Consider the following 288,358-nt stretch of genomic DNA (forward strand, 5'->3'; position numbering starts at 1 on the left):
AATGTAAGTGAGATGGTACCAGGTAATTTCCTAGGTATCTTCTAGTTCTCACATTACCCAGGTTAACATTTTTCTTCCAAGAAGTTCCTTCCTACTCTGCTGTAAATATTGCCCTCCTCCAACATAGTGTCATCTCTGAGGCAGAACTTGCTTCTTTCTAGAACTGTAATTTGTTCAGTGTCATGAACCCTAAGATAACAGTAGCAACTATTATCCCAGAAGTATAGCCAAGACTTTGATGTGAAGTAGGTCTTATTCACTTTTTGTGTGTATGTGATAAAATCCTTTGAAAATTTGTTGCATGGTGGTTCATGCCTGTAACCCCAGCACTTTGGGAGGCTGAAGCAGGAGGATGGTTTTAGCCCAGGAGTTCAAAACCAGCCTGGGCAACAAAGCAAGACCCCATCTCTACAGAAAAAAAGTTTTCTTTATTTATTTTTTATGTTTTTGAGATGGAGTCTTGCTCTGTCACCCAGGCTGGAGTGCAGTGGCGCGATCTTGGCTCACTGCAAGCTCCCAGGTTCATGCCATCCTCCTGCCTCAGCCTCCCGAGTAGCTGAGACTACAGGTGCCCGCCACCACACCCGGCTAATTTTTCGTATTTTTAGTAGAGACGAGGTTTCACCGTGTTACCCAGGATGGTCTTGATCTCCTGACCTCGTGATCCACCCGCCTCGGCCTCCCAAAGTGCTGGGATTACAGGTGTGAGCCACCGCACCCAGCCAAAAGTTTTAAAAATTAGCCAGGCATAGTGGTTTGCACCTGTAGTCCTAGTTACTTGGGAGGCTGAGGCATGAGGATTACTTGAGCCCTGGAGGTTGAGACTGCAGTGAGCCATGATTATGTACTCCAGCCTCAGCAGTAGGAGACCCCATCTCATTAAAAAGGAAAAGAAAAGAAAATCTGTTGAAAGCTAGGGACCCACTCACAGAAAAGCATGTATAAGCATATATACACAAAATCTTAGGGGGCTCTTAGACCCTCTGGAGCCCATCTATATACTCTCTAGGAATCCACAAATCCTAGGCTAGGAACATTTGACTTACGAACATTCAAAGGATCCTTGGAGATTAACACAATTGTCAAAAACACTCTCTTCCTATTGGAAAAGGGAGCTGCTATATTACATAAAAAATAGAGAATATTAAAACTGTTTTTGCGGTCGGGCGCGGTGGCTTACGCCTGTAATCCCAGCACTTTGGGAGGCCGAGGCGGGCGGATCACGAGGTCAGGAGATCGAGACCATCCTGGCTAACACGGTGAAACCCCGTCTCTACTAAAAATACAAAAAATTAGCCGGGTGCAGTGGCGGGCGCCTGTAGTCCCAGCTACTCGGGAGGATGAGGCAGGAGAATGGCATGAACCCAGGAGGTAGAGCTTGCAGTGAGCCAAGATTGTGCCACTGCACTCCGGGCTGGGCGAAAGAGAGAGACCCTGTCTCAAAAACAAAACAAAACAAAACAAAAACTGTTTTTGCTGCTGTAGCTGAAGCCATGCGTATGCTCAGGCTTCAGAGGAAGTTTTCCTCTAGTATCTTTCGCTGTGGCAAAAAGAAGGTCTGGTTGGCTCTCAGAGACCAATCATAACTCCCATCAGCAAATCAGAAGCTGATCAAACATGGGCTGATCATCTGCAAGCCTGTGCCTATCCACTCCCAGGCTCCTTGATGCCAGAAAAACCTTGGACCACCGGAAGAGCAGGCACCTGGGCACAGGTAAGCAAGAAGGTACAGCCAATGCCCAAAGGCCAGGGAAGGTAACCTGGATAAGGAGAATGAGGATTCTGTGCCAGCTTCTTAGAAGATACTGTGAATCTAAGAAGACTGATTGCCACATGTATTATACTCTGTACCAGAAGGTGAAAGGGATTGTGTTCAAAAACAAGCGTATTCTCATGGAATTGTCCGCAAGCTGAAGGTAGACAAGTCCCGCAAGAAGCTCCTGGAGGACCAGGCTGAGGACCACTGGCCTAAGACTAAGGAAGTGTGCAAACTTCATGACGAGTGCCTCCAGGCCAAGAAGGAGGAGATCATCAAGATGTTGTCCAAGGAGGAAGAGACCAAGAAATAAAGCTCCTCCTTTCTTGTCTATACATAGTGGCCTCAGTAATTACATAGACCATTCAAATAAAACAGGCTTTTATCTGCTTGAAAAAAACCCAACTCTCTAAAACCCAACCTTTTATGCTTACTTAATTGCAAATATCCTCTTCATAAATCAGATCATGTACTAACTGCTTAAATCTTTTAGAATAGAATCTGAACTCCGTACACTATAAGGTACTACATAATCTGGCTCCTGCCCACCCTTGTTTAATACTTTTGTGCCCCACTGGCTTCCTTTGGCTCTGGGAACACACCAACTCTCTACAAGTCACTCTGTTTCTGCTGAAGGGTCTTAGAGTGACCTCTTTTCTCTACCCTGACCACTTCCCCTGTTGCCATCCTTAAGGTCTCAGTTCAAATGTCCCCTCTTCATTTGAACTTCCCCCACCACCTTCACCCCTACCCCAAGTCATTCACTATCACCTCATCCAGTTTTTTTCCCTGTGTAGTCCATCTTATCACAGTCCAGGCCGTGGTTTTTGTTTATTGGCTTATTGTCTTCTCTCTCCACTTGAATGTTAGTTTCATGAGATAGGGAGCCTTACCTATCTTATTTATAACCATATTCCCAGAGCTAGGTGCAGTGCCTGGCACATATGGGTAGTAGGCACTCAATCACTGTTTGTCAATGAATAAACTTCAGCCAGGGATGGATTAAGTAAGACCTTAAGACGGTCTAAACACTAAGGATTATGGTGCTTCTCCCCCATATTTAATTCTAACTAGCAATTTTGGTGCTCCTTCCCCATATTTAACTGTAACTAAAAACAGTACTAAACCACACAGTTACATGTACTGAAGCAAAAATAGCTTCTTTCTAGATTATCTGATTGTAAACCTTGGACTCCCTGCCTTGCTGGTGCCCTAAGTGTATGTGCTCTTCCTCTGTCCTGGAGGAGTCTAGCACTCACTCAGTCCTCTAGATGTGTTGGACACTGTTTTAGTTTAAGATTGCCTATGACTACAAAAAACCTTGCTGGGATATTGATGAAAATTATGTTAAATCTATAGATCAATTTGGGAAGAAATGACATCTTTATTGATTCTTGCAATCCATGAATATAGTATGCCATTCCAATTATTTGTCTTCTTTAATTTCTTTCATCAGCATTTTATAATTTTCAGCACACAGATCTTGTACATGTTTTGTTAGATTTATATGTAAATATTTAACATTCTTTGGAGCAATTGTAAATGGTTCTGTTTTTAATTTCTGTTTCCACATATTTATTGTTAGTATGTAGAAAATCTTTCTTAGTAAAAGAAAGAAATGTACTCTTTAGTGAAGTAAACTTGTTTAGTGGTTTCCCCTTCACCTGCTGGGAAGGTAACAATCTATTTATCCTAACATTCAAGTACCTCCACAATGTGCCTCTGTATCTCTTAAATTTAACCTCATACCTAATTGCTAAATACCGATTTCTACTGCTACTGGAAGGGTTTACTCTTCTCTCACCTGAATACACCTTATTCATTATTCATTTCCACCTCCATGTCTTGGCTCATTGCCATTTGCCCTCTGGAATCGTCCCTCCACTGGCTTCTTCACTGCAAACTAAATCTGAACTATCCTTCAAGGATAAGGTCAAAACTGTTTATAAGTTGCCTTCCCTGATAATCCCAGCCTACATTGCTCCTTTTCTCCCCTGATTCTTTTTTTTTTTTTTTTTTTTTTTTTGAGATGGGGTCTCACTCTGTTGCCAGGCTGGAGTCTGGAGTGCAGTGGTGCGATCTCAGCTCACTACAACCTCTGCCTCCCAGGTTCAAGTGATTCTTCTGCGTCAGCCTCCTGAGTAGCTGGGACTACAGGCGCCCACCACCACACCCGGCAAATTTTTGTATTTTTAGTAGAGATGGGGTTTCACCATGTTGGCCAGGATGGTCTCGATCTCTTAACCTCGTGATCCACCTGCCTCGGGCCTCCCAAAGTGCTGGGATTATAGGCTTAAGCCACCACGCCCGGCCCCCTGACTCTTTTAACCAATATTGTACATCACTCACTCATTGATTTCGTTTTTAATGAGCTTTAATATACGTCTTGTTTCCAGAAATAGATGAAATACCCTGAGAGGCTTCTATGATAGCTATGATGGTACCGCATCATACATTACACAAACTTAATTGTGTAACTGAGGAAAGGGGAGACACGTTCCAAGCCATGTCAGTTAAAGCAAGGTTACTGGAACTTTGGCATGCAAAGGGGATACCATTAATTCTCATGAATATTTCCTCCAGGCAAGATCCATGCTGTGTACCACTAGTAAAAGGACTATCTTCTTCTTCCTTCCTAAAAATCCCAACACCTCCAACAAAGGTCTACAGTTAGATTTTTAGGGGTTCCTGGTAGAGCACAAATAATCCCAAGGAAGCTGCAGTAACACCTCCCGGCCACCAGAGGACAGGGAGCAGTGGGAGAGATTTGCTTCCCCTAGCAGAAGTGTTCAAGACGCCAGAGGCACAGGCTCAAAGTTGCTTCTCCATCTGTGGCCTTCAAGCTTTACCTACTACTGCCAGAGGTGCTAGGGCGCCTCCCATCTTCAAAAGGGCTTTTTCCCCCTCCTATAAAAGATGGGCCAGAAGTTTCCAGGGCCATACCCCGCAACACTAACCTTCAATGATTACCAATCATAAGGAATGCCCTTTAGTTGCAGGACTTGAAGGCAGAAAAGTAGTTAACAGGGGTATATTATCTTTCTAACCCACCCAAACCTGCTTATCAGTTGTTTTGCTAGTGGAAAAAAGTGCTTTAGGCAGGGTGCACATGAACATCCCACAATAAACAGTGCCTTTAGGGTCCAGTGTCCCAAGCCGGCACATTGTAAATGGAATATTTGAAGAGTTAGATTATTCCTACACATAAATTCTGGCTCATGGAGCAGTCCACTCGCAGGGTGCTTTTCCGTCATTAATCACATCTTTGTTATGTGATATCCACGTGAGTACTCAGTAGAAGCAGCTTCATGCACAAATGCTCAAAGAACATTGGAATAAAGCTCCGATTGTCCTATTCCGTGATTCCAAGTCCTGGTTTGTCACCACCTCAGGTCTCTCGTTTTCCAAAGTGCGTAATGTCATCTCAAAACAAAGAGATTTTAATGAATTCAAATAATAAATGCACGAGGTATGTGGAGTTAAATCAACAAGGGTTTTTTACCTCTCAAGAGGCGGTTAACCCCTGGTCTTATTTAAAGATGCTTCTGCGCTGCCTCCTGTAGAAAACATTTTTAAAGAAAATGTAGGCTGCTTATCCTTGTATTTGTAAATATAAGCAAAGTAAAGTGATGTAGGAACATTTATGTGGGGGCTTTCAACCATAAACATATAGATAGCTGAATCTTCTCTCCTGAGAGATGGCAGAGCCTTGCCTTTTGCATTCGCCAGACTTTTTACAGAGCGATTGTAATTCTCTCAAATCAGTGTTTGCGTTTTTTGACGTTGGTGAGGCAGCTGGAAACAGCTCAAGGAGGAGGGAAAGGTTTTGCGTCTGGGTGAGGAGAAAACCCTCCGATACCTGTTGGGGCGCAGCACTGGAGGCGGACACCCTGGCCTAGGGGTAGGGGCCGCGAGCCCGGGGGGCGGCGGGCGAGCGGGCGCGGAAGGAGGAGGAGGAGGGGGAGGAGGCCGCGGGGCCGCCTCCTCCAGCAGCTCCGGCTCCTCCCAGCGGCGCCCGCGGAACCTGCCTCAGAGTCGCCGGACTCTGGAAGGGAACATGACCTGACCCCTCCCCGAGCGGCCGGAACGAGGCGCGGAGCCGCGCTCCGGGCTCGGGCGGCCGCGGGATGGGCGGGCGCGCGGCCCCGCCCGGCGCCCACCGCCCTGCCCTCGCCTGTCTCCTCCTTTCCCCGGGGCTCCGCTGAGTTCATTCACTGGGATTGGTTTCAAGTGACGCCATCTCTTTATTTTTAAACCAATGACCTCATCCGCGCTTGAAGTTTCCTGACCAGCGACTCGTTCTCTTTCCCCCAACCCCCCACCCCACCCCCCCGCCTTTCCCCCTCTCTATGTATCAGTGTTTGGGGGGCTTTAATCAGTTTTTAAACGATTATTACCACCTCTCCCTCCCCCCCAACCCCCGCTTTCACAACGCGGCCCCCCACCTTTACCTCCCTAAGTTCTTCATCTCTTTCGACATTTTTTTTTGAAGGCTGATTGGGGGGGAGGGTGGAAGAGAAAGAGTGAAGAAAAGTTGCGAGCGTCTCCTCTCTTCCTAAGCCTCCCGCCCCCACCCACCCCTCAGAGAAGGAGAAGATAATATAGTGAAAAGAAGAGGAGGAGGAGAGCGACCGGACGGGACGCGAGCGGGAGCGCAGCCGCCCTCTCGGCTCCGCGGCGGCGCCTCGCAAGCCCGGGAGGCGAGGGGGGCCCGAGGGGAGACGCCGTGACAACTTTCGTTTCCCTCTGAGGGAATTGGGAGGTCGGCGGCCCCAAAAGTAAGTGGCCTTGGGGGGCCGCGCGGGGTGTGCGGGCGGGAGGGTGCGGGGCCCGGGGCGCCCTCCCGCCCGGCCGCATGGACGCTCCGCAGCGCGCCCCGACTCCCGGTGCCGGGCGCAGCGCTCTAGCCCGCCGGCTCTGCCTTCCCGGGCGTACCGGCCACCTTTTCGGGAGGCGGCGTGGGGGCGACCGCGGCCGGGGACCGCAGGAGTGTTTGAAGCGAGGGTGTAGGCCTGGCCGGAGGCTGGCCGGAGCGGGAAGGGGGCGTGCGGCCGGGCGCGGGGTCGCAGTGGGTGCGCTCCCGGCCGCTGTGCGGCGCTTGGACCGGGCCCCGCCGAGAGGAGCGGCCGCCGCGGGACGCGGCACCTTTGCGGGCGAAGCTGCTCACTTCCAGGCGCGACTGTTACACAACACGCCTGCCAAGTGGGGCCCTGGCCTGACTGTTCCCATTATCCCCAGTTCGCCTTTGGTGTAAGCAGCGAGGCCACCTGGGTGGTGACGGTGCTGCTTTCTTCAACCAACCAACCAAAAAAGCCCTAAATTTTCGGACAGGGGCTCGGGTCTTGGCGTTGGGGGGCCCGACGCCTAGTGACTTCTTTATTTACACTAGCTGCAAAACGTGAGAAATAAAAAAGCCCAGGGTCTGTGTATCACGTGTAGTTTCATGTAATGAAACACCACAGAGGGAAATATTTTCAGATGCTGGGTTTATTTCCTAAAGAATACCAATAATGAACCAGAGAAAATGCAAGTAGATCTGAAAATGAATGGATATTGCAAAATCCTAAAGAAGTTTAGGAAACATCAACTGCAAGGATTCTTGGCGTTTTGAAGTCATGGGTGTCTGAGATTGGAGAAAACACACCTCTAACCAGCCCGTGATGAATAAGGTGGAGAGTAAAAAAACCTGTTGCATAATCTCATTTGCCGTGGGGTTTGCTGTGCCGTCCCCTTGAACCAAAGGGAAGTGAGTTAAGGTGCAGGGTTTTAAAACTCTCTGAAGTTTTTATTTACCCAGTGCTCTGGCTGCCACTTCTGTTTTAAAAGATTATAAGTAAATACTCTGCTCTTTTAAGTGAACCAAACCTATCAAACCTGTTTAGAAAGTAAACCAGGTATGTTTCTTTCTCTTCTTTCTTTTCAGCCTGTGTGTGTGTGTGTGTGTGTGTGTGTGAAATTTACCATCCATGCAAAAGTTTAGGACTAGTGTTTGGGGAACTGAGACTGTCAGAAAAATGCCTCTTTATGCCACTTACCTTATGGGGCTGATGGAGAGTCCACGTAAAGGACAACCGTTTCCTCAAAGGATTTATGCTGTTTCATCTCCATCAAGAAAAGAGCTTTTTAAAGTTAAGGTAAAATTTTAGAAGAAAAGATTTCGTACCAATTGAATTAATTACTCTTTAATACTTTTCCTTGAGAATCACATATATTGGTGGATACCACTTGGGAGGCTCGTGGAGTCTATTTGGTGAAGGCAGCAGCTTGGAGAAGTAAAATGAAAAGCAGAACGTATGGCTTTGTGTAGGGATTTTAGTAAAAATGTGAGTAGGCACGGTGAAAGGTTTTTGTTTTTTAAAATTGTGGAATTTACTGAGTTTGAAGACAATGTGGAAAGTTGCATTAAAATTTTTTTTAAATTTGGCTAACATTTACAGTCTTATGTAAAAATATAGGCTAAATAACACCAGCCCAAGTGTTGGATTTTAGGTAAAATAATTTTTGCACTTATCAAAATTCTACATGGGGGAAAAATTAGAAATGAGTTTATTTTGAATTTTGTTAGTGTGAATAGTGTATTGAAAATAACTCGGTTCAAGTACTATAAATGTACATTCAGATAAATGTAAACTGTGGTAATTAATTTTTTTTTTTTTTTAGTATTAACCTCTGCTATATCAGCAACTCAAGGTAAAATATCTCATTTGGCTTGATTATAGTGCCAAATGATCATAGTGCATGATTATGGAGGGGGCTAGGAACAGAACTGCAGAATTATCCAGTTTTGCTCCTTTTTCAATTTAGAATGCCCTATCCTTTCGTTCAGTTTGGTGATTGTAAGTGTGTACCTATAAAATAAAAATAGACATGTAAAATTGGGGGTTGGAGTCTTTGGGCCAAAAGCTTAATGGCAGTAACTGAGAAGGCAGCAAAAGAGGAGATACTGTTATCCCAGTTCTTTTCCTTTTTCCTACACATTTAAAAATTATTTGTGGGACAGTTGAAAGTGGAAGTGAGGCTGAGATGGGAGGGGGGAAGAGTAGGTGTGAGAAGGTTGCAGAGTTTAGGTAGGGATCAGAAGAAGAGGCAGGATTTATGTGTTGGTGTGTTTTGATGCTATTTTCTGTAAATGCCTGGACTGGGAATTTAATTTCATACAATTTTTAGCATATGGGATTAATATATTGATGAAGCAGACATATAGCTGTCCAGTATTAAATTTTTTCAATTTTCAGCTAATCCTAAAAATCCTACTAAATATAATTTGCTAGAATTACCAGTGTAATAATTTATCCTAGAACTCCAAGTTTTCCTAGACAAAAACAATTTTCTACTTCGTGTTACCTGAACTGAAAATTTCACTGGACATTCAGTGTTTTTAAAATGCATTAAGTTCTCAAGCAAAAGGTACTTTAGTTTGGAGAAGTAAATTAATATAGGGTGAACTGATTTGCTTCAGAATCCCAAGAAAATAAGGAGATAACTTAGAGGAAACAAAACAGATTTTATGACAGATTTCAACAGATGAAAGAAACTAGTTAAAAAGATTTCACAGGAAAAACCATAGTTGATGCTTGATTGGCTTTAAAAGAAATTTACTGATCATTTAAAACTGAGATACCATCATAAAAGAAAATCCAAATGTTGGCTTAAACAAAAACATAATTAGGAAAATAAGTCTTGCCCAAAGCTACATATGATAAATTCCAAAGCCAGATGTCAATTTTTTTTCCGATTTTGTGTTGTAGACAATCTGTTATTTATATGCATTTCATTATCCTTGATGATCAAGGGTTGGCTGTGTGAAGAGAGGTTCATAAAGGTTGGCTGAATTTAAAGAGGCAGGCTCAGGCTTTAAGAAGAGGTGGTTCTCCTACACAAATGGATTGAGACAGGGAGTTAGAATTTTAATCAAATAAATAACTGGAGGAAACAGTGGCTCAAAAGAAGGATGTAAGACAGATTACCTTGGACAGGTACAAAGAAATAATGAAAGCTTGCCAGGAGTATGATCAGTAAGGAAGGGAACAGAATACATCTTGTCATGAAAGGAAAGAGGAATAAATGGAAAAATGCCCTCTGATACCTCAGCAATAAGAGAGAGGAATGAAACTTCATGCCCTTCTTGATTGGGGTTAGAAACATAGATATTGCCACAAAGTCAGAAGATTTTTTATTACATTAAAAAATGTAGGCCAGGTGTGGTGGCTCATTCCTATAATCCCAACACTTTTAAGAGGCTAAGGCAGGAGGATCACTTGAGCTCAGGTGTTGAGACCAGCCTGGGCAACATAGACCTTGTTTCCACAGAAAATCAAAAAATTAGCTAGGTGTGGTAGTAGTATGCAGCTGTGGTGCCGGCTACTTTGGAGGCTGAAGTGGGAGGATCTCTTGAGCCTGGGTGGTCAAGGCTGCAGTGAGCTATGATGGCACTGCTGCGCTCCAGCTTGGGCAACAGAGCAAGACACTGTATCAAAAAAATATATATATAATCTTGAGGGGTAGTGACTGATAGAGTAAATTATGAGCATTAATTATAATTATATGAGAATGTAAAATTTAAAATTGTCAGAAATAAAAATAAAGGGATTCACTGTAATATCATGGCCTATTTTGAGTATTTGAAATGGAGGGTTACATTATAAACTGAAATTATTAACTGAATTTCTGGATTAACTACTGATAGGAATCAAGCAAAACATTTCACGGTATGCTGTTTATATGTGCTGAGGTGGATGCCAAAAGTTGGTGACACTGGCCCATGTTCTTATTGGAGAACAGGATTATAAGAATTTTAAGGGAGATACATACATATGCAAAGATAATTACCAGGCAGCTGGCAAGTGCCAAATTCAGGTACAAAAGAGAAAGAGGGCTCAGGGAGGTAATCTTCATAGAGATAATAGAATTTGACCCTGGCCTTAAAGATTGGTTAACATGTGTATGGAGAGAGGGAAGTGGGGGAGGTCAAAGGCGGAAGGTATTCACCCATCTCATTGAGCAAATATATGCTGAGCCTCTACCAAGTGCTAGACCCTGGCCATACAGTGGAAAATAAGAGAAAGTTTTTGCCCTTACGTAACTTATATTCTAGTGGGAGAAGACAAGACAATAAACAAGAAAAGACAATAAACAAGTAACCGGTACATTAAAAAAGTGATGTTAAATAGTGGTAAGTAGTAAAGGTAATGATCACGGTCGATAAATTGCACTTATTCTGTGAATCACTTGCTTTGCCTATGATAGTCTAATGAGTAGTCTTCATGTTATAACTAATATTCACGTGCAGTCCAAATGAATTTGAATAAAAATCTACACATTAACCAGCTTTAAAAAAAAACGTGAATTAAAGAAAAAGAAACCTATGTGACTTTTTTTAGGTCAAAGCATGGAAACTTAGATTTTTTTTTTTTTTTTTTTTTTTTTTTTTGAGACGGAGTCTTGCTCTGTCGTCAGGCTGCAGTGCAGTGGCGCCATCTTGGCTCTCTGCAACCTCTGCCTCCCGGGTTCAAGCGATTCCCCTTCCTCAGCCTCCCGAGTAGCTGGGACTACAGGCATGTGCCACTGTACCCGGCTAATTTTTTTTTGTATTTTAGTAGAGACGGGGTTTTCACCATGTTGGCCGGGATGGTCTCGATGTCCTGACCTCGTGATCCACCTACCTTGGCCTCCCAAAGTGCTGGGATTACAGATGTGAGCCACCACGCCTGGCTAGAAACTTTAAATTTTTTTTTAATGCCTTGTTAATGTATCCACAGTTCTTTTGCTGCCATTTGCTAAGAATCTCATGTTTTTTTTTACAATGAGATTAATATCATTGTTTACTCTTCAGTTAGGTTTTTCACGTATTGGGCTATATTCTTAGGTTAGACTCTCTGTTAGGAGCAATAATCACCATAGTGTCATAAAGTAAAGCTAAATTCCAAAGATTATTTTGTATGGGAACATACAAAAGAAAAGATGTACAGACAATAAACTGTTAGGCTTAATTACCCATAGGTAAAATAGGGTAAGGGATGACACCTGTTCAGCTCTTGTCCCTATGGCATATTTTTCCTGTATTACTACAAGTAGTAAAAACCTGAAGCAAAAATGTTCCAAAACTGGGAAGTCTTGATCTTTCCTGTAGTTATTTGCTGCCAGGTTTGTTTTGTTATTGTTTAGAAGATGTCCTTCCTAGTGGTCAACTAAAAACTGATATTATCAGGAGCTATTTCATGTTTTGGGGCACATTTTGTTCTTCTGAAGCATTCTTTAAGAAATATGTGCCCTTCTTCACTCTTCTTGCAGTTTTTTTTTGTTTTGTTTTGTTTTTTTAAATTAAAGATGGGGTCTGTCTCTGTCACCCAGGCTGAAGTGCAATACAGCAATCATAGCTCACTGTAGTCTCAAACTCCTGGGTTCAAGCAATCCTCCTGCCTCAGCCTCCCAAGTAGCTGAGACCACAGGTGCATGCTACCACACCCGGCTAATTATTATTATTTATTTTTGTTATTTTTATAGAGATGGGGTCTCACTTTGTTGCCCAGGCTGGTCTCAAACTCCTGGCTTCAAGCAGTCTTCCTGCCTTAGTCTCCCAAAGTGCTAGGATTACAGGCACAAGCCACTGTGACCAGCAAAACTTTTTTATAGGTGAAATTGAGGTAAAGGATTTTAAAAAGCGTTGATATTAAGTGTGTCTGTAGAACCAAATCCCTCAAGAATTATTCTGTACGCATCTAACCAATTTTCGTCCACAAAATACTTGAGATAAACCTACGGGAAACAATTTTAATACAAGGTAGGAAATTCTTTAGTGCTCTCTTGATTTCCTCCTAAACTAAATGCTTAATTTATTCAATTTTTTTCAATTTTTATTTTTTTGAGACATGGTCTTACTATGTTGCCCAAGCTGGAGTGCAGTGGTGTAATCACAGCTCACTACATCCTTGACTTCCTCGGTTCAAGGGATTCTCCCACCTCAGCCTCCCAAATAGCTAGGACTATAGGCATGTGCAACTATACCTAGCTAATTTTTTATTTTTTGTAGAGACAGGATCTTGCTATGTTGCCCAGCTAGTCTTGAACTCCTGGGCTCAAGCAATCCTCCCACCTCAGTGTCCCAAAGCATTGGGATTACAGGTGTGAGCCACCATGCTTGGCCTTAATTTAGAAAAGAATCACAGCTATAAATGGTGTGGGTCTGTTGTATGTGTAATAAAGGTTAATCTGACTTGTACTCCTCAAAAATATTTGGGAAAGACAGAAGAATTCAGGTTTAATGTCTGTGTATGTTGGGGCGGGCAAATTGCGTTTATAGAAAAAAGATGTAGTGGTATGGCAAGACAATATTTAATATATCCATTATTTCTCTTAAAATAAATGGGGAAAGATGTGTAGAGAAGTATGTGCTACTTACAGTGTGTGTTGTATACTAGTTTTTTAAATACACAGTTTATATCCTAGGATAGTAGAGTAGGCTTTTGATAAATGTTTGCCGAATAATTTCAATCAGTTCTTACACCTGTTGCTTTGTATAGCGGTTCCATTATATCTCTAGCTTAGAGCACTGTGTTTTGAGCTTTGAGTTGCAGTTTGCAAGGGGTTGACTTACAGTCTTGGGCGTGGACTCTTGTTTGAGCCATATGCTCACTCTAGAACGGGGTCTCTGACCTCACCTCCAGCTTTGACCCTGTGGCTGACCTGACTTCTTGTTTTCCAAAATGATGGGTGGTTGTTTCCAGTCACCTTTTTTGGCTCATAGTGTAACAGCTCCTTCCCTTCCCGAGCAGCTGAGCTGTGTGCTCTTTGGATCACTTCTCAGAATACTAAGGTATATGTATCGCCATGCTGGCTTATTTTGTAGTGGGTTTATTTGTTGTTGTTGCTTGTTTTTTGTTGTTATTGCTTGGTTGGTGGAGAAGAAAATTCCTCGAGAAGATAGTTCTTGACTTGTTTTGTAAACTGTACATGGTATATGAAGCATAGTATTATTTCCTCTTCCTTCCTAGCTTTAGTTAAACATCTTGGGTTCACTTGAAAAAGAATTGGTAAGAAAGATATTTTGGTAATACCCACCAACCAAAAACTAACAAAGACTTTTTTTTTTTTTTGAGACAGTTGGGAAACTTGAAAATGGAATATATATTAGGTGATATTTAGTAGTTAACAACCATAATGTTTTCAGCTGTAATAGTGGTATTGTGGTTATGTTAAAATATTTTCATGTGTTAAAAATACATATGGAGGTACTTACAGGCAGAATAAAATGATGCGTAATATTCATTTTAAAAAACTTCAGGATGGGCACAAACACACAGAAGTGGGAAATGAATAAAAGAGTATTGGTAAATTTTTGAAAATTGTTGAAGCTGAGTAATGGGTAAGTTGGGGTTTGTTATTTTCTGTACATTTGTGTATATTTGGAAATGTCCCTAATAGTTAAAATATATAACCAATTATAACTGTAGGGTAAGAAATTAAATGCAATAAAATTGTGTTGTTGGGTTGGGTGTGAGGGTTCATTCTTGTGATCCAGTACTTTGGGAGGCTGAGGTGGGAGGATTGCTTGAGGTCAGGAGTTTGAGACCAGCCTAGGTAGCATGGTGAGACTCTGTCTCTGCAAAATAAAATAAAATAAAATTATATGCTTGGACATTTGAGCTAATTGGCTAATCAAAAGTCTGCACTTGGCTTTTTTTTTGTTTTTTTGAAACCCAGTCTCACTCTGTCACCCAGGTTGGAGTGCAGTGATGCAGTCTCAGCTCACCGCAACCTCTGCCTCCTGGGTTCAAACAATTCTCCTGCCTCAGCCTCCCAAGTAGCTGGGATTACAGGCGTGCGCCACCATACCAGCTAATTTTTGTATTTTTAGTAGAGATGTGGTTTCACCATGGTGGCCAGGCTGGTCTCAAACTCCTGACTTCAAGTGATCTACCTGTCTTGGCCTCTCAAAGTGCTAGGATTACAGGCGTGATTCACTGCTCCTGGCCTGCACTTGGCATTTTCTATAAGTTCTGTTTTTAGTAATAAAATTTTAAGAATAAGGAAAATTTCATAGACACATCATAAGAGGCCAGGCACGGTGGCGCATGCCTGTAATCCCAGCACTTGGGGAGGCTGAGGTGGGTGGATCACTTGAGGTCAGGAGTAGACCAGCCTGGGCAACATGGTGAAACCTTGTCTCCACAAAAAATACAAAAAATTGACTGGGTGTGGTGGTGCACACCTGTAGTCCCAGCCACTCATGGGGCTGAAGTGGGAGGATCACCTGAGCCTGGCAGGTCAAGGCAGCAGTGAGCCGTGTTAGCGCCAGTGCACTCCAGCCTGGGCAACAGAGTGAGACCCTCTTTCAAAAACAAAAAAACAAAACATCATAAGAAGTGTTTAAAGTGCTTAACTTTGAGATCTTGTAATAATAATGTACCTTGTAGTTTATAAATTGCTTTTACATATTTTGTCTCTTTTATCTTTGGAAGACATGAGTTACCCATTTTACAGATGAGGAAACTAAGGCCTTAGAGAGATTAAGTAATTTATTGAAATCCTAAAGCAAGTAAGAAGTGGTGCTAGAATTGGAGCCAAGATCTTCTGATTCATATTCAGGTGTTCATTCTCTTATATACATATACTTAAAAGTGCTATTTTTTTGTGATACTATAAACTAATGGTTTTCAAACATTTTGGTCTCAGGACACATTTATACTCTTAAAATTTTTTGAGGACCCCAAAAATCTTTTATATATATAGACTATACCTATCAATACTTAACATTAGAAATTAAAACTGAAAAATGTTTAAAATACTTATTTATTTAAAAAATAACAAACATTAGGTCAGGCACGGTGGCTCACGCCTGTAATCCCAGCACTTTGGGAGGCTGAGGTCAGTGGATCTCATGAAGTCAGAAGTTCGAGACCAGCTTGACCAACATGGTAAAACCCCGTCTCTACTAAAAATACAAAAATTAGCCAGGTGTGGTGGCAGGCGCCTGTAATTCCAGCTACCTGGGAGGCTGAGGCACGAGAATCACTTGAACCCGGGAGGCAGAGGTTGCAGTGAGCCGAGATCCTGCCATTGCACTCCAGCCTGGGCGACAGAGCGAGACTGTGTCTCAAAAAAGAAAGAAAAAACAAACATTAGAGGGTTGATATAAATAATATACTTTTATGAAAAAGGTATTCCAACACACACAAATCGGGTGAGAAACATGGCATTGTTTTACGTTTTGCCATTCTCTTTAGTATATTTCTTTATAGAAGATAGCTGGGTTTGCATAATTGCTCCTGTATTCAATCTGTTGTGATATGTTGTTTTGGTTGAAATACGTGAAGAAAACCTGGCTGCACATGGATATATAGTTGAAGAAGGGTGGGGTATTTTCATATAATTGTGAATATTTTTGTTACACCAAAACTCAACAATTGGTAAATTCTTTTTTTTTTTTTTTTTTTTTTTTTGAGACAGTCTCGCTCTGTCGCCCAGGCTGGAGTGCAGTGGTGTGATCTCAGCTCACTGCAACCTCCACCTCCCGCGTTCAAGTGATTCTCCTGCCTCAGCCTCTCAAGTAACTGGGATTACAGGCACGCACCCAGCTAATTTTTGTATTTTTTTAGTAGAGACGGGGTTTCACCATGTTGGCCAGGCTGTTCTCAAACTCCTGACCCCAAGTGATCCACCTGCCTCGGCCTCCCAAATTTCTGGGATTACAGGAGCTAGCCAGATTCTTAAATATTAGTTGCACTGTTGAATCTGAAACCATGTCAGTGAATTTTGTGTACTCTGTAACATTAAAATCTACTGGTCCATCTTGCACTTTGAATGGATCTTTGACCTGTGTGTGATTTTGTAACTGCATACACTGATCATTCAAAAAATACTGGTTTACTAAGCTGACTGGGCACGTTGGCTTACGCCTGTAATCCCAGCACTTGGGGAGGCCAAGGCAGGTGGATCACGAGGTCAGGAGATCAAGACCAGCCTGGCCAACGTGGTGAAACCCCGTCTCTACTAAAAATAACAAAAATTAGCCCAGCATGGCAGCGCATGCCTGTAGTCCTAGCTACTCGGGAGGCTGAGACAGGAGAATTGCTTGACCCTGGGAGGTGGAGGTTGCAGTGAGCCGAGATTGTGCCACTGCACTCCAGCATGGGTGACAGAGCGATACTCCATCTCAAAAATAATAATAATAATAATAATAATGGTTTACTAAGTTATGCATGTCTTTGAAATGTTTTCACATTTGGTTATACAATATTAAGCAAATCACATTTATTAATATGACCATCAGTCTCATCCAAAAAATCTTTTAAGAATTGGGAAGTGGTCAAGATCTTGGTGGCGAATTCAAGTTTTCCAAAATTCCGGTTTTCTCTTGAAAGCTCAAGTTATATCATTGGCAACAGATATTGCCCATTTTGTTTTTTGTTTTGTTTTGTTTTTTGTGTGTGTGTTTTTTTTAGACAGTCTCCCTCTGTCTCCCAGGCTAGAGTACAGTGGTGTGATCTTGGCTCACTGCAACCTCTGCCTAGCTCAGATTACAGGCACATGCCACCACGCCTGGCTGATTTTTTTTTTGTATTTTTAGTAGAGATGGGGTTTCGCCATGTTGGCCAGGCTGGTCTTGAACTCCTGGCCTCAAGTGATGTGCCTGCCTAGGCTTCCCAAAGTGCCGGGGTTACATGTGTGAGCCACGGCAACCAGCCCAATATTGCCAGTTTTTCTTAAAGTGACAGGTTCACTTTATTCATTTTAGAGAAAATGTCTGCCAGATACCAAAGTCTGAGTAAGTGTAAATTGTTTGCTGGTCAAAAAAGCAAAAATGATGTCCTGTGAAAAAAAAACTTGTAACTCAGACAATTGCATAAATGCTTTTCCCCAAGATAGTCATTGTACTTAGATATGCAGCAGAAGTGCTTTATGTGTGCTTCCTATTTCATCATACGGAATATTAAAAAGGCCAAGTTCTCAAGAGTTGGCTTGTAAAAATTAATACGTTTTATTATTTTATCAAGGATGTTGTTAAGTGAAACTGGCTTCTTTTTTTCATTCATTACACTTTAAGTTCTGGGGTACATGTGCAGAACGTGCAGGTTTGTTACATAGGTATACACATGCCATGGTGGTTTGCTGCACCCATCAACCCGTCATCTACATTAGATATTTCTCCTAATGCTATCCCTCATCTATCCTGCCAACCCCCAACAGACCCCACTGTGTGATGTTCGCCTCCCAGTGTCCATGTGTTCTCATTGTTCACCTCCCACTTAGGAGTGAGAACATGCGGTATTTGGTTTTCTGTTCCTGTGTTACTTTGCTGAGAATGATGGGTGAAACTGGGTTTTTAAAAAATGATAGGCAGTAAAGAATATACAAGTACATGTTTTATTAGCTGTCAGAGTGATAGATACATCATCACCACATACCGTGCATCCTTGACTCACTGTTGTACACTCATGAGGGAATGAAAGTGAAAAAGACAGATAACGTCTTCATATTATCAAAAATAGTTTTATAGATCCCTTGGTTCCTTCCTCATCTCTGGATCACACTTTGAAAACTGCTGGTGTAAACTAGTACCATGTGCTGACATCCTTTTAGAGCAGTCTGATACACACATTTTTTTTTTTTTTTTGACATGGAGTCTTGCTCTGTCACCTAGGCTGAAGTGCAATGGCGCGATCTTGGCTCACTGCAGCCTCCGCCTCCCAGGTTCAAGCTATTCTCCCACCTCAGCCTCCCAAGTAGCTGGGATTACAGGCACCCTTCATCATGCCTAGCTAATTTTTATATTTTTAGTAGATACAGGGTTTCACCATGTTGGCCAGGCTGGTCTTCAACTCCTAACCTCAGGTGATCCACCTGCCTCAGCCTCCCAAAGTGCCACTGTGCCTGGTCTGATACAGGCATCTAAATCAATAAAGTAACATGTCCATCTTAGTTGATGAATTTGTCAGGGAGAAGGAACTATGCTAGTGTGTAGGATGAGCCATGTGGCCAGAGACCATTATGGGTGGAAGGTCATATAACATCAGAGCGTGTTGGATAAAGGGTAGACAGAAGGGAAGAGTCAGTGAGAGCACTTTATAACATAAAAAAGTGAAAATTTGCTCTCCCTATTTTTTATTAAAAAAGCACTGTGGCCACATATATGCACACATACCTGTTCATGTTCATACTTATATTTTTATTCAAAATCTGGGGTACTGAGTCATTTTTTTTCTTGAATGACAGAATGGGAGAGATGGTAACGTACTTGAAAGGAGAACGGACTGCTCTTGGTAGTCGTTTGTTTCATCCAACTCGGGAGACTGTTGACTTTTTTTTTTTCTTTTGGGAAAGCTAAGGGATGGCAGAAGATAAATGAAAGAAGAATGGTAAGAGTGAATGGAGTAGGCATTAGTGATTATGGAAATAGCTATAGGCAAAATGAGGCTGTGGACAGAGAGTGGAGCTAAGCATGGAGGGCACGGAGGAAGACTGCAGGATCAGCTGGGCTCCTCGTGTGCTGGGCCTGGAAGAATGGGGCTAGGGAAGTGCGGGAGTGGGTGCAACAGGAGTCATGGAGATGCACATATAATTGAAGGATTTCTATCAAAACACGGTTAAAATAACTATATTAGATAGTCTGCCTTTTAACAACTTACCAGTATTCCATTTCTGTTAGTAGGAATTGTTTATTCAGTTATACAGGGGAAAACAGCAGTGCCACTTTTTCAGTCATCTTCATGATTTCTCTAATAATGATGTTGATGGTAAAGAAGGCTAAAGCTAAAATTAGGTTTTGGCTTTTGGGCAGTTACTCGTGTTTCATTGAAAATGAAAGACTAATTGTATTTTTATTTTATTTTATTTTATTTTTTTGAGACGGAGTGTCACTTTGTCACCCAGGCTGGAGTGCAGTGGCACGATCTCCGCTCACTGCAAGCTCCGCCTCCCGGATTCACACCATTCTCCTGCCTCAGCCTCCCAAGTAGCTGGGACTACAGGCGCCCGCCACTACGCCCGGCTAATTTTTTTTTCGTATTTTTAGTAGAGACAGGGTTTCACTGTGTTAGCCAGGATGGTCTCGATCTCCTGACCTCCTGATCCGCCCGCCTCGGCCTCCCAAAGTGCTGGGATTACAGGCGTGAGCCACCACGCCCGGCCTAATTGTATTTTTATTTTAATAGGGAAAGATATACATATGTGTGTATTGTCTGTAATTAAAGTACTCTCAGTACAGTGTTCTGAGGAAATGCCCAGGTATTTCATTAAAATACCTACAGCAATCCCAGTTGAAAAACAAACTCAAGTGAATTTTGTGGTAAATGAATGGCTTGTTTGATTTTAGATGCTGCCAGTGACTGTCTCATTATATGTAGCTAATGTGATGTTAGTTCAAAGAGACAGTTATAATGGGGGTGGGTGGGGGTTTCCAGGTACCAAGTGTTAGGGAGTATGGTATCCACTTGCTTGGAAAAAGTAGTTTTATTGAAGTTTTAAGTTATTGTGAAATCAGTAGAGATTTTTATTATAGAAATGACCCTAATTCACTCATTAAAATAAGCACATTGGCTTTTAAATCTAATAGGCATTTTTCTGGGCAACAAATATATTATTTAGCCAATAGTGTCCTTGTCATCAGCATGAATAAGTCTTTACTTAGTGACTTCTATGAGTGAGGCATTAGAAGGGATACAGTGAAGATGCATTTGGCCTTGGTCGTCAGGAGCTTATGCTTGTTTTTAGCATCTCTTTATAGATTACTATTCACAGTTTAAACAAAACACGATAAAAGACTCATTTTTTGCCCTAGGGGTTTTTCAGCTTGGGGTCCGTCACCCTAGTCTCTGCTTTTTATAGGCTGAGGGATAAAGTCATGATCATGATTAGAAGTGGAGGACAACCCACTTGAAATCCCCTCCTGATGATTTCCCCTTTTCTCCACGATTGCAGACCTGCCCTGCTTACTCTAAGAGCAGTGTGTTAGCTGGCCGCGTCTGCAGAATGGTTTGGGAGAAGGAAGATAGTATCTTGGAGCAGTTCTTGACACCTTTAGGTTATAAAAGGTTGGGAGGAACACAGCAAGAAAAAGTAAGAGATCTATTGCAAAATATTTCTTTTTTTTTCTTTTTCTTTTTCTTTTTTTTTTTTTTTTTTTTGAGACAGTCTCACTCTGTCACCAGGTTGGAGGGCAGTGGCTCGATCTCGGCTCACTGCAACCTCTGCTTCCCGGGTTCAAGCTATTCTCTTTCCTCAGCTTCCTGAGTAGCTGGGATTACAGGCATGTGCCACCAGGCCCAGCTAATTTTTGTATATTTAGTAGAGATGGGGTTTCACCATGTTGGCCAGGCTTGTCTCAAACTCCTGACCTCAGGTCGCCTGCCTCGGCCTCCCAAAGTGCTGGGATTACAGCCATGAGCCACTGTGCCCGGCCAACACTTGTTGTTTTTAGCTGTCCTAATGGGTGTGATGTGATATCTCATTGTGGTTTTGATTCACATTTCTGTGGTGATTGGTGATGTTCAGCATCTTTTCAAATAGTTGGCCATTTATATATCATTTTCGGAGAAATGTTTATTCAAGTCCTTTGCCCATTTTAAAATTGGATTATTTGAGTTTTTTCTCGTTGAGTTGTAGGATGCCTTTTTCTTTAATGTGAATCAGCTACTTAGAACTCACAGATTAGATGTGATATAGTTCAGGGATATAAAAATGGAGTGAGTGGAGTACAGTAACTGTCATCTCTGCTTCTCCTGCTGTTACCAGTACTGCTTAGTCAGGGTTTCATACTCCAAAGAGGATTTGGAGGGGTCTGGTTGATTCTCTTCTTCTTCCCTCTCCTCATTACCTGTAAACCAGAGGGACGGACTAGGTGATATCTAAGGTTTCTTCCAGCTCTAAAATTGTAAATTTTGCAAGCATTGCCTTTTACCAACTAACCTCTTGTGTCTAAGATTTCCTTGGAATCTCAGTAGTATCTAACTCCTACACTGAGAAATCTTTGTTGCCAGCCAATAGCTAGAAGGTAGCACTCCACCAAAGCTTTGTTGGATCTTTGGTTTTCTAACTTGATCTTACTTATACCTGCTTATAGCATGGTATCACCTCAGAATCCTGGGCTTAAATGTTTGTTTTTTTAACTGCTTCTGTACACAAGTCCTGTGGTGGATATGTCCTAGAGTGGTAGAGCTTGTACTTACCCTGGAGATACACAGTACTATGTTTTTCTTTTCTTTTTTCTTTTTTTTTTTTTAAGCCTACTCACAGCTCACAGTCATAAGGAAGTAGAAGGTGAAAAGTTCATTGGACAGTGGTTTTTTTTTTTTTGCTTTTCTTTGTTTGTTTGTTTTGTTTGTTTTGAGACCTAGTCTCACTCTGTCGCCCAGGCTAGAGTGCATTGGTGCTATCTCGGCTCACTGCAACCTCCGCCCGGGTTCAAGCAATTCTCCTGCCTCAGCCTCCCGAGTAGCTGGGATTACAGATGGGCACCACCATGCCCAGCTAATTTTTGTATTTTTGGTAGAGACGGGGTTTTGGCATGTTGGCCAGGCTGGTCTCAAACTCCTGACCTCAGGTGATCCACCTGCCTTGGCGTCCTAAAGTGCTGGGATTACAGGCATGAGCCACTGCACTGGCCTGTTATTGTTTTAAATACATAGAGCAAACAAAAACACCAGTCCAAATTCAGTGAATTTTTATTTCTGTTAAGAACAGCTATATTTTCATGCCAGGTGTAAAGAAATATTTCTTAACTGATTTATTTGTTGTCCGTGGCTTTCATATGGACAATGATATCATGCTAGTAATTAAAGGTAAGAAATAATGTGATTATGGTTGAGGTTTAAGGGTACTGCTAAGATAATTATTTTTAGGTTTCAAGCACTTGATGTTTTTAATTTTTTGTGTCTTATAGATAGCATCCGACAGATAGCCAGTCTTTAGGGAGCTTATTTTAGTTATGGAGTTATATATTATTGCCATATGGTGCCATGACTTAAAATGTTCTCATGCTGACAATACTATAGGAGGAATAAAGTAAACAAGCAAAATCCAGTAAACCAAATAGGAATGGGTGAGCAATATGTAGGGTGACTCAGAATGCATGAGATGTTGGTAGTGCTTACACTAGAACACAGCGTATCTATCTAGTGTTGTCTTTGTGCTTGACCATCTGTGACATCTATATTGCTTTCTGGCCTATTGCCAGGTCTTGATGGCACATTACCAGTCCCTTCTTACAAAATACTAAAAACACCTGGGTGTGTAAATAGCGGAGGTAATGGAAGGACTGAGGCAGCTTCAAAGAACTGCATGGTGGAAAGTTGCCGTAATGGTCAGAGCCACCCTTGTTCATTCATTCTTAACCTTGGTTATACAGTAACTCAAGGATTGAAATATATTTCGTAGCACGACAGTTTCATTGCAAAATATTATCTAGGCCCTTTGGGGCTACTTATCACCATCCATCCCACTGAGCATAGGCTGGTCATTTAATTGTGAAAAAACACAACCACCAAACACAGGTAAAGTAAAAAAGATAAAACTAAACTATGGGTGATCATTAGTAGACCAGAATTCATTAACATAATCATTATCTAGAGGGTGTAGAATTTACCCCCCCAAATGATAGCATTTCATAAATTTATAATGTTATATAAATGACTCTCAGATGTTTTCATTATCCATTTATTTTGCATGGGAAATATAACTTATTTTTATAGTGTAATTTCATTTGGGTTTCTAAAAGTACATGATGTTACTGTTATTACATCAATATCATTTATAACAAGTTCTTTTTCGCCGGGCGCGGTGGCTCACGCTTGTAATCCCAGCACTTTGGGAGGCCGAGGTGGGCGGATCACGAGGTCAGGAGATCAAGACCACGGTGAAACCTCCTCTCTACTAAAAATACAAAAAATTAGCCGGGTGTGGTGGCGGGCGCCTGTAGTCCCAGCTACTCGGAGAGGCTGAGGCAGGAGAATGGCGTGAACCCAGGAGGCAGAGCTTGCAGTGAGCCGAGACTGCGCCACTGCACTCCAGCCTGGGCGACGAGCAAGACTCCGTCTCAAAAAAAAAAAAAAAAAAAAAAAAGTTTTTTTTCCATTCAGATATTCAGAATCCACATATTAAATATTAGATTGGTATATTATGGCTCTAGAACTGTGATTTGGTTACCATTTCTCTTACCTGCTTTGAATTTGGTGGGGAAAGATTTGCCAGGAAATGAGACTGAAGCTGTCATATAGTTTTGGCTAGATTGTAGTTTATAGGATATCGTTAGACTTTATTTATCCATGTACTCTCTTATCTGTTATTAGGGTAACTTAAGATTTGACCAGGATTTGTTTTTGAATTTTTTGGAGTGATGGAAATGTTCTGCATCTTGATTGTGGTGATGGTTACATTACAGTGTACATTTGGTCAAAACTCATAGAACTGTGCACCAAAAAGCATTAATTTTACTTGATGTAAGTTAAAAAAGAATACTTTAAAAATAAATGTAGTGGCCAGGTGTGTTGGCTCACACCTGTAATCCCAGCACTTTGGGAGGCTGAGGCGGGCGGATCACCTGAGGTCAGGAGTTTGAGACTAGCCTGGTAAACATGGTGAAACCTTGTCTTTACTGGAAAAAAAAAAAAATACACAAATTAACTGGGCGTGGTGGTGTGCGCCTGTAGCCCTAGCTACTCAGGAGGCTGAGGCATCAAGCCGAGAATCGCTTGAACCTGGGAGGCGGAGGTTTTCAGTGAGCTGAGATCGTGCCACTGCACTCCAGCCTGGGTGACAGAGCGAGAATCCATCTCAAAATAAAGTAAAAATAAATTTAGTAAGATTACTGGATGCGAGGTTATTATACAAAACCTATATTTCTATATAACAGTGATAATCAGAAAATGAAATGTTTAGATGCTATTTATAATAGCATCAAAAAAATCAAATGCTGGTAATAAATCTAAGAAAGATACCTGAAACTTTTACAGAAGTTTATGTAAGTGGATTCTAAAATTCATATGGCAGTGCAAATGGCAATAGTCAAGGTAATATTAAGGAAGAACAAAGTTATAGGATTCACACTATTGAATATACAGTGTGGAATAAACTAATGGATAATGGAACAGAATAGAGCCCTGAATCAGACCCACATATGTAGATACTAATTTATGATTAAAATGGCACTTTACAGCAATGTGGAAAGAAAGATCTTTCGATAAATGATCCTAAGTCAATTGCCTATCTGTATGAAAAAAAAAAACTAATTTTGGTCCTTGCTTCCCATCACTTACAAAAATGAATTATCGGCTAATTGTAGATCTCTATGCGAAAGGTTAAAGAAAAAAGCTTCTAGCAGTGTTCAGCCATATTCGTCATCAAAAAATGCCGAATGAAACCACAGTGAATTACTACTACACACTGACCAGAGTAGCTAAAATTGAGAAACAAACAAAAACTTGAAAATACCAGTATCAGCATGGATGTAGAGCAACTAGAACCCTCATGTATGGATTCTGGAATTGTAAATTGGAATAACTGTGGAAAACTGGTTGGGTTGTATCTGTTATACTAAAGTGTTATATACTTATGCCTGTAACCTAGCAAACCCACTCCTAGGTGTATACCCAACAGAGATGTGTACTTATGCTCACCAGAAGACATGTACAAGAATGTTCATAGCAGCACAATTCATAATAACTCCAAGCGGGAAACAACCCACATGTCCATCAGTGGAAGAATAGATAAATACATTATTGTATATTCAATGAGATACTATGTAGAAGTGAACATGGAAAAACTCTTGCTACTTACAACAACATAGATCTGAACATAATTTTGTACAAAACAGTTCAGACACGAAAGAGCTCAAAAACAGGCAAAACTCAGCCATGGTATAAGAAGTCAGGATCATGGTTACCTTTGGGGAGAGAGATTAGTAATAGGAAGACATATGAAGCCAACTTCTGGAGTACAGGTGGGTTTCTATTTCTTGATCAGGATGGTGATTACATGAGTGTGTTAACCTTATGAAAATTCTTTGAGCTGTGCATTCATGATTTGTGTATGCTTATTGGCATATATGTTATACTTGAGTTTTTACGAAATTTATTTTTAAATGCTTTAAGTTAACCATAGGAGTAAGTGGCATACAAGATTGTATTAGTTTCCTTCTTCATTAGTAAAGCTTGTGTTATCAATGCTGTCAGGGAGAAAATTATTTGTATTACGAATACAAATAACTGGCCCCATAAATAAATAGAACAGGCTTAGCTTCTTTCTTAACCAAATCCAAACATTCTTAGGCTTCTTGAGTTTTTTATTGCTTTTGTTTCTAGGGATAAACCAATTCTTTTTTTCTCTTCACAAAAGAATATATTTCTGGAAGTCATTCTATATCAGATAGACATCTTTCTTTTTACATGTCCATGTGGTATACTACATTGATATAATATATTTAGCCAATTTATCACTCATTAACTTTGAAGTTGTTTCTTTTTACAGTTATAAACATGTTACAGGGAAAAATATTTCACATAATATACTTGGGCAGGTATTTACATAAGACAAATTATTGGAAGTAGAATTTCTAGATCTCAGATTATGTGTATTCTATTTACTTTTTTATCTTTTTGTTTGAAAATAATTTTAAATTTACAGAAGGAATAAAAGAACAGCATCTACTATTACCAGTTTGCCCCCTTTGCTTTATTACTTGCTGTCTCTTCATATTTATATATGATATATTTTTCTGAACCATAAGTTGCACACATCATGGCCCACTATCCTCAAGCACATCAGCAGGTCTCTGAAGAACAAGGACAGTTTCCTACCCACAGTACAGTTGTCAACCCCAGTAAACCTGACATTGATTTAATACTTCTAACCAGCCCACACATGTATTTCAGTCCTGTAAGTTGACACAACAACATTCTTCATAGCATTGTACTGTCTAGTACAGTCTTAGTTTGGGTTGCTATAACAAGTAACCTTAGACTGGGTGGCTTATAAATAACAAATTGACTTCTTATAGTTCCGAAGGCTAAAAGTCTGAGATCAGAGCGCCAGCATGATCTGGTTCTGGTGAGGGCCCTCTTCTGGGTTGCAGAGTACCAATTTCTCATCGTATACCCAAGAAAGAAAGCTCTCTGGGAGTCCTCTTTATATAGCATGAATCCCATTCATGAGGGCTCCACCTCATGACCTAATTACCCTCTAAAGACTCCACCTTCAGATACTATCACAATGGACTTAGGGTTTTAATTTAAGAATTTAGTGGGGACACAAATATTTGGTCTTGCATACAGGGTCCAACTAAGGATCGTGTTCTACATTTACTTGTCATGTGTCTTTAGTTTCTTTACATCTGGAGTCATGCCTTGGCCTGCCTGCCCTTTTTAAAAATGACAGTTTATTGAGACACAATTCATATACCACAAAATTTACCATTTAAAAAAAGTCGAGATGTAATTTCAGTCGTAAAATTTGTCTTGGAAAGTGTGCAATGTAGTGGTTTTTAGTATATTCACAGTTGTGTAGTAATCACTACTATCTAATTCTAGGACATTTTCATCACCCCCAAAACAAACTCGGTACACATTAGGTCATACCCCATTTCCCACTCCTCCCAGCCTCTGGCAACCACTGATTTACTTCCTGTCCCTATGCATTTGCCCTTTCTGGGTATTTCTCTTTTTTTTTCTTTCTTTTTTCTTTTTTTGAGACAGAGTTTCGCTCTTGTTGCCCAGGCTGGAGTGCAATGGCGTGATCTCGGCTCACCACAACCTCCACCTCCCAGGTTCAAGGGATTCTCCTGCCTCAGCCTCCTGAGTAGCTGGGATTACAGGCATGCGCCACCACGCCCGGGTAATTTTGTATTTTTAGTAGAGACGGGGTTTCTCCATGGTCAGGCTAGTCACTAACTCCCAACCTCAGGTGATCTGCCCACCTCGGCCTCTGAAAGTGCTGGGATTACAGGTGTGAGCCACGGCACCTGGCCTTTCTGGGTATTTCATATAAATGGAGTAATATAATATGTGGTCTTTTGTATCTCGTTTCTTTCCCTTAGCATAACATTTTTGGGGTTCTCCCATATTGTAGCTGGTATCAGTGTTAATTCCTTTTCATGGCTAAATAATATTCCATAGTAGGGATATACTGCATTTTGTTCATTCATCAGTTGATAAATTTTTTTGGCTGTTTATAAAGCTGCTGTGAACATTCTTATACAAGTTTTTGTGGGTCCATTTCCTTTTTTCTTAAATAGTTTATTTTAGATTCAGGGTATATGTGCAGGTTTGTTACATGTGCGTATATTTTCAGTGCTCTTGTATTTACATTTTAATCTGGATGTTATATCTCACTTTACGGAATTTTTTTCACAGTTATTTCTCTCTAGGGTTTGTGGTGGAACACATGTAGACAGAGAAATAGTTGTTAGGAAGACATAGACCTGGTAGTTTGTCACTCTGAAGTGGGCTGTCAGCTGAAAAGCTTGAGGACCATGGGTCTAGACAGACAGCTCATTCCGACTACAACTATCATAGATTGACCAACTCCTGAGAATTTATGCCATTTACCTACCTTACGGGGCCTTCCAATAAGATGGACTAATTTTAATAAGAGTTTCTTATTTTTCCACCTTAACGCTTTGTGGGAGATACTGTTGGGTGGAAATAATGTCAGTGTAATCTTGTCAAGGCCTGTACCTATTTTATTCTTCTCTTCATGTTTGTATTTGTATGGGGCAGGGGACTGTGTGTACCTGGGGTCCAAGGGAAGATGAATTGTCTTCCCCTCTGCCTTTCCCTCTAAATCAGTGCCACAGTGAGAATCAGCAACTGGCCAGGCGCGGTGGCTCACGCCCATAATCCCAGGACTTTGGGAGACTGAGGTGAGTGGATTGCTTGAGTCCAGGAGTTTGAGACCAGCCTGGGCAACACGGTGAAACTCCAGCTCTACTAAAAATACAGAAATTAGCCAGGCGTGATGGTGTGCACATGTAGTCCCAGCTACTCAGGAGGCTGAGTTGGGGGGATCACCTGAGCCTGGGAGGTTGAGGCTGCAGTGAGCCATGAGCAGCACTACTGCACTCCAGCCTGGGCAATCAGAGTGAGCCATGATCAGCACCACTGCACTCCAGCCTGGGCAATCTGGCTCAAAAAAAAAAAAAAAAAAAACTGTCTGCCTCCTGAAGAAAGATGAATCTGTGCTAAGTGGCCTCCTGGCAGGAAGCAGCCAGCCTTCAGGGACCAGCTGACAGGAAGTTGCCTCCAGAATTAGTAGAAGTTTGCTGGCTGGCGGTGTCCCCGCGCCCTCCAAACCTCTTGACCACAGGTTATTTGTGAATACAAAGAGATTGTGTAGCACCCTAAGGAGTTGGGGTAGGAGAACGTCCAGAATAAATACACAGGTGAGACTGACCACCTTCTCACCTCCTCCTGTTGACTTCTAGATGTCACCACTTGAAATTTTTTCTCTCCCACTGTTGCTACGTAATGTCACTGAGCCTTATAGATATCTTATGAAATTGCTTTAAAATTATATCCTCCAAAAATTCCTTGAGAAAAAGCCTTGCACAATATAGATGTTCAGAAACTGTTGTGTAAGTGAATGAAGCACAAGTTAGACCCACTGTACAAGGGAAATAGCTGAATGAGCATTTTCTAATCCAGTGTTCCTTGTATGTTAATATGTTATGAAAACTCCTGACTCTGGTTAAATACCATCTTTAAGAATTTTATTTATTTATATTTTTATATATTTTAAGACAGGGTCTCACTCTGTTGCCCAGGCTGGAGTGCAGTGGCAATCATAGCTCACTGCAACCTCTATCTCCTGGGCTCAAGCTCCCCAGTAGCCTCACAGCGACCTCCACCTCCCAGGCTCAGCCTCACTAGTAGCTGGGACTACGGGCCCCTGTCAGCACACCTGGCTGATCTTTTTTTTTTTTTAAGTAGAGTCGGGGTCTCAGTGTGTTGCCTAGGCTAGTCTCAAACTCTCTGGCTTCATTTTATTTTTTCTTTTTTTGAGACAGCGTCTCAGTCTGTTGCCCAGGCCGGAGTGCAGTGGTGCGATCTTGGCTCACTGCAACCTCCGCATCCCGAGTTCAAGCGATTCTCCTGCTTCAGCCTCCCCAGCCTCCCGAGTAGCTGGGACTATGCTGCCACGCCCGGCTAATTTTTTCATATTTTTTAGTAGAGACGGGGTTTCACCATGTTGGTCAGGCTGGTCTTGAACTCCTGACCTCAAATGATCCACCTGCCTCGGGCTTCCAAAGTGCTGGGATTACAGGCGTGAACCACTGTGCCCGGCCTTTTTTTTTTTTTAAATAACTTCTGGCCCAACCTCGAGAAGGGTGGTGACGTCCTTTATTTAATGTAATATAGATTGTTTGGCTGGAGGCCCGAATCTTGGTTTCCATCATCATCTTAAGTGAAGTTTTACAGGACTGGATTAGAGAGGAATTCTAAAGGCCTGTATGCCCTTGTAATGGTGATTAGCTGTTAGTAATGGGAAATTCCTGGGTGGAGACATTTATTTAACTTGCATTCGTAAGCAGGTGAACACTGAGCTCTATCTCTCCCAAGCTTTAACAATCTTTCCTTGACACATCTACATCTAAAAATTTGTAGATTTTTAAGAAGAAAGATTGGAAACTAGATTGCTTCACCCATAAACCCTGTCTTATTAAACCCTAATTGGGCTCAGTGCCCCAGCATATCCTTGCAGTCTTTTGTTGGGTATCATAAGTGAATTGTTTATTATTATTATTCAAATTATAGAGGCCGTGACATTGGAGAACTGGATCTCTTACCTAATAAAATATTCAGAATTCCAGACTTTCAACATATAAAACATCTCAAGTAATAGATTAATCACAGTGTTACATGTGTCACCAGATTTCTCCTCTGCTGTCTCTTAAACTGCCTTCCAAGTGACCTGTCCCTTGTGACAGTTTTTTAGGAGAAGGTAAAGGATCCACCTCTGCTTGTTTGTGTGAAAGATACTGATGCCTGGGCCCATTCCTCAGAGATGCTGATTTATCATTCTGAGGTACATCCGGATATTTTTAGAGCTCCCAGATGATTTTAATGTGTAACTAAGGTTCAGAGCTACTCTGTTAGCCAAAGTGCTCCTCCATTTAATCATGTACTGAGTTGTTCCCTTTTTAGCAAATGTTAGAATTTACGATAGGTGGGAGGATTACCTGAGCATTTATTACATGCTTTATATTTTATTACATACTTTAATTGTCTTACTGTATTTTCATGGTGACCCAGTGAAGTCGGCAAGCATTTGCTTCCAGGGTTCCTCCCCCTTCACTAGAGTCCTGCAGAGGCTGTTGCCTCACCATTTGGTTCTCTGTTTCATGCCTGGCATTTCATCTGTAACTTTATGGCAGGCTGGCATTTTGGTGAGGGCAACTGTCCACAGCCACACCCATCAAGTGTTTAAAAGGGTGCATTATTTCTCATCTTTTGAAATCTTTTGCGTTCTGTGTTTTTCAAGAGCCTACTAAAATTTGCAGAATGTTTGGTAAGCTCTCTAGGGTTGTGGAAAGCACACTCCCTAGAAGCTATTTTCTGTCTTCCACCACTAGTGAATAGTGTGACTTTGAATAAATACATAACATTTTGTAAAATGGACATTATTAACCTATCAGAAGACATGCACTAGACTAAGTGGAAGTCCTTTTTTGGCTATGAAATTTCAGTAGTCTCTGACTTTCTTTAATGACATGACGTGACTGACTTCCCATTTCTCCTCTTACCATTATTTTCAACTCAAATCCAGCTTTTATGCCTCTATGTCCTCCAGGTAAGAGAGACTGAAAATCAGTAGGTCTTTACAGCTGATTAAATGTGAACATTGAGAGAAAAACCAAAGATGTCTTTAGGACAGATGTCTTTAGCCAGGCGTGGTGGCGCACGGTGGCGCACGTTTTCAAACTTGCCTGATTCTCCGAAACTCCTGGGACATTTGTTAAATATGCAAATTCACAGGTTCCACTTCAGACCCACGAATCAATCTCCAGAGGTGGGCCTGGTTGGGCATTTTTATCAAGTTTCTAAGTGATTCTTGTGATCAGACAAAAGTGGGAAATTGTGCTATAGGAAATTGAATCTAGTTGGTGCTCGATAAATGAACATATATATAATATATATTCCACTAACTCATTTAATTTTTTTCCTGGAGTTTTACAGATTAGCTAAGATCCACACCCCAGAATTAGAAGAACAAACATTATTTGCAAGAGAAAAAACTGAACATTTATTATCACGTACTTAGAGGGGCTTTCAGTCTCTGACACTTAGTGATGCTTACGTGATGCTTAAATATGTTGATAACAAATGGTGATAGGTTTCTTTTGAATGTATTTCATAATCTGCCCAGTAGAGAATTAGACTGTGGAGCTTCATGAGCATATTCTTAGTTAGGGTCTATGCTGTGGACTGTGTTTTAGATGAGATGGTGAAATTAGATATTTTGGTATTTAGCCATTGAGCTTCTTAATAGACAGTTCTATAGTCTGCTTTATACTAAGATTCATGAATAGCAAGCTTACTGTATTTGTAATGATTTTGCTTATAATTTTAATTTTGAATATGTGTTCTTTGATACTGAAGGTTACACTTGGCAAAGGAACATTGCCTGGTACTGAATCATACATAGTTATATTGCTTTGTGTAGAATACATATGAATGTCTTGTACCTTGTAGCATGGCTGTCATAGGGCTATGTAATTACATTTAAAAACTTTAAAAAAAATTTGCTCACACTACAGTCACTGTTGGATGAATGTCATGATAGTATATTAAAACTCATTTAGGTGTCACTTTGACTTCCACATCTTTTTTTCATGACATGACATGAGTTACGTCTGATTAAAAATATATATAGTTTTCTGTTATGAAAGTTATCTATAAAATAGGAAACTGAGAAATTACAGAAAAATATATTGAAGAAAGTCATCCTTGAAGAAATGTCAACCTTCAACCTTCAGAGTCTACCTATTTTTCAGCCTTTTATTTCAGCCTGTTTTTTTTGAGATGGAGTTTTGCTCTTGTTGCCCAGGCTAGATAGAGTGCAGTGGCATGATCTTGGCCCACCGCAACCTCTGCCTCCTGGGTTCAAGCAATTCTGCCTCAGCCTCCCGAGTAGCTGGGCTTACAGGCATGCGCCACCATGCCTGGCTAATTTTTGTGTTTTTAGGAGAGACGGAGTTTCTCCATGTTTGTTAGACTAGTCTCTAACTCCCGACCTCAGGTGATCCACCCACCTTGGCCTCCCAAAGTGTTGGGATTACAGGTGTGAGCCACCGCATCCGGCCTTTTTTTTTTTTTTTTTTTTTTTTTTTTTTTTTTTTGTGATGGAGTTTTGCTCTTGTTGCCCAGGCTGGAGTGCAATGGCAGCGATCTTGGCTCACTGCAACCTCAGCCTCCCAGGTTCAAGTAATTCTCCTGCCTCAGCTTCCTAAGTAGCTAAGATAACAGGCATGTGCCACCATGTCTGGCTAATTTTTGTATTTTTAGTAGAGACAGGGTTTCACCATGTTGGCCAGGCTGGTCTTGAACTCCTAACTTCAGGTGATCCATCAGCCTTGGCCTCCCAAAGTGCTGGGATTACATGCGTGAGCCACTGTGCCCGGCCTATGTCAGCCTTTTATTATGCCTAATTATTCTGGTTTATAAACAATGACCTAATTAGTAAAACTTGAGCCTGTACGTAGTGCTCATTTTGCTTTACATTAGCTTATCTGAAGCTAGGACCGAATAAGATACTGAGATATTTTCAGATATTATTATGGTGGAATAATTCAATCATGTAGTCTAGATAGCCATTTTCATGGGTACTTTCAGTGCCCATGACATATAATAAGGGTATATCTTGTGCCAGGCACACTGCCTTGGATTTAGACTATTAACAGTCTCTTGGCTCTCAGGTTTTATAGTTACCATTCTAGGCTGAGTGCATCCATAGGCAACTAAAACTCTATGGTACTGTAAGGAGACTAGTCAGTCTCCTTACGTCTATTCTCTTCTCACCTCAGTCCATTCTGAATAGAGTTACCAGAGTGAAATTCTCTTAGTAATGTTCTTATGTTATTTTCATAAAGCATACAGTGGCTTAGATGGCTTTAGACTTCCAGGATACTTTACCATCTAGCCCCTTTTACTCTACCAACTTATTTTGTTACTTGCTGATATAATCTGTAGCCAGGAAAGCCTGCATACAATTTGTTATCCCTCTGCCTTTGCTCATGCGTTTTCTGCATCTGGAATCATCTTCCTCTCTTCTCTCTGACAGTTCATGTCCCTGTTTTCTTTCAAAACTCTCTTTGAAATTTACATTTTTCAAGAAGCCTTTCTCTTTGACTTGCTGGACATCTGACCGGCATGTTATCTTTTTATATTTGTTCAAAATGTCATTTTCAACATTTACTCAACTAATTAATATCAAGGACTTGCCATCTATTCTCTTTTTCCCTGCATTGGGTTAGAAACCTAATTTAACTTCAACACTGACATATTGGTATTTTAGAGTGGGAAATTGAGACTTTGATACGAAGATGTTTGCTGCTGCTGCAGGTAGTGTGCTTGAACCCAACTGACATCACACCCAGAATTTATAGAGGGCCAAGTATAGTATTATGTAAAAATGACAGAATAACCTCTTAGAAAAAATAAAAAAGAATAGCAAATAGAAACACCATTCTCTCAAACTTTGATTTGTAGAAGCAGATGTTTTGTAAAACAAATTTTTTTTCCCCTGAGACTCATTGATATTTCTCTTCTTCTATGAGATATAACCCATTACTATTTGTTTTGCCATAAAGATTGTTTGGGAAACCCTTCTACAGAATTGGACAATAGCGTTACTGGGAGCTGAGGTAAGGAGAACTAACGGCTCACCCGAGGCTGGTGGAGGAGGATGGGCAGGGCTGAGTGGCTGAGCACTGGCACAGGTGTCCTTCCTAATGTGCCAGGCAGACTCTTGATGAAGCCAGCTTTTTCTGCATGTGCAGAGGTTATTTCTGCTTTTAGAATCTGAGCACTAGATTATAAAATAATTCAGACCTTGTTTGTTTTCTAAATAATCTAGTGTGAAAATCCTGAGAATTTGTGTCTTCCTGTGAGGTTCTGGTGGAAGTCTGACTTAGTATCTGGAACATCAGGTATTTAAGGGCTAATATAAATGTAAAATATTGAATTGATGATCTTTACATAGTATAACCAACCATGTGTGAAACACCAAACTGGAAAAATTTTACCTCTCTCCTCCGAAATAAAACTTTTTTTTAGAGTAACAAATCAAAGATTTTAAAGGCTGATAGATGATAAAACACCTGAATTCATGGGTGACTGTCTCACACCAGTCTGGAAAATATTACTTGTTATAATAGCAGTACATCAAGGGACTTGGCAGTTCCTCCTCAAAAAATAGAAAATGAATTAATGATAAGAGCTTAACATCAGACAGGAAGAGGCTTGGTTATAATCATGAAGAGAGAAATTAAGATGAATATGAGGATGAAGAAACTGCACAGCCTCTAAGGACAGAAGAAGGGTACAGAAACTACAGTTAGATGATGTGATGGAGCCGAATTACAGAAAAAGGTGGACAGTGGAAAGGACAAAGTGGAAAAAGTAACCAAGGGATGAGGACAGAGAATGTTCCACTCCCATCTGGGGCTACTCTGCTAGCCCTTAGTGTCCTTGCTCTCCTGTGGTGCTGTGATTCTTCAGCCTAGGTCTTGGCCTGTCACTTTGTGGTACTTTGCCCCAATACAGCTTCCTGATATCATTAACTTCCAGGGCCCCAGCAGGGGGAAGTGTGCGGACAGATGCAATGACTTAAATTAGCACAGCCTAGGACCCTGCAGTGAATGATGCTGTTGCTGCATCTACCTGGCCGCCCTTTCTTTTTTCCTTACCTGGTGGAGTAACAAAAGCCCCAAAGGGGTCTCCTGCATACTGTGGGATTGGAAGAGAAGTGGAAATAGTTGCTCAGAGCAAGCCTTGAAAATCCCCTGTCACAAAAGGAATTACCTGGAACAGTTACCCCAGAGTTACTCGTTTTAGTTTGTGTGTTGTAGGGTATAAACTCTCACACCATAATATGACTGCTTAATGAGAAGTCAGCCCTGTCCCTGTTAGGAGACTTTGCTAAGAACTGAGGCACACTTACAGCAATATCTTTTTGTTGTAAGTGAAATAATCTTTAGATATTAGTGATCACTGAATTCCTCATTATACAAATAGGAAAAACACAGGCTTGGGGAATGTCAAGTGACACTGTATATGCCATTTTAGCATTTTAGTAGATGAGTTGAAATTAGGAACAAGGTCTCCTGAGTCCTAGTCTACAGTATTTTTTAAAAACAATAACGTCACTTGTCTCTAAATTCCTAGGGTTAGTTTTGCCCTCATGGAGCAAAGAGACTGAGCAGGCCTAGGTTGTAGGTGACTGGCACAAAGAGACTGAGAGAAGGAAGCCTGTGGTGGAGTGTTCTGTGATCTTAGAGTTTTTGTAGCTCCTGCTTTTGCTGTTGGAGCTGAGCAAGGGGCCTGCAGCTACCCCTGGGCCTGGCTGGTGTCCCATTTTTGAGGCCCCAGAGTTATTTTTAGCCGTAGGGCCTTGGAAGCAGGTGTGGTCTGGGCTTGAAGGCCACGCCTGGAATGTGTTCAAACCTTGTTGTGCATGTCTGCTTAGGAGCTGAGAATAGTGACGAAGCCATTGCATATACTTTGTTAGAGGAATTTGCACTTTTCCAAGTGAGAGGAATGAAAGTTGTCCTGTGTTGCATTTGTGACACTTTAAACAGGTTTATTTTGGAAACTTTATAAATTGAATGATCTTTTATAAGTGTTAGTGAATATAATTAAAAAATACATTAGCTATAAATCCTTTGTATACCAAATAAACTTTTGTATTATAAGAGTCATACCCTAACTGACCTATTTTTAAAGTCTAGCTTCATAGTCATAAACATGTGATTTAAAATTTAATTTTTCTCACTTCCCCCACCCCCTCAAACATTGTTGCTGTTTAAAATAATTCTTTATAAATCCATTTCAGCTTTTACCTTGAGGGTAAACATCAATTTCCATACATTACATTTGTTCATCTTTTTTTTTTTTTTTTTTTTGAGACAGAGTTTCGCTCTTGTCGCCCAGGCTGGAGTGCAATGGAGCGATCCTGGCTCACTGCAACCTCTGCCTTCCGGGTTCAAGCGATTCTGCTGCTTCAGCCTCCCGAGTAGCTGGGATTACAGGCATGCACCACCATGCCCAGCTAAGTTTTGTATTTTTAGTAGAGATGGGGTTTCACCATGCTGGCCAGGTAGTTCTTGAATTCTTGACCTCAGGTGATCTGCCCGCCTCGGCCTCCCAAAGTTCTGGGATTACAGGCATGAGCCACTATGCCCGGTCCTCATCTTCTTAACCTTTGCACACCCAAACTTTTATAATGGTCCTGAGAAGAAGGAGTACAGCAGGACCTGGTACTAGTTCCTGGGTCTGAATGTGTGTCATGACCTTTATTAATATTTTTCGTAATTTCCAAGGTTATGGAAAAGAATATGACAATTACCTTTAATTACCTAAGTAAAACTATTACTATGTTTTATACATATCCATCCTATGTGTGTTTGTATGCCTGTGGGTGTTTGAGGTTCTATTTTACCTCACTGTTCTGAGACTTGAGTTTATTCTCAATATATCATGACCATCCTTGGCTGTCAAGAAGTATATTTTTACACCATCATTTTTAAATGTTGCATACCATGTTGCAGGATTTATCATAATTTATAAATTACTTAAGCCAGTCCGTCCCTTTCTTACACATCTAGGCCTTTTCCAGTATTTTTTTTTTTTTTTTTTTGAGACCAGTCTCGCTCTGTCGCCCAGGCTGGAGTGCAGTGGCGTGATCTCGGCTCACCGCAACCTCCATCTCCCAGGTTCAAGCAATTCTCTGCCTCAGCCTCCCGAGTGGCTGGGATTACAGGTGCCCACCACCACGCCCGGCTAATTTTTTTGTATTTTTAGTAGAGATGGGGTTTCACCATCTTGGCCAGGCTGGTCTTAAACTCCTGACCTTGTGATCCACCCATCTCAGCCTCCCAAAGTGCTGGGATTACAGGCGTGAGCCACCACGCCCAGCCCAGTATTTTTTCATGTGTATTTTAACTGAAAGATAAAGCACTTTCTTGTAAGTCACTTTGTTTTGTTTTGTTTTAAGATGGAGTCTCACTCTGTCATCCAGGTTGGAGTGCAGTGGCGTGATCTCGGCTCACTGCAATGTCCACCTCCCAAGTTCAAGCAATTCTCCTGCCTCAGCCTCCCGAGTAGCTGGGATTACAGGCCCATGCCACCACATCTGGTGAATTTTTGTATTTTTAGTAGAAACGGGGTTTTACCCTGTTGGCCAGACTGGTCTTGAACTCCTGACCTCAAGTGATCCACCTGCCTTGGCCTCCCAAAAGTAGTTTAAAGGAGATTCTTGAAACTACCTCCTTGTTGTATAGACTTTTTTCATGCATATGTCTTGCTTAACATGTCTTTGATATTTTGCTACGTTCCATATTGTAAAACTAAGATTCTCTGAGTAGCTACAACACACTTTTGGCATTGGAAAAATTCTGGGAAAAGGTGCTGGGATTACAGGCATGAGTCACCATGCCCAGCCATAAGTCACTTTGAATTTATTCTGTGAGCCATTTTGAAATTATCTTCAGGAGAATGTCGTTCAGCATTCTAATTTTATTTATTTTAGTACTAAGAGATTTAAAATAGATTAAATTATGGAGTATTACTACTGTGAGCTTGAGCTTGAGTGCAGGTGGGTGAGAAGTTTGGTGTTGGTGTTGCATTCCATTGCTTGCTCCTAGAGCCTTCCAGTCCTCTTTGGAAAAATTAAATTATAACCCCTCTCCCCTTAGACTGTGTTCCAAATTGTTCAGATGTTTACTCTGGTCTTAATACCTTTAGTCAGTTCTTTGTCAACAAAGTATACTATATATCTTTCATGTATTGGAATTTTGTTGTTCTGGGGCTGGTGTGGACTAAAGGGGGGGTGCATATATTAATAGATAAAGATTATAAACTTATTTTAGTGTTATCAACCCCTTCAATATAGTAATCTAACTTGTAAAGTCCTTGTGTTAAGTATTTGATCCTTCTGACAAGGAGAGAACCTTGAAAGCATTTAAAAAATTTTTAACATAAAGATCCTTTAAACTACCTCCTTCTTGTATAGACTTTTTTCCACACATATATCTTGCTTAATGTGTCTTTGATATTTTACTACATTCCATGTTGTAAAACGAAGATTCTCTTAGTAGATACAACACACTTGTGGGGTTGGAAAAAATGTATAACATTAACATTAATAGTAATCTTTCTTGTTACAGTATTTCTTTTCATTTCTTTGCCAAGAAATGCACTGTATAGGAACCACAGTTTCTCTCTTTGTAGTTTTAAGGAAGAAATTGTACTAAATTTTCTTATATATATATTTTTTCACACTGAAGCTAAAAGTTCAATTGCCTGCCTCAAAAGCATGGACAACAAAAGCAAAAATAGACAAATGGGATTATGTCAAACTAAAAAGCTTCTGCACTGCAAGGGAAACAGTCAACAGAGTGAAGAGACAACCTACAGAATGGGAGAAAATATTTGTAAACTCTACATCTGATAAAGAGTTAATACCTCAAAAACATCAGGAACTCCAACAACTCAATGGCAAGAAAGCAAGTAACTTGGTTGGAAAATGAGCGAAAGACCCGAATGGACATTTTTCAAAGAAAACATGCAAATGGCCAACAGGTCTATGAAAAAATGCTCAGCATCACTCATCATCAGAGAAATGCAAATTAAAACCACAGTAAGATAGTATCCCACTCCTGGTAGTATGGCTGTTTCCAAAAGACAGAAGATCAGTGTTGGAAAGGATGTGGAGAAAGGAAAACCCTTATACACTGTTAGTGGAAATGTGAACTATTTATAGCCATTATGGAAAACACTGTGGAGGTTCCTCAAAAAAATTAAAAATAGAACCACCATATAATCCAGCAATCCCACTACTGAGTAAAGAAAATGAGATGTTTGCATACCATGTTTATGGCAGTGCTATTTACAATAGCCAAGATAAGGAATCAACCTAAGCGTCTATCAAAATATGAATGAATAAAGAAAACGTGGTATATATGTACACAATGAAATTCTATTCAGCCTTAAAAAATAAGGAAATCCTGTCATTTTCTACAACATGGATGAACCTGGAGGACATTATGTTAAGTGAAATAAGACACAGGAAGACAAATACTGTGTAATTTCACTCATATGTGGGAGCTGAAAAAGTTGATCTCATGGAAGTGGAGAGTAGAATGGTTACCAAAGGCTGGGATGGTTAGTGGGGAGGGGAAGCCTGGGGAGATGTTGGTGAAAGTAAATAATTACTTAGGAGAAATACGTTCAAGGATCTGTTGTACAGCATGGTGACCACAGTTAATGAGGATATATAGTATTCCTGAGAAATTCAAGGAGTGGATGTTAAGTGTTCTCATCACAACAATGATGGCTATGTGTGGTAATGCACTTGTTAGTAGAATTAACCATTCCACAGTGTATATATACTTCAGAATATCGTGTTGTACGTGATAAATACATACAGTTTTATCCATTAATTTAAAAAGTTTGGCCGGGCACAGTGGCTCACACCTGTAATCCCAGAACTTTTGGAGGCCAATGTATGAGAATTGTTTGAGCCCAGGAGTTTGAGACTAGACTAAGCAACACAGTGAGACCCCGTCTCTACACAAAATAAAAATTAGCCAGGTGTGGTGGCACATGCCTGTGGTCCCAGTTACTCAGGAGACTGAAGTGGGAGGATCACTTGAGCCCAGGAGGTGAAGGTTGCAGTAAACTGAGATCACAGCACTGCATTCCAGCCTTGGGTGACAGAGCAAGACCCTGTCTCAAAAAACAACAAAAACAAAAGTTCAGTTTCCTGGAAATGCATCATTTCCAATAGATATAACCATAGTTCTGAACAAAGCATGAACACCTGCCACATCTTTTATTGGCATTTGCCCAATTCAGCATTATCTTGGCTAGTATATTCATTGGCCACAGAGGGCTACAATCTTCCAGGTATCCACATAGCTCAGTCTCTTACCTCTCTCCTCTCTCATGTTCTCAAGGTAAGGCCTTCTGTGACTACTCTGTTTACAATTTTAACAGCCGCCCCCCCACACCCTTTGCTCTTCCCTGCTCTATTTTTTCTCCCTAGTTCTTATCAGCATCTATCATAGGAAATGTTTTGTTTTTGTTGTTGATCGTGTCCCCCATCACTAAATTAGAAGCTCCAGAAAGGCAATAATTTTTGCCTTGTTAATTTATAACTAGGCAATACATTAATAACTTATAAATTATAATGAATACTTTTTTCATTGATTGCTACATTTTCACAGCAGTGCCTGGCACATATTAGGTGCCAAATAAGTACTTGTTAGTTGACTGAATTAGTTACAGTAGGCCTGATGAATTATAGTGATTTGGCAGAAGTTCAAGAAAATCAGGATGCACAAATTAATCCCCATCTGACCTCTGTTTGGCTTGTTCTAAATCTTTCTTCTCCTGCCTCCAGCCTACCTTTACTGAAAATACCCTTCTAAAACATTTTCTCCTCAATTCTCAGATTAAGCCAATCCCTGGCCATATTTCCTCTTACCCAGTAACTCCATCCAGGGATCCTTCCATTTCTACCCTCCCCAGACCACCTCCATACACCGCCCTTCTCCCAGTAGGTAGGGTCCTGAGTTTTCAGGCGGGGTGTCTGGAGGAAGCATTAAGTGTACAGGGGTAGGTGAGGGAGCCTGTGGGCCAGGAGGAGTGTGTCTAGGATACATACATGGGTGACAGAGGGAAAGAGGAAGGTTGGGAGGGGGAAGCAGGAGGAGAGCTCAGGTGGGTCAGGGAAGGGGAAGCTGGTGAAACAGGCGATCATAAACAGGAAGCAGTACTAAGAAAAAGAAAAGAGCTCTGATTGAGCCAATACCAAGAGGGGAGTGCTCCTTGCCCTGAACAGAAACTTTGGTGAAGGCTTCTTACAGATTTGGCCTGTGATGGCCTGTGCCTAAAAGCACAGGTATTATAGGTAGTCTTTGAAGGCTGACTGCTATTCCAGCCTTTATCTGTGGGTCCTTGAGATGTATGTAAACAACCTGAACCTCTGATTAGAGGGGCGGCTTTCGACAGTGTGGTATGTCAGTGCGAGGCAGCTGGGTTCTACGGTGCGGATAACTGCTGTCTCCAGGTCTAGTATCACCTATATAGTTTTGCTTCAAGCAGTCTAACTCATTATTGCCATCACTTGTCAGAATATGTGTCCTCAATTTTTGGGCAAGGAAATATGATCAGACATTAATAGGCAGCTAAAAAGCACATTAAGTTCATAGTTTTATTTTGTTTTATTTTAATTATACTTTTAAGTTCTGGGGTACATGTGCAGAACGTGCAGGTTTATTACATAGGTATACACGTGCCATGGTGGTTTGCTGCACCAAGTTCGTAGCTTTCTTGATTTTGGTGAGGGTGGTTTTTTTGTGTTTGTTTTTATTTTTTTTTAATTGAATATATTTGCCAAATACCAGCCCTCAGAATTTCTGTCAAGTTTCTCTTAACCCACAGCTTACGAGATAAAGTTGCTTTAATCTGTGTAGAATTGAGGCAGTCAAAGTCTAAGGAGTTCTTGTTTGCTTGCAGATATGATAGTCTCCTTTTTTCCCTTTTGATTGGTTTTTTCCTGTCATTGAAAGCCTGTGTTTAGGGCTCTATTGAAAGGCATTTCGGTATATCTTGTTGCCTGTTTCTTCAGTTTTATTGGAGGGAAAAAATTTAAGTCAGGCTTGTAGTTTAATAAAAGTAAACTTCTCACCTGATATATCCTTTCCATAAACTGAGAATTTGAACTTGAGCTCTAGCCCAACCAAATAAAGCTAAATCCCTCTCCTCACTCAACAGGCCTATTAAGCACCCCATAGCTATGGGATCCTTTTCCTTTCCCTGATAATTTCTCTTTGTAAAAGAAAATGTTTAAAATGGAGTTGTGCCTCTCTGAGTGGGACCCCCCCCCCCACCCCCGCTTCCTCCTGGAGCCCCATCCCCTGCTGTGGCCCTTGGTGCAGTCCTTGGGAGTAGGTGTTTTAGGGCAGCAGTAGCAGTAGCAGGTGAAACTATTGCTGCCAGCAGAAAATAACTCATGAGTAGAAGGAAAAAAATTGTGTGTGTGAGCGATTATCACTTTTTTTCTGAGTGGGATATAGTCAGTGTCAGTATGACTGACCTAGAACCCAGGATCATGTTTAGGAAGTTGAAGAGAAAAATCATCTGGGAAGCAGAAGAAGATCCTTAATATAATCACTTAAAAATAATCTTAAAAAAAGGATTCTCTGGCTAGGCACAAATTTTGAAGGCTACAAGTAATAAAAATCAAAACATTTTCCTTTTAAGTAATTAATGGCAAATACTGGTTTTATACAGACTTTACGTTGTTCTTTTAGTTGAAACAGGCCCTACCTGTTCACTTTAACATAAAAATAGTCTTAGACTTACAGTTCTTAAACATAACTTATTCAGTAGCATCCTTCATTGATATACTGTATTTGTGCAGAGTTGGATATAGAGTGAATTTCAAGAAATAAAACTCCAGTGATTTCTGTTATAGTCATAAATACATTTCCATAAGTAACCAAATGGAATCTAAATAAAAATAAATTACATAAAAAAACACAGAAAAAATTGTATATTAAGGGGGGAAGTTGTTATACAACTTGTGTTAAATATTATAAAATATAAAACATAAATCATTTGCTGAAAGGTAAAATATACCAGAAATGGTATTTCTTTAGGAGATTTGCTGATTTTCTTCCATGATCTGTATAGTCATTTTGTTATACTAAGATGTTGACTCAGTTAATCTTTATTCCCAGATAAAGTCTTTTAAAACCTTTATTTTGAACTTGGGATACTTTGCAGTTTTTTGTGTAGTAGCCCTGATTAAGGTTACTTACTAATCTTCAGTATGATAAATACTGCCTTGCTGACTTTAGGGTATCCTTTAAAAGATAATTTCCATAACTTCACGAATGTTCATCATCACATTTTAACTTTCTTTTAAGCCAGAGTAGTTATAAAGGGTACTCTCTAACTAGGATGTCATAAAACAGGCCAGGCGTGGTGACTCCCAGCATTTAATTTGCTAACCTTTTGAGCACACTATTATGAATTACTTGTCAGCTTCTAGGTACTCTAGTATGTAATTCTAGGGGAGGAAATTGTGTGTGTGTGTGTGTGTGTGTGTGTGTGTGTGTGTGTGTGTGTGTATATACATATATTTTTAATTTTTTTGTAGAGACAGGGTCTCGCTCTGTTGCCCAGGCTGGTCTTGAACTCTTGGACTCAAGTGATCCTCCTGCCTCAGCCTTCCAAAGTGCTTGGATTACAGTCATGAGCTACTATGCCCAGCTGGAGTTATCTTTTAAGTTTAAGAATTTCGCCGGACACGGTGGCTCACACCTGTAATCCCAACACTTTGGGAGGCCGAGGCGGGTGGATTACCTGAGGTTGGGAGTTCAAGACCAGCCTGACTAACATGGAGAAACCCCGTCTCTACTAAAAATACAAAATTAGCCGGGCATGGTGGCGCATGCCTGTAATCCCAGCTACTGGAGAGGCTGAGGCAGGAGAATCGCTTGAACCCGGGAGGTTGCAGTTGCGGTTGCGGTGAGCCGAGATGCGCCATTGCACTCCAGCCTGGGCAATAAGAGTGAAACTCTGTCTCAAAAAAAGAAAAGAATTTCTACATGTTTTATTTAGATTTCCAGACATGCATATATGCAAGGCCCATGGAAATATAGATTGATTCATTTTCTAATTAAATGTTGAAAAAAATCAGATTCAAGTACTGTAAGTGAAAGAAAAAGCAAGATGCAAGACAGTGTCTATACTTTGTAACCATTTGAACAAAGAGAAGGAAAAGTGTGTATATTTGTGTTTCATTCTATATTAATTAAAAAAAATCCTTGGAATAAATTAGATGAGACTACTAAAAGTTGTTACCAGTTAAAGGACAGGGTTGGGACCCAGGCAGATGGAGGATAATGGTAGAAGAAGGATTTTGAATGTATTTAGTTTTTTTCCATTTAAATGTATTTGCTGAAGTTTCAATATCGTGGCAATTTTAAACACCTTTATTGATGTATAAGTGACACAAACTGTACATGTTCATACTATGTATACATTTTTAGACTTTTTCTGAACCATATGAATATATTACCTATTTAAAAATCTAAAGAAAGTATTTACAACTTTAGCAGCTGGCTAAATAAATAAATAGCAAAGCTGGTCTGCTCTGGATTTTGTTCTATGGACCTGAGCCTTTGTGGTTCATTGTAAAAATTTTTATTCCCCTTGACTTATAGAAATTCTGGATAAGGTTAGCTTGGTGGTGTTGCAAGCAAAATATTCTCTTGTCATCTTTCAAATCTTACCTAATGCAAAGGATTTTGAAAACAAAACGGTAAATACAGAGAAATTTTTAAAATTAGACGCATAGCCAGTGATGGAGATTTAACCAAAATTCTCTAACTGTGTAAATGAAAGAGATTAAGGCCATTGTTACTTTACCCTCCATGATCCCTTGGCAGGGCTCTGCCTCTCACCTCACCCATTTAGTACTACAGAGAATTAGACCTTGGGCATGAAGTCTTACCAGGAGGACTCCAGCTGGCCTCAGTACAGCACTGAAAGAATGTAACTTCACCCTCACTTCACTTTTACCCTATGCTTCACTTACATCCTCAGCTTAGAGTCACTTTGACCAGAGCCTTTCTTGGTCAGGGAAAGGGTGTTTTTGTATCTGTAACTAAGCTCTGATTCTCTGGGCAAGAATGACATTTTCTGCTCTGTAGAACTGTTTGTTGTAACCTGTCTTTGGGTTTATGAGAATTGGCTGAGGGGAAGCAAAGATGAGAACTTTCTAGTTCAACTTTTGCATGTTTGCTGACGTCTCCCTCCTTTTGTCCCTTGATCTGCTAACCCAGATAACTGCTTTGTCCCATCCGGATTTTATCTCTTTGAGAGGAGCCAATCAGACTCAGAGACCCAGTGCCATTGTTGGAATCAACTTGCTCTTGTTCTCGGATTTCCACTTTCTGTGCCACCTGGGTGCCCTCATGGACAATTGGCATCATTCTTTCCCGGTCCAGTTCCATTATGGGAACAAGTACTTAGGGAAAACAGGGCAACCTAGTAGTAGAAGCCCTGGTTTGGGAATCAGACAATCTGAATACAGGACCTTACATTGCCATGAATTCTGTCACTGAGCAGGCAGAACCTGATTCAGTGATATGGCCTTGGTAGGCGCTTTGCAGAAGTTTATTAGTGGATTGACTAGGATAAATTCTCTCTTATAGTTCCTTCAGTTGAAAATAGAGATGACTTTTGTACTTCATTGCCATAAAGCTATACTAAAAATAATACATTAATGAAAGTTGTTTCTTGGAAAATAAGAAATGGACATATGATGTATTAAATGGAGCTGGTTTGTAAAATGGGGTGTGGTTGAGACAGTATCTCAGGTGCCTTCTAACTCCCTGTGTGTCAGCCTCTGTGAGAAAGGGCACAGTTTGGTTGCAGCTGTACTATAGGAGGATGGAATTACATCTGTTTTTATCTGCGGGTGATGTCTTTTAGATGCCAGATGCAAGCCAGCTTTGTTTGCCATTGGCATCTATAGGGTTTTTTCCCTCCTGTCTCTCTATGATGCATAGTTGCTTTTTTACTTACCAGCTTTCAATAAATTAGATAATTTTGTTCTCAGACCAAAATTTGAAGAGACAAGGCCACTATAATGTCTACATTTTGTAGGTGAAGAAACTGTGGTTTAGAGAGGTTATGTGATTTGTCCAAGGTTGCATAAGTAAATGGCAAAGCTACATCTCTTTATATCATGCTTCCCCTTCTGTCTCCATACTTTAGCTTCTAATTTGTAAGTACAAAATTAAGAAACATGACCTAAAGGTTTTTAAAGGCTCTGACATCCTGATCTGAAATCAGCTAATCAAATATTTAGAATCTTAAATTGTTTTTGGAACAAGGAAGAATTTACCTACCATAATAATATATTGAGTATATTATGTCCAAAGTACTGTAGAAGTAAGAAATATAATAAACTTTTGCTATCAAATAGTTACCCTCTAGGCTGGGTGCGGTGGCTCATACCTATAGTCCCAGCACTTTGGGAGGCTGAGATGGGTAGATTGCTTGAGCCCAGGAGTTCGAGACCAGCCTGGGCAACATGGCAAAACCCTGTCTCTACAAAAAGTACAAAAATTAGCCGGGTGTGGTGGTGCGCGCCTGTAGTCCCAGCAACTTGGGAAGCTGAGGCAGGAGAATCACCTGAGCCCGGGAGGCAGAGGTTGCAGTGAGCTGAGATTGTGTCTCTACACTCCAGCCTGGGTGACAGAGCAAGACCCTGTCTCAAAAAAAAAAAAAAAAAAATTTACCCTCTAGAAGTTCAATGCCAGAAGTAGACATGTAGTTTTATGTAGTAGAGGATTTCGTATAAGCAGAGATGGATGAGGGGAGATAGGAATCTGAGAGTATTGAAGGTCAAGGTGAAGTCCAAGCAATAAGCACAAAACTTCAACTAGTGTTAATTAGAAAGTGATTGATTAAAGGAGTTTGGCAAGAAAGGGAAGCACTGGGTTCAACTTTAAGGACTCTGTATGTCTGGGTTGCCAACTTAGAGTTCTAGGTTAAGGGGTGAGATTTTTTAAGACTAGGAGTTAGTGATTCTCTGAAGAATGAAGCAGGAAAAAGTGAAGGATAAGCTTACAGGGCCTTAAGCAACTTGGTGGTAGGGAGATGGCCTCCGGAAGGAGACATGCCAGGGCCATGGCTGTGAGCTTCAGCACTTCACAGGCCTAGCTCGGCAGCTGCTGTGACAAACATATAAGTTGTTTTTGTCCTTCCTCTTCCTTAAAAGAGAGCTGACATTTATAGAACCTGCAGTTTTCCTGCATCTTCTCTCCTCCATGAGGGCAATTTTAAAAGGCTGCTGTTTGCGCCCTGGTACTCGTGTGAGCTCACATGTGCACACATATACACCCCCATTCATCACAGGAATTCTTAAGCCATTTCAGAAAAGATTTTTTTTTTTTTTGTCCCGATAACACAGGATTGCTAACTTGGTCCTCAGCTGCTGTTCTTTGTGGGGTTTCAATAAATAAGCAAATAAAATATAGGAAAATTATTTGGAATAATAATACTTCAAGCAGCTTTTTATAGCCCTTTTAATTCAATACTACAGGTCATTTAGTTCTGACCCCCAGGTGATTATAATTCATGATATGTCTTGTTTTGTTTTCTTTGAGTTTTTACATTTTGAGGTAAAATGGAATTATCACTAGCACATTTTTCTGAAGCCGTACCAATTTGTCCTTTTTATTTGTTTGTTCAAATGAAGCAGTGCATCAAGTATGGAATTAGATTAATGGAGTAAATATTATGAATCATACACTCTCTAATCTGACACTCTTTCTTCTTTTTTTGACCTCATGTTTTGTTTTCTGTCTTTCTCTCTCCGCCTAGGCTTTCAGTCCAGTGTAAAGCTGTTGGAGCGCGGGAGCAAAGGTAAAGAATGATGTAATGCGCTGGCTGCCCCAAAGCATCTTTTGTTGTGGAATGGTTATTCCAGTCATCTCTTTATGAATCAAATGTGAGGGGCTGCTTTGTGGACGGAGTCCTTTGCAAGAGCACATCAACAGGAAAGAGAAAGAGACATTCACTTGGAGGGCTCTTGGTGAAAATGGGTTTAACTCTCCTTTTGCCAGTCACCACCAGCCTGACCTCATATACTTTTAGTACAATGGAGTGGCTGAGCCTTTGAGCACACCACCATTACATCATCGTGGCAAATTAAAGAAGGAGGTGGGAAAAGAGGACTTACTGTTGTCATGGCCCATGAGATGATTGGAACTCAAATTGTTACTGAGAGGTTGGTGGCTCTGCTGGAAAGTGGAATGGAAAAAGTGCTGCTAATTGATAGCCGGCCATTTGTGGAATACAATACATCCCACATTTTGGAAGCCATTAATATCAACTGCTCCAAGCTTATGAAGCGAAGGTTGCAACAGGACAAAGTGTTAATTACAGAGCTCATCCAGCATTCAGCAAAACATAAGGTAAACGCTTTCCCTTTTGCCTTTTTAAAATAAATGGACACACTGAATGAGGAATAATTTTAATTGAAGCCTCCTCTTTAAGTAGAGAAAGTAATTTGAGGAAGTTTTGGTTGCTTTTTAAATTTTGGTGCCTTGTGGTACCTCAAAATAATTTATTGTCCATATTGTCACATTTAATAATATTTCTAAACTATGAAGGATTAACTTGCTTTAGTTTGGACAAGTGCTATATTTTCTTGTGGCTTGCTAAAATTATTTTATTAAACACTATTCTATATTTGCAAATTTACTGAAAGGAAAGTCATTCTTTTCAAGTCCTTTGGAAAGAAAGTAGGAACTAATTATTAGGGGTGCTTTTTATATGTCATAACACATGTGGTAACATTGGTCAAGACTTTATGATATCTTCAAGGAAAGTTATTCCTGGGATACTAAAATGTTGTCTGTGTGGTGAGGAAGTCTGTTTTTTTTCTTCACAAATACAAATGAGCTTATGTTTTAATTTAAATAAACAACTGATTTCTTTGTTAAGGTGTAAAAGTCATTTTTAAAAAAGTTTGTTTAGGTCCAGGGTTATGTTTATTTTGCATGTTGTTTGGCTTATTATGAACTTTACCATTTTATAGTGTAAAGGATTTAAAACCAGGGAGTTGTGAGACCACCTACACAGAAATAGCATCATTTTGGTTTTTAAGAGTTTTGTGTGTGTCTGTCTCGTAAATTGACTACATCTCATTTTTATTCAAATTATTAATTGAAAACAAGAAGCAATTATTCGCCTCAGCACTGGTAAACATGAGATCTTAAGCAGTAGTTTGAGATTACTTTTCTCACCTTCTTCCTAACAAGCCTCATGTTTGCATTTCAGGTTGACATTGATTGCAGTCAGAAGGTTGTAGTTTACGATCAAAGCTCCCAAGATGTTGCCTCTCTCTCTTCAGACTGTTTTCTCACTGTACTTCTGGGTAAACTGGAGAAGAGCTTCAACTCTGTTCACCTGCTTGCAGGTAAGGCTCGTGATGGAATTAAAAGGACTCAGGATCTTGTTGAGCTGTATGAGTAAGCATATTTCACTGTGACCTCACAGTACAATAGATCATCCCAACTTTGCTGTGTAAAATGATTTATTTATAGCTTTTGATTGATGTCACTGTTCTATTTAACTTGAATACTGTATCATTCTTCCACATGGGTCAGTGTATTTTTGACTTGGCTCAAGTGCCTCTTCACTTGCTATTAACTGGTAGTGCCACATAGATTTGCACACCCATATGGATAGCTCAAAGCCAGCTGCTTCTCTCTGCCTTCTTCCATTCACCTGTGATGTAAGAACACCAAATGATGAACATCTCAGCTCCTGCTAGTTCCCGCCCCTGTGGCAAGAACCAGACCAATATTACAGTGTCAAACTCTTACTTAACATTTATAGTTGGAGCGGACTCCAGAGATAAGCCTTATGGTCACCTTTCTGGGCATTATAAACAGTGAAATAGGGGGAGAATGTGTGCAGAATGTTTCTTCTGGTAATTAGGGGAACTGTTTTAAAAGTTACTTGCATATTTTTATTTGTTTTATAATTAAAAAAAAGTCTCAACGTAGAAATGCTAAGCAATCAGATGATTTTATAAAGTGTGTGGGAAGGACCAAATATTCTATATCTCTCCTGGAGGATGGCATCGTAGGAGTTAATCCCATCAAATTCCAAAGAAGGCTGTTCATCCTTTGCTTCTCGTTTTGCAAATGAAAATCCTTTCACTTGCCCTGTAGGCCCATAGAGCTGGGAATATAGTTTGACAACACACAATAACCTTAACATAAAGCTGCTGTGTTAGGCAGATTCAGCTTCAATGATAGGCAAGAGTGCTTTTAAACATTTGGTCTAAGAAAAACAAAATATTAAGATTAATTAGTTGTTGGTGTGTTAATAACTTTAAACTCTGTGCAGTTTAGATAAGATTTCCATGTCTCCAGTTCTCTCTCACAAGCTTTTCCTCAGTTCTCTAAGAACAAGGATAGTTCCGTCTTTTTCAGATTCTCTATCTGTACACCTTTCATTTATGCTGTGATTCCATCTGATCTTTCAATTAGTGTTAAGTGAAGCCAGCTTGTCTTAGAATGTAGTTTTCAGAAGTCTGTAACTGAGAATTATAGTATTAGATTCTGTCTCTGTTGATAGACACATTCTTTTACTGGGAGTATGAGTGTGTTAAATATAACAGCTACTATTAGCATTTCACTAAACTAATTTGGTGAGTTTAGGAACTCATTTCATGTTTCACGTGGCCACTGCGTAAGGGACTTTACCTTGGAATCCTGTTAATGGGATCAGGGTTTTTCTTTTTTTTTTTTTCTGGGACAGAGTTTTGCCCTGTCGCCTAGGCTGGGGTGCAGTGGCGTGACCTTGGCTTGCTGTAACCTCTGCTTCCCAGGTTCAAGCGATTCTCCTGCCTTAGCCTCCCAAGTAGCTGGGATTCCGAGCACGTGCCACCACGCCTGGCTAATTTTTGTATTTTAGTAGAGACCGGGTTTCACCATGTTGGCCAGTCTGATCTCGAACTTTGACCTCAGGTGATCTGCCTGCCTCGGCCTCCCAAAGTGCTGGGATTACAGGCATGAGCCACCACACCTAGCCAGAGTTTTTCTTAAAGAAGCAATATGCCAAGATGTGCTTCGTGACAGAGTGGTTATCCCACCATGTTCTTGTTTGGGATACTTTTACCCTATGGGGAGACCTTACTCAACATCTCAGTCAAGTAGACACCCCCTCCAGAGGAGTGAGCTCACATTGAGTTTCTAGCACAGGTGCTTTAGCTACTTGTACCCTTTATTCCTTTATCAAAGAGCATTCCTTTGTTACCTGGGAAGGTTCTTATCGATCCTGTGTAGCCTTGGGAGGGGCATTCACTGGGCAATAAGGAAGAAACAGGACTGCCTGATTAGCTGTGTCAACTCTAGGGACACGTGGTGTGACACACTGAGTCAGAACACTCTGACGTCCCTGTTTCAAACAGGAAGTGTTTCTTAGGCCTAACGGAAAGTCCATGGAGGCAGCACCAGGAGCCACATTAAATGTATTAGTAGCACCGTATCTTCATCCGTACCTCTCGAATCCTGTGTTTCTATTAGCTTAGGAGGTGACTTCAGAGTCCGAATTGCTTATTTGGGAATTTCTGAGCAGCTGGATTTCTTGTGACACCTAAGAGAGGGTTCTAGATGATTAGAAGCCTTCTCAATCATCCAAAAGCAATTGGGGATTCTCTTGGTTAGTGAATTTTTTCGTCAGGGTAGCTAGATAATTGGGATAAGTGGATAACAGTATTGGAGAAGGTTTGGCCATCAATTCTTGGGAAACTGTTTTATTGCAAAGGTCCAGCTGCTCAGAGGACAAGCCAGGGATGTGGGACAGAAGGACACACTGACAAAAGTTTCTTAAATATTTTGGTTGGGGAGAAATAACTGAAAAGCACACTAGTTTCTCACGGGGGCTACTGTACGTTACAAGGTCACTGGAGACAATTTTCACTACAAACTGCCCCTATGACTTTCAACAGTTGGAGATTGTTGTCAGTCTCGTTTGTACATGGTAATAGACAAAGTGGTTTCTTGGAATAATTTTTCCATCGGTTTAGAGCTTTCAGCCACCTTGAGAAAAGAAAGCATCAGATATGTGAGATGGTTTTTATGGTCATTAGCTATGGCAGTGAGGAATTGTGGCCCCACATCTACTCACACTCTCAGGGCTACCTTACCCACAGAAGAATGACTGTGAATAAGGGGAACAAGAAGACTCCCAAGAAATTGATAGCAGCATCTTAATGAGCTCTTTCCTTCAAACAAGAGGAGACTGACACTTACCTGGAGGACCTACTTACATGGTCATAAAAAATGAAGGATTACTGAAGGAGAAGGAAGTGGGATTTGGGGAACCTCTACAGGAATGCAGTGGGCTTAGTTCTTTAATATGGACCAGGTTTTGTTTATCTTTGTGTTCCCGCAAGGCCTAGCCCTTCTGAAGTTTTCAGTAAATATTTTGATATTAGCTTACCTGAAGGTTTTATACTGTTTATATTTCCCATGATTTATCAGTTTAGAATATAAGCATATTAAGCAGTGATGAAGTCTGAAAGTAGAGAAAACTTCAGATTGTTTTGAAATAAGTGATTTGGAAGGTGTATTTATTCTGATAAAGCAAATATATAGCTGTGATAGGAAAATACCTAATATGAAACTTTCTTCATCTATATAAGTAGATGTGAAGATGGTATTAAAATCTGATGAAAATGCTGCTGTAATTAAACAATGCTAATTTTGTGTGGTCCTTAAATACTGATATTTGATAAACAGCTAACAACCCTAGAAATCCAGCTCCACTCATAGGAAGATACAAGTCCTTGAATTCATGTTAATTGAGAATAGTCAGAATAATTATTGCATTTTTTAAAATGTAAATGTAAATTGATTGCTCTATTTAGTCACTAGTAAATAACCTACTAACCAAGTCAAATCAAGCCATAGCATTGTTTCACTCCCAGTGGATTAAAGGGTTTAATATCAGTAGCAGCTGGGTGTGGTGGTGCACCCCTGTATTTCCAGCTACTTGGGAAGCTGAGGTGGGAGGATTGCTTGAGCCTAGGAGTTTGAGGTTACAGTGAGCTGTGATTGCAACACTGCACTACAGTCTGGGTGACAGAGAGCCTGTCTCTAAAAAAAACAAAAAAAAAAACAAAACACAAAATTATCAGTAGCAATCTCATCTTAAAAAAAAAAACAAATTTGGATGCCTTAGAAAGTTCTCCATTACTGCCCGGACATGGTGGCTCACACCTGTAATCCCAGCACTTTGGGAGGCCGAGATGGGTGGATCACCTGAGGTCAGGAGTTCGAGACCAGCCTGGCCATCATGGCAAAACCCCATCTCTACTAAAAATACAAAAATTAGCCAGGCATGGTGGCACCTGCCTGTAGTCTCAGCTACTCGGGAGGCTAAGGCAGGAGAATTGCTTGAACCCGGGAGGCAGAGGTTGCAGTGAGCCAAGATCGTACCACTGCACCCTAGCATAGGCAACAGAGTGAGACTCTGTCTCAAAAAGGAAAAAAAAGTTCTCTATTACCATTAATGGGTAGGTAATGGTAAACCATTGTTTCCTTTTTTTTTTCAATTTTGAAGTCAAGTTATTGAATAAGTACAATTTAAAGACCTGCTTATCTTCCCCACAACCCCCTTTGAAATTAAGACTTAAGAATTCATATTGGCCGGGTGCGGTGGCTCACACCTGTAATCCCAGCACTTTGGGAGGCTGAGGCGGGCAGATCACCTGAGGTCGGCAGTTCATAACCAGCCTGACCAATATGGAGAAACCCCGTCTCTACTAAAAATACAAAATTAGCCAGGCGTGGTGGCGCATGCCTGTAATCCTAGCTACTCAGGAGGCTGAGGCAGGAGAATTGCTTGAACCCGGGAGGTGGAGGTTGTGGTGAGCCCACATCGCACCATTGCACTTCAGCCTGGGCAACAAGAATGAAACTCTGTCTCAAAAAAAAAAAAAAAAAAAGAAAAAAGCGTATTAATAGAGTAACAAAATGGGTGTGACATAAATGTATCATAGTAATGATTTTATAACCTAGGATGGGCTTTTGGAAGGGAAAAATGCTATAATTCCTATTTGGCTAAAAAAATTACTGGATTTCTAATAATTTGAAAACAATAATTCTATTGAGAATATTTCAGGAAAGTTTATATAATTAAGTATATTAAATAATTAGAATTTTAGGAAAATATTGGCAGAATAAACTGTATTTTTTCTTTTTAATAAAGTTCTTTGTGTCTGATAAACTATGTTTTGAACTTGTAATGAGAAGTCATAAACGTAGAGAAGATCAGCTTCCTGGGAGCAATAGGTAATCTGGGTATAGAAATTATACAAGGTGCCAGGCATGGTGGCTTATGCCTGTAATCCCAACACTTTAGGAGGCTGAGGCAGGAGGATCACTTGAGCTCAGGAGTTTGAGACCTGCCTGGCCAATAGAGAGAGACCTCGTCTCTACTAGAAATTTAAAAAAGTAGCCGGGTGCGGTGGTATCATACCTATAGTCCCAGCTACTTGGAAGGCTCACTTGAGCCCAGGAGTTTGAGGCTGCAGCGAGCCATGATTGCGCCACTGAACTCCAGCCTGGGCGACAGAGCAAGACCCTGTCTCCAAAAAAATAAAAAAGAAATTACACAAGGTAGAGCTAGAGAGAGGTAGTGCCACGCTCTATGCCATGTGCTGGGCCTGTTCTTGTTTTCTCTCCTGCAGATGTAAGATTTAAGATTGAGGGGAAGGGGAGAGATGGGGATTGGAGAATCCAAAAAAGGAACCATTTTCAAGGGTTGGTAATACCTTTCGTGTTACTGCTAAACCTTAGATATTGGCCAAAGAAAAAGGATCAGAAAAGAGCAGGAGGGAAGAAAAACTAGGTCCTAGTGGTAAAGGTGTTACCTGAGCACAGATCTGTATCTGCATCTGCAGAAGGTTTCAGGGTCTTCTGATCAACTCAGTGCCATGCCCACACCCATTCCCTAGGTGATCTAACATCTGCATTGAGGAAATCCCTTTAAGCTGGAAAGAACAATGGACTAGGGGTCAAAGCTGTAACCTGTGTTTTCTGTGTGTGTGTCTCTGCTCCTTATGGCAACTTTGGATAAGTCATTTAACCTGAATTATTTTGTATTTTTTCAGCTCCTAAAAAGAGATAATAACGCTTGCCTTATTATAAGGATTGTATTAGACAATGGATGTGAAATTTCTGTATCAATAGTCTAAAAGACTGTCCTTTAAAAAAAATAAGCAACTTACCAGTATGAGTTTGAAAACCCAAAAAATCAGTTGCCAACATTGATTTATTGAGCAACTTTTTTGGTGTTTTCAACAACCTGCAGAAAACTAGTTCTCTGAAAAATAAACTTGTTTCTTGGCTGTTACTTATTCACTATGTATCAGTTTATTCTACTTGTCTATTTCTAAGAGCGCCAGATTAGAAGTAAATATATGTGAAAAAAAGGAAAACTATTGAATTTGGGCTTTTATTTTATGCTGACATACGGAAAAGAGAGTAAATGGGTTAATTTAGTAGAAATAAAGATCAACCTGCATGTGAAAAATGCTGTTCTACTATGTCCTTCTCTTTCCCCAGTTACAGCCTGAGTAAAAGCAAAAGGGCTCCACCAGGCTTATTAATTCCACAGCACTCCCTTCTGTCCTGTGATGCGGCACAGAATAACCCTACAGCGATTGCGGGAGAAAACCATAAATGAACCACAGACTTTAGCCCTTTCATTTACAAATGAGGAAAATAACAGAGCTGCTGAGTGACTCTCCTAAGCTCTTGCTGCCCAAGGCCCACATCCTCAAGTAATTCCAGAGTCTTCTGGAATTTTGTCAAGAGGCTAGATTGGGAATCAAGGGTGCCCATTTCAGATCAGCTTATTCTGAAAGGCTCTTTTTGTAATAGCTCTTTCTCAGTCTTTTTGAGAATTTCAGTCATATTCTTCATACTTTATAGAATATAGCAATCTATAAAAATATACTGTATATAAAATTTTTTAAAAAGCATTAAACTATATTAGCTAGAAGAGATCATCAAGTAAAAGTCTACTCTGTTTTATGCCGGTGTATAGCTGTGAATAAGGATAGAAGATACCATTTACTAAGAACACAGCAAAGGTCTTCGATTAACGTTTGCTATGGTTAAAGGCCAAATACTCATTTCTTCGTTTTGAGTTGAACTTACTATTGTAGTTAGACCACGAGTGAACAAAAATGTATTAGACTGTACACATTTTCAATTTAATAAGGATCTAGATTCTGATAACAGTTCTGTGTAACAAATGTATACTTTTGGTTTAATGGAGTCGATTACTGTCCTTCCTTATGGAGGTAGAATAGAACCTGATCTTCCTGGTTACGGATTTTGCTCTTTGTGCTATTATCATCAATTCTGTTATCTAATTTGGTGTTTCTTCTCCTTTGTCTGGAAAAGGGAAATCTTCAGTAATTCCATTACGAATCCTGTAGAATTTGGTAAATGAGATTGAAATTAATGGATTTCAGTAAAAGTACGCCAATTATTAAGGAACTGACTGCTCTTGTGTCTAAAAAACTACAGTGACTGAGAGTCACTGAAAACAGACTAAAAATAGATGCTGTATGCACACATACACACACAATGGAATATTCAGCCTTAAAAAAGAAGGAAATCCTACCATTTTGCAACAATACGGGTGAACCTGGAGGACATTATGCTAATTGAAATAAGCCAGACACAGAAAGACAAATACTGCATGGTATCACTTACATGTGGATCTAAAAGAGTCACAACTCATAAAAACAGTGGAACGGTGGTTACCAGGGGATGGAGGGCTGGGGTAATGGGGAGATGCTGCTTAAAGAGTACAGACTTTCAGTTATATGATGAGTAAGTTCTGGAGACCTATTGTACAGCACGGTGACTATGGTTAACAATAAATGTATCATATACTTCAAATTTGCTGAAAGAGTAAATCTTAAGTGTTCTCACCACAACAAAAAGAGCATGGCTATGTGAAGTAAGGTAGTCACTCCAAGTGTATTTGTATATCACATCATCATGCTGTACACCTTAAATAGATAAAATTTTTGTTTGTTAAACATACTTCAGTAAAGCTGGAGAAAAAGGTGCTGTTTGCTCACTGGCTGCTGTGTATTTCTGGCTCTGTTTCTGAGTCTCAGTTGGCATGAATTCGTCTGAATTGGATCATCGTTTCTCCAATTGCTATCTGCCAGTGTGGAAGGTCAGTCATGTCTCTTCCCAGCTACCAGTGGCTAAGACATATGCTTGAGATTGTCTTTTGAAACAAACAGACTAGAGAGCCAACTAAAGATTAAAGATAGTCCTTTGGTTCCCCATCCTGATATTGTGCACAGACCAAACAAAAGCACCCCAGATGACAACAGTGACATCAATCTTCCCTTGCCCCAGTTGGGGCAGCTGTGTGGTCTAGAGAAACACGAGGTCCAGCATATTTTTCAGCCCTTTCACTCACTCAGCCTCTCAATGTTTGATGGGTGCTTCCACGGTTGTGCCTTGGACTGGGCTCTCAGGGGTGAGGATATTGGAAAAGCAAAAGGCTTGCCCCTGCCTTTGAGAATTTAGTGGTTAATTTGGGGAAATTCACCTAAAGTGGATGAAAGAAAGAGAAGTATATGATCATTTGATAAGTGTATGATACAGTGATAAGGGATGATTCAGTGTAGTCTGCAGAAGTCAGGGAAGACTTGATTAGGGCAATGGAATTTTAATCAAACCTTGAAAGATGAATAAGATTTGGGTAGGGAGGGTTCTTCGCATTCTGAGGGGGAAAGAGAACATGATTAAAAATGTCAGGAATGAACATAGATTTAGAGGGGCGCAGTGAGGAGACCAGAGTGGATTTTTTGTGAAGGAGAGAAATGGGAATTGAGAGGACATGAGATCAAATTATGTAAGCTCTTTAAATCACAAGGAAGAATTTGTACTTTAAGGTGATGGGTGTTGTGAGCTACTGGAGATATGGCTGCAATACCTGTCATCTCTCAGTCACCAGATCTTTCTTCCAACCTCTTGGGTCTGTCTGGTTTTCTGGTCTTCTGCTACCATGAAGTCAGTTGAATGTTATTCCTCCCCCAGGTTGCTCCAGGAGCCTCTTAACTAGTCTGTTCACATGCTCTGTCTTGCCACCTTCCAATCCATTGCTCACACTGTAGCCAAAGTTACATTTTTATTTTGTGTTTTTAAACTAATTCAGATTACATCACTTCCCAGTTTAATATGCATCAATAATATGCAGTGCTCTTAAGATAAATTACAAAATTTTTAACTGATTTCACAAGGCCCTGCAATGGCTGGCTTCTGCCTACCTCGCTAACTTCATGCAGTGCCACTTTAAGTCCTCAGTTGTTGTTTTGCCTCAGCTCCTTAGGCCTCCTCCCTGTTGCTCTAAACCTAGAACATCATGTGCCCTGGGTCTTCACGGAGGCTCTCTCCTCTACCCTGGGCTCTTCTCTCTGCTATTTACCTAGTTGTTTTCCTGCTAGATTCAATGTGGTTGTCAAGCCTTCCCTAGCTACCGGGCAAAGTTGGTTTCCATATGCCTTTGGCCACCTACCACAATTAGTTAATTATTCATCTAATTATTTGGTTAAAGTTTATCCCATAAAACTGTCAACTCCAGAGAAGGCCCTCTGTCTTGGTCACCACTGTTCCATTACCTAGCACTATGTCAAACTCAGGTGCTATTAAATGTTTTTTGAACTTATATGTGAAACGCAGTTATCCCTTTCTGCCTCACTGCTCTATGAGTTCTCTTGTCAAAATGTGTAGCTGGCCAAAGAGGAGGAGTGTAGACAGAGTGGAATATACAGAAGTGGTCTTAGGGGAGAGCCTGTGGCTAGATGGCTTAGAAAGCTTTGCGCTTCACATGGATAGCCTGAGAAGTGAGCTGTATAGTGTGATTCATGGACAGTTTACAAGTTAGTCAGATTTTATTCTTGAATCATTCTCCAGACACTAGACTTGTATTCCTTTTTCCTCTTGACTTATCAAGTTTCCCCTATGGATAATCTCATTTCATTATCCATTTTGATGATGATTATAGACATGTCCAGCAGCCACACCATCCTCATCTGGGGTATAATCGTAGTTGGTGTCTCATTGGTTTCCTATGGGATGTGCCCTGATTCCCTGAGCCATGGAGATGTATTACGGTACTCTCCACACCGGTGTGGAGTCCTGCACCATTTAGGGGCATCAGAAAAAAATTTTCTTTCCGTTTTATGTAAAGTCCTGTGGATATGGCAGAATCATAGTAAGGATTCAGTGTTGCTTTTGGATAACCAAAGTGGCACTCACCAATTTTATCTTTTTTCCTGTAGTAGAAGAAAAAATGTTTTTTTTCTTGCCCTGTGCCTCCCCACTCACCCTGAGAGTCTTCTGGGGCATTGTAGTCTAGGAATAGGAAGCAGATTTTGTGCCCCCACCCACACCAACTAGCTTTTGGCTTTGAATGGAATCAGGAAATCCTTCGGAACACCAAAAATACACAAGACTTATGTCCATCAACAGCTATTCATTGTAACAAGGAAGGATTCAATAAACATTTATTGAATTCTAATTATGTGCCAGGCACTATGCTAAATGCTGAGGTAATTACAAAGAATTATGGATAATTCTTAACCATAAGCAGCTCACAATAGCTGGAGAAGTAAGACAGGTCACAACGCACACACAGTTATTTCACAGTTACTAGGTCAGTGGTAGATACTGCCAAATGATTGGTATAAATTTTATAGAGCCTCTAAGCTGGACCATGTCTACATACGCTGGTCAAGGAAGTTTTTTTTTTTTTCTTTAAATGCAACAGAATTAGGGAAGATAGTATCATGAAACTTTTGTCTTAGTGGTGAGTATGTGGAGGTGTTCAGAGAGTTTGAGTGTAAAATGTATTTTGTTGATCATGGTAAAAAATTTTGGGACCATAATGCTATAGAAGAGATGTAACTTGTGCTTGCCTGTGGTTTAGAAGAAAATACAAAATGGATTGGAAAGGTTGAATTTTCAAAAGCCTAAAGGCGGGAAAGCACAGATGTGTTAGGAAAATAGTAGGGAGACTCTGTGACTCTGGCTCTCCTACTTACAGAGCTTGTTAATTCTGTTCAGCCAAGTGGTAGATTCTGGCTGTATTCCTTTTGATTGGTTATTCTGGTTGCAGTCTTTAGAACAATCTTTGTTTCAGGGTGTTTAAGAGGAGTTTTTCTGGGCATAGTTATGTATTGCCAATTTAAAAGATCAGCAAAATAGTTACCAGTCTACATCTTCTGAGAACTCTTCCTTCTTGAATAACACATCTGGATGTTGCTGATTGAGTTGATTTAAATATTATCCTGAGTTATGAGATCTGGACATTCTGAGTCATAAGAAATTATAAGTTGCATAATTTTGGTGTTTAGTGATTTGTCTGCTGGTGCTTTGAAAATTTTTCATTTGTTGTATATGTCATAACTGTTACATATGTCATAACTACCAAAATTAGATAGAATTTCCCATTTCCCAACTGTGTCACGTGATAAAGTTGTTTAATATAGGGCGAGCTCTTTTGGAGGTGTCATTTATGGGATAAGTTTTGTGGGATGTAGGCTACTTGTCAGCCTTCCTGAAAGGGAAATGCATATCTATCCACTCTCCTCTTGGTCTGTGCTCCAGTAGATGGGAGTGGATGGAATAAGAGCTTTAAATTAATGCTTTAGATCATGTGGGATTTTTCTCTTTAGTACGGCTCAATTGGAGAGTTGGCTATATGGGAAATAGGTGGAATGCTGCTAATGTTGTGGAAAACATGCTGTCTACCTTCCTAGGAGCAATTTACCAAACCTGTGTGGCTTGGCTTATCCAGACCAAAGTATCTACATTGAAACATTAGTTACATATTTTGTTTGCTTTCTTTAGGGGTATGAAATTATGTTGCTTTTTTTTTTCTTTTCTTCAACTAGTTTCAACTCTCCATGTTTACTGTCTGCTGATCCTGAAAGAATTGTGACCATACTTTAGTCTGTTTTTCAGTGTCTAGAGAACAAAGTTGCCTAAATCAGACATGTCAGACTGAGGCATAACAGAATTACTCTTAAGAGCAATTAAAGTACTTTACTGCAAAATAAACATTTTCAGTATTTTCCATTTTTAATGTTAGAGTTGTCTCCTTTGTGTGATCGTAAAGCAGCAGATTTTCTTTCCAGTATGGAGAGAAGAGAGAACTCTTCTCTACAGTTGAAGGTGTACTCTAGTTTTTCACATATATTCTAAAATAAGCAAATGAAAGGATTGTGTTTATGTTACAAAAAGGGAGTTTTGTTTTACAAAAGAATTAAACTACTTGAGAACTACAAAAGAATTTAACGGCTGGGCACGGTGGCTCACGCCTGTAATCCCAGCACTTTGGGAGGCCGAGGCGGGCTGATCACCTGAGGTTGGGAGTTTGAGACCAGCCTGACCAACATGGAGAAACCCCGTGTTTACTAACAATACAAAATTAGCCGGGCATGATGGCGCATGCCTGTGATCCCAGCTACTCAGGAGGCTGAGGCAGGAGAATTGGTTGAACCCGGGAGGTGGAGGTTGCGGTGAGCAGAGATTGCACCATTGCACTCCAGCCTGGGCAATAAGCGTGAAACTCCATCTCCAAAAAAAAACAAAACAAAACAAAAAAAAAACAACAAGAATTTAACTGCATAGTTCAAAAACTGTGAAATCATATGAACTATATGCAGATGACTTAAAATACAAAATTAAATTTGCATATGACTTTTTAGGAAAATGTCTTCCAAGTAGAGCTTTATATCAATATTATTTCTTTGTATAACCATGGAATCCATTCACAATATAGGGTGTGAGGGCAGTTCTCTTTGATTCTGCCTTCCTTGAAGGCGGCTCTGTCAATTCATAAATCCCTAGTGACTTGCTCCCTATGTAAATGAAGACATGAGTGGAAAGGCCCTCTATCTCTCCCTGCAGGAAACCATCTTTAAAGTCATGGAACTGCTAAAAGGAGAGGGATCTATTTTTAGAACTTTGGCCTTAAAAACATTTTAAGAATATCAGTAAGCCACAGTAAAGTATTACTTTTGTTTATTATGTAAATATACTTTCATTTTAAGAAAATACTGTGATTTATAACTGATTGCATGAGTGAGAGGGGAGAGAAAAGAGTGACTAATTGGAATTGTTTAGTAGAGTTGTTATATGTATTTTATTTTACTTGGCAGATTTTTCCCCTCCAAAATGGAATGGTGGTTCACATTTGCTTTTACAGAAAATCATATTTATAATTGGAATTGCGAAGGAGGTGCTCTTAAGGGAAAATGTTTTCATGGCTGAATTAGGATAAGGTGTTATCTAAATGAGGAATGCCTTAGAAGCTGTACCAGATGTTTTCTGTGTCGGAAGTAGTATCTATGTTTTTATTTGTAAACATGCATTCTTTTGGTTGGATTTCTGGAAGACTAACAGAAACATGGGTTTTAGCATTGCGGTCTGGCTGCCTGTTCATCCACAGCTGTAGAGGCCAAGACGCTTCTCTGCCTGCAGGGACTGCCCATCCCTGTTTCTCAGCAGGCTGGAAAGGTCTGCGTATTTGTCTTCCTTCCCCTTAGCACAGATACTTCCAGAGTAGGGGGCACAGTCATTCTTAGGTTCAGGTCCATGTTAGGGAAACACATGTAGGTTACTATGACTCTGTTTTCTGCATTCCCAGATGATAAACAGCATAAAATTAGGAATAGGAGAAACTTGGCAAGATTGGACAGTGAGTCAAGTCTTCAGACAACTTTAAAAAATATGCGCAAATTTTTTCAAGAAGCTTATCAGTTTTTTGGTACTGCTTTTCACAGTAAATAGCGGATAACGGACTGATGTTATGTCTTATAATGGAATCTAGCTTGGAGTCCCTGGGACAACAAAGTTATGACGAGGGCAGATAAGAGGACGCTTCATTCTGTGTCTCCGTTAGCCATTTGGAGCAGAAAGTTTGCATACATGAACTTTTCTTCTGAAGTAGATCTTGTTTGTAAGAGAACTTATGAAAGGAAGAGGGACATTTTAAGCATGTTTCAAAACTGAGTTGCTGATGAGGCCACAGATAGTTTTTAGAGGTTCAAGGGAAATCAGGCAGTGTCTCATCTGTTGTTAATTAATGAAACGAAACTGGAGTCACTAGAGTGCAGCAGTGAATGAAAGGTCAGTGAATGGAAAAAACTGTCAATGAAGGAGGATGTCAGCAGAGTGGAACATTGTCATAGATAAAGATCAGTGAAAATGTACTCTGGCTGAGGTAGTGTTTTCTGGAAGTGACTGGGAGCCAGTCTGGGACATTTCAAGCCAAACTGAGCACTAAATGAATGTTCTGATTGCAGCTAAATCTGTTAAATATTTTTAAATATTTGTTTGTTTGAGTTTGTTCTAGATATCAGTTGAAAAAGATTTGTGAAAAAGAGGCTTCTTTTTGTTTTATAATGTGTTTTACAGTGTAGTGTTGTTTTGTTTGGCTCTTTTGTTTTGAAGCTGAACAATGGTTTCTTTCTCTCCTTTCTGTTCTCTGTCTTAGAACTTTCTAGAGCCACACTTACTTTTGAGGTCCACTGAAATCAAAGTGATCTAGGATCACTGTACCAATTAACGATAGAGCTGGACCTCGAACAGCCTGGCTGATGGCTCAGTTTATGATTATTGCAGAATTGCATCTCCTCTGAAAGTTGTTCTGTGGGGGGTGACCTGAAAGCCAAGCTCTACTACCAATTTGTAAATGGTGGTCATGAACAAACCAGTGACCATATTTACATTTCAACCAGTTCATCTGTAAACTTTGTTATCGGTGTCATGTGAAATTGCCTTTAAAGAGATTCTCTTTTCTCTGGTCTCGTCAGATCTTCTTTCTTCTCCCTCATTGAAGCCTTTGAGCGATATAGCTTTGGGGAAACAAGGCTCTTCCATCAGTTTGGGAGACGACCATGGCCTTTTTAGCCTGGTCACAGCTGGGGAGGCCAGGACCCCATGAATATCATCAGCAAGGCTGTCCCTGCATCCAAGGGAGAGTTGAAAATAATTCCATAGGATTTAGAAAAGTAGACTTATAACCTGGCTCTTCCAGTTATTGTATTACGTGATTCTGAGCCTATATTATGTGATTCTGAGCCTTATCTATAAATGGGATTAGTAGTAACACCTACCTCATAGGGCAGCTGTAAGAGTGTGTAAATACCTATAGCGTGCTTAGAGCAATGTTTGTCACGCAGTAAGTGTTCAGCACGTTCTAGGATTACATACATTATAAAAATAATCATTTATAAGGTTCAAATGAAATTCAAGTGGCGTTTCCTTGGATTCTGTGTTTTCTCTTTGAGAACATTTATTGGAATATTGTTTTGTTGGATGTATGTACGTATTTTTTTGAGACGGGGTCTCACTTTGTCACCCAGGCTGGAGTGCAGTGGTACGATCACAGCTCACTGCATCATCAACCTCCTGGGCTCAAACAGTCCTTCCACCTCAGCCTCCCAAGTAGCTGGAACTACAGGAATACTCTACCATGCCTGGCTAATTTTTGCATTTTTTTTTTTTTTTTTTTTTTTTTTACAGAGATTGGGTTTCTCCATGTTGCCCAAGCCATTCTGTTGAATTTAAATGACAACCATTCCAGGAACTATTTTAGAGCCAGAATAGAAAAGTATATGAAGACAGTTCTTTAGAGAAACACCAGAACTGACAGGGTGCAGTGGCTCATGCCTGTAAAACCAGCACTGTGGGAGGCCGAGGTGGGTAGATCACTTGAGCCTAGGAGTTTGAGATCAGCCTGGGCAACATAGGAAGGACCCTGTCTCTACAAAACATACAAAAATTAGCTGGGCATGGTGGCGTTCACCTGTAGCCCTGGCTACTCGGGAGGCTGAGGTGGGAGGAACACTTGAGCCTGGGGGGCAGAGGTTGCAGTGAGCTGAGATCATGCCACTCCAGCCTAGGCAACAGAGTGAGACCCTGTCTTTAAAAAAGAAAGAGAAACACCAGAACTACATGTTAATAGACATGACGTTAAAATTTAACATCATATAATTAAATTGTAATTAAAATAGTGCCTGACAGTTGTTAGGTTGGGTAGGTGTAAGAAAAGCAAAGAATGATGAGAATCTTTAACATTTATTGTTACAAGAACTACCTTGGGGAAAAAACTCACTTAAATAATGACTGTGTTATTCAGTTAGACTGAAAAGGAACAAAACACGAATAGAAACAAAAGCATAAATTCTAAACAGTGGGCACTCATATGACCCCTTTTTTTTGAGATTGTCTGTGGGTTGTACTTGTAAGTATAGGAGTTCTGATTGACTCCATTTCAGTAGTTGCTTTGACCTGACCCTAGTGTAGCATTTCGTAAGTGTGAATTCTACTAGCTATTAATATATTTTAGGGGGAATTCCATGGTCAGATAAGTTTGGGGAAACTTACTAGACTTCAATAAATGAAACCAGTTTCTTTGAAAATACTTTTTAGAACCTTTAATAAGTTAATATGTGCTGTGACTCTGCCAGGGAGCTAAGGATATACAATATTTCTCTCACTTTTTGGACCACTATCCTATCTGTCAGCTTCTTGCAGGACGCTAGTGCTCTGGGGCAGACTTTGGGAAGTTAACCTTACAGGCATTCCTTTTTCCACTTTTTGTCTCAGATGAATCCTAAGGAGCTGTAGCTAAACAGCTACAGCTCAAAGGTGGAGGAAGGCCGCACAGATGGCGCTACATACTGAATGTCTGATCACCATAACAAAAAAACAGGGAGGCCGAGGCGGGCAGATCACCTGAGGTCAGGAGTTCATGACCAGCCTGGCCAACTTGGTGAAACCTTGTCTCTACTAAAAATAAAAAAATAGCCAAATGTGGTGGCATGCACCTGTAGTCCCAGCTGCTCAGGAGGCTGAGGCAGGAGAATCGCTTGAACCCGGGAAGCGGAGGTTGCAGTGAGCCAAGATCGCGCCACTGCACTCTAGCCTGGGTGACAGAGTGAGACTGTGTCTCAGAAAAAAGAAAAAAAGCAACAACAACCAGTGGTACCTCCTGGGTGCTTTACTATATGCCAGGCACAAAACACTTCTGATATACTATCTCAACAATTCTGTGAGATAGGTGTGATCATTATCCTCATTTTATAGAAGAGGAAACTTAGAGTAGGAGGGCTTAAGTAACTTGACAAATCAGACAACTAGAAAGTGGTAAAGCCAGGACAGGAACTCAGGTACAAGGGCTTGCGTTCTTACTTCCTCTGCTGTATGATCATGGGGCTTGCCCACATGTGTATGCTGTATGTACTGTGGCTTCTATGTGTGCATGCATGGGGCGGTGTGAGGGTGGTATTCTTGGACAAGAGAATGGCATGGAAATATGAAATAACGGTGAGTTTTATGTGGCTGGAGATCATCATTGGAAATGGTAAGAAATGAAACTGGAGGCCAAGGCGGGCGGATCACTTGAGGTCGGGAGTTCCAGACCAGCGTGACCAACATGGAGAAACCCCGTCTCTACTAAAAATACAAAATTAGCCGAGGGTGGTGGCGCATACCTGTAGTCCCAGCTACTCGGGAAGCTGAGGCAGGAGAATCTCTTGAACTCGGGAGGCGGAGATTGTGGTGAGCTGAGATCATGCCATTGCACTCCAGCCTGGGCAACAAGAGCGAAACTTAGTCTCAAAAAAAAAAAAAGAAACCATGAAACTGTAAGGTGCAGATCCTGAGGGCCTATGATACAAAGGAATTTGTGATTTTTATAATGGATCCATGTATTCTGCCTATCAGGTTACCTTAAGAACTTCAGTAAGTGGAAGAGCTTTAACTGCTTCTGTGTTAAAAAATATATAGAAAGACACTTAGGTTGGAGGCCAGGCCACTCTTTTACATTCTGCAGGTGGCATAGTTGTCAACGTCCTACCATTCTAACTTGTTGCATTGAGGACCCTGCACTGAGCCTAGACAGTAGAGACAGGCATCTGGCTGAATTATGCTTGAACTGAACATAATACAGGGCATAATGAAAGATGATTCCCTCTCAACTTACTGCACTTGTAGCAGTTTTCAAGGGCATATTTTGTGTGTTTCTTAAAGTGGGAGAAAGTCTAATACAATATAACTCAAGGAGATGAAGATAAATACTTCAGTAAGATTTCAGGGTCTTGTTCAAGGCTCAGTTAAAAAGGTACTGTCTTCTAATAAGACTTAACATATTATTTGTTTGTTTTTGTTTTTGAGATGGAGTCTTGCTCTGTTGCCCAGGCTGGAGTACAGTGGCGCAATCTTGGCTCACTGCAACCTCCGCCTTCTGGGTTCAAGCGATTCTTCTGCCTCAGCCTCCCAAGTAGCTGGGATTACAGGCACCCACCACCACGCTTGGCTAATTTTTGTATTTTTAGTAGAGATGGGGTTTCACCATGTTAGCTAGGCTGGTCTCGAACTCCTGACCTCAGGCAATCTGCCTGCCTCGGCCTCCCAAAGTGCAGGGATCACCCAAGGCGTGAGCCACCAAGCCCTGCCTTGTTTTTAAATTTAATATTAAAAATATACGCGGATCCCCTGTCATCCAAATCTCCTTGATTTGGACTTAGTGAATAGTGAGGGTTCGAATAGCAAGGCGTTTATCTGAAAATTTATCAGAATCTGTTTGGTTCCTGTGTTTGCGTTTGGATAGCAAGGAATATTTAGATTGGAAAGCAAATAACCTTACTCATTTTTTCTTTTCCCAGAGGGAGTGAAAGCACCTCCTTTGGCTACACAGATTTCACTCCATTGAGTGGTGGCAAGACTGTGACTTAGTGAAGGTCATAGAGCAGATCATTGTAAGGACAGGACTAGAAAAAAACTGAATTCTTCTAATTCTGAGTTCAGTAATCTTGCCACAAAGCCTTCCTGTACCCTAAGCAATTAGTCTGTCAGCACTTCTTCTTTTTTTTTTTTTTTTTTTTTTTTTTTTTTTTTTTTGAGATGGAGTCTCGCTTTGTCACCCAGGCTGGAGTGCAGTGGCGCGATCTCGGCTCACTACAAGCTCCACCTCCCAGGTTCACGCATTCTCCTGCCTCTGCCTCTCTGAGTAGCTGGGACTACAGGCGCCCGCCACCACACCCGGCTAATTTTTTGTATTTTTAGTAGAGACGGGGTTTCACCTTGGTCTCGATCTCCTGACCTCGTGATCCACCCGCCTCGGCCTCCCAAAGTGCTGGGATTACAAGCGTTTATAGTGCTTGCTGAGATGAACAGGAGCTCTCCGGACGTCAGTGGTAATTATGGAGACCTTGACTAACTGCCCAGGGAATCCCCAGAACTTGATAGAATATTTGTAGGTGGGAGTATGCTTGTGATACCTTTGCAATAAAAAATTTGTATGGTAGGAAGATTTAAAGTTAGTTGTAGAAAATTTTTGACTCGATCAATTTTACTTTGAAGAAGTTGTATTCAGCCTCAGTTTTCATTTCTTATATCCCCATTTTGCTTCTGTGAATTATTGGCTTGGTTACTTGCTACTAACTTTAAATCCTCTTTATGTTCCACAAAAAAACATTTACATGGGGAGTGGGGAGCAAATGTTGTAGGGTATGTGAAGATGAAGAGAATGTGTGAGAGAGAGGAGTCATTCATTCATAAGTGCCTTCAGGACTTGCCTATCCCCATGGTAGCATTATAGGCCAAGCCTAGTGCTGGATTATGCTTCAGTCTTAGCATCAGCAGCTGTAGCCAGGAATAGGTGTGCAGTGATATCCACTTGGATCCGTGGGTTCAATTTTTATGTTTTAAACTGTTTGAGCAGTTCACAGAAAGCTGGTTTTTATTTTTTGCGTGGCATAATTTTTTATAATTTTATAATGTTTATTCTTAGGTGGGTTTGCTGAGTTCTCTCGTTGTTTCCCTGGCCTCTGTGAAGGAAAATCCACTCTAGTCCCTACCTGCATTTCTCAGCCTTGCTTACCTGTTGCCAACATTGGGCCAACCCGAATTCTTCCCAATCTTTATCTTGGCTGCCAGCGAGATGTCCTCAACAAGGTGGGTGCTTTGAAAATATCCTTCATTGCCGGGTTTATATTGTTAGCTGGAGAAACTGCAGTTACCCATTATGTCATTTGAAACACACCCCAATCTCAGAAAGGAGCTGCTATGCCATTCTCAGTGTGCTCCCCAGGTAACAGTTGCATCATCTCTTGGAGTGTTAATTTGTTTGATGTTACTTTTTGCCACAGGAAACCTAAACTATCGTCATGTTACTTGTTCTTAATAGGTCCAAGAGAACTGAAATAGGACAGGATTTTTCAGAAGTTCAGCCTTATATTCTTAGGGTATTAATCGATCTATTATAATAATTGGGCACACTCAGGCTGATACTTCCTGGATTATCACACATTTAGAAATGTATTTATTTATTGCAACGCACTAGAAAGGGATGCAGGTTGGGCTTGGATTGAGGAAGGTCCTCATGATGACTGCTGGCTGGGGGTTAGGGAAAGGTGTTAAAAAGATGGTGAAGACAAAGGCTGAAACTATGCACTGCCAGCCTCCCTGGGCTAAAGCTCTTTGGAGGAGTTTGGTTGAGAAAGAAGAGGGAAGAGCATGGATTATTGATGAAAAAGACACGGGCCCTACTGGACAAAGCATGCACTAATGGAGGAACACATTGGATTGAGTGAGGCCTTTGTATATAATGGTACAAGCAGAACAGCAATAGAACTATAATCTGACTCCACAGCTTGTATGCTCTTAATTAGTAATGCTACAAAACAGTGCTCTTACTGCGTGGAAAAGTGATTTTTCTCTAAAATCTCTTAATTTACATCACGATGAATTGAAAAAGTCACATATCTTAATTCAACTATTGGTGATTTACAAGTGCTACTTTCCTACTTTCCTATACAAAGGGAAGTACCCCTTAACACTTTCTCCATGAGTAACTAGAAGAATTGGGCTGGTTGTAAAATAAGCTTCCAGACTGGCTTTCTTTAGCACCTGGAAGGCAAGGCTTTCTAGGAGGAAGAAAAATACCCTATCATCAGGTCATTGGGTAGCAATAAGGCATTCTTTTGTGAGTGTGTGTGTGTGTTTAAAACTCCTGCCTCTTCAAAATTTTGCCTCAACACTGTGTTGTTAATATGTCTGCTTTTACCGTGAGATCTGCCGATTTGAGATTTAATAGCTCATGCTTGTACCAAGCCTTTCTGGTGGGATCACGATGCCTTTGAGCATGTAGTTGTTATTAATTCTTTTTAGTGATAAGCAGGCTATGTTACAGAAAGCAAAATTAATTTCTTAAAGTCCCATGCATTCCTAGGGCAAAGCTGGAGATGGTTTATTTAATCCTCAGATCAGAAAATAAAATTCCTAGTTAAGAATCCTGTTTAATCCTGGTAAACCTTAACCAGCCATCAGCAGGTCATTCCACAAGTAATTGTGTTACAGATCGTTTTTGTTACTTTTGACACACAGTTAAATGACACATTCATTTTGCTATATACCTTTTTCAGATTTAACAAATATGTTGGTTAAAAAAAAGTGAGAGCAGTTAAACCAGAATTTGGAGTTGAGGATGGGAAAAGTAGTAGTTTTCTCTTTTTAACTCTGGCTTCTAAACATATACAGCACTAAGCAGGATACGTAAGTAGATGTTTTGAGAGGAAATATTTGTAGCGGGGAGAATGGGTTTGTGGAAGTTTATAGGACAACACCTTGAGCAAGGAGTTATTATAGAAGGCTTGTCAGGCAGCACCCCTAAAATAGATGTATAGACTTTTTATTCTGCAAGGATGGTGAGAAATAAGAATAAACTATTAGGCTGGATAGCTTTGAAAGCTGTAAATTTATATTTGTGGCTCACACACTTTGGAATTCTAGCACCTTGGAAGGGTCAGGTGGGCAGATCACTTGAGCTCAGGAGTTTGAGAACAACCTGGGCAACGTGGCAAAACCCCGTCTCTACAGAAATTACACAAATTAGCCAGGCTTTGTGGCCCTAGCCTGTAGTTGCAGCTACTTGGGAGGCTGAGGTGGGAGGATTGCTTGAGTTTGGGAGGCAGAGGCTGCACTGAGCCCAGATTGTGCCAGTGTACTCTAGCCTGGGTGACAGAGCAAAGCCCTGTCTCAAAAAATAAATAAGTAAATAAATAATACAAAATAAAATAAAGAAATGTTTGACCTCCAGGTTCGTTGTCGACAAGAGCCTTAGCGTTGAAGGGGATTTCAGAGATTATTTAGTCAGCCACCAGCATTTGATAAATGAGGAAATCAGTATTCCAAAAATGTTACATGAATTCCCCAACATCATCCAGTTGAGTTTTAGAGCTAGATTTGCCTCTTTTTTACAAATAGTATTAACTAACCTATCATCCTGCTGAACTTCCTGATTTATACTTTCCAAGAGAAATAATATGCTTCTTTTTTTCCTAAAGATCTCCAAAGATGAAAATTTTATAATCTTCCCTAGCAGTACAGTTCTTTTTATTAAAATTCAGAAGTTTGTAGTCTTTACAAACAGTAACCACAAGACCACTAATATTATTAGTGTTTTGTTTTGTTTTGTTTCTTTGAGATGGAGTCTCACCCTGTCACCAGGCTGGAGTGCAGTGGCGTGATCTCGGCTTACTGCAACCTTCCCCTCCCATGTTCAAGCAATTCTCCTGCCTCAGCCTCCCGAGTAGCTGGGACTACAGGCGCGCGCCACCACGCCCGGCTAATTTTTGTATTTTTAATAGAGATGGGGTTTCACCATGTGTGCCAGGATGGTCTTGATCTCCTGACCTCATGATCCGCCTGCCTCAGCCTCCCAAAGTGCTGGGATTACAGGCGTGAGCCACCGCACCTGGCCTATTAGTCTTTTTTTTTTTTTTTTTTAAATGAAGTGCCACCAAAATATGTTAAAAGCACGTCACAGAAATGTTCTTGGGAAGATCATAATGTTTCCCATTTAAAAGGCTGGGCTTTTTATATTATTGCATTTAACCCTCATAATAGGATTAGGAGATACATTTGCCCTGAGCTAAGTCACTGACCCAAGATTATGTCATTGACTTCAGAGCTGGTCAGTGGCACAGATCAAATGTAGATCCAGGCTGCTGTAATTTTAGGTCCCATGCTTATATTACACCAAAAATGCCCATCTTCTGGAAAAAGGAATTCTCTATAGCAGGCTGTTATGAAGGACTGACAATCTTAAGTCTATTGAGTCACAATTGAGAATTTCTTTCCCTGTTTTTTCTGCAACATCATCCATACCAGTACTGTCCAGTAGAAATATAATGCAAGTCACATACATAACTTAAATTTTTCCAGTGGCCTTTAAAAGTAAAGAAACAGGTAAAAATTAATTTTAATGTTTAAAAATAACATATTTAACCTGGCATATCTAAAATAATATTTCAACATGCAATCAGTATACAAAATTACTGAGATATTTCACGTTCTCTTTTTGTATCGAGTCTTTAAAATCTGGTGCGTATTTTATACTTACAGCACGTCTCAATTTGGAGTCGTCACATTTCAGGTGCTCAGTAGCCGTGTGTGGCTTGTGGCCACCTTATTGGACAGTAGAGGTCTCAGCATGTATTAATTTTTACTGATGTTTTAAAGACATGGTTCTTTTGTAGAAGACCATAAGAAGTCATTGGTACCAAAAACATACTTTTATTTTCCTTTTCCCTCACAACTGTACTTTTGTTTCTCAGAGTGTGTTCTTTCATCCTCTAGTCTTTGTACTAGAGCTGAAATGGGAGCAGCTTATTGTACTAAATAAAAGTCATCTGCTGATGCCTAGTTCACATTTGAAATGAGTGGGATTTGAGAAGGAATCTCTGGTTACTCTGTGAAAGACAACAAGTTCTTGATTGCTTTTCTCTCTTATCAGTTCCAATTTCAAATGCAGAATTTTGTTCACATTTAAATATATGCAGTGTATGACGGACTTACCTTTTGAGAGTAGTTATTAAGCAGAACTGTATCTGAGGTGAACCACTGCAGCAGCTTTTCTAAAGGAGCTCTGCTGCCCGCTCCTTCCCCATTTAAATAATCTGCTGTCAACATTTTTTGTGTAGCTTCTTATTTCAGCCTCTTAACAGCAAAATTGGTTTTCCTAGGCTTTCTTATTGTTCTGCCTGGTATGCGGTAGGAAGACTGACTGCTACTTTCTCTGTTGTTTTCTTAGAAGAGTTAGGCAACAAATAGCCTAAACACAATACAGGCTAAAAATGCTTTCAGAGTTTCCAGTGGAAATATATGATCTAGGAACACAAAAGCCTGTCAAAATTATCAAAATATTTCTTCAATGTCTATTATGTCACTGTATGTAGAACACCATACAGTGTTCAAGTTGGTTGGTTAGACAAGACCTATTCGTTAAACAGCAATCCACATGACAAGGTGACTACAGTGTCCCTCCCAATGCGAAGGCAGCACAGCATGATGGTTGAGAGCCAGCTTTGGGGGTGGACAGTTTTGCATCCCAGTTCTCCACCTTACCAGCCATATCACTTTAGCTGTTACTGCATCTCAGTCTCTTTACCTACACGCCATAATAACTCCGGCCTCCTGGTGTTCATGTAACATTCAAATGAAATGGCATATGCCAAGCACCGTTCCTGGTTTATAGGGACACTCGTCATTGTCATCTTAGGGTAGACTAGGCAGCATACTAGGGTGAGTAGTAGATACAGTGCGTTTTGTCATTTGAGGAAGGCTTGATGGAGTTAAGTGGGACTTGAGGCCAGCTTTGAAGACAAATGGATGGGCAAATGCAAAATTAGTCATGGAATTGACTTCAGAAAGAAAAATTACAATTCTTTTATCTAGAATTGCAATGCCTGTGGTTATTTAATGAGATCTCTGTCCTCAGCCTCACTGAACATAGAGAATTTGACCAAACAGAGTGGTTTCATTAAGGCCATATATTAATCTGTTCTCTCTTTATTACTTCACAGTCTGCATCAACAGATCATAGAACTCATATTTAGAAATTAGTCTGACTAATTTTATTTCTTAAAATTAAACTTAGTCTGACTAAGTTTATTTCAGGGTTAGGAGAGAGAAAGTTTTAAAGGGAGAAAAGTTGTGAATGGAAATCATAATAATAAAATTAAATTTTTCTTGATTTACAGATAATCATCTTTGAAAGTTTACTCAACTCTGTGTTGAAACTAGAATCAATTTTTTAAATCCTTAGGGGGGTTATGTCTTCCACTTTGCAGATGAACCTCGCCTGCTGTATTCAATGTAATTTCCCTACTTAACACCAATTAGGAGAAAGGACAGTTTGGATTAGTGAATAATACACATGGGCTTTTTTTTTTTTTTTTTTTTTGTAATGGCTTTACTGAGATATAATTCACATACCATACAATTTACAAGCAATTTTTACAACAAGATAAAATAAGAGAACTAACATTTTAGGAGACTCTATATTATGTGTCAGGCACTTTATTATCCTCATACTGGCTTTACAAAATACACATCATTAACCCTATTTTCCAGGTGAGGAGATTAAAGCTACCGGAGGTTAGGTAACCTTCCCAAGATCACCCATGCGATGAGTGGTAATGCGCTGGGCTGTGCTCTGGTTTTTCTGGGGCCATTACCCATGTACTTTACTTTATTCCATGCCACACTGAGATTCCACACTAACCACTAATGAATTGTTTCCAAGAAGAGATCCTGTAGGAGTTTGCTTTAATAAATCGGTCAGTCTTCTCAGTATGGCATTTGATAAAGTTCTGTAGCTTGGCAGTAAAACTCTTTAGCTTGATTATTTAAGACCCTCTAGGACCTAATACCACCTTTTTAGTGCTTACCTCTCCTGTTCTCTTCCTCTGCTCATCCTCTTTCAATGTCTGGACACACTCGCCTAGTGAGTGCACCCCAGATATTTCTGTCCTGTCCTTGGTCTTCATTCATTTTCTATATTCCATCTGGAATGCCTCTACCACCATCTGAGCTTCGGCTAACAATTTTAGTTCCCATTATAAACAGTCTTCTCAGAATCCTTCCCTTTGGTTTTACTCCTGTTTTCCAATGCCATTTTGTTTATCCTGCTACATTATATTTATCGGATACCTCTTTGTATCATCATTATTCATGCAACTGTCTTACATTTGCTAGTAGACTATTCATCCCTCAGTGAGAACACTTGCTTTTTTATGCCCCAGAGTACCTTGATGCATAGTAAGCCCTTGGTGATTATTTTTCAGAATAAATAGTTACATCCTAATTTGTAACCAGTGCAACTTGTATGAAATGTACATGTCCTTAAAAATTAAGTAAACACACCTTCTGTTAATTCACTCAGAAAACCTTCTCTTAATGAATTTGAGAATCTAAAATTTTCAACCCAGGAAAAATAGTCTTTTTTAAATTATGAAATGAATGGAATGTAAGTTAATGATATTTTACAGTGACTTGTAAAATGAAAATGTACGAGGAACATATATGAAGGTTTCTCATTAGAAGATGCTAATAAACCAGTTACTAGATACTGATTTTAGTCAGCTTCAGGGATAAGGGTTCATTCATGTATTCACCCAACAAATGTTTATTGAACTTCTACCATGTGCCAAATAGTGTTCTAGGTGCTGGGGGTACACTAGTAAATGAGACAACAATCTCTGCTTTCATTAGCTTACATCCTAGGAGAAAGAAACTTGATAGGAAGCATAATAAATAGGTAAATTACATAGTATAGTACAGTATGAGTGCTATGAAGAAAACAGGGTAAGAGGGGCAGGGAATACCTGTGAGGTGTGGGTTGTAATTAAATGGGTGATCAAAGTAGGCCTCATTGAGATAGAGGCATTTGAACAAACACTCGAAGGAGGTCAAAGAGTGAGCCATTTGAATATCTGGAGGAAGAGCATACAGGCAGAAGAAGCCACCAAGGCAAAGCACATGTGGTATATGCTAAAGGAAGAGCGAGGCCAGTGTGGCTGGAGCAGAGTGAGCGTGGGAGAGTGTCGTCAGAGAGGTAATGGGAGCAGATCCAGACAATGCAAGACTTCTAGATAGGCCTTGTGAAGACGGGAGCTTTTACTCTGAGAAAAAGAGTTCAGAGGGAGTCACTGGAAGGTTCGAAGCAGAGGAGCAACATAATCTGACTTACATTGTTAGGGTCACTTTAGCTTCTGTGTTGAAAATAGGCTGAATTTCCTACTGGATGGAAGCAGGAAGGCCAGTTAGGAGGCTCCATGGTAATGTGTTGGAGTCAAGGTGGCAGTAAGGGAGAGATTTGGGGTCTATATTGAAGGTATAGCCAATAGGATTGGATGGTAGGGGTGTGTGAAAAAGTGAGGTGTCAAGGAGACTGGGCGATGCAGTTGCCATTAACTGAGATGGAGTCTGTAGGAAGAGCAGGAGTCAGTTCTGGACATGCTGAGTTCAAAATGCCTGTTACACTTCCAAGTGGAGATGTTGAGTAGACAGATGGATGTATGAATGGGGCAGGGGGATCCCTGAAGGAGGAGGTATAAAGGTGGGAGTCATTAACATACAGACAGTACTTGATGTCACAAGAGAGGATCAGATAATTACTAAGAGGCAAAATATAGATGAGAAAAGGATTGAGCCGTGAGCAGTCCCACCCTGAGAGTCTGGGGAGTTGAGAATGACCCAACAAAGAATATTGAGAAGTAATGAGGAAGGAAGGAAATCAAGTAATCAGGGAGGCAAATAAACAATGTATTTTCCAGGAGGAAGGAGCAGTCAAGTGTGCCAAGTAGTACTTTAGGTCAAGAAAGATGAAGACTGAGAATTGGTCATTGGATTTAGCAACATGACTATCGCTGGTGATCATCGAGCAGTTTTGGTAGAGTGTTGGGGATGAAAGCCTAAATGGAGTGGGTTCAGGAGATAAGAGGAGGAGTGGAGTTGGAGATACAAAGTAGAAGGGGTTCTTTCAAGGAATTTCAAGGAACAAAGATATGGGGTAATGGCTGGAGGGAGAAGCGAAGCTGAGAGGAGATATTTTTAAGGTGGGAGAAATAATGGTTTGTTTGATTGCAGGTAGGAAGAATGATCCTGTACAGTGGAAAATTGATGTAGGAGAAAGGAGAATCACAAAGCTATGTTGTTGAGCAAGAGGGGATGGATTTATTTAGGAAGCAGAGAGATTGGCCTTACGAGTGTGGACAGTTCATCCAGAACAACAGGTGGGAAGGCATAGTATCTAGGTGCATTTGCTGGGAGATGGGTAAATGTGGTGATGGAAGTCTATCAAAATTTGCCTCTGACTGTTTCGATTTTTCCATTGTAGTAGGCAGCAAGGTCATTTTTCAGCTGTGAGTGAGGATGAGTGGGGACATACAGGGAGTTTGAAGAAAAAGGGGAACGCATAGAATGGCATATAGGAAAGAGAAAAAGTGAATGGACTGGGGAAATACAGTGATTGCTGAGGAACGTGAATTGAAAGTGAGATCAGGTAGCATTGTGGAGTTTTTCTCTGGCCATGTTCAGTGGCATGGGCAGTGCTGACTAGGTGGAGAATTAGATTTAACTAAGGTTGTAATCGTGCCAAGTGAGTACGAACAATTCATGAGGGCAGAGGAAGTTGGGGTAAAAGGAAAGGAGTGACTGTAATAACTGATTATAGAATTTATGTTGGGCAAGGAAGGCAGACAGACATCATGGGGATGAAGGACAGAGAAAATTGGTAGATCATTAGACTGTAGGTCCTCCTGCAGGGGTTTACAGATTCTGGGTGTAGTGTAGTACAAGAGAGAGTGAGCTGGAAAGTGGAAGAGTCGTCCAAGAGTAGGGTGCATGAAATCAAGATTATGGAGGGTTTGTGGTGATTGGTAATGACAGAGACCAGGCTAGATCTCATGAGAGTGAGAGGTCAAGATGAGGAGTTCAAAGAACTATGAGGCCAAGGTGTTGGAAGGATCTTTGAAGCCAGTGAAGGATTATCTAATCAGCAGAAAGTGTGTATTTGCAGACTTAGCACAAAGTTGAGCTAAATATTTAACAGCATATGGTGATTGCTCTCTAGAAGCTTAAAGATTACGATGTTTAATTATAGGGCAGAGTAAATATTCAGTTGTGTATGTTCTATACAACATGCTGAAACTAAACTGAATGAATTATGTAAATATCTTTTTATAATTTAGTAAGAAGTCATTGACACGTATCTATAAATAAAAACAATCCTTATTCCACAAAAGAATCAGACTCATTCTTCGTAATTATAGTTCCATCTGTTTCACCATTACAAACAATAACATGAGTCAGGTATGGTGGCACATGCCTGTAATCCCAGCTACTCGGGAGGCTGAGATGGGAGGATCACTCGAATCCAGGAGTTTGAGGTTAGCCTGGACAACATGGTGGGACCCTGTCTCTTAAAAACACCAACAAAAATTAAGATCCCCTCCCAGCCATTTGTATTCAAGTTTGTAAAAAAAAAAAAAAAAAAAAAAAATTAAAAAAAAAATCAAGAGAGCAAACTAACAACACTTAGTGAAACTTTAGAAACTTTGTTAACCGACTCCAGAGATTCCACGACATCTCTTGCCCACATCTTTGGCAGGTGAATGCCTGCTGCATGAGTAGGCTCTTTGCTGTAGCACGTCTGCTCCCCCATTTGAATAGTATACTTACCAAGAATCAGTTGTGTTTGTTCTTGAACTTGTTTGGGCCACTGGACTTACTATAATTATGTATGTTAATTAAAATAGGACATACACCAATGAAATGTGAAGGAAGAGAGATGCTTTTCTGTGACCTAAGTCAGGAAAGACATATATATGTCAAATTAGGTGGGAATAAGGGAGCTGTAAAGTATTTGGGGGACAGTTTTAATCTAGAAGGCTTTGGCACTGAGAGTGTTTTACAAGTTCCTGCTCTTCTTTAAAAAATGAAAGCTATAAGTGGTAGATGCATTTAGGTGTGATTTGCTTATGAACTCCAGTCAGCTAACCTAGAAAAGAAAAAGTTGTGGTCCTGCATCAGAAATCAGTGTATTCATGTACATTTTTGTTTTAAGTTAAAATAATGTTTCGAGTATGTATGTATCATTTTTAATGATTGCCCCCTTAACTGACTTTTTCCACTGACTACCAATCCAGATGAGAAGGCACTTATTTATGATATTTAATTTAGTAGCCAAAATATATTTAGTATTTAAGGGTTTTTTTTTTTTTTTGGTTTGTTTTAAAAATTGTGCTTGTTTTATTTATCAAGTCCCATCTTATTATTCCAAAAAAATTTTCAGGTAGCATCTGGATAGTAGATTTAATCAATAGATCTTTTAAGCTAAAAATTTTATAAATAAAGCCATTGAAATTATTTAATTTTTTTCTCAGTCCATTTTGCGTTTAAAATATTTTACTAGCTGCATATAGTAGCTCATGCCTCTAATCCAAGCACTTTGGGAGGCCAAGGTAGGAGGATCGCTTGAGGCTGTAAATTTGAGAGCAGCCTGGGCTATATAGCGAGACCATGTCTCTACAAAAAAATGTTTAAAAGTTTGCGGGGAGCAGTGGCACATGCCTGTAGTTCCAGCTCCTCAGGAGTCTGAGGCAGGTGGATCACTTACCCCAGGAGGTCAATAATTGAACCCACATCAAAGGGTGGTTGTAAGAATTAAATGAGACAGTCCATTTAAATGCTTAATACAGTAACTGGCACATTGTAGGCATTCATTAAATGTTAGATATCATTTTCTTAATCAGTACTATGTGTCATTGTATAATTAATAGGTCTCTAACAAAGGTGCTCAATAAATATTTCTTGACTTAATATAGGTTGTCATTTCTTTAAAATGTAGGCTATTAAGGTTACTTGTCAGAAGTGTACATCGTTGTATTCTTTCTATGGAAAATCAATTTTGACAGTCCTTATTGACTTGCAACATGTTTTCTCTTAGAATTTCCTGTTGTCTTTTGATAGTGTACAGTATATAACACTATTAGAGTCACCTCATTTCTCAGAAACTTCTGTAATATCTTCATTATTGAATTGAGTGGATAGGGATATTACTAATTCCTTTACTTTTAATTTAACATATCTGTAGTACCATTGGTGGAAAGGACTATTGGTGAGAAAGTCCTCAAAGGCTGATTTAACTCCAGTGACCCACTTCTGTTCTTACATGGGTGATCTTGAATCAGTTTCTGCACCCTGTTGTTGATCAGATAGTACTAGATAAACTCAGCTTGGGTTCACACATAGAAAAACAAATGTAACCTTTGCTACATGCACAAAAGTTTAAAGGTTGTAGTAAATACCATTAAGATCTAGTAGCCTGATTGTTAACCTAACAGAAGCATGAGACCATCAGAAGACTTGGGCTCTGGCATAGCTGAAGGGTGTTGGCCAATCTAAGAAATCCACCTAGTTCCAAAAGCTGTTTATTGACATTGTCATCTCAGAGATGAGATGGTTGCATACACAATCTGGATTTATGCTGTCCACTTTGTTTGTTTGTTTGTTTGAGACGGAGTTTTGCTCTTGTTGCCCAGGCTGGAGTGTAATGGCGCGATCTCAGCTCACCACAACCTCCGCCTTCTGAGTTCAAGCGATTCTTCTGCCTCAACCTTCCCAAGTAGCTGGGATTACAGACATGCGCCACCACACCTGGATAATTTTGTAGTTTTAGTAGAGACAGGGTTTCTCCATGTTGGTCAGGCTGGTTTCGAACTCCCAACCTCAGGTGATCCGCCTGCCTCGGCCTCCCAAAGTGCTGGGATTACAGGCATGACCCACCGCGCCTGGCCGCTGTTCACCTTTTATGTAAAATAAAGTACATTTATTGTGCCAAATGTAGTAAATGAAGAGATTAGGGAACTGGCATGTTTCGGAAGGGTAATATAGGAAGAAAATTGCCAATTTTCTTTCAGGTAGTTGGAAAAGATTTGTAGAAAAGGTAATATTCCAAGAGAAGGAAGAAATGACCAAGATTGCTTAGACTAAGATAATTATTCCAGGCTTGGAACATCTCCTGAGAGTCAGCAGCGGGATGACTAAATGAAGCGGGTTTGTGTGGGCTTGCCTGCTAAATGGTGGATGGATGTCAGTTGAACAGATTCGTTTTGAGTGCAACTCTATAGCTGGGCTAAAGGTGCGAAAATAAGACTCGGTCCAAGATCTCATTCACTACTTCATTACATAACGGGAGACGAGAATTATCTGTTAACGATAACACACTGTGCTAGGTGCTTAATTAATGGTGTGAACAAAGTACTTTGGAAGGACAGAGAACTGAATGGTTAATTATGCATCAGTGGGAAAGAGTTCATAGATGAGGTTAAACGAAGTAGGAAAAGTGGAAAGAGTTCTTCCAGAAGGAGGACAGGGCCTTCTAAGCACAGGAACAGTGTGAACAGAGGGTGGGTATACATTTGACGTTGGGGGTGCTATATGGGACAGGAGCAGGACATGAGACTCAAGGAAATGAAAAGAATGTGGATAAAGCACCCAGCCTGGGGTTAATCATAACAAAGATTCCTCTAGTTGTTCAGAACATGGTTTGGAGAGAAAACCACTGCAAACTTCAAGAGCTCCTGGTGGCTTTTTTGGTTATCTTGGCTACTGAGCAGTGAATGGGTATAGAGAGGAGAGGATCAATGGAAGAGGTTATTCTAAAAGGATTTGGCAGCCATTTGGATGAGGGTCATGGGGAAGAGAAAGGAGCCCCATTTTATTTTCAAGCTCAGCTGGCTGGGTCGATGTTATTACCCTAAACCAATTTGGGGATTACAGAGAGAGGAGGCAGGAGTTGGGGGCAGAAAAGGGAGAAAGAGAATATGTTTAGTTTCTGACAGTTTAAATGTGAAGGGCCTGTGGAACATCCTGATAGCCAGTAGGTAGCTGGAGATACGGGTTGGAAATTTAAGAGGAGACACACACACACATGCCATCAGCATGTAGAACTGGTAATTAAGGCTATAGAAATAAGTGCAGCCTTCAAAGAGAGTATTTAGAGTGAGAAGAATGACTAGAACTGTATCTTAGAGAACCAGCATGTTCTGTGTGGGAAGAAAATGTTGTGTGTCCATATATTCTAAAATCATATAAACTGTTGTTTTCTTTTGTATTCTTTGTTCCACTTCTCTCTCTAGTAATGAAGATAATAGAGACTTGACTATATAAATGATGTGTGGGCTTCAAGCGTACTGTTTTAAATAGCCTTTGTTGTCCTTAAATTTATTTTTCTTTAAACTTGTCTCTAGATGTCATTTTGCTGGGTTTTTGGACTTCACTGATCTGAATGAATTGTATTTCAAGGAAACTGGGCATTTTTATCATCGGATTAAACTTCACTCTTTCAGAATGATCATGTTTACTATATTATTAGTCACTTTAACTGCTCTTTCTCTCCATAGGAGCTGATGCAGCAGAATGGGATTGGTTATGTGTTAAATGCCAGCAATACCTGTCCAAAGCCTGACTTTATCCTTGAGTCTCATTTCCTGCGTGTGCCTGTGAATGACAGCTTTTGTGAGAAAATTTTGCCGTGGTTGGACAAATCAGTAGATTTCATTGGTAAGTAGCTCAAATAATACTACAGGTCCTGTGGGTGATCGTCTCGTGTAGGTGAACCCCCCTAAGCCCCCCTTTTTTTCTTTAGAGAAAAGGAGCCTATTTCAGAGATTTCAAAAGTCTGAAAACAGCACGTGGTGCAATTTACTCATCTAGTGGTCAAGGTGACGTGTGTGTCACACTGTCCCTAAGGACTGGCCTTGTGACATTCTAGCTAACATTTAATACCACCAAGGTTAAGCTTCACAGGATCTGTAATTATACATTTGCAAGTGTTTCAAAATCAGTTAAGCTTTTAGGGTTAAATTCTTCCCCCAACTTTTTCAAATCCTATACAAGCCTTTGGGAAACTTTGGTAATATTCCCTGTTGCCTTGTTGCTGTGTTTTTCACAGAGAAAAGTCAAATCTTGTGAAAACAAATCCCATTACATTTAAGTCTTTATGTCAGTGTTTCTGAGCTGGGGTCCGCATCATTTCAGCTATTATTTGATCTAACAGAATTTCGACACACACACATTCTCATTTCATCATTTTCCTGGCAGTGGTCTTGACAGGATCTCATCTGTGCCATACTTTGTTCTGCTTCCTGGGCCTGTTCAGTTCTGGAGCTTCTCTGGCCCCTGGGTACTGTTGAGGCATTTTGCTGCCACAGGATCAGATCTGCTGGTGGTGACTTGGTGATGTGTATTTGGAATGTGGCTTTAGTGGACAGTGGCTGAGCAGAGGAGAAACACTGCTAGCTCCTGAGCAACACAGCACAGTGTGTGACTCTTGATGTTCCATGTAAGAAATTTTTTTCCCCCAGTTACGTAAGTTTGAGCACCCTAATCCATAATTAAATACTCTGAATTGGTTACCATAATTAAAAATAAAAGAACCAGTTATTTTAAAAAAGTGGAATTGGCCGGGCGCAGTGGGTCACACCTGTAATCCCAGCACTTTGGGAGGCCGAGGCTGGCAGATCACCTGAGGTCAGGAGTTTGAGACCAGCCTGGTCAACATATAGTGAAACCCCACCTCTACTAAAAATACAAAATTAGCTGGGTGTAGTGGCACATGCCTGTAGTCCCAGCTACTTGGGAAGCTGAGGCAGGAGAATCGCTTGAATCCAGGAGGCGGAGGTTGCAATGAGCCAAGATCGCGCCACTGCACTCCAGCCTGGGCAACAGAGTGAGACTCTATCTCAAAAAAACCAAAAAAAAACCCAAAAAAAAACAAACCCCCACAAGTTAACACACACCCTCCCATTGTACTTCTAAAAAACATTCAGCAAATCATTCAGGTTTTGCCTCTTTAAAAAATAACAATTGGCTGGGCGCAGTGGCTTACGCCTGTAATCCCAGCACTTTGGGAGGCCGAGATGGGGGGATCACCTGAGGTTGCTGGAGTTTGCGACAGCCTGGCCAACACATTTGTACTAAAAATATAAAAATTAGTCGGGTGTGGTGGCGGGCACCTGTAATCCCAGCTACTTGGGAGGCTGAGGCAGGAGAATCTCTTGAACCTGGGATGTGGATGTTGCAGTGAGCCGAGAACACACCATTGCACTCCAGCCTTGGCAACAGAGTGAGACTTTGTCTCAAAAAAATAAAAAAAAATAATAAATTATGGTTAATGTTCCCAATTGCACGTCACATTTATCCAGAGACATTGGCTCTAATTTCAGCTAAAAATCAGATTTCAAAATCTATCTAGAAGAGAACATGATTTTCTTAAGTCATGACAATGTGTGGGCTTTAGGAGACAAAGTTTAATAGAAAAGAGTTAGAAGAGAATAGTGAATATGAATAACTTTCCTCCCAACTTATCTTCTCCTTTCTTGGGAGATATTGGGGTTGTCATGCCACTTTCATTCATACAAAATAACTTTAACTACTTTGCAACTTGGTTAAGCACATACACACAAAATACATATTATAATTTATTTGTAATATCTGCAAATACTTATCAGTATTTCATTTGCTTGGTTCTATTAGAGCCATCATCCTTATCCCACCCAAGTAATTCAAGGCAAAATCTCCAGGCCACTTTTTGAATTCAGCCCATATTCACTACAATTGCTAAGTCTTCTCCTCTGTGGGGTTTTAAGCCATGGTTAGTGATAGCATGTCATTTGAAGATATACCCCCTTAATGACTTACAGGCTCATAGGGATTTTTTCTTTTTTGTTGTTGTTATTTAGATTAGATTTTGGTAAGTCTCCAGGTTGGTTGGAAGGACTCAGGTATGTGTTTTGTCTTTTAGTTAATGTGCCAGTAACAGGGTTTGCCCGTTTGTGCTATGGGATACTCATGAGGTGCCCCCAACCCCAGCTGGCTATGTATACAGCCTCTTGCTTCCTCTTCACTGTCTCCTGGGCTCTTGCTCCAGCTCTCTCATGCCAAACTCGTGACTGCATGGACACAACATAGGGTGGTGATTAGGACCATGTATCTTGGAGGCAAACTGTATTTGAGTCCTGCCTACCCTGGTTATATTAGTGAAGTGATTTGAGTAAGTTACTTCAAACTTTGGTGCACTTCAGTTTCTTGATCTGGAAACTGAAGATAATATACCTACCTTATAGGGATATTGTGAGGATTAAAATAGATAATGTAAAATGAAAAAAAAAGTAAACCAAAAAGAGAAAATAAAAATAAGTAAAATAGATAATGTTATGTGCATTGAACACCTTGTAAAGTACCGGACTCATAATTGGCTGTTAATATTTTAAAAATTGTTACCTGAAGTTCCTCCTTTTTTCTGTCCTTTGAGCTGGACTCTGCAACCCCTCTTAGTATTACTTCCTTCTTTTTAGCTTTTGTAACTTCTCACCCTCACTGCATCTTTGCCCTTTTCATTTGCAGTTCTCTCTCCCCTTTCTTAACCTAAATTTTAGCCTTAATTGCGGTAATGGCTACCTGCTTGTTTCCAGCTTTCATCATCATTGCCTTCTCGTTCTTTATTCAGGAACCTGAAGAGGCTTCTTAGTTTTCTACATTAAAAAGGTAGCCTTGGCCAGGTGCAGCATATGTAATCACAGCACTTTGGGAAGCGGAGGCGAGAGGATTGCTTGAGGCCAGGAGTTTGACACCAGCCTAGTCAACATAGCAAGATCCTGTCTCTACAAAAAATGTTTAAAAATTAGCCAGGCATGGTGGTGTGCACCTGTAGTCCTAGCTGGGAGGCTGAGGCAAGAGGATCGCTTGAGCCTAGGAGTTCACGGTTACAGTGAGCTATGTTTGCACCATGGCACTCCAGCCTGGATGAACAGAGAGAGACCCTGTCTGAAAAAAGAAATGTAGCCCTTAGCCTAACATTCCCACCACCCTCAAACACCTGCTTCCCACCTTTGAAGCCTTCTCTCTGGTTTCTTCTCCAAGGCAGGCTGTTTTCGAATGAGCACTTTGCTCAGTCCCACCGCAGGGCTTTCTTGCACACATTTCCCTTCTCCTCTCTGCCAGTTTTGTGTGTACTAATTCCTTTGCTTGAAGACACAGTTTAGGGCTCATGTCTCCCAAGATGCGTGCTGATGAACTTCAACTCCAGTATAATCACTTGTTTTTTTCATTTTTAAAAGACGTCATCAAAAGAGTTGTGGTTATAAAAACAGTTGTAAGCACACTGCAGAAAATTTGAAAAACAGAGAAAAGGAAACCTATAACCTCAACATCGTAACGCATGTTACTGTCATCGTTTCATTTCCTTCCAGCCTTCTTTTTTTATTAAAATCTCTTTTGAAAATATGTATCAGCCAGTATCAGCTGGATGCCTACCATGTGCCTAGTGTTCAATCTTTTGGGGGATTGTTAGAAGCAAGCAAGATCCTTCTAGGTCCTTATAATCTAGGTTTTGAGATAACTATTAAAATTAGAGAGTATTGTCAACGTTAAAAAACAAAAACCCACACTCCTTCCACTAAGGATTGAAGCAGTTTTCAATAATAGGTTAGAACCAAAAGATACACATATTCTCACAACATACACGTTAAAATGGGATAAAGGAGCAATAATCAAGTAATAAGGGGCTAGGAAATGTACAGTAACTGACAAAAAGTCTGAATTGCTGCTACTTATTGAAATTGAGTAGAAACCTTAGCTTTGAGCTTCTTAGCAGCAGGGCAGAAAGGGAAGGAAACACTGAGAGTAACGTGGGGTAAACGATAGCTGAGAAGGAAGGGGACGCTGGAGGCACAGGAAGGCATGAGACTGTGTACACGAGTTTATATGTTCTTACTTGTATAGCATGCAATTCTTTGAGTGTTGCTTGGTATTCATTTGTTATTGTTTTATTGTGTTTGGTTTCCCTATCTAGAAGGGAAGCTGTTTGCTGCTTAATTATTCATATACTACCCAAAACCTCTATGTTGCGTTATATATGATGAATAATTATGTTATATATAATAATCATTACACTAGAAACTTATATTTATAGCATAGGCAGTGAGATTGAATAGCTTTGTATTATTCAGCTGCCAAAGCAAGATTCTTTGCATATCCGTTAATCGTAAGAATTTTAACACAAGGTTCCGTAGCCTTGTGGTAGTTGTCTACCAAGAATGAAAAGGGGAGAATTCAGCCTCATGACTGAGCACACATGTAATTATTTAGAATTGAGGCAGTCATGGAACTGGCCAGAATGTTAGTAGCTTCCAGGCTGTGTGGAATAACCTCGTCCCCTGCCACATGTACATATTGTTAAGCCCCTCAGCAGTGAGAGGTGGCAGCACTGCTTGAATTTCCCTGGTTCTTTGCTTCTAACAAAGTGTCCATGAGTCCTTCCACCATGTTGTGGGGAATTGAGATAATGCAATAAGACAATAACTCCTGGGTAGCAAGGAAGGGATAAAAGTTCTCTTGGATCTCATTAAAGTGACCTGCTAAACCTGATTCATAGCATATACAAGGTTTTCTTCTAAAACTCAGTAAATAAATTTGAGCCATTTTATGACATACAGAAAAGTTGCCTAAAGAAAAATAGGGAGGCCACGGGCAGTGGCTCACTCCTGTAATCTCAGCACTTTGGGAGGCTGAGGTGGACGGATCACTTGAGGCCAGGAGTTAGAGACCAGCCTGCCCAACATGGTGAAACCCCGACTCTACTAAAAATACAAAAATTAGCGAGGCATGGTGGTGCACACCTGTAATCCCAGCTACTCTGGAGGCTAAGGCAGGAGAATCACTTGAATCCGGGAGGCAGAGATTGCAATGAGCCGACATCGCACCACTGCACTCCAGCCTGGGCGACACAGCAAGACTCTGTCTGAAAATAGTAATAATAATTTAAAAAAATGTAATTATATCGCTTCGGGAATCAGGGAAAAATTTGAAGTGTCAGACAACAGGAATATATTAAATATTACCCATATCTTAGGGGAAAATACTAACATAAGTCAGGAAACCCGAGTTAGTAGTAGCTTGCTTATTAATGAATTGCTTATTAACAGTTTTGGACCCCAGTTGTCCTGCATGTCAATGGTGAGGGAATTATCTTCCCCTGCCTCCTCAAAAGAATATTGCAGGGATAAATATGATGTATACAGATGGGATTTGCGTAGAGGTTTTCAGGTGGAAGACACTGAGTAAGTAAATGGAAACAAGAATTCACTGCTGAACAAAATAGTTAGTAGTGACCTTTCTTGCATTTGACTCATACAGAGAAAGCAAAAGCCTCCAATGGATGTGTCCTAGTGCACTGTTTAGCTGGGATCTCCCGCTCCGCCACCATCGCTATCGCCTACATCATGAAGAGGATGGACATGTCTTTAGATGAAGCTTACAGGTGAGGGCAGGAAAATGTCTTCCGTGATTGGCCTTTCATTTGACCTGAAACATAAAGAATTATGAGGATGGGTAACTAAATTAAAGCAGATGATAATTATTTTAGTCACACTTTTTATAGGTTACTGTGGATTTCTTAATGGGCTTGTGAAGACTGGAAAAGATGCTGTTTTACTATTTAGCATTAATTCTGCCCTCACGTGTCAAAATCATCCTCAGCCACTTTTTATGTTTAAGGAACAACAGATCCAAGCAGAGATCTCTATCCTGTTAAATGAGTTTTTTGCTTTCCCTAAATGCAAAAGTATCCTTTGTTTTAATTTGCATATGAGGGGGGAAAGCTCTAATAGAATGCGCACTGCAGAATCTCTATTCTGCTTCAAACTTTGGATTGCTGGGAAGAAAAAGCCTATTACATGCAAATATGAACCAGATTAACTGTCAGACTCCATTCTTCAGTAAAATTTCCTACATTCTAGAGTCAGCCAGGTTGTGTGTGTGTGTGATTTTGACTGGGTTGCCTCCAGTCTCTGATTAATCTGATTCCCCTGCATGTCTCGTTGGGTAGAGATGGTTCATTTTTATCTGATAAGGAATAAAAAATATAGAGACTCATGGAGCAGGCCTGATTTAACAGTTGGATTTTTTTTTCCCTCAAATTGCAAAGTTTGGAAAACAGAAATGAGTTGCCCAAACAGCTTCCCATGTTAAGTCAGGAGCCTGGAGGACATGGGCCCTCTGGTCATCTGCACGAGCTCTCATGCTGCCTGTTCAGACCTCCCTGAGGTCCTCCTGCTCAAGGCACCCTTATATCACGTTATGAAGTCTCATTATGAGCAGCCTACATTTATACTTGTTATTCTTGAGCCAGTTATTTCTATTTTTGTGAATTTGCTTTAGGTTACTTGATTTCCATGTTGTTTTTTTTTTCTTGTTCCTTATTCAAATGCAAATTTTCAGTGTAGTTCTACTCCTCCATCACCTGAAAAGTATCCATGAGGTGCAGGGGCTGCTGAAGAATTTGTCTGTCATCTCTGAGTCTTTATTTCCTCCATGAAACATGAAAGCCTTCTAGTATTAGTTTTGATCCTTTGATGAGTCTTTTTTTACCACAGTGATTACAAAAATGGACCCAGATATTTGACCAGCCTGGTTTTGAATCCGGCACCATCAGTTAGTAGCTGTGTGATTTTGGGCAAGTCACTTAAGGATTTTGTGGAGCTGGATGATGGGGATAATGACACCCACCGGATACAGGGTAGTTCTGAGGATGAAATGATGATTCGGTGCATAAGCACAGTGCTTAGCACACAGAGACCACTGTGTCTTGGTTATTGTGTCACGTTGACTATTAAAAGAAGTGTTGCTTTGATACTTTGATCATCTACCATCTTCTTTTTGTCATTAAATTTAAAATGTGAACTGTCTTGAGAAGTGACTCGTGACTTTAAAAGGGGATGACAATGGAAATTGAAGAAGGAGAGTGGCTGTTATACTGTACTTTTGATGGTAGCACTGGTGTGTGTGTGTGTGTGTCAGGGGTGTCCTTGGTGGTGAATAAATAATCATCTCTTGGCCAGGCGGGGTGGCTCACACCTGTAGTCCCAGCACTTTGGGGGGCCAAGGTGGGAGAATCACTTGAGCCCAGGAGTTCAAGACCAGCCTGGGCAATACAGTGAGACCCTTTCTCTACAAAACAAACTTTAAAAATTAAAATTAGCCAAGCGTGTAGTCCTGTAATCCCACCTACTCAGGAGGCTGAGGTGAGAGGACTGCATGTGCCTAGGAATTCGAGGCTGCAGTGAGCTATGATTGTGCCACTGCACTCCAGCCTGGGCCACAGAACAAGTCCCTGTCTCTTAAAAAAGACCACCACCAACAAAACCCCATATCATCTCTTATCAGCTGCATTGGGAGCCCTGGGCCCTTGAAAATAAGGAGGCAAAAACTAGAGGCTTTGGGGCCCGGCTGCCTCTTTCTGGCGTGCTCTAGGGATGTGTGCAAAGCTTCCCCAGTGCCTAGGGACCTTGCATTCTCCACCTTGAGGCATCTCCCTGAACTTTTAAACCAATCATCTTCCAAAGTTTTTGAGGTCTGCCTGATAATTCCCTATCTCATTTATTCACTTAATATTCTTAAGATAAAGTGTAGTTGTAAAATTTGGGTTTTTGGTTTTTCCTCTCTCTGTAGATTTGTGAAAGAAAAAAGACCTACTATATCTCCAAACTTCAATTTTCTGGGCCAACTCCTGGAGTATGAGAAGAAGATTAAGAACCAGACTGGAGCGTCAGGGCCAAAGAGCAAACTTAAGCTGCTGCACCTGGAGAAGCCAAATGAACCTGTCCCTGCTGTCTCAGAGGGTGGACAGAAAAGCGAGACGCCCCTCAGTCCACCCTGTGCCGACTCTGCTACCTCAGAGGCAGCAGGACAAAGGCCCGTGCATCCCGCCAGCGTGCCCAGCGTGCAGCCGTCACTGTTAGAGGACAGCCCGCTGGTACAGGCGCTCAGTGGGCTACACCTGTCCGCAGACAGGCTGGAAGACAGCAATAAGCTCAAGCGTTCCTTCTCTCTGGATATCAAATCAGTTTCATATTCAGCCAGCATGGCAGCGTCCTTACATGGCTTCTCTTCATCAGAAGATGCTTTGGAATACTACAAACCTTCCACTGCTCTGGATGGGACCAACAAGCTATGCCAGTTCTCCCCTGTTCAGGAACTATCGGAGCAGACTCCCGAAACCAGTCCTGATAAGGAGGAAGCCAGCATCCCCAAGAAGCCGCAGACCACCAGGCCTTCAGACAGCCAGAGCAAGCGACTGCACTCGGTCAGAACCAGCAGCGGTGGCACCACCCAGAGGTCCCTTTTATCTCCACTGCATCGAAGTGGGAGTGTGGAGGACAATTACCACACCAGCTTCCTTTTCGGCCTTTCCACCAGCCAGCAGCACCTCACAAAGTCTGCTGGCCTGGGCCTTAAGGGCTGGCACTCGGATATCTTGGCCCCCCAGACCTCTACCCCTTCCCTGACCAGCAGCTGGTATTTTGCCACAGAGTCCTCACATTTCTACTCTGCCTCAGCCATCTACGGAGGCAGTGCCAGTTACTCTGCCTACAGCTGCAGCCAGCTGCCCACTTGCGGAGACCAAGTCTATTCTGTGCGCAGGCGGCAGAAGCCAAGTGACAGAGCTGACTCACGGCGGAGCTGGCACGAAGAGAGCCCCTTTGAAAAGCAGTTTAAACGCAGAAGCTGCCAAATGGAATTTGGAGAGAGCATCATGTCAGAGAACAGGTCACGGGAAGAGCTGGGGAAGGTGGGCAGTCAGTCTAGCTTTTCGGGCAGCATGGAAATCATTGAGGTCTCCTGAGAAGAAACACACTTGTGACTTCTATAGACAATTTTTTTCTTGTTCACAAAAAAATTCCCTGTAAATCTGAAATATATATATGTAGATACATATATATTTTTGGAAAATGGAGCTATGGTGTAAAAGCAACAGGTGGATCGACCCAGTTGTTACTCTTAACATCTGCATTTGAGAGATCAGCTAATACTTCTCTCAACAAAAATGGAAGGGCAGATGCTAGAATCCCCCCTAGACAGAGGAAACCATTTTATTCAGTGAATTACACATCCTCTTGTTCTTAAAACAGCAAGTGTCTTTGGTGTTGGAGGACAAAATCCCCTACCATTTTCACGTTGTGCTACTAAGAGATCTCAAATATTAGTCTTTGTCCGGTCCCTTCCATAGTACACCTTAGCGCTGAGACTGAGCCAGCTTGGGGGTCAGGTAGGTAGACCCTGTTAGGGACAGAGCCTAGTGGTAAATCCAAGAGAAATGATCCTATCCAAAGCTGATTCACAAACCCACACTCACCTGACAGCCGAGGGACACGAGCATCACTCTGCTGGACGGACCATTAGGGGCCTTGCCAAGGTCTACCTTAGAGCAAACCCAGTACCTCAGACAGGAAAGTCGGGGCTTTGACCACTACCACGTCTGGTAGCCCGTTTTCTAGGCATTGTGAATAGGTAGGTAGCTAGTCACACTTTTCAGACCAATTCAAACTGTCTATGCACAAAATTCCAGTGGGCCTAGATGGAGGTAGTTAATTTTTTTTTTTCTTCTCAGCTTTATGAAGAGAAGGAAAACTGTCTAGGATTCAGCTGAACCGCCAGGAACCTGGCAGCAGCATGATTTAAGCTAAGGCTGGGAGGCTAAGGAGTCTACCTCCCTCTTTGTAAATCAAAGAATTGTTTAAAATGGGATCGTCAATCCTTTAAAGAAAGATGAACTTGGTTCCAGGCCAAATGTGAATTTATTTGGGTTGGTAGTAGAGCAGCAGCACCTTCAAATTCTCAGCCAAAGTAGATGTTTTTGCCCTTTCTGCTTCACTGCATGGATACAGTTTGTAAAATGTAACAATACAGCAGGATTTTATAGGAAACTTCCTAGGGAGGTAAATTATGGGAAGATTAAGAAAGGTACAAATTGCTGAGGAGAAGCAGGAAACCTATTTCCTTAGTGGCTTTTATCCCCTCGGCATGCAATGGGGCTGGTGTTTCTATAATTGCCTCAGACTTTCAAATTTACTAGTAGGGCTGAGAGAGGCTTTAGTGAGGAAGGAATATTCAGAATAAAACCATTGAGAAAGCTGAGAAGACCACTGAGTTTTGATCAGTTGTGAAGAGTGCAAAGCCATGGCCAAGCTGTTTTTGGAAATGCTGGCCGGCGCATCTTCAGTGGAAAAAGCAAATCAAAATGGAGCGAGAGCAAAGGGGCGACCTCAGTCTACAATCACCGTATGGAATCGGTCCTGGCAGCTGAACATAGAAGGTCATTGGAACAAGTGATAGTGCAGATCTGCTTTTAAACATCCTCCTGGCTTGATTTTATCAGCTACAATGTGGGTCCTCTTTTGAAGCCTTAATTCACAACAGCAGCTTTTTGGGGGTGGGGCTGGCCGGGTGTTGTCATTGTTCTTTCCCTTCCTGTAAGTGTCGCTAGTTGCTGCCTCATATCTCAGGTTTTTCTCTGTTTGAGAAATGGACAGTTTTTTGACCAGGATGTGACTTCATGTTTCCTATGGTGACTTCTAAAACCAGCACAGAATGATATGACTCAACACAGACCAACTTGGTCATGGGGATGATGAGCCGCACAGACCTCACTAGTTGTGCACAAATAATGTGCTATGATGGGGTGTAAAGTGAAAGCAGAAGAGGGTCAGCCGCACTGTTACGATACTGGGAAAGTGCTGGTCAATGATTTGAGTTTTTAGATACACATTGAAATCTTTAATCAGAATTCTCAAGTTTCACACAATAATTTTTGATGCTATGTACACACCAAAATGGGTAACAGTCCACCACTTCCAGAGTGTGGTCATATCCAAAACATGTTTACGAAAGGAAAGCAGTAGCTCCTTGCTAAGGATGTTTCAGGAGGTTTGGGGGACTTGGTTTTAATGAGCTTCTGTCATTTCGGGCTTCTCTTGGCCATGGTCCCCTTCCTTCTGGAACTGTGATGCAGTCACACCCTATAGCCTTTAGTGCTGGTTCACTAGTGTCTGTCAGATAATCAGTTCTTGGAATCAAGACTGCTGTGGCGAAGGGGTGGCCTTGGAGGCAGGCTCTGGAGCTGCTTGGATGTCTTTAGGTGGGGTGGTGGCTGACTCTCTTCAGCATGTAGTTGGGGACACCCTCGCGTCTACTAGGGGTGACACAGATGGTGATTCTAAAGAGCAAAACTAGACTTCTATGTGAGAAATGCTGGAAAATGATTTAGGACATGTGTAAAGTTAGATGGAAAGACTGTAAATGTTTAATATGAATATAGTGTTCTTTTGAAGTAAGGCCAGCTGTTGAACGGTTAAATTGTGCATTTCTCATTTTGATGTGTCATGTATGTTAATGTATGAAATGATTAAATAAAATCAAAACTGGTACCTGTTTATACATAAATACGAGAAAAGACCTATCTTTGCAGCCGTAAACTCGGTGGGAACACCACCACTCAAGTTGCCAAAGGAGGCTGTGGTGAAACCTGTCCTGTTCTCACGTAAATGAGGATTTAGCTCAAAACAAATCTTCATCAGATGGTGTCATCAGGTTTATTCTGTGTTCTATCAATCATTCACGTGGAACACCGGATCATTAGCTAACAGTTTAGTGCCAGCCTTCATTCTTTACTGTGTACGTTAAAGGCACACTACAGTGAAGAATCCTAAGACACTTGGTAAATATTTTCTAGCTGACTGATTCCAGAACACACAAGTACATAGTAGGAAGAAAAAGGCCAGCTACACACTCATGGTCCATTTCAATATAACATGTAAACGATGTTATGATTCCTACAGGAAAAACAGGAAGGGCAATTGTTGAAGAGCTGTCCTCTGTCCTTGCCACATACATCTCAATGACCTCTCTGCTCATGACACTAGATTTGATGACTTACGTGACTAGAAGCTTAGTCTCATCAGTTTCATAAAAATTAGGCATTGAAGGAATAAAGCTTCAGTGCAAACAGATGATGGAATATTGACTACAGAAAGAATCACAGGTGACCTTGAAGTTGGTTGAGTTGAAGTTACATTTAAGAAAATTTATAAGAAGGATTGGGCTGGGTGAGCTAGACTAGAAGAGCTATCTTGGCCAGGACCCTGCAGAAAATAAGAGGTGGAAGTGAGATGATACAGGAATAAAGGGAATTAGAATAAATCAGCCTCCAGAGATAGAGGGTAACAGGAGGAACAGTTGTTTCAGTGAGAGGCTTCCAATGAGAAGATGCAGATCTTGGGAGAGTCTGAAGTTCAGGCCAGTTACTGACAGAGCTTGGAGCCCCTTCACAACCAGCCTCAGCAGGGTATTGTTGGAGGACTGGTTTGGATGTGACAACTACAATTAGACCAGGAATTAAACTAAGAGGGGAGGCCGAGCGCGGTGGCTCACGCCTGTAATCCCAGCACTCTGGGAGGCCAAAGTAGGTGGATTACCTGAGGTCAGGAGTTTGAGACCAACCTGCCCTACCTGGTGAAATCCCGTCTCTATTAAAAATACAAAAATTAGCCAGGTGTTGTGGTAGGTGCCTGTAATCCCAGCTACTTGGGAGGCTGGGGCACGAGAATTGCTTGAACCCAGGAGGCGGAGGTTACAGTGAGCCAAGATTTCACCATTGCACTCCAGCCTGGGCAACAAGAGCGAAACTCCATTTTAAACAAAAAACAAGGGGAAATTAGTGAGAGGTGACAGCATGCTGGCAGCCCTCACAGCCCTCGCTCGCTCTCGGCGCCTCCTCTGCCGGGGCTTCCACTTTGGCAGCACTTGAGGAGCCCTTCAGCCTGCCGCTGCACTGTGGGAGCTCCTTTCTGGGCTGGCCAAGGCCGGAGCAGGTTCCCTCAGCTTGCAAGGAGGTGTGGAGGGGAGAGGCGCGGGTGGGAAACGGGGCTGCGCCCACGGTGCTTGCAGGCCAGTGCAAGTTCTGGGTCGGCGTGGGCTCGGTGGACCCCGCGCTCACAGCAGTTGGCCGGCCCCACTGGCCCCGGGCAGTGAGGGGCTTAGCACCTGGGCCAGCAGCTGCTGTGCTCAATTTCTCGCCCGGCCTTAGCTGCCTTCCCGTGGGGCAGGGCTCAGGACCTGCAGCCCACCATGCCTGAGCCACCCCGCCCCCAACCATGGGCTCCTGTGCAGCCCAACCCTCCCCGACGAGCGCCACGCCCTGCTCCACGGCGCCCAGTCCCATTGACCACCCAAGGGCTGAAGAGTGCAGGCGCATGGCATGGGACTGGCAGGCAGCTCCACCTGCAGCCCCCGTGCGGGATCCACTGGGTGAAGCCAGCTGGGCTACTGAGTCTGGTGGGGACTTGGAGAACCTTTATGTCTAGCTAAGGGATTGTAAATACACCAATCGGCACTCTGTATCTAGCTCAAGGTTTGTAAACACACCAATCAGCACCCTGTGTCTAGCTCCGGGTTTGTGAATGCACCAATCGACACTCTGTATCTAGCTACTCTGGTGGGGACCTGGAGAACCTTTGTGTCTAGCTCAGGGATTGTAAACGCACCAATCAGCACCCTGTCAAAACAGACCCCTCAGCTCTACCCATCAGCAGGACATGGGTGGGGCCAGATAAGAGAATAAAAGCAGGCTGCCCAAGCCAGCAGTGGCAACCCGCTCGGGTCCCCTTCCACACTGTGGAAGTTTTGTTCTTTTGCTCTTTGCAATAAATCTTGCTACTGTTCACTCTTTGGGTCCACACTGCCTTTATGAGCTGTAACACTCACTGCGAAGGTCTGCAGCTTCACTCCTGAAGCCAGCAAGACCACGAGCCCACTGGGAGGAACGAACAACTCCAGACGCGCCGCCTTAAGAGCTCTAACACTCACCACAAAGGTCTGCAGCTTCACTCCTGAGCCAGCGAGACCATGAACCCACCAGAAGGAAGAAACTCCAAACACATCCAAACATGAGAAGGAACAAACTCCGGACACGCCACCTTTAAGAACTATAACACTCACCGTGAGGGTCCACGGCTTCATTCTTGAAGTCAGTGAGACCAAGAACCCACCAATTCCAGACACATTAGGAAGGTATAGATTGAGATGTGAAGAAAAAAAAGGCAAAATTGGAGCCGAGTGTCCAAAGAGATTATGTGAAGGGTAGAGGGTGTATATGGGACTAGTTTATGGAAACTTTTTAGCCTCAACACATTCACTGTTACTTTATCTTAAATACTCCTCTGGTTTTGTTTTTCTGAGAAGGAGGAATGTTTTAGATCTAGTAAACAAAATTTGTCTACGTATTTTTTCTGTATTAGTCTTCTGCATCTATAAATGGAAGCGGGAAGTAAACTATTTCTAGCTTCTGTGGGACCCATTCTCCTTGAACAGCCTAATTACAACTTGGTTATATCTTTAAAGTTGCAGAATCAACTGGAAAATCACAGCATTGTCCTGGAAGATATTTACAAGTCAGTCACATTGTTGTACTTTATTTGCAGAGACAGCAATATGCATTTATGTAAAAACAGTTTCATTCTTTTGGTTCCAGCTCAAACACTAGAATCAGTTTGAAAATGCTGTCCTGGCCGGGCGCGGTGGCTCACGCTTGTAATCCCAGCACTTTGGGAGGCCAAGGTGGGCGGATCATGAGGTCAGGAGATCGAGACCACAGTGAAACCCCATCTCTACTAAAAAATTAGCAGGGCGTAGCGGCGGGCGCCTGTAGTCCCAGCTACTCGGAGAGGCTGAAGCAGGAGAATGGCGTGAACCCGGGAGGCGGAGCTTGCAGTGAGCCGAGATTGCGCCACTGTACTCCAGCCTGGGCGACAGAGTGGGACTCCATCTCAAAAAAAAAAAAAAAAAAAAAAAGAAAATGCTGTCCCACAGGAAATGCAGGATATGACCTTGTGGAAGCAATGTGACAGGCAAATAGGGTAACCTGAAGAGCATTCAGTAATAGCCTGGGTTCTCTTTGTCAGAATTATGACAATTTCAAGACCAGATTGAAAGCACTTGGTGCAGAAAAGCTTTTCGCATAACTCATGCCTCAAGGAATGAGCCTTGATTGGTGAAGAAAATTGAGTCATCAGTAAATTCCATCAGATCTTACACTGACATTGATAACCCTGGAAAAATCCCCGAGGAATGGACACACATACACCAGCATAACGCTGGTCATCCTGGCAGGCAACTAGATCTAGTTGCCAACTTTTTTATCTTTTTGGTTTGAAGCATGTGGATAATTATCTGGCTACCCTTTCCCTCTGTAGCCATAGCATTTGAATGGAGGAGACATGCCTGGTGTGTCAAAAAAAACACAAGAAATTCAATGTTATTTATGACAGCAGTCCCCAACCTTTTTGGCACCAGGGACCCATTTCATAGAAGACAATTTTTCGACACACAGGGAAGCTGGGGGATGGTTTCTGGATGAAACTGTTCCATCTCGGATCATCAGGCATTAGATTCTCATAAGGAGCGTGAAACCTAGATCCCTCACATGCACAGTTCACAATAGGGTTCACGGTCTTAACGGAGTCTAACGCTGGGGCTGTTCTGACAGGAGGTGGAGCTCAGGCAGTGATATGTGAGTGATGGGGAGCGGCTATAAATACACATGAAGCTGGCTGGGCAAGACGGCTCATGCTTGTAATCCCAGCACTTTGGGAGGCCGAGGTGGGTGGATCACAAGGCCAGGAGTTCGAGACCTGCCTGGCCAACATGGTGAAACCCCATCTCTACTAAAAATAAAAAATTAGCCGGGCGTGGTGGCGAGCACCTGTAGTCCCAGCTACTAGGGAGACTGAGACAGGATAACTGCTTGAATCTGGAAGGCGAAGGTTGCAGTGAGCCGAGATCATGTCACTGCATTCCAGCCCGGGCAACAGAGCAAGACTTCGTCTCAAAAAACAACAACAACAACACATGAAGCCTCACTTGCTCATCCGCCGCTCACTCCTGCTGTGCAGCACACGTCCTCACAGGCCACAGATGGGTACCAGTCTGTGGCCTGGGGTTTGGAGACCCCCGATTTATGGTAAGTTAGTGAACAATAATGACACCTCCTCAGGGCACTATATAGTTCTTAACAAAGGAATGAAGAGAAAGGTGGGGGAAAGAAAAGCAAAACTACTCTCATGATTAAATTTCATACCTAAAAAGTCCACAAGAAGAAAAGTTTTCATTTCTCCCTAATCCATCCTTCCATCTTGAGTATCAACATTTTGAATAATTTCTGCTGAGCACTATATATCTGGGTTTGGCTGAAGTATAAACAAATCAGGAAGACCAAGTTCCCAGTTACACTAGAATTTTAATACATGTTTGGTCACGTCTCTGACAATTCCTGGTTTTGCCTTGGGACTTACTAGGGGAAATGCCAAAGCTAAGTAAGTTCTACAAATCAACACAAAAGTGGCACATGTCAGTCGCCCCAGGGCCATTAGTTTATGCAACCTTGTAAAACCGAGTTTGTAATACCTATAATGTACGGGTAACATTCCCAACCTCTTTCATAACTCTGAAGAAGCCGCAAAGAAATACTCAGCATACAGAAACATATATACAGACGCACACATACACAAAATCAAACTTTTTTACTCAAAAAGCAGATTCTCCCAAACTAAACTGATTTCTAAACGGAGTTTCACTCTTGTTGCCCAGGCTGGAGTGCAATGGCACGATCTTGGCTCACTGCAACCTCCACCTCCCAGGTTCAAGCGATTCTCCCGCCTTGGCCTCTCAAGTAGCGGGGATTACAGGCACCAGCCACCATGCCTGGGTAATTTTTGTATTTTTTTTAGTAGAGATGGGTTTTCACCATGTTGGTCAGGCTGGTCTGGAACTCCTGACCTCAGGTGATCCACTCATCTCGGCCTCCCAAAGTGCTGGGATTATAGGTGTGAGCCACCACGCCCGGCCTAAACTCATTTCTTGAATGTACTCCTATATCGGGATATGGAGTCCTTGAAACTCATTTAATGAAATATTTACTCTGTGCAGACAACACTGGGTAGGTATCTAGATTCAAAATATATTTCATATTTTAAGGATGTTATCTAAGACACAGGAGACTATATATGTAGTCTATAAAACTATATATAGAGTTACTAAGAATAAAACTTTGAGGGAAACAAAGACATGAAATCTGTAAAGGCTACACTATCACTTGCTCTTAACTCCACAATTCGTTTTATATATATATATATATATATATATATATATTTGGGGTTTTTTTTGAGATGGCATCTCACTCTGTTGCCCAGGCTGGAGTGCAGTGGCACGATCTAGGCTCACTGCAACCTCTGCCTCCTGGGTTCAGGCGATTCTCCTGCCTCAGCCTCCCGAGTAGCTGGGACTACAGGTGCCCGCCACCATGCCTGGCTAATTTTTTGTATTTTTAGTAGAGACGGGATTTCACCGTGTTAGCCAGGATGGTCTCGATCTCCTGACCTCGTCATCTGCCCGCTTTGGCCTCCCAAAGTGCTGAGATTACAGGCGTGAGCCACCGCGCCCGGCCCACTTATTATAAATTTATATATACACCTAATACAACGAGTGAAGGCCAGTTTCTACCAACCTTCCACTTTGACCAGGGAAACCAGGAGATTGCAGATACAGGCCTATTTGACAGTGTTCATCAACAGAAATGAACAGATCACAAGATAAGCAAAACAGGCTCTAGAAAGAAGCAGCCAATGAACAGCTAATTTATAATTAAAAGGAAGAAAAGCAGCCGTACCTTGGGAGCTCAGAATTTAAAGTCACTACCAAGGCCTAGGGCCACTGCTCAGAGACACAGGTAAACACGCTCATTGTAGTCAAGATGTATCGGAATCACAGACTTGGAATCTTCGAGCTGAAAGGGCCTTGAGAACCCACCCAGACCAGCTCACGCTGTCGGAAGGTGGAAACTGAGGCTCAGGGAAATGAAATGGCCAAAGATTAAGGCTAGAAACGTCCAGCCAAGGGCTCTTTCACAGCTCCTATCCCTGAAATATCCCGTAACAGCCAGATAGGTCATGGGGTATTAACCAACAAAGAGATCCAGCATAACTGCTTCTTGAAATACAAATCACTCCGATTCCCAGGTTCCATCAGGAAACAGCAAAACACGAGAGGGAAAGGACTGGTAACGCCATGTTACCAGTCAGAGGTTCCATCAGAGAAGAACCACTAGGAATGATGTAGAAAGAGAGGATTGTGAAAGGGGTTTGACCTAAGCAATTACAGGGGCTGGTAAAAGTCTCGGTTCGGCTGTTTCTTCTTCACCCGACCATAGGCCAGGTGGTTGGAAAGGAAGGTGAGGGAGAGCAAGTACAACCGAGACCTGCAAGCCACAAGCCGGGACCTGCACCTGTCTCTCATCAGAGCCCGCGCTGGCCTCTCATCCCCAGACCTTCATTCTTGTGGCTGCAGACCAAGAAGGTGGCTCTCATACCTGGCCCAGGATTTGGAAAAGCCAAAGGCAGAGTTCTGCGGGAGTGGGAGGAGCTGTGGGCCCAGCGGCTGCCCACACCACAGGTGCAGGAGATCCATGGTAACGTGCACGCGATGGAACAGGGCCTGACCTACCTCGACTTCCAGTGAATACGCATGGCTGTTGCTCTACTTCCACTTCCCAAACTCATGCAAATCTCTCTCGTGGCCAACCCTCACCAGAGAAACAAGCAAGGAAGGGAATTCTGGGAACACAGTTCAGTTTAGCCAAGTTCATGACACTGCAAAAACCACAACACGCCATCAAAATATTAAACTAACTAGAATTCTTTCCAGAAGTATTGAATTTGCCTATTGTTGTTCTTCTGCCATACTTCTCTGCTTCCACCCAGTAATAAGTAGCCTATCACTTACCTACTCAGGACCCCAATCTAAGTGAACCCCAGGTTTTGTCTAACTTCTACTTTAGAAGTAGACACAGTTGGCTGGAGAGCTGGCTGACTGCGGGATTTGTTTGTTGTGCGCTGGGTCTGCCATCCTGCCCTGTGCCAACCACTACCCGCTGCGGCAGTGGAAAGGCTCGGCCCTCGCAAGCTTGAACTGCCGCCCACTCTGTGCTTTCATGCGTCACCTGTATTAAGTGCAGTGAGGATAACGGCACCTGAGCTATTTTTGTAGCTCTGTAAACAGCCCTTCATTCTTCGAAGCTACAAACATATCCCTGTGTTCAGAACTGGGTTCTGTATACTCCAGAAGAAAGACAATGATGGTGATGTCTTAAAAATACCACTTTTTGTCAATCTAGGTGAAAGAAATATGAATATTCATTGTACTATTCTTTCAAATTTGAAAACATAAAATTAATTTTTTTTTTAAATTAGCTGGATTTGGTGGCACACACCTGTAATCCCAGCTACTCAGGAGTCTGAGGCGTGAGGATCACTGCAGCCCGGGAGTTTGAGGAGGCAGCGCGCTATGACTGCGCCACTGCACTCCAGCCTGAGCAACAGAGCAAGACCCTGTCCCAAACCAAGACTGGAATCAGATCAAGTTTAGCTGGGATACATTAAATTAAGCGGATCAATTTTAATCTTGTGAATCTACTGAAGGCTCTTTCTGGCATCTGAAAACACACCTCCCGACGCTTGCAGGAACGCCTGCATGCCATCCCGGCCCCAGCGACAGCGACTCCCTTCAGCGCTGGCTTTTAGTCTCAAGGCGTCTGCCTAGGTCCCCTCCCCACATTCTATCCTTTGCGCCTCCAGTCCTTGCTTCCATTGGAACACCTATGATGTGCAAAGTACGACACTAAGCACTTTCGTTGTTACTCAGATAACTTCCTTTCCTAAACTCCCAGAGAAATTCAGCAGCTTTTTGAGTTTTTTTCTTTTCAGAAATGAAGGCCCGAGGCTATATGGCCATATTTGTATCCCTGGCACAATACTGGACACATCAAATGGGCTCAAGAAGTGCCTGCGGAATGAGAGATCTCTGCAGTCAGAGAAAGCTAAACTATGTCTGCATCAAAGAAACCGGCTATCAGTGGAGATGAATCTGATGAGGGTGTGGAAAGGGAGGCTTCAGTTTCTGATGACGACTAAGGGACACCATAACCTGACAGTCAACAAAACGCCAGTGTTCCACCTGGGCAGGAAGACGCGCCCCAGATAAGGGCTTGGTGTGACGGAAACAGGGTAGAAACAGGAACAACACAGAGACCTAGATTCAATTAGTTTTTCAAGTTGACCACACATAAACCAGAGAGCCTGCTGAAAATTTCATGAGGGCATCGAGAACACGGAGCTTCTTAAAATATTCCTCCCCTTGTCTCCATATTTTTATTCCAGTACCTGGACTGGACTATATACTCTCAATTAAAAAAAAAACTAAATACAAGTAATTCTCAATGCAGAGTTCTTCAAAGAATTCCTAATAATTCACATGTTCCACCTTCAGTTATCACCGAGAACTGGTTAGGTTCCTTCCACATAGGGAAACTGCATCAAGGAAAAGAGTTGGGCGAAGTCACATTTTCACGCGAGCCGGACTCCTTCGCACCCACTTTCAGGGAGCCTCCCGCTAGCCTCCAGACCTGGTCAGATGATACGACCTTGGCTCCAAACGTCCTCAGGGTGTCGGTGTCTGGGGCTCCCAGCCCCGGGCAGGCCGGGGGCAGCTACGGCCTGAGCTCGCGGTCGGGCTTCATGCTGAAGGGCTCCAGCCGCTCGCTCTCGGGCAGCATGCTGTTGAGCCTGTCCAGCAGGGGCACGGTCTGGTCGATGCCCATCTGTATGCGGCGGAGGATGGCCGACATCTCGTTCACTTTCTGGATCTGCTCGGCGTACTTGGCGTATCTTTTCTGGCGCTCCTGCATGAAGCTGAACAGAGTTTCTACAGACAGATCCATCTGTGGACGGGAAAGAGAAGTACATTATACCTTGTTTAATGAAGTCCTCTCCGCAGGGCCGGGTGTCCATCCTGCGAGGGACAGAGTCCTGCAGGTCAAGTGGAAGCTGACAAGTTTTACAGGAAGCACCCAGGGCTAAAAAGCCCTTCAGGGACACGGCTTTATCAACTGTTGTGCCAGAACCACCTTTAGAAGAGAACCGAGAGGGGATTGTCCCCGGCTCTATGTTCTGGGAATGTGCGTTATTTGTACCTTGTTGAGATCCTGAGATTTCTATCTCCCTATATGAGGGGAATTCTGGATGAGGAAATCAGTCAGGCCCAGGCTGAATCTGGCTCTGTCACATGTATGAGCTGCTAGTACTTATCCTTTGTGTCTCAGGTTCCTCATCTAGAAAAAAACTAGGAGCAGATGGGCATGGTGGTGTGTGCGTGTAATCCCAGCTACTTGGGAGGCTGAGGTGGGAGGATGGCTTGAGTCCAGAAGGTCAAAGCTGCAGTGAGTCATGATTACGCCACTGCACTCCAGCCTGGGCGACAGAGTGAGACCCTGTCTCTAACAACAACAACAAAAATCCCAAACCCCAAAACGCATGTTCTTCACTCACTCCTTCTCTTCCCTGGACGGCTGCAGTTTGGCGGTCACTCAGGGAACACTGCAACAGAAGGGAAGGGTGGCTCTCCCTGCCAGGGCCAAAAATGCAACCAAGGCTCCCGTCCTTACAACAGACCACATCTGTCAAACTGTGAGGACTATCTCACGTGCACTTTTCCCCCATTAAAGAAACTGCGGGCTCTGGGCTCCCCTTGCGTGACTTCTCTTCCCCTTAAAGAGGCTCTTTAGTATCTATCACCCAGATAAAAAGGGAGAGGAGACTGCCACCATGCTGGGCACCTGCACCCCTTCCTCAGCATGGACCCCCACTTCCACCCCCTCACCCCGTGTTTCCTTCCCAGGCCAGGAGAAAACAGCTCAGCTGAGGCCCACACTCCTATCCCAAGGTTCCCACGCTCCTCCAGCCCTTCCTTCTGGTTGATTCCCAGAACACGCCCCTTCCTGACTTTGCATCAGGACAAGGGCTCAACACTTGGTACCACAGAGCCTCTGAAAATGGCTTCGAGAGACACAGAAACAAACTAACGAAAACAAGGGGGACCAAAGCCAGCCCCAAGAAAAAATAAGCTCCCTTTCGCTATCGTCTGTGGGGAGGGCATGAGGGGCGGGAGGCGACCGAAGCACATCAGTGCTGCTGTCCTCTGGCGGGCCTCTTGCCTGAGTGCCTGCAGGGCAGGAGGAGTAGCTAGTTGGGCAGGGGGAGAAGTAGACGAGAAAAAAAAAAAAAAAACATCGGCGTGAGAAACTCCAAATAACGTGGAAACAACGCACACCTTCCGGGTTCTCTGCAGCCCTGTCTGGCGCTCACCACTTTGGAAGTCGTGAGCCAGGAGATGCCTGCGGTCCTGACAGTCACCTGCTGGGCCTTTTCAGGGTGGCCTTGCAATGAGCACCGACAGACACTCCACACACCTGAGAGACAGCGGGGCTTGGGGGAGCCAGGTGGAATCCTGAATTGGGAACCTTCTCGGGCATCACATTTTACTTGGGGGGCATTCCTGGCCCTCCACCCCGCAACCCTACCAGACTAGATAGACGCTTGAAGAGTTTCTATCTGAAATGGCCTCCAAGGCTCTAACTTATCAAGTCTAAAGTCCTTGGCAGTCAATCCATCCTCGATTCACACCTGATGAAGACTGTTCACAGCCATCTTCACCAGGTGCTTGTCAAATGGCATGTACTTCCCTACACGTTTCCACATCCAGCTGGGGCCTGTGTTTAATGTCTTCAAAGTTTTTGTAAAGGCACTTTCTGTTAATGCTGAGGTGAGCACGCTGAGTTCCAACAGTTGTTCATGCATGCTGACATCATGTCTTACTTCCATTATGCTCCATGGAAGAAAAAAACCACAAGAGGAAACTTGAGTTTGCGTGACTTTGAAGATCTCAGTGACAGAACCTACACTGGACCCCAGATCTCCGAAGTCCAGCAGCTTCCCTCTTTTACACATATTTCCTGAGCAAGACCCTGTACCACTGATGCTCTCTGAGGGGAGAGAGCTTCTATAGAAGCAATAAAGTAAAGAATTAATGTGAAGTTGAGTAACCATTCCAGTTTTCTAGCTAAAATATACATCGCTTATGGATAACGACAGTAGCATCAGACAGAACTGAGTCAAAATCTTGCTTCTGCAGATGACTGATTACCTTCATGACCTTGGACCTTAACGTTGCTGAGCCTCAGCTGCTTTGCCCCCTAAATTGGTGACATTGACAATGCCTACCTCATAAGGTTGACGTGAGAATTAAATGAGATAAAATGTACAAAACTCCTAGAACAGACCCCAGGAAAAAGGAGCTCCATAAATGATAAAATGTATGTGAACTGAAACAGAAGCTCTGTGAGACTTTCGTTGGCACGTGGCATGGCATTAAAGAAAACTGGATCACATGTAGGGAAAGTTATTACCTTTTAAATGTTTCCCCCATTCTTTGTTGCAAAGAAAGTCTCAACTTGGTGCAAGCAACAATGGACTATCTGGAAAAGGATAGTAAAACTGGTGATGCCTATTGTTGATGTCTCTGACCTTTGCTCTTGAAGTAATGTTGTCCCTGATCCATAATCCCTACCCTCACTCCATGAACCCCCAGACACATGTTCACTGTAACACATTTGACATGACTGTAGGCAGAAAACCAGTATCTCATGCAATTCTCAATCACCATTTTGACAATCTAGGGATATATACTTATTTGCCTTTCCTATTTCTATTTTTGGCACATGGATTCTAACAAGATAACATATATACTAATTGTCTTCTGGATAAACAGAGGTGTTATGATATCACCTAGGGTTGCCTCACCGAACACTCCATAGCCATTCAAAAGACCCAGCTTGGCCAGGCGCGGTGGCTCATGCCAGTAATCCCAGCACTTTGGGAGGCCGAATTGCCTGAGCTCAGGAGTTCGAGACCAACTTGGGCAACATGGCGAAACCCCATCTTTACTAAAATACAAAAAATTAGCAGGGCGTGGCAGTGTGCACCTATAGTCCCAACTCTCGGGAGGCTGAGGCAGGACAATCGCCTGAACCCAGGAGGCAGAGGTTGCAGTGAGCCAAGATCACGCCACTGCACTCCAGCCTGGGTGACAGAGCAAGAGACTCCATCTCAAAAAAAAAAAAAAAAAAGATCCAGCTTCAGACAGGGCAATCTAACCATCCAAGCTGGAGCTAAAGGGCAACCACGAAGCTGTTTGTGAAATGGATAGTCACAATTTTTGTTCACCACACTCATCAATCCATTCATCTACCAATAAAACAACAGTTAAGATTGCACGTTCTGGAATCAGACCACCTAGGTTTAAGGGCTACCCTCAACCCAGTATTTTTGTGATTTTAGAAAATTACCCAGAAGGGTGATTCCATGAGAGCAAGGATTTGGTGTGCTTTAAACCCTGCTATATCTCCAGTACCCAGCACATAGCAGGTCCTGAATAAATATTTGTTGAATAAATGAATGAAAATATACGTAAGCCTCGGTTTCCTCATCTGTAAGGTAGTGGGGATAACAACAGTGGCTACTTAAAAGACTGTCCTGAGGATTAAATGAGATTCTGCAAGAAGAATATTATCATCCTGCCCGGCACACAGTGAGCACTGGGTAAGTGTGAGCTATTAACACACAGGCAACAGACAGTTATTGAGTAGCATCAGGTGCCATGCACTATGCGAGGTCCTAGGATAGATATTGAGAACCAAAACTACTTACACCCACACAGCTTACCGTATACATTAACATGAATTTTCTTTTCCACTGTTTCTGTTAACATGACTTTACTATTCCAGGAAACTCAGGCCCAGAAACATATAAATTGCAAATAACTTTGTTTCAGGAACTTAAAAAAAATTAAATGAATAAACTAGCTGATTTTCAAATAGAAAGTGAACAACTCTTTATTCTCCACAACTCTTGCCTCAAAACCCTCGCCTTGCCGTGACACACGACCAAGTTATAATCAGTGGTGTGTGCATGCAGAAGTCTCTCCTGGCAGCTTCCAGGCACCTTCCTGGAAAGGCAGCCGGCATGCACCCTTTCTTGCTTCTCTTCTTCATTGTCCCCTCCTCCACTCTGCTGCTGCTGAAATGCAGGTGCACCCCATGTAGACCATGAGAATAACGAAGGTTACATCTTTGAGTTGGCAGATCATGAGCTAGAAGCAGCCTGGGTCCATGAGGATGTTTATGGGTAAGAGTAGACCAGGCCTGAGAGAGAAGAATAAACTTTCATTTTGTATAAGCCACCATCATTTGGGGTTTCTGTAACACTAGTTAATATAATCTTATACTGACAGATACGAATGCTGGCCAGGCGCGGTGGCTCATGCTTGTCATCTCAGCACTTTGGGAGACTGAGAGAGGAGGACCACTTGAGCCCAGGAACTCAAGAGCAGCCATGCCAACACAGTGAGTCCTCGTCTCTACAAAAAATAAAATAAGAATTAGCCAGGTGTGATGGAACACACCTGTAGTCCCACCTGCTCCAGAGGCTGAGGTGAGAAAACTGCTGATCTCAGGAGGTCGAGGCTGCAGTGAGCTGTGATCACACTACTACGCTCCAGCCTGGAAAAAAAGAGCAAGGCCCTATCGCAGGGGGAAAAAAAAAAAAAAAATGAATGCAGCAAAGCATTTGCCTTCAAGGAACTCATCATTTACTCAAGCTCATACTTCAAACTTTGCCCACAGATTCATACACCATCTCTGGGGGCAGTCCATTTCAAAGGACAAGTGAAAAAGAAGAGGAGATTATCTGAGGAGAGAACTGCAGGCCTCATTAAGGTATTAGGCATCTGTAGAATGTGCTCAAAGTTGTTCCAAATACCTTATATGGATGGTGCGGGCCCATCTGCCCAGTTGGCTGGTCGACTCAGTACATTAATTCAAAATATTAACATATCAAATCCAGAAATATACAAAAAGGATAATACATTATGACCAAGTAATGCTTATGTCAAGGAGACATACTTTTTCAACATCTGAAAAATCAATCGAAGTAACTTGCCATTTCAGCAGAATAGAGGTTAGAAATCTATGATTGCCTCAATGGATATAAGAAAAAGCATTCAACAAACTGAACATGCATTTATTACGGAAATTTTCAGTAAAGTAGGAACAGAAGGAAACTTCCTCAACCTGATAAAGGGCTTCTATGAAAAACTTCCAGCTAACAATATAGTTATTGGTGAAAGACACTTTTCTCCCTAAGATTAGGAGCAAGGGAAGCATGTCTACACTCTTACCACTTCTATTCAACATTGTACTAAATGCAGTAGCCAATGCAATAAATTAAGTAAAAGGCAAAGAAATTAGAAAGGAATAAGCAAAAGGGTCTTTATCTGCAGATGACATGATAATACACTTAGGAAATCTTTAAAAAGCTACTAAAAACTATTAAAATGAAGTTAGCGAGGTTGCAAGACACATGGTCAGCATACAGAAATCAATTGTATTTCTACATAACAATGAATGGCAGGACAGTGAATAAAAGAATACTGTTTACAACTGCATCGGCAACATGAAATACTTAGGGAAAAATTCAATGAAATATGTATAAGATCTGTACACTGATATTACAAAACATCACTCTGAAAAATTAAAAGGGATCTCAAGAAATGAAGTATATCATGTTCATGGATTGTCAGATTCAACACGGTCAAGGTGTTGATGCTTGCCAAATTGATTAAGAGGTTCATTTGTAATCCAAATAAAAATTCTAGAAGGCATTGTTTTACAGGAATTGTTAAGCTGATTCTAAGTATACAGAATGGCCAAAATAATTGAAAGAACAAAGTTTGAAGACTTACAGTACTTGATTTCCGGACTTACTATAAAGCTACAGTAATCAAGACAGCGTGGTGCTGGCATAGAGACACACAGATCCATAAAACAAAAGACGTGTAAAAATGATCTAAAAATATATTGTTAATTGATTTTCTTTTGTCGTTACGAAGATCCCAAGGCAATTTAATGGGGGAAAAAAGTTTTTCAACAATTTGTGCTAGAATATCTAGATATCCACAGAGAAAGAATGAACCCGGAGCCTTACATCTCACAGCGCATACACAAGAAATTAACATGGGATGGATCACAGACCTAAATATGGAAGCTAAAACTACAAAACTTCTAGAAGAAAATATAGGAGAAGAATCTTTGCTACCTTGGCTGGCCTCAGTGGCTCACTCCTGTAATCCCAGCACTTTCGGAGGCTGAGGCGGGTGGATCATCTGAGGTCAGGAGTTCGAGACCAGCCTGACAAACATGGTGAAACCCTGTCTCTACTAAATACAAAACATTAGCTGGAGATGGTAGTGTATGCCTGTAGTCCCAGCTACTTGGGAGGCTGAGGCAAGAGAATCGCTTGAACCTGGGAGGCAGAGGTTGCAGTGAGCCGAGATCGTGCCATTGCACTCCAGCCTGGGAAACAAGAGCAAAACCCTGTCTTAAAAAAAAAAGAAAAAAAAAAAAATCTTTGTTACCTTGGGGTATGCAAAGATTTCTAAGTTTCAAAAAGTGTTAACCATAAAATAAAAATGGTTAAATTGATTTTCATCAAAACTAAAAACTTCTCTTAAAAAGATACCATTAAGGCCAGGTAATCCCAGAAGTTTGGGAGGCCAAGGTGGGTGGATCACCTGAGGTCAGGAGCTTGAGACCAGCCTGACCAACATGGAGAAACCCTGTCTCTACTAAAAATACAAAATTAGCTGGGCCTGGTGGCACATGCCTGTTAATCCCAGCTACTTGGGAGGCTGAGGCAGGAGACTATCTCTTTTTTTTTTTTTTTCTTTTTTGAGACGGAGTCTGGCTTTGTCACCCAGGCTAGAGCGCAGTGGCGCGATCTCGACTCACTGCAACCTCCACCTCCCAGGTTCAAGCGATTCTCCTGCCTCAGCCTCCCGAGTAGCTGGGATTACAGGCATGTGCCACCACGCCCAGCTAATTTTTTGTATTTTTAGTAGAGATGGGGTTTCACCGTGTTAGCCAGGATAGTCTCGAGCTCCTGACCTCATGATCCACCTGCCTCGGCCTCCCAAAGTGCTGGGATTACAAGCGTGAGCCACCACAGCCAGCCAGGAGAATCTCTTGAACCCAAAAGGCAGAAGTTGCAGTGAGTCAAGATCGCACCACTGCCCTCCAGCCTGGGTGACAGAGCAAGACTGTCTAAAAAAAAAAAAAAAAAAAAAAAAAAAGGAAAGAAAAGAAAAGAACGAAAATGAAAAGGCAAGCAGCAGACTGAGAAAATATTCATAATATTTTATTCCCTATGAAAATAATGGGCAAAAATAAACAGAAAGAAAAAATTTCACTATATGTATCAAATGACAGTCTTACATCCAGAATATATCAATAACTCTTACAATTCAACATTAAGGAAAAATCCAAAATTTGGGATCATTTCAGGAGAACTGAAAACATTACTGAATTATTGTTCTTGAGGGGGAAGTATGGGCTAGAAATGGGTTAGAGGCTCAGGGAAAAGTCCTGCAGGGGATCACCTGGAAGTGGGATCTCACCTTCTTGGGACAAAGGAGCCATGGAGGTGTCAAGAGTAAAACTATTAACAGTGTGAAGATTGCGGCCGTGGGCACTGTTAAGTAAGATGGACTACAGATCAGGAAAAAAAAAAAAAAGAATAAGTAGATGTTACCCAGACAATTGTCACAACAGAACTCCTTTGCTAAAGCCCTGACACAGTGTGGAAAGAAAAAAATTCTGTTCAGTTTTCAAATTCCTCTAAGGACTCTGGAGACTTCTAGCTTATGACCACGATTACCCCGAATCCTATCCTTTGTCTCTGGATAGTTACTGCTGCCAAATGAGGAGCGGCTATTCATGACACTGATGCCCACTGAGGCTGCACATCTAACCTCAGAGGGGCCCTGTTTCAGGGAAGCAGCTCTCCTGCTTGAGCTGGAGTGGCAGAACAGAACTCAATTGCCTTCAGATCCACTGGCTTAAATTCACAATGGTTCACCTGCCAAGATTGAGCCACAGCTTTTACCTCCGCTGTGGGTAGACCACCCAGACCCTGCAAATGACCTGTTTAGACATCTGAAATCATTCCTGAGCTCCAGCTGAGTGACTCAGAGTTTGTGGGGAGGGGAGAGAGCTTCTATAGAAGCAATAAAATAAAGAATTAATGTGAAGTTGAGTAACCATTCCAGTTTTCTAACTAAAATGTACATCGCTTTTGGATAACGACAGTAGCATCAGACAGAACTGAGTCACAATCTTGCTTCTGCAGATGACTGATTACCTTCATGACCTTGAGCCAGTTACTTAACCTTGCTGACCCTCAGCTGCTTTGCCCCCTAAATTGGTGACATCGACAATGCCTACCTCGTAGGGTTGACGTGAGAATTAAATGAGATAAAATGTATAAAACTCCTAGAACAGACCCCAGGAAAAAGAAGCTCCATAAATGATAAAATGTATGTGAACTGAAACAGAAACTCTGTCTAGAAACCTCTCTTACATGAAGAATGAAAAAGCAAGATAAGAAATGTAGTACATGAAAGCAGAATAAAAAACCAAATGACATTTTGTGATATCCAAATAGACACAACATATCTATTGTGAAGGCAAGAGGTGGACGCCTCATCTCGGTTACATTAACTATCTTCAAGGCTTACACAATCACTCAGATGACAACTTACCATTGTATTTTTTGCTGACATATTTTATTTTTGTTATGTACTTCTGCTACTGAAAATCTTACAACAGAGTCACATTACTCATCCCAGTTTCCTGATAGAATCATTTTGCACTACGTAATAACTGAAATCATTATTTACCTACAAGTCCTTCCATGTGTTTTTAATCTATATGTTTGGCCATGAGAATAGCTATTACCACTGTTTGATGCTATCCAATATGGTAAAAATAAAAATACATACGTGTACATGCATACATGTATATTTTTCAAAAAATATTTTGAAAGCAAAACCAAAAGCTTTAATAAATGATATCCTCTCCAACAAGAGAATACAGTGCTTCAAAAACTTTTGTTATATAAAATTTCCTGATAAAATAAGCTTTGATGCTGGTTTGAGGCAAACGGGTCATCCGATGAAAGATGTCACTGTGGTTTGTTATTTGGAGACAAGGTCTCGCTCTGTTGCCCAGGCTGGAGTGCAGTGGCCTGATCATAGCTCACGGGAGCCTTGAACTCCTGGGTCCAAGCAATCCTCCCACCTCAGCTTCCTGAGTAGCTGAGACTATATGCACGTGCCACCATGCCTGGCTAATTTTTATTTATTTTTTGTAGAGATGGGGTCTCACGATGATGCCCTGGCTGATCTCCAAACTCCCGGTCTCAAGCCATCCACCCCCTCAGCCTCCCAAAGTGTTGGGATTACTGGTGTGATCTACCACACCTGGCCTCACTATGCTTGATGTAGTTCTTTTCAAAGTAAAGGTAAACTTTCCAAATTTGTGACATACTACAAAAGGGCTTATTTTAAGTTAGAAAAGATGTGCAACGTAACAGTAAGTACTTCATAAAGATAGCGTACAACTTTTAAATTCTAAAAACTTAAGATGTAGATATGCATGAAATGATCGAAAGCTAATTTAATAACCCTCATGGGTCAAAAGGAAAATGAGTAGGTAAGCTGGGTTTCACAGTTAACAAAATTCACATCCATATGATCAACAGACTTATTTTTCTATCCCCAAGATACTTAAGTTTAAAAGAAATGTTAAAAACAAAAAATACTGCATATGGACTTAATCAAGACAGCCTTTTGTTTTTTTTTTCTTTAAAGACCGAGTCTCACTCTGTTGCCCAGGCTGGAGTGCAGTGCCACAATCTCAGCTCACTGCAACCTCCGCCTCCTGGGTTGAAGCTATTCTCCTGCCTCAGCCTCCCAAGTAGCTGGGATTACAGGTGTGTGCCACCACACCTGGCTAATTTTTATATTTTTAGTAGAGACAGGGTTTCACCATGTAGGCCAGGTGGTCTCGAACTCCTAACCTCAGGTGATCTGCCCTCCTTGGCCTCCCAAAGTACTGGGATTACAGACGTAAGCCACTATGCCCAGCTCAAGACGGCATTTAGAAAGTCACTCATCTTTCCCACCCTTTAAAGGTAATGTTTAGCTTTTAATGTGGTGTCTGTCAGTTAGGTTAGTCTCAAGGTCAATTTTTATTTGATCTCAATAGATATCTTTCTCTGCACTCATTCTACATTTAAATTCCTGTTCCCCAAGGAGGTCAGTTTAGGAATATGGAGGCTGGGAAGAGGAGGCATGGTGGGTCAAGGCCAGCTAACCAAAGGCTGCCTCTTTTTAGGGTTCTAAATCAATTCCCAGCTTTGTTCTTTCTTTGGGTGGATTTCCTTCTGGGTTCAAAATTAATGAGCAGGCAGTGATATGTAATTCTGCTCTTTTATTGTAAGTACTTTGTAGCTAAAGGGGCTAAATGGAAAAGTAACAATTCATCCTGTTCTACAGCTATTCAAATAATACATTCTGAGGTTGGTAACAATCTGTTATTTGAAGACGGGCATATTGCTGATTTTTAGCAATGTAAGCTCACCCTTCAAATCCCTGACATCACTAATAATTCATTACCATTAACAAAGTAAGTCAGAAGGCCTGAATTTAAATCCTACTAGTTGGTGAATTTGGGCAAGTCGCAAGCTGACTCTCAGCTTCTACTTTTTAAAACTGGGGATAATAATGGCTATTATTCATCCTACCTCACGGCAGTGTTGTAATGGTTATAATGAGATATGATCTGAAAACAGAACACTGCTATAAACATGTATGTTTATATTATTCTAATAATGAATGGCAAAATATGCTTGGAAGTTTTGTTTTTCATGGTAGTAAAACTAAAAATTTCCCAAATCATAATCACATTCAAAGAAAACTGCTACATATTTTATATAAAGCTTCAATATCCACCCTTCTCAGATGTTTCTGAAATTCAGAACTACCAATTCTCCCAATTAGGAAGCAGTTAGCCTAACTATATAAATCAGTACTGTCCCTAGGGCAAAATCTGGCCTTGGAATTATAACTGAAGCCATTTATCCAAAGAAGATATACAAATGGCCAATAAACACAGGAAAAGATGTTCAACATCATTGGACATTAGAGAAGTGCACATCAAAAGCACAAAGAAAACAACTTCACACCCACTAGGATGGCTCAAATTAAAAGGCAGACAACGACAAATGTTAGTGAGGGTGTGGAGAAACTGGAACCCCTGTGCATTGTTGGTAAGCATGTAAAATGGGACAGTCATTTTGAAGGGCAGTTTGGCCATTTCTCAAAAAGTTAAACATAAAGTTACTATACAGCCAGCAATTTCACTTCACATATATTCCCAAGAGAAGTAAATTATATGTTCACCCAAAACCTTGTACACAAATGTTTATAGCAGCATTATTCATAATAGGCAAAAAGTAGACACAACCCAAACATCCATCCACTGAAAAATGGATAAACAAAATGTGGTCTATCCATAGAATAAAATATTCTTCATGCATAAAAAGATATGAGATACTGATATAAGCTACAACATGGATAAACCTTGAAAACATTATGCTAAGTAAAAGAAACCAGACACAAGGGCCACATATCACATGATTCCCTTTATATGAAATACCTGAAATACCCCCAACAGACAAATCCAGAGAGACAGAAAGGAGACTGGTAGTTGCCAGGGGGTAGGGAATGGAGGTATGGGGAGTGACTGCTGATGTACATAGAGTTTCATTCTAGGCAGATGAAAATGTTCTGGAATTACGTAGTGATGTAGCTGCACCATCTTGCAAGAATACTAAAACCACTGAAATGCACACTGTAAAAGGGTGAACTGTGTGAATGATAACTCAGTTGTAAAAAATAATAAAATAAATGTATTCAAATACATTCAATTCCTTCTCCCAGACCCCCGACAGATACCAGTAATGCATCATGGTTATTCTTTAAATCTGACTTGGACTCAGAACCCTTCCTGACACTGAACCCCAGATGGCCACTTTCGAGTTTACGAAGATGAAGAAACCTATTTGGGAATCCTGGACTAGACACTATGAAAGTGGCTGTAAAACAAATTGTTGAGGCTAAGTAAAACATTTCTAATCCTAAAGGAAGGTGGGAGCTGAGTCTGCAAGAGGAACAGTCCAAGGTAAAAAGCTGTGTTCATAAGATCCTGGATCTTTATATTAACCATACTATGCATCGACTAACCCCAAAAGGAAGCGTGAGATGCCAGTTCTCAGCAATTTCCTTGAACTTTCAAGCCTGCTTATTTTTAAATGGACTCATACTGACAGCATTCATTTTTTAAAAAATAAAAACTATATATTTACAGCACACGTTTTGACATACATATACATAGTGAAATGAATTTTTTTTTTTTTTTTTTTTTTTTGAGACGGAGTCTTGCTCTGTCCCCCAGGCTGGAGTGCAGTGGCCCAATCTTGGCTCACTGCAAGCTCCGCCTCCTGGGTTCACGCCATTCTCCTGCCTCAGCCTCCCGAGTAGCTGGGACTACAGGCGCCCGCCAACACGCCCGGCTAATTTTTTGTATTTTTGGTAGAGACGGGGTTTCACCGTGTTAGCCAGGATGGTCTCGATCTCCTGACCTCGTGATCCGCCCGCCTTGGCCTCCCAAAGTGCTGGGATTACAGGCTTGAGCCACCGCGCCCGGCCGTGAAATGATTTCTATAGTCATGCTAATTAAAATATCCATCTCCTCACATACTTACCATTTTTTGCTTCTGACACCTTCTTCAAGACCTTTCTTCCACTTTGCGAACCCGGTGCTTGTGTTTTCATACATCGGCTATCCCCTGATTTGGTCTTTGACTCATGGTATTAGCTGTCTCCACTCCGAAGAGTAGGAGGCCCATTGCCACAAATCAAGATACGGCACATTCTAGCCCACTTGCCACCTCTATCCCCACCAGACCATGGCTACGTCACCTGCAGTAGAAATTCAGACAGATTATAAAGGTTAGGGTATGACAGGCTGCAACAAAACCTTTCAGGGTCAACTGTGTGCTTTCTGGCTGTCCCACCCTCCTCCAGATCACCACTCCCATGGAGGGTTTGGGAGTATGAATCTTTCCTGGATGCCTCTCTCTAGCACAATGGACAACAATGGGCAAATGTTTTCCTTAATTACGCCACAGGCTGAATGGCACCAATTACCACATTCTGGACACTTTGAAGTGACCTTGTTTCTGAAGACAGTAGTTTGCAATGGCAGCCTGTAAGAATAAACTCTTGCCGGCGTGCGGGAGGGAGTGGGTGGGGAAGGATCGCCGGCAAGATCATGAGGCCGAGGCTTGCACGCCGGCCCCCACCCTGGCCCCCAGTGCCCACCCGGTGGGCCCGGCCCAGCCATGATCAAGGCGATCCTAATCTTAACAATCACGGGAAGCCGCGGCTCTCCAAGTTCTACCAGCCCTGTGTATTTGTGGAAACATTAGACAAATGTTTTGAAAATGTCTGTGAACTGGATTTGATTTTTCATGTAGACAAGGTTCACAATATTCTTGCAGAAATGATGATGGGGGAATGGTACTGGAGACAAACATGAATGGGATTGTTACACAAATTGGGGCACAAAATAAGCTGGAAAAAATCTGAGGCTGGCTTAGTGGGAGCTCCAGCCTGTGCTGTATCCGCTATAAAAAATGTGAATCTTCCTGAGATCCCAAGAAATATTAACATTGGTGACATTACTATAAAAGTGCCAAGCCCTCTTTTAAATAAAAATTTAAAAAGGCTACTCCCAGGTAAAATCCAGGGGGGAAAGTCATGTAAGTTTACCAAAAATAGAGGAGGACAGTCAACTTTTGCTCTTGGATTTAAGTCAAGGTACTGTATAGAAGCTGTGTAAAATCAATATGAAAGTTCAACGTTACTTTTTTTTTTTTTTTTTTTGAGACAGAGTCTTGCTCTGTCGCCAGGCTGGAGTGCAGTGGCGCGATCTCGGCTCACTGCAAGCTCCGCCTCCTGGGTTCACGCCATTCTCCTGCCTCAGCCTCCTGAGTAGCTGGGACTACAGGCGCCCGCCACCACGCCTGGCTAATTTTTGTACTTTTAGTACAAAAAAAAAGTGCTTTTAGTATTTTTAGTACAAAAATTAGACGGGGTTTCACCATGTTGGCCAGAATGGTCTCAATCTCTTGACTGCCTGCCTTGGCCCTTCCGCCTCGGCCTAGTGATCTGCCCGCCTCGGGCTCCCAAAGTGCTGTGATGACAGGCGCGAGCCACTGCGCCCAGCCAGTTCAATGTTGCTTTTCTTGCTCAGTGATTTTAAAGAAATTGAGTAGTTCCTATGTGATTTATTTATTTTTCTAAACTGCATTCCTGTGCCTACCTACGGCATGCCTCTATGTATTGGCTACTGTAGTGTTTTAAAAAGTGTTTGAGATATTTCTTTAATTATGTACAACCTAAAATGCTGGTGTTTCTTATGGATCACAAGTGCGGCATCCCTTAATTCCTTCTGCTGTTTGTCACACAATTGTTAAAGAATCAAATATATATTGCATGAAAACATTATGACATTTTTCTGTTCATTTAAATAAACTCCAAGGTAACTAGACTTCTAAAGCACCTTTCTGTTTGCCTGATACCTACTTCAGCCATAATGTTTTTTACAACCCTCTGACTCAACAAAGTAAATAAAAGTATATTTTATCACTGTTAAAAAAAAAAGAATAAATTCTTGCCATTTATTCTCATAGGCGTACCTTTGATCTGTCATCTCACTCCACACACTCTAACAGAAACAAAACTGGCATCCATACTGGTGGACTATTTCTTTTGGTAATCAATGCACATCATGTTAGAATGATTTGGTAGGTAGAACCTAGTATATAATATACACAAATTCTCTAGTTATTTTAATCATTCTAATAAAATAATGTATAACAGTTACAGCTGCTATCCATTAAGTATCTACTGTCAGATACTGTACTGTGCAGTTTACACACATTATCTTTATACCTCACCACACTCTCATAGGGAAAGTGTCACTCTCCTATTAGAGATGAGAAATTAGATTCAGAGATAAGAAAAGGTGCCCAGGGTCACATAGCTCATACTAGCAGTGAAGCCAGAATTCAAACCCAGGCTTTTTGGCCCAATTTTTGCCTATCTTTTCTAAAGAGCTAATTAATTCAAACGTCAGCTCATTTCCATTAAATACATACCACGTTGAGCAGTGTGTTTAACGCCTTTTTGAAATCCTTAAGAGATGAATTTAAATGGCAATTTTTTATGCTGTCAAGTGGAATGGAAAAACACTTTGGTATTTACTTTTCTAATAAAAAAAAATAACAAATTACCAGACAAAACATGGACATTTACAAAACAAAAACTGAGAGGAGACCAAAGGGAATAAACTATCTGTTAGCAGATAAACTTAAATGACATTTTCACTGGCAGTTCGTTTGTACACTTTGTACTCTTGACGTCTCACTTGTACAAATATTTCACAATTCTTGACCTCACCAAGGGGGCTTAGACAAAGCCATCTTCATCTGTAAAAGGAAGGAGGTGCAAGGGTCCTGAGCAACCCCCTCCTTTTACAGATGAAGACTGCTCCCAGAGTGGGCAAGCATGATCCCCAAGCTCACACAGCTGGGACTGACAGGGCCAGGACTGAACTCCAGATCTCCTGATTCCAGGGGCCACCACACCTGTACTAAGCGACCAAAGTCTACCAGTGACATTTCCTTTTCCATAGTTTGTTCTACTATGCTTTACCCAATGAATTACAACTGTGTGTGAAAACTACGATCTAAAGTGAAGCTTTTCAAGACACTATTTCTGACCATAAGGGAAATAAAAATCTATCATTAATCAGCGTCAAAAATCAAATGACAAGGCCGGGCGCGGTGGCTCACGCTTGTAATCCCAGCACTTTGGGAGGCCGAGGTGGGCGGATCACAAGGTCAGGAGATCGAGACCACGGTGAAACCCCGTCTCTACTAAAAATACAAAAAAAAAAAATTAGCCGGGCGTGGTGGCGGGCGCCTGTAGTCCCAGCTACTCGGAGAGGCTGAGGCAGGAGAATGGCGTGAACCCGGGAGGCGGAGCTTGCAGTGAGCCGAGATTGCGCCACTGCACTCCAGCCTGGGCGACAGAGCGAGACTCCGTCTCAAAAAAAAAAAAAAAAATAAAAAATAAAAAAAAAATAAAAAAATCAAATGACAAAATCCAATCAGACATCTCCACCTCCATCAGGAACAGGAACCTGCTCAGTGAGCCTGGATCTGCAGTGAGAAGGGCAGCAGTCAAAACTGCACACATGTCTGCTTCCTTCTGAATTACGTAAACCTTCCCCAGCTCCTTATTAGTGTACCACTTCCTGTTGCACAACGACAAACAATGAGGCCGACTGTCGCCAATGCTTTCATTAATTACACCACAGGCTGAAGGGCATCGATTTCCACATACTGGACATTTTGAAGTCACCCTGTTTCCTTTGTTCAAACAATGTATCTAAATGTCTCAGAAAAAGAACAAATTTTATTCAGGTCTTCAAAAGAATTAAGCGATATCAGAACGGCAGGAATTTGAATTGCATGACTGTTCCAATAATTACTTTATGACTTGCCCAGTTTCCCCTGATGCCTTCTTACCCTTGGCATCACGTCTAGGTGGGAAGTGGGACAGAAATCCTAAAACCTTTAAGCAGCTTCCAAAACTAAACAGGCAGATTACACCTCCTCCCCACAAAAGGCCTTGCAAATGGCAGTGACGGCAGCAAATCAGGAAAAGAAAAACATCACAAGTGAAAACAAAAGTCTGAGGGACAGACGTCCCACTCCTCCCTTTCCTTGGGAGAGGTTTCCTCGGGTCCCATGAAAGACAGTGGTGTAGGGCACATAGACATCTGAGATCTTCTGCCTCCTGGAAAAGGCCCCGTCTATAACCGAGCACCCCAACCCTTTCTGACTAATTCGAGGCTCCCTCTCTGCAACCCCTCCAGAGTGGCAGTGGGGAAGGATGAAGCTCCTAGGCACGAGTCCACTCTCTGTCTGTACTTCTCTGTCTACCACCACAGTCCTCTGAGACACTGTTAAAAAGCCCCATTCGGCCGGGCGCGGTGGCTCACGCTTGTAATCCCAGCACTTTGGGAGGCCGAGGCGGGCGGATCACGAGGTCAGGAGATCGAGATCACGGTGAAACTCCGTCTCTACTAAAAATACAAAAAAATTAGCCGGGCGTGGTGGCGGGCGCCTGTAGTCCCAGCTACTCGGAGAGGCTGAGGCAGGAGAATGGCGTGAACCCGGGAGGCGGAGCGTGCAGTGAGCCGAGATCGCGCCACTGCACTCCAACCTGGGTGACAGAGCGAGACTCAGTCTCAAAAAAAAAAAGCCCCATTCTCCCCATTCCAAAGCACAGTTGGAAGTATAAAAAAGTTATCTGCAAGGTAGGCAGAGTTGCCACTTCAAGAATGTAAATGTGGGGTCTTCAGGGCTATTTTAAAGTGTGGTTGCATCCTATAAAGACTGCTTTTGAGATGCTAAGTATACTGTGACACTATGCGGTGAGTATTATAAAGGAATACAGGGTAAGGGAACATGCTTGAACACTGGGCATGAGCAGGAGACAGGATGAAAGAATAAGACCTTAAAGAATTGAAGACACGGCCAGACACAGTGGCTCACACCTGTAATCCCAGCACTTTGGGAGTCTGAGGCGGGCAGATCACGAGGTCAGGAGTTTGAGACCAGCCTGGCCAACATGGTGAAACTCTGTCTCTACTAAAAATACAAAAATTAGCCGGGCATGATGACAGGCGCCTATAATCCCAGCTACTCGGGAGGCTGAGGCAGGAGAATCTCTTGAAACCAGAAGGCAAAGGCTGCAGTTAGCCGAGATTGCCACTGCATTCCAGCATGGGCGAAAGAGTGAAAATCTGTCAAAAAAAAAAAAAAAAAAGAAAAAGAACTGAAGACAAGGTCAGGCGCGGTGACTCACGCCTGTAATCCCAGTACCTTGGGAGGCCAAGACGGGCAGATCACCTGAGGTCAGGAGTTCGAGACCAGCTAGCCAACATGTTGAAAACTCGTCTCTACCAAAAATACAAAAATTAGCCGGGTGTGGTGGCGGGCACCTGTAATCCCAGCTACTTGGGAGGCTGAGACAGGAGAATCCCTTGAACCCGGGAGGCAGAAGTTGCAGTGAGCCAAGATTGTGCCACTGCACTCCAGCCTGGGCCACAAAGAGCAAAACTCCGTCTCAAAAAATAAATAAATAAATAAAAATAAAAGAATTGAAGACAATGGACAAAGAGGTGGAAAGGAAGCACGGCTTTAGAGTTTCGCAGGTGGACGTTAGCTCTGAGCCTGCATCCCAGCTCCACTTCGACAACTGTGTAACCGGGAACACATTCAGGTCTCTGAATCTCAGCTGATCGTGAAATATAGATGATATATGCAAAATGCCTATTCTAGACCTGGCACATGGTAAACATGTAAAAACAACAGCTGTAACATTATTGCTGCTGTCACTGCCACATCAGGTGAGGGGCTGGAGAAGCCACCACAGATGCAGCAGGTGGACAGTGAGGAAAGGCTCCAAGCCACGCCACTAACCTGGACTCCCCTTTCCGATGTCCAGAATTAAAGAGAGGTAAAAGTAAGTTTGTGTGACCGAAGTGACACACTCAACATCTTAAAACCTGAGCTAAGGTAATGAAACAATGTAAAACTGGACTATGTGCTCTGTAATTCCCTCGTGTATGCACCCAAACCATGTGTGAACACAACCCCTTTTTGACTCAGAGAACAGAGCTTAGCAGTGGTGCGTGGGTAAATATTTTACAGCTAAAATCCTCCACACTGTGCCTGAAGAAAGAACCAAGATACCGCACATGGGACGATGCCATTGGTCTAATGATTTGGTATACTGCCACTGGGGCTGCCTTGTGCTCCCGGGCAGGATGCTAGATGGCTGCTCAGGAAGGACATCAGGCTGGAGCCTGATCTAGAGTCCAGAGGCCCACGTCATTCCCCATGCAGAGGGTTGAGGCACCGACTCAACTTTACCACATAAACTGTTCCAGCAAACACTTCCTATGCACCAGGGAGGCATAAGGAAGGAGGTCCCTTGTGATCAAGGGAAACTGGGACCTCCGCATGTGCCAGGCTGTTTGGCAGTTGCTGATGGGAGAGCAGGATTCCTCAGGCAGAGAAGGGGAGCAGACGCCAGCAGAAGGGGGCACAGCAGAAGTCAGGGAGCAGGAGTGGAGGCTGGATATTTCAGGCCAGAGCCATCTGAATTTCACGGATTTTGCAGAATACAACTATGACTATTACAATATATGATGGAAAGGCAGGTGAGTGACAGACTCCAGAGAATCTAAGTCTCAGCAAAGAGAGAATTCGTAAACTTCCAGGTAGAAAGGGGAAGAGAGGAGGCTGGGGGACTTTGGGATACAAGAAGAAACCATCACTGAAATGATGCTGTGTTACACCACTAATGCACACACTTCTACAGAATAACATTTTGCAATCCCTCCTTGTCTGGCTGCATTTGAAATAAATGACTTTTACTCCCCCAAAACAATCCTTTCTTTTACATAGCTCCGTATGGTCCTGCAGAGTCCCTTCACATTCATCACGCCTTTTGCTCTGGGCTGCAGGTTGGCTGTCATGGGCAGTTTCCAGCAATGGTGTGATAGGACCTTAGACAAGTGAAACGCTCTCTACTCATGTGTAGAATGAAAACTATGGACGATCGCCAGGACGTCAACTAAAGTCTTACAGTATTATAGTCAGTCTGTCAGCATGGGCAGAAGAAAATTAAATGCTGCTTCAAGCTTTAGGGACACCTCCTGATGAAATCCTTTGGGAGTCCCTGAGATCTAAAACAATTCAGAGATATTTTTAAAGGAGTATAGATCTGCAAGTCTCCTACCAACTAACAACAGAGATAGCAAATAAGACTGTGGTTCAGAACATTCAGATAAACACGACAATGAGCAGGGTGATAGTAAAGAACAGAATCTTGGGATTTGGGATTGCCATTGGTCAAATAATCTGATAAATTTCAGATCTAGACAGAGTTATAAAGAAGAGTCTCCTGCCTAGCTCTGTACTAACCAGCAGGTCTTTTTATTAAAAGTTCCTTTCTGGGAAGGCCTTCTGTGTCACCCCATAAAATTTCTACCCTACTGACATTTCGTATCCCCTTATTTTTTTTTAATTCTTGTATTTACCATCTTACATGCCATCTATTTTATTTTTTTATCTTATTTATTGTCTGTGTCCACAATGGAGTGTAAGGTCTTTGAAGGAGGGATTCTTGGCTGTTTTGTAGTGATATTTCCTCGACACCTACAACAGGGCCTGACACAGAGCTGACTAGTTCATAAATGAAGCAGACATGTAAAGGCATGTGCATAAAAAGTTCTCAGAGGCATATTCTTACCTTGGTGAGTCAAAAAGCTGCAGGCAGGGAGATGGAACTCTTATGAGATTCATATATTGTGAGAGGAAAAAAAAAAAAACAGAAGCCAGGTATGGTGGCTCATGCCTGTAATCCTGGCATTTGGGAGGCCGATGTGGGAGGACTGCTTGAGGCCAGTTCAAGGTCAGTCTGGGCAACCTAGCGAGACCCTGTCTCTACAAAAAAAAAAAATTAAAGTCAGCTGGGCATGGTGTCACACACCTGTAATCCTAGCTACTGGGGAGGCTGGGGCAGGAGGATCACTTGAGCCTAGGAGTCGGAGGCTGGAGTGAGCTATGATTGTGCCACTGCACTCTGGCCTAAGTGACAGAACAAGACACTCTCTGTAAAAAAATTAAATTAAAAAATAAAAGAGCCAGTACTGGGCCCTACTCCAGACCCACTGGCTCAGAATCTCTGAAGATGGAGCCTACCCATCAGCTTAAAAAAAAAAAAAAAAAAGGTATTTCAAATTGAAAAAAAAAAAAAAGTAATGCATGTTCAAGATAGAAATCTTGTAAAATATAGAAAAACAGAAGCAGGCTAAAACAAAATACCACTGATAATCTCATCTCTAAAGGGCAACCACAATTAAGTCACTGTCACGTTTCCTTCTGTCTAATCATTTATTAAGAATATTTAACATAGCCAGGCACGATGGCTTGCACCTATAATCCCAGCGCTTTGGGGAGGTGAGGTAGGAGGATTGCTTGAGGCCAGGAGTTCAAGACCAGCCTGGGCGATACGGCAAGACACTGTCTCTACAAAAAAATTTAAATATTAGCCAGGTAGGTGGCACACCTGTAGTCCCGGTTACTTGAGAGGCTGAAGTGGGAGGATCACTTGAGCCCAGGAGTTTGAGGCTACAGGAAGCTATGATGTGGTACTGCACTCCAGCCTGGGCAACAGAGGGAGACCTTGTCTCTAAAACAAGATTGTTCGGCCACGGGCCACATGCAGTCCACGATAGCTTTGAGTGTGGCCTAATATAAATTTGTAAGCTTTCTTAAAATATTATGAGTTTTTTTTTTTGTCATTGTTTTTAAGCTCATCAGCTATCCTTAGCATTAATATAGTTTATGTGTGGCCCAAGACAATTCTTCCAAAGTAGCCCTGGGAAGCCAAAATATTGGACAACCCTGCTCTAAAATAAACAAAAGAATATTTAACACAGTTGAAATCATATTGAATATAAACTATTATATCTTGATTCTTTTTTTTTCTTTTTTTTACTTATTGTTAAAAGTATAGATCTTTTCCTAATGCCACTTGGTTTTCATTGGCAGGAGGACTTAAACCAAGCAAAATTTACCATGGAACCTTGCATCCGGCTACAGATGCATTATAGGAATCTAAGTTCGAAGATGACACAGCTGTTAAAAATTTAGTGTACCCCTGGGCACACAATAGACTGTATTTCCCAGCCTCTGTGGAGTTAGCTGTGGCCATGTAATTGAGTTCTAGCCGAAGTCATAGGCAACACTCATAGGTTTGGCCCGTAAGAACCTCCTATCTGTGCTAGTCCACTCTTTTTTCCCTTTTGCCACTGGACACTATCCGCAAGGTGGTCTTTGGGGACGGCAGAGCCACAAGATGGAAGGAACCTGAATCCCTGAACTCAGTGGAGGAGAGTCACCTGCTAACCAGAAACATCCACCTTGAACAAGAGCAATAAATAAACTTCTGTTGCCTTTGATCCATTACACACCTTTGAGTCTATTTACAGCTGTAGCCTAGCTTACTCTACCTAATGCAACCCTCATAACCTTTATTTTCTCTGATAGAATGAGAAAACTTATCAGTCCCTAGGATGAGATAATTGAAGAATACATAAGTTGTTCATTAAACAAGTATTTATTAAACATCTACTACATGCCAGGCATTGTTCTAGGCACTGCAGCAATGCTCAAATTTGCTAAAATTCTTGTTTCTCTTCATTGAAAGCGATACAGGACGGGGAATATCTTTTCCCAGCCCTGGTTTCATTTCCATAACCCAGGAGCCCTCAATACTGGCTAGTTGGCTTAGAGACTGCAGGTGCTCTGGGGTTCCTCACAAGAGAGGAGGCTGCATGGGACCTCTGACACTGCCCGCTCTGGTGGACTGGAAATGAGCAGGGGAGGGAGAAGAACAGGGGCTCTAGAACCTGGCACTGGGAAAGCTGGCAGAGCCAGCTGTCTGGGGGCATGTCTAGGGCAGGCAAACTGGGGGGAAATGAGGCTGCTGTTCACACATGCTCATATGTCATTGTCCAAAAGCGGAATGGAGTTAAATCTCAGAGCAGTCAAATAACCGGGCTCTGCTCATGCCTTGCCAAAAAACACAAGCCTACATTTCCAACAGGCAAGTAATAAAGTAGATTCGGCCCTCTTCCAGGATTTCTGGCTTTTGGCAGGACAGTGCTGGTGTAAAGGAAGTGTGGGGCCAGGCCCAAGGAAGCCCTGTGCAGCATACCTTACAGTCTGCCGAACCAGAAGCAGCCCCACTCCCCCACCTGGATTTCCTGCCACCCAGGGGACCAGTTGTATTTCTTACAGAAAAGAAAGGTTGCCCAAAGGACAAGAAGGGGGGAAACTATAATTACATTGTAAGGTTTCAACCTGGAATTGATGCCAGAGTAACTTGTGACATTCTATGGGAACATAAAATTTTCTTGAAATGTCTTGCCTCAGGATTTCAGCAAAAAGAAGCTGACATCTCAGTGTTCTTGCCAAAATTTGTAGTTTTGCAACAGGTACTCCCAACTCATTTTATAATTTCAGGTCAAGAAAGAAGCAACTGAAGCCAAAATATATTTAAAAGCAGCCACAGGACTCTAACCATGTTGTCATTTAAAGGAGATTCGGTTCAGCGTCGGGGCGATAGCAAGTTTCACCTGGCCAACAGCTCACGCTAACCAGGCTTTTAACCGAAGGAGCTCAAAGTGAATGCTAATGCCAGTTGAGACACTGATGCTCTGTGCAACACTCGGAACAACTCATTTAATCTGGATCAGTCTCTCTCCCTGGGAGGACACACAGTACAGGAAGTCAGGTCAAATAGTTGGAAAATGACTCCAGCTGGGTCTTAAACATTACAGTACCATCGACAGAAAGAAATCCCTGCCCAGCCCTGTGTGCAGGCCCATGAATGGCAACTCTCGTGCATTCCTTCAAACACCAGTTGAGGACCTACCATGTAAAAAAGGAATAAACAAAAATGAAATGAAGGACTCCAAAGAGGCAGAACGTAAGTAGTATGGTGCAGTGGAAAAGATGACTTGCCTTCTAATACCATCTTAGTCATTAACTAATAGAAAGATACCCAGCAAATCTCATAAACACTTGAAGGTCCTTGGTTTCTTTATTTGCACAATGAAAGGGCTAAATTAGAGAAACCTTAGGGCCTCTTCATAATCCTGTGTAATCATATGGCTTTCCAAGGATTGCAATTTTTTCTTATCAGTTCGTCGGAACCCCCTCCATGCTTCATACTGGTTTATGTCAATACAGTATGCTTATCAATACATCTAAGAATTAAAACAGGAGTTTCTAGAATCATAGCATGAATGTACTCTCAAGGCCTTCAAGCAAGCACACAGGAACTGTAACAAAATAAACCTTGTGGCTTTATCTTAGTTACAAAGGCGTTCTAATCTATGAACACACTTACCCACTGACAGCAACTAGAATGAGGCAGAAATAAGACCCAGGGCAGTGACAAGAGAAGCTCCAAAAGTCTGTGCTGCATCTTGTTCTAATCTATGAACACATTTACCCACTGACAGCAACTAGAATGAGGCAGAAATAAGACCCAGGGCAGTGACAAGAGAAGCTCCAAAAGTCTGTGCTGCATCTTCCTGGGGCTGCGTATTTGCCACCAGCCTCGTCCCTCGCCCCCAGGGAAACCACACCTGGGGAGGAAGCACACTCCTTTCTCGTTGGCTTTTCAGTTACCCCACATTTCAATGATAGATGTAACCTAAAACTCAGTGTCTGTCAACTTGAATCCTTAACTAGAAATGAGCAATATACAGGAAATCCCCCAAATCAGAGGCAGCCATGTATCCACAGCCTAGAAGCCAAGGACTAATGGTTTGCCACCATCCAGCTTCACGTTTCTCAAGACCCATGTCCCCCGGGCACAAGTATGCTATCCACAAAGCAGAATAAACAGTTAAATTCACTACAGAAATTCCAAAAACTACATATTCGTGGCATGAAAGAAATCCTGCAGGGTTTGAAGGAAACCACAGTGGGCTAAAAAAAAAATTTTTTTTTTTGCCCTGCCTCTATTTAGTTCTTATACTTGGGTTGTTAAGAGCAGAGCTTAAAATGGGGCAATATTTAGACAGCTGCTGGTATCAAGTCATTTCATATGGGCCAATTCATGGCAATTAGGATAGGCCTTTCTCCTTAGTCATCATTTATATTTAAAGCAATAACAAGAGCTAACACTACAGTGTCTACTAGATGGCAGGCGTGGTCCCTAGTACTGTACCAAGAATAAATAACTCATTGAACCCTCACGAAAACCTGAAGTCGATGTCATTCTGTTCTCACTGATCAGAATAGCCTCTCACTGAGGCTCGGAAGAATTAAGGGACTTGCCTGAGGTCACACAGCTAGTCAGAGATGGAGCCAGGATTGAACCTTGGCAGTGTGGCTCTGGAGTTTACACTCAGAACCATTTTGCCGAACTGTCTGCAAATACAAAGAGCAAATACAAGTTGCCCTGCCTCAGCTGAGCCCTCAATGCCTTATGGCACTCATTACTGTACCCAGTCACCATGACCACTCAACAAATGACCCCCCTCTTCTCCATAGAGGATACAAGCTGCTGGGTGTGACCGATCTGTGCCAGGGACCCTCCTGTCATAAACTTGCCTGCGTCCTCCCTGTTCTCTCAAAACAGATGTCCCACAGGGCTCCAACTCTTGCCTCCTCAGGGATCTTGCTCTAAGAATCCCCCTTTCTCCTTCATCTTTGATCTTGTCTCATCTGCCTCTTCCCCCTCATCCTGTAAACATGTTCAAGTGCACCACCTGCAAAACAAAAAATCCCCTTTGATCTTCATCCACTTTTAATTTAATTTTGGCCACTACCTCACTGTGTGACCTGGCCAAAGTGCTTACTTTCTCTAAAAGGCTTTAATTTCTGCATCTGAATAATGAGAGCACTGGACCAGAGGGTCTCTAAGGTCCTTCCAATTTCAACATTCTGTGGTTCTTAATGCAGAGATTTCTCTGAGCAAGCTCACCGAAACTTAGGCCAGTTTCTTCATTGTCCCTGAAGCCCCAAAGTTAATTTTCTTCTAAGACTGTCAAGCTGTTCCCCTGCAGCAATGCCCCCCTCTTCCTCTCATTTCCCAAATCCTGTTTTTTTGTTTTTTTTTTTTTTCAAAGACCTAGCTTAAACCCCGTCTCCTCCAGGATATCCCGATCTTTAACTCTTACAGAACTTTAGTTATAAATCACAAATGAGCATTCCCCTTCAACAGTGCCTTTTTCATATTTCTGTTCTGTATATCTTCATTCCCTCATCAAGGCTAAACTCTCAAAGAGCAGGGACCATGTTACATGTCTCTGGAACCCCCAAAGGACCTCCCCACTAGGTGGGTCTGCAATAGCTGCTCAACAGTGCTGGCTGAGGGGTCATCCTATCGCCATTAAAGAAACTAGTAGTTAAGGTACGTCACTAGACTCCCTGATTGCAAAGTAAATTACTTCCATTCTTCTCCCTCGCATACACAAATCTATAAACATAAGCTTTTCATTCAAGAGCATCATCCAAATTTAACATAAGGAAAGCTTAGCTAACTCTCTGACTTTCCTTTATCTGAATCAGAAATAGTTACAGCCATGTTTCCCTTTGATCCAGACTTAAGTGATCACAGGTACTGTAATCTTAGGGACCTCTAGTTGATCCCGGTTCTATACTTCCACTAACACATATTCTCCACGGTTATTAAGTTCCCTCACTTTTCAACACATAGTATTATGTTACTTCCTCACCTTTCCAACAAAATTTCCAGGAAACATCTGGAATAATATCAGAGAGTTGGTGTTTGATCAAAACGACATCCTCTGCTTTACTCATTTGGAAGTGACTAATTTCAACCCTTAGGTCTAAAGTGAACATAGATGGATGGATATGATTCAGGAGTTTGCTAACACTCATCAACAGAGATAAGACAGACACATTACACCACGAATGACCCCAAAACTGTGCTCACCTCCTCTGCCCGAGCACGCTGCTGAGGTATTGCTCAGTACTGTGAGTGCTGGTCTTTGTTTTGCAATAATCCTGGGTAATTACTGACTATTCAAAGTGAATCCCAAAGTTCTTCAAACAGAATTTTAAATTGTTTATTTTATTTTTTGAGACAGGGTCTTGCTCTGTAGCCCAGACTAGAGTGGAGATCTCGGCTCACCACAAACTCTGCCTCCTGAGCTCAAACCATCTTCTCACCTCCCAAGTAGCTGGGACTACAGGCACACAACACTATGCCTGGTTTTTTTTTTTTTCTTTGTCTTTTTTGTAGAGATGGGGTTTCACCATGTTGCCCAGGCTGGTCTTGAACTCCTGGGCTCAAACAATCCGCCTGTCTTGGCCTCCCGGAGTGCTGGGATTATAGGCATGAGCCATGTCGACCGCCAAAGTCAGTTTATTTTTAAATGAATGCTCCAAAACACTGGTTTTCACCTGGTTACATACTAGAATCACCTAGAGCACCTTCGTAAATACCAATACCCAACATCCCACCGCCCCAACCCTATCACCCTTCAAAGATTTTGATCTAATCGGTTTGGAGTGAGACCCAGACATCGGTATTTTCTTAACAGCACCTCAGCTACGCTGAATGAATTAAGGTTATCATTGTTAAATATTTTAGGTATAACAGCATTATGACTATATTTTTCAAAAGGACGGAGTCATTCATTCATGGAATTACTGGTAAAATTCAAAATAAGGTCTCCATTTAATTGCTAGTATTGTACCAAGCTAATTTCCTGGTTTTGATCATTGTAAGAAGGTTATGTGAAGTGTTAACTTTAGGGGAAGCTGCATGGGGCAGGGTATATAGGTACTCTCAAATTATTTCTGTGACTTTTCTCCAAGTCTAAAATTAATTCAAATTTAAAAGTTATTTTTTAAAAGAATCCTTCACTTTTAAAGATATATACTTAAATATTTATGAATGAAATAATGTTTGCAGATTTACTGTAAAATATACAGTTGAGGGTGGCAGGGAGTGGGGATATGGATGAAACAGGAGTATTTGCAAGTTGATGATTGTAGTGGCTGGTAATGAGTACATTAAGGTTCACTGTGTTACTCCGCCTTCTTTTACTCTGTCTTCTTCAGTATATGTGTAAAATTTCCAATCATATATATTGGAGGAAAAAACTTCCGAGTAATTTTAACATGTAGCCAGGGTTAAGAAACACTGCTCTGAAGTCTTGAAAATGTGGTATAATGAGAAGCTGTGTCTGGTACTTCCAACTACAAAACACTTTCCCCAGCTCTCTGATATAGAGCTGGTCAGTTAATCTCTCTGTACCATACTTTCCTAAACTGCAAAACAACAGATATGGATTAGAGGTTTTTGTTGTTGTTTTTGGTTTTGGTTTTGTTTTTTTTTTTTTTTTTTTTTGAGATGAAATCTGGCTCTGTCGCCCTGGTCGGAGTGCAGTGACATGATCTGGGCTCACTGTAACCTCCACCTCCCAGGTTCAAGCGATTCTTGTACCTCAGCCTCCCGAGGAGCTGGGACTACAGGCATGCACCATCACACCTGGCTAATTTTTGTATTTTTAGTAGAGATGGAGTTTCACCATGTTGGCCAGGCTGATCTTGAACTTAAAGGACTTTTTAAAAAGAATAAGCATCAAAAAGCCAATTTATTATAATTCTAAGATCTCCTCTCTGAGAGTTAATGTCATAGTTAATTAACTTATGGCACAACAGTAAAAAATGGTAGAGTCTGGCTGAGGGCAGTGGCTCACACCTGTAATCCCAGTGCTTTGGGAGGATGAGGCAGGAGGATCGCTTGAGCTGAGGAGTTTGAAAACATCCTGGGCAACATAGCCAGGCGTGATGGCATACACCTGCAGTCCTAAGCTACTCAGGAAGCTGAGGCTGGAGAATTGCTTCTGCCCAGCAGTTCAAGGTTGCAGCGAGCTATGAATGTATCACTAAACTCCAGCTTCGGTGACAGCATGAGACTCTGTTTCCAAAAAAATTAAAAAGGCAAAGTCTTATATCTACAATAGCATTTCCCAAAGAATGTTCTAAAATCACTACTTTGTGGGACGTTAATAGATGTTACCTAAGATAAGTGTTCTGAGGTCAAATAAGTTTCAAAAGTCTGGCTTTCTTTATTGTGAGACTCCTAAGAACTTTAAGTGAGATAATATGCTTTGTGACTTTCCAAGGGGTGGTGAGGGAATAAGCAAATCGTTTGACCTTCTTTACATGGGACTAGTTTTGTAGAACTCATTTTAGAAATAGTGCTTAATTAAGACCACTGGTTCCCAAATCCCAGGTAATAGAGGGTGGCATCAGTATCATTTGGTAACCTTATGTATTAGTCTGTTCTCACATTGCTAATAAAGACATATCCAAGACTGGGTAATTTATAAAGGAAAGAGGTTTAATTGACTCACAGTTCCACATGGCTGGGGAGGCGTCATAATCACAGCTAAAAGCGAATGAGGAGCAAAGTCACATCTTACATGGTGGCAGGCAAGAGAGCTTGTGTAGGGGAACTCCCCTTTATAAAACTATCAGGTCTCGTGAGACTTATTCACTATCATGAGAACAGCATGGGAAAGACCTGCCCCCATGACTCAATTACCTCCCACGGGGTCCCTCCCATGACATATGGGAATTATGGAAGCTACAATTCAAGAGATTTGGGTGGGGACACAGCCAAACCATATCATCTTATTAAAATAATGATTCACAGACCACACCTAGACATACTGGGAGGAGAGGAGAACTCAGTATTAAAACAAACAAAAAACTCACATGATGCCAATGAATAGTCATGTTTGGAAATTAAAACTTGGTAGACCATAATATAGTAAAATAAGTTTATAATATTTGCAAAGCCACATCAATGAAAAGCAATATCAAAGGTCATGTTTAATAGTTTTCCAAATAATAGTATTTAACCCATGAGAGAAGAGTATATGCATGCAACATTTTATGAAAGCTAAGTACTGAAATGTTGGAGATGTTGGCAAATTTAAATCTGTCACTATAACTAATGACTACTTTGTAATCTCAAGGATGTGCTACCTCCATTGCTAAATAAAAATTGTTAACCTGCAGTGATTCTTGCTCCATCACTTGTTTCTCCATGTCCATCTTCTTCTCTCACCAGAGTTAAAGGGCCATTTTGTTAAACAAATCTGGGAGTGCCATTCACAGAAGTGGTTTCTCCAATAAACAGCTCCTAACATTTCCTTGATATTACAGTACATCAAGGTATCAGGAATATAAAGTTTTTCTTGACTGAAAAATTTGGAAAATGTATTTACTTATTCCTTTGTGCCTCTAGAACTGTGCTGTGCAGCAGCTGGTCAATGATACATTTAAGTGCTTAAAGGAAGTACCTATTTACTGAGATTGATAATTACACAACATTTGCATCATGCTCTTCAGTTTACTAAGTACTTTCACATGAATTACATTGCTTCTTTCCTTTAAAAACTTTGCGGGTTAAATAGGCGTAATTGTTTCCATAAAACCATTAGGAATCACTGGAGCTTTTCGTATCAAAGCTCCTGCTTTGAAAGAAATTATAATCTACTGGGAAACAAAATACAAATTATACACAGGAAACGATTAAAGTCAATTCAAAGACAGAATGGTGGCTACAGCAAATTAGTATGGCAGGACTTTACATACACTAATAATAGCTAACACTTACTGAGCAATCTGTCACTCAACCCTTGGGGTAAGTTACTGCTATTAGCCCCATTTTTCACATGAGGAAACTGAGACAAAGAGAAGTTAAGCAACTTGGCCAAGCAAATCAGTGGTGATCAGGATTCAAACTCTAAATTAGCCCAGCTCTGTGGACCACTTTTTTCATCATCACATTTTACTGCTAGGAAAAAGCAATCTCCTGAAAGCAATAGTGACAAATGTCAAGTCTTAAGATGGCATCCAGAGTTGCAGAGAATCACAATAACCAGTCAGCAATGTTATTTTCCCACAGCACATTACCTCTTTGATTCGTTTAACCAAAGCATTCTGGTCAAAAGCAACGGCCTCTGCACACTGATGCAGGTGATCTTGATATCGGAGGCAGAGCTGCAACACCTGCTGAGAGTCCAGTTTCTCCAATTTGGCATTTGTTGGGGAAGTCTGGCCACTCAATAGCCCTTCAAAGGAGAAAAAAATGAAATGAAATTAAAATTACTGCTAAAAAACTTGTGAATAAAGTAATTTAACAAGTTCACTGAAGACAGGGGAAGACTTCAATTTAATCTTGCATCTTTTGTTATGTTAATGACAATCGTTGCAATTATTATTTATGGAGCATCTGTTACGTGCCAAGCACTTTTGCTAAGTGCTTCCTGTGCACTATTTTTCATATTCACAACTGCCCTGGAAAGTGAGGTATTATTAGCTCCATTTACACAGGAGGAAGCCAAGACACAGAGAAGTTAAGTAACTTTCCAAAAAGTCACATAGCTAGTAAGTGGTTTCTCCAAGAACACAGCTCCTGACCTTATCACATCACTTCAAGGTACTAGGAATATAAATCCCTTATTAATTGAAAATGTGGGAATAAAATTTTAAAAATAATTAAAATGGTTGTCTGAAAAACTGAGAAAAAGAAATCAAATGTATATAGAAACTGCTAGGAGATGCTAAAATGAAGACATTTAACAAGTAAGCAGACTGTCAGCTAACAGGCCAGGAACTCATTCTTTACATTTTCTTTCAACACCAGCTTAGCCATGTAACCATTAATCTCCCCTGTATTTGCATAGGGCATTATATTTTCATAGGTATGTAGCAGGGCAATTAATAGCATTTGCAGGAGAAGAAATCAATTGAAGAGGCCAAATAATGCCCACATTCACAAAGCAAAGCCCAGTCTAGAAATTAAGCCTATTGCTTTCTGCCAAAGCAACAATTCTCAATTATCAGAACCCCTACACTCTCAAAAATTACCAAGGACCCCAGAGAGCTTTTGTGTGAGTTTTATCTTTTGATATTCACCTATAAAAATTAAAACTGAGAATATTCTTAAATATTAAATCATTTAAATATAATGATAACCCCTTTATACATTAACAAAAATAACATTTTAAGGAAAATATTCTTCCAAACCAAAAAAGTGAAATGATGCCACTGGTTTATTTTTTTTAATGTCTTTTTAATGTCTGCCTTAATAGAAAACAGATGGAATCTCATAGCTGCTTCTGCATGTAATCTGTTGCTATTTCACATCATTTAGCCTCTGGAAAACTCCACTGGACACTTGTGAAAGAGAATGAGCATGGTTTGCAAATAACGTCTAAGTATTATTACAAAAATAGTTTTGACCTCAGAGATTCCCTAGCAGGGTCTTGGGGATCCCAGTGATCGCCCTACCACATGCCAGACCACTCTGTCTCACAGCAGAGCCAATGCTACAGCACAAGGAACACAGAATACGTATGACAGTAGGTCACGTGCAGGGCACAGCAAAGCTTTTTTTTTTTTTTTTTGAGACGGAGTCTTGCTCTGTTGCCCATCTGGAGTGCAGTGGCGTGATCTTAGCTCACTGCAACCTCGACCTCCTGGACCCAGGCAATCTTCCCACCTCAGCCTCCAGAGTAGCTGAGGCCACAGGCACTTGTTACCACAGCCAGCTAGTTTTTGTATTTTTAGTAGAGACAGGGTTTTGCTGCCCAGGTTGGTCTCGAACTTCTGGGCTCAAGCGATCCTCCCACCTCGGTGTGAGCAACCTCACCTGGCCAAAGCTCATCTTGGGAACCCTTCCTCAATGACCCCAACCACCAATGTCCACCCCTCACTGTCCCCAACCACCAACATCCACCCCACACTGTTCTGATACATTAGAGCTGAAGCCAGTATTCTTTCCCTCCAGACAGGCTGTATGAATGGCTACCCAGCTGGATTGTCCCAGAGAATCCTGGGAAATGCTGGTCAATGCTCTTAGATCTTCTGAGACAGAGCAGAGTACAGGGCTGGAACTCGAGGCACTGCTGGGCTCCTCCACATTCCACTGCTCAGCTGCTGCACTACAAGTCCTAACACAGGAGTGCACCAGTTACTTGAACTGAATCTGCTTCCAGGCAGTATGTTTTGGTGAATCCAGTATTAGCAGAAATTGGGAATTTTTTATTGAAATTTTTATTGAGATCCTATGTACAGGATCCCGTGTCCCCTTTACCCAATTTCCCTCAACGGTAACATCTTGTAAAACTATGGTACTATATCACAACCAGGATATTGACATAGATATAATCCATAGATATAATCTGATCTTATTCAGATTTCCTACCCATCCCTCCCTTTTTTGGTTTAGAGATGATATCTCCCTCTGTTGCTGAGGCTGACCTCAAACTCCTGAGCTCAAGAGATCCTCCCACCTTGGCCTCCCAAGTAGCTGGGACTACAGGAGTATGCCGCTGCACCTGGGCAGATTTCCTTTTTTTTTTTGAGACAGTCTCGCTCTGTCTTCCAGGCTGCAGCACAGTGGAATGATCTCCTCAGCTCACTGCAACCTTGTTCAAGCAATTTTCACGCCTCAGGCCCCTGAGTAGCTGGGATTATAGGCATTTGCCATCATTCCTGCTAATTTTTGTATTTTTTAGTAGAGACAGGGTTTCACCATGTTGGCCAGGCTGATCTCAAACTCTTGACCTAAGGTGATCTGCCTGCCTCAGCCTTCCGAAGTGCTGGGATTACAGGCATGAGCCACCGTGCCCGGCCCAGATTTCCTCAATTTATTTGCACTGATTTGTGTCTGTATTTAGTTCTATACAATTTTTTCCCATACATAGGTTCATGCATTCATCACCATGGTCAGATGCTGAAAAGTTCCATTACCATAAAGAGTTCTTGTGCTGCTTTTATAACTATACCTACCCCACTCTTTCTCTCATCCCCCTTTCCATCTTTAAAACACTGGCAACCATTAATCCATTCACCATTTCTAAAATTTCATCCTTTCAAAAGTGTTATATAAATGAAATAATACATCATGTAAGCTTTTGGGATTGAATCTTTTTAGTTGCCCAACATAAAACTTTAGAGATGTGTCTATGTTGTTGATATATCAATGGTTAATTCTTTTTTTATTTCTGAGTAGTATTCCATGGTATATATGTATCAGAGTTTGTTTAACCATTCACCCATTGGACGACATGTGGGCTGTTTCCAGTTTGGGGCTATTACAAACAAGTCTGCTGTGAGCAGTCATGTACAGGTTTTTGTGTAAACATAAGTTTTCATTTCTCTGGGATAAATGCCCAAGAATGCAAATGCTAGGTCATATGGTAATTGCATGTTTAGTTTTATAAGAAACTGTCAGTTTCCCAGAGTGCCTGTACCAAGAAAATGGGAATGCTACAGACCACTAAAATCTCCTAACAAAACTATCAAGGGCTACCCTATCACTAACAAGAAATACATTTCCAGGAACGCAAACTTGGGGGAAGATACCAAAAGCGTTTTGCTGTCAATCCTAAATTGAAAGAGGAAAAGAGGAAGGAGGCACCATGGAAAAAGGAATGAATGATTTTGTGCCATTAACAGTGGACTGGGATAATGCAAAAGCCATAAAGGAAACACTGATAAATTCAACAACACAAAAACCAAGACTCCTCATGACAACAAACACAAGTTAAAATTTAAAATACAAAAAGAATACCCAAAATCTGAGGAAAATGAAAAACCTGCAGAGACCCCAGGAACCCTTTTTCCTCCTATTGTGATAACTTATCACATAGGGTAAACTTCCTAATATATAAAGAGTGCCTAGAAATTGGCAAATAAGGCTGGGCACGGTGGCTCATGCCTATAATCCCAGCACTTTGGGAGACTGAGGCAGGCAGATCAGCTGAGGTCAGGAGTTCAAGACCAGCCCAGCCAACACGGTGAAACCCCATCTCCACTAAAAATACAAAAAGTAGCTGGGCGTGGTGGCAAGCACCTGTAGTCCCAGCTACTTGAGAGGCTGAGGCAGAAGAATCTCTCGAACCCGGGAGGCAAAGGCTGAAGTGAGCCAAGATCGCAACTCCATCTCTAAAAAAAAAAAAAAAAAAGAAAGAAAAGAAATTGGCAAATTAAAAATTAGCAAAAGGGCCGGGGGCAGTGGCTCACGCCTGTAATCCCAGCACTTTGGGAGGCTGAGGCGGGCAGATCACGAGGTCAAGAGATCAAGACCATCCTGGCCAACATGGTGAAACCCCATCTACTAAAAATACAAAAATTAGTTGGGCATGGTGGCAGGCACCTGTATTCCCAGCTACTCAGGAGGCTGAGGCAGGAGAATCATCTCAAAAAAAAAGAATTAGCAAAAGAACGATGAACAAAAGTTATGAAAAGATATTTCACAGAAAAGGAAATACCAATACCTCAACTATAAGAAAAGATGCACAACCTCACTTATAATAAGAAAAACAAATTGAAACTTTACCGCAAGCCCATTTTTCAACTGTCAAATTGGTAAAAACGAAAAGCATGAAAAATACTTTGTAGGTGGAGCTGTGAGGAAAGAGGTTTTGCTGCTTAGTGTGTAAGTTGTTAACACCCTATGGAGGAGGGCAATTTGGCATGGATAACAAAATTACAAATGCATAGCCTCTGATGCAACAACTTCACCACTAGGAGTTTACACACACAGTAGCACACATGCTAAATGATGTATAATGCATATACAAGAGTATTCAATGCAGCAGTGACTGTAACAGCAAAGGTCAGCAAACACCGCAATGTCCCTGAAGAGAGGGCCTGTTAATTAAATCAAGGAACATCTATAAATAGTATTACATGAACAAAGAAAAGAATGAGGGTGCCCTCTATGTACTTACATGGAAAAAAACCTCCATAAGATATAATTTTTAAAAAGGTATATAGATGCATAGAGTGTGCTATCATTGCATAAAAATGGGGGTTGGGGTGCAAGTAAATAACAGTATATTTTCAGATTTGCTTATATTTACATAAATAAACTCTGAAATGATACATAAGAATTAGATAGAGGCAAGGGGTAAGGAGGGGGAATTTCATAGTATACTTTTAACAGGACTTTTTTAACCAAATGAATGCATTCCCCCCTTAAATATTTTTTAAATAAATAAACTCATTTTAACAAAAAGTAGCTGAGGTCTTTCCTCATCTATGAGTAAGAACTTCAGAGGCAGTTCTCCCGTCTTCACCCATCCCAAGTGCCCCCTACTCCATAAGTAAAAACCTCATCTTTAATTCTCACCAAAGTTCATATGGCCAAACACATCTTAAAACATTTTCTTGGCCAGGCGCGGTGGCTCACGCCTGTAATCCCAGCACTTTGGGAGGCCAAGGCAGGTGGATCACGAGGTCAGGAGATCGAGACCATCTTGGCTAACATGGTGAAACACCATCTCTACTAAAAATACAAACAAATTAGCCGGGCGTGGTGGCGGGCGCCTGTAGTCCCAGCTACTCAGGAGGCTGAGGCAGGAGAATGGCGTGAACCCAGGAGGCAGAGCTTGCAGTGAGCTGAGATCGTGCCACTGCACTCCAGCCTGGGTGACAGAGCGAGATCCTGTCTCCAAAAAAAAAAAAAAAAACACCAAAAAAAAAACACCAAAAAAAAAACCTTTTCTCTAAGGTGATTACAGTGGTATAACAAACGGTGAGCTGGTTGAAGACAGGGACCATGTTTTGCTTATCTTTTTATCTCATGTCTAGTATAGCACCTAGTACATAAAAGGTTCTTGAGTTAGGGTAAGAGTATGCAGTTCTATTGCTGGAATTCCAAGGAAAGCATAAGTCTAGGAAGATATTAGGAGGAAAAAGTCTTCCCAGGGTCTTTGTAGGCTGCATATATGCCTGAGAGCAAGTCCTTGTCTCAGTCTGAATCTGTTCTTCTAAGGTGCATGAGGAAGCTCTCCGGTGCTTCAGAAGACTATTGGGAGCCTGAATTGCAGAATGAAGTGGAGGAAGGCTACAGGGTCAGCCCAAGCTGCCAGGTGGCTGAAGCAGAGGGCCCAGAACCCAACCTTAGCTCACAAAACAAAACTCTCACTTCTACCTCTTGAGAAAAAGGTGGAGAGTGAGAGAAATGAGGGAAGTAGGAGGGGGATTTTGAGAAGGTTGCCAGGTCTAACAGGCACACTAGAATGTTCAAATTAAGTTGCCTAGCCAACTTCAAAATCAAAGGAATTACACTTTAAGTCATTCTTATAAATCAAAATTGCACCCTCCCTCTAACCACCTAAAAACAAAACCCAGGTGCATGACTCTATCCTCAGAATGTGCTTCCTTGACTCATAGGAATCTCCATAAACCCACCGCAAATCCTGCCCCGGGTCATAGAAGGAGCAAGACAGGACAGAGAAAATAAGAAGATGGGCCACATTTTCCATTCCTGAAGCAACAAAGTTGTGGCAACCCAGGCAAATTCTAGAGGCATTGAATACAATGTTTTCCCATCACCCTCTTGTGCCAGGAAACCATCTCCCTCTCGTATTGATAGCTATGCCTCTCCTGGATCTTCTGAAAAGAGGGAGAAGGACAGAAAGCTGGGTAAATTTAGAGACGGTAAATTTTGTCATTTTTAGGAGCCCACAAACTTCCAGCCCTCGGAAGTGTTTCATTGTGAATGCCCATTAAGATTTTTGAAATTTTTGGAATGCTTTCAGTGAGTTGTGCACTTGCCTGTCTGCTCAGTCCCCACCATCTCCCTCCCGTGCAGTGCCCAGCAGCTCCACTCACGCACATCACCTGCCTGGCCTCTGCGGGTCTCTGGATTTACACTCCTATTGTAATTATTTCCGACCAACTCCAACACCATTAATAGAGAACGAACCATGTACCACCCTTGAAATTATTTTTTGTATAGTTTTATAAATGTTATTTACACTTAGGATTTTTCTGCTTTACCCTTTATTATGAAAATTTTAAAATGTAGAAAAGTAGGGGAAAAATGTATACCCAAATACCCACCATCTAGATTCAACAACTAATATTTTGTCATATCTACTTCATCTCACTATATATATATTTTTTCTTTTGCTGAGCCGTTAAAAAAACAGTAACATCATGACACTTCACTCCAAATACTCCATAAAGAAGAACGTTGATCCACATACTTATGGTTAGTTTTTCACGTTAAAGAGAAGAAGTTTCTAAATTACATGTTCCTTACAGTTAAGGAACAGAGCCATTGCCTTCAGTTTTCTACTTCTTTAGTTTAATACGGGGATGCACCCAAAGATGTTTATTGAGTTAAAAATCTGATCTAACAGATTCCATATATTAAGGGTTAGGTTTGCAAATGGTAAATACTGGAGATATTTCCTAAGACCCTGTTTAAACCACTTTGTTTATACAAAAATGAGGAGTAGGCTCCAGGGAGTGAGTGAAGACCAAGACTGAATATTCCAGAGATCCAGCAAACTACCATCCGTACCTACCTCTTTGTGTAAAGTGTTGAGTGGAAAAATCATCAGGGCTAGAAGTGCGGGAAATATTCTGCTGAGTGAGCTTTTTCATTCTGAAATGTCAGGTGGGGGGAAACCCATAGTTTTTCTAGAGCACAGAGCAGAGCCATACGGCTATTAGCTTAGCCTATTACCAAACCAAATTCCTTAACTCTGAGAGGCTTAGATACTTCTAGGACTAGAAACCAATATTACAAATATTGGGGCACATAACGAGCTCCATTTCCTGCTACAGAATCCAGGAAGTACAAATTAAATATAACTTTGACAAAAGTTACGGTGAAGGTATAATTAAACAACAGATTCTGAAAAAAGAAATTCCCCTGTACGGACTGAATGTTTATGTTCCCCCAAATTTCCTATGTTGAAATCCTAACCCCAGGGTAATGGTATTAGGAGGTGGGGACCTTAGTGGGTGAGTAGATCATGAGTATGGAGGCTTCATGAATGGGACTAGTGTCACTAGAAGAAGAGATGTGAGAGCCTCCCCTCACTCTTTCTGCTCCCAGCCATGTGAGGCCACAGCAAGAAGATAGCCATCTGCAAACCAGGGAGCAGGTCCTCGGCAGAGGCAAATCTGCCAGCACCTTGACCTTGGATTTCCCAGCCACCAGAACTATCAGAGAGAAATGCTTGTTGTTTAAGCCACTCAGTTTATGGTATTCTGTTATAGCAGCCCAAATTGACTATAATACCCCCAAAACCAATAAGAAATTTTCGAGTCTATTCGTCATAGTATATTTCAAAGATAAAAGCACTTAAGCTATGTGTATCCTTTACTTAAACTCTAGTTCTCAAAGGCACTCCCTTCTCTTCTTAAAGAAAGGGAAAGTCTGGCCAGGCGCGGTGGCTCATGCCTGTAATCCCAGCACTTTGGGAGGCCAAGGCAGGCGGATCACAAGGTCAGGAGATCGAGACCATCCTGGCTAACAGAGGGAAACCCCGTCTCTACTAAAAATACAAAAAATTAGCTGGGCGTGGTGGCGGGCGCCTGTAGTCCCAGCTAGTAGGGAGGCTGAGGCAGGAGAAAGGCGTGAACCCGGAAGGCGGAGCTTGCAGTGAGCTGAGATCGCGCCACTGCACTCCAGCCTGGGCGACAATGCAAGACTCCATCTCAAAAAAAAAAAAAAAAAAAAAAAAAAAGAAGGAGAAAGTCTAAAAACATCTTCCCAGCTTGGAGAAAATTTTGTGATGTGCGTTAGTGATTGATTCCTTCGGGATACTTAGAAAAAGTGCGCTTTCTAAGGCTGATTCCTTTAGAACATTTATCCCCACCCTGTCACCTCAGAGGAGTGCTAACCTCGAAGGGGCAATGGCAATCCTCATTGCTTTGGTTAAACCATGTGGCAGAAGAAACTGCAGGTGCATAACAAGCCCCATGTAAGATGCCCACCCACCACAACGTTTGGTGAGGATACAAACATTTCTCCCAGGACCTCCGAAACCCGCCAGAGGGCAAGACAGAGGAACTTTTTAATGGAGGCAGCATGGAAAAAGCTGAATCCAGCTCCCTTATTTATTAGCTGGGTGAATCTGGACAATTTACCTTACATCTTTGGTCCTCAATTTTCTCATATGTAAAAGCAAGATAATAATCATGTCCCTTCTAGGGTTTACCTAGCACACAATAGGATTTTGATAAAACTGTTCCCTTTATTCTTGCGTTTCTTAAGTCTCAGAGAAGTAAAGGGTTCCAGGGAATTTGTGGTAAGCAATGAAAAGCACTTCATCCTTCTGTGTTAGCACCCATTTGGCCATGGCCAGTGACCCTAATTTATGGTACCAAAGAAACAAGAACAGAGGATGTCACACCCAAAAGTAGACACAGTATTTCCAAGGTCATCAGTATCCACAAACGACACACCTCAGTGTCTTCGAGGAATCCTGTTCACTGCTATATAATTAGCATTTCACAATCTCTAACCTTTTCCTCTCAAATAATTAAGTAAAATGGAATAGGCTGCAGTTACCAACTACTTGGTATGCAGACATGAGAGGACTGCTTAAGCCTAGAAGTTCAAAGCCAGCCTGGGCAATATAGCAAGATTCTCTATCTCTTATTAAGCAAATGTTCAACTGCTCATCCACCCTAAACAACTTCAGGTTCACAGGCTTGCTCTCTGTTTGAATTTACCGGACTAGGGAAGGGAGACCGCATGGTATAATGAAAAAGTTTGGAGTCAGGTAGACCTGGAATTGGAATCCAAGGATTGCCATTTACTACCTGTGTGATGTTGAGGGAGTCTAAATTTAACTTCCCTTAATTCAAATCCTTCATCTATAAGTGTGACGTATTAAAGGAGTATTATGGGAATTATATAAAGTTATGCCTACCACAGCACCTAGCAGAGAGGAGGCACACAATTCGTGTTAATTTCCTCACTGTCTCAAAGTCCCCAGTCACCAACTGTAGTAGTCAATTAAGCAGGCTTTCAAAAGCTGGCCGTATGACTGGCCTATCCTACCACTGTAAGTGTTTACCAGGCACACACTACTATGTACTAGCACTGTAGAAAATAGCAAAGAAATGATCTCATTCCTCAAGCAGATTACCAGAAGAAGCAAGAGTTATTTACAAGGAAGGCAAATATGAAAAGGAGCTAAATTTAAAAAGATAAAACAAAAAACCACCCAATTGGGCAAAGGACTTAAATAGGCATTTCTCCAAAGGAGATATACAAACGGCCAATAAGCATATGAAGGATGCTCGACATCACTAATCATGAGGGAAATACAAAACACAACGAGATACCACTTAATCATTAGTATGGCTATTATCCAAACAATGGAAAATAACAAGTGTTGGCAAGGATGTTCTCCATATCCTTGGAACCCTTGTGCATTGCTGGTGAGAACGTAAAATGGCGCACCTGCTGGGGAAAACAGTATGGGGGTTCCTGAAAAAAAGTAACTGTAAAGGGAATTTGGGGAAGACTGTGGTAGGAAGCACCAGGAATTTGTCTTACCAACTAAATAATTGCACTGGTGCACTCTATCTGATGTAACTATTTTGTAGCTCTAGAGTCTACTGAAGGCTTGCAACATCCAGAGGAAGGCCTGCATGATAAATTATAATTACTTTCAGTCAATTTCAGCTGTCATCATAATAGCACCAGCCATCCCAAAGCTCCTGGCTCCACTGCAGGCAGCTACGCATTTATTCCTGGAGTGGCTTGCACACAGTTTGTGGGAGACAGAGGAGGAGAAAAGTACCCTGTCCTCTAAATATGAATCTATGCTCTGATCAATGCTGGCTGCTTCTGATCACAAAGGTGCAGACAGAGAGACAGACAGTAGTCACTGGTGCACCTCCACCACACTGCTGCAAGGTCCTCCCACTCATGCTGAAGTGACTTTCAGAGGATTAAAGGGGGCAGCATTTTTTTCACCCTCCTTCACTTTTTTCTTTTTCCTTTCTCTGGGACCCAGACATTAAAGACCAGGATATTCAAAAGCAACCATATATATAGCGGAAATTAGAAAGTTGCTCTGCATGCCCAGGGAAAAGCACAGGCTCAGAAAAGATCTGAGGAGACCTAACATGTATACTTCTGGCTGATTCTTGGCACAGACACATCCTGTAACAATCAAAAAAACAAAAATAAACCCAAAAAAACAGCAAACCCAGAGAAGGGGGAGAATTTGTTTCCACAGTTACCATATTATTGGATTTAAATGTCCAATTTTCAAAAAAAAAAAAATCACAAGTCATACAAAGAAACAGAAAAGTATGGCTCATTCAAAGGAAAAATATAAACCAACAGATATTGTCCCTGAAAAAAGACAATGGCAAATCTACTAGACAAAGACTTTAAAACAACTGTCTTAAAGATGCTCAAAGAGCTAAAGAAGACATGGAGAAAGCCAAGGAAACAATGTATAAACAAATGGAAAATATCAATAAAGAGACAGAAAACCTAAAAAGAAATGAAAAATAAGTTCTGGAACTGAAATGACTGATATGAAAAATTCACTGCAGGGATTCAAAGGCAGATTTGAGCAGGCAGAAGAAAGAATGAGTGAATAATGAAGTACAATGAATATTATCTAGTCTGAGGAACAGAAAGAAAAAAGATTAAGGAAAAGTGAACTGATCTAAGGGACTGATGAGACACCATCAAGTGGATAACCATATGCATTGTGGGAGTCCCCAAAGGAAAACAGAAAGAGAAAGGGAGAGAAAACATCTGAAGAAACAATGGCCAAAAACATCCCAAATCTGATGAAAGAGATAGCTCACCAAACTCAAAATAGGATTCAGAGACCCACACCAGGACACATTATAATCAACCTTTAGAAAGGGCCAGGCACACTGGCTCACACCTGTAATCTCGGCACTTTGGGAGGCCAAGGTGGGCAGATCACTTGAGGTCAGGAGTTTGAGACCAGCCTGGGCAACATGGCAAAACCCCATCTCTACAAAAAAATATAAAAATTAGCCAGGCATGGTGGCAGATGCCTGTAGTCCCAACTACTTGGGAGGCTAAGGCAGGAGGATCATCTAAGCCTGGGATGCAGAGGTTGCAGTGAGCTGAGATTGCACTACTGCACTCCAGCCTGGGTGACAGACTGAGACTCTGTCTCAAAAAAACAAACAAACAAACAAAAAGACAAAGAGAAATTTGAAAGCAGCAAAAGAAAAATAACTTATCATATAAAAGGGAACCTTAATAAGATTATCAACAGATTTCTCATCAGAAACCTAGGGGGCCATAAGCTGGTAAACTGCTAAAAGAAAAACAAAAAAGAAAAAACCTGTCAACCAAGAATTTTATATCCAGTAAAACTATCCTTCAAAAGTGAGGGAGAAATTAAGACAATATCAGTCAGGAAAAAAAAAAAAAAAAAAAGCTGAGGGAGTTTCTTAATACTAGACCTGCCCTGCAAGAAATGCTAAAGGGAGTCCTGCAGGTTGAAATAAAAGCACACTAGATAGTTGAATGAAGAAATAAAGATCTCAGTAAAGGTAAATATATGGCAAATTGAAAAAGCCCATGTATTGTTCAGCACTTTGGGATGCCAAGGAGGGTGGATCACAAGGTCAGGAGATTGAGACCATCCTCGCTAACACAGTGAGACCTCGGCTCTACTAAAAATACAAAAAAATTAGCCAGGCGTGGTGGTGGGCACCTGTAGTCCCAGCTACTCGGGAGGCTGAGGCAGGAGAATGGCGTGAAGCCGGGAGGCGGAGCTTGCAGTGAGTCGAGATCGCATCACTGCACTCCAGCCTGGGCGACAGAGCAAGACTCTGTCTCAAAAAAAAATAATAATAAATAAATAATAAAAAAATTAAAGCCCGCCGGGCGCGGTGGCTCACGCTTGTAATCCCAGCACTTTGGGAGGCCGAGGCGGGCGGATCACGAGGTCAGGAGATCAAGACCACAGTGAAACCCCGCCTCTACTAAAAATACAAAAAAAATTAGCCGGGTGTGGTGGCGGGCGCCTGTAGTCCCAGCTACTCGGAGAGGCTGAGGCAGGAGAATGGCATGAACCCGGGAGGCGGAGCTTGCAGTGAGCCGAGATCGTGCCACTGCACTCCAGCCTGGGCGACAGAACAAGACTCCGTCTCAAAAAAAAAAAAATTAAAGCCCACGTATTTACAGGGGTTTTTGTAACCATGGTTCATAACTCTTTTGTAACCATGGTTTGTAGCTCTACTTTTGGCTTTCTACATTGTTTAAGAGACTGATACATTAAAAAACATTGGTCTAAAAGCTAATGTTATTGTAACTTTAGTTTATAACTCCATATTTTGTTTTTTTACATAATTTGAGAGATTACTGCATTAAAAAAGTATTAGTTTATATTTTGGACACACCCTGTATAAAGATATTATCTTGTGACATTAACAACTGAAAGGGATGGAAACCAAGCTGGAAAGGAGCAGAGTTTTTCTATGTTATGAAAGTTAAGCTGTCACTGTTCTGCCTCTGGAGGTCATTCCTTATTCTTTTACTTTTTTTTTTCTTTTGAGATGAAGACTCACTCTGTTACCCAGGCTGGAGTGCAGTGGCACGATCTCGGCTCACTGCAACGTCCGCCTCTTGGGTTCAAATGATTCTTCCAAGTAGCTGAGACTACAGGCATGTGCCACCACACCTGGCTAATTTTTGTATTTTTAGTAGAGATGGGGTTTCACCATGTTGGTCAGGCTGGTCTTGAATGCCTGACCTCAGGTGATCTGCCTGCCTAGGCCTTCCTAAGTGCTGGAGTTACATGCGTGAGCCACCGCACCCGGCCTCCTTCACTTTCTTAATAAACCTGTTTTCACTTAAAAAGAAAAGAAAAGAAAGCTAAGCTGGCATAAATTCAAATTATTGTGTTACAACGTTAGGATCTTAAATATAATCCTCATGATAAGTGCAAAGAAAAGAGTATAAGCACTAAATGCCCACAAGAGAAAGCAGGAAAGATCTAAAATCGACATCCTAACGTCACAATTAAAAGAAGCAAGAGCAGTAGATGGCGGAATAGGAACAGCTCCGGTCTCCAGCTCCCAGCCCCAGCGACACAGAAGACGGGTGATTTCTGCATTTCTGCTTGAGGTACCGGTTTCATCTCACTAGGGAGTGCCTAACAGTGGGTGCAGGACAGTCGGTGAAGCGCACTGTGCGCGAGCCAAAGCAGGGCAAGGCATTGCCTCACTCGGGAAGCGCAAGGGGTCAGGGAGTTCCCTTTCCTAGTCAAAGAAAGGGGAAACAGACGGCACCTGGAATATCGGGTCAGTCCCGTCCTAACACTGCGCTTTTCCAACGGGCCTGGAAAACGGCACTCTAGGAGATTGTGTCCTGCACCTGGCTCGGAGGGTCCTAAGCCCACGGAGTCTCCCTGATTGCTAGCACAGCAGTCTGAGATCAAGCTGCAAGGCGGCAGCGAGGCTGGGGGAGGGGCGCCCGCCATTGCCCAGGCTTGCTTAGGTAAACAAAGCAGCCAGGAAGCTCGAACTGGGTGGAGCCCACCACAGCTCAAGGAGGCCTGCCTGCATCTGTAGGCTCCACCTCTGGGGGCAGGACACAGACAAACAAAAACCCAGCAAGAACCTCCACAGACTTAAATGTCCCTGTCTGACTGACAGCTTTGAAGAGAGTAGTGGTTCTCCCAGCACGCAGCTGGAGATCTGAGAACGGACAGACTGGACTGCCTCCTAAAGTGGCTCCCTCACCCCTGAGCAGCCTAACTGGGAGGCACCCCCCCAGTAGGGACAGACTGACACCTCATTCAACTGGGTACTCCTCTGAGACAAAACTTTCAGAGGAACTATCAGACAGCTGAATTTGTGGTCTCACGAAAATCCGCTGTTCTGCAGCCACCGCTGCTGACACCCAGCCAAACAGGGTCTGGAGTGGACCTCTAGTAAACTCCAACAGACCTGCAGCTGAGGGTCCTGTCTGGTAGAAGGAAAACTAACAAACAGAAAGGACATCCACACCAAAAATCCATCTGTACATCACCATCATCAAAGACAAAAAGTAGATAAAACCACAAAGATGGGGAAAAAACAGACCAAAAAAACTGGAAACTCTAAAAAACAGTGCACCTCTCCTCCTCCAAAGGAACGCAGTTCCTCACCAGCAACGGAACAAAGCTGGATGGAGGATGACTTTGGTGAGTTGAGAGAAGAAGGCTTCAGACGATCAAACTACTCTGAGCTACGAGAGGAAATTCAAAACAATAGCAAAGAAGTTAAAAACTTTGAAAAAAAATTAGAAGAATGGATAACTAGAATAACCAATGGAGAGAAGGGCTTCAAGGAGCTGATGGAGCTGAAAGCCAAGTTTCGAGAACTACGCGAAGATTGCAGAAGCCTCAGTAGCAGATGCGATCAACTGGAAGAAAGGGTATCACTGATGGAAGATGAAATGAATGAAATGAAGACAGAAGGGAAGTTTAGAGAAAAAAGAATAAAAAGAAATGAACAAAGCCTCCAAGAAATTTGGGACTATGTGAAAAGACCAAACCTACGTCTGATTGGTGTACCTGAAAATGATGGGGAGAATGGAACCAAGTTGGAAAACACTCTGCAAGATATTATCCAGGAGAACTTCCCCAATCTAGCAAGGCAGGCCAGCATTCAGATTCAGGAAATACAGAGAACGCCACAAAGATACTCCTCGAGAAGGGCAACTCCAAGACACATAATTGTCAGATTCACCAAAGTTGAAATGAAGGAAAAAATGTTAAGGGCAGCCAGAGAGAAAGGTCGGGTTACCCACAAAGGGAAGCCCATCAGACTAACAGCTGATCTCTCAGCAGAAACTCTACAAGCCAGAAGAGAGTGGGGGCCGATATTCAACATTCTTAAAGAAAAGAATTTTCAACCCAGAATTTCCTATCCCGCCAAACTAAGCTTCATAAGTGAAGGAGAAATAAAATACTTTACAGACAAGCAAACGCTGAGTGATTTTGTCACCACCAGGCCTGCCCTAAAAGAGCTCCTGAAGGAAGCACTAAACATGGAAAGGAACAACCGGTACCAGCCACTGCAAAAACATGCCAAACTGTAAAGACCATCAAGGCTAGGAAGAAACTATAGCATCTAATGAGCAAAATAACCAACTAACATCATAATGACAGGATCAGATTCACACATAACAATATTAACGTTAAATGTAAATGGGCTAAATGCTCCAATCAAAAGACACAGACTGGCAAACTGGATAAGGAGTCAGGACCCGTCAGTGTGCTGTATTCAGGAAACCCATCTCACGTGCAGAGACACACATAGACTCAAAATAAAGGGATGGAGGAAGATCTATCAAGCAACTGGAAAACAAAAAAAGGCAGGGGTTGCAATCCTAGTCTCTGATAAAATAGACTTTAAACCAACAAAGATCAAAAGAGACAAAGAAGGCCATTACATAATGGTAAAGGGATCAATTCAACAAGAAGAGCTAACTATCCTAAATATATATGCACCCAACACAGGAGCACCCAGATTCATAAAGCAAGTCCTCAGTGACCTACAAAGGGACTTAAACTCCCACACAATAATAATGGGAGATTTTAACACTCCACTGTCAGCATTAGACAGATCAACGAGACAGAACGTTAACAAGGATATTCAGGAATTGAACTCAGCTCTACATAAAGTGGACCTAATAGACATCTACAGAACTCTCCACCCCAAATCAACAGAATATACATTTTTTTCAGCACCACACCACACCTATTCCAAAATTGACCACATAGTTGGAAGTAAAGCTCTCCTCAGCAAATGTAAAAGAACAGAAATTATAACAAACTGTCTCTCAGACCACAGTGCAATCAAACTAGACCTCAGGATTAAGAAACTCACTCAAAACCGCTCAACTACATGGAAACTGAACAACCTGCTCCTGAATGACTATTGGGTACATAATGAAATGAAGGCAGAAATAAAGATGTTCTTTGAAATCAATGAGAACAAAGACACAACATACCAGAATCTCTGGGACACGTTCAAAGCAGTGTGTAGAGGGAAATTTATAGCACTAAATGCCCACAAGAGAAAGCAGGAAAGATCCAAAATTGACACCCTAACATCACAATTAAAAGAACTAGAAAAGCAAGAGCAAACACATTCAGAAGCTAGCAGAAGGCTAGAAATAACTAAAATCAGAGCAGAACTGAAGGAAATAGAGACACAAAAAACCCTTCAAAAAATTAATGAATCCAGGAGCTGGTTTTTTGAAAAGATCAACAAAATTGATGGACCGCTAGCAAGACTAATAAAGAAGAAAAGAGAGAAGAATCAAATAGATGCAATAAAAAACGAAAAAGGGGATATCACCACTGATCCCACAGAAATACAATCTACCATCAGAGAATACTACAAACACCTCTATGCAAATAAACTAGAAAATCTAGAAGAAATGGATAAATTCCTCGACAAATACACCCTCCCAAGACTAAACCAGGAAGAAGTTGAATCTCTGAATAGACCAATAACAGGTTCTGAAATTGTGGCAATAATCAATAGCTTACCAACCAAAAAGAGTCCAGGACCTGATGGATTCACAGCTGAATTCTACCAGAGGTACAAGGAGGAACTGGTACCATTCCTTCTAAAACTATTCCAATCGAAAGAAAAAGAGGGAATCCTCCCTAACACATTTTACGAAGCCAGCATCATCCTGATACCAAAACCTGGCAGAGACATAACCAAAAAAGAGAATTTCAGACCAATATCCTTGATGAACATTGATGCAAAAATCCTCAATAAAATACTGGCAAACCGAATCCAGCAGCACATCAAAAAGCTTATCCACCATGATCAAGTGGGCTTCGTCCCTGGGATGCAAGGCTGGTTCAACATACGCAAATCAATAAATGTAATCCAGCATATAAACAGAACCAAAGACAAAAACCACATGATTATCTCAATAGATGCAGAAAAGGCCTTTGACAAAATTCAACAACCCTTCATGCTAAAAACTCTCAATAAATTAGGTATTGATGGGACGTATCTCAAAATAATAAGAGCTATCTACAACAAACCCACAGCCAATATCATACTGAATGGGCAAAAACTGGAAGCATTCCCTCTGAAAACTGGCACAAGGCAGGGATGCCCTCTCTCACCACTCCTATTCAACATAGTGCTGGAAGTTCTGGCCAGAGCAATCAGGCAGGAGAAGGAAATAAAGGGTATTCAATTAGGAAAAGAGGAAGTCAAATTGTCCCTGTTTGCAGATGATATGATTGTATATCTAGAAAACCCCACTGTCTCAGCCCAAAATCTCCTTAAGCTGATTAGCAACTTCAGCAAAGTCTCAGGATACAAAATTAATGTACAAAAATCACAAGCATTCTTGTACACCAATAACAGACAAACAGAGAGCCAAATCATGAGTGAATTCCCATTCACAATTGCTTCAAAGAGAATAAAATACCTAGGAATCCAACTTACAAGGGATGTGAAGGACCTCTTCAAGGAGAACTACAAACCACTGCTCAATGAAATAAAAGAGGATACAAACAAATGGAAGAACATTCCATGCTCATGGGTTGGAAGAATCAATATCGTGAAAATGGCCATACTGCCCAAGGTAATTTATAGATTCAATGCCATCCCCATCAAGCTACCAGTGACTTTCTTCAGAGAATTGGAAAAAACTACTTTAAAGTTCATATGGAACCAAAAAAGAGCCCGCATCGCCAAGTCAATCCTAAGCCAAAAGAACAAAGCTGGAGGCATCACGCTACCTGACTTTAAACTATACTACAAGGCTACAGTAGCCAAAACAGCATGGTACTGGTACCACAACAGAGACATAGATCAATGGAACAGAACAGAGCCCTCAGAAATGATGCCGCATAGCTACAACTATCTGATCTTTGACAAACCTGACAAAAACAAGAAATGGGGAAAGGATTCCCTATTTAATAAATGGTGCTGGGAAAACTGGCTAGCCATATGTAGAAAGCTGCAACTGGATCCCTTCCTTACACCTTATACAAAAATTAATTCAAGATGGATTAAAGACTTATATGTTAGACCTAAAACCATTAAAATCCTACACGAAAACCTAGGCAATACCATTCAGGACATAGGCGTGGGCAAGGACTTCATGTCTAAAACACCAAAAGCAATGGCAACAAAAGCCAAAATCGACAAATGGGATCTCATTAAAGTAAAGAGCTTCTGCACAGCAAAAGAAACTATCATCCGAGTGAACAGACAACCTACAGAATGGGAGAAAATTTTTGCAACCTACTCATCTGACAAAGGGCTAATATCCAGAATCTACAATGAACTCAAACAAATTTACAAGAAAAAAACAAACAACCCCATCAAAAAGTGGGCAGAGGACATGAACAGACACTTCTCAAAAGAAGACATTTATGCAGCCAAAAAACACATGAAGAAATGCTCATCATCACTGGCCATCAGAGAAATGCAAATCAAAACCACAGTGAGATACCATCTCACACCAGTTAGAATGGCCATCATTAAAAAATCTGGAAACAACAGGTGCTGGAGAGGATGTGGAGAAATAGGAACACTTTTACACTGTTGGTGGGACTGTAAACTAGTTCAACCATTGTGGAAGTCAGTGTGGCAATTCCTCAGGGATCTCGAACTAGAAATACCATTTGACCCAGCCATCCCATTACTCGGTATATACCCAAAGGACTATAAATCATGCTGCTATAAAGACACATGCACACGTATGTTTATTGCGGCACTATTCACAATAGCAAAGAGTTGGAACCAACCCAAATGTCCAACAACGATAGACTGGATTAAGAAAATGTGGCACATATACACCATGGAATACTATGCAGCCATAAAAAATGATGAGTTCGTGTCCTTTGTAGGGACATGGATGAAACTGGAAACCATCATTCTCAGTAAACTATCACAAGGACAAAAAACCAAACACCGCATGTTCTCACTCATAGGTGGGAATTGAACAATGAGAACTCATGGACACAGGAAGGGGAACATCACACTCCGGGGACTGTTGTGGGGTGGGGGGAGGGGGGAGGGACAGCATTAGGAGATACACCTAATGCTAAATGACGAGTTAATGGGTGCAGGAAATCAGCATGGCACATGGATACATATGTAACAAACCTGCACATTGTGCACATGTACCCTAAAACCCTAAAGTATAATAAAAAAATTAAAAAATTAAAAAAAAAAAAAAAAGAAGCAAGAGCAAACAAATTCAAAAGCTAGCAGAAGGCAAGAAATAACTAAGATCAGAGCAGAACTGAAAGAGATAGAGACACAAAAACCCTTAAAAAAATCAGTGAATCCAGGAGCTGGTTTTTTGAAAAGATCAACAAAACGGATAGACCACTAGCAAGACTAACAAAGAAGAAAAGAGAGAAGAATCAAATAGACACAATAAAAAATGATAAAGGGGATACCATCACCGATCCCACAGAAATACAAACTACCATCAGAGAATACTATAAACACTTCTACACAAATAAACTAGAAAATCTAGAAGAAATGGATAAATTCCTGGACACATACACCCTCTCAAGACAAAACCAGGAAGAAGTTGAACCTCTGAGTACACCAATAATAGGCTCTGAAATTGAGGCAATAATAGCCTACCAACCAAAAAAAGTCCAGACCCAGACGGATTCACAGCCAAATTCTACCAGAGGTACAAAGAGGAGCTGGTATCATTCCTTCTGAAACTATTCCAATCAATAGAAAAAGAGGGAATCCTCCCTAACTCATTTTATCATCCTGATACCAAAGCCTGGCAGAGACACAACAAAAAAAGAGAATTTTAGACCAATATCCCTGATGAACATCGACGCGAAAATCCTCAATAAAATACTGGCAAACCGAATCCAGCAGCACATCAAAAAGCTTATCCACCATAATCAAGTCAGCTTCATCCCTGGGATGCAAGGCTGGTTCAACATACACAAATCAATAAATGTAATCCATCACATAAACAGAATCAACGACAAAAAACACGATTATCTCAATAGATGCAGAAAAGGCCTTCAACAAAATTCAACAGCACTTCATGCTAAAAACTCTCAATAAACTGGGTATTGATGGAACATATCTCAAAATAATAAGAGCTATTAATGACAAACCCACAGCCAGTATCATACTGAATGGGCAAAAACTGGAAGCATTCCCTTTGAAAATCAGCACAAGACAAGGATGCTCTCTCTCACCACTCTTATTCAACACAGTGTTGGAAGTTCTGGCCAGGGCAATCAGGCAAGAGAAAGAAATAAAGGATATTCAATTAGGAAATGAGGAAGTCAAACTGTCCCTGTTTGCAGATGACATGATTATATATTCAGAAAACTCCATCATCTCAGCCCCAAATCTCCTTAAGCTGATAAGCAACTTCAGCGAAGTCTCAGGATACAAAATCAGTGTGCAGAAATCACAATCATTCCTATACACCAATAACAGACAAACAGAGAGCCAAATTATGAGTGAACTCCCATTCACAATTGCTTCAAAGAGAATAAAATACCTAGGAATCCACCTTACAAGGGACATGAAGGACCTCTTCAAGGAGAACTACAAACCACTGCTCAATGAAATAACGAAATAAAAGAGGACACAAACAAATGGAAGAATATTCCATGTTCCTGGATACAAAGAATCAATATCACGAAAATGGCCATACTGCCCAAAGTAATTTATAGATCCAATGCCATCCCCATCAAGCTACCAATGACTTTCTTCACAGAATTGGAAAAAACTACTTTGAAGTTCATACAGAACCAAAAAAGAGCCTGCATTGCCAAGACAATCCTAAGCAAAAAGAACAAAGCTGGAGGCATCACACTGCCTGACTTCAACTATACTACAAGGCTACAGTAACCAGAACAGCATGGTACTGTTACCAAAACAGATACATAGACCAATGGAACAAAACAGAGGCCTCACAAATAACACCACACATCTACAACCATCTGATTTTTGACAAACCTGATAAAAACAAGAAATGGGGAAAGGATTCCCTATTTAATAAATAGTGCTGGGAAAACTGGCTAGCCATATGTAGAAAGCTGAAACTGGATCCCTTCCTTCCACCTTATACAAAAATTAATTCAAAATGGATTAAAGACTTAAATGTTAGACCTAAAACCATAAAAACCCTAGAAGAAAACCTAGGTAATACCATTCAGGACATAGGCATGGCAAGGACTTCATGACTAAAACACCAAAAGCAATGGCAACAAAAGCCAAAATTGACAAATGGGATCTAATTAAACTAAAGAGCTTCTCTGCATGGCAAAAGAAACTACCATCCGAGTAAACAGGCAACCTACAGAATGGGAGAAAATTTTTGCAATCTACCCATCAGACAAAGGGCTAATATCCAAAATCTACAAAGAACTCAAACAAATTTACAAGAAAAAAAACAAACAACCCCATCAACAAGTGGGCAAAAGATATGAACAGACACTCCTCAAAAGAAGACATCTATGCTGCCAACAGACACATGAAAAAATGCTCATCATCACTGGTCATCAGAGAAATGCATATCAAAACCACAATAAGATACCATCTCATGCCAATTAGAATGGCAATCATTAAAAAGTCAGGAAACAACAGGTGCTGGAGAGGATGTGGAGAAAGAGGAACACTTTTACACTGTTGGTGGGAGTGTAAATTAGTTCAACCACTGTGGAAGACAGTGTGGCAATTCCTCAAGGATCTAGAATTAGAAATACCATTTGACCCAGCAATCCCATTACTGGGTATATACCCAAAGGATTATAAATCATGCTACTATAGACACATGCACACATATGTTTACTACAGCACTATTCACAATAGCAAAGACTTGGAACCAACCCAAACGTCCATCAATGATAGACTGGATTAAGAAAATGTGGCACATATACACCATGGAATACTATGCAGCCATAAAAAAGGATGAGTTCAAGTCCTTTGCAGGGACATGGATGAAGCTGGAAACCATCATTCTCAGCAAACTATCACAAGGACAGAAAACCAAACACTGCATGTTCTCACTCACAGGTAGGAACTGAATGATGAGATCACTTGGACACAGGGCAGGGAACATCACACACCAGGGCCTGTGAGGGAGTGGGGGGCTGGGGGAGGGATAGCATTAGGAGAAATACCTAATGTACATGACGAGTTGGTGGGTGCAGCAAACCAACATGGCACATGTATACCTATGTATCAAACCTACACGTTGTGCACATGTACCGTAGAACTTAAAGTATAATAATTAAAAAAAAAGAAAACAGCTATATAACATACACAAAAGGGAATGAGAAAGGAATATAAACGTTTCACTGCAAAAACTCAACACAGAAGACGACAGCAACACAGAAAATGACAAACAAAAAAAAGCTATAAGGCATCTAGAAAACTAATAGCAAAATGACAGAAGTAAGTGACACTGTATCAGTTAGGTACTTTAAATGTATATGGATTAAACTCTCCAATCAAAAGATAAGGATTGGCAGAATGGATTAAAAACCTGATCCAACTATATGCTTGTCTACTAGAGACTCAATTTACATCTAAATACACAAACAGGCTGAAAATGGATGAAAAAGATATTCATCCAAATAGTAACCAAAAGAGCTATACTGAAAGAGAGTCTCACGCTGTTACCCAGGCTGTAGTGCAATGGCATGATCATAGCTCACTGTATCTTCGAACTCCTGGGCTCAAACAATCCTCCTGCCTTAGACTCCCAAGTAGCTGGGACTACAGACATGCACTATCACACCTGGCTAATTTTTAAATTTTTTTGTAGAGATGGGGTCTCACTATGTTGCCCAGGCTAGTCTCAAACTTCTGCCTCAAGTAATCCTCCTGTCTCAGCCTCTCAAAGTGCTGGGATTATAGGAGTGAGTCACTGTAGCTGACCAAAATAGACTTTAAATTGAAAGCAGTTATAAGAGACAAAGGACATCATATATTAATAAAGGTTCAGGCCGGGTGTAGTGGCTCACGCCTGTAATCTCAGCACTTTGGGAGGCCAAGGTGGGCAGATCACGAGGTCAGGAGATCGAGACCATCCCGGCAACACAGTGAAACCCCGTCTCCACTAAAAATACAAAAAAAAAAAAAAAAAAAAAAAAAAAAATTAGCCAGGCATGGTGGCAGGCACCTATAGTTCCAGCTACTCAGGAGGCTGAGGCAGGAAAATGGTGTGAACCTGGGAGGCAGACCTTGCAGTGAGTGCGCCACTGCACTCCAGCCTGGGCGACAGAGAGAGGCTCTGTCTCAAAAATAAATAAATAAATAAATAAACAAACAAACAAATAAATGGTTCGATATAGCAAGAAGATAAAAAAATAATTATAAATATTCAAACCAGGCATGGTGGCTCATACCTGTACTCCCAGCACTTTGGGAGACTAAGGCAGGTGGATTGCTTGAGCTCAGGAGTTCGAGACCAGCCCGGCCAACATGGTGAAACCCCATCTCTACTAAAAATATAAAAAGTAGCTGGATGTGATGGTACTAGTCCTACCTACTCAGGAGGCTGAGATGGAGGATCATTGAGGAGGCAGAGGTTGCAGTGAGCCAAGATCTCACTATTGCACTCCAGCCTGGGTGACAGTTAGACCCTGTCTCAAAAAACAATTAAAAATTATAAATATTTATACACCTAATGAGAGACCATCAAAATTTGTCAAGCAAACACTGACAAAATTGAATGGAAAAATACTTCAATAATAGCTGGAAGTCTCAATACCCCACTCACAATAATGACTAGAACCACCAAACAGAAGATAAGTAATAAAGTAGAGGACTTGAACACACAACAAACTGACTCAACTTCACAGACAGACAGAATATTGTACCTAACAACAACAGAATACACATTCTTCTCAAGTGTACATGGGACATTTTTCAGGATAGGCCATATGTTAGGTCACAGATTAAGTCTCAATAGATTTCAAAAGATAGATATTATACACAGAATCTTCTTCCACCACAACAGAATGAAGTTAGAAATGTATAACAGAAGAAAAACTGGAAAATCCACAATTTGTGGAAGGTAAAGAACATACTATAAACAACCAATGGATCAAGGAAGAAATCACAAAGGACACTGAAAAAATACCTAGAGGTGAATTAAAACAAAAATACAATGTACCAAAACTTATGAAATGAAGTGAAAGCAATGCTAAGGAGGAAATTTATCAATGTTTACATTAGGCTGGGCACGATGGCTCACACCTGGAATCCCAGCACCTTGGGAGGCTGAGGCGGGTGGATCACTTGAGGTCAGGAGTTCAAGACCAGCCTGGCCAACATGGTGAAACACCATCTCTACTAAAAAAAAATACAAAAAGTAGCCAGGCATGGTGGCGCCTGCCTGTAATCCCAGCTGCTCTGGAGGCTGAGGCAGGAGAATCGCTTGAACCTGGGAGGCAGAGGCTGCAGTGAGCCGAGATTGTGCCACTGCACTCCAGCCTGGGCGGCAGAGCAAGATTCCAGCTCAAAAAAAAAAAAAAAAAAAAAAAAGTTTACATTAAAAAACAAGAGTTGGGTGTGGTGACTCAAATCTATAATCCCATCTACTCAGGAGGCTGAGGTGGAAGGATCGCTTGAGCCCAGGAGTTCGAGACCAGCTTGGGCAACCTAGTGAGACTCTGTCTCTTTAAAAAAATAAGTAAATAAATAAAAATTAAAAATTAGCCAGGCATAATGGTGTGTGTCTGTAGTCTCAGTTACTTGGGAGGCTGAGGTAGAAGAATCACTTGAGTCCAGCAGTTCGAGGCTGCAATGAGCTATGATTGCACCACTGCACTCTAGCCTTGGCAACAGAGTGATACCCATCTCTAAAAAATAAAATAAAATAAAAAATAAAAAGAAAGATCTCATATCAGCAACCTAACTTTACAACTTAAGGAACTAGAAAATGAAGAACAAACTAAACCCAAAGTTAGCAGAAGGATAGAAATAATAAAGATTAGACCAAAGATAAATAAAATAGAGAATAGAAAAAAAAAAGAGAAAATCACCAGCACCAAAAGTTGATTCTTTAAAAAGATAAACAATATTGACAAACCTTTTGCTAGAGCAGAGGAACTAAGAAAAAAGAGAGACAACTCAGATGCTAAAACAAGAAAGTGTGTACATTAATACCGATTCTATGGGAATAAAAATGACTTTACAAGGTACTATGAGTAACTGTACAGCAATAAATTAGATAACCTAGGTGAAATGGACAAATTCCTAGAAACATAGAACTAGAACCTACCAAGGCTAAGCCACATAGAAACTCTGAATAGACCTATAATTAGTAAGGAGATTGAATAAGTAATAAAAGATCTCCTGATAAAGAAAAGCCCTGGAACTGATAGTTTCACAGGTGAGTTCTACCAATCATTTAAAAGAACTAACATAAACCCTTTTTAGACTTTCCCAAAAAATTGAAGAGGAGAAAACACTCCCTAACTCATCTATGAGGGCAGCATTACCCTGATTCCAAAGCCAGACAAAAACACTACAAGAAAAGAAAACTGTAGACCAATTTACCTTACAAACATTGATGCAAAAATCCCAAACGAAATCCTAGTAAACCAAATTCAGGAGCATATAAAAGGATTATACACCATGACCAAGTGAGATTTATTCCTGGAACACAAGGATGATTCAACACACGAAAATCAATCCATGTAACAGACCATGTTAGAAGACTAAAGGGAAGAAAACCACAAAATCATTTCAACTGATGCAGAGAAAGCATTTGAGAAAATTCAACACCCTTTCTTGATAAAAAAACAAACAAATAAAACACTCAACAAACTAGGAATGGAAGGAGACTACCTCAACACAATAAAAGCCATATAAAAGAAATGCAAGTGAACTTCATATTCAACGGTGATGACCTGAAAGCTTTCCCTCTAAGATCAGGAATGAAGCAAGGATGCTTGTTTTCACCACTTCTATTCAACATAATAATGGAAGTTGTATCGAGAGCAATTAGACAAGAGAAGAAATAAAAGGCATCGAAATTAGAAAGAAATTATGTCTGTTCACGGACGATATGATCTCATATATAGAAAACCTGAATGTTCCACAAAAATACTGTTAGAACTAATAAATAAATAAATTTGCCAAAGTTGCAGGATACAAAGTCAACACGCAAAAATCAGTTGCATTTCTATTCACTAATGAACAATCCAAAAAGGAAATTAAGAAAACAATTCCATTTCCAATAGCATCAAAAAGAATAAAACACTTAGGAATAAACTTAACCAAGGAGATGAAAGACTTGTACAATAAAAAACCGTAAAATACAGCTGAAAGGAATTAAAGAGGACACATACAAATGTTAAGACACACCATAGTCATTGATTGGAAGATTTAATATTAAGATGTCGTATTACCGAAAGTGATTTACAGGTTCAATGCAATCCCTATCAAAATCCCAGTGACTTTTTTTTTCAGAAATAGAAAGACCCATCCAAAAATTCACATGGAATCTCAAGAGATCCTGAATAGCCAAAACAATCCTGAAAAGAAGAACAAAGCTGGAGGACTCATTCTTCCTGATTTCAAAACTTAAAATTACAGTAATCAAAACAGTGCGGCATTGACATAAAGACAGACAAAAGATCGCACAAATGAGTAGAGGGCCCAGAACAAATCCTCACATATAAAGTCATATGATTGTCGGGGGCACCAAGACCATTCAATGGGGAAAGGACAATTTTTTCAACAAATGCTGCTAGGAAAGCTGGCTATCCACATGCAAAAGAATGAGGTTGGATCCTCACCTACCACCACATACAAAAGTTAATTAACAATGAATCCATGACCTAAATGTAAGATCTAAAACAATAAAACTTTTAATGTTTTTTTTACTATAGTTTCCTATAGTGAGAAAACGCAGGCAAAAGTTTCCTGACACTGAATTTGGCAATGATGTTTTAAGTATGACACCAAAGACTGGCAACAACAAAAAAAGATAGATTGGACAATGAAAATTTTAAAAGTTTATGCATGAAAAGATACTACCAACAGAGTAAAAAGGCAGCCCACAAAATGGAGAAAATACTTTCAAATCATGTATATTTTATTATATACATTTATTATATACGTGTATATTATATCAAGAATATATAGAGAATTCCTAAAACTCAGCAAAAAACTTCAAACAACCCAATTCAAAAATGGGCAAAGGACTTGAACAGACATTTCTCCAAATAAGAGATACAAATGGGCAATAAGCACATGAAAGAATTCCTGACATCCCTAATCATTAGGGAAGGGCAATTCAAAACTAAAATGAGATGCACCCTCACACCCATTAAGATGGCCACTATCAAAAACAAAAAAAAAGAGTGATGGCGAAGATGTAGAACCCTTAGTCACTATTGGTGGAGACGTAACATGGTATAGCATAGCCGCTGGCGAAAGGTGTGTGGTGGTTCCTCAAAAAATTAAACGTAAAATTACTATATGATCCAGCAATTCCACTTCTGAGTATATACCCAAAAGAATCAAAAGCAGGGGCTCAAAGAGACATTTGTACACTCATGTTCAAAGAACATAATTTACAATAGCCAAAACATGGAAACAATTCAAATTTCCATCAATAGAAGAATGGATAAGCAAAATGAGGCATTCCTTAAAAAGGAATTCCCTTTTAAGACTGAATGATATTTATATATATATATACACATGTGGTATTCAGCCTTTAAAAGAAAATTCTAACCTATGCAACAACACAGGTGAATCTTGAGGACATTACACTAAGTGAAATAAGCCAGTCACAAGCAAATACTGAATGATTCCATTTACATGAAGTACACGGGAAAGTCAAAATCATAGAGAAAGAAAGTAGAACAGTGGTTACCAGGGCTGGGAGGAGGAGAGGATAGGAAGTTGCTGTTTAACGGATATAGAGGTTCAGGTTTGCAAGATGAAAAACATTCAGGAAATGGACAGTGGTGATGGTCACACAACAATCTCAATGTACTTAATACCACTGAACTTATACTTAAAAATAGTTATGGTGGTAAATTTCATGTCAAGTGTATTTTACCGCATTGTGGGTAATTACAAGGGAGGAAAAAAAAATAAACATAGAATTACCACATGACCCAGCAATTCCACCTCTGGGTATGCACCCAAAAGAACTGAAAGCAGGGACTCATACAAATATTTATGTATCAATGTTCACAGCAGCATTATTCACAATGGCCAAAGTAGAAACAACCCAAATGTCCATCAGTGGATGAAAGGATAAACAAAATGTGGTATATACATACAATGGAATTCAGCCTTAAAAAAGAGAATGAAATTCTGGTACATGCTAGAATATGGATGGACCCTGAAAAAATTATGGTAAACTGAAGTATGCCAGACACAAAAGGACAAAAACTGTATGATTCCATTTACAAGAAACATACAGAATAGTAATATTTGGCCAGGCACGGTGGCTCACACCTGTAACCCCAGCATTTGGGAGGCCAAGGTGGAAGGATCACTTGAGCCCAAGAGTTTGAGACCAGCCTGGGCAACATGGTAAAACCCTGTCTCTACAAAATATACAAAAATTAGCCAGGCGTGGTGGTGTGCACCTGAGGTCCCAGCTACTCAGGAAGCTGAGGCGGGAGGATCACTTGAGCCTGTGAGGTAGAGGGAGGTCGCAGTGAGCCAAGATCGTGCTACTGCACTCTAGCCTGGGTGACAGCGTGAGGCCGTCTCGGAAAAAAAAAAAAAAAAAAAAAAAAAAGAATAGTAAAATTCATGGCGAAATTAAATAGAATAATAATGGTTGTCAGGGCTGGGGGTAGAGATTGGGAAATCACTATTTAATAGACATAGAGTTCAATTTGGGATAATGGAGAAGTTCTGGAGATGGATGGTCATGATACTGCACAACAATGTGAATATACTTAATGCCAATGAATTGTACACTCAAAAAGGATTAAAATGATAAATTTTATGTTATACATATTTTACAATTAAAAAGTCAGGTATGTTGATTTTAATTTTTGCTAAGCAAAAATGTTCCACAATACCCCTCTAATAAGAAGGCCGAGAAAAAAATATGTGACCAACAGGGAACAAAATGAAAACTATAAAAGGATAAACAAAGGAAAAAATAAATTCCATTTCCTTCCCTGAAAATGGAGAGAATTGAACCAGGTTTTCTTCCAAGTGTAAACTTTGAAAATTTTATGTTTGTAAGAGATAAGGGATGAAGGATTCTTCTATAATGACATACCATGTTTATTTTAACACAGGATCAGGACTACTTCAAAATTATTTGCAAAAAGGAATATATTCAAAGTGAGAAGACCCTCATTCGTACTGTGAAAATAAAATAAACATTACAAACATTTACAATTCAGATGAGAAAATCTTTCAACAGCTCTCACTGAGTGAAGGCAGAAAGCCCACTTTGTCCCACTTGCCTGGAAGAATGAATGCCATCCTGGAAGAACAGGCCACTTGGGTGCCCCCCACACTTCGGCAGCTGGTGCTCACCAGACCCAGGTGCTCTCCACTTGTTGAAACATCAATAACCCAAAAACCTTAGCTTTCCAGACAAAGCAGGATGGATGGCTGCAGCACTCAAGGATTCTTTCCTTCCCCAAAGGGCTTGCTTTAAGGAGCTGAAAGTGCTCTTTTTATTTAAAAAAACGGTGTTTAACACATGCTCACACTAGTTTGAAGTATACACAAGTTAGAAATATAGGCTTTGCAAGGCGTACTAAGACTGATTATAAAAGAGGGGAGGTTTTTTTTTTTTTTATGGTTAACAGCAATCACATTAGGGATCTGACATGTTTTTCTCTTTTTTTTTTTTTTTTTTTTTTGAGATTTTCAGCAAGATAAACCATAGGTCCACTTTAAATGAAAATAAATAAAATATCAGAAAAGGATGCAAGAAAAAAATCTGAAATACTAATGCCAGGACTTTTCTTACTCAAAGGGGTAACTCTTCTTGCACGTGTTAACTCATCATGGCTTCCTTAGCTCCAATGGATAATGGGAAACAGGACTGTTTACACTGGAGAAGACGCCCTGATCAGATGGAAAGTTCTCATTTAGTAGTAGCCTAAAAAGCTGAGGCAATACTTACAGCAGATAATTGCTAAGAACAAGATCAATTTTAGAAAAAACTAACTTTTCCACACATGAAGTCTACTAATAAGGAAAATAATCTCAACTCCTACTCAGTTTATATCCAATTAAAAGAAAATATAAACGAAGTATTTCTTTCACAGAGAGTTAAGACACAATGAGTTGGCAATAAAGCAAATTGCCACCCACTCCAGACTGTAAATAGGTGGCAAATGTTGCAAAATAGGGCCTTCCATGAAGTACATTCCTTGGTGACAGCAGTTTCTGTAAAACAGTTTCCAAGGGAGCAGTAGAAGCAATCCCTGTGGCAAAGTCCGGTCACCAATGCCAGCCAGCATTGTTTGCTGTGCAAGGCACGCAGGTATTTGGCAGTGGCTCAGTTCTGTGGCATGATTTTCGCCATTTTACTTGGCTAGGTAGCCCAAAACAGGATTCTAAAGCTCTTCTGCTGATTCTGTGAGCTATCCACATTCCTTTTAATAATTTCTTTATCTGCTTAAATCAGCCAGAAAAATCTGACCAATATACTTAACTTCAGTTTCTGTATTAGTAAAAGAGGAATAGCACTATACACCTTGAAGGTAGCTGAGAGTATTAATTGATAATACATGTTAAAAATCCTTTGGAAAACAATAAACAACATTATTATAATTTACTAAAATTTCACTACATGCCAGGCACTATATAAAACACTATATTTCAAGAATAAGAAAAATAATGCCTAATATTAATGATGGCACTCTCTCAGCCAAGCATTGTGCTAAGCATGTTCTGTATTTTGTCTTAATTGTCAGGATGACATTAAGAGGCAGGTAATCCCCTATACTAAGTAAGAAAAGTAAAAATAATCATAATAAAAAAATCACAGTGATGGAAATAAGTGCTAGAACAGAAAGAATAATGTTATCAATTAATGATTTTTGGTGACAGAAATATTACTACACCTCCAGGGAGATAATACAGTAGCCAAACCATGAAAGCTCTAGAGTCACCAATTCTTAAAATTCTAGTGTCAATGATTTGGCAACTTACTTGAGGAATTAATTTAAAATATCATTTTCCTCTTAATTCAGGTTTAAGACAGTTTTTGCTTGGTTGAGATGTGTTTATACTTTAGAATCAAGATGTTTTGGCCGGGCGCGGTGGCTCATGCTTGTAATCCCAGCACTTTGGGAGGCCGAGGTGGACGGATCACGAGGTCAGGAGATTGAGACCACGGTGAAACCCCGTCTCTACTAAAAATACAAAAAAATTAGCCAGGCGTGGTGGCGGGTGCCTGTAGTCCCAGCTACTAGGAGAGGCTGAGGCAGGAGAATGGCGTGCACCCGGGAGGCAGAGCTTGCAGTGAGCCAAGATCGCGCCACTGCACTCCAGCCTGGGCGACAGAGCGAGACTCCGTCTAAAAAAAAAAAAAGAATCAAGATGTTTTCAGTAGCAACACAGCTCATTTATGACTAAATCTTTACCTTTATGGGTTGTCTCTCTGGAACTCACTTCGTTGAAGGTTCACTTTTGGCATTTACCACAGAACCCTTCTTCTGTATTATTGTTGACATTCCTGCTCACTCTCCCCAGTTACTCAGTAAGGTCCTTAAGGAAAAAGTGTGTATTGTTATCTCCAAAAGGCCCAAGGCACATAGGTTCCTCATAGACTTACACAAAGTAGTTCTCTAGACAGGCGCGGTGGCTCATGCCTGTAATCCCAGCACTTTAGGAGGCCAAGGTGGGTGGATCACTTGAGGCCAGGAGTTTGAGACCAGCCTGGCCAACATGGTGAAAGCCCATCTGTAATAAAAATACAAAAATATTAGCCAGGTATGGTGGTGGGCACCTGTAATCCCAGCTACTCGGGAGGCTGAGGCAGAAGAATCACTTGAACCCAGGAGGCAGAGATTTCAGTGAGCTGAGATCATGCCACTGCATTCCAGCCTGGGTGACAGAGAGAGATGGTGTCACAAAAAAGAAAACAAAAAACCAAAACAAAACAAAAACGCAGTTCTCCACAGACTGCTGTTGGATATGCTGAGGAGTGCTCCTATGTGGATGAGTTCTGAAACACACTATTGGTGCTTGCTATGGTTTGAATGGGTCCCTTCCAAAATGTAGGTGTTGCCAATGGTAGTAATAGGAGGTGGGGCTTTTAAGAGGTGGTTAGGCCATGAGGGCTCCTCTCTGGGTAAATGGGATTAGCTGCCCTTATAAAAGGGCTCAACAGGGGAGTTACTACTGTTTTTTGCCCATTCTCCTTCTGCCAGTTGAGGGCAGAGTGTTCATCCCCTCTAGAAGACGCAGCACTCAATGAACCTTAATGTTGAACTTCCCAGCCTCCAGAACGGTGAGAAATAAATTTCTGTTCTTTATAAATTACCCAGTCTCCAGTATTTTGTTATAAATGGACCAAAATAGTGCTCCCTTGGGCCTTGGCTAAAGATGGCTAATTTCCAAGAGGCTCAAGTGCCCAGTTCCTCCATTTCATTTCCCCCAAGCAAAGTTCTGAATTTAAATTTATTTCTCACCCAGAGCAAAAGACGCACATTCTGTTCACATCTCTCCAAATAAATGAGCTCATTTCTGTTTCTGAAGTAAATTTACGTCACCCATATTTGAAGATATGGGCTCTTCTTGTGCAAGTACTGAATGAGCCCTTATCTATAAATCACTTGCCTTCAGCCTTTTGAAGAGTCTACAAAGGCAGTTATATGGAACTACAAGATAAAAGTGATACCAAAGGTCAACAAAGCCAAGGATTAAACTTTGTTCCTTTCCTCTAGCAACTAGGAAAAAATACACAATATATCCTGCCATCAGTAAGTCAAAGCTTGATTGATCTAAACTAGATTAAACTTTGTTCCTTTCCTCTAGCAACTAGGAAAAAATACACAATATATCCTGCCATCACTAAGTCAAAGCTTGATTGATCTAGGGTAATTAAATCATATAATCTAGCAAGTCCACTCCTTGGTTCTCTGACCAGGGTGTCACATTCAGAGATAACATATCTGAATATTCATGTGACCATAAACACAAAGATTCCAATCCCAGGGCTGAGGGAGGGAATGGGTTTCCACGTTCCAAGTCCATCAAGCGTGTACACCACAGCGTTTGTTGAAGATACCTCAGTCATAAAAATTCAAACCTTTCTCCCTGTTTCTAAAGCACACAGCTGTGAAAACATGCTCCTTTATGGAACATGTTGGTTGATAATACTCAGGAAAAAAAAGCATGTAATTTATTGTTACCCTTTCCTCATCTCCTGCTTCAGTTTCCTCAGATGCAGGAAGGTGCCCCACAGGGAACTAGGGAGATATGGGCAATCACAGAAAGGAAATCCTTGGTGTGCCCAAGCCACGGGGAAGAGCAGCTGGGATTGCCACAGAAAAGCCAGCAGAAGCAACAGACCTCTGACAATGAAACAGCCAAATAATCCAACATGAACGTATTTCGAAGAGAAATATCTTTGATTTTATGATGCAATTAAGTCAGGAAGACAGATGTGCAAACTAGTTAAATATACAGGTTTTAGAATTAGACCTGAGTTTAAATCCTAGCTCTGCCTTTAATAGCTGTGTGTCAGGAAAGGTCTTTCATCTCTCTGAGCCTCAGCACCCTCATCTGCCAAATGAGGAAAATACCTACCCTAATAGGTTGTACAAGGATTAAACGAGAAAATACATGTTACACTTTTGCGCAAAAAAAAAAAAGGAGGCGGAGATGTGGTTATTATTAATGAAAAAGTGGGACTGTGTATACTCAAGCCACTGCTTCTATTCAATTTCTAAGAAATAATAATGAGTAATACCTAAACACTTTGGAAGTTTTCTGGGCACCAAGTATAAAACTATGTGGAAAGATTTTCTATCCTACCAATGTTCACGTATATAATTTTCACTATGAAGACATGATAAAGCTAAATTATACCTCAGAAGGAAACAAAGACTTTAAAACATGTTTGTTTTCATGTTAATTACAGTAGAAGCTAATACAGAAATAAAGTTCAAATACTTCCAGAATTATTTTTAGGGAGGCTTTTGTTTAAAAACAAGTTAAACAATAATTGAAGGTGATAGGGAATCAAATTTGGGCTTATGTGAAAAAGGGGAACTCAACTACTCAAAGATGTTCCATAAAGGAGCAGATTTCCTTATATGACAACGAGTTGCTTCTGATCAGATGTTGGGCAAGTCAAGGTTAAAAGTCTGCTTTAATGAGATATTCCGCAAAAGACACTCAATTCAGGAACTCTGCAGGAAGCAGAATATTGGATAAAACTCTTGAACACTACAACACACAACCAACTCTCCGGTGTCCACAGTAGGGCAGAATTTCCCTCTAATAATCATCCCTAATTAGAGAAGGGTCTCCACATTCAGGTAAGAGACAGATTTGCCACTCAATTCAAATATGAGAGAAGCTGAATTCATGAATCTCATGATCCTTAAGCATGTTGTTTTGCTCTCTCGACTCTTTTTTCTCCCTTGATGCCCTGCTTTTATCACCTATCCAATCTAATTCCATGAATAGTTACTGGCTTCTAGAAATCTATCCCAAAGAAACAAACTCAGATGAAATTTATGTACCAAGATTTTGTACTCCAGTAACATTTTAATACCCAAAATGTCCTCCAATGGGAGAACGATTAAACTAATTTATATTTACAAAAAGAAATGTTATCCAGCTATTTAGACCTTTTTTTTTTTTTTTTTTTGAGACGGAGTCTCGCTCTGTCGCCCGGGCTGAAGTGCAGTGGCACCATCTTGGCTCACTGCAAGCTCCGCCTCCCGGGTTCACGTCATTCTCCTGCCTCAGCCTCCTGAGTAGCTGGGACTACAGGTGCCCGCCACCACGCCCGGCTGATTTTTTTTGTATTTTTTTTAGTAGAGACAGGGTTTCACCATGTTAGCCAGGATGGTCTCGATCTCCGGACCTCGTGATGCGCCCACCTCAGCTTCCCAAAGTGCTGGGATTACAGGCATGAACCACCGCTCCTGGCCTTAGATGATGTTTTCAAACAATATCCAATGACATGGGAAATGTCACAATAGAATTTTAAGTAAAACTGTGATATAAAATGACCCATTTTAATTATAAAGTAAATGTATACTTTACATAGGTCTACACTAGAAGGAAAAATATAGCAAGTTATTAACAACGGCTAGGTCTAGGTAGAATTTTTAATTTTCTTTTTTGTCATTTTGTTTTCCAAATTCCTTAAAATAATCATATATTCATTTCGTGATCAGAAAAAAAATTATTTTAAAAAATATGGCAAAAAAGCTATGTTATAGTTATCTTGGATTTGTAACTCAGAAATCGAAACAATTCTTTTAAAAGGAAGAAGCATGGTATAAGAAAATTAAGTTTGCATCTGACCCTATGTTTGAGATGGTTGCTAAGCACAACGTTCAAGGAACAGCTGGGACAATATCCGGTTTTACTGAGGATGTGGAACAACAGGAACTCTAATATATAGCTAGTAAGGCGATAAAAGAGCATAATCACTTTGAAGAGTAAACTGACTATATCTAGTAAAGCTGAAAATACATGTGCCCTACTAGACAGCAATTTGTTCCTAGTTATATACCCTAGAGAAAACTCTCATACATGTGCAAAAGGAGACATGTACAAAGATGTCCACTGCAAAACTGTTTAATAGTAAAACAACTGGAAACAACTCAATATTCATTAATAAGTCAATGGATACACTGTGAAATGTTCATTTGATGGAATACTACGCAGCAGTGAAAATAAGTGAGGCATATATCAACATGGATAAATGTCAAAATTACAAGGAAAAGAAAAAAGAAAGTTACACAAGTAGCTGAAGGATACATATAGAACACAACTTATATAAAGTCAAAACAAGTGAAAGAATATTCTACATTGCTTAGATATACAAAAACATGTAGGAAAAAGACAAGCCACAAAGAAAACACATGGGCATGATGAATGCCAAAATCAGATCAATAATTCCCTGTGGAGTAGGAGGAGGAGGGAATATCAGGGAAGGATATAAAGGATGGGGAGGGGACGTTAAGTTTATTTGAAATGTGTATTTTTCTTCCTGCAGGGAAAGAGATCTGAAGCAAACATGGCAAAATATTAAAATATGACAAATTTGATGAATACACAGGTGTTTGCTATTTTTTTTTTCTGTATGCTGACATACTGCAAATGAAAAAGAAATTCTAGGTAGCAGCTGATAATCTCTATGGAGGACAAGGCATCCTATCACAGCAGTTCCTTAAACCCTGCTGGATCTAAGGCCCCTCTGCAAAGCTGATGGAATCTATGGCTCCACTTCCCATAGGGTTTATTACCACCACTCCACCCTTGGCCACCTCAGGAGACATTCAGGAAAACCTATGCCCACTCTTTTGTCATGTGGTTGACCAAGGTAATTTCTACTCTTGCTAAGAGTTACCAAGGCCAGACAATTAGACAGGGAGAGAGCGCGAAACATTGGCTGCTCAGAGAAATAGCCTGTGACAAAAACAAGATTTTCACTAAATCAAGGCTGCCAGGGTAACAACTAGTGAAAAAGCTAAAAATCCAGTGGTACACATGCAACTGAATGTTTTCAAACAACTTGAAATGTAGGGGAAGCATTACGAAAAACATTCTTCTACTTAATTCAGCCTTGGTGCGAAGCCAAGGTTCTAAGTAGTGACTGACAACAAAGATTAGTGGGATTTGTTCATATTTCTCAAAATTTTCCTCTATTTGCACATCTTATTTAATAACATTTAATTTGGTTAATTTTTAGCAAACATTTGGCTGATGTCTATGCTTAGCTTTTCCAATAAAGCACTGTGTTATTTTCAGAAAGTTCAGATGAGTGGAAAACAATGACACTTTGAGTTACTGACTCAGTTAATAAAATCTAAGGGAAAATGGCTGTTCAGACTTAGAAGTCATAATGAAAACAACTGGTGACAGTACACCTAAATTACTGGCTAAGTACCTAGAAGGACACAGTCTTTTGCAGCACAGGCTTAAAAGATTGAAACCTACAAAGGGACATTAAATACTATTAATTCAACATGTATGTGAAGGTCTTTAACTGCTGTAACTGAGTTTTTCTTTTAGAAGTTCCAGATCTGTGGTACTCAGAATTGTCCCCAAAATGCCAACATTGTAAGCTTAACAATGCCATGTAAAATCTCCAGTTTCTTTCTTATGGTCTTTCATTATCTCCATTGTATTCCATCTGTATATTCCAATCCCAATCTTCTATTCATGCCTGCCTCTTCCCTGTCCTCTCTTATTTCCCCTCGACCTTACCTCCAACCCTGACCTCCACCCCAGGCTGCCTCTTGAAAATGCAGAGCAACCACCCACAGAGCTGGAGAGTGAGTGTTGATCCGGGGAACAATAGTGGGGTAGGTAAGAAACCCTTTTGCAATTCACCTTTTTTTTTTTCCTTCCCTCCATCCAATTTTTCCAAACTTTTTCCCCCAATACTGTTGTTTTTCATTGAAATTCACTCTGAGGAGTGAATAGGAGTGATAGGTTGAATGAAACCTATGCTACAGTATAAACACACAACTTCTTAAAACTTTCCAAGATCTTCATGCAAAGGAACAACAAAGAAAACTGTGCTGCTTAGTAATACTGTAAAACACATACTGTTTTAGCCCCCCTGAAACACACAGAGGGAATTTGGAAGCAGACAGGCCTCTCCTGGCCATCACAGAGAATGGGGCACCACTGGCAATTCAGTGGGCAGTGACAAAAATTGCCAATACACAGCAATGACATACAATAAAGGCTGGCCCACCCAAGATGCCAGTAGCACCCCAACACTCTTTCCCACTCTCATTATGATACACTGGACCACAGACACTCATGTAGCCAGATAACTCCAACTAATTTCAATAAATAGTTGGCTAATCTTGACATTTTCTGCCTTGTAGGAAAAGGTAAAATCAGCTATTGATTGGGCTGCCTAAATTCCCAATATCACACAGATATCTGGGAAGGGGGAGGCAGGTGGTGGCACACGGTCTGCACAGTATTGCCTCCTGGTGTTTGGAAATTCTCATTAAAATGACCATATTTTGAGTTTGATAGCACTGTATTCCAGAGACTTCTTCACTCATACTTGATGCAGCATTATATTGAGCCAAAAGAGCTACAGGGGCCATTCTTCCCTGAAAATGAGTCAAGATGGTTACACAACCCTCCGCAGGGATCTGCGCCCAACGGCCCTCTGAGGGTGTGGGGAGGACATGGTAAACATCTCTCCCCTTCATCAGCTCATGTTCTAACTCAGATTTTTCCTGACAGAACAAACATGGCTTTGATTGCATATTATTTTTGTAGCAAGCAACTAATTCTCACATTCCTTCTCCTGCTCATTTTCCCTCCATAATTCTTTACCCTTTGCCCACAATCCCTCCTCCCAGCCATGTTGTACTATTTGTATGGAAAAAAAAAATTTTAAAGAGTTGCTTCTTGCCAAGTGTGACATCAACTCATTCTTATTTAGTGATGTCCAGCAAGAACTTGCTCTCCCAAAACGTTTGCTCAGTTTTGAGGCAACAAGATTACTCACTGCATTGTTTTCCCTGTCACTTGTTTTTGATGCATTAGTTTATCTTCTGAAGCAAATGACATAACACCTAATTTCTATGACCCAAGGCACTATACACATGCCTACGAGTATCTTTTCCGACAGCTTCAGAAGACAAAGCATTGCTCCTTACTAAGAAGGAAAAAATAACACGATAACAAGATAACGATCATTTTAACCTCCCTGAAAAAGCTCTCTCTGCTTTCAGTAACAAGAAAGAGCTATATATTAAGGAAAATGTAAGCCCCAAATTCCATTCTAGGTGAAGAGCTTTGGTTACTTAGAGGAAAGAGAAGAGGAAGATGAAGAAGAAGAAGTGACCCCTAAAATAGTAAGACAGACATATTACACTACTTCATGCTTGACACTTCTTAGCAAGGCACTTCTTAATGAATGCTCTTGGAAAACCAATAATTTTATTCTACACATAAAATAAGCCAAAGTTTAGAATTATTTTCAGTTAGCTCACTGAAAAAACTGGCAGTGGTATTCTTAAAATGCGTTCAGCGATGATGGAATTACCAAACTATGTCAGGTACTAATCTTCTCTCATGAAAGTCTTCTTTAAAACCCTTTCCATTCCATTCCTCTGTTAATTAAAAGGTACAAGTGGAAATGATATTATTCCCTAGCTCTCCTTCCTTCAGGGAACAATATTAGCAGCACACTAGACTTAATTATCAGAATGCAGAAGCGAATTCCCAGTGTGGGCTGTTCCTGGGCACAAATGCCAGTTCTGTCACATTCCAGTACTGGCTGACCAGGATGGCACTGAGGAACCTCAGCCACAGACAAAAAATTGTATAACAACTTGAGCATGTTCCTGGTCATTCTCTAGGATGTCGGCATTTTGGGGTTTCCACTATCACCCTAGGGGAATCAGTTTAGATCCAATGCACCTAGAAATGCTTTAGGATGGAGCATTCAAAGCTTGGAAGTCCAGGTGGACATCTAGCCTGTTCTGGGGGGTTCCAAAGTTCTCAGAGATATAAGGTTTCAAATAAACTAGAGAAGGAACAAGAAAACACATACCCTCCTGGGGAACTGCAACTATTTAACAAAAACAAGGCCAAAAAGTCCATAGAGAAAAAGAAGAAAATCACAGGTTTGTGCTGCTGTCTGTGTGAGTGTGCACATGCGTGCATGTGTATTTTAGCTTAGCTGGAAAAAGACAAAGGAAAAGGTCTTGAAAGTTGTAATTATAGAAAATTGCTCAGGTGACTTCATCCCACCCACACGCTTTTGATTTTCAAAAAGTATGATGAGCACTTTTTAAGTTAGTGTTCTGGAAAGACCGCAGCTGTTCAAACACAAATTTCATATGCTCAGTTAAAAACATTATTTTATTAACATAAAGGTTAATGGTTTCTAAATGAGGGTAGCAATTTCCAACATGAGTACCATAAATTCCTATTAATATTCACTCTCAGTTTAAACATACAGACCCAGAAGGATGAACTGTTCCTTGACATTAACAGAAAAATAATAATATAAAGATTTATAACCCCCACCCCCCACTCCCTCCAAGAGTTTTAGCATACCCTCTAGAAAACATTACATCTATGTTAAGCACATCAGTACGGTGACATTTGCCATGACTGTAATACTGCATTCAGCGGACCTAGGGCAAAACAAGTTAGGAGAACCGCAAACTTTGGGAGATACCGGCCCCTCCCATTCCCTACCATGCTCCTCTACCCTCCCCACCCTCCGCAGGGCCTCCTTTTGAAGTGTTCTCTGCCTGGCCAGAAGAGGCATTGTGCGGATGCTAGGCTAGGGAGCGTTAAGTATGCATCAGTGAAATGGCTCCTACTAGTTGTGGTTTTGCAAGGCCACAAGGCCAAAATTCAAAATTAATCTCCCACCGGGCATGGGTGCTCATACCTGTAATCCTAGCACTTTGGGAGGCTGAGGTGGGCAGATCACTTGAGGTCAGGAGTTCGAAACCAGCCTGGCCAACATGATGAAACCCGTCTCTACTAAAAATACAAAAATTAGCTGGGCATGGTAATGTGGGCCTGTAATCTCAGCTACACAGGAGGCTGAGGCAGGAGAATTGCTTGAACCCAGGGGGCGGAGTGAGCTGAGATGGTGCTACTGCACTCCAGCCTGGGCAACACAGCCAGACTCCATATCCAAAACAAACAAACAAACAAAATTAATCTCCCTTCCCCATTCTGCCATTATTCTGCTTCCTCAATCAAGCAACCCTATGGCTATTTCCCCATCTTTTTATTCCTGGCACCCAATTTGTCAAATCCTGTCATTTCTTCCTTGAAAATACCTCTCAAGTTTGCTCCTTCTTCCACTATCCCCACCCCAGCCTAGGCTTTCATCAGCTCATCACTAGCAAACTACAACAATCTCCTAACTGCACTGTCCATCTTTGGCCACTGTCATACCAATTCGTTCAAAAAGCACAGCTGTCAACATGTTAATACCCTGCTCCCTACTGCAACAAACAAAACTACGATCACTTCCTTACGGCATCAACTTCAAATTCCTTTCCCTATCCTTTAGGAGCCTCCATAATCTGGCCGTAACCTAATTTTCCCACCTTGCCGGGCATGGTAGCTCACCCCTATAATCCCGGCACTCTGGGAGGCCAAGGCAGGTGGATCACTCGAGGTCAGGAGTTTGAGATCAGCCTGGCCAACATGGTGAAACCCCGTCTCTACTAAAAATACAAAAAAAAATTAGCTGGGTGTGGTGGTACGCACCTGTATTCCCAGCTACTTGGAAGGCTGAGACGAGAGAATCATTTGAACCTGGGAAGCGGAAGCTGCAGTGGCCAAGATCACACCACTGCACTCCAGCCTGGGTGACAGAGAGAGACTCTTTCTCAAAAAAATAATAATTGTGTCACCTTACTTCTTACTCCTTCTCAAACTGCAGCCTTCTCTTTCGTCACAGAGTGATCACTCTGCCACCACCCCACCTCCTCAATGCAGGATATTCAGGCCCACTTTGCTCAGACTCTCTTTCCAGCCCAGGAACTCCTTCATCTACCTTCCCAACCCAACCTAACACATCACACCAAAATCCCACCTGTCCTTTTAGGTTCAGCTCAATTAATCATTCCTCTCTATATACAGTTGTTTCCTATGACTATGGTCCACTTCTTCCCCTGTGGTAAAAACCATCTGGCCTTTAGACTATGACAGACCTGAGTTTAAATCTTTTTGGAAGATGAACAAGTTGTCTAATCTCTCTGTAGCTCAGCATTATCTATATGAGGATGATGTTAATATTTCCCTCATAGGATTGTTTTGAAGACTTGTAAAGGTCCTGTATGAAGTACAACCAGTGTAGCACTTGGCACATGGTAAACAGGCACTCCACACAGAAGGTATTATACCATTATACAATACTAAATGAACACTACGCTTGTAAAATCCTACACTTTAAGTCAATTGCGAGGTTTGTTTTCTATGCTAGATTGTAATCCTCAGGAGCAAAAATCAGCCTGGCAAAGTGGAACACATCTGTAGTCCCAGCTACTCAGGAGGCCAAGGCAGACACTTGAGCCCAGAAGTTTGAGGTCAGCCCAGGCAATGCATTCTGTCTCTTTAAAAATTTTTTTAAAAGGCGGGCAAAAATCATGTGACATCCAGTTATATCTTACTTATTTAATAATTCCAACTCCCTGAACAGCCAAGAAACAGGGAAAAACAAAAATGGCCTACAGGTCACCAAAATAGTTAAATCCCATGTATTAATGCCTATGTATTTTAATAACAGGAAGCCCTTCAGACTGCCTCAGAGGCCTATTGGTTTGTCTTTTGTCTGTTTTTTGAGATGGAGTCTCAATCGGTCACCCAAGCTGGGGTACAGTGGCAAGATCTCAGCTTACTGCAACCTCCGCCTCCTGGGTTCAAGTGATTCTCCTGCCTCAGCCTCCCGAGTAGCTGGCATTATAGGTATGCACTACCAAAACCAGGCTCATTTTTGTACTTTTAGTGGAGACAGGGTTTCACCATGTTGGCCAGGGTAGTCTAGAACTCCTGACCTCAAGTGATCCACCCACCTCAGCCTCCCAAAGTGCTGGAATTACAGGCGTGAGCCACCGCACCCAGCCGAGGCCTATTGATTTTTATTTTGATTTCCAAGCTGACAGCAGCAAATTAGGGGATGGCTGCTACTTGCTATCAGCAAGGGGAATGACAAAAAAAACCCATAAAAAGTAAACATACACACCTCATCTGTACAAAATTGTAAACAAAATCAAGTCTACCAACCAAAACTTCTGTTCTAATTGGTATATTAGCAGGTATTATATGAGATAATGTAATTCTAATGTTCAAAAATAGAGACAAAGGCCAGGCGCGGTGGCTCACACCTATAATCCCAGCACTTTGGAAGGCCAAGGCGGGCACATCACCTGAGGTCAGGAGTTCAAGACCAGCCTGGCCAACATGGTGAAACCCCGCCTCAACTAAAAATACAAAAATTACCTTGGCGTGGTGGCGTGCACCTGTAATCCCAGCTACTCAGGAGGCTGAGGCACAAGAATCACTTGAACCCAGGAGGCAGAGATTGCAGTGAGCCAGGATCACGCCACAGCACTCCAGCCTGGGCAATGGAGTGAGACTCCATTTCAAAAAAAAAAATAGAGACAAAGCTAAAATGGTGGAGCTCTAAGTCCAACGATCATAATTATTTAAGTTAAAGGGATTTCTGCATACAGCAATTATTTGTTGAGTCCCCAATATGTAACAAATACACACTACTCACACAAATTAATCCTCCCAATAACCTTCTGAGGCAGAGGTATTAGTGTCCCTTTTAGAGATGAGGAAAATGTGATCCAAAGAGGTTAGGTGACTTGACCAAGATCCTAAGGCCAATATATGACGTTTTCGGTCTCTGAATTATCTCCAAAGTCTGTACTTTTTCCTATTATGCCACACTGCCCCTCTGCACTCTCATGAATTGCAGGAATTTATTCCAAGTTACAAAGAAGAATCATTCCAGTTCTGCTTAAACATTTCTAGTAATTAAGATAGTTTAATACTATGCAAGGCAGCAAAAAGGTTACAGACATAGACTTTTGAGAACAGTCAGATCTAGATTAAGAACAGCTGCTCAGCCACTGCCTAGCTGCACAACATTGAACAAATCACTATCTCTAAACAACAGTATCCTTATCTATAAATTGAGACTAAAATCGCTTCTCGGCCTTTTGGCTAAGATCAAGTATAAATTGAGACTAAAAAGTACCCGCATGACAAGGATGCTGTGAGAATTAAATGTGAGACGCTGCCTGAAAAGTGCTTAGCTCACTGTCTGATGTACTGCAATTGCCCAATAAAAATTACCATTCAAATTATTACAGAAAGTTCTTTTTATGAAACCAAACTCTACCTCCCAATAATTTCTCTCTACTGATCTCGGTTCTGATCACTGGGACTAGATCAAACCCTCTATCTATTTGGCATCCATGTAATATTAGAAGAGGGTTATATTCTGAGTCATCTCTTCTGCAAACCAAAACTGTTATCTGCTTCAAATCTCCTTCATAAGAAAAGGTCGGCCAGGTGTGGTGGCTCATGCCTGTAATGCCAGCACTTTAGGAGGCTGAGGTGGGTGGACTGCTTGAACCCAAGAGTTCAAGACCAGCCTGGGCAATATGGTGAAACTCCGTCTCTACAAAAAACATAAAAAAATTAGACCAGCACAGTGGTGCATGCCTGTAGTCCCAGCTACTTGGGAGGCTGGGGTGGGAGGATCCTTGAGCTCAGAAGGCAGAGGTTGCAGTGAGCCAAGATCGTGCCACTGCACTACAGCCTGAGTGACAGAGTGAGACCTTGTCTCCAAAAAATAATAATAAGACAAGGTTTCCAGACAATGACTTCTATCACTCAACTCAGGATGTACCCTAGTTTAAAAATCTCTTCTTAAACATGACACCCAGAATACTCTCGCAGGTGTACAGTAACCATTGCCAAGTGCCTGAGACTACTGCTTCCACTTTCTGAACTTGAGATCAAAAAAGCCCCCACTGAATTGCTGTTGAGCCAGTTTTCCCACATCCTATCCTTATACAACTGGTTATTTTTAATCTAAATGCAGGACTTTACATGTACTGCTTTTAAGTGTTTTTGGTTTTTGTTTTTTCAGATAGGGTCTCACTCTGTCACTCAGGCTGGAGTGCTGTGGCATGATCTTGACTCACTGCAGCCTCTGCCTCCTGGGTTCAAGTGATTCTCGTGCCTCAACCTCCTGAGTCGCTGGGACTACAGGAGCACACCACCATGCCTGCCTAAATTTTTAGCGTTTTTTTTTTGTTTTGTTTTGTTTTGTTTTTTAGAGACAGGGTTTCACCATGTCGGCCAGGCTGGTCTTGAACCCCTGAGCTCAAGTGATCTGCCCACCTTGGCCTCGCCAAGTGCTGAGATTACAGGCATGAGCCACTGCACCCAGCTGTATTGCTTTTAAATGTCATTGTGGTTTCAGACCATCTTTTCAGTCTGTTAAGATCATTTTGGGCCGGGCTCACGTCTGCAATCCCAACACTTTCGGAGGCCAAGGCAGGCACATCATTTGAGGTCAGGAGTTCGAGACCAGCCTGGCCAACAAGGTGAAACCCTGTCTCTACTAAAAATACAAAAAAATTAGCCAGGCATGGTGGCGTGCACCTGTAGTCCCAGCGACTTGGCAGACTGAGGCAGGATAATGGTTTGAACCCAGGTGGTGGAGGTTGAAGTGAGCCGAGATCGTGCCACTGCACTCCAGCCTGGGTGACAGAGCGAGACTCCGTCTCAAAAAAAAAAGGTCATTTTGACCCTTGGTTCTGCCATCCATTGTGTCAGCTATTCTGTCCAACACTTTACCATCTACCTAAGTGACTGATATGCCTCTGCCTCTTTATTTAAGTCCAATCTACAATTCTTCAATAAGTATCTAGTATGTATAGGGTCCTTTGCTAAGTATGGCAGGAACCAAGCTAATTGATATGATCTTGAGTAAGGTAGAGGCCAAGGTCAGAACCTTGCAGTATCTTACTTACGCTTTTCTTATGGACTTATCTTGAAATTTTTAGTGTGACAAAACAAGACTGACTGGATGCACAATAGTAGTCTATCAATATTTTAAAAGAGAACAAACACTGAAGGCACAGAGTTGGAACCAATGGATGGAAATTTTGAAATCATGGCCCCACGTTCAATTACCCGCCTCCCCTTTTAATGTGTACTTTTTTCTATTTCTAAGCTTCTGGTACCTCTTCTGTTATTTACAATTCATTAAAAATGGCAGTTTAGGCCGAGCGTGGTGGCTTATGCCTATACTCCTAGCACTTTGGGAGGCCAAGGCAGGTGGATCATCTAAGGTCATCCTACTTATTACTGCTTTTGCTCTGACCATAATTTTTTTTTTTTTTTTTTAAGACACAGGGTCTTGCTCTGTCACCCAGGCTGCTGTGCAGTGGTGCAGTCACAGCTCACTGCAGCCTGGAACTCTTGGGCTCAAGCAATCCTGATGCCTCAGCCTCCCAAGTAGCTGAGACTACAGGTGCATCCACCTTATTGAGATAAGGTCAAAAAAAAAAGAGATAAGGTCTTGCTATGTTGACCAGGCTGGTCTCAAATTCCTGGCCTCAGGTGATCCTCCTGCCTCAGCCTCCCAAGTAGCTGTAACTACAGGTACATGCCTCCACCCCCAGCTTTCTGACCACAACTTTCTGTATTTCTAGTTATCCTTCACGCCCCTTACCTCAGAAGCCTTTGGTTATCCTAGCTTTTATGTATCCTGAAATTATTCATTCAAGTCCACATCACTCTTTTATACCTGTCTCTGGCTCCATTTGCTTCCTTCTACATTTAGGACACATACTTTTAAAATTGAAGCATTTTGGAATGTTCTGTGCTTGGCCACAGTGGTCACTTCAAATGTATTACCTCCTTCCTCATCATGATCTATGTTAAGATTATATCAATTTAGGAAATGTAAAAAAGATAATGAAGGAGATGGTCTAAGACAAACTTGCCTTCTAGTGGGATGAACTATTAGAATGTAAGCTCTTTGAAAGCAGAGATTGTGTATTTGGCTATACCCTCACCTCCTAGAACAGTGCCTAACACATAGTAGCTCTCAAATACTTGCTGAACAAATGAACAAGCAAAATCTTGAAGGAACGATAGACTAAAGGAATCTAAAAAGGAATCATTAAAGGAATGAAAAGATTTTAGCAGGCCTACATGGAGAAGATGGCTTTCTATCAGATAGAAGGGCATGGGCAAAGTTTAGAGGTGGGAAAGCAAAGAAAGCAGTCCAATTTGGCCTGGAGCTCAACACAAAGCACACAGTGGGAAACGAAGATTTAAAGACTGCTTGAGGCCAGGTGCAGTGCCTCACGGCTGTAATCCCAGCACTTTGGGAGGCGGAGACGGGAAGATCACTTGAGGTCAAGAGTTTGAGATGAGCCTGGCCAACAAGGCAAAACCCTGTCTCTACTAAAAATACAAAAATTAGCCAGGCGTGGTGGCATGTGCCTGTAATCCCTGCTACTTGGGTGATTGTGGCATGAGAATCACTTGAACCCGAAAGGCTGAGCTTGCAGTGAGCCGAGATCACGCCACTGCACTCCAGCCCCGGTGACAGAGCGAGACTCTCTCAAAAAATAAATAAAACAAAATATTTTAAAATAAAGGCTGCTTGAGATCTTCACCTCAAGCCGAGGAGCTCATACCTGAATCAGAATCGGTTGTAGGCAGGATGGAGCAACCAATTCTGCAGAGGAATCACATAACTTCAGCTGGGCTTAAAAGATTGTGGCAGAGGTATATAAAACTAATTAGAATTGTAAATGTGCATTAAAAATAGATTTATTTGGCTGGGAGTGGTGGCTCACACCTGTAATCCCAGCACTTTGGGAGGCCGAGGCGGGTGGATCGCCTGAGGTCAAGAGTTTGAGACCAGCCTAGCCAACATGGAGAAACCTGGTCTCTACTAAAAATATAAAAATTAGCCAGGCGTGGTGGTGGGCGCCTGTAATCCCAGCTACTTGGGAGGCTGAGGCAGGAGAATCCCTTGAACCTGGGAGGCAGGGTTTGCGGTGAGCCGAGATCGTGCCATTGCCCTCCAGCCTGGGCAACAAGAATGAAAATGCATCTCAAAAAAAAAAAAAAAGTATTTATTTGTAAGGACCCGGGGGAAAAACTCTGGCCAGAGATAGTTAATATCTGGTACTTTCTATATGAACCCATAGTATTTGCCTCAACAACCTGTGTCCTGTCCCTATGCTGGAATGAGTGAGACTCAATGAATGTTACCAAAGTAAAAGTAGGGATAAAATGAGGCCAAAATAAACAGGCCTCGGAACTGTAGCTTCTTGCGAGAACTTACTGCAAGTCAGAGGACTGGCTTCAACCATTGCTAAAAGAATGGCTTAAGTTGTCTAACCAAAGGGAGTTATGCTCATATCTGGAACATTTTTTAAATTTCCATCTCATGTGTGGGGTTGCCTAGATGTTCTGTTTCAATCTCTTCCAGTATATAGCCAGGAAAAGAGAAGAACAGCAGAAAGATGGTCTATCTGGCCCCAAAAATGTCAGCCAACCTCTGGTCCTCAGACCAGACTCTCAGATGGCTGTTACCTTTTCTTTTATGTGCCCCCCACCCCACTTAAGAGTCTGGTTTCCTTTCATTAATCATTCATGCCTCATCCTATTTTCCCTTTTTGTATAATTATAGAACACTAACACAATTGTTTCATTAACAATATACTTATCTACTACTGTTCGAAGACCACATCCAAAAAAAAGCAGTGGATATTATAATGAGATTTATTTTATCTTCCTTATTTACAGATATATTTCTTTTGCTTTTGAATATTAACTATCCCCGGCCAGCAGTTCCTTTTTGTTGATTTTGTGCCATCTAAATTAGGAGCAGCCATGACATTGCTATCCTATTTGAGGTTTGGGGCAGGTGTTAGAATCATTACTCTCTCGTCAATGGTGTGATTTTTATGTCTCTGGTCACTGCTACCATATGTTTGGGAAGTGTGGTCTTAGGATGTGGTTTAAAGTCCCAGGAAAAACACTTCAATGTTTTAAATAAGTATATACTAGTAATAAATATAGTTTGTGGTAATAAAATACCACAATAAAAACTGCATTAATGATATACATAATAAACATGGTAAAAATAAGATACTAAAAAGAGTCTCAATTAATATAATAATCACAAACGTTAGTTCTCACTAATCGCATATGAGGTAGCAATTTACTTCCCACAAAAATACCATATAGAAACTTGAAAATAAAAAAGTATTCTTAACAGAAAGAGTTCTGTGTCTGTTGACTGTGATGAGCTTTTCCCTGGATCTCTGACCCAGGTTCTGTCCCGTTAAACATTCTTTAATGACTTGAGTGAGGCCACTCATGGTGTGTTAATCGTGGGGATTCAAAAAAGGCTTCAACAAGCTAGAAACTGAGGCTACATGTGACACTGAACTGTGGATGAATGTGAGTCTTTCACTGAAGGTCCAAAAACTATCTGCAGAAATACAGGATGGGGGAGGTGTGGCTTAATGTCAGCACATGTGAAAAACACTTTAGAGTTTTAGATGATTCAATATGACTCAAGTGCATGTGGCTGCCAAAAAAGCTACTTAAACCTGGGCTGTATTAAAAGGAATATATCATGCAAAGCAAGGCACTGGATCCAATCCACACCTGGAATACTATGCCAGTTCTGGGGGTCATGCTCTAACAAAAGGGACAAAATGGAGTATATTTAGGTTTCGGATCAGAGGGCTGAGTGACATAAAATCATGAGCACGTGTTACTTTCATGATCAGAATAAACGATATCTCCATTCTGGAGAAAACAAACCCTTAAGTAATGCCCAGTGTTGAAGAGGATATTATGAAATGGAAATGCTCAGATAGTATTGTTTTTACTACGAATTAGTTTATTAAGTCCTTTGGGAAGCAATTCTGTCATATATTGTAACTGCCACAAAACTTATGTTGGCTTTACTTATAATCACCAAATACGGGAAACAACCCCGATTCCTTCAGCTGGCAAATGGATAGACAATCTATGGTACATCCATAAGAAGGAAACAATAAAAGGAACAAACTATTGATACAACCACATAATGAATCTTGCTAGGCATGGGAGCTCAAACCTGCAATCCCAACTACTCAGGGGGCTGAGGCAAGAGGATGACTTGAAGGCCAGGTGTTTGAGACCAGTGTAAACAACACAATAAGACCACATTTCTAAAAAAACTATTTTTTTTAATTAGCTGGGCATGGTGGTACATGCCTGTAGTCTTAGCTATTCAGGAGGCTGAGGCTAGAGGATCACTTGAGGCCAGGAGTTCAAGGCTACAGGGAGCTATGATTGTGCCACTGCACTCCAGAAAAAAATATACATATATATATATACATATCGATAATAAGCCAACAGTGCAGATAAATATTGGAACATAAAAAGACTCAATCCTAAAGCAGACAGAAAAAGGTATGGGTGGGCAGGGAGGAAGGAATAAAGAACAGGAACAAAGGCCGGGCACGGTGGCTCACACCTGTAATCCCAGCACTTTGGGAGGCCAAGGCAGGCGGATCACTTGAGGTCAGGAGTTCAAGACCAGTGTGGCCAACATAGTGGAGCTCTGTCTCTATGAAAAATACAAAAAACTAGCCGGGCATGGTGGCACGTGCCTGTAGTCCCAGCCACTTGGGAAGCTGAGGTGGGAGAATTGCTTGAACCCAGGACGTAGAGGTTGCAGTGAGCCAAGATCATACCACTGCACTCCAGCCTGGGCAAAAAAGTGAGACTTGGTCTCAAAAAAAGAGAATGAACTAGAACAAATAAAAAAAAATAGCAAAACAGTGGACTTTAACCCAACCACACTGAAATTACACTAAATCTAGGAGTGTTAAAGATATCATTAAAAAGACAGATTTTCAACATATATAAAACAGCAAGACAACTATATGCTGGCTACTTTAAAAGCTAGATTAAAAGCAAATGGGGAGGCCGGGCGCAGTGGCTCACACCTGTAATCCCAGCACTTTGGGAGGCCAAGGCAGATGGATCACTTGAGGCAAGGAGTCCGTGACCAGCCTAGCCAACATGGCGAAATGCTGTCTCTACTAAAAATACAAAAATTAGCCAGGCATGGTGGCGCACACCTGTAATTGCAGCTACTCAAGAGACTGAGGTACGAGAATCGCTTGAACTCGGGAGGCAGAGGTTGCAGCGAGCCAAGACTGCGCCACTGCACAGCAGCCTAGGCGACAGAGTGAGACTCCATCTCCAAAAAAAAAAAGCAAATGGACAGACAAGTGTGACTTCTTGATAAAGCCAAATGAGGAGATCAACATACCCTCTCTGCAAAAGGTAACTATAAAGCTGAACATAATTCATACCATTCAAACATAATTCAAACCATTTTGAGGTTTGGAAAATCAACCAATGGCATACAAAAATTTGAGAAGCATTATGCCTTAAAAATGAATGAACTTGGCCAACTGTGGCGGCTCACGCCTGTAATCCCAACACTTGGGGAGGCCGAGGCAGGTGGATCACGAGGTCAGGAGTTTGAGACCAGCCTAGCCAATATGGTGAAACCCTGTCTCTACTAAAAATACAAAAGTTAGCCAGGCGTGGTGGTGTGCACCTGTAGTCCCAGCTACTTCAGAGGCTGAGGCAGAAGAATCGCTTGAACCTAGGAGGTGGAGGTTGCAGTGAGCCGAGATTGTGCCACCGCACTCCAGCCTGGGTGACAGAGTGTGACTCCATCTCAAAAAAAAAAAAAAAAGAACTTGGGTAAAGAGAATCTGTGTCGTTGAGACGTGAGGCTTCTCCCAACCTTCCTGCCTCAGTTGAAGCAGATGTTGTACCAGAATGGGACAGGTAATGAGAACAGAAAGCTTTCCTGCTTTAGCAGGAAGTGGCTGCTGACTTATTTGGAACAGTAGGTAACATCCACATCCAACAATGTTATCAGTAGAATCGACCATCTCAGAGATGGGCAAGTGGAAAGTGCCAAATGCTATACTAACACAAGGTTGTGGTCATGGTTAGGGCAAGTTTATTCCTCGCTAAGGCCGTATGCATTTGCAGCAGAGACCTGAAAGGGTGCAACCAGTCACGTGCTCCTAGCTGACACTGAAGCTGTGTGTATTCCAAGGGGAGAGGTGAAAGGGTTCAGCAGCGAACAAAAGATTTGAAAATGGCCTGAACTTTGAATGTGCTACCCTGCCACGCAGAGCCATTTACAGATGACAGAAGGCTTCCTGATCAAGGTGGTTAAGTACAACCTCTGATCAATAACTGACTATTAACCCATGCAGACATATGGACAACCCCCAGGAAAGCAGATGTAAAGATATAAGCAAGTTTAAAAAGTAAGCAGACACATGGAGAGGACCTGAGACTACACAAATAAAGGGAGCTGCCCAGACGGCCCCCAGCTGCTCCAGCCCCTGTTATTTCAGCTCCAGCCACCAACTGACTGCAGCTGCATAACAAAGTCAGAACTGCCCAGCTGAGCCCTTCCAGAATCCCTGACCCACAGAAATCTGAGAGATAATAAAGTGATCGTCGTCTTTTAAAAAGGAGGGTGTGGGGTGGAGAAGTAGAGCATTAATGGCCACAAACCACAGGAAAAAGATTTCACAGGTTTGACAAACACGTTACTAAACAAAGAGCAATGAACAGACAAAAAAGTAACAACAGCAATTTGGGAGGATCAGAATCCACAGCTGCTATATTATCTAAAATGCCCAGTTCTTAACAAAAACATTACAAGACCTACAAAGAAACAGGAGTGTGACTCGTACTCAAGAAAAAAATGCAGTCAATAGAAACTGCCTCTGAGTATTGAAGATACTAGATATAGCAAACAAAAATTTCAAAGCAATTGTAAGCTCACAGAACTACAGAAAATCATAATAAAAGAATTAAAGAAAAATATAACAATGAATCTACAAATTCAGATTCCCCATAAGGAGACAGAAATTATATATATATTTTAAAAAGCAGGCCAGGCACGGTGGCTCACACCTGTAATTCCAGCACTTTGGGAGGCCAAGGTCAGCACATTGCTTGAGCCCAGGAGTTTGAGACCAGCTGGGCAACATAATGAGACTTTGTCTCTACAAAACAAACAAATACATACATACATAAAATTTTTTAAAATAAGAAACCAAATAGAAATCTTGGAGTTGAAAAGTATAATAATGGAAATGAAAAATTCACTGGGGCAACTCAATAGCAATTTGGGGATGGCAGGAAAAAGAATCAGTGAACCTGAAAATAGAAATTATCTAATCTAAAGAACAAAGAAAAAAGATTAAAGAAAATAAAACAGTGCCTTAGAGATCTGTGCAACAACATCAAACATGCCAACACATGCATAATGGAAATCCCAGAAGGAAAGAAGAGACAAACTTACCAAATCTGATGAAAAATATTAATCCACACATTCAAGACGCTCAAAGGACCCAAGTAGGATAAATACAAAGAGATCAAAACTTGGACTTACCACAAATTATGGAAAGCTAAAGGAAAAAAAATCCTGAAATGAGCAAGAGAAAAGCAACTCATCTGAAACAATGGAGGCTAGAAGAGAGTAGAATGGCATATATAAAGTGCTGGGGGAAAAAAATTGTCAACCAAAAATTCCATTTCAATCAAATTTATCCCTCAAAAAAAAAAAAAAGACAAAATAAAGACATTCCTAGATAAACAAAAACTGAGAAAATCTGCGAGTGAATTCGTAACATTAAATACTAACAAAAGTCTTCTCAGGGTAAAAGGAAGTGACAACAGTTGGGGACCTGAAGTCCAAGAAGAACTGAGGAACACAAAAAATTGTAAATATGTGAGTTAACACAGAAGATTCTACAAATATATTTTTATTCACACCTCTTAACTTTTTCAAAAGATAAACATCCTTAAGGCAGTAACTATGACACTGTGTTTTGGGTTTACAAACATATTCAGATATTATACATGAGAATAATAGCACAAAAAAGGGGAAAGAATGAGGCTATAATGGAGCAACACATATATATTTTACCAGAATTAAGTCAGTATTAATCTGAAGTAGACGCTAATAAATTAACATGTACACTGTAATCCCTACAGCAACTGCTAAGAAAACAACTCCAAAAAATACATAGTTTAAAAAAATCAATGGAAGAGTTAAAAACAGTAAACTAAAAATATGTATTTAATATAAAAGGAGGCAGTCAAGGAGGAACAGAGAAACAAAATAGACAAGAATGTATAGAAAAGAAATAATAAAAAGGCAAATCTAACCAGATTGATAACTACATTAAAAGTGAATAGTTTTTACACCTCAATCAAAAGGTAGAGAATGTCAGACTGGATGAAACATCAAGATCCAACTATATGCTATTTACAAAAGACACACCTTAGATTCAAAGACACAAGAGAGTTGAAAGTAAACAGATAAAGAAAGATACATACCCACTGGGTGCGGTGGCTCACACCTGTAATCCCAACACTTTGGGAGGCCGAGGCAGGTGGATCACCTGAGGTCAGGAGTTCGAAACCAGCCTGGCCAACATGACAAAACCCTATCTCTACTAAAAATACAAAAATTAGCCAGGCATGCTGGCACGCGCCTGTAATCCCAGCTACTTGGGAGGCTGAGGCAGGAGAATCACTTGAACTCAGGAGGCAGAGGTTGCAGGGAACTGAGATCGCGCCACTGCACTTCAGCAGCCTGTCGAGCAATACTTTGTCTCAAAAAAAAAAAAAAAAAAAGATATAGACCATCATAGAACCATAAGAAAGACAGAATAGTGATATCATTTGGATACTTGTCCCCTCCAAATCCCATGTTAAAATATGGCCCCTAATGTTGGAAGTGGGGTCTAGTGGGAGACGTATGAGTCATAGGAGCAGATCCCTCAAGAATGGCTTGGTGCCTCCCTGTAGTACTGAGCAAGTCTCCCTCTATTAGTTTATGTGAGAACTGGTTGTTTAAAAGAGTGTGGCACCTCCCCCACCTCTGCTTCCCTCTCTTACCATGTGACATGCCTGCTCCTCCTTCCCCTTCCTCCATGATTGAAAGTTTTCTGAGGTCCTTACCAGAAGGAGATGCTGGTGCCACACTTCTTATACAGCTTGCAGAACTGTGAGCCAAATAAACCTCTCTTCTTTATAAATTACCCAGCCTCGGGTATTCCTTTATAGCAACTCAAAGTGGACTAACACAAATGGCTTTATTAATATTAGATAAAATAGAAATAAAGACAGTAATATAAGAGAATGGTATTTCATAATGATGAAAGTTATTACATCATGAAGATATAATAATTCTAAATGTATCCACACCAGCAATATATCCTCAAAACAAATGAAGGAAAAACTGACAGAATCAAAAGGAAAAATACACAATTCAACAAAACAGGTTAATAATTCAGTACCTCACTCTCAATTGATAAAACTAAAGACAAAATCAGTAAGAATATACAAAACTCAAAAAACACTATCAACCAACATAACTGACATATATAAAACTCTCTACCCAATGACTGTAGACTGTACAGTCTTTAAGAGCACATATGGTTTATACCTTTCACAAAAATTAAGTCAAAATGGATCAGAGACCTAAATGTAAAATGCAAACTATAAAAGTCCTAAGCAGTAACACAAGAGAAAATCTAGGTAAGCATGGATTTGGTGATGACTTTTTAGATACAACACCAAAGTACAATCCACGAAATTAAAAATTGGACAGATCAATGGAACAGACCTAAGAGTCCAGAAATAAACCCTTACATTTATGGTCATTTTTTAAAGGTGCTGAGATAATTCAATAAGGGAAAACACAATCTTTTCAACATATGGTACAGGGTCAACTGGATACCACACACAAACAAACAAAGCCAAATGAACTTAGACCTTTACACAACACACACAAAGTAATCCAAAAAGGATCACAGGCCTAAATGCAATCACTAAAAGTATAAAACTTCTAGGAGAAATCTTTATTAAAAATATTGATACACTGAACTTCACCAAGATTAAAAATGTTGTATTTCAAAAAATATCAGCCAGGTCAGAAGTTCCAGACCAGCCTGGCCAACATGGTGAAACCCTGTCTCTACTAAAAACATAAAAATGAGCCAGGCACCTGTAATCCAAGCTACTTGGGAGGCTGAGGCAGGAGAACTGCTTGAACCCAGAAGGTGGAGTTTGCAGTGAGCTGAGATCGCGCCAGTGCACTCCAGCCTGGGTGACAGAGTGAGACTCGGTCTCCAAAAAATAAAAATCATCCAAAAAAAAAATGAAAAGAAAGTCACAGTCTGGGAGAAAATACTGCAAATCATATATCTGATTAAGAGATTGTATCCAGAATAAAGAACTTGTTATAATACAATATAAGTTAAAAACCCAATTTAAAAATGGATAAGAGATTTGAACAGGTATTTCAAGCACACAAAAATAATCTCAACATCATTAGAGAAATGTAAATGAAAACCATGAGATACACTACACAACCACTCTGATAGCTATCATCAGAAATAAAGAGAATACTGAATTCTCATACATTGCTGGAAGTAATGTAAAATGGTACAGTAATTTTGAAAAAAGTTTGGCAGTTTCATAAAAGTAAACACAAAGTTACCATACAACCTACCAATTCTGTTCCTATGAATCCACCCAAAAGAAATAAAAACACATTCACATGAACACATGTGAACCTTTGTGAATGGTCACAAAGGTTCATAGCAGCATTATTCATAATAGGCAAAAACTGGAAGTCAGACTCAAAAGAGTATGTATTGTATGATTCCATTTAGATGAAATGTCCAGAAAAGCTGGCCTGTGGTTGCCTAGGACTGGAGACCGGGAGCAGAATTAACTGCAAACTGGAAGTAATTCTGATATGGTCCTCATTCATCTCTTTTTATCTCTGATTAGATCAAGCCATCTTCCATATACAGGCACACCTCATTCTATTCCACTTCAAATTTTTTTTTTAATTGTGCTTCACAGATACTGTGTTTTTTTACAAACTGAAGATTTGTGGCAGAGTGCTTACTTCATGTATGTCACATTTTGGTAATTCTTGCAATATTTCAAACTTTCATTATTATGGTATCTGTCATGGTGATCTGTGATCAGTGATCTTTAATGTCACTATTGTAATTGTTTTGGGCACCACAAACCACACCCATATAAAACAGGAAACTTAAATTGAGAAGTGTTGCATGTGCTCTGACTGCTTCACGGACCAACCATTCCCCCATCTCTCACCCTCTCCTTGGACCTATTCCGTGAAATACAATAATATTGAAATTAGGCCAGTTAATTCCCCTACAATGTTCTTTATGTGTTCAAGTGAAAGGAAGAACTGCACATCTCTCACTTTAAATCAAACGCTAGAGTGAGGAAGGCATGTTCAAAGCTAAGATAGGGTGGAAGTTAGGCCTCTTGCACCAGTTTGCCAAGTTGTGAATGCAAAGGACAAGTTCTTAAAGGGAATTAAAAGTGCTACTCCAGTGAACACACAAAGGCAAAAACAGCCCTAGTGCTGACATAAAAAGTTTTAATGGTTTGGATAGACAATCAAACTAGCTCCAACATTCCATTAAGACAAAGCCTAATCAAGGAAGCACCTCAGAGGTTCTACTTCTCGGTCTTCAAGGGAACCCACTCTTGTCTTAAGCCATTCTAGTGGATTGCTTAATGGGCTTTAGTGGATCTTAAAAGCTCTGTGGGTAGGAGATTCTAAACTCTTTCTGTTGACATCCGACCTCTCAGTAGATAACTTAGTTCAAATACAAAATTGAAATCTTTTCTAAAACAAAATTTTAAACTTATTATTTTTGAATAAGAAGTTAACAAAAAGAATAAGAAGTTAACAAAAAGCAAAAGAAGTTAAAGAAAAGCTGCAGGCTAGGTGTGGTAGCCCATGCCTGTAATCCCAGCACTATGGAAGGCTGAGGCAGGTGGATCACCTGAGGCCAGGAGTTCAAGACCAGCCTGGCCAACATGGTGAAACCATACTAAAGATACAAAAATTAGCCAAGCATGGTGGCATGTGCCTGTAGTCCAAGAAAATCACTTGAACCCGGGAGGCGGAGGTTGCAGTGGGTCAAGATCGCTCCATTGCACTCCAGCCTGGGCAACAAAGCAAGATTTTTGCCTCCAAAAAGAAAAGAAAAAAGAAAAAAAAAAAAAAAAAGAAGAAGAAAGAAATAGAAAAGTTGCATAAAGTATAGGATTCCAGATGGGTGCAGTGGCTCACGCCTAAATCTCAAGCACTTTGTGAGGCAAAGGTGGGAGGATCCCTTGAGCCCAGAAATTCAAGACCAGCTTGGGCAACATATGGAACCCTATCTCTACAAAAAAAATTAAAAATATTAGCTGGGAGTGGTGGCACACACCTGTGGTCTCAGCTACTCAGGAGGCTGAGGCAGGAAGATTACTTGAGCCTGGGAGGTCGAGGCTGCATTGAGTCATGATCTCACCACTACACCCTCAGCAGCTTCCCCTTAATATTAACATAGTATGTAACTGCAATACAATGATCAAAACCAGGAAATTAACACTGATACAATATAATCAACTAAACTACACAACTATTCAAATGTGCCCTTTTTTCCCACTAACATCCTTTCTCATTCTAGGACCCAATCCAGGACCCACACTGCATGTCTCCTTAGTCTCCTCAAATCTGTGACAATTCTTCAATTGTTCCTTGTCTTTCAAGACCTTGACTCTTATAAAGAAAACCGGTTAGTTATTTTGTAGCATGTCTCTAATATTTTTTCCCCATTTAATAATATTACTATCAACAAGAATCATGTACTGAGGGTTTATTAAGTGCAAGGTACTATACTAAGCCCTATGCCTATGTTCTCTCTTTTAAATAAAAGTGTTTGTAGTAGACTTTATGTATTTTTTTGGAGACAGAGTCTCACTCTGTCACCCAGGCTGGAGTTCAGTGGCAAGATCTTGGCTCACTGCAACCTCTGCCTCCCAGGTTCAAGCGATTGTCCTGCCTCAGCCTCTTGAGTAGCTGGGATTACAGGCGTGCGCCACCATGCCTGGCTACTTTTTGTATTTTTAGTAGAGACAGGGTTTCACCATGCTGGCCAGGCTGGTCTCAAATTCCTGACCTGAGGTGATCTGCCCGCCTCAGCCTCCCAAAATGCTGGAATTACAAGTGTGAGCCACAGTGTCCAGCCTGTAATAGGCTTTAAAACAGAAGTATTTTAAAATCAAAGAGCAATCATCTTTAATTCATTCTTCTTCAAGTGCTCTTGTTTTGTAAATTACAAACTATCATGCAACATATTATTTTCCCACACCAATATCCTTCAATGTCCCTCCAATATCCCTAAAAAATATTAAACCTAAATGTATGCTTTAAATTCAGGGCCCTTGAGTTTTTATCTTTCTAAATCTTTACTGCCTGCATTTTCCTATCCTTAAACCTTGGCTCATTGCTTTCTTCACTTGTAACTGTCCTACTTTTGCATCTCTAAATATACTTTCTCTTAAGGACACCTTTGATCACTACCGCTAGCTCCCAAGAGCTACTGATCCCCTGAAATACTACAGAAGCTAGTGAATGCACTACTCATTTGGTTTACATACGATACCCTGTGCTGTGGGCGTGTATTGTCTCCCAAATGAGACTTCTAGAGAGCAGAGGACCTGTGAGCTATCTTTTCCCCCATGACATCTAGTATACTACCCTAATGCTTAATTGCATTTACTGAATACCTACCAAGTTCCAAGCTTTGTGCTGGGCCCTAAGAAATCCACGATGTTTAAGGCAAAATCCCAACTCTTGGCTGGGCAAGGTAGCTCACACCTGTAATCCCAGGACTTTGGGAGGCTGAGGCGGACAGACCTCCTGAGGTCAGGAGTTTGAGATCAGCCTGGCCAACATGGTGAAACCCCGTCTCTACTAAAAATACACAAAATTAGCCAGGCATGGTGGTGCACGCCTGTAGTCCTAACTACTCGGGAGGCCGAGGCAGAAGAACTGCTTTAGCCTGGGGGACAGAGTTTGCAGTGAGCCAAGATCACGCCACTGCACTCCAGCCTGGGCGACAGAGCAAGACACTATCTCGAAAAAAAAAAAAAAAAAAAAAAAAAAGGGACAAAATCTCAACTCTTGAGAAATCTGAGGTGTGATGATAAATGCTTCTTTGAGTACAATGACAGACTGAAAATTGTTTTCTCTCCAAAAAATTAAGGTCACTAAAAAGTTTCCTCTGATAGTAAGATTTTTCCTTTTCTGTCCTGATAAACACTAAACTAAGTAATTCTAGATTACTAAGGTGTCACAGAACATGTATATTTCCCAATCAGCTTGTGCTTGAAGCAAGCTGTGACTTAGTTTTATGAGAAATCCAGGTGCTACAGAGGAAGCCTTATTAACCAAAGGCCTTTGAAAAGACTGCACCAGGTTGCAGCAGTTTCAACAAGCTTACCAATTGTTTTAGTCTAGTGACATCTAGTGGTAAATGTGTTGTTAAACACAGGACTGCTATAAATTTAATTACTACACTAAAAGAAGGTCATCTTATTTAAAAAATGGCAAAATATGAGAAAGACCTATGGTATTTATTATTAATTTGCCTTTGGCCTATGTAACTGTTAACTCTCTGTTGGATTTATTTTTTCCTTCTCTTATGGCTGAGAAAAATTAATTTTGATATAACGTAAGATTTACTGAAATAAAAAGATACTGATACTTTAAGTTAGAGAAAAGCCCTCAATCAAAAAAGATCGAAGAGCAGGCCAGGAGCAGGGGCTCACGCCTGTAATCCCAGCACTTTGGGAGGCCAAGGCAGGAGGATCACGGGGTCAGGAGATGGAGACTATCCTGGCTAACACGGTCAAACCCTGTCTCTACTAAAAATACAAAAAGTTAGCCGGGCGTGGTGGCGGGCACCTGTAGTCCCAGCTACTCGGGAGGCTGAGGCAGGAGAATGGCGTGAACCTGGGAGGCAGAGCTTGCAGTGAGCCGAGATCGTGCCACTGCACTCCAGCCTGGGCAACAGAGCAAGACTCCGTCTCAAAAAAAAAAAAAAAAAAAAAGACTGAAGAACAAAGCAATCCCAATTGTCACCTCTTCCAAAAATCCTGCAAATCAAAACAGACTTTTTGTTCATAAATACTTACTTACTGACACTTTCATACACTGCTAAAAATGTTTAGAAAACAGGAATACAGACCAGGCGTGGTGGCTCACACCTGTAATCCCAGCACTTTGGGAGGCCGAGGCGGGCGGATCATGAGGTCAGGAGTTTGAGACCAGCCTGGCCAACATGGCGAAACCCCGTCTCCACTAAAAATACAAAAATTAGCTGGGCGTGGTGGTGGGCACCTATAATCCCAGCTACTCGGGAGGGTGAGGCAGGAGAATCAGTTGCACCCAGGAGGCGGAGGTTGCAGCGAGCTAAGATTGCACCATTGCACTCCAGCCTAGGCTGGACTCCATCTCAAAAAAAAAAAAAAAAAAACAACCATGATTACTAACTTTTGCTGATGATTTTCACCAGTTTGTAGAAGCAAATGATTATCTATCCAAACACATTCTTTAAAATGTCACTTTGCATTTCACTGGCTTTCTGTGAAACTGAATTTTGATGGAAAAAAATATTTAAACATTATTAAATACCTATGACTGTTGCTGTTGTTTCAGAGACAGGGTCTCACTCTGTTGCCCATGCTGGAGTGCCATGGTATGATTGGACCTCACTGTAGCCTCAAACTCCTGGAATCAAGAGAGCTTCCCATCTCAGCCTCCTAAGTAGCTGGGACTACAGGACTACCAGCACATGCCACCATGCCCAGCTAATTTTGTAAATTTTTTGTAGAAATGAGGTCTATGTAGCCCAGGCTGGTCTCAAACTCCTGGCCTCAAGCAATCCTCCTCACTCAGCTTTCCAAAGTGCTATGATCACAGGCATGAGCCACTGCACCAGGCCAACTATGACAGTTTTAAGATTCCTCTACAGGCCAGGCACAGTGGCTCACAGCTGTAATCCTAGCACTTTGGGAGGCCAAGGCGGGTGGATCACCTGAGGTCAGGAATTCAAGACCAGCCTGGCCAACATGGTAAAACATCGTCTCTATAAAAAAATACAAAAATTAGCTGGGCATGGTGGCAGGCACCTGTAATCCCAGCTACTCAGGAGGCTGAGTCAGGAGAATTGCTTCAACCCAGGAGGCAGAGGTTGCAGTGAGCCAAGTTGGCGCCATTGCACTCCAGCCTGGGCAACGGAGACTCCAGCTCAAAAGAAAAAGAAAAAGAAAAAGGAAATCAAAGCAGTATATCCCAAATACAAACTTGGTTAATTTTTTTTTTTTTTTTTTTTTGAGACAGTCTCACTCTGTCACCCAGGCTGGATGCAGTGACACAATCTCAGCTCACTGCAACCTCTGCCTCCTGCATTCAAACGATCGTCCCACCTCAGCCTCCCCAGTAGCTGATTACAGCTGTGTGCCACCACGCCTGGTTAATTTTTTTGTTTTTAGTGGAGATGGGGTTTCACCATGTTGGCCAGGGTGGTCTCAAACTCCTGACCTCAAGTGATCCACCCACCTCAGCCTCCCAAAGTGCTGCAATTACAAGCATGAACTACCGTGCCCGACCTGGTTAAGAATTCTTTTTGGCATCCTTTATTTTATTTTATTTTATTTTATTTTATTTTATTTGAGACACAGTCTTATTCTGCCACCCAGGCTGGAGTACAGTGCTATGAACACCGCTCGACCTCCCAGGGTCAAGTGATCCTCCCACCTCAGCCTCCCAAGTAGTTGGGAGTACAGGTGCACACCACCACACCCAGATAAACTTTTTTTTTTTTTTTTTTTTTTTTGTAGTACAGACAGGGTCTCACCATGTTGTTCAGGCTGGTCTCAAACTCCTGGGCTCAAGTAATCCTCCCACCTCGGGGTCCCAAAGTGCTGGAATTAGAGGCATGAGCCACTGTGACTGGCCAGCATCTTTTAAACATATGTTTTAAAATATATATAGAAGACTTTTAAACTAAGAATACCCTCAGCCGGGTGCGGTGGCTCACACCTGTAATCCCAGCACTTTGGGAGGCTGAGGCGGGTGGATCACGAGGTCAGGAGATCGAGACCATCCTGGCTAACACAGTGAAACCCCATCTCTACTAAAAATACAAAAAAAAATTAGCCAGACGTGGTGGCAGGCGCCTGTAGTCCCAGCTACTCGGGAGGCTGAGGCAGGAGAATGGCGTGAACCCGGGAGGCAGAGCTTGCAGTGAGCCGAGATTGCACCACTGCACTCCAGCCTGGGCAACAGAGCGAGACTCCGTCTCAAAAAAAAAAAAAGAATACTCTCTGCAACCCTGCCTTCTCTATGTAGCTATGTGCTATTCATCCCTCAAAGCTCAGCTCAATTCTACTTCCTCTGGGAAGCCTGCCCCAAATTTCCAGGCCAAATTAATAATTATCTCCTCCATGTTTATCTACTCTTTGGGACATGTGGCCAGTATTACTAATATGATATTATTATGAGTACTTACCTGTCTAAATCACTTACAAAACAATCAGGTCCTAAAGGGCAGCAACTACGTCTTCTATTTTTTGTATCTGCACTATCTGACCACATCAGGCACTTAGCAGGTGTTTATCAATATGTTGCAGAAATGAATGACCAATTAAAGGCTGCTGGCAGGAGGCTCTTAAGTAAAATGGAAAAACTGCTATCGGACAGAAAAATATGGATTAAAAAGCATTTTTTAAAGGATTTCTGCTTCTGCACATGAAGGATTAACTGCTATTATGCAATAATAAACAACTGGAAAACCAGACAAAAATATATGAAACACTCATTTCCGATATCGTATAACAGGCAGCACAGGACTTTGATCCCTGAAAAGGAAAACAAGCCCTACCATTTTCCCAGCTTATTACCTGAAGCCAGTTTCCAAGAGGCAGACCAGGGAGGTGTCTTGGTCGGTACAGGCTTCTACAACAAGAATACCATAAACTGGATGGCTTAAACAACATACATTTATTTCTCACAGTTCTGGAGGCTGGGAAGTACAAGATTTAGGTGCTGGCAGATTGGGTATTTGGTGAGGGCACTCTTCCTGGTTTGCAAATGGCTGTCTTCTCCTTGTGTCCTCACATGGCTAAGAACAGAAGGAGGAAGCAACCTCTCTCCCCTCTCTTCTTGTAAGGGTGTGACTCCCATGACATGAGGGCTTCCCCCTCATGACCAAATCACTTCTCAAGGCCCCATCTCCTAATACAGCATATTGGGGATTATAATTTCAACCTGTGAATTGGGGGGAGACATAATCATTCAGTCCATAGCAGGATGGACATCAAAAAAAGCCCAGCAGCCTCACTGAGTTAGAGAGAGAGCAAAGTTTGCAGAAACTAAAGTGGGTAGGATTTGCACAACAGAATATGGGAGAGAAGGGGGCAGCCTTGAGATCTGCACAGGGTACCCTTAAATCTCTGAAAACATCATCTGCAAATTTGTAAGGTGAAATTCCAGAGACTGGAGAAAACTAGAGAGAAGCAGCAGGTCAAACATTTTCTGAAGAGCTCATGCTCCCACTAGCCACAGCGGAGAGACTTCATGATACATAAGGCAACAGATATAGTACTCAGAAGGATTTCACCTTAGTAGTGAGACTAAATTAAACTAGGCAAAGACTGCACTAGATGAGCCCTAACGATATTTTAAAAAAAACATGGGAAGGGTCCAAATGACTACAATTAACTTAACCATATGTACATGCGAGAATAAAGTCTGGTATCCTTAAAGGAATAAAATGAAATCCAGGCCAGGTGTGGTGGTGCATGCCTGTAATCCCAACAATTTGGTGGACTGAAGCAGGCGGATTGCTTGAGCCCAGGGGGGTTGAGGCTGCAGTGAGCCACAGTGGTGCCACTGCACTCTAGCCTGGGCAACAGAGCAAGATCCTGTGTCTAAAAAGAAAAAAAAAACTTAGTAAAGTAAATTTTAAAATAAATGCACTCTAATCCCAGCACTTTAGGAAGCCGAGGCAGGTGGATCACCTGAAGTCAGGAATTCAAGACCAGCCTGGCCAACATGGCAAAACCCCGTCTCTACTAGAAGTACAGAAATTAGCTGGGCATGGTGGCGGGTGGCTGAAATCCCAGCTACTCAGGAGACTAAGGCACGAGAATTGCTTGAACCCCGGAGGCAGAGGCTGCAGTGAGCTGACATCGTGCCATTGCACTCCAGCCTGGGCAACAAGGGCAAAACTCCCTCTTAAAAATAAAATTAAAATAAAATAAAAGTACTCATATGTTCAAAAAGTGGAGGAAAACATAAGCATGATAAGCAGAGAGATCAAAGACATTTAAGGGGGAGAATCTAAAGCTGAAAAAAAGCAGTACAGACATGACAGAAAAAAAGACCACTGAACATGGAAACACAGCAGTAAAAATTATCCAAAGTAAGAACAGAAAGGAAAAGACTGAAAATAAAAATTGAAATGTGTGTCAGTGGTCTGTGAGAAAATATCAAGTGGTCTAACATCGAACTGGAGTCCCACAAAAAGCAGGTGGTGGGAGCAGAAAAATATTGGAAGACATAATGACCAAAGTATTTGATTAAAAGTACATACCTGAGGATCAAAGAACATAGAGAACATATTAGTGTGAACTTATCATTTTCAATATATAGAAAATATAGGCCAGGCATGGTGGCTCATGCCTGTAATCCCAGTACTTTGGGAGGCTGAGACAGGTGGATCGCTTGCGCCCAGGAGTTTGAAACTAGCCTAGGCAACACTGGGAAACCCCATCTCTACAAAAAATACAAAAAGATTAGTTGGGCGTGGTGGCACGCACCTGTAGTCCCAGCTACTCAGGAGGCTGAGATAGGAGGATTCCTTGAGCCCAGGAGGTCAAAGCTGCAGTGAGCCGTGATTGTGCCACTGCACTCCAGCCAGGGTGAAAGGGCAAGATCGTGTTGCCAAATATATGAACATATGAAAAATAAACACAGGTATAAATGTGTGGGTGTGTATCTATGGATTCCCTAGCTAAAACTTCTGAGAAGGTCCGGAAACGGATTCTAAATACGACCCTTCACTAAAAGAACCAGGGTTCCTTTAAGAAATACCTGATTCTAGAGCTGGGGCCATGGAAGAATAAGACAAGTCTGGAACATTATATCGTGCCAGAAAATAAAGACATTTTCAAAGAATAAGGGGAATATGTTAAAAGGACACAGCAGGCCAGGCGCAGTGGCTCACGCCTGTAATCCCACCACTTTGGGAGGCCGAGGCGGGCAGATCACGAGGTCAGGAGATCGAGACCATCCTGGCTAACACAGTGAAACCCCGTCTCTACTAAAAATACAAAAAATTAGCCGGGCATGGTGGCGGGCGCCTGTAGTCCCAGCTACTCGGGAGGCTGAGGCAGGAGAATGGCGTGAACCCAGGAGGCAGAGCTTGCAGTGAGCCGAGATCGCGCCACTGCACTCCAGCCTGGGCGACAGAGCGAGACTCCGTCTCCAGAAAAAAAGGACACAGGAAGTTAGATTGAAGATGCTGTCACTGGCCAATTTTGGAACATTTTGAGATTGAAAAATAATGATAATGACAGATTACGTACAACTCATTGGATAAAATAAGAGCTGACTGTTCCACACTGATTTGAATAAATAAATGGGGAGATGAGAAACCTATTCCTTCCAATAGAATATAAACTAATAAATGCAGAAGGAATGAAAAAATTAGAAAACAGTTATTTGGTAGCCATCACAGCATAACTAATTCAAGCAAGAATCATCAATAGATATTATAACTGATGAAATAAAGGTAGATTTAAAAAATGAGATTTCATGGAGTCTCACAATATCTCCTCAAAAACTTAGTAATTACACCAAAAAATGACTTTATAACAAAAGTAGGCAAAAAAAAGTTCAGATAGATAAAAATACGACTTTTTTCCAGCTGACCTGTACTGCAAGATAGGCTAAAAGAAGTCCTTTAAACTAAAAATAAATGACATCAAATGGAAACTGGACAAAGGGATTAGGAATTCTGGAAATGTTAACTATGTGGGTAAACATCACATTCTATATATAGTTCTTTTCTTCTCTTAATCGCTTCCAAAGATATATTGTTAAAACAATATGTGTGTGTGTGTATGTATGTGTGTGTGTATAAAACCACTATGGGATTTCTAACATATGTAGATGCAATATATATGAAAGCAATAGCACAAAGAAGTGAAGGTGGGCCAGGCGTGGTGGCTCATGCCTGTAATCCCAGCATTTTGGGAGGCCGAGGCAGGCAGACTCAACTGAGGTCAGGAGTTGGAGACCAGCCTGACCAACATGGTGAAACACCATCTCTACTAAAAATAAAAAAGTCAGACAGCATGGTGACACACACCTGTAGTCCCAGCTACTCAGGAGGCTGAGGCACAAGAATCACTTGAACTGGAGAGGCAGAGATTGTAGTGAGCTGAGATTGTGCCAGTGCACTCTCTCCTGGGCCACAGAGCAAGACTTTTTCTCAAAAAAAAAAAAAGAAGAAGTGGGAGGGGGGGTGGTGAATGAAACCACACCATTGAAAGGTTCCTACATTTTACATGAAGTGATACAATAGTAATTCTAAATGAACTATGAAAAATATGAAGACTATATGGTAACCTCTAGAGCAACCACTAAAAAAGTAATGCAAAAGAGTATAACTTAGCCAAAAAAAGAAACTAAAATGGAATATGTACTAAAAAAAAATTTTTTTAATGCAAGGAAGCAGGAAAGGAGTATGAAAGTAACCGAAAGTACGAAATGGGAGACCTAAATCCAAACATATCAATTTACACACCAATTAAAAAGCAGACAATCAGCCTAAATACAAAAGCAAGACCCTACTATATGCTGTCTACAAGAGACGCCCTTTAAATATAAAGACATAAATCGATAAAAATAAGTAAAGAATAGTAAAAGGTATACTATGCAAATAGTAAGTGTAAGAAAGCTAGAGTGGCTATATTGATAGAAGACAAATTAGACTACAAGACAGGGGTAATAACACATAGATAGGACATTTTCATAAAGATGGAAGGACCGATATAATAATCATTAACGCATATCTGCCTAATAATAGACTTTCAAAACACACAAAGTAGAAACCAGTGGAATAAACGGAATAGACAAATTAACATAAATGGCTGGATATTTGAATACCTCTGTTTCATTAAGTGATCAAATTAATGAAATAAATATGCACACACAAGATTTGAACATCACCATTTCTTGACCTAATTGATATTTATAGAACACTATACCCGTTAACTACAGAACACATTCTTTTCAAGTGTACATTACTCACTCACCTAAGAAGATCCAGTGTTTGTTGAATAAATAAAATGAATAAATACATAATACACAAGTAGAAGATGGAACATGCTGAATTTAAAGTGACTGTATGGACAAACAGAACAAGACACTGGACAAACAGAACAAGGAGTTGAAGCTGGACAGGTGCAGTGGCTCACACCTATAATCTCAGTGCTCTGGGAGGCCAGAGTGGGAGGTCTGCTTGAGCCCAGGAGCTTGAGACCAGCTTGGACAACACAGTGACACCCCGTCACTAAATTAAAAAAAAAAAAAAAATTAGCCAGGTGTGGTGCGTCTGTGGTCCCAGCTCCTTGGGAGGCTGAGGTCGGAAGATCACTTGTGCCTGGGAGGTCAAGGCTGCAGTGAGCTATGACTGTGCACTCCAGCCTGGATGACAGATCAAAACCCCATCTCAAAAAAAAAAAAAAAAAAGAAGAAAAAGAAGGAAAAGAAAAAAGTTGAAGTTGATGACAGAGACTTACAATCATCCTGATGTCTATATTTCAGAATACTTAAAGCTCCTTAGAATCTTGGCTTTCCAAAAGAGCACTAGGCAAAATGCTGTGCAGAGAGGAACAGAGACTAATGAGTAGATTAAAAAAAAACAAAACAAAAACAGAATACTACTGGGTGGGGAGGTATCATAAGCCAAAGGAAGGGAGATTTAACAAGTGGGACAGAAACCTATGTTAAATATGGAAAAGAAGAGGAGGATGTGGAGTGAGAAAAAAACTTCAAGCATGAAAAGAAAACACTAGTAATCCTCCAAAGCAGCAAATATGGATGAAGTTATGTATATGAGAGCCTGTCCAGGGGAACTTCCCAAATGGCAGAGGTATCAAGGATGCAGGGACAGCATGTAGCGGCCATGGAGGCAGTAAGTTTGGCAGCAGAAATGAGAAAAGAGAAAGCATGGTAGCCAAGAGGGCAACTAAATCGAAAGAAAGTGTTCGTCTTCTGTTTTTAAGATGGGAAGAGCCGTGTATCTGAACAAGAGGAAAGAGGTCCACTAAGCTAGGTGCGAGACAAAAAAGAAAAGGACAGGAGCGAAGTCCTAGCAAATGGAAAGAGTGAAACAGAATGGCATTAAGTTTCAGAGAAAGGCATGAATACCTTATGAGACTTAATGGAAAGAAACAAGAATGGATGCAGGCACACAGAGATTTATGGGAGTGAGGGAAAAAATGAGGGTGTTCTGGTGAGACAGCTTCACTTTCTCAATGTTGAAAGCAACCATTCACCTGGTACTTCCCACTGTTCTGAGTAAGGCTAACCCAATGCTGGTAAACAGCTATGTTTATTTTTGTTTTTGTTTTTACACACAACTCACACTTCTCTGAATAGCCATGTTTAAAAGCTTAACTGAAGAGCTATTACAAATACAAATCTATAAAGTAATCAGGAATAAGTCATCATCTTTCCAATAAGGTATTTGGGGGAAAATATACTTAGGATTACCCCTGGGTTTAGAGATTACCTTTAAGCCATTCAGAGAAGACTGTGGCTCTCATTAAGATCCATTCTCTTGTCCCTTCCTTTGGCTGCCATTTTCCAATGCAATGACAAGGTCTGACAGCTGGTCGAGGCAGACATCTGATGAATGCAGACTTTTATTTGTCCAGATGATAGAAGAATGTGAAGAAACTGGTCATTTGAAATCTAGCTCCATCATGCTCTCCTTATCGCCCTTTTTCCATTGCTTCATTCTTCCCTAGCTACACTTTCAAGCTCCAATTCTCAATGTTCCGTGTGATTTGAAAGCTTTCACTGCTGTTCCATGAGATTTCGCTCCACTATGAAAAGCCCCAGGCTCCTTTTAATTATCAAAATCTGCTTCACATGCATCATGTTCTTAACAACCAAACACCAAACTCCCAACAAAGCTGCTTAGTATCACTTCAGTATTTACACTGTATATGTTTGATCATCCTTGTTATTAACAAGGACAGCCCCTTCCATAGGCAGCAAGACAATCTCTTATGTTGTATCCAAGGTCAGTAACAAAAATGATAGATTGGTTGCAAAGAATGTCACATGCATGCATGTGTGTAAATACACATACATTCATCTAAGAGTGAATAATTATTTTTGTAACTTTTATATATAAAACATCAACCATATTACTTTTCTCTTGCAAATATTTCATTTCTATAGAATGACATACAATAGAGTGGGATTCATTAAAAAATATGACTGGTTGAATTTCAAGTAAGAAATCTATACAGGGTTTGTTAACTTCTTGGAATCTTGCTAACTTACATCAAGTCTACTATTTTGCCTTTGTGTTCTGTCACGGCCATTTGTGGCTACTTTCTAATTTTCTAATCTTTCATTTCCTATAAAATGCTTTACATGTCAAAATAAATTACTAATTCAGACATTGCTATGAAAAACAGAAATCCCTTTGATAAAAAAAAGGAACAGATATTTGGATTATGGAGCATAAATTATACTCTGGTATATTTATGCAAAAGGGTTAAGGCCAAAGAAAGAATCTGCTTGCTTATTAAAAATGCAAACATTACCTCAGTCATACAAATAGCCCCAAACTCGCCCAGCCACTGCCTCTGCACATCACCCACCAGCATTAGCATTACATCATATGACATTATGAAACAATAGTGAACTCTGTGTAATACTTGAATATATTGTTTTGAAAGAATAAACTGTCATTAAGTTGAATAAAAGCCTTCTGAAATCAAACCTGGGGGGTACAGCCTTCACTGTGTGGCCTTTTTACTATTTTGAGGAAAGGCCTCATCCTGAAAGCAGGAAAGGGGGGAAAAAGAGATCAGGGTATAAAGGCAACAGTGGTGCGTGGCCCCTGCAGCAGCCCAGCAGGCAGAGGGTAGGGCTTTTAATTATCAGGCAGAACAATGTCAAAGCAGGAGGCTCTGCAACAAATGCTGCACCTCAAAACCCAAACAACCTTATACCCACCATGCTAGTTCCTGTATATCCTAGTGATTTCTATAATGGGCTTTGCTAGAATTGGAAACTAAGTCTTATTCTATGTCCTGATGCAATCTTAAAATGTGCTATCACTTACAGCCATGTGACTTTAGCAATTAATTTAAGCTCTCTAGGCCTCAATATTTTAATCTATAAAAACGGAAAGAACAATAGCTATTACGGAGAAGCATGGGGGATAAGATACGTTATCATAATTATACTTCTCATTTCCACCCCCTTTGCCTATCTTTCCTAATCACAGCCCAAGATGTTTCGTCTTCACAAGTGAAACATGAGCATCACCTTAAATGTTCACTAGCTTTTTGTTTGCTATAGTCTGGCCACAGCCACATGTTGTCTAGATTCATGCCATTCTCATCAAGTGGGGGTTGGGGTGGGGGGGGATGAATTATAGAAACTATTTTCTATAGTATTTTTAAAAACTCGGGCCAGGGATGGTAGCTCATGCCTGTAGTCTTAGCACTTTGGGAGGCTAAGGTGGGAGGAGCACTGGAGTCCAGGAGCTTGAGACCAACATGGGCAACATAGTGAGACCCTGTCCCTACAAAAAAAAAAAAAAAAAAATGTATTTTAATTAGCCGGGTGTGGTGGTGCACACTGTAGTCCCAGCTACTCTGGAAGCTGAGGTGGGAGGATCGCTTGAGCCCAGGAGGTGGAGGCTGCAGTGAGCCATGATCTCATCTCTACCTTCCTTAACCAAATCCCGGATAACCTCTTCCTGTAACCTGCTCCTTACTAGCCTTCCTCCTTCCTACACCTATTCTCAATGTTCTTAATAACCAAGGCTCAAAGAGGTGGAAAAACAAAGCCAAACAACCTAATAGTTGGTGGCAAAGTCCCAGTTAAAACTCATTTATCAATGCAACCAGGTCCAGTTGCATTGCATTAACTGCATCACATTAATTACTCACTTTTAGGGCACTCAGTGATGATTTATTTATTTTGAGACAGAGTCTTGCTCTGTTGCCCAGATTGGAGTGCAGTGATGCAATCTTGGCTCACTGCAACCTCTACCTCTTGGGCTCAAGCGATACTCCCACCTCAGCCTCCTGAGTAGCTGGAACTACAGGTGCCCACCACCATGCCCGGCTAAATTTTGTATTTTTTGTAGAGACAGGGTTTTGCCATGTTGGCCAGGCTAGTTTCAAACTCCTGTGCTCAGGTGATCCAACTGCCTTGACCTTCCAAAGTGCTAGGATTACAGGCGTGAGCCACCATGGCCAGCCCTCAGCGATGACTTCAAATCTGAGGTCAGCTTCCCTTAACACCAAGTCTTCTCCTAGATATTTCCCCTACTAGTGATTATCATAAAATGAATTACAGTTGATCCTTCAACAACAACATGGGTCTGAACCACATGGGTCCACTTAGATGGGGATTTTCTTCTACCTCTGTCACCCCTAAGACACCAAAACTAACCCCTCCTTTTCCTCCTTCTCGGCCTACTCAACGTGAAGACAATGATGAAGACCTTTCTGATGATCTACTTCCACTTAATGAATAGTTAATATACTTTCTCTTCCTTATAATTTTATTTTTCTTTTTTTTTTTTTGAGACCAAGTCTCACTCTGTCGCCCATGCTGGAGTGCAGTGGCATGATCACGGCTCACTGCAACCTCTGCCTCCCGGGTTCAAGCGATTCTTGTGCCTCAGCCTCCCAAGTAGCTGGGACTACAGCTGCACGCCACCACACCCAACTAATTTTTGTATTTTTAGTAGAGATGGGGCGTCACCATGGTGGCCAGGCTGATCTCGAATTCCTGACCTGAAGTGATCCGTCCTCCTCGACATCCCAAAGTACTAGGATTACAGGCATGAGCCACTGTGCCTGGCCTTCCTTATAATTTTCTTAATACATTTTCTTTTCTCTAGTTTACTTTATTGTAATAATACAGTACATAATACATATAACACAAAAGATGTGTTAATCAACTGTTTTTTTTTTTTTTTTTTGAGATGGAGTCTCACTCTGTCACCCAGGCTGAGTGCAGTGGCGTGATCTCGGCTCACTGCAACCTCCGCCTCCCGGGTTCACGCCATTCTCCTGCCTCAGCCTCCTGCATAGCTGGGACTACAGGCGCCCGCCACCACGCCCGGCTAATTTTTTTGTATTTTTAGTAGAGACGGGGTTTCACCGTGTTAGCCAGGATGGTCTCGATCTCCTGACCTCGTGATCCGCCCACTTCAGCCTCCCAAAGTGCTGGGATTACAGGCGTGAGCCACCGCGCCCGGCCTTAATCAACTGTTTATGCTATCAGTAAGGCCTCTAGTAAACAGAAGGCTATTAGTAGTTAAGTTCTGGCTCTGCTGAAAGTTACATGCAGATTTTTTTTTTTTTTTTCTGAGATGGAGTTTCACTCTTGTTGCCCAAGCTGGAATGCAATGGTACAGTCTCGGCTCACTGCAACCTCCATCTCCCGGTTCTAGCAATTCTCCTGCCTCAGCCTCCTGAGTAGCTGAGTTTACAGGTGTACACCACCACACCCAGCTAATTTTTTTTTTTTTTTTTTTTTTTTTGAGATGGAGTCTTCGCTCTGTCACCCAGGCTGGAGTGCAGTGGCACAATCTTGGCTCACTGCAAGCTCCACCTCCCAGGTTCATGCCATTCTCCTGCCTTAGCCTTCCAAGTAGCTGGGACTACAGGCACCCGCCACCACACCTGGCTAATTTTTTTTGTACTTTTAGTAGAGACGGGGTTTCACCGTATTAGCCAGGATGGTCTCGATCTCCTGACCTCGTGATCCACCCACCTTGGCCTCCCAAAGTGCTGGGATTATAGGCGTGAGCCACAGCACCTGGCCGGTTTTTTTTTTTTTTTTTGAGACAGGATCTCACTCTGTCACCTAGGCTGAAGTGTACTGACATGACTACTGCTCTCTTCACCCTTGACCTCCTGGGCTCAAGCGATCCTCCTACGTCAGCTTCCAAAGTAGCTGGGACGACAGACATGTGCCACCATGCCTGGCTAATTGTTTGTATTATCTGTTGAGACAGAGTCTCATTGTGTTGCCCAGGCTGGTCTTGAACTCTTGGACTCAAGTGATCCTCCTGCCTCAGCCTCCCAAAGTGCTAGAATTACAGGTGTGAGCCACCATGCCCTACTATTGTTAGCTTCTTTAGAGAATCACATTATTCCTCAAAATCATGAAAACTAAGAAGATGAGTAGGCTGGGCAAGGTGGCTCACGCCTGTAATCCCAGCACTTTGGGAGGCCAAGGCGGGTGGATCACCTGAGGTCAGGAGTTTGAGACCAGCCTGGCCAACATGGTGAAACCCCTTCTCAACTAAAAATAATTTTAAAAAATTTAACTTGGCGTGGTGGCAGGCATCTGTAATCTCAGCTACTTCAGGAGGCTGAGGCAGGAGAATCGCTTGAAGCTGGGAGGTGGAGGTTGCAGTGAGCCAAGATCATGCCATTGCACTCCAGCCTGGGTGACAGAGCAAAACTCTAAAAAAAAAAAAAAAAAAAAAGATGAGTAACAGGATATGTTATTTTACATAAGAGCCAGAATGTTTACCAAAGTCTAACTCTGAGGCCTGTAGGGAAGAAATTGATTAGGAGATAAACCTAATGTAAATGACGAGTTAATGGGTGCAGCACACCAACGTGGCACATGTATACATATGTAACAAACCTGCATGTTGTGCACATGTACCCTAAAACTTAAAGTATAATAAAAAAAAAAAAAGAAAGAAATTGAAAGCTTCTATTTCCTTATCTATGAAACAGATAAAGCACTGGTAAGAATAAGACAATATATGGATCATCTATAAAGCACCATTTGTTTTTGTTTTCTAAATAGTGTGGAACAGTGTAATATAGGATTTGACATCAATGAAGAACATTCAAGTTCAACCTCTCTATATGCCAGCTGCCTTATAAAAGGCTTATAAGAAGCTGATCTTATCCCAATCATTGAAACACATTTAATGATGTAAGAATTAAAGGGATGATATGCGTATGAGGAGGGGTATTTTAATACAAATAGCTACGTAAATGTAAGATGTTTTACATTGTATTATACCAAGTTAAGTAAACCTGGGCTTTATGTTCATTATTTCCTAATCTTTGGTGGGGGTGAGGGAGCAGGGAACTAAAGGACTCTTACAGCAGAAACACCAGTTAATATAAAATCATCTCCACTACTTAATAGAGATATGAAATAATAAAGTGGTGGCCTTCGTGTCAAAAGGTAACTACCACAATATATGCTAATTGGGTGGGTAATCTCTCTTCTCAAACACAAACTCTCATATAAAACTGCCGCCAAGGTTAATTACAAGTGTATCAGTAGTGATGGAGATTTTCTCTATGGATCTGAACTAGTCCACCCAGTGTCCAGATCACAAATAAGAATGAAAAGCTTTCCATGGGAATATAACAGGGAAGGGCCATTTCCAACCTCATTCATTCACTTACTCAGTCCCTATCTTATACCAGATTATATTTCAAGTGCTGGGAATTCAACAGTGAGCAAAAGAGAAAATACCTGCCATCATGGAGCTCACATTCTAGCAGAGAAATATAGACAGTAAACATATTTGCAATAGGTCAATGATAATTAAGTGCTATAGAGAAAAACAGGTAGGGAAAGGGGCTGCAATTTTAATTAGGGAAATCAAGAAAGGCTTCACTGAGAAGATGCCATCTAAGCAAAGACCTAAAGGAGATGAGAGAGCAAGATACATGGATACGTAGAGAGAAAGTAGTAGAGCTACACAAACCTCTCCAGCAAGTTCAGATCAAACAAAATGCAATTCTTTACCTTTCAAAAGGGGCTGGAAGGTTGGAATTTCTTGCAACTTGATGACATCGGGATCGTTGCTGACGTTCCGTGAGGCCTGGGAGCCCTGAGCTACAACCACAATATCATCCATCTTGGCTCTATGCTTGGCTGGTGAAGGAGTCACTGAAAATAAAGTTACACTGCTTAGGAGATGCATATTAGTTAGGCACCTCTGCCTCACCAAAGCAGTTTTTGGTGTAGTGATTAAAAAGAATAATTTTATAAAATGTAGCTATCTTGCAGTTGGGGTTGGGGTGGCGGGGATGAATTATAGAAACTGTTTTCTATAGTATTTTTAAAAACTCAGGCTGGAGCCAGGCACAGTGGCTCATGCATGTAATCTTAGCACTTTGGGAAGCCGAGGTGGGCGGATCACCTGAGGTCAGGAGTTGAAGACCAGCCTGGCCAACATGGCGAAACCCTGTCTCTACTAAAAACACAAAAATCAGCGGGGCATGGTGGCGGGTGCCTGTAATCCCAGCTACTCAGGAGGCTAAGGCAGGAGAATCACTTGGGCCCGAGAGGCGGAGGTTGTGGTGTGCCAAGATCGTGCCACTGCACTCAAGCCTGGGCAAAAGAGTGAGACTCTGTCTCAAAAACAAAAACAAAAACGCCACCTCAGGCTGGGTATGGTGGCTCGTGCCTGTAATCTCAGCACTTTGAGAGGCTGAGTGGGAGGATCACCAGAGTCCAGGAGTTCAAGACCAACCTGGGCAACATAGTGAGACCCTATCTCTAAAAAAAAAAAAAAAAAAAAATTTCTTTTAATTAGTCAGATGTGGTGGTGCACACTGTAGCCCCAGCTACTCAGGAAGCTGAGATGGGAGGATCACTTGAGCCCAGGAGGTCAAGACCACAGTGAGCCATGATCACACCACTGCATGAGTAAGACAGCAAGAGTCTCAAAAAACAAAACAACAACAACAAAAACCCTCAGACATTACAGGATTTTATTTTGAGGTAGAGCCTCGCTCTGTCGCCAGGCTGGAGTACAGTGGTGCAATCTCGGCTCACTGCAACCTCCGCCTCCTGGTTCAAGTAATTCTCTTGCCTCAGCTTCCTGAGTAGCTAGGACAACAGGCATGCACCACCACATCTGGCTGATTTTTGTATTTTTAGTAGAGATGGGGTTTCACCACATTGGCCAGGCTGGCTTCGAACTCCTGACCTCGTGATCCACCCACCTCGGCCTCCCAAAGTGCTGGAATTATGGGTGTGAGCCATCGCGCCCAGCCCGTTACAGGATTATATAACATGAATGAACTTCTTTCATAACTAAACATTTTCTTTTTCGGCACACAAAAGTATAGGCAGATTGTTTTTACTTTCTCCTTAATTCTCCTGATACCTTGATATATGTATATATCCCTATTTCTAAAATGAGAAATAAAGGGTACAAAATTTAAATGTGACTTGCCCAAAGTCAGCAGTGCTAGACAGTTAGGAAAGGAATTAGAGGTCTATAAGTTATTGGTACACAAGCCCATCTCTGCGACACTGGAGTTGCAAAGCTGTCTATCCACCCTACCACATCAAGCCAGCTATGTTTAGTAAGCCCAGGAAAAAACCCTGTTCTCAACCCCCAAATGACTGGCCTATTCCTGAGGCTTCAGCCTCCTCACTTTTTTTTTTTTTTTTTTTTAAGTCAAGGTGGCTGGGCACGGTGGGGCTCACGCCTGTAGTCCCAGCACTATTGGGAGGCCAAGGCAGGTGGATCACTTGAGGTCAGGAGTTCGAGATCAGCCTGTCCAACATGGTGAAACCCTATCTCTACTAAAAATACAAAAATTAGCTAGGCATGGCGGCATGTCCCTGCAATCCCAGCTACTTGGGAGGCTGAGGCATGAGAATTGCTTGAACCCGGGAGGCGGAGGTTGCAGTGAGCCAAGATCATGCCACTGCACTCCAGCCTAGGCGACAGTGAAACTCTATCTCAAAAAAAAAAAGAGTCAAGTCTTACTACATTGCCCAGGCTGGATTTAAACTCCTGGGCTCCAGCAATCCTCCCACCTGGGCCTGAGTAGCTAGGACTACAGCCCCCTCACTCTTAAAATTATAGCATTAGTCCAGGGCAAAAATAGCCAGTAAGTCCATTCTAGGCTGAGGCAAAAATCAGAAATTTGGAGGACAAATAGGGAGATCAATTCAGGTTCCTTGGGAGAAAGTAATCCATTTGGAGGGAAGTGATTCAAATTATAAAGGACTCCCTAGACCAAGAAATCATCCTCTCCGCCAAATATCTTCCAGACTGGGGCAAGAATGAATCTTTAAAGTGTTTTATGCTCTAGAAGGTAATATTCCCAGGCTCATTATAGTCATATCTCAAAGGTTAACCCAGGGATGCCATAGAACTGCTCTGCCTCCTAGAAGCTCGTCTCCGGAGGCTTGGCATTCACTGTTCTAGAAAAATCTCTGCTGCTTTTATTTCTTTTCAAGAAATATTTATTTACCTGTTTTGGTAATTTACCTAACATTTTACAAAAGCCATGCCAGAAATCTTTCCTGCTATAAATTGTGATTCCTCCTTCCCCAGATGCCAGAGGAAAGGGGACTTCAAAACACTCTAGCTAGCCTCTACTACCTTATCTGTAAAATGGGATTACTGCAAAAATTATATGTAAATGTATGTAAAGCACCTGGCACAGGGGAATAGGCAAATTCTAACATCGGAAATGCTCGAATGCTGTTGGTTCATGGGCAAGAAAACAAATTAAAAAGATGCCACACCGCTTCCCCCCAAAATATGTTTCTGCCCTGCCATAGAAGAAAGAATGTCAAAGGTCGCAATTATTATATTTCTTAGATATGACACTCTGGCCCTTCCAAGGAAATAGAAAAAAGTAGCAAAGCTAGTAGATACTGCTCACCATTCAAAGCTCCCCCAATCCAGTCCCCAGAATGTAGGTCTGAACTAGCCTTGAAAGTCACACCTTAAAGTGAAACACTCTTAGATCTATTAGCTTGCCTATTTCTGAATTACAGATCCTATCAAGAACAGAGAACTTCTAAAATCTGGGACTCTTTTTAGGCCCCAGATTTAACCAATTTGCATTAGCAACCCCGGAGCTTAACCAAAGCACTCCCAGCTGTCCTAGCGTGTGGGTAACAAAAAAAGCAGCAAATGGTCCTCAATTAAACATCAGCTGCTTTATTTATTTATTGAACACTCACTGTATTGCAAACACAATAATCCTCCCATTCTTGTCTCAAACGCTTAGAGAAATCTAAAAATCATGGACAGAGAACAACAATGGAAAACACCAGAGCCTGCCGTCTGGCCAACATCTACAAGATTAGAAAAGGGACCAAGACACCTTCTGAGAAGAAAAAGCTGTTTCTGGAGACCTTTGCACTCAAGGGTTCAAAGCAAGTGGACACCTATCACATATCCCTTCAGAAAAGGAACCTCTAACACCCGTTTTTAAGAAACAGACTGTTCTTAGAGGTCCTATAATCCATCCACTGTGTGAGCCAAATCTCACTACATCAGCCATGAGCACTAGAGCCAAAAATTAATTAGCTCGTCCTTTAAACAGTAGGCTGTAGCTGGGAGAAACGGCTGTTTTGAAAATAAATAAGGGCACCGGCGCCCACGCTGGCTTAGCTTGCAGTTACAGGCACTTCCATCAGGGGAATCGAGGCCAGGACAGATGGTGACTTTTTTTTTTCCTAGTAGCATGGTGAGGGCTTTTTCTGTGCGTTCCCGTCCGCAGTCCCTGACCCCACTAGTCTGGGAGGCAGCCCGCTCTGCAAGCGGACAGGGCGGGCTGGAGGAGGGTGGGAGGTTAGGACACCGACCTGAGGAGTTCAGATCGTTGGGTCGGCTCTCGGCCTCGGAGCTCTGCTCACTGCCCATGGTGCCGGCAGCGGTGGCAGCAGAAGAACGGCGGCCGGGCGGTCACCGCTCCGGCGGCGGGCGACAGGGCAGGGGCCAGGGACCGGGACGGGAAGGCAAGGCAGAGTCTGGGCGCCGCAGCGAGACTAATGTGTGGGGTTGACGCGTCCAGCCCACGCAGGGGCCTGGGCGGCGGGAGAAGGAAAGGCCCTATTTGGGGAACAGAAACGCAAGGAGGCGCGGCGCGAATGCACGCGGCTCGCCCTCCTTCTTTCCGGGAGCCCTAAGAGAACCAGCAGATGACACTGGCTTTGCCGCACCTGCGGCCGGCGGGCGGCGCCGCTTTCACTCACTGGTTCACGCGCCGCAAGCTCGCTCCTTCCGGGACGCAGATGGGCGGTGCCGGATACGCCCGACCGTCAGTTCCGGATTAGAAGGCCCCGCCCCCGGCCCGAGGGAGGGGCGGAGAGATCCGCTCCTGCGACTTAGGGCGATGCCACCTTAAAGGGCTTGACTTCCTCGAAGCTAGAACTGCCGAAAAGGGTAAACCCTTTCCTGTTGGAATGATGCGTCACCTTTAAAACACCACCCACACTATTAAGCTCTTCAATACCCACGTGTGAGAACTTTACAAAATAGGTATTTTTAACCCTGTTTTACAGATGGAGGAAGAGATGCTAGATAGACCCAGGATTCGAACCCACAACAGCTTGGATGCAAAACTCATTTTTAATTCTGAAGAGCTGGGAGTTTAGCAGTGGACGACCAAACAAAAAAATGCCAGAAGACGGTGAAAGCAGCAGCTGGAAATGAGAGAAAAATTAAGAAATAGAAAATGCTGTTTCATGTATTAGGGAGTGCACATCTTTAAAGAGAAGTGAAGTACCTTTTTGGCTAGGCGCTTTCTGGGGACCTTGACAGTTATCAACAAGTCACTCTGAAACTAACAAAAGGTGAGGAGGGAGTAATCCAGAAAGGAAACTGCCATTTTTGCTAGGGCAAGAAAGTAGACCTAGCAATGCAATGCCATCAAGGAGTTAGCTGGCTCTGGAGTTCTCCGAACTTTGCAACTCATTTTATATTACATTGTTTGCGTCAAGAAATTTCAAGTAAATGCCTTGAGATTTTATATGCATAAAATGTAGTCTCAGAAGAAGTGTCAAGTTGACTAAATGATAAAATTTAAGTCCCTTCCACTCTACTATATCACAATAATTTCCCCTATTTTACCTTATTTAATTTTCACAACAACCCTGCAGCCTGTAAGTAGGTGACTCCTCCATGGTCAGCAGGTGGTAGGTGGTCGAACTATTTAGGACTGTCTGATGCTCTTTCCTCTACTCACCATTGCAATATAATGAGAAAAATGCAAATGAATCTAAGTACAGCGTTCTCTGGGAATATGAAGATAGAACTAAAAACTGCCTGAGAGATCACAGCAGGCTTCTAGAAAGTTGTGTCTTGACTAGTCTTGAGGTTTACATAAACCACACCCGGCTGATGGGACTGGGAAGGGCCCACTAAGCAGTGAGACCATTCCCTTTCCGAGAGTCCTTGCTTCCCCTCCCAGATTTCCTCTTGGAGGGGAAGGTGACAGAGGAGGTAAAAGGGGTGAGGAATGGAAAATAACTCATTCTGGTTCTTGTTTCCCCTTTTCCACATAAAAGTATATTTGCTTTGTGTTCCATACACCAGTCCATACTGATGTGATGGTGTTTTTTATGCTTCCTTTTGGATAAAGATTTCATTTTTTTTTTTGAGACGGAGTCTCGCTGTGTCGCCCAGGCTGGAGTGCAGTGGTGCGATCTTGGCTCACTGCAAGCTCCGCCTCCCGGGTTCACGCCATTCTCCTGCCTCAGCCTCCCCAGTAGCTGGGACTACAGGCGCCCGCCACCAAGCCCGGCTAATTTTTTTGTATTTTTTTAGTAGAGACGGAGTTTCACTGTGTTAGCCAGGACGGTCTCGATCTCCTGACCTCGTGATCCACCAGTCTCGGCCTCCCAAAGTGCTGGGATTACAGGCGTGAGCCTCCGCGCCCGCCAAACATTTCATTCTTAAAAGGATATTCTGTCGCATCAACTGATGAATGGATAAATAAAGTGTGGTAATCATGGAATATTTATTCAGCCAAAATGAGGGAAGGATGAAATCATACTGATACATGCTACAACGTAGAGTAACCTTGACAACATTATTCAATATGAAAAAGGCCTGTCAGGCCGGGCGCAGTGGCTCACGCCTGTAATCCCAGCACTTTGGGAGGCCGAGGCGGGCGGATCACGGGGTCAGGAGATTGAGACCATCCTGGCTGACAAGGTGAAATCCTGTCTCTACTAAAAATACAAAAAAAAATTAACCGGGCGTGGCGGCGGGCTCCTGTAGTCCCAGCTACTCCGGAGGCTGAGGCAGGAGAATCGCTTGAACCCAGAAGGTGGAGCTTGCAGTGAGCAGAGATCGCGCCACTGCACTCCAGCCTGGGCGACAGAGCGAAGACTCCGTCTCAAAAAAAAAAAAAAAAAAAAAAAAAAGCCTGTCACAAAAGACCACATATTGTAGATTCCATTTATATGAAATGTCCAGGAGAAGCACTACAGAGAGAGAAATATATTAGTGTTGCCTAAGGCCGAGGAGGGGTGGGTGGAAGGGAAATGTAGACTATCATTGGGTATAGGGTTTCTTCCTGGGGTTGATGAAAATGTTCTAAAATTGTAATGATGAATGCACAACTCTGAATATATTAAAAACCACTGTAGAGTACACTTTACCAGGGTAAATTGTATGGTATACGAATTCCATATCCATAAAGCTATATTCAGAAGAAGAACATATGAAGATAAAATTCCTTCCTTCACTGGCTTAAGATTTCTTGGGAACCTGAAATGTTCTAGGCGCTTGCTACACGCTAAGAATAAAAAATTCAACAAGGCCCAGTCCTTGTACTTAGGAAGCTTACAGTCTGGTGGCAAGAAAATTAAATGAGCATTTATGTAACATAAGGAGTCTGCTGGAAGAGCTTTATAGCTAGGAAACATTTGCTATTGATGTCTTTTAGCACCTTTAAAATCCCTTCTACATGAGCAGCAAACTATGTTATTGTATATGTAATAACTAGCAATTGAACAGCCTTTTTGAGTTTACAGGTCTGCAGGTCTATATGTTAGACCTGCATAAAAAGGTTTATATTATGACCTGCATATAAAGTAGATACCACTTTCCTAATTTTACAGAAAAGTTAAGTGATTTATTCTTGGTCACACAACTAATAAGTGATAAAACCAGGATTCATGTTTTCAAAACTCATCATGCCTCTGTCCACTCCAGACTGACTCCTCTTCCCGCGTCTTTATATGACCTGGTACTCCCACCCAACCAGGCTCCCAAGCCAGAAGCCTGCTTACTGTCAGCACCACATCCAACCAATCGTTGTGTCCTGGAGAGCCTCTCCTCTTAATTTCTCCTCTATCTGCATGCCCATTTCAGGGCCTTATCACTTCCGTTTCTTGGAAGAGAGGCCTCTGGTCTCACGTCCTTCAATCCATCCCTCCTGTGGCAGGTAGAGATAATTTTCTAGAATATTAATTAGGTCTCTGGACCTGTCACTGCCCTACAAAAAACCTTCAGGAACTCCTCATGCCTTTAGGATAAAGTTTAAGATTTAACATGTGAAAACCTTCCTGCTCTGACCCCAGCCTCTCTCTCTATTCTTCTGTGCACATGGTAACCTTCCTAACAGGCTGAATTTCCTGTGGTCATGCAGTTTCCTATTCCTGAAATATTCAGCCTTTTCCTCCTCATCTGCTAATAACTTCATTCTTCAATAATTAACACCTCCTCCCAGAAATTGGGATCAGATGTCCCTTCTCTGAGCCTTTTTAGTTGCCATCTTCTATCATAACATTTATTCTTTTCTTGGGGAGGGCAGGGACAGGGTCTCACTCTGTTGCCCAGGCTGGAGTGCAGCGATGCTATCATGGCTCACTACAGCCTCTACCTTCTAGGCTCTTAGGAGAACCTCCTGCCTCAGCCTCCCAAGTAGCTGAAACTACAGACGTGTACCACCACACCAGGCTAATTTTTATTTTTTGTAGAGATGGAGTCTTGCTATGTTGCTCAGGCTGGCCTCAAACTCCTAGGCTTAAGTGATCCTCCTGCCTTGGCTTCCCGAAGCACTGGAATTACAGGCATGAGCCACTACACCTGGCCTTCATCACACTTACTGTTTACACGGCCATTGATTTACTTGACTCTTTACTGAACTATGAACGTCTTAAAGGTAGATCTCATTGGTATTATTGGTCTTTAATTTCCCCTGCAGGTGCTTAATACATGTTTTTGTTGTTGTTGTTTTTGAGACAGAGTCTTGCTCTTTCACCCAGGCTGGAGTGCAGTGGCACGATCTCGGCTCACTGCAAGCTTCGCCTCCTGGGTTCACGCCATTCTCCTGCCTCAGCCTCCCCAGTAGCTGAGACTAACAGGCGCCCGCCACTATGCCCGGCTAATTTTTTGTATTTTTATTAGAGACAGGGTTTCACCATGTTAGCCAGGATGGTCTCGATCTCCTGACCTTGTGATCCACCCGCCTCGGCCTCCCAAAGTGCTGGGATTACAGGCGTGAGCCACCGTGCCCGGCCGCTTAATACATGTTTTCTGATTATTTTTAAAAAAATCTAACTCCACATAGATGGGACTTCTAACCCTTAGAGAAGAGTATCAAGAATCTCTTCAGGAAATGAAGTGACAATGGATATAATTTCTAAGTTATGACTCAGGCCAGAAATTAAAATTTTTTATTTTATTTTATTTTTAAGTAAGCCAGGTACAGTGGCTCACACCTGTAATCCCAGCACTTTGGGAGGCCAAAGCAGGAGGAGTGCTTGAGCCCAGGAGTTTGAGACTAGCCTGGGCAATGTAGCAAGACCTCATCTATACAAATAATTTAAAACACCGGGTACGGTGGGTCACGCCTGTAATCCCAGCACTTTGGGAGGCCAAGGTGGGCAGATCACTTGAGGTCAGGAGTTCAAGACCAGCCTGACCAACATGGTGAAATCCCAACTCTACTAAAAATACAAAAATTAGCTGGGCATGGTGGCATGAGCCTGTAATCTCAGCTACTCAGGAGCCTGAAGCAGGAGAATTGCTTGAACCTGGGGGGCAGAAGTTGCAGTGAGCTGAGATCATGCCACTGCACTCCAGCCCGGGCAACAGAGCGAGACTCCATCTCAAAGTTTAAAAAAAAAAAAATTAAGAACCTTAGCTGGGTGTGGTGGTGTGCGTCTGTGGTCCCAGCTACTCAAGAGACTGAGGCAAAAGAATCACTTGAGCCCAGGTGGTTAAAGCTGCAGTGAGTCGTGATTGTGCCTTTGCACTCCAGTGTGGGCAACAGAGCAAGACCCTGTCTCAAAAAATGAATGAATAAACAATGATATTTATAAATTAAACACATATCAATAGAAAATATTTCTTTAATCATTATTTTAATCAATATCCTTTGTTCACTGTCATAACTGAAAAAATAACATATCACTTCAATGAAAACAGGTTCAGGCCGGGCGCGGTGGCTCACGCCTGTAATCCTAGCACTTTGGGACGCCGAGGCGGGTGGATTGCCTGAGCTCAGGAGTTCGAGACCAGCCTGGGCAACACGGTGAAACCCCATCTCTACTAAAATAGAAAAAAATTAGCCGGGCGTGGCGGCATGTGCCTGTAGTCCCAGCTACTCGGGAGTCTGAGGCAGGAGAATTGCTATAACCCAGGAGGTGGAGGTTGCGGTGAGCCAAGATCATGCCACTGCACTCCAGCCTGGGCAACACAGCGAGACTCCATCTCTAAAAACAAACAAAACACAAAACAAAAAAAGAAAAAAAACAGGTTCATTGTATTAAAGCACTGAATATTAAGTTTCTAATATTGGAAAGGTCTACTTAGTAACTAGCATGGATTACCCCATGTAGAGAGATTCAAAAACTGTGATAGCTCTACACCCTGAACCCTGAAGTGTATCATCTGTAGAGATAAAACACACTTGCAGATCAGTCCCTTGTTGCATCAGGAAAATCACTGCAATGGGAAATTACTCTGGAGTTTACTTTTCTTTGGTAACTCTTTCAAACCTAGATTTAGCAACATTGTAATTCAAGAGTCATCCTTTGGTTACAAGTAGAGTTAGTTTCACACAATGGACCTTTGTTCACAAGCATTGTCAGTCAACCTAATCCTCCTGTAGTTATTGGTTAAGACTAGGGTGTGTAGCTGTTGGCTGTACAGGCCTGGACTTACTTGCAATTGCATAGCGCTTCAGGTCTGCAAGCTCTTTCAAAACAGAGGTGAAGATACTGTCAAAGGTTAGACCATATGGCAAACTAAGTGTCAATGGTTTAGTAATGTTGCATTTGTGTGTGAGTTTATGGAGGTGGGGATGGGGCCAGCAGTAATTTAGAAACTTCCACAACCTATGCCCTATGCAGTTCTTTTCCATTCATTCAGTCAACAAAAATATTTTAGTTAAATATTTACTGAGCGCCTATGTGTACCAGGCACTATGCTAAGTGTTAGGGATACAATTTTAATATATGTTACAGACACCAGCATTTTCACCATTATTATCCTATCTACAAACAATAAATACTGCAGAAAGCCAAATACCTTCCCTGAAGTTTGTCTTGCAGATAATATTTAACTCAAGAATTGCCATCTTTAATTGAGGACTCCATCCTCCAATTATGGAAAAAGGACTCTCAGAACTATGCCCCCAATAGGATGCACTATAAGCCCTTGCACATCAAAAAACTGCTCTCAGTGGTTGCCTCTGCGGAGGGAGACTAGGAGACTGGGGCATGGGGGTGAGGGGTAGACTTGTCACTGTGTCTATTTTTGTACTGTTGGACGTTTTCCCCATGTGCATTTATTTTAATTTGCGCGGGCTCCGGCCTCCGCGAGGCAAGGCTCACCTGCAGACCCTCGGGCCACCAGCAGGGAGGCACGCACTCCCCCTCGCAGCGCGCCCAGCCGGGAGTCAGCGGTGTGGCTCAGCTGGGAGGAACGCGGGGCGGGGGGAGCGCGGGGCGCGGGGGGCGCCACCTCTCTGCGGGGCTCAGCGCTGGGGCCGGGAGCCCGGAGCCTCCGCGGGGTGGGACGCGCTAATGTTGCCGGGAAGCAGCTCCGGGTTGCAGGGCAGGAACGTGCCCTTCCCCCGCGGTAAACTTTCCGTCGCTGCGACGGAAGCAGGAACTTGCTAACCACAAAACCCGCCAGGCCGGTGCGGGAGCTGCGGAGCATCCCCTGCGGTCCCCGCCGAGACCCCCGCGCGGATTCGCCGGTCCTTCCCGCGGGCGCGACAGAGCTGTCCTCGCACCTGGAGGGCAGCAGGGGCCCCGGGGTCCTCTCGACGCCAGGTAAAGGGGTCTCCCCAATACCCACCCCCGACCGGCCGCAGGCGACGTCGCTACCTGCGGAGAGAGTCGGTCCCCTCCTTTCCGGGGGCCAAGGCTCCTTCACCCACACGCGAGCATCCGAAGGACCAGCTGGGGCCAATAAGGGCTGACCAGGATCCTTGAGTCGCTGCAGTATTCCAAAGGGTACCTCTAGGCGGGCTCAAGGCACCTGCCATAAATGGCTCTGGCTCTGCGTTGACATCAGAAGGAGAGGCAGAAGAATAGCTCAGTAGGCAACATGCATTTCCTCAAAGGAAGTGAAAATGTTCCCTGTTTTCTTGTAGTTGTCTCTGTATTCATTATTGAAACTGCTAATTGTCTAATTCTCTGTAGAGTGTGTGTGTGTATACAGTTATAAGCATCTTGGTAAATTATAGTGTGCTGTGAGTAAGATGATTTCCAATATTTGAACTAATTATGTGCGAGTAAGTTTTAGCGACTCTTGTATGCAGACGTGAAAACTCAGGGGCAGCCTCTCTCACCCGCCTGTGTCCTTTTCCCTCGACTTTGAACAAGATTCAACTCGACTTCAGGCCCTTAAAGCCTAAATAATAATGGATTAGAAAACGTCACTAACCTAATATTGCTGAGCCTCTTTAATGATATAAAACTCTTAAACCTTCTCTCAGTGCTGCATACTGAAAACAACTCCTGCCCCATCTCCTTACATAGTTCGGGTTTCTTTGCAAAAGCTTGAAAAGAGGCTACATTAGAATCCATTCAAAATAAAGTATTTGCCTGGTTTTCTCCTGATTCCCTAGAGGCTTGCAAAATATGGCAGCATATTAAGTACCTTGGCCAGAATTATTAACCTGGGGAGTCCATGATAAGGTATCCATGGATAGAATTCAGGATGTCTGTGAACTTGAGTGGAAAAAATTATTATTTCACCGACTTCTGAAATGGAATGTAGGCAAAAGCCACAGTAGTATTAGCAGTAGCTGTGATTTGCCCCCTGTAAATATTGCCGATATTTTTATATCACGACTTGTTGCACATATTTCAAAATATTATCTATACTCAATACCATGTCAAAATTATGGCAGTTATTAGATGACCACTTGTTACTTAATAGGTTAATAAAGAAGCACATATTATGTCCCACAACTTTTTATAAGTTTTAACTAAAATGAGGATAATAATGGGATCTGTAATGATTAAATGACATGATATATATAAAGTGCTTAGCATAGAAACTGGCATTTTAGAAGCAATAAATGTTACTATTTTACTGTATACAGAATTTTGACAAACAGCAAGAAAGGTATTAGACTTGTGTTTTATTACCATATACTGGTTTGTTTCTGGTGTTTTTTTTTTTTTTTGGTTTTACCATTTTTTAAAACTAAAAGTCCATAGTTCACATAATGTTTGCTCTGTGTGTTTTCCATTTCTATGGGTTTTGACAGATGTTCAATAACATGTATCCTCCATTACAGTAGTATACAGAATAGTCTCAATGCCCCAAATATCCCTTGCACTCCACCGATTCATCCTCCCACTCCTGTTCTCCTGGTGACCACTGACCTTACTGCTGCTGTAGTTTGCCTTTTTTAGAATGTCATATAGTTAGATTCATATCTGTTCAGACTGGCTTCTTTGACTTAGGAATATGCAGTTAAGATTCCTCCATCTCTTTTTGTGGCTTGATAGTTCATTTATTTTTATTACTGAATAATATTCCAATGTATGGATGTATCTCATTTTGTTTATTCATCTATTGGTGGGCATCTTGGTTGCTTTTAGTTTTTGGCAATTATGAATAAAGCTACTATAAATATTCTAGTGCAGATTTTTGTGTGGACATAAGTTTTCAATTCATTTGAGTGAATACATAGGAGGACAATTGCTGAATTGTATGGTAAGGCTACATTTAGCTTGGTAAGAAACTGCCAAACTTCTCCCAAAGTGGCTGTACCATTTTGCATTCCCCAACAGCAATGAATGAGAATTTCTTTCTTTCTTTTTTTTTTTTTGAGATAGGGTCTCACTCTGTTGCCCAGGCTGGAGTGCAGTGGCATGATCTCAGCTCACTGCAACCTCCACGTCCTGGGCTCAAGCAATTCTTCTGTCTCAGCCTCCCAAGTAGTTGGGATTACAGGCACCTGCCACCGCATCTGGCTAATTTTTGTATTTTTTTTAGTAGAGACGAGGTTTCACCATGTTGGTCAGGCTGATCTCGAACTCCTGACCTGAAGTGATCTGCCCACCTTGGCCTCCCAAAGTGCTGGGATTACAGGTGTGAGCCACCACGCCCAGGCAAGAATTTCTGTTGCTCCATGTCCTTGTATTTGGTATTGTCCATTATTCGGATTTTAGCCATTCTCATAGGTGGGTAGTGGTATCTTGTTTGAATTTGCAATCCCCTAATGACATATGATGTTAGATACCTTTTCATATGCTTATTTGTCATCTGTATATCTTCTTTGGTAAGGTGTCTGCTCAGATCTTTTGTCCACTGAGTTTGTTTTCTTATTGCTGACTTGAGTTCTTTGTATATTTTGGATACCAGTCCTTTATCAAAGGGTTCCCCAACCCCTGGGCCACAGACCAGTACCTATTAGGAAATGGGCCACACAGCAGGAGGTGAGCAGTGGGCCAGAGAGCAAAGTTTCATCTGTATTTACAGCCACTCCCCATTGCTTGCGTTACCGCCTGAGCTCCACCTCCTGTCAGATCAGTGGTGGCCTTAGATTCTCATCGGCACACAAACCCTATTGTGAACTGCGCATGTGAGGGATCTAGGCTGCACACTCCTTGTGAGAATCTAATGCCTGATGATCTGTCACTGTCTCCCATCACCCCCAGATGGTACCGTCTAGTTGCAGGAAGACAAGCTCAGGGCTGCCACTAATTCTACATTATGATGAGTTGTATAATTATTTCATTATATATTATAATGTAATAATAGAAATTAAGTGCACAATAAATACAATGCACTTGAATCATCCTGAACCATACCCCCCACAACCCTGTCCATGGAAAAATTGTCTTCCGTGAAACTGGTCCCTGGTGCCAGAAAGGCTATGGACTACTGCTTTATCAGATGTGTGTTTCACAAATATTTCCTCCAAAAAAAACACCTCAAATATTTCCTCCAAGTCTGCGGTTTATCTTTTCATTCTCTTTAACAGTATCTTTTGTAGAGCAGAAGTTTTTTAATTTAATGAAGTCCAACATCAAACTTTTCTTTCATGGAGTGTGCTCTTGGTATTGTATTTAAAAACTCATCACCTAATCTAAGGTCACAAGGATTTTCTTCTGTTATTTTCTAGAAATTTTACAGTTTTATATTTTACATTTAAGTCTGTGATCCATTTAGAGCTAAATTTTGCAAAAGGTATAAAGTATGTGGCTCGATTTATTTATTTATTCATTTTTGCAAATGGATATCCAGTTGTTCCAGTACCATTTTTGGAAAAGACTGTCCTTTCTCCATTGAATTCCCTTTGCTCCTTTGTAAAAGATCAGTTGACTCTCTTTCGGAGGGTCTATTTCTGGGTTTACTATTCCATTCCATTGATCTATTTGTCTATTCTCTTTCTAATACCATACTTTTTTGATTATTGTAGCTTTACAGTAAGTGTTGAAGTCAGGTAGTATCAGTCTTCCAACTTTGTTCTTTAGTATTCTGGACTGTTCTTGGTCTTTTCTGCATTTCCATGTAAATTTTAAAATCAGTTGGTTGATACCCAAAAAATAACTTTGGGGGCTTTTGATTAAGACTGTATTTAGGCCGGGCATGGTGGCTCAAGCCTGTAATCCTAACACTTTGGGAAGCCGAGGTGGGCGGATCAAGAGGTCAGGAGTTTGAGACCATCCTGGCCAACATAGTGAAACCCTGTCTCCATTAAAAATACAAAAAAATTAGCAGGGCGTGGTGGTGGCCGCCTGTAGTCCCAGCTACTCGGGAGGCTGAGGCAGGAGAATGGCGTGAACCTGGGAGGCGGAGCTTGCAGTGAGCCGAGATGGTGCCACTGCACTCCAGCCTGGGGGACAGAGCCAGACTCTGTCTCCAAAAAAAAAAAAAAAAAAAAAAAGGACTGTATTTAATCTGTAGCTCAAGTTGAGAAGCACTGATATCTTTTTTTTTCTTTTTTGAAACGGAGTCTCGTTCTGTCACCCAGGCTGCAGTGCAGTGGTGTGATCTTGGCTCACTGCAAGCTCCACCTCTGGGGTTCACGCCATTCTCCTGCCTCAGCCTCCTGAGTAGCTGAGACTACAGGCGCCCACCACCACACCCAGCTAATTTTTTGTATTTTTAGTAGAGACGGGGTTTCACCGTGTTAGCCAGGATGGTCGCAATCTCCTGACCTCATAATCCGCCCGCCTCGGCCTCCCAAAGTGCTGGGATTACAGGCTTGAGCCACCGCGCCCGGCCAGGAAGCACTGATATCTTAACAAAATAAAGTTTTTGTATCCATGAACATGTTATATCTCTCTATTTATTGGCTCCTCTTTGATTTCTTTCACCAGGATTTTGTAGGGACATTCTAAAATCTATTTTGATAATTATATTTCAATATAACTGGTTTCCTTTGGAATCCTACATATTCCATTTTATGCATTTTTAAATATGTCTCACAAAAGAGATCCTGAGCTTTCTCAGACTGTCAAAGGGGTTAATAAACAAAGGTTAAAGAAGTAGTAATTCTGCTCTAAGCTATCATTCAGCAAAGAATTTGTATTCAACAAAATGTTTAATGAAATGTTAAATGGAAATGTGGAGGTTGATAGGTAAGGATAATTTCTTGTGTTGTCTTGCCAGTTTAACATTTATTTTTCCTAAAAGAACCAGCATCTCAATAGAGTTGGCATTATACATAGTGTGACTTTTGTATTTTTAAGGCTGTCAAAAAGAAAACCTGCCCCTAAACTTTCCTTTAACTGAGCCAGAGTATTCCTCCTGCTGACTGGCTAATTTCTAGGATTAGATTATTAGAGTTTTCTAACTCTGGTTTGATACTTCTTGAGGAGAAGCAGCAATAGGAAAGACTGTCTCAGTTTCTTCATTATAAAATGAGGAAAATAATAGCTTTTTTTTTTTTGAGACGGAGTTTTGCTCTTGTCACCCAGGCTGTGTGCAGTGGCGCAATCATGGCCCGCTGCAACCTCTACCTCCCAGGTTCAAGCGATTCTCCTGCCTCAACCTCCCAAGTAGCTGGGATTACAGCTGCTCGCCATCACACCCAACTAATTTTTGTATTTTTAGTAGAGATGGGGTTTCACCGCATTGGCCAGGCTGGTCTCGAACTCCTTACCTCAGGTGATCTGCCCACGCGACTCGACCTCCCAAAGTGCTGGGATTACAGGCATGAGCCACTGCACCCGGCCAATAATAGCTTCTTTGCAAGATTGTTGTATTAGGGTTCTCTAGAAGGACAGAACTAATGGAATATATATATATATATATATATATATATATATATATATGTTTATTAAGTATTAACTCACATGATCACAAGGTCCCAAAATAGGCCATCTGCAGGCTGAGGAGCAAGGAGTTTCAGAACTGAAGAACTTGGAGTCTGATGTTTGAAGGCAGGAAGCATGCAGCTCAGGAGAAAGATATAGGCTGGGGCTGGGCGTGGTGGCTCACGCCTGTAATCCCAGCATTTTGGGAGGCCGAGGCAGGCGGATCATGGTCAGGAGATCGAGACCACCCTGGCCAACACAGTGAAACCCCATCTCTACTAAAAATACAAAAAATTATCCGGGCGTGGTGGCATGCATCTGTAGTCCCAGCTACTCGGGAGGCCGAGGCAGGAGAATCACTTGAACCCAGGAGGTGGAGGTTACAACGAGCCGAGACTGCACCACTGCACTCCAGCCTGGTGACAGCAAGACTCTGTCTCCAAAAAAAAAAAAAAAAAAAAAAGATATAGGCTGGGAGGCTAGGCCAGTCTCTCTTTTTCACATTTTTCTGCCTGCTTATATTCTAACTGCACTGGCAGCGGATTTGGTTGTGCCCACCCAGATTCAGGGTGGGTCTGCCTTTCCCAGCCCACTGACTCAAATGTTAATCTCCTCTGGCAACATGCTCACAGACACACCCAGAATCAATACGTTGTATCCTTTAATCAAGTTGACACTCAGTATCAGCCATTACGGTTGGTATAAAGATTAAAGATGGTAATAAATTAATTAAAGAGAATAACAATTCAAAAGAGTGGTAAATTCCTTAGCACGATGTCTACCATCTAGTATATTGTCACCTATTTTTATTTTTTAAGTTTTTTTTGAGATACGGTCTCGCTTTGTCACCCAGGCTGGAGTGCAGTGGTGTAATCACGGCTCACTGCAGCCTCAAGTTCCTGGGCTCCAGTGATCCTCCCACCTCAGCCTCCCAAGTAGCGGGGACCACAGGCATGCACCACCACACCCAGCTAATTTTTTGTATTTTTAGTAGAGACAGGGTTTCACCATGTTGCCCAGGCTGGTTTTGAACTCCTGAGCTCAAGCAATCCACCCACCTCAGCCTTCCAAAGTGCTGGGATTACAGGCATGAGCCACCACACCTAGCCCCTAGTAGATGATTTTAAAATGCTGATTGTTGTTACTGAGAAAGGAAATATGCTCAAACCTATTACTACTGCTTCATCAGTGACTAGAAATGTGTGCACTCTCTGCTCTGAGTTAGAAGAGGGAAGGATTGTAGAATTCTGAGGCAGGCCTACTGCTTATGTCTGTTCCTTCATAAGCATTGTCAGCTTTTCAGCATTGGTGAGGTAGTATGTTTGCTTATGCTTATTAGTTCTTTGCCAAACGTTTAATGAAAAGTTGTCTTAAATTTACTAAAAGTGAAACAAAAAATACTTGTTTCTTTTCTTCTCTAAATTGTACGTGGATCTTTTTCATTGACTTTAAGGAAACGAAATGTTTCTTCCCTTGTTTGTTAAAGAAACAAAACTCATTGATGATTTTCCATTTTTGTTCTAGAGAGAAATCTCATCATCTGTGCAGCCTTCTTAAATCAAACTAAGACCAGAGGGAGGATTATCCTTGACCTTTGAAGACCAAAACTAAACTGAAATTTAAAATGTTCTTCGGGGGAGAAGGGAGCTTGATTTACACTTTGGTAATAATTTGCTTGCTGACACTAAGGCTGTCTGCTAGTCAGAATTGCCTCAACAGGAGTCTAGAAGATGTTGTCATTGACATCCAGTCATCCCTTTCTAAGGGAATCAGAGGCAATGAGCCCATATATACTTCAACTCAAGAAGACTGCATTAATTCTTGCTGTTCAACAAAAAACATCTCAGGTAAATAGTGGTTTCTTGGCAATCCTTTGTTCCATGTGTTTTGTGGCTTCAGGAGCTGGGGGATGTGGCTGAATAACTTATACCAGTGATTCTCAACAGGGTATGAATGTAAGTGACAAAATCACTGGAGAATTTTCTACAAGTGTGCCCTCCCCTATCCTAAGCTGAGTCAAAGTTATTGATGAATGTATGTATATATCCCTCAGGAGACTGGGTAGACAAGAGGTTGAGAATCACTGGTGTTATATCCCAACCAGTATCTAGAATATTGAAAACAAAAATCCTATTGAAATTGTTAGCTGCCGTCAGCATGGAGTACTGGAATACGGTGTGATATTACAAAGAAAATGTAAACAGAGAAAAGGAGTTGAGACAAAAAATAGAATTCTTACCTCTTGGGAAAATCAGCATTTGATCTTCAAGTTGGAAGCATAAAACCTCCATTTCATCTCCTTCCTTGGAGCTGGTGGCATAGGATAAGTCAAAAAAAAAAAAAAAAAAAAAAAACACTGACTACTAGGTAACTACAGCTTCTAGAACTCTAATGGGATGGGGAATCATTTAGTCTGGTCCATTTTCATGACATAGGAGGAAACTGAGACCTATAGGTTTGAACCAGGCCTTTGCATATTTCAGGATTTAAATATTTGTACTGCGAAGAGAAGTATACTGTGTATCTTGGTAAAACCTTTTTTCAATTTTACTTATGACCCTGTCCAAGTTCTCTAAATGAAAAAAACTAAATTTATTGAGTACTTAACACTTTAGTAGTTGCTAGAGAGAAAACAGTGAATAAGATGGACAAGGCCTTGCCATCAAGGAGCCTAGAAAAAGCTGGTGAATGGCTGGGCGTGGTGACTCATTCCTGTAATCCCAGAACTTTGAGAGGCCAAGGCAGGAGGATTGCTTGAGCCCAAGAGTTTGAGACCAGCCTGGACAACATAGCAAGACCCTGTTCTCTGTAAAAAGTAAAAAATTAGCCAGGCATGCTGGTGCACGCATGTAGTCCCAGCTACTGGGAGGCTGAGGTGGGAGGATCACTTGATCCCAGGGGGTTGAGGCTGCAGTGGACTTTTTTGTTTGTTTGTTTGTTTGTTTTTTTGTGATGAAGTCTCACTCTGTTGCCCAGGCCGGAGGGCAAGTAGTGCAATCTTGGCTCACTGCAATCTCCGCCTCCCAGGTTCAAGTGATTCTCCTGCCTCAGCCTCCCGAGTAGCTGAGATTACAGGTGTTTGCCACCACACCCAGCTAATTTTTACTACTTTCAGTAGAGACGTGGTTTCACCATGTTGGTCAGGCTGGTCTTGAACTCCTGACCTCAAATGATCCTCCCTCAAATGAGGCCTCCCAAAGTGCTGGCCTCCCAAAGTGTGTGAACCACCGCACCCAGCCTACAGTGAGCTTTGATCGAACCACTGCACTCCAGCCTGAGTGACGGCAAGACCTTGTCTCAAAAGATACATACTTGATCTTTGTCTCCAGTTCCTGGCACAGAACTCCTAAAAACCTTGGAATTTCCCAAGTGATGGGAGCGTGTCTTTGGTTATTCATAACCAGCCCCTTTCATCTATACCTGAGTTTGTGCTAGTGAGGCTTCACCTCGGGGTAGGGACTGGAGATTGAGTTCAGTCACAGTGGCCCATGACTTAATCGATCATGCCTGTGTAAAATGAGACCATCATAAAAACCCCTAGATGATGGGGAAGCATCCAAGTTGGTGAACACATCCCAGTGTCAAGAGAATTATGCACCCCAGTTCCCCAGGGACAAAGTCTCCTGCACTTGGGACTCTAGGAGCCTCTTTTGGCTGTTCATTTGTATCCTTTATTATAAACTGCAATAGTAAATATAGGAGCCTCTTTTGGCTCTTCGTTTGTATCCTTTATTATAAACTGCAATAGTAAATACAGCATTTTCCTTAGTTCTATTAGTTGTTCTTGCAAATTATCAACTCTGAGGGGGTAGGATCATGGGAATCCCTGAATTCGTAGTAGCCGAGTCAGACAGAACTGTGGGTGACCTGGAGACCTGATACTTGCTGCTGGCTTCTGAAATGAGGGCAGTCTTGTGATACTGAGCCTATAATCCATGGAGTCTGATGCCAGCTCTGGATAGTTGGTGTCAGAATTGAACTGAATAGTAGGATATATAGTTGTTGCTGCAAAATGGTGTGGAGAAGACACCGTGTACTTGGTGTTAGGAGGAAAAATCTCTTCGATGGTCTCATTGAGCAGTGTGCCTTGGAACACTTTATGCAAGTAATTTATGGAAATGACAGAAGTTTAATTTAAATTTCTAGTTTTTCTTTAAATGTTGACATCAACATGTATGTGAAATAGAAATATCACCTGCAAGCAGGACTGAATACTGTAAGTGTGGGTATTTACAGGCATCAGCAAAGCCCTGCATTTCTCCTCAATTCTAAGAAATGAGGGTTTGCTGTTTTATTCTAGAAGCCAAAGTCCTATTACTGCCTTACTACAAGCAGAGGTACTTGGGACCATAGTTAATGGATCTCAAACATTTTCCTCACTTATTGAGAAATGGTTTAACCACTGAGGGTTCAAAAGGCACTATGATAACTTGATGATACTCTAGAAAAATGCACATAACACAATGGGCACCATATCTTGCATACAATGTTGAGGCTTACGGTACCTCCCCTTTACCTAAGTGCTAAAAAGAAAGGTATTTCTGGTATCACATTGTTGAGAAAGAAAAAGGAGGAGTTGGCCGGGCGCGGTGGCTCGCGCCTGTAATCCCAGAACTTTGGGAGGCCGAGACAGGCGGATCACGAGGACAGGAGATTGAGACCATCCTGGCTAACACAGTTTCTATTAAAAATACAAAAAAATTAGCCAGGCGTGGTGACGGGCACCTGTAGTCCCAGCTACTCGGGAGGCTGAGGCAGGAGAATGGCGTGAACCCAGGAGGCGGAGCTTGCAGTGAGCCGAGATCGCGCCACTGGACTCCAGCCTGGGCGACAGAGCGAGACTCCGTCCCAAAAAAAAGAAAAAGAAAAAGCAGGAGTACTCCTGTTATTATCTGAGTAATGGGGATATGACATGATAAAACTCCTGCAGAGGCCAATTAAATCTTCCTTCCCATCTGGGGAGTTGGAGTTGATCTGTCACCATTGCCTGACTAGCACCAGTGGTGGTGACGGTCGACACAGCGTGTGTTTTTAACAGTTAGCCTATGTGCCTCTTAACCTTCAACCTGACCAGGGATATGCTGACCTCCCAAAGATGTCAGACTGTACCAAATGGAAGACAAAATCAAATCTAGGCCATGATGAATAGAGAGTTTAATTTCTGTTGGACACAAGAGGAACAGAAAAAGAAGCCAGCGGCTGGGTGCAGTAGCTCATGCCTATAATCCCAGTACTTTGGGAGGTTGAGGGGGATGGATTGCTTGAGCCCGGGAGTTCAAGATCAGCCTAGGCAACATAGTGAGACCCTGTCTCTACAAAAAACAAAAAATTATCTGGGCATGGTGGTGCACGCCTGTAGTCCCAGCTACTGGGGAGGCTGAGGTGGGAGGATTGTTTGAGCCCAGGAGGTCAAGGCTGAAGTGAGCCATGATTGTTCCAATGCACTGCAGCTTGGATGACAGAGCAAGACCCTGACTCAAAAAAGAAAAAGAAGAGACCAGAAATTATAGTTAAGAGTGAAAAGTGAGGAAGGAAGGAACATAGAAAAGCAAACATGACAAGGAGAGAGGGGAAATTGGAAGAAAAACACAAAGAATGGTACAGATAAAAATTAAAGGATATATTGTATTCCATATGCTACTCAGATCCTGTGTGGAAGGAGCCACGATATCTATGATAATTTACTGACTCCACTCATGGCTTTATAGGCATCTGAGATGCTTTCAGAATCCAAGACATGGCCACGTGCAGTGGCTTACACCTGTAATCCCAGCACTTTCGGAGGCCAACATGGGCAAACAGCTTGAGCCCAGGAGTTCAAGACTAGCCTGGGCAATATAGAGAGACTCCATGTCTACAAAAAATACAAAAAAAATCCGGGTGTGGTGGCTTGCATCTGTAGTCCCAGTTACTCAGGAGGCTGAGGTGGGAGGATCTCTTGAACCTGGGAGGTGGAGGTTGCAGTGAGCTGAGATCATGCCACTGCACTTGCACTTCAGCCTGAGTGACAGAGCAAGACATTATCTCAAAATAAAAATAAATCCCAGTTTTGTAGCAAACATGCAAAGCATTGTGGGCAGGGGCCAGCGGAGCGCATGCCTCCTTCTCTCCAACAGGCCTGCCCAGGGTGTGACCTTGGCCACATCAGTGTCAGAGAGCCTCTTCACAGCCTCTTTGGTGCTTGCTGGCCCTGGCATCCACAGTGAACACCAGGGTGTGGTTGTCTTCTATCTTCATAGCACATCAGTAGTCAGGGCTTGATGATGGCAGAGTGGTCAAGCATGTGGGAGCATTCTTCCCAGGATACTTGGGCTGCCTTTGGAGCCACAGTGGTGTCTTGAGCTGCTGGAAGTGAGTGACATGCAGATCGTTGTGTGTGTGTGTGTGTGTGTGTGTGCGCGGTTGTGGACGCCTTTCAGCCCTGCTCTCTTGGCCTTTAAAGACTTTGCTTCTGCTTCGACTTTAGGAGGGACAGGAGCTTCCTTCTTCGCCTTCGGTGCCATCTTGTGAAAAAAAAAAAAAAAGCTAAACCCAATGTTTTTTAAAATTGCCTTAAGCGACTAAACTAAGGAAAAGGAAATGATTCAGCGGTCAGCAAGCAAGTGAACAAAATGAACAAAGGTGTTTGTGTTGGACCCCATCATAAGTGAAGTTTTTCCTGCTTGCCCTACTCTTTAGAAAATCTCATTTCAAAATCATGCTTATGAAACCTTTCATTGCAGGGGACAAAGCATGTAACTTGATGATCTTCGACACTCGAAAAACAGCTAGACAACCCAACTGCTACCTATTTTTCTGTCCCAGTGAGGAAGCCTGCCCATTGAAACCAGCAAAAGGACTTATGAGTTACAGGATAATTAGAGGTAATAAAAGCATTATACTTTTTCTTTTGTGATTGGAATAATTTAAGACTGGTTCATGTGAAAGATTTTCTACAAGAGTCTAAATAAAACTACCAGAAAGGGTCACAAATACTGAGACATACCAGAAAATCTCATGCTTGGAAATTCAATTTATTAAACCAAAATTTGATTTCCAATGAAAGCCATGGTAGTATTTGTTCTGGTTTGTTTCTGTTTTTACCTTCATGAGATAAAAGGCACACAAACCTTTTATGAAACATTTTTGAAGCACCTCTTTAGAACAAGGTCAGCAACACTGGAATAATCTCCAGCGTGATTGTTTTGAAAGGGTGAAGACTCGTGTTAATATAGAAAGTTCTAGTATATTTGTTATTAAGTTCCCATTATAATGACATTATGTGAAATCAAACTTGTTTATGGCCATACCACCCTGAATGCACCCAATCTCATCTGAAATCAAACTCACTGGATTTTATTGTCTAGACCAGAAAGGAAATTCATTCAAGAAATATTTATTAAATATTTACCATGTGCCAGATTCTGTGCAAAACACTAGAAGTACAGTTTCCATGTTCATGGAACTTACATATTAATTCAGAATGGAAAATAAATAGCAAAAAAATTAATATAATTACTGGGATATGTTTTACTGAGACTTTGGCTTGTTAATTTTTCAAGTTGAAATGGTTTCAGTATCAATTTTTCTTTTTTTTGAGATTATCCATATAAAAAAAGTGAAAACAAATATAATGTTGCTTAGGTAATTCTGTGGACCCTTCATAGACAGTATTTGCATAAAATCAGAATTACAGAATTTAGTGGGGTTTTTTGTTGTTGTTGTTGTTGTTGGTTTGTTTGTTTTTTCTGAGACGGAGTCTCGCTCTGTGGCCCAGGCTGGAGTGCAGTGGTGCGATCTCGGCTCACTGCAAGCTGCGCCTCCCAGGTTCACGCCATTCTCCCACCTCAGCCTCCCGAGTAGCTGGGACTATAGGCAGCCGCCACCACGCCCAGCTAATTTTTTTTTTTTTTTTTTTTTGAGACAGAGTCTTGCTCTGTTGCCCAGGCTGGAGTGCAGTGGCATGATTTCGGCTCACTGCAAGCTCCGCCTCCTGGGTTCACGCCATTCTCCTGCCTCATCCTCCCGAGTAGCTGGGACTACAGGTGCCCGCCACCACGCCCGGCTAATTTTTCGTATTTTTAATAGAGACGGGGTTTCACCGTGTTAGCCAGGATGGTCTCGATCTCCTGACCTCGTGATCCGCCCGCCTCGGCCTCCCAAAGTGCTGGGATTACAGGCGTGAGGGTTATTGTTGTTTTTTGAGACAGAGTCACTCTGTCGCCCAGGCTGAGTGCAGTGGCGCTATCTCAGCTCACTGCAACCACCACCTCCTGAGTTCAAAAAATTCTCATGCCTCAGCCTCCCAAGTAGCTGGGGTTACAGGCACCCACTACCATGCCCAGCTATTTTTTTTTTTTTTTTTGTATTTTTAGTGGAGACGGGGTTTCACCATGTGGGCCAGGCTGGTCTCAACTCCTAACCTCAGGTAATCCACCCTCCTTGGCTTCCCAAAGTGCCGGGATTACAGGCGTGAGCCACTGTACCCAGCTTCAATTTTTCTTTTATTTAAGTTTTAGAAAGTTATCATCATACTCTTGATTTTTAATATTCTACTTGTTCATTTATTCAGTAAATAAATATTATTTAGCATCTTCTATGTGCCAAGTACTTTCTATGCCCTAAGGAAATAACACTAAACATGAAAAACAAGGTTCTGGCCAAGTGCGGTAGCTCATGCCTGTAATTCCAGCACTCTGGGAGGTGGGAGGATCACTTGAGCTCAGGAGTTCGAGACCAGCCTGGGCAACATGATGAGACCTCATCTCCACAAAAAATTAAAAAAATTAGCCGGGCATGGTGGCATGAGCTTGTAGTCCCAGCTACTTGGGAGGCCAAGGTAGGAGAATTCCTTGAGCCCAGGAGGTCAAAGCTGCAGTGAGCTGTGTTCGTGCCACTACACTCTAGCCTAGGTGACAGAGTGAGACACTGTCTCAAAAAAAAAAAAAAAAAAGTAGGAAAACAAGGTTCTCCCTTCTGGAACTTATGTTTTAGGGGAGAGAGACAATAACCATAATAAATAAATAATCAAGAAAAATATAGTCACAAGTGCTATGCACAGAATTGAGACAGGACGGTATAATAGACAATCAGTAAGTAAAGATGTAACCCCTAAACTGAGATCTGAACCGGGAGGAGCCCGATGTGAGATCAGGGGAAGACCTTCCAAGTCCAAGGTCCTCAGGCAGAATGGCTTGGAGTGTTTAAAAAACCAACACTCCAATCCCAGCTGGTTGACTCATTGTGAAATATGCAGAGAGTGATACGCAAAACGGCAGGGAGGGCCAGATCACATAACACCTTGTAAGTTACAGGAGGGAGTTTTTTTGTTTGTTGTTGTTGTTGTTGTTTTTGAGACAGAGTCTCACTCTGTTGCCCAGGGTGGAGTGCAGTGGCGTGATCTCAGCTCCCTGCAACCTCTGCCTTAGGAGGGGCATATGCCACCACACCAGGCTAATTTTTGTATTTTTAGTAGAGACAGGGTTTCACCACATTGGCCAGGCTGGTCTCGAACTCCTGACATCGGATAATCCACCCACCTCAGCCTCTCAAAGTGCTGAGAAAACTCCGTGCCTGGCCGGGAGTTTTTAGGTGTGTGGTGGGAAGCTGTTGGGAGTTTTATTTTTATTTTTTTGAGATGGAGTCTCACTCTTTCACCCAGGCTGGAGTTCAGTGGTGCAGTGTCAGTTCAATGCCACCTCTGCCTCCCAGGTTCAAGTGATTCTCCTCCCTCAGCCTCCTGAGTAGCTAGGACTACCGGAAAGCATCACCATGCCTGGCTAATTTTTGTATTTTTAGTAGAGATGGTCTCACCATGTTGCCCAGGCTGGTCTCGAATTCCTGACCTCCTGACTCACATCTGTAATCCCAGCACTTTGGGAGGCTGAGGCGGGCAGATCACAAGGTCAGGAATTCGAGACCAGCCTGGCCAACATGGTGAAACCCCATCTCTACTAAAAATACAAAAATTAGCCGGGTGTACTGGTGCGTGCCTGTAATCCCAGCTACTCGGGAGGCTGAGGCGGGAGAATTGCTTGAACCCAGGAGGCAGAGGTTGCAGTGAGCCGAGATTGCGCCACTGCACTCCAGCCTGCATGACAGAGCAAGACCCTGTCTCGGGGGAAAAAAAAAAAAGGTGATTTCTCAAAGCTCACCATAGCTGCCCTCTTGGGAATGGACAGTGACACAGCAGCAAAGTGGAAATGGAAAGACTGGTTAGGAGGCGCAGGTGAGATCTGGGTGAAGAAACGGAGTGGCAGGCAAGATGGAGAGAGTAGTGGACATATGGGCTGTTCCGAAGTAGAGTTGACAGGACCTGCTGGTGGTATAAGTCTGGGGGACCCGAAAAAAAGAACCATCAAGGCCAAGTCCTAGTTTTTGCCTTGAGCATCCAGATGAATGGTGACACCATTTGCTGCACTGGGGGAAACTTGAGTAGTTTTAGGGTTGTGGAATGGAATCTAGGTGGAGTGGAATCTAGGGTTCTCTCCTGACTGCATTAAGTATGAGGTGCTTCGGGGAATGATACTGCCCAGGGTGTCTGCGTGTTGACACTGCTTTGCCCCCTAGCTGAGGCTGTGTCTGAGTTTTATTCATGTGCCAGGGAAACCTGATGTGTCAAACATCCTCTCAAACAGGAGCATGAAGCACAGAGTATTGTGTAAATAATTGTTGTTAGGATATGATGATAGAAATTACAGCTGAATTTGTTTTCTAATACTTCTGGAGTGTTGTCGCTTTCGTAATGCACATATAAAAGAGCATGTATGGGATGAAGATCCTTGCCAATGGAAATGGGAAAAAAGGGAACTTGGCATGTGCATAAATCTTTTTAGGGTGAGTGTGAAGGTAATGAAGTGAAATTAGAATTAAACGGTTCTTGTGGCAGCCACCAGGGGGTGTTGCCAGCCCCTGAGCAGGTTGATGGATACCTAGGGGCAACATGGCACCAACCCCGGACATAGTATGCAAAGGACTGTTTATATCTACAGGATGTGTGCAAGTTGTGTTTGTAATTCTGTTTATGAATCTGTCCATGTTGATGAATTCATATCACCCCATTAAAAATGAATTATCTGCCTCCTGCCTGGAGTGAAATTAAATACAGATTATCTGTTTGGTGGTTTGTTTCTGGAAGAACTCTATTTTTCTTTTCTCTCTCTTTTTTTTTTTTTTGTGGCAGTGTCTCACTCTGTTGCCCAGGCTGCAGTGCAGTGGTGCGATCATGGCTCACTGCAGCCTCCACCTCCTGAGCTCAAGCAGTCCTCTCCATTCAGCCTCCCGAGTATTTGGGACTACAGATAATGCACCACCATGCCAGGCTAATTTTTTAAAAACGTTTTGTAGCAATGGGGGGTCTCAGTGTGTTGCCCAGGCTGGTCTCAAACTCCTGGCTTCAAGCAATCATCCTGCCTCAGCCTCTCAAAGTGCTGGGATTACAGGCATGAGCTACTGTGCCCAGCCTCTATTTCCTATATCCCATTGACTAATATTTACAGACCAAGAGTTTGAAAGATGACAGTGGATTCTGTTCATTCTCTAAAGTCATTGCAGTTTGGTATTCTTTTATTGTTGTTGTTGGCAGCTTCATGGCATGTCATTTTTACCAAGGACTGGAAGAATAGGAGAATTCAGACATAGAATAAATTGGGAGTCTGTTTGCTCAGCTGGGGTCCCAGTAATAGTCAGTCTCTCATTTTTCAACTCAGTGAAGTCGTTTGAAAATAAAACTCCAAAGAGGGGTTAAGGGTGCAGAGCTGCTTTGCAGCCCCCTTTGTGGCTCATCTCTGCGTGACTGAGAGGAAGCACCATGCCCCAATGGCAAACATGAGTGGGTGAGGCAAATGGAGCAGGTGTGGAGGATCCCTGTGTGGTTCTAGGACCTCTGCCAACAGAGGAATCTTATCAAGAAGTGGGACTGGCCCTAGCTTCGCTTTATTTATGAGCTTGCATGCTTGAGAAAGAAAACAGCTGTTTTGGCCGGGCGCGGTGGCTCACGCTTGTAATCCCAGCACTTTGGGAGGCCGAGGCGGGTGGATCACGAGGTCAGGAGATCGAGACCACGGTGAAACCCCGTCTCTACTAAAAATACAAAAAAAAAATTAGCCGGGCGTGGTGGTGGGCGCCTGTAGTCCCAGCTACTCGGAGAGGCTGAGGCAGGAGAATGGCATGAACCCGGGAGGCGGAGCGTGCAGTGAGCCGAGACTGCGCCACTGCACTCCAGCCTGGGCGACAGAGCGAGACTCCGTCTCAAAAAAAAAAAAAAAAAAAAGAAAACAGCTGTTTTAGCCATTCTTGTCAATGACCATATTTAAGTTCTGATTTCACACACATCACGGAGTGTTTACTTAAACAGTCTTTTTCTTTTTTGACTTTAAAATGAATAGGCCAAGTATGATGGCTCACACCTGTAATTCCAGCACTTTGGGAGGCCGAGGTGTGCGGATTGCTTGATTCCAGGAGTTCAAGACCAGCCTGGGCAACATGGCAAAACTCTGTCTCTACAAAAAATACAAAAAATAGCTGGGCATGGTGGCATGGCACTGTGGTCCCAGCTGCTCAAGAGGCTGAGGTGGAAGGATTGCTTGAACCCAGGAGGTTGAGGCTGCAGTGAGCTGTGTTTGTGCCACTGAACTCCAGTCTGGGTGACAGAGCAAGACCCTGTCTCAAAAAAATAATAAAATATATTTTCAAATATATTTCATTTGACCCAAATTCTATTTTAGAGTAGAATACTATATCCTAGAGCAGATATCCACCAACTTTTTCTGCCAAGGGCCAAATAGTATTTTAGGCTTTTCACACCAGTACTTTAGGTTTTGAAATACAGAAATTTGAATTTTGTATACTTTTCCTGTGTCACACAATATTCTTTTGATTATTTTTCAGCCATTAAAAGAAATGTAAAAACTGGCCAGGCATGGTGGCTCACCCCTGTAATCCCAGCACTTTGAGAGACCAAAGTGGGTGGATCACCTGAGGTCAGGAGTTCGAGACCAGCTTGGCCAACATGGTGAACCCTCATCTCTACTAAAAATACAAAAATCACCCAGGTGTGGTGGCACGTGCCTGTAATCCCAGCTATTCAGGAGGCTAAGGCAGGAGAATTGCTTGAATCTGGAAGGCAGAGGTTGCAGTGAGTCGAGATCATACCACTGCACTCCAGCCTGGGCAACAGAGTGAGACTGTCTCAAAACAAACAAAAATTTTAAAAAAATGTAAAAATCATTCTTAGCTTGCAAGTCATACAAAGACAGATGGCAGGCCAGATTTGTCCATCAGGCCATAGTTTGCTGAGCCCTGTCCTAGATGGATGAATAAGTGACAGTGCAAAGAACCTCTCAGAGGGGTAAGGCTTAGAGAGTAGTCACAAGATGGCACGAATCCGAAGCTGCCTCTGGATCCGTTTGTAGGAAAGAGGAGACTGAGGACCAGTTTGGAAACTGGCATGGAGGTGAATTGAGGAAGAAACAGGAAAAGAGAGCAGGAGTGAGTGGACTGAGAAATGCCAGGACCTTCCTCTGCTTCTTTCCTTGTATTTTCTGCAGTTCTAACGTGAGATGGTTAGCCCAGCAGCAGAGTGATTACACGGCAGTTCACCTGGTCATTCCCTGCACTTAATTGCTTGAACAGGCCTTTCCAGTTTGAGCTGTGATCAATGGGGTGTGTGATCAGGAGAAAAATTCTAAGCTTCTTGGAGCAGGAGTAGGATCTGGGGCTGGTTTCTCCTCAGCAGGCATCAGGACTGTGTGGTTTTTCTGCCCTCTATGTCTACAATGTGGTCATCGTGATTTCAAATATTGGTCCCATCATCCTCATGACCTATGACAACTGGCTCCAAAATTCTAATCTTTGAGAATCCAAATGAAATCTCCCAGATGGCCTCCCTCCTCTGAGCACAGTGCTGGAACGATGCATCCCTGGTTTTTTGTTGTCTTTGTTGTTGTTCTGCTGCTGCTGTGGCCTCAGTGCTCACAGAGGAGACCAGACCCTGTCTGGCCCCTCCTCCTCCTCCCTGTCACAGACACATCACAGGGACTCTGCTCCCTCTCTCCTGTTCTGTCGCCTCGTTTCCCACGGCTTCCACATACCTTTCTTGCCTGCCCCATGCCCCCACTGAAACCTCTCCTGATCATTACTGGCTCCCCAGTGTCATCTCGGTCTTAGTTGGCATGTCCTGCAGAAGCCCACACCTTCCCCCGCATTCTCCCTGCCAACCTTTCCTGCTCAGGTCACCTTCCGGCCCACTATTTTCCCTGGCCTTGGCCCCTTAGGAAGATGGAGAACCCTTTCCATCTTCCTAAGCCTCTTGCTGCCCTGCTGAGCCCCTCCGGCTTCTCTGCTGTGCAACTCCCACCTTTTCCTTAATTTGCCTGGTCCGCCTCCACACAGTTCTCTTCTCTTCTGTCCTATCACGCTAGAAATAAACCACAGCATCTGGTAGAGAGGCGGCATTATCAGATTCTCATTTAGCAATTTGTGTTTTTCCATTTTGCACACATTTCAATGAAATGTCAAGTATCAACGGTTTGGAGATTTTTTCGTTTAAGAGACAGGATCTCCCTATGTTGTCCAGGCTCAGGCTGGAATCGAACTCCTGGTCTCAAACCATCCTCCTGCCTTAGCCTCCCAAAGTGCTGGGATCATAGGTGTGAGCCACCATGGCCAACCAGTTTGGGGATCTTTTGGACAAGCTGTTATGTTTGTGTTTTTTTAACCTACCTTAGCCTGGAGTTATATAAGCCTTCCTTTTATTTTACATACATTTTCAGATATTCCATCTTTGACCAGAAATTTGCCAAGCCAAGAGTTACCCCAGGAAGATTCTCTCTTACATGGCCAGTTTTCACAAGCAGTCACTCCCCTAGCCCATCAACACACAGATTATTCAAAGCCCACCGATATCTCATGGAGAGACACACTTTCTCAGAAGTTTGGATCCTCAGATCACTTGGAGAAACTATTTAAGATGGATGAAGCAAGTGCCCAGCTCCTTACTTATAAGGAAAAAGGCCATTCTCAGAGTTCACACTTTTCCTCTGATCAAGAAATAGCTCATCTGCTGCCTGAAAATGTGAGTGCATTCCCAGCTACGGTGGCAGTTGCTTCTCCACATACCACCTTGGCCACTCCAAAGCCCGCCACCCTTCTACCCACCAATGCTTCAGTGACAACTTCTGGGACTTCCCAGCCACAGCTGGCCACCACAGCTCCACCTGTAACCACTGTCACTTCTCAGCCTCCCACGACCCTCATTTCTACAGTTTTTACACGGACTGTGGCTATACTCCAAGCAATGGCTGCAACAGCAGTTCTGACTACCACCTTCCAGGCACCTACGGACCTGAAAGGCAGCCTAGAAACAATACTGCCTACAGAAATCTCCAACCTAACTTTGAACACAGGGAATGTGTATAACCCTACTGCACTTTCTATGTCAAATGTGGAGTCTTCCACTACGAATAAAACTGCTTCCTGGGAAGGTAGGGAGGCCAGTCCAGGCAGTTCCTCCCAGGGCAGTGTTCCAGAAAATCAGTACAGCCTTCCCTTTGAAAAGTGGCTTCTTATCGGGTCCCTGCTCTTTGGTGTCCTGTTCCTGGTGATAGGCCTCGTCCTCCTGGGTAGAATCCTCTCGGAATCACTCCGCAGGAAACGTTACTCAAGACTGGATTATTTGATCAATGGGATCTATGTGGACATCTAAGGATGGAACTCAGTGTCTCTTAATTCATTTAGTAACCAGATGCCCAAATGCAGTGAGTTTCTGCTGACTTGCTAGTCTTAGCAGGAGGTTATATTTTGAAGACAGGAAAATGCCCCCTTCTGTTTTCCTTTTTCTTGTTTTTTTTTTTTTTTTTTTTGGAGACAGAGTCTTGCTCTGTTGCCCAGGCTGGAGTGCAGTGGCACGATCTCGGCTCTCACTGCAACCTCCACCTCCTGGGTTCAAGTGATTCTCCTGCCTCAGCCTCCTAAGTAGCTGGGATTACAGGCATGTGCCACTATGCCTGGCTAATTTTTGTATTTTTAGTAGAGACGGGGTTTCACCATGTTGGTCAAGCTGGTCTCAAACTCCTGACCTAGTGATCCACCCGCTTTGGCCTCCCAAAGTGCTGGGATTATAGGCGTGAGCCACCAGACCTGGCCCCCTTCTGCTTTATGTTTGGTTTTTGAGAACGAGTGAAGTGGGAACCAAATTAGGTAATTTTGGGTGATCTGTCTCTAAAATATTAAATGAAAACAAAGATCTACCTAAAGTAATAAAGTATAATTGCCATATAAATTTCAAAAATCAACTGGCTTTTATGCAAAGAAACAGGTTAGGACATCTAGGTTCCAATTCATTCACATTCTTGGTTCCAGATAAAATCAACTGTTTATATCAATTTCTAATGGATTTGCTTTTCTTTTTATATGAATTCCAATAAAACTTATTCCAGATGTAGTTCCTTCCAATTAAATATTTGAATAAATCTTTTGTTACTCAGTAATGTTCTTATAAGTAGCATGTCCAGCTGGATAACTTTCCATTTATTTCCACTAGCAAAATGATTATGTGCTGAAAATATGTGTTCCACGTTAAAATGACAAACTCTCTTTTTCCCGTCAGTGAGCAAAGAGCTTCGCTTGGGAGAATTCTAGCAGAATGTTAGCCTGCATGGAGACAATGATAAGTCAGTTCTGATAAATGGCCAAATCCACTTGGGATCTGTTCTAGTTAACTTTTTAAAGAAGTATTGGAGACGTTTTCTAAATTTGTACTAAGTTAAAAATGTACCAATATTATTTTTTATCATTATCTAAATTGACCAGCAATCAGTCTAAGCTTAATTTAGAACAACATTGGAAATAATAATTAGCACAGGCCGGGCGCGGTGGCTCACGCCTGTAATCCCAGCACTTTGGGAGGCGGAGGTGGGCAAATCACGAGGTCAAGAGATCGAGACCATCCTGGCTAACATGGTGAAACCCCGCCTCTACTAAAAATACAAAAAATTAGCCGGGCGTGGTGGAGGGCGCCTGTAGTTCCAGCTACTCCGGAGGCTGAGACAGAAGAGTAGCTTGAATCCAGGCGGCAGAGGTTGCAGTGAGCCGAGATCTCACCATTGTGCTCCAGCTTGGGTGACAGAGCCAGACTCCGTCTCAAAAAAAAAAAAGAAATAATAACTAGCACTAACATGATGCTACAATTTTTACTGTTACCAACTAAAATTTCTGAGAAAGGCTTTTAATAAAGTTTTCCAGACAAGTTATAGGTGAGGTAACAAAGAGTCCAGAAGTCCCCTGGGTCAGTTTGATACCTCTTTCCTCTGGGCTTCAATTTGCTTATCTGCAAAACAGGAAATTTGGTCCCTTCCAAGTGTCACCAGCGTTTTTAAAGATAAAAATGGAATTCAGATGCGAACTTAATACAGTGAGCACTAGAGGGCAGTAGCTGGTTTATAAGTACAGCAATTAAGACAAATGCAGGAAATGGCAGAAAAGGCTTTTCTTCTCCTTCCTCCTCACCTCTTCCTTCCTCCTGACCTCCTTCCCCTCTGCTCTTCTGGTACCCCTCCCCCATTTCCCTGGTTTACACTAAGCTCATAAAGTACATTAAGAGGAAAGCTGGCCTATTGAAAATACTACTTTTCTTGTATTTTCCAACTTAACAGCTTGACACAAATCTCCAAGGGGTTTACATAAGCTTTAAGTAGGTTGAATAAATAAAACCTTGAGTCAATTTAACTTAACAAGTATTTATTGAATATCCACATGTAGGCCAGAATCAGATTAGTAACCAAGTGCCTTGGAATTTTAAAATTTCTCCTCTCTTTATTAATGGATTTAGTGAGTGGAAATCAGGCTTTCTGTGATGGTTTATAAAGGTATTTTCTTGGCTCTCTTGGAGTTCTCTGTCCACCTTGCTGCAGTCTTAGTTGGGATGGGGAGACCACACGGGAGCAGTCGAGATGAGTGATCTACGGACCCAAACTGTTAGTGGCTGTGAGGATGTAGGTTGTAGGGGGACATCTGGAGTACAAAGAGTGATCTTCTCACACAGCTCGCTCTACTTACTGCCCCTAGGACGGTGGGCGCAACTGTGGCAAGGGCAGTCAGGGTAGGGGAATCCCTTAGAGGAACTCAGCAGTGACTAGTCTGGTTAGCCTTTCCCACAAGGCCCATTGAGTTATGAGCCCCCTCCTTTGGTTTGTAGAAAGAGAAGGTAGCAGCCTAGAACAGGTGAGGAGATGAGGAAGGTCTTTCTGCTCAAACATCCTCTCTCCATATTTTACCAACACGATACTGACCTAGGTTAAAAAGCTACTCTTGGCCAGGCGCGGTGGGTCATACCTGTAATCCTAGCGCTTTGGGAGTCCAAGGTGGGTGGATCACCTGAGGTCAGGAGTTCAAGACCAGCCTGGACAGCATGGTGAAACCCCATCTCTACAAAAATACAAAAATTAGCCAGGCATGGTGGCAGGCCCCTCTAATCCCAGCTACTTGGGAGGCTGAGGTAGGATAATTGCTTGAGCCTGGGAGGGGGAGGTTGCAGTGAGCTGAGATCGCTCCATTGCACCCCAGCCTAGGCGACGGAGCAAGACTCCATCTCAAAAAAAAAAAAAAAAAAAAGCTACTCTACAAAAATACAAAAATTAGCCAGGCAATAGTGGCTCATATCTGTAATCCCAGCACTTTGGGAGACTGAGGTGGGAGGATCGCTTGAGCCCAGGAGGTCGAGGCTGCAGTGAACCATGATCATGCCACTTCACTCCAGCCTGGGCGATAGAGCAAGAGCCCATCTCAAAAAAAAAAAAAAAAAGAGCTACTCTTAAAAAACCTCAGGACTCCTGGATGAATACTGCTATGTGCCTGTTTCTCAATTACCCCTGGCCTGAGCGAGGCACCTTCGGAACTCTTTGGCTCCCAGACTGTGGTGGGCACTACCGGTCACCTGCCCAGCAGCCAGCCCCAGTCCCACTTCTGCCTCATTTGTTACAGGTTGGAGGTGCCAGGTTCAGGGATGGGCCTGTGACCCAAGTTTTAGCTGAAAGGAAACCTACTAGGGGCTTCTAGGAGAGATTTTCTTGCTTGGAAAGAGAAGGCTGCACAAGGAGAAAAGCCCTTTTTGCCCACATCCCCTTATTTCATGCTTGGGATGCTGACCATGTGAGGACTTGGTTGTTGGAGCTGTGGTGGCCTCCCTTCCATGATCAGGGGAGAAGGCACTGCCACACTGAGCGTGGCAGTGGGTACAGGAAGAGTCCAGTCTCTGGGATGCCTTGGTTAATTGACAGGACAAACCCTGGAACTGCCAACTTCCGTCTTGTTCTGTAATAATAAATCTCTAATATTTCTACCACTTTTAGTCGAGTATTCTATGATTTATTACTTATTGATAGCAAACACTTAGAAAGTACTTACACTATGGGCCGGGCACGGTGGCTCACGCCTGAAATCCCAGCACTTTGGGAGGCCGAGGCGGGTGGATCACCTGAGGTCAGGAGTTCGAAACCAGCCTGGCCAACATGGCGAAACCCCGTCTCTACTAAAAATACAAAAATTAGATGGGCATGGTGGGGGCGGAGTTTGTAGTGAGCTGAGATTGCACCCTTGCACTCCAGCCTGAGCGACAGAGCAAGACTCCAAAAAAAAAAAAAGTACTTACACTATGCGCCAGATTCACTTTTATATATACTAACTCATTTCAATTCTACAACAACCTTTTGAATAATTTTAATCCTTATTCTGTAGATAAGGAAACTGAGGCACAGCAAAGTTTAAGGGCCTTGCCGGAGGTCACTTGCCCAGATAGCCTGGCTCTGGAGTTGCCACTTTTTACATTCTTTTTTTTTTTTTTTTTTTGAGACGGAGTCTCGCTGTCGCCCAGGCTGGAGTGCAGTGGTGTGATCTCGGCTCACTGCAGGCTCCGCCCCCCGGGGTTCACACCATTCTCCTGCCTCAGCCTCCAAGTAGCTGGGACTACAGGCGCCCGCTACCACGCCCGGCTAATTTTTTGTATTTTTAGTAGAGACGGGGTTTCACTGTGTTAGCCAGGATGGTCTCGATCTCCTGACCTCGTGATCCACCCTCCTCGGCCTCCCAAAGTGCTGGGATTACAGGCGTGAGCCACCGCGCCCGGCCACACTTTTTACATTCTTATAACTGGAATGATACACGGTATAACCAAAAAGAGGTTTGCAGTAGATTGGAAATGTTCTAGAAAGCTTTTTGTTGTTGTTTTTGTTGTTGTTATTTGAGACAGTCTTGCTTTGTTACCCAGGCTGGAGTGTAGTGGCGCAAACACAGCTTACTGCAGCCCCCAACTCTCAGGCTCAAGTAATCCTCCCACCTCAGCCCCCCAAGTAGCTGGGACTACAGGCATGTGCCACCACATCCAGCTAATTTTTGTATTTTTGTAGATACAGGGTTTTGCCATGTTGGCCAGGCTGGTCTCAAATCCCTGGACTCAAGCAATCTGCCCATTTTAGCCTTCTGAAGTGCTGGGATTACAGGCGTGAGCCACCATGCCCAGCCCTAGATAGCTTTTATTTTTATTTATTTTTTTTGAGACAGAGTCTCGCTGTCGCCCAGGCTGGAGTGCGGTAGTGGGACGATCTTGGCTCACTGCAGGCTCCGCCCCCCGGGGTTCACGCCATTCTCCTGCCTCAGCCTCCCGAGTAGCTGGGACTACAGGCACCCGCCACCTCGCCCGGCTAATTTTTTGTATTTTTAGTAGATACGGGGTTTCACTGTGTTAGCCAGGATGGTCTTGATCTCCTGACCTCGTGATCCGCCCGCCTCGGCCTTCCAAAATGCTGGGATTACAGGCATGAGCCACTGTGCCCAGCCGATAGCTTTTATTTTTATTTATTTATTTAGAGACAGAGTTTTGCTCTTGTTGCCGAGGCTGGAGTGCAATGGCGCGATCTTGGCTCACTGCAACCTCTGCCTCCTGGGTTCAAGCGATTCTCCTGCCTCAGCCTCCTGAGTGGCTGGGATTATGGGTGTGCACTACCATGGTCAGCTAACTTTGTATTTTTAGTAGAGGAGATGGGGTTTCACCATGTTGGCCAGGCTGGTCTTGAACTCCAGACCTCAGGTGATCTGCCCGCCTCAGCCTCCCAAAGTGTCAAGATTACAGGCATGAGCCTGCCCCTAGATAGCTTTTTATTTTGGTTTTCAGATGGCGTCTTGCTCTGTCACCCAGGCTGGAGTGCAGTAGCACGATCTCAGCTCACTGCAACCTCCACCTCCCGGGTTCAAGCAATTCTCCTACCTCAGACTCCCAAGTAGCTGGGATTACAGGCGCCCATCACCACACCCAGCTAATTTTTTAATTTTTTTGTAGAGATGGGATTTCACCATGTTGGCCAGGCTGGTCTTGAGCTCCTGACCTCAAGTGATCCACCCGCCTCGGCCTCCCGAAGTGCTGGGATTACAGGTGTGAGCCACGGCGCCCGGCCTAGATAGCTTTTAAATGGTGTTGAGCTGAATGATATCTTCAGCCGAAAGCATGGAAATGAGTAGGTCAGTGGTCTCATTCTGGAGTGGGCTTCATCCACTTTCCCAGTCGCTCATCACCTTTGCCAAAGTTAAGAGTGACTCCTCAGGCCGGGCGCGGTGGCTCACGCCTGTAATCCCAGCACTTTGGGAGGCCAAGGCAGGCGGATCACGAGGTCAGGAGATTGAGACCATCCTGGCTAACACAGTGAAACCCCGCTTCTACTAAAAATACAAAAAATTAGCTGGACGTGGTGGCAGGCACCTGTAGTCCCAGCTACGCGGGAGGCTGAGGCAGGAGAATGGCTTGAACCCAGGAGGCGGAGCTTGCAGTGAGCCGAGATCGTGCCACTGTACTCCAGTCTGGCGACAGAGCAAGACTCCGTCTCAAAAAAAAAAAAGGAGTGACTCCTCAGGGCTCAGGGACACGCCGGAGCAGAGAACCCATCCTGTTTCCGTGTCCTGTCATCTGTGTTAATAGTACCACCAGCCACCCAGTCTCTCCTGTGTTGAGCAACTTCAAAGTCATACTCTGTTTCTCCTGCTGCCTCAGCCTCCACATCAAATGTCTACCAAATATTACCTATTGTCTTTCAAAGATGCCTCCCAAAGTCAGCCATTCCCACTGCTGCCTCCTGTTTGGTCTCCCTAACTTGCTTCTGCTTGCTCTGCTCCCACATCACATATTCCCTCCTTATGACTTCAAGTTACATTAAAAGCACAACACACAGTACATGTAACTCCACACACAACACTCTGTGCTCCCAGTACCTCTGGGGATGATTACCAGTTGCATGTGGCAGGTGTACCAAGGCTCCCAATGCACTAGCCCCAACCTAACCACACTGCATCTACCTCTGTCCTGTGAAACCTGGGCTGTAGCTACACCACCCTTCTCAACATTTCTCAGTATTTCCAGACACTTTGACGAGCCATCCTCTTCCCTCTGCTTGTAAATTCCTTTCCCCCTTGTTCACTTGGCAAATTTCCGCTCATCCGTCAAGACCACGCTCACACGTCACCTCCACCAGAGTCTCCCCACACTCTCCCGGGAGACATATCAATTCCTCCTGGGTTTCTGACACAGCTCGTGATTTATACCCTTCGTGAAACACTTCCATGGAATCATAATGTATCAGGTTATATATTACCCCACTAGACTGGGATACATTAGACAGCAACATTTCTCTGATTCCATCATGCTTATCAGTGTGTCTGGCACATAGGCATTCAATAAGTGATCACGAGTGAATTTTATAACCAGTTCATTGAAGGTCATTTCTTTCAGCAATGGGCAGTAATGTGATTTGGCTGCATACAGAACAGCTTCTATATCATGCAGTGAAAGTGAACCCACTGACGTGCATTTTGTAGCAGAATGGGATAAAATCCAGGTGCACAGTAATTAAGTGTATACTCTTACTTTAACTAAGACCATGTGCAGAGGGATGGGTAGATAAGTATTTGATTTTATTTATTTCTCTCCTTTGGGTTCAGATAGTATTGTTTCCTTAGCCTATAGAGAGGATGAGCTGACAGAATGTGCTTTTGTTTGTGTTCTTATATTTTTGATTGTTTCCCCTTTCTTTCCTTCTTTCTCTTGTTTTCTCTCTCTTCCTTTCTTCCTTCCTTTCTTACTCCCCTCCCCTCCCCCTCTCCTCCCTCCCCCATCCCCTCCCGTCCCCCTCTCCTCCTTCCCCCTCCCCCTCCCCTCCCCCTCCCCTCCCCCTCCCCCTCCTTCCCTCCCCCTCCCTCCCTTCCTTCCTTCCTTTCTTTCTTTCATCACTCTGTTGCGCAGGCTGGAGTGCAGTGGCATGACAGCTCAATGCAGCCTCCACCTCCCCAGACCCAGGTGATCATCCCACCTCAGGCCCCCAGGTAGCTGCGACTATAGGCGCGCACCACCATGCCTGGCTAATTTTCGTATTTTTCATAAACACAGGGTCTCCCTCTGTTTTATAGAGACAGGGTCTTGAACTGGGCTCAAGCAATTCGCCCACCTCGGCCTCCCAAAGTGCTGGGATTACAGGCATGAGCCACTGTGCCTGATTGGTTAATTTTTAATTAAAGTGACTTTCAGAGTACTTTTATAGATAAAATCTGGTTCAGAATCTAAGTTTCTTGTCCCAAATTATCATGTCAGTGAACAAAAGAGTTCAAACTAAAACCAAGGGCTCCAGCCTCCCTGTTCCATATTCTTTCCTAACACTGTGCTAGTGTGAGCAGTGTGTGTGACACAGTGTGAAAATAGTGCATCTATTAACATACACCCAGATATTGGAGAGGGGAGGATCCAATTTTGAGTTTCAATCTCATTATATATTATGTAATTTATAATTTATTTAGTAAACATTTGTTTTTCATATGTTTTCAATGAGAAACATCTATTTATGTGTAAGTAATAGAAAATGAGTACACATAGGATTTGTTAAAGACTAGTCCAGGCCAGACGCAGTGGCTCACGCCTGTAATCTTCACACTTTGGGAGGCCGAGGTGGGTGGATTACTTGAGGCCAGGAGTTTGAGACCAGACTGGGCAACATAACGAAATCCCATCTCTATTAAAAAAAACAAAAATTAGCCAGGCATGGTGGTGCATGCCTGTAATCCCAGCTACTCGGGAGGCTGAGGCAGGAGAATCACTTGAACCGGGGAGGTGGAGGTTGCAGTGAGCCGAGATCATGCCACTGCACTCCAGCCTGGGTGACAGAGCAAGACTCGGTCTCAAAAAACAAACAAACAAAAACCCCAAAACACTAAATTCTGTAATTCTGATTTTATGCAAATACTGTGTATCAAGGGTCCACAGAATTACCTAAGCAATGTTATGTTTGTTTTCACCTTTTTTGCATAGGTAATTGCTCTTCCCAGCAATATTTTAAATGCCTGGAGTATTAGCACTTCACTTACATTTCTTTTTATCTCTTAGTCATTTATTATTTTCCCCCTGTAGCTACAGCTCATGCCCACTTTTTTTTTCCTCATCTAGTCCTAATTACAGTGCTATACAAGATGAGAAAAACAGCTGAAAGCTGAAGGATCTGCCCAACCTGGTCTTCTGCCTCTCCATCCTGGCTTTTTTGCTGTGAGAAGTCCTGCTGGCCCGTGCATTGTCTTGGTGATCAATGAACTAATATCTGTTAGTTTTAACATATTCTAGACTCCCAACACTCTAAGGCTTTTCATCTTTCTTTTCTTGGGACAAAAGGAAACCCAAAGTGCAGCCAGACAGGAATGGTCAAAGGAGCAGTGAGATCTTTCAGAGGTCAGGCCTCTACTGCCCCTTATCCCATTCATTCTCCACTCTTTCTAGAACCACCCTCAACTTCTCAGGCCCTGAGACCTGCATCCCTCCAGCATCCCCTCTGCCTTCCAAGGCATGGCTTCCAGGAGAATGGGGAGATGGATGGGATGTGCAGGCTGTGCTTGAGGGGCCCATCTCCTTGAAGACTTCACCTGTTCTCATAATCCCTGAAAGCCTGCTTCACTCACATCATCAGAGGAGAGAAGGAAATCTTCACCAACTGTATTAGTCAGGGTTCTCTTAGAGGGACAGAATTAATAGGCTATATATATATATATATATATATATATATATCCTATGATTGATAGACAGACAGACATAAAGGGGAGTTTATTAAGTATTAACCTCCACGATCACAAGGTCCCACAATAGGCTCTCTGCAAGCTGAGGAGCAAGGAGAGCCAGTCCAAGTCCCAAAAATGAAGAACTTGGAGTCCGACGTTTGAGGGCAGGAAGCATCCAGCATGGGAGAAAGATGTAGGCTGGGAGGCTAGGCCAGTCTCTCTCCTTTTCACGTTTTTCTGCCTGCCTTATATTCACTGGCAGCTGATTACATTGTGCCCACCAGATGAAGGGTGGATCTGCCTTCCCCAGCCCACTGACTCCAGTATTAATCTGTTTTGGCAATAGCCACGCAGACACACCGAGGATTAATACTTTGTATGCCTCAATCCAATCAAGTTGACACTCAGCATTAACCATCACACCAACTATCACAACACACACCTAACTACATACATTTTTAGGCCTTTAATGCAGATTGATCCATTTTCATAAGCTGAAGAATATAAAAAGATGGAAGGCAGAGGTGGGATGATCACTTAAGGCTGGGAGTTCGAGGCCAGCCCGAGCAACCTAGCAAGACCCTGTCTCTAAATAATTTTTTTTTTTAAAGAAGAAAGCTGAAAGGAGCCGGGCGTGGTGGCTCAAGCCTGTAATCCCAGCACTTTGGGAGGCCGAGGCGGGCGGATCACGAGGTCAGGAGATCGAGACCATCCTGGCTAACACGGTGAAACCCCGTCTCTACTAAAAATAAAAAAAAAAAATTAGCAGGGCGTGTTGGTGGGCGCCTGTAGTCCCAGCTACTCGGGAGGCTGAGGCAGGAGAATGGCGTGAACCCCGGGAGGCGGAGCTTGCAGTGAGCCGAGATCGCGCCACTGCACTCCAGCCTGGGGGACAGAGCAAGACTCCGTCTCAAAAAAAAAAAAAAAAAAAAAAAGAAAGCTGAAAGGATAATGTGGAAGAAATAGTATTTGAAGCTAATGCATAAGTTTCTAAGTGAGTGAGGGTGAGTAGGTGAAAGACAGGATTCCAGGGATTGGGCAGATGAACCATTAGCAAACAAATGGAATGTTATTGTCTTTTTGTGGTTTTTTTTTGTTGTTTGTTTGTTTGTTTTTCTCTTTTGGAGACAGGGTATTGCTCTGTTGCCCAGGCCAGAGGCAGTGGTATGATCAGAGCTCAATGCTGCCTTGACCTCCTGGGTTCAAGTGATCCTCCTGCCTCAGCCTCCCAAGTAGCTGGGACTACAGGTGTGCACCACTATGCCTAGTTAATTTTTTAAATTTTTTGTAGAGACGGGGTTTCACTATGTTGCCCAGGCTGGTCTCAAACTCCTGGCCTCAGACGATCCTCCCACCTCAGCCTCCCAAAGTGCTGGGATTACAGGCATGAGCCACCGTGCTTGGCCTCATTGTTTAATATTTAATGAAAGTATACATGGTGCTAAATTTATTTAGCCTCAGTCAGTGACCCCTAACAAACCACTAAGGCATTCCATGCCAGGTTGACCAGGTACAGTGGCACACAAACCAAACGCTACTGCCACACAGCCTCCTTTTTAAATGTCCCAGAGTAGAGAGGAACAGGGACAGCTGCATTTTTGCAGCCAGCAAGGAGCTCCAGAGAGATCCTTTCCCAGCAACCCCTGCCTTCCAGACAGGCGTTCTTATGCTCCAGTTATGTTCTGCAAATCTCAGCTTTTTTCACGTCCTCATCAGTCAACATTATCAGCAAGCTTGGGGAGAGAAAGCCAAAAAAGTTCTTATCTTTAAAAACAACAACAAAAAAGGAAAGTCTTGCATTAGACGGACTTTGTCCAGTGCTGTTACACCCGCCCTCCCTTCCTTCCACTCATACATAACTTTGAAAACTGTCCCCAGGCACAATAAAATCCCCCTGGCTGGATTTACGACCTTCCAAGCTGCAGTGGAGAGGAAAAAGGCCCAACTCTGAGAAAAACAAGTATCCAGGGAGGACGGTGTGTGCTGAATTTTAAAATGTTAAATTACGGTGAAAAATTTGCTGGAAAAGAAACTATCTTTCAAATTGTGCTACATAATAAAGTTAATAGAGCCCATATGTCGTCTACTAAAATTTAGAAAAACAAACTGAAAACAATACTTTCGCGCCTGCCAGGCTGAAATGTGATCTACTTCTTAATATTCACCCAACCCAGGGTAAAATGCTTTAAAATGGTAATGATTCCAAAGTGCAGCTCAAGCTCAGTGGATAAACAACAGACCTCAAACCCTGGGAGGGGCTCATGTTCTCATCGTAGCTCTGGGCGAGTCACTTAATCTCATGGGTCCTTCTCAATTTTCTCAGCTCTGAAATGGGGATGGCAGCACTTCACGGGGTGTTTACGAGGCGTACTAAGATGATTGTAAAACATTTTACAAATATTTAATAACTGATGCCCTTTTCATAATTTGGCTTTATAACATCTTTCATTATTCATTCAGTGGTGTGGAAATAAATGAGTACAGGGGCTATTTACTCAGAGCTTGCTATGCTATGGGAGTCAGCCTCCATCACTTTGGCAGAAGGTCAAAGCAGGCAGAGGAGTGAGAGAATTTACAGTGACAAAAAGGGAAGGCTTCAGGTTTATCTGGATTGGAGCTTATTGGCACTAGGAAGTGGGAGATGGACTGCTTAGAAGCAGGTCAGGCTGGGTGCGTGGCTCATGCCTGTAATCCCAGCACTCTGGGAGGCTGAGGTGGGAGGCTTACAAGGTCAAGAGTTCAAGGCCAGCCTGGCCAACATAGGGAAACCCCATCTCTACTAAAAATATAAATAAATAAATAAATAAATAAGCTGGGCATGGTAGTGCGTGCCTGTAGTCCCAGCTACTAGGGAGGCTGAGGCAGGAGAATCGCTTTAACCTGGGAGGCAGAGGTTGCAGTGAGCCAAGATCGCACCACTGCACTCCAGCCTGGGTGACAAAGCAAAACTCTGTCTCAAAAAAAAAAAGAAGCAGGGCATCTTGGGTGATTAGTCTGGAGAGCGTCTTTGGCTTTCTCTGGTCGGTGCTGAGTTGGAAGCCAAGTGGTTTGGCTTCCCCAGCTGGTTGCTACAAAGGTTGTGAGACTCAGTTCTATTCCCAATGGTCTGGCCATTGTCCATTGTTTGTATATTCATCAGTGAAAAATTAAAGATAGGAGGGTTCTGACTACCCCAGGAGACAACCAGGTGCCTGCCTAGCAGCCTAGGGAGTAATTTATATTTCTTATACCTTTTAAATACTTTTTTTTTTTTTTTTTTTGAGACGGAGTCTCGCTCTGTCGCCCAGGCTGGAGTGCAGTGGCGCAATCTCGGCTCACTGCAAGCTCCGCCTCCCGGGTTCACGCCATTCTCCCGCCTCAGCCTCTCCGAGTAGCTGGGACTACAGGCGCCCGCCAGCACGCCCGGCTAATTTTTTGTATTTTTAGTAGAGACGGGGTTTCACCGTGGTCTCGATCTCCTGACCTCGTGATCCGCCCGCCTCGGCCTCCCAAAGTGCTGGGATTACAAGCGTGAGCCACCGCGCCCGGCCCTTAAATACTTTTAGAAGAAGCAAATTTAGAAGATAGACTGCTGAACCAACAATTTTCACTCTCTTGAGTCAATAGGCACAACGAGCTAGCAATCAGGACAACTGAGTTCCAGACATGAGTCTATTATAAGATGGGCAAAAGGGAGGTGGGAAGACTGACAAGTCACATAACCTCTCAGGGCCTCAGTTTCCTTGTGAACAGGCTGCGAGTTCCTATCTGTCTACCCTACTGCATTGTTTGGTTTTGAGGATAAGTGGCCTAATAGTTTGTAAAAGGACCCTATAAAGCAGATTTTTTTTTTTTTTTTAAGACAGAGTCTTGCTCTGTCGCCCAGGCTGGAGTGCAATGGTGTGATTGTGGCTCACTGCAACCTCTGCCTCCTGGATTCTAGCGATTCTCATGCTTCAGTCTCCCGAGTAGCTAGAATTACAGGTTCGTGCCACCACACCTGGCTTGTTTTTGTATTTTTAGTAGAGACTGGGTTTCATTTTGTTGGCCAGGCTGGTCTTGAACTACTGGCCTCAAGCGATCTGCCTGCCTTGACCTCCCTAAGTGCTGAGATTGTAGGTGTGAGCCACTGCGTCACGCCTCGGCCAATTTTTGTATTTTTAGTAGAGACAGGGTTTCACCATCTTGGCCAGGCTGGTCTCGAACTCCTGACCTTGTGATCCATCCGCCTTGGCCTTCCAAAGTGCTGGGATTACAGGCGTGAGCCACCACACCTGGCCCCTATAAAGCAGATAGTTTAAACCCTATAAAACAGGTATTTAAAAAGTGTGCTATGGAAGAATGTGGCATAAGCCTTTGAAGTTCCACCTAGCAGACTGGAGTCTTGAAAATGCCCACGTGTCCTGTAGGGAGACTGCCAGACTCTCACAGACTCACCTTCTTTCCCATCTCTGTCTCCACCAAGGCCCACCCCTGCCCACTCCCCTGCTCCTCTGTTTTCAGTCTCTGTGAATGGGATCACCAGAAACTTGGGAATTTCTTTCGGCCTCCGCAGGAAACTAGCATATTTGACTTCAACCTCTCGTTAATTCCTCTATTTATTCAAAAATAATGGGTTCCTTATTGCTATTTTAACATGAAGTAATAAATATTTTTTTAATTTCTTATTTTAAATTTCTAATATAGTGAATACTGATAGCCATAACCAACATAAACAAAATCTCTTTAGGTCTTCAACAACAGTTAAGAATGAAAACGGGCCGGGCGGCACTTTGAGAGGCCAAGGTGGTCAGATCACGTGAGATCAGCCTGGCCAAGAGTGGCGAAACCCTGTCTCTACTAAAAATACGAAAATTAGCCCGCCATGGTGGCGGGTGCCTGTAATCCCAGCTACTTGGGAGGCTGAGGCACAAGAATGGCGTGAACCCGGCAGATGGAGATTGCAGTGAGCTGAGATCGTGTCATTGCACTCCAGCCTGGGCAATAGAGCAAGATTCAGTCTCTCTTTTTTTTTTTTTTTTTTTTGAGACGGAGTCTGGCTCTTTCGCTGAGGCTGGAGTGCAGTGGCGCGATCTCGGCTCACTGCAAGCTCCGCCTCCCGGGTTCACGCCATTCTCCTGCCTCAGCCTCTCCGAGTAGCTGGGACTACAGGCACCCGCCACCACGCCCGGCTAATTTTTTTGTATTTTTAGTAGAGACAGGGTTTCACTGTGTTAGCCAGGATGGTCTCGATCTCCTGACCTCGTGATCTGCCCGCCTCGGCCTCCCAAAGTGCTGGGATTACAGGCTTGAGCCACCGCGCCCGGCCAATTCAGTCTCGAAAAAAAAAAAAAAAAAAAAAGAAGACTCAGTCTCAAAAAAAAGAAAAAAAAAACACATAAGAATGTAAAGGGTCCTAAAACTAAAACTTCATTAGCCACTGCTTTAGATAATCTTACCCTTTGTCTCAGTGATTCTACTGCTAGGATTCTATTTTAAGGCCACAGAATTGCACATAGAAATGAACGCACAGAGACTCCGTCTCAAAAAAAAAAAGAAAAAAAGAAATGGTTGCACACAATATGCTCGTTGCAGCACAATTATCAGTAGAATCAACCTGAGTCTCTGAAGAGGATTATATAATTCACAATACATTCATAAAATAAAATACAGTTAATAAACATATTTTCAAAGAATTTTGATGATGGGGAAAATGCTAGCAGGGTAATAGTAAATGAAATAGCAGTACATGAAACCATACTGAGAATGCTCACAGTTTTGTGTTTATGTGTATGTACAGCTTAAATATACTATATACACCAAACTGTTCCCAGTGATTCTCCATATTTGAGTTATTGGACTCTGGGTGATATTTTTCTGTATTTACATGTTGTCTACAGAAAACTCACTTATCATTTTTATAATTAGAAAAACATAAAAGTTACTTTAAAAACATTTATAACACCAAATATATATATACAGATATATGTGTGTGTGTGTATGTGTATTTTTTTTTTTTTTTTTTTTTTTGAAACAAGGTCTCACTCTTTCACCCAGGCTGGAGTGCAGCGGCGCAATCTTGGCTCACTGCAAGCTCCGCCTCCCGGGTTCATGCCATCCTCCTGCCTCAGCCTCCCGAGTAGCTGGGATTACAGGCGCCTGCCACCAGGCCCAGCCAATTTTTTGTATTTTTAGTAGAGACGAGGTTTCACCGTGTTAGCCAGGATGGTCACCATTTCCTGACCTCGTGATCCGCCCACCTCGGCCTCCCAAAGTCCTGGGATTACAGGCGTGAGCCACTGCGCCCGGCCTGGGTGGTATATATTCTTATGTAGGTAAGAATCAATGTTCCTTGGGGACATTTTCCCTAATGGACCAACCCTAGAAATTCTCCATAAAGACCACTCTGACACAGATGTTCCCTCCAGGCCTGTAAGAGCTCTTGGGTCAAGGAGAACTCATAGTGACATGCTGATTGTTTGATCTTTAGGCAAGACTTTTCTACCCAGAGCAGCAGCTCCTCTGCACTGCACACAGGCCCTCTCATACACAGCCTGTAAAAATGGGACTTTACTCCCTGTACTGGTTTATCTCTTTGTAGTGGGAAAAAGCCAAAACAAAGTTCACTTGCTTCCCTTAACCCTTAGAATCCTAGCTGTTACCCAACCCAACTTGGGTCTGCTTACCCAGCACACAGGAAAACAAACAAACAAACAAACAAACACTGACGCTGGGATTTACAGCAAGAGGAAGTGAGGCATTTATTGCCTGGTGCCAGGCAAGGAGAACTGGGCAGCAAACTAATGCTGAAGACTTGAACTCCCGAATGACTTACAAGTAAGGATGTTTAAGAAAGCAGAAGTTGGCCAGGTGGTTCACACCTGTAATCCCAGCACTTTGGGAAGTGGAAGCAGGAGGATAGCTTGAGCCCAGTTCAAGATCAGCCTGGGAAACATAGTGAGACCCTGTCTCTATTTTTTATATAAATAAACACACACACACACACACACACACACACACACACACATATATTTTGAGACAGAATCATACTCTGTTGCCCAGACTGGAGTGCAGTGGCGTGATCTCGGCTCACTGCAGCTTCCGCCTCCCAGGTTCAAGTGATTCTCCTGCCTCAGCTTCCCAAGTAACTGGGAATACAGGCGTGTGCCACCATGCCCGGCTAATTTTTGTATTTTTAGTAGAGACAGGATTTTGCCATGTTGGCCAGGCTGGTCTTGAACTCCTGACCTCAGGTGATCTGCCCACCTCAGCCTCCCAAAGTGCTGGGATTATAGGCATGAGCCACCATGCCCGACCAAAAATATTTTTAAAATGAAAAAAAAAAAAAAAGGAGGCTGGGCATGGTGGCTTAGGCCTGTAATCCCAGCACTTTGGAAGGCTGAGGTGGGTGGATCACGAGGTCAGGAGATCGAGACCATCCTGGCTAACACGGTGAAACCCCGTCTCTACTAAAAATACAAAAAAATTAGCCAGGCGTGGTGGCGGGTGCCTGTAGTCCCAGCTACTCGGGAGGCTGAGGCAGGAGAATGGCGTGAACCCGGGAAGCGGAGCTTGCAGTGAGCCGAGATCGCACCACTGTACTCCAGCCTGGGCGACAGAGAAAGACTCTGTCTCAAAAAAAAGAGAAAAAAAAGGCCGGGCGCGGTGGCTCACGCTTGTAGTCCTAGCACTTTGGGAGGCTGAGGCGGGCGGATCACGAGGTCGGGAGATCCAGACCACGGTAAAACCCCACCTCTACTAAAAATACAAAAAATCAGCCGGGCGTGGTGGCGGGCGCCTGTAGTCCCAGCTACTCAGAGAGGCTAAGGCAGGAGAATGGCGTGAAACCGGGAGGTGGAGCTCGCAGTGAGCCAAGATTGCGCCACTGCACTCCAGCCTGGGCGACAGAGCGAGACTCCGTCTCAAAGAAAAAAAAAAAAAAGAAAAAAAAAGGAAATAAAAGTTACAGGCAAAATAGTAAATCAATATATGGAGGTTATACATTGATTTGGCCACCAAAAAGTGGGCTGTCTCAAAGCAGGAGCTTACAGGTCATAATTGGATTCAGAGACTCTTTGATTTGGAGTTGGTTAAGGAGCAAGGCTTTGTCTAAAAACGGGGTGTCATCAGAAAGGAATGTTAAGGTTTCGCCTGTGGGCCTTACTCCCTCCAGGCCGCTCGGGGAGAAATTCAGAACAGTCAGAGTTCAGTCCTTACTTCTCCCTTATCTGAGGTCTATGTGACAGCGGTCAGCATTTTTCATCTGGTGGGGGTCCAGCTTTCTGATAAAAAACTCAAAGGACAGGCGCGGTGACTCACCCCTGTAATCCCAGCACTTTGGGAGGTAAAGGCGGGCAGATCATGAGGTCAAGAGATGGAGACCATCCTGGCCAACATGGTGATTCCCTGTCTCTACTAAAAATATAAAAATTACCCAGGTGTGGTGGTGTGTGGAAGTAATCCCAGCTACTTGGGAGGCTGAGGCAGGAGAATAGCTTGAACCTGGGAGGCAGAGGTTGCAGTGAGCCGAGATCATGCCACTGCACTCCAGCCTGGCGACAGAGCCAGACTCCATCTCAAAAACAAACAAACAAACAAAAAACAACTCAAGAACATACGTGAAGATGTTGTCTTTTAGTTTCTACAGGCAACCGAAACAGCTTGTGACTCTAACTTGCTTATTAGACTACTGTTTAAGTTACTGCTCTCTTCTTTTTTTTTTTTATTTTTTTATTTTTTTTTTATTTTTTGAGATGGAGTCTCGCTCTGTCGCCCAGGCTGGAGTGCAGTGGTGCAATCTCGGCTCACTGCAAGCTCCGCCTCCCGGGTTCACGCCATTCTCCTGCCTCAGCCTCCCGAATAGCTGGGACTACAGGCGCCCGCCACTGCGCCCGGCTAATTTTTTTTTGTATTTTTAGTAGAGACGGGGTTTCACCCTGTTAGCCAGGATGGTCTCGATCTCCTGACCTTGTGATCCGCCCGCCTCGGCCTCCCAAAGTGCTGAGATTACAGGCATGAGCCACCGCGTCCGGCCTACTGCTCTCTTCTTGGATTGCTCATTTACCTCTCAAGGCTAGCTAGGTGCCTGGAATCTCCTGTGAAAGAACTCAAAACTTGTCCTTTATTTTCGTGCTCATGGTGGTGGGGGTGGGGGCACCTGGCAGGCTCCTAAGAGGAGTCCCTGCTCCATCTTCTAACATTGACAGATATCACACATTTTATGATTAAGAAACAGAATCACACATATAGGTCATGAATCATATATCAATTCTATTGGGTATATGTTATATAACACAAGTGAAACTTTTTTGTGGGGGTGAGGATTATAAATATTTACTTTTAAATGTCCAACATTATAAGATATCAACATTAACAGAAAAAAAAAGAGGGAATTTCCCTCTCAATTTTTTTCCCCTTCACTCAAAGCTAAGAAAATATGCCCGCACCTTTTACTGCTACCTGTATTGGATCCTGCATTCCCTAGCCTTGTTTACTTATAGGTTCAAGTTCAACTTTGCCCAGGTCCTGAGCTAAAATAAGACTTAGGCAGTGGCTGGGCACAGTGGATCACACCTGTAATCCCAGCACTTTGGGAGGGCAAGGCGGGCAGATCACCTGAGGTCAGGGGTTCAAGACCAGCCTGGCCAACATGGTGAAACTCCATCTCTACTAAAAATACAAAAACTAGCTGGGCATGGTGGCATGTGCTTGTAATCCCAGCTACTTGGGAGGCTGAGGCAGGAGTATTGCTTGAACACGGGAGGCGGAAGCTGCAGTGAGCCGAGATCATGCCACTGCACTCCAGACTAGGGGATAAAGCGAGACCCTGTCTCAAAAAAAAAAAAAAAAAACAAAAAATCCGGACACAATGGCTCATGCCTGTAATCCCAGCACTTTGGGAGGCCGAGGTGGGCAGATCATTTGAGGTCAGGAGTTCAACACCAGCCTGACAAACGTGGTGAAACTCCGTCTCTACTAAAAATAAAAAAAATTAGCCAGGTGTGATGGCACATGTCTGTAGTCCTAGCTTCTTGGGAGGCTGAGGCAGGAGAAGCCTGAATCTGGGAGGTGGAGGTTGCAGTGAGCTGAGATCGTGCCATTGGCACTCCAGCCTGGGCGACAGAACAAGACTGTCTCAAAAAAAAAAAGACTTAGGCAGCAAGTAATTGCTGTTCAGGCCTGGTGTATGAACTTTAAGCCTTGACTGGGCACGGTGGCTCATGCCTGTAATCCCAGTGCTTTGGGAGGCTGAGGCAGGCAGATCACCTGAGGTCAGGGGTTCGAGACCAGCTTGGCTAACATGGTGAAACCCCGTTTCTACTAAAAATACAAAAAATTAGCCAGGTGTGGTGGCATGCGCCTGTAATCCCAGCTACTCGGGAGGCTGAGGCAGGAGAATTGCTTGAACCCAGAAGGTGGAGGTTGCAGTGAGCTGAGATTGTGCCATTGTACTCCAGCTTGGGCAATAAGGGCAAAACTCTGTCTCAAAAAAAAAAAAAAAAAGGAACTTTAAGCCTTAGGCACAATTATACTAACTGTAATAAATATTTGTCATTTTTTTTCCCCCTGCCCAGTATCCTTCCCCTTCTGTTAACACTATCCCTGTATGGGACAGTGAGGGGATGGCAGAAAAGCCCAGTGTCTCCCTGGTCTTGGTATTCATGGTGGGGGCTATCACCGTGCTCTGCTTCTCCAACATGGGGGTGGGCTCTGTGTTTATGAAACTGAAGGTTTTTTTCAGACTCTGGATACGTGGATGGATGTTTAAGTAGTAGCTATATAGGCCATCCCCTGAAATTCTGGTTCAATCAGGGCCAGAGCATCAGTATTTTTTAAATTCCCCAGGTGTGCTGCTGTGTAGACCGGGTTGAGATCCACTGGACCAGCACAGGGAAGTCATGACATGGGGACCCTGAGACCTTCTACCTCTCCCCAGTTCAAGGGACTGTCTTTTCCCCTGCCCTTCCTCCATCTGTTTCACTTTTGAACTTCCCTCTGGATTATCCGTATTATAAAGAAAATATTTATGCTATAAAGTTAATACAGAAGTAAAATTTTTAGGTTAAAAAAACTCCACCAGCCGGGCACGGTGGCTCATGTCTATAATCCCAGCAGTTTGGGAGGCCAAGGTGGGCGGATCACGAGGTCGAGAGATCAAGACCATCCTGGCCAACATGGTGAAAACCCGTCTCTACTAAAAATACAAAAAATTAGCCGAGCGTGGGTAGCAGACGCCTGTAGTCCCAGCTACTCGGGAGGCTGAGGCAGGAGAATGATGTGAACCTGGGAGGCGGAGCTTGCAGTAAGCCGAGATCACGCCACTGCACTCCAGCCTGGGTGACCGAGCGAGACTCCGTCTCAGAAAACAAACACAAAAACAAAAGAAAACAAAACAAAACAAAACTCCACCAAAGTTGGTGGATCATTTGTGACATTTTTACTATTCTCAGACCCAACTACGGGATTGTGCTGTCCTAAACAGACTCCATGGTTCCAAGCATGGCATATCTGGGTTAATAGACAGATGATTCTGTCAGTGATGCGAGAAGACAGCCAGCAGCAGGAAGCAGCAGAGACCGTTTGGGGACCTTTTCTAGGGGGTAGTGGGCCTATTCTGATATATTTCTTTTCTTTTTCTTTTTTTTTTTTTTTTGAGATAAGGTTTTGCTCTGTCACCCAGGCTGGAGTGCAGTGATGCACTCATGGCTCACTGCAGCTGCAACTTCCTGAGTTCAAGCAATCCTCCCATCTTGGCCTTGTGAGTGTCTAGGACTACAGGCACATACATCAACCCTGGCAAATTTTTTATTTTCTGTAGAGATGGCGTCTCACTTTGTTGTTCAGGCTGGTCTCAAACTCCTGGCCTCAAGGAATCTTCCCACCTTGGCCTCCCAAAGTCCTGGGATTACAGGTGTGAGCTACCACGTCCGGCCATATTCTGACATTAGGACCCTAAAGTGGAAAGACATGTAGTCCAGCCAAATGAAAATGAGCCTGTAATTCTGTAAAAGGGCATACTTTTCTAAGTTTGGTGCTATCTAGATATTAGAATTTTGATTCAGATACTCACAAGAGACTGCTATGGTCCATGTATTGGATAGATCCGTATCTCCAAAACATGTTTTAATCAGGACTTTATAAGATAACAGGTAAATGGATTTGTTTGGAAAGACTAAGCCCATGCTCTAGGGTGCAAACCATTTACAGCTTACTCTCACAGAGGTTCATGTATAATAAACTATAATGTGATACTTTCTGTGTAACATCATTTATTATCTCTCTGGCAGCAGCAGCTGTAAATTACTGCTCAGACACTTCATGCTCAGTGATCCAAGGGCTACCGTGGCACAGTGCTGAAAGTATTTAATTTGGTGTCCTGAGGTTAGCTTTTCACCTACTTTCCAGTTTAGTGACAGAGACACCTGTTGTAAACCCAGTCTAAGCTAATAAAAGCCAATGAACTCTGGCCAAAGTACAGTTTTTGTCAGTGAAATTTGAAGGCACTGCCATGGCAGTTTTCCTTCATTTCACTCACCCATTCAACAAGCATTTATGGGGCAACTTCTCTGTGTTAGGCACCTTGTTAGAAACCCAGGGGCTGAAAGGCGATTAATACACAAATAACGAAAAAGTGTGCCAAGCATGACCTGATAGGTATGAACAAAGTTTAGTATGGAGACACCAAGTTTTCTTAGGAAATATTAGGACTTTTTTTTTTTTAATGGGGGAAGTTCTGTTTGAATTGAGTTTTTTTTTTTTTTGAGACGGAGTCTCGCTCTGTCGCCCAGGCTGGAGTGCAGTGGTGCAATCTCGGCTCACTGCAAGCTCCGCCTCCCGGGTTCACACCATTCTCCTGCCTCAGCCTCCCGAATAGCTGGGACTACAGGTGCCCGCCACCACGCCCGGCTAATTTTTTGTATTTTTAGTAGAGACGGAGTTTCACTGTGTTAGCCAGGATGGTCTTGATCTCCTGACCTCGTGATCCACCCGACTCTGCCTCCCAAAGTGCTGGGATGACGGGCGTGAGCCACCGCGCCCAGCTTGAATTGAGTCTTAAAGAGTATATAGAAGTTTCCGGGCCGGGCGCGGTGGCTCACGCCTGTCATCCCAGCACTTTGGGAGGCTGAGGCGGGTGGATCACCTGAGGTCAGGAGTTCGAGACCAGCCTTAATGTGGAGAAACCCCGTCTCTACTAAAAATACAAAATTAGCCAGGTGTAGTGGTGCATGCCTGTAATCTCAGCTACTCGGGAGGCTGAGGCAGGAGAATTGCTTGAACCCAGGAGACTGAGGTAGTGGTGAGCCGAGATCGCGCCATTGCACTCCAGCCTGGGCAACAAGAGCAAAATTCTGTCTCCAAAAAAATAAAAAAAAGTATATAGGAGTTTCCCTAAGACAGAAGTGGAGAAAAGTACAGATGGCCCCCAACTTATGGTTTTTTTTTTTTACTTTACAGTGGTGCAAAAGTGATTTAAATTTAGTAGAATTCATACTTTGAGTACCCATACAACCGTTCTGTTTCCACTTTCAGTACAGTAGTCAACAAATTACATGAACTATTCAACACTTTAATATGAAATAGGCTTTGTGTTAGATGACTTTTCCCAACTGTAGGCTAATGTAAGAGTTCTGAGCACGTTGAGGTAGGTTAGTCTAGGCTATAATGTTTGGTAGTTTAGGTGTACTAAATGCATTTTAACTTAGAGTATTTTCTTTTTTTTTTTTTGAGACGGAGTCTCACTGTGTCACTCAGGCTGGAGTGCAGTGGCGCGATCTCGGCTCAGTGCAAGCTCCGCCTCCCAGGTTCACGCCATTCTCCTGCCTCAGCCTCTCCGAGTAGCTGGGACTACAGGCACCCGCCACCACGCCCGGCTAATTTTTTGTATTTTTAGTAGAGACAGGGTTTCACCATGGTCTCGATCTCCTGACCTCGTGATCTGCCCGCCTCAGCCTCCCAAAGTGCTGGGATTACAAGCGTGAGCCACCGTGCCCAGCCAACTTAGAATATTTTCTTTCTTTCTTCTTCTTCTTCTTCTTTTTTTTTTTTTTTTTTTTGAGACAGAATCTCACTCTGTTGCCAGGCTGGAGTGTAGTGGCACGATCTCAGCTCCACTGCAACCTCTGACTCTCTGGTTCAAGCAATTCTCCTGCCTCAGCCTCCTGAGTAGCTGGGATTACAGGCATGTGCCACCACGCCCAGCTAATTTTTGCATTTTTAGTAGAGATGGGGTATTACCATGTTGGCCAGGATGGTCTCCATCTCCTGACCTCATGATCTGCCCACCTCGGCCTCCCAAAGTGCTGGGATTACAGACGTGAGCCACCGTACCCAGCCGACTTACGGTATTTTCAACTTACAATGCGCTTACTGAGATTTAACCCCATCACAAGTAGAGGAGTGTCTGTACTCCAGGCAGAAAGAAGAGTATGTACAAAAGCATATGAGTAAAAAAGTCATGGAAACTTTGAGAATAGTGGGAAAAATTCAGTATGACTAGAGCAGTGTGTATGTGGGGATAGGATTGTAGTTGAGACAATTTTTTTGAGAAGTGAGACAAATAATTTTTTTGAGAAGTGAGACAAGTAATTTTGAGAAGAGTTTTGTAAGTCTCATTTAAAAGTTTAGATTTGACCCTATGAGTGCACAGAATACAGTTGTTATTTCCAAGCATGGCATGTTTTTGTTACAAAAGAAAATCTGCCAATCATATGAGAAAAAGACTAGAAGTGAGAGGCAGAAAAGGCAGCTCCAAGCCCTTTCTAGAGCAGTGCTTCTCAAATGGGAAATTTTTGCTCTCCAGGGGATATTTGGCAAGATCTGAAGATATTTTTGATTGGCATGATTGGGGGGTATATAGAGTAGAGACTAGGGATGCGACCAACATTCTACAGTGTACAGGACAGCCTCTTACAACAAAATGTTATGTAGCTCCAAATGACAGTAGTGCCTAAGTTGAGAAACCCTATTCTAGGGTGTGAGGAACCTTTTCTGGTTTTTTTTTTTTTCTTTTGCAACAGAGTCTCACTCTGTTGCACAGACTGTAATGCAGTGGCATGATCTTGGCTCACTGCAACCTCCACCTCCCAGGTTCAAGCAATTCTCATGCCTCAGCCTCCCAAGTAGCTGGGATTACAGGCATGCACCACCATGCCCGGCTAATTTTTGTGTTTTTAGTAGAGTCGGGGTTTGGCCATGTTGGCCAGGCTGGTCTTGAACTCCTGGCCTCAAGTGATCTGCCCACATCAGCCTCCCAAAGTGTTGGGATTATAGGTGTGAGACACTGCACCCAGCCCATTTTCTGCTTTTGATTGCTCAATATCCATTCCCCCTTCTTCTTTGGAAGAGCACCTTGATTTTTCATTCAGACGTCCGCTGTTCCATATAAAACTCAGGTGCTTCAGGGAAGATGATCCCACTCCTGGCCCCATCCCCAGAGGTGGACCCTGATTGAATTAACTCAGTCAGCTTAATACAGGGCAGTCTCAGGAGAACAGAAAGCTCCAGGAGGCAGGTTCACATAACTAGCAAAAGGAAACTGATGAAATAGCTACAGAAGCGAGGGGCTGATAAAACCCTGAAAAACAGGATGTGGACTGAGCTGGCTAAGACCTACCGGACCAAATATGGCACTAGATTTGACCTAGGTTTCACTGAGGACTTCATTATACACTCATTAACATACCAATCACACACTCACCAGCACCAGGACAGTTCTAGGAGCACTTATATTTGGTGTAAAAATGAGTGGCACCAGAGTTTTGAGAAACTCCACCTTTTTCCAGGAATCTTCATGAATATTCCACCCCTCGGTTAAATAAACCCATAAAGGTTAGAAACCCCAAACTCCATTGCGTGACTCTCTGTTGAGTACGCCCTCACTCCACTTTCTTGAGTGCGTACTTTTCATTTTGCGATAAATCTCCACACTTTCACTATTTTCTGACTCATTCTTGAATTCCTTCTTGTGATGGTGTCAAGAGCCTGGACACCAGCCAGGGTCGTGGTCCCACCGGCATTTAGGGACCTTCCCTGGCCCACTAGCATCAAACTCATCCCATTCCCCACTGGCGTATTAATTTGGGTAGAGGCTGAACTATGGTAACAAAGAGACCTGAAAATAGTGGTTTAAATAAAATGGAAATTCACTTCTGAGTACCACAAAACAGCCAGTGGTCAGATATCCAGGGCTAGCTAAGCAACTCTGTTCCACGTGCCACTAAAGAATAAGGATCACTTTTATCCGAATGTCCTAAAGCACTGTCCTGCTCATGTGATGGAGGCTAGCTCAGCCCATGTTCCAGTCCTCAGGAAGAGCAAAGAGAGTGTTCACTGCAAGCAGTTTTGTCTTTAAGATGATGTTCTAGAAGTTGCACACATCATTCTCCCTCCCATCCCACTGGACTGGACTTAGTTATGTGGACATGTCCAGCCAACAGAGGAAACTGGGAAGTGGACATTTTCTCAATGAAAACTGGCGGAAAGCGGTGGTTTCTGTGCTAACAGGAAAAAGGACAGTGTGGAAACTGAGGGATGCTTAGCTTCTCTGCTATACCTAGATGGAGTCAGCATTTGGTCCAGGATCATGACTTAATATAGGCCCACGAGATATGAAAATATATGAAAAAGACATTTTCTTGGAGTTTCTAGGGGAAAGCTAGTAAAGTTCTAATCAACCCAAAAATAACTTATTCTGCCCTAGTATTTTCCCTTAACCTTATTAGATCTCTTCCTCCAAACTGCATTTTTATTTCTTTCAGTTTCCACATTGTCCTGTTTCCATCAGTGGAGATTACCATCACATTCTCCATGTCATAATGAACTGAATAGTTGACGTTCTCTCTGTCTCCTTCCTCTCTCTAGCCCCCATAGCTAGTCACTCATGAAGTCTAAGCTACATCTTCTGTCCATTTTTTTTTTTTTTTTTTTTGAGACAGAGTCTCCCTCTGTCACCGGGTTGGAGTGCCGTGGTGCGATCTCAGCTCATTGCAACCTCTGCCTCCAGGGTTTGAGCAATTCTCCTGCCTCAGCCTCCAGAGTAGCTGGGACTAAAGGCGCCCACAACCACGCCTGGCTAATTTTTTTTTTTTTTGAGATGGAGTCTCACTGTCTGCCAGGTGGGAGTGCAGTGGCGCGATCTCGGCTCACTGCAGGCTCTGCCCCCTGGGGTTCATGCCATTCTCCTGCTTCAGCCTCCCGAGTAGCTGGGACTACAGGCACCGGCCACCTCGCCCGGCTAATTTTTTGTATTTTTAGTAGAGACGGGGTTTCACCGTGTTAGCCAAGATGATCTCGATGTCCTGACCTCGTGATCCGCCCGCCTCTGCCTCCCAAAGTGCTGGGATTACAGGCGTGAGCCACTGCGCCCGGCCGTCCTCATTTCTTTTGGGTGGGTATACACCTTGGAGTGGAATTGTTGGGTCACAGAGTAACTGCATATACATACATATATATATGTATATATATATACATACATATATATATGTATATATATATATATACATATATATGTGTATATATATATACATATATATATACATATATAAACATAAAATATATTTTTTATATAAATATATAAACATAATATATATATATATATATATATATATTTTTTGGAGACAGAGTCTCGCTGTCGCCCAGGCTGGAGTGCAATGGCGCGATCTCAGCTCACTGCAAGCTCCACCTCCCGGGTTCACGCCATTCTTCTGCCTCAGCCTCCCGAGTAGCTGGGACTACAGGCGCCCGCCACCTTGCCTGGCTAATTTTTTGTATTTTTAGTAGAGACGGGGTTTCACTGTGTTAGCCAGGATGGTCTCGATCTCCTGACCTCGTGATCCACCTGCCTCGGCCTCCCAAAGTTCTGGGATTACAGGCGTGAGCCACCGCGCCTGGCCAATATATATATTTTTTTGAGACAGAATCTCGCTCTGTCACTCAGGCTGGGCGCAGTGGTGAGATCTCAGCTCACCGCAACCTCTGTCTCCCAGGTTCAAGCGATCCTCCTGCTTCAGCCTCCTGAGTAACTGGAACTACAGGTGCACACCACCACGTTGGCTAATTTTTGTATTTTTAGTAGAGACGGGGTTTTACCACATTGGCCAGGTTGATCTCAAACTCCTGACCTCAGGTGATCCAACCACCTTGGCCTCCCAAAGTGCTGGAATTATAGGCGTGAGCCACCATGCCCTGCCATAGAGTAACTGTATATTTAATTGTTTCAGAACTGTCAGAATATTTTCCAAAGCACCATTTTACATTTCTGCAAACAATGTGTGGGGGAACTGATTTCTCCACATCCTTTACACTATTTGTTATCACCTAATTTTTTTTTTTTTTTGAGAGAGAGTCTCACTCTGTTGCCCAGGCTGGAGTACAGTGGCGTGATCTCGGCTCACTACAACCTCTGCCTCCCGGGTTCAAGCAATTCTCCTGCCTCAGCCTCCCGAGTAACTGTGACTATAGGCGCATGCCATCATGCCCAGCTAATTTTTGTATTTTTAGTAGAGACGGGGTTTCACCACGTTGGCCAGGCTGTTCTCAAACTCCTGACCTCATGATCTGCCCGCCTCGGCCTCCCAAAGTGTTAGGATTACAGGCGTGAGCCATTGCACCTGGCCTATCATCTGATTTTTTGATCCTAGCCATATCTTAATGTCTCTTGCTTCCATCCCTTTTCCATTCTTGGAGGCATAAGCCTAGTCCAAGCCCTCAAATAGCCCCTTTATCCCTGACTCCAAGCCTCTTCCTGCACCACCAACTTCTTTATTTTCCTGTCCCAACCCCTTAGCTACTTATAATGAACACCTGGTATATTAGGATTTTCTTATTTGTTTATTTATTTATTTATTTTTGAGACAGGATCTGGCTCTGTCACCCAGGCTGGAGTGCAGTGGCGTGATCACGACTCACTATAGCCTCAACCTCCTGGGCTCAAGCGATCCTCCCACCTCAGTCTCTTGAGAAGCTGGGACCACAGGTACATGCCACTATGCCTGGCTAATATTTGCATTTTTTTTTTTTTTGTAGAGATAGGGTTTTGCCGTGTTGCCCAGGCTGGTCTCAAACTCCTGAGCTCAAGCAATCTGCCTGCCTCGACCTTCCAATGTGCTAGGATTACAGGCATGAGCCACTACGCCTGGCCTATATTAGGATTTTCTAGAGAAACAGAACCAAAGGGACTTATAGATAGGTAGATTGATGATAAGGAATTGGCTCATGCAGTTATGAAGGCTGAGAAGTCTCATAATCTACCATCTGCCAGCCAGAGTCCCAGGAAAGCCAGTAGTATAATTCCATCCATTTCCAAAGGCCTAAGAACCAGGGGAGGTGATGGTGTAAATCCCAGTCTGACAGCAGGAGAAGATGAAATGAGATATCCCGGCTCAAGCAGTGAGACAGGAAAACAAACAAAAAAAAAGTGAGCGGAGGTGAATTCCTCCTTTTGCTACCTTTTGTTCTGTTTAGGTTCTCGACAAGTTGGGTGGTGTCCATCCACACTGGGGATGGACAAAGTACTTTTCTGAGTCTACCAATTTAAACGCTCATCTCATCTGGAAGCACCCTCATCTGCCTGGACCCCTTGCCACTCTGGACAGTCATCACCAAGGTTCTGACTGATGAATTGTAGATGCCAGCTGGACAGATAACATCACCTATGTGGATAGACTGACCAACCACAGGAAAAGATAGTTGGGGGGTTAGGAGTCCGGTAAAGGAGGCTGAGGTGTGGTCTTAGCAGCTGGTGAATTTGTGGGGCCAGGTAGGCGGATGCAGGGCCCGGAAACTCCCGTCCCTGGGCTTCCAGCATCTGCTGGGTCCCTAATAAACTGTCTACTTTCTGTTGCTGCCTCTCCCAGACCACCTGGGGGGTAAGGTGGTAGTACTGAGTTCCAGACACACCTAGAAATAGTGTTTAATCTGGGCATCACATTGAACATTAAGTTCCCAGTCAAGTTGACACATAAAATTAATCTTACATAAGCCACATCTGGCTTACTACCTGGCCTTGCATTCTTGAACCAAGGAGAGAGACCCATCAGATAACATGCAGGTGAATGTCCACTCCAGAGCCGCCCAGTACTCTCCACAGACACTGAATTGGGGAACATTAAAATACCGACTTGGCTGGGCACGGTGGCTCATACCTGTAATCCCAGCACTTTGGGAGGCTGAGGCGGATAGATCACCTGAAGTCAGGAGTTCGCCACCAGCCTGACCAACATGGTGAAACCCCGTCTCTACTAAAAATACAAAAACAGCCAGGCATTGCGGCACGAGCCTGTAATCCCAGCTTCTCGGGAGGCTGAGAGGCTGGAGAATCACTAGAACCAGGGAGGCAGACGTTGCAGTGAGCCAAGAAGGCGCCACTGCACTCCAGCCTGGGTGACAGAATGAGACGTCTTCTCAAAAAACAAAAACAAAGCAAAAAAAAAAAAACCACACACACACACAAACCAAGACTTCACATTGTTGCTAGGAATGTAACATAATGCAGCCATTATGGAAAACAGCATAATGATTCTTCAAACAAAAGCAAAAGTAGAATTATTATATGATATAGCAATCCCACCTCCGGATATATACCAAAAGGATTGAAAGCAGGCTAGGCGTGGTGGCTCATGCTGGTAATCCCAACACTTTGGGAGGCCTAGGCAGGAGATCGTTTGAGCCCAGGAGTTTGAGACCAGCCTGGCCAACATGGCAAAACCCCATCTCCACAAAAACATTTTTAAAAAGTTAGCCAAGCGTTGAGGTGTGCACTGGTTATCCCAGCTACGTGGGAGGCCAAAGTGGGAGAATCACTTGAGCCCAGGAGGTAGAGGCTGCGATTAACTGTGTGGCGCCACTGCTCTCCATTCCAGCCTGGGCGACAGAGCAAGACCCTGTCTCAAAAAAAGAAAAAGAATTGAAAGCAGACACCTGAGCAAATATTGGTACACCCATGTTCATAGCAACATTATTCACAATAGCCAAGATGTAGAAGCAGCCTAAGTGCTCATCAACAGATGAGTGATAAACAAAATGTGGTCTATACATTTGGAATGAAACATTATCCTTAAAAAGGAAGAAAATTCTGACACGTAATGCAACGTGATGAGCCTTGAGGACATTATGCTAAATGAAATAAGCCAGTTACAAAAAGGCAAATTTCGTGTGATTCTACTTAAATGAAGTACCTGGAATAGTCAAATTCATACAGACAGAAATTAGAATGGTGGTTGCCAGGGACTGGGAGAGGGGACAATTGGGATTTATTGTTTAATGGGTATGGAGTTTTGGGGCCAGGCGCGGTGGCTTACACCTGTATTCCCAGCACTTTGGGAGGCCGAGGCGGGCAGATCACCTGAGGTCGGGAGTTCGAGACCAGCCTGACCAACATGGAGAAACCCTGTCTCTACTAAAACTGCAAAATTAGCCGGACATGGTTGTGCATGCCTGTAATCCCAGCTACTCGGGAGGCTGAGGCAGGAGAGTCGCTTGAACCTGGGAGGTGGAGATTGCGGTGAGCTGAGATTGTACCATTGCACTCCAGCCTGGGCAATAAGAGCAAAACTCCATCTCAAAAATAAGTACATAAGTAAAATAATAATAATAATGGGTATGGAGTTTCAGTTTGGAGTGAAGGAAAAAGTTCTGGAGGTGGATGGTGGTGATGGTTGTAAACAATATGAATGTACATTACTAATGCCACTGAACCGTACCCTTAAAATGATTAATATAGTAAATTTTGTTATATGATTTTACCACAATTAAAAATTTTTTAATATTATGACTGCAAATATATGTACATGGAGTGTCACACCACCATAAAAAGGAATGAAGTACTGGTACTTGCTGCAATGTGTATGGATAAACCTCAAAATATTACACCAAGTCAAAGAAGCCAGACACAAAGTTCATATTGTATGATTCCGTTTATATCAAATAGCCACGAAAGGTAAATGTATAGAGACGGAATGCAGGTTGGCAGTTTCCAGGGGTTGGGGAGAGGAAGAAATGGGGAGAAAGTGCTTATGGGCACAGAGTGATTCATTTTATAGTGATTGAAATGTTTTGGAATTAGAGATTGCGGTTGTACAACATTGTTAATATACTAAATGTGCTGGATTGTTCACTTAAAACAGAACACTTTACGCTGGGTGTGGTGGCTAACGCCTGTAATCCTAGCACTTTGGGAGGTCAAGGTGGGTGGATCACTAGAGGTCAGGAGTTCGAGACCAGCCTGGCCAATAGAGTGAAACCCGTCTCTGTTAAAAATATAAAAATTAGCCGGGAATGGTGGCATGTGCCCGTAATCCCAGCTACTCAGGAGGCTGAGGCAGGAGAATTGCTTGAACCCAGGAGGCGGAGGTTGTGGTGGGCAGAGATCGCACCAGTGCACTCCATCCTGGGCAATAGAGTGAGACTCTGTCTCACAACAACAACAACAAAAACAGAACACTATATATATATATATATATATAAATAGAAATGTAATGTTATGTGTATAAACATTTATATATATTTCAGTCTTAAAATGCAGGGAATTCCTTTTTAGGGAATATATATACATTTTTCATATATATAAGGAAAATATATATATTTTTAGAGAATATATATATTCTCCTTATATAAATATATACATGGAAATATATTTATATTCTCCTTTTTTTTCTTTTTTTTTGAGACGGAGTCTCGCTCTGTCACCCAGGCTGGAGTGCAGTGGTGCAATCTTGGCTCACTGCAAGCTCCGCCTCCCGGGTTCACGCCATTCTCCTGCCTCAGCCTCTCCGAGTAGCTGGGACTACAGGCGCCCGCCACCACGCCCAGCTAATTTTTTGTATTTTTAGTAGAGACGGGGTTTCACCGTGGTCTCGATCTCCTGACCTCGTGATCCGCCCGCCTCAGCCTCCCAAAGTGCTGGGATTACAAGCGTGAGCCACCGCGCCCGGCCATATTCTCCTTATATAAATATATATATGGAAATATATTTATATTCTCCTTATATAAATATATATATGGAAATATATTTATATTCTCCTTATATAAATATATATGGAAATATATTTATATTCTCCTTATATAAATATATATGGAAATATATTTATATTCTCCTTATATAATATATATGGAAATATATTTATATTCTCCTTATATAAATATATATTTTTTCCATATATATATACTCTTTTTTTTAAGAGACAGGTTCTTGCTCTGTCACCCACACTGGAGTGCAATGCTGTGACCTTGGCTCACTGTGGCCTCAACCCCTTGAGCTGAAATGATCTTCCTGCCTCAGTTTCTTGAGTAGCTGGGATTACAGGCATGTACCACAATGCCTGGCTAATTTTTTTTTAATTGTAGAGACAGGGTCTTGCTATGTTGCCCAGGCTGGTCTTCAACTTTTGGGCTCAAGCAATTCTCCTGCCCCAGCCTCCCAAAGTGCTGAGACTACAGTCATGAGCCAAACAGGATGCCCCTTAGTGTGTGCACCTGCTGCTCCCTCAGCTTGGAGTATTGGTCCCCTGGATGTTTGCATCTCTACCCTCCCCTCATTTAGGTCTCTGTGCTGATATCCCCTCCCCAGGAGGGATTCTTGTAATCATTCTTCCTAGATTTTAAATGTCATCCACCATAATTCCCCTTCTCCTTCCTCTGCCTTTTTCCCCCTTCATAGCAGTTATCACTAGACTTGTCATATTTGCCTCAGATCTTTCTAAAATAAGCAATACAGTCGAAGGCCCCTGTGATGCTTAATTTTACGTGTCAACTTGACTGGATTAAGTGATACCTAGATAGCTGGTAAGGCATTACTTCTGGGTGTGTCAGTGGGAGTGTTTCCAGAGGAGACTGGTGTGTGAGTTGGCGGATAGAGCAGGGAAGATCTGCCTTCTATGTGGGTGGGCACGATCTGATTGGCTTGGGGCCCCCAGATAGAATCAAAAGGCAGAAGAAAGATAAATTCTTTCTCTCTCGTGGAGCTGCGACACATTCTTCTGCCCCTGGAAGTCAGAACTCCAGGCTCTCCTGTCTTTGTACTCTAGGGCTTATACCAGGGGCACTCCAGGTTCTCAGGCCTTCCACCTGGGACGGATAATTACACCATCAGTTTCCCTGGTTCTGAGGCTTTTAGACCTGGACTGAGCCATGCTCCCAGTGTCCCTGGGTCTCCAGCTTGCAGATGGCCTGTCGTGAGATTTTTCAGCCTCCATATCACTTGAGCTAATTCCTCTAATAAATCCCCTATCTATCTATCTATCTATCTATCTATCTATCTATCTATCTATCTATCTATCTATGCATCCATTGATCCTATTGATTCTTTCTCTGTGGGGAAGCTTTACTAATGCAGTCTCTTTTTCCATCTTCCCTGATATCATTCTCTTTTCTTCCTTCACCAGAAGAAACTACTATCACAATTTGAGTTTCTCTGACTTCATGTATTCTTTTTTTTTTTTTTTCTGAGACAGAGTCTCGCTCTGTTGCCCATGCTGGAGTGCAGTGGTGCAATCTCAGCTCACTGCAACTTCCACCTCCCAGGTTCCAGCGATTCTCTTGCCTCAGCCTCCCAAGTAGCTGGGGTTACAGGAACACACCACCATGCCCAGCTAATTTTTTTATATTTTTAGTAGAGATGGGGTTTCGCCATGTTGGCCAGGCTGGTCTCAAACTCCTGACCTCAAGTGATCTGCCTGACTTGGCCTCCCAAAGTGCTGGGATTACAGGTGACTTCATATATTCTTTCACTCTTTTTTTTTTTTTTGAGACAGTCTGGCTCTGTTGCCAGGCTGGAGTGCAGTGGCGCAATCTCAGCTCACTGCAACCTCCGCCTGCCAGGTTCAAGTGATTCTCCTGCCTCAGCCTCCCAAGTAGCTGGGACTACTACCTCCCGGGTAGCTGGGTGGCACATGCCACCATGCCCAGCTAATTTTTGTATTTTTAGTAGAGACTGGGTTTCACCATGTTGGCCAGGATGGTCTCCATCTCTTGACCTTGTGATCCACCCACCTCGGCCTTCCAAAGTGCTGGGATTACAGGTGTGAGCCACCATGCCTGGCCTTACTCATGTTTTTATACTTCTACTACGTAACATGTAGGTAGAAACAATATACAATTGCTTTTTCTGTGTGTTTTAAATATTTTTATTCAGTATCTGTCATACTATATGTATCCCTCTAAAACATGCATGTGCACAAACACCTACAAATGCTTATATATATCCAGTTCATTCATTTTAATGGCTGCACTACATTCTGTCAATGAATACACCTCGATTTACGTAGCCCCATATTGATGAACATTCAGGTTTTCCCCAATTTACAGCTACGAAAAACAATGCTGCAAGACAATATTTGTGCTTGTCCTTTTGCACACGTGGAAGTTTCTATACGGTGTGAAATTTAGAGTAGAATCATCAGAGGCGTGTGAACCAGAGTAACTCCATCTCAAATAGGAGCTGGGTAAAATGAGCTGAAATTTACTGGAATGCATTCCCAGAAGGTTAAGGCATTCTAAGTTACAGGATGAGATACAGATCTAAGATACAGCACAAAATACAGGTCATAAACACCTTGCTGATAAAACAGTTTGCAGTAAGGCCGGGCGCGGTGGTGCACTCCTGCAATCCGAGCACTTTGGAAGGCCAAGCACTTTGGGAGACCTCACCTGAGGTCGGGAGTTGGAGACCAGCCTGACCAACATGGAGAAACCCCGTTTCTACTAAAAATACAAAATTAGCCAGGAGTGGTGGTGCATGCCTGTAATCCCAGCTACTCGGGAGGCTGAGGCAGGAGAATCGCTTGAACCCAGAAGGCAGACGTTGCAGTGAGCCGAGATCGCTCCATTGCACTCCAGCCTGGGCAACAAGAGCGAAACTCCGTCTCAAAACAAACAAACAAACAAACAAACAAACAAACACAGCTTGCGGTAAAAGAGCCAGCCAAAACCCACCAAAACCAAAATGACGACGAGAGTGACCTCTGGTCGTCCTCACTGCTACAGTCCCACCAGCGCCATGACAGTTTACAAATGCCATGGCGACGTCAGGAAGTGACCCTACTGTAGACTAAAAACGGGAGGCATGAATAATCCACCCCTTGTTTAGCATATCCTCAAAAATAACCATAAAAGCGGGCAACCAGCAGCCCTCTGGGCTGCTCAGTCTATGGAGTAGCCATTCATTTATGCCTTTACTTTCTTAGTAAACTTGCTTTCACTTTGCACTGCGAACTCACCCTGAATTCTTTGTTGCGCGAGATCCAAGAACCCTCTCTTGGGGTCTGGATCGGGACCCCTTCCCTGTAACATATTTCTGGCAACCCAGATGGGAATATAGTGCAGAAACCCTTACCCAATGGCTACCTTTGGGATAGTGTTGGGGTCTTGTAACAGAATTGTGGGTCACGTGGTATACTGGATGTTTTCCATTTGCCCCTCTGATCTTCTCTTTCTTCCTCCCTGCATTGGCCCCAGGAAGCTGACCTTTATGAACTGCTAGCCATGAATTTCCTTTCCCTCTGACTTCTTGTTGGATTTGGCCTCTGGAAGATGCCAGCAGGAAAGCAGAGGGTGGGAGGAGAGTGTAATCTGGGCATTTAATTCTCGTGGCTCCCGTCCTGCTGGGCCTCTGTGGGTTGGCTGCATTCCTCCACCGAAGGCTACAGCTCCTGTCAAGGAGTTCTCCTACTGCCCCTGCTATTCTCCCTGTGTTCTGCAGTTCTGATCACCATTCCCTCTCTTTGCCCCTTCAGGCTTAGAGGCAGCAATGAAGTCCCCCAGGCTCCCCTGCTGTTGCTACCCTTGTTGCTTTTTAAGGTTGCCATTAACCCTGCCCACATTTTGGTAAATAGTTCTTTTTCTTTTTCTTTTTTTTTTTTTTGAGACGGAGTCTTGCTGTGTCACCCAGGTTGGAGTGCAGTGGCGCAATCTCGGCTCATTGCAAGCTCCGCCTCCAGGGTTCGTGCCAGTCTCCTGGCTCAGCCTCCCAAGTAGTTGGGACTACAGGTGCTCACCACCACACCCGGCTAATTTTTAGTACTTTTAGTAGAGACGGGGTTTCACTGTGTTAGCCAGGATGATCTCGATCTCCTCACCTCGTGATCCGCCCGCCTCAGCCTCCCAAAATGCTGGGATTACAGGCATGAGCCACCGCGCCCGGCCTCTTTTTTTTTCTTTTAATGAATCTGTGAGGAGCACTGCAATTGCATTTGTAAGAAGGTACTCAGGGTAGCAAATAGATTCTAGAGGTGTGAGCCTGGAGCGGTGGCTCACGCCTTTTTTTTTTTTATTTTTATTTTTTTATTTTTATTTTTATTTTTTTGAGACGGAGTCTCGCTCTGTCGCCCAGGCTGGAGTGCAGTGGCACAATCTCGGCTCACTGCAAGCTCTGCCTCCCGGGTTCACGCCATTCTCCTGCCTCAGCCTCTCCGAGTAGCTGGGACTACAGGCGCCCGCCACCACACCCGGCTAATTTTTTGTATTTTTAGTAGAGACGGGGTTTCACCGTGGTCTCGATCTCCTGACCTTGTGATCCGCCTGCCTCAGCCTCCCAAAGTGCTGGGATTACAAGCATGAGCCATCGCTCCCGGCCAAGGCTCACGCCTTTAATCCCAACACTTTGGGAGGCTGAGGCAGGTGGATCACCTGAGGTCAGGAGTTTAAGACCAGCCTGGCCAACATGGTGAAAACCCGTCTCTACTAAAAAAAATACAAAAATTAGCTGGGTGTGGTCGCAGGCGCCTGTAATCCCAGCTACTCAGGAGGCTGAGACAGGAGAATCGCTTGAACCCAGGAGGCAGAGAGGTTGCAGTGAGCTGAGATCGCACCACTGCACTCCAGCCAGAGGCGACAGAGTAAGACTCTAAAAAAAAAAAAAAAAAAAAAAAAAAAAGAAAGAAAAAAGAAAAGCACCAGCTCTAAGAAAAAAATAGGGGATTATTATTTCACATAGCAAAAAGTCTGATGACAGGTAATTCTGGAATTGGTTAATTAGTTGGAAAATGATGTTGATAACCCAGATGCTTCTCAACTTTCTGCTGTGGCATCCTCAATGTGTTGCGTTTTGTGCTCAGATGTAACCCTTCATTCTAACAAAATGGGTGTCACATCTTCAACCATTCACATCTTCAGGAAAACTGTATTCAGACGCAAGAAGGGCAATCTCTTCTTGTGCTTCTTTTTTTTAAGACAGGGTCTCATTCTATCGCCCAGGTTGGAGTGCAGTGGCACGATCTCCACTCACTGCAACCTCAGCCTCCCAGGTTCTAGCCATCTTCCTGCCTCAGCCTCACGAGTAGCTGGGATTACAGGCACGTGCCACCACACCCGGCTAATTTTTGTATTTTCAGTAGAGACGGGGTTTTGCCATGTTGGCCAGGCTGGCTCAAACTCTTGACCTCAAATGATCCACCCGCCTCGTCTTCCCAAAGTGCTGGGGTTACAGGCATAATCCACCGCGCCCAGTTTATAAGTACTCTTTATGAATAACAGAGTGGTAGACAGGATAAAAGAAAGATTACAAGAGGTTAAAGACAGAATGAATGGTGAGAAAATGAAAGTAGTCAATAAAAACAATTTTTATTTTTGTATTTTTTTTGAGATGGAGTCTTGCTCTGTCACCCAGGCTGGAGTGCAGTGGTGAGATCTCGGCTCACTGCAACTTCTGCCTCCTGCGTTCAAGCGATTCTCCTGTCTCAGCCTCCAGAGCAGCTGGGATTACAGGCGCGCACCACCACGCCCGCCTGATTTTTGTAGTTTTAGTAGAGATGGGGTTTTGCCATGTTGGCCAGGCTGATTTCGAACTCCTGACCCCAGGTGATCCACCTGCCTCGGCCTCCTAGAGTGCTGGGATTACAGGCGTGAGCCACCACGCCCGGCCACAAACAATTTTTGAAGTTATAAGAAAAAGAGAGAAGTAGAGTGAGGGTTAAGGAGTAGCTCTGATGAGGGAAGGTGTTATTTTGTCCTCCCCACCAATAGCACAGATCTGAAAATGTCCAAAGGAGAATAAGTCCCTGAAAGGTGATTGAGGGATGTTGTTAGCAAGGAAAGAGGCAAGCCTTAAATCAAGGACAGGCAAGTTATCCGTTGATGAGAGAGAGGTGGAGTGGGTTCTGGGGTGGTGGTCCTAGAAGCATTGTCTCCAGACCAGCAGCACCACCTAGGAACTTGTTAGACATGCAGATTCCCAGGTCACATCTCAAACCTACTGAATCAGATCTCTGAGGATGGGACTCAGCAATCTCTGTGTTAACAAGCCCTGCAGGTGATTCTGACGTACACTAAAGTTTGAGAATAAATGTGCCAGGGAATTGTTTATATTGTACCTACCTGTGATGTGTGCCTTTGCAATTTAAACTATTTTCTTGGGTCAGGAAATGTTTCCCATTTTGTTCTTCCACCTGTGGGCTCAGGTAGACTCAGACACTGAGGCCCTTCTCGCCCTGAGGAGGGTATACAGAACTCTAGACATACTAGGAGGCTTGAATGTTGCCTCTTTGTTGCTATTCTTGCTGGGCTGGTTACCTACATTTCTTTTTTTCTTCCCCAGGCTCTTATTGAGTTCATAGATAAAGGGCCACCGATTGTTTTTTTTTTTTTTTGGTCCTGTTAATGACTTTCCATTGCAAAAACATGAAAGTCTGCACCCCTAAGCATGGAAGGCCAAGCCTTCTATGATCTCAACTCTGCTCACTTCTTGAGTCTTCTACCTTGCTGCCCTGAGGGGAACCTTTTCTCTCTGGCAAGAGATCTGTGGAAGGGAACTGAGAAAAATTCTTACAGAGTCCTAGCACCATTTGATCTGCTTGCATAGGTTTATTACTTGCCTACTACATGCCAGGAATTCTACAACAGACTGGGATGAAAAGATGCTTTACAAAGAAGCATAACCTATTCTGGAAGAGACAGCCTGTTTTCATTCAGAATGCTATAACAGAATACCAGAGAGCAAGTGGCTTAAATAATAAACACTTTAAACAACAAATACATATTTCTCACAGTTCTGGAGACTGGGAAGTCCAAGATCAGGTGGCTGACAGATCTGGTGTCTTGTGAGGGCACTGTTTCTAGTTTGTAGATGGCTGTTTTCTCATTGTATCCTCACATGGGAGAGAAAAAAATATCACCTCTCTCGTGTCTCTTCTTATAAGGAAACTAATACCATTTGTTTTGGTTTTTTATTTTTTTATTTTTTTTATTTTTTTTTATTTTTTAGACGTAGTCTCGTTCTGTCACCAGGCTGGAGTGCAGTGGCACAATCTCGGCTGACTGTAACCTGTGCCTCCCGGGTTCAAGCGATTCTCAGCTCTTGAGTAGCTGGGACTACAAGTGTGCGCCACTACACCCAGCCAATTTTCGTATTTTTAGTAGAGACGAGGTTTCACCATGTTGGCCAGGATGGTCTCGATCTTTTGACCTTATGATCTGCCTGCCTTGGCCTCCCAAAGTGCTGGGGTTATAGGCATCAGCCACTGCACCCACAGTAGATATCCGCAAATGGTATCTACTGATACCAGCTACTCAGGGGTATCTACTGACACCATTTGTAAAGGCTCCTCCTTATGACCTAATCACGTTATAAAGATGCCACCTCCTACTACCCTCACCTTCAGTGTTAGTATTTTAACATATAATTGTTGGGGGGCACAAACATTCAGTTTACAATACAGTCAAAGAAACAAATGCTTTACTGATGGCTTTGGCAGCACATATACTAAAATTGGAATGATACAAGATTAGAATGCCCCCTGCTCAAGGATGACGCACAAATTCATGAAGCATTCTTTTTTTTTTTTTTTTTTCTGTTGCCCAGGCTCAAGTGCAGTGGCGTGATCTTGGCTCACTGCAACCTCCGCCTCCTGGGTTCAAACAATTCTGCTTCAGCCTCCTGAGTAGCTGGGATTACAGGCGCATGCCACCATGCCTGGCTAATTTTAGTACAGACGGGGTTTCACCATGTTGGTCAGGCTGGTCTCAAACTCCTGACCTCAGGTGATCCGCCTGCTTTGGCCTCCCAAAGTGCTGGGATTATAGGCGTGAGCCACCGAGCCCCACAAGCATTCCATATATATATATTTTTTTAACTGAAAAAAGAAAGAAACAGGCTGGGTGTGGTGGCTCACAACTGTAATCCCAGCACTTTGGGAGGCCAAGGCAGGCGGATCACCTGAGGTCAGGAGTTTGAGACCATCCTGAACATGGTGAAACCCCGTCTCTACTAAAAACAAAAATTAGCTGGGTGTGGTGGCATGTGCCTGTAATCCCAGCTACTTGGGAGGCTGAGGCAAGAGAATCCCTTGAACCCGGGAGGTGGAGGTTGCAGTGAGCCGAGATCATGCCACTGCACTCCAGCCTGGGTGACAGAGCAAGACTGCATCTCAAAAAAAAAGGAAAAGAAGAGAAAGAAAGAAATCAGTACCTACATTTAAGAACATAGTTTTATTTATTTATTTATTTATTTATTTATTTATTTATTTATTTATTTATTTATTTATTTTGAGACGGAGTCTTGCTCTGTCGCCCAGGCTGGGGTGCAGTGGTGTCATCTCGGCTCACTGCAAGCTCTGCCTCCTGGGTTCATGCCATTCTCCTGCCTCAGCCTCCCGAGTAGCTGGGACTACAGGTGCCCGCCACCACGCCCAGCTGATTTTTTATATTTTTAGTAGAGATGGGGTTTCACCGTGTTAGCCAGGATTGTCTTGATCACCTGACCTCGTGATCTGCCCACCTCAGCCTCCCAAAGTGCTGGGATTACAGGCGTAAGCCACCGCGCCTGGCCCCAGAACTTAGCTTTAAAGAAAAAGTAGGAAGTGGCCGACAGAAGGTAGAGGTATGTGTTTTCAATAAAAAGAACAGCATAAGCAAAGACAGGGGGTTGAAACAGGACAGCAATTGCTGGGATACTTAGAAGTCGGAGTTTGAGAGTGGCAGATTAGGCAGTTGGAGAGGGAGTACAAGAGTAACCGCCTGCTCCACTTTGCCCAGAACTGTATCAGTTTTAGCAGTGAAAGTCCCTTGTCCCTCAGTTCTGGGCAAACCAGGATGGTTGGTGACAGGAGGACAGAAGCCAGGATGCAGAAAGTCTTCTGTGCCATGCCAAAGAGCACACTCTTTCTGTTGGTGGTGGTGGTGTTGGTGGTGGTGGTGTTGTTGTTGTTGATTTTTTTTTTTTTAGATGGAGTCTCACTCTGTTGCCCAGTCTGGAGTGCAGTGTCGAGATCTTGGCTCACTGCATCCTCTGCCTAGAGGTTCACACAGTTCTCCTGCCTCAGCCTCCCACCACGCCCGGCTAATTTTTGTATTACTAGAGATGGAGTTTCACCATGTTGGCCAGGCTGGTCTCTAACTCCTGACCTCAAGTGTTCTCCCCACCTCGGCCTCCCAAAGTGCTGGCATTACAGGTGTGAGCCACTGCACCTAGCCGAGAAGCACACTCTTGATCCATCAGGATCAAGAGCCACTAAGGATGACAGGAGGGATCTGGAAAAACATCACGGGGCTGCATTAGCAAGCGTAGGGGCCACAGTGGGCTAACCCTACACAAGACAGGGGAGGACAAATCAAATCTCCTGGCTTTTGCTATCCCACTCATATGGGAAAATTAAAATATATAAAAACAAAAACAAAACAAAACAAAATATTGTTAAAGAGGGAGGAAGGAGCCGGACGCGGTGGCTCACACTTGTAATCCCAGCACTTTGGGAGGCCGAGGTGGGTGGATCACGAGGTCAGGAGATCGAGACCACGGTGAAACCCCGTCTCTACTAAAAACACAAAAAATTAGCTGGGCGTGGTGGCGGGCGCCTGTAGTCCCAGCTATTCGGAGAGGCTGAGGCAGGAGAATGGCGTGAACCCGGGAGGCGGTGCTTGCAGTGAGCCGAGACTGCGCCACTGCACTCCAGCCTGGGTGACAGAGCGAGACTCCGTCTCAAAAAAAAAAAAAAAAAGAGGCAGGAAGGCAAGGCAGGAAGGCAAGGAGAGAGGATGAGACTGGAAGTCTGGAGTTCTGTGTTCATTCTTTCCACTTACCCAAACAAGCTCTGGAAGCTTCAGTTTCCACATCTGTGAAATGGGATAACACCTACCTCCTTGGTTTGTTTTGATGATCAAACGACAGAGTGCGTGTAAAAAAGCTTGGTACACTATAAAGCACTATATGAGTATTACTAATAGGACCACTGTTACTCAAAATGTACCCAACCACATCAATCTAGAAGGCGTGATTTTGGTTGTAATTGCATCACATTGCTTATTGCTTTCAACAGCACTCTGTCATCATTAATAACTGCTGCACGTCAGCAGGCTTGAGTGGTGTTGAGAGCTGCTGAGAATTGCTAGGGGAAAGGCAGTCCAGATTTTTCGTCTTCTTCTCCCACGTTATACACATTTAGTCCAGGCGTGGTGGCTAACACCTGCAATCCCAGCAATTTGGGAGGCCAAGGTGGGCAGATCACTTGAGGCCAGGAGTTTGAGACCAGCCTAGCCAACATAGTGAAACCCCATCTCTACTAAAAATACGAAAATTAGCCAGATGTGATGTGCGCCTGTAATCCCAGCTACACGGGAGACTGAGGCACGAGTATCACTTGAACCTGGGAGGCAGAGGTTGCAGGGAGCTGAGATTGTCCCACCACACTCCAGCCTGGGCGACAGAGTGAGACTCAGTCTCAAATAAATAAATAAATAAATAAATAAATAAATAAATATTTAAACCAGGTAAAGTGGGATTAAAAAGAACAAGAGCAGGGCATGTGGACAGAAAGGAATGGGAAATATTTGTTCGAGACTGCAAAGTATGGGTTGATATCAAGTTGGTGTTCAGTCAGATCATACTTTGCTTATGTTCTTTTTTTTTTTTTTCGAGACCGAGTCTCACCCTGTTGTCCAGGCTGAGTGCAGTGGTGTGATCTTGGCTCACTGCAACCTCCGCCTCCTGGATTCAAGCAATTCTCCTGCCTCAGCCTCCCGAGTAGCTGGGATTACAGGCCACCACACCTGGCTAACTTTTATATTTTTAGTAGAGATGGAGTCTCACCATGTTGGCCAAGCTGGTCTCAAACTCCTGACCTCAGGTGATCCACCTGCCTTGGCCTCCCAAAGTGCTGGGATTACAGGTGTTAGCCACCATGCCCGGCCTGCTTATGGTCTTTTAATAATTACCTTTTGTCTGGAAGTCAAAGCCCACACTTCCTGACCTCACCCTTATTTACTCCTCTAGGTTCTTTTTTTTTTCTTTTTTCTTTTTTTGGGACAGGGTCTTGCTCTGTTATTCAGGCTGGAGTACAGTGGTATGATTATGACCCACTGTAGCTTCAACCTCCCAGGCTCAAGTGATCCTCCTGCCTCAGCCTCCTGAGTAGCTAGAACTACAGGTGTGTACCACCATGCCTTTAAAATTTTATTTTTTTGTAAAGATGAGGTCTCTTTATGTTGCCCAGACCGGTCTCAAACTCCTAGGCTTAAGTGATCCTCCCATTTTGGCCTCCCAAAGTGCTGGGATTACAGGTGTGAGCCACCACACCTGGCCTCTAGGTTCTCTCTAGTCCTTTGCTCTTGTATAGCTTACATTCCAACCACAACAAACTGCTAGCCATGGTGAAATTTGTTGTGTTCTATTCCAGCTGTTCTTATCCTTCTCCCTTTGTCTGACCTTCCTTCTGGCATATACCTCCACTACGAGTCAGATGCTACCTCCAGCTGAAATCGACTTTGGCTTCTGCAGGCACAGTCAGACACCTGTGAGCCTATAGCATGCTGGGCTCTTTTCCAGAACAGGGGAGAGTATCATGTAGCAGAAGAGCATTGAGTTTCCAGTCACACTCCGGCTTTTAAGCCCAGATCTACCGTTTTCTTCCTTGGATGAGGCATAAGAGAAGCACCAGTGTGGATTGTGAAGAGCGTGGATTCTGGGGCCAGATAGCCTGGCTGTGGGACCTTGGACAAGTTACCTAAACACTTGGTCCCTCAGCACCCACGGATGTAAAACGAGAGTGATGCTATTAATGCCCTCCTCAAAGGATAGTTGTGAAAGTAAAATGAGTTAATTAAAAAAAAAAATGAGTTACATGAAAAAACACTGAGGGCTGGGTGTGGTGACTCATGCCTGTAATCCCAGCACTTTGGGAGGCTGAGGCGGGTGGATCACCTGAGGTTGGGTG

General features: G+C 42.4%; 3 protein-coding genes and 3 pseudogenes across 17 annotated transcripts; 5 read left to right on the top strand and 1 right to left on the bottom strand.

Moving 5' to 3' along the window:
* The first annotated feature begins 12 nt into the window (after positions 1 to 12).
* Positions 13 to 2,171, top strand: LOC129481678 (large ribosomal subunit protein eL19-like; annotated as a pseudogene).
* Positions 2,172 to 5,786: 3,615 nt separating this feature from the next.
* Positions 5,787 to 94,748, top strand: DUSP16 (dual specificity phosphatase 16). 7 transcript variants are annotated; one of them, XM_063639650.1, is made up of 8 exons: positions 6,839 to 7,650; positions 27,457 to 27,574; positions 48,367 to 48,959; positions 49,828 to 49,966; positions 69,412 to 69,575; positions 82,871 to 83,030; positions 88,665 to 88,788; positions 90,978 to 94,748. In XM_063639650.1, the coding sequence occupies exons 3-8, from the start codon at positions 48,732 to 48,734 to the stop codon at positions 92,149 to 92,151; spliced, it is 1,989 nt and encodes a 662-aa protein (XP_063495720.1). In that variant the 5' UTR covers positions 6,839 to 7,650; positions 27,457 to 27,574; positions 48,367 to 48,731; the 3' UTR covers positions 92,152 to 94,748. The 7 variants fall into 7 exon arrangements, with proteins under 7 accessions (XP_055136566.2, XP_063495720.1, XP_055136569.2 ...); XM_055280591.2 differs by lacking the exons at positions 6,839 to 7,650; positions 27,457 to 27,574 and adding an exon at positions 5,787 to 6,534; XM_055280594.2 differs by lacking the exon at positions 27,457 to 27,574.
* On the bottom strand, positions 84,759 to 215,809 carry BORCS5 (BLOC-1 related complex subunit 5). 8 transcript variants are annotated; one of them, XM_063639664.1, is made up of 4 exons: positions 215,727 to 215,809; positions 211,518 to 211,661; positions 134,894 to 135,051; positions 99,578 to 104,130 (listed from the first exon to the last, which is right to left on the bottom strand). In XM_063639664.1, coding segments are annotated over exons 1-4 (534 nt in total). In that variant the 5' UTR covers positions 215,728 to 215,809; the 3' UTR covers positions 99,578 to 103,899. The 8 variants fall into 8 exon arrangements, 7 of the variants coding, with proteins under 7 accessions (XP_063495734.1, XP_055136579.1, XP_063495733.1 ...); XM_055280604.2 differs by having other exon boundaries at positions 215,337 to 215,771; XM_055280605.2 differs by lacking the exon at positions 99,578 to 104,130 and adding an exon at positions 108,113 to 108,447.
* Positions 117,548 to 118,104, top strand: LOC129481959 (AP-3 complex subunit sigma-1-like; annotated as a pseudogene).
* A 6,610-nt stretch (positions 215,810 to 222,419) lies between the features above and the next one.
* On the top strand, positions 222,420 to 244,669 carry MANSC1 (MANSC domain containing 1). Of its 2 annotated transcripts, XM_055280614.2 has the most exons (5): positions 222,476 to 222,767; positions 229,746 to 229,884; positions 229,987 to 230,068; positions 234,944 to 235,084; positions 242,972 to 244,669. In XM_055280614.2, exons 2-5 carry the CDS (start codon positions 229,846 to 229,848, stop codon positions 243,901 to 243,903), a joined length of 1,194 nt encoding a protein of 397 aa, XP_055136589.1. In that variant the 5' UTR covers positions 222,476 to 222,767; positions 229,746 to 229,845; the 3' UTR covers positions 243,904 to 244,669. The 2 variants fall into 2 exon arrangements, with proteins under 2 accessions (XP_055136588.1, XP_055136589.1); XM_055280613.2 differs by having other exon boundaries at positions 222,420 to 222,767; positions 229,746 to 230,068.
* Positions 244,670 to 283,894: 39,225 nt separating this feature from the next.
* On the top strand, positions 283,895 to 283,993 carry LOC129483603 (uncharacterized; annotated as a pseudogene).
* The last annotated feature ends 4,365 nt before the right edge of the window (positions 283,994 to 288,358 follow it).

Source organism: Symphalangus syndactylus, chromosome 5 (assembly GCF_028878055.3).
Source record: "Symphalangus syndactylus isolate Jambi chromosome 5, NHGRI_mSymSyn1-v2.1_pri, whole genome shotgun sequence".
In the NCBI taxonomy this organism is placed as follows: Eukaryota; Metazoa; Chordata; class Mammalia; order Primates; family Hylobatidae; genus Symphalangus; species Symphalangus syndactylus.

Bases quoted from the DNA above. Each gene is read 5' to 3' on its own strand.
- MANSC1 (XM_055280613.2), top strand. From the start codon at position 229,846: ATGTTCTTCGGGGGAGAAGGGAGCTTGATTTACACTTTGGTAATAATT. The intron at 230,069-234,943 runs GTAAATAGTGGT...CTTTCATTGCAG, and splicing joins TTCAACAAAAAACATCTCAG to GGGACAAAGCATGTAACTTG. The intron at 235,085-242,971 runs GTAATAAAAGCA...ATACATTTTCAG, and splicing joins GAGTTACAGGATAATTAGAG to ATATTCCATCTTTGACCAGA.
- BORCS5 (XM_063639663.1), bottom strand. From the start codon at position 106,294: ATGGTTACTCAACTTCACATTAATTCTTTACTTTATTGCTTCTATAGA. The intron at 104,131-105,871 runs GTGTGAATCGAG...TCCCGTCCACAG, and splicing joins CTGTGAACAGTCTTCATCAG to ATGGATCTGTCTGTAGAAAC.
- DUSP16 (XM_055280591.2), top strand. From the start codon at position 48,732: ATGGCCCATGAGATGATTGGAACTCAAATTGTTACTGAGAGGTTGGTG. The intron at 49,967-69,411 runs GTAAGGCTCGTG...GTTTATTCTTAG, and splicing joins CTCTGTTCACCTGCTTGCAG to GTGGGTTTGCTGAGTTCTCT. The intron at 69,576-82,870 runs GTGGGTGCTTTG...TTCTCTCCATAG, and splicing joins AGCGAGATGTCCTCAACAAG to GAGCTGATGCAGCAGAATGG.